This window comes from Python bivittatus, unplaced genomic scaffold (assembly GCF_059951505.1).
Source record: "Python bivittatus isolate LINGU-HERP-01145 unplaced genomic scaffold, Pbiv_v1 ctg000310_np1212, whole genome shotgun sequence".
Classification (NCBI taxonomy): domain Eukaryota; kingdom Metazoa; phylum Chordata; class Lepidosauria; order Squamata; family Pythonidae; genus Python; species Python bivittatus.
In genome coordinates, this window is record NW_028277054.1 from 12,086,134 (window position 1) to 12,374,491 (window position 288,358).

General features: G+C 42.7%; 5 protein-coding genes and 1 long non-coding RNA gene across 7 annotated transcripts in view; 5 read left to right on the forward strand and 1 right to left on the reverse strand.

Moving 5' to 3' along the window:
- The first annotated feature begins 27,213 nt into the window (after positions 1 to 27,213).
- On the forward strand, positions 27,214 to 48,997 carry CATSPER4 (cation channel sperm associated 4). Its single transcript, XM_088140229.1, has 20 exons — positions 27,214 to 27,282; positions 27,629 to 27,772; positions 28,379 to 28,480; positions 29,359 to 29,456; positions 30,851 to 30,971; positions 32,969 to 33,102; positions 34,129 to 34,321; positions 35,613 to 35,827; positions 38,451 to 38,610; positions 39,049 to 39,129; positions 39,781 to 39,819; positions 40,294 to 40,326; positions 41,368 to 41,412; positions 42,613 to 42,657; positions 44,329 to 44,373; positions 44,759 to 44,812; positions 44,904 to 44,944; positions 45,033 to 45,072; positions 47,138 to 47,170; positions 48,884 to 48,997. The coding sequence occupies exons 1-18, from the start codon at positions 27,214 to 27,216 to the stop codon at positions 45,034 to 45,036; spliced, it is 1,623 nt and encodes a 540-aa protein (XP_087996355.1). The 3' UTR covers positions 45,037 to 45,072; positions 47,138 to 47,170; positions 48,884 to 48,997.
- A 3,301-nt stretch (positions 48,998 to 52,298) lies between these two features.
- On the forward strand, positions 52,299 to 92,084 carry E2F2 (E2F transcription factor 2). The gene is made up of 7 exons (XM_025175637.2): positions 52,299 to 53,468; positions 82,128 to 82,233; positions 83,214 to 83,433; positions 85,448 to 85,606; positions 86,135 to 86,249; positions 86,379 to 86,526; positions 87,540 to 92,084. Exons 1-7 carry the CDS (start codon positions 53,184 to 53,186, stop codon positions 87,785 to 87,787), a joined length of 1,281 nt encoding a protein of 426 aa, XP_025031405.1. The 5' UTR covers positions 52,299 to 53,183; the 3' UTR covers positions 87,788 to 92,084.
- A 10,568-nt stretch (positions 92,085 to 102,652) lies between these two features.
- Positions 102,653 to 173,130, forward strand: ASAP3 (ArfGAP with SH3 domain, ankyrin repeat and PH domain 3). The gene is made up of 26 exons (XM_088140124.1): positions 102,653 to 103,160; positions 121,047 to 121,119; positions 125,207 to 125,352; positions 130,254 to 130,328; positions 136,111 to 136,160; positions 137,304 to 137,430; positions 147,965 to 148,050; positions 148,288 to 148,363; positions 150,411 to 150,497; positions 151,861 to 151,970; positions 153,365 to 153,434; positions 155,060 to 155,147; positions 156,996 to 157,044; positions 158,510 to 158,697; positions 159,200 to 159,333; positions 160,756 to 160,850; positions 161,646 to 161,826; positions 163,257 to 163,342; positions 163,852 to 163,967; positions 164,684 to 164,751; positions 165,153 to 165,260; positions 166,217 to 166,445; positions 166,843 to 167,116; positions 168,224 to 168,395; positions 169,500 to 169,622; positions 170,716 to 173,130. The coding sequence occupies exons 1-26, from the start codon at positions 103,035 to 103,037 to the stop codon at positions 170,788 to 170,790; spliced, it is 3,012 nt and encodes a 1,003-aa protein (XP_087996250.1). The 5' UTR covers positions 102,653 to 103,034; the 3' UTR covers positions 170,791 to 173,130.
- Positions 161,862 to 178,058, reverse strand: LOC148216137 (uncharacterized). The gene is made up of 2 exons (XR_015796016.1): positions 177,780 to 178,058; positions 161,862 to 163,425 (listed from the first exon to the last, which is right to left on the reverse strand). It is a non-coding gene; the product is annotated as an uncharacterized LOC148216137 (long non-coding RNA).
- A 39-nt stretch (positions 178,059 to 178,097) lies between these two features.
- On the forward strand, positions 178,098 to 204,517 carry TCEA3 (transcription elongation factor A3). 2 transcript variants are annotated; one of them, XM_088140125.1, is made up of 13 exons: positions 178,100 to 178,486; positions 182,858 to 182,920; positions 185,167 to 185,272; positions 186,000 to 186,129; positions 188,797 to 188,868; positions 193,103 to 193,159; positions 193,986 to 194,066; positions 195,548 to 195,625; positions 196,862 to 197,022; positions 197,947 to 198,002; positions 199,686 to 199,841; positions 201,798 to 202,016; positions 202,668 to 204,517. In XM_088140125.1, the coding sequence occupies exons 1-13, from the start codon at positions 178,418 to 178,420 to the stop codon at positions 202,674 to 202,676; spliced, it is 1,257 nt and encodes a 418-aa protein (XP_087996251.1). In that variant the 5' UTR covers positions 178,100 to 178,417; the 3' UTR covers positions 202,677 to 204,517. The 2 variants fall into 2 exon arrangements, with proteins under 2 accessions (XP_087996252.1, XP_087996251.1); XM_088140126.1 differs by lacking the exon at positions 188,797 to 188,868 and having other exon boundaries at positions 178,098 to 178,486.
- Positions 204,518 to 273,491: 68,974 nt separating this feature from the next.
- The window catches only part of OPRD1 (opioid receptor delta 1), a 25,910-nt gene continuing 11,043 nt past the window's right edge, over positions 273,492 to 288,358 (forward strand). Inside the window, exon 1 of the mRNA XM_025174207.1 lies at positions 273,492 to 273,706. Within this exon, the coding sequence (XP_025029975.1) occupies positions 273,492 to 273,706 (215 nt within the window). The remainder of the gene's footprint in view (positions 273,707 to 288,358) is intronic.

The window sequence follows — 288,358 nt, forward strand, 5'->3', positions numbered from 1 at the left end:
TTTTCTTTTCTGCACTTTTGCTTTTGCTTTTTCTTATTTTTTCTTTTTTCTTCTTTTTTCTTCTTAATACTAGTTTTGGTTTGTTTTTATTGTTATTTTTAAAAAATCAATAAAGTTATTCTATAAAAAACGTTGAAGCACTGAGCAGGAAGATTCTTGGTCTGCTTTGGGGGATGACACATGGAGTTTTGTACATTCCTGCCCTCTACAGTGACAGAGGAGGGGTTTTTGGTTTCTTACTCAGCCCTTGGAGACAAACGGGCCTTACCTTTAAAAAGTGAAAGTGAGTTTGGGGCAGTCAAAAGCTGCCCAGATGCTTTCTGTGTCACATTGATGGGTTAGAGCAACTTTCTCCAAGTTCAAAGGAAGCCTTTGAAACAGGTTGGCTTTCTAGATCCAGATGATGTAGCACGTTGGAGGAAGAGAAGAGGCCTGGGGATGTCCAAGCCTGATTGCAGGCAGGGACCTGCAGGGTATGGTCAGAAAAGTGAAGATGGTGGCTGGGACAATGTGATGGAAGCTCATGTTCAATTGCACTGTTGTGGTGGCCATTTGGGCTTTTTTAATCACACCCTGCAGACTCCTCTGATTGTTGGCTTGGACCAGGAGAGGGGAACCTAAATCTTGGATTATCTCTGAAGTTGATCAGGTGAGCTGAAGTCAACCTTTCTCATTCCCTCACCTCCTTTACAGGGTTGTTGTGAGCATCTTGCCCTGTGTAAGTTTTCTTTCAGTGCCTTGGTGGAAGAGAGTGAATGTAATAAAGGAAGAGAACTAAAGCAAATGAGCGGAGTAAAATGCAGAAAGAACAGAAGCCAAAATGTTTTAAACTGTGTTTTGCTGAACTAGCCTTAGTGTCTTGGACTGCACGTCACGCCAAGGTTCACACATCATACTGTGTTGGAAACAAAGTGCGTCAGTTTTGGTGTGTTGTGTGAGAGGGGGCACTGGCTGACAGTGGTTAATCTGAATACTCAGATTTTGCTGGGGCCTTCAGAGATTTGCCATCTGAGTGCCAGGTGGAGTGAAGTAGAGGTCAGCCATCTATTCCTAGGCAACATCTCAGTGCTTAACTCTGGGCTGTAGGCCTTGAAAGAGTCCAGCATCAAGATTCATGTTCTTTTCACTTGCAACATTGCACTGATTTATGGAACAGGCCAAGGAACAGGGTTGCTCTGCCTACTAGAAAGTCCTATTCTGCAATGCACTTGCAGCAGAAAGCACTGGTGGGAACCTAAGGCTGTGTTCACACAACATACGGAATTTAATTGGGTTCCTGAATTAACTCGTTTTCCAGATCCTCACTTACACTGGCACAACCAAATGGGCTAGCTTTGTGATGCTAAAAATCACAATGACTGCTAAGTTTAACACTGAACCCACTTGGCATGTTGGGAGGGAGCATGATTATCGGACTTGGTTAATCCTGAACACAGCCAAGGAGCTCCCCTATTAACAGTCCCCTGCAACTCTATTTTGCAAGGAAAATTCAACAGGGCAAGAATTGCTCCGAAGATGAGTAGGATGGTTAAACCTTCCTGGCAATCCCCATAGGGCAAAACCATCACTGATAGGCAAGACTCCCCATCCATCTCCAGATCACAGGTCAAGGTGATTGATTATGTGTTAGGACTGTTGGGGCAATTATTACTGTTGAGCAACATGGCTCTGTCATATCTGGATTGCAAAGAAAACCAGTTATGGTTGGCTTGGATACTTAGCAGTGGAGGGAAGGCTACTCCCCGGCAGACTAGATCAGTGAATGAGCAAACAAAAACCACTAATTGTAGGAAATGCTGCTTCTGATTCTAGTTTGGTTGGGTTCACTCAATTTGACAGGCTAAGATGTGTTTGGCTAGTTAGTGGATCAGCCCTCTTGCATGAAGCCACTCTGTATATAAAATTATGATTCAGTGTTCTGCACAAAGTTAGGCAACTGGGTTAATTCAATAAAGCAGGATGAAACTAATTGTGGGTTAATGTGTTGTGCGAACTCAGCACTTGCCAGGAAAGATCAGCAGTAGCAGACAAGGATTTTCTAGGAGATTTGCCCATTAATTCCAGACTGCCAAAATGTCAAGGAAACCTTGATAAAATTCCAAGGTAATAGCACCTTCTGAATTCTTCCCAAAGAGTTTCAAAACAACAGACTGTCATTTCAGGAGTAATCAGGCCTATATTTGAAAAGTGCAACACTATCATGTTTAAAATTAGTTAAAAACATTCCTCAGTGCTTGCCATTTAGGATATGAAACGATATTTCAAAGGTGTTGTGAATTGTTGATCCTAATGAATTTAGCAAGAATGAACAATCTGGTTTCTCCAATAAGGCACAGTCCATATTTAAGGAGACGTCTGAGCAAAGTAACTCTACACCCCTTTTTCTCCCCCGTCTTTAGGGGCAGCACCATTGAGCAATACTACCAACAGCACAAGCCTGCATTTTACTTTCCCACAACACCTTGGGAAGATGCTCTAACAGGGCCTTGTGGGAGTTCAATATGGCAGCTAGGCTCAGCTGCCCAATGCTGTTTTAGGTTGGACTTTTATTCCTTTTCAACAAAGGGGCAGGGCTCAGCTTGGGCCGAACCTGGTTGCCAGGGCGTTGGCACTTGCCCAAGTATTTATTTAATTATTTACTTGATTAATATAGCCACCCATCTCACTTTCAGATGACTCTAGGTGGAAGCACCTCCTGGTGGGAGAAGATACTCCAACCAACCTGATTCCAACTAGCCCCCCTTCCCTCGGCCCCGCTCCGCTAGAAGTGGTGGGGTAGAAGGGAGGGCATGAACTGATCACCCCACCCTGCCCCTCTTCCCCGGGCTTTTATTTTTGCCAGCGCAAACCCCAGACTCTTACGCTGAAGCTTGCTCCCACCTGTTTCCCCCTCCTCCTCTTGTGCTGGAAAACACACACACACACACACACAACAACAGGGGAAGAAGGAAGAGAGAGAGAGAGAGAGAGAGAGGAATTAATGCAAAGTTGCTTTAAATTAGCAAAAATCCTGACACAGAGAACAATTCTAGCCGGCGCTGCTGGTGGGTCTTGGCAGCCGGTAGAAACTGATGCAATCAGCCGTGATTAACAGTGGGGAGAGGCCGCGTTTGACAGCACTCCCCCACCTGTGTTTGCCATTGTGTTCCTCTTAGCTGTTGCAGGTGTTTGCTGGCGCCAGCCTGTCTGAGCTCCCAGTCTCTGCTCCTTCCACCGCCCCGCCCTGCCCGCCGCCGCTCTCAGCCTCTCGGTTTCCAACTTTCAATGCGCTTCTCTCTCTCCCTCTCCCTCTCCCTCTCCCTCTTGCGCGTTCACACGTCTGCAAACAAGGCCCAAACAGAGGGGCGAGCGAACCCCCCCCCGCCCGCGTGCGCTTTCCCTCTCTTCTAGCCCTTAATAGCCTCATTACAAAGGCCATCAATTATTCTTGAAACACAAAATCCCTACCAAATGCCTCCCTTTTTGGGGGGAAGGGGGAGGGGGAGAGCGAAAGGCGCCTCTTCTTTGGGGGCCTTTCTGCCCCCTGTTTATTTCTCCCCCTTGATTTGGGCCAGAGGACTGAAAAAATTCCAGCCCTCCTCCTCCTCCTGCTGCCCCCACGCCCGTTTCCTCCTTCCTCTTCCCTTCCCATCAAATCTTTTCGAGAGGAAGGAAAAACCGTTCGGGCTGGGTGCTCCCAGTTTCCACGTGCATCAGGATCTGTTTAATTGAATCGCTGTTTAAAAATGTGCTGAAGGGGAAAAGCAGGGAGGGGGGTGGCAGTGTGGCTGAGCCCAGCCCTTAAGTGATTTAAAATCATTTCCAAGAAGATCGAAGGGGGGGATGTATGTTAAACAGGGTTGCGATTACGTTTTTCCCCTCCACCCTTGGCAGGGATGCTGTGTCTTCTGACAGCTGCAGAAGATGAACTTCCAATAAAGAGCATTTTCCCAGTGCTGCATCTCCAGTGAAAGGCCAGGGGATGGTGTGCGTGTAAATAAATAGGTGGGTGGGCTGGTCCTTTGTTGAATTTTTGCTTGCTTCTCCAACAGTTGCTAAAAGTGGGGCCTGAAGGGGTGGGATGTGCTATGAAAGCATTTGAATGAAGCCTGGTTTGGAGTGGCTGGAGTCTGAGTTCAAATCCTGAGTTACACGGCTCACGGGGATGTTGGGCCCATTCTTCCATTGGAAGCTTTCTGGGGTTGTGAGGATAAAAAGGAAGGGGGAGATTCTGGCAATGGAAGCTATTCCTTGGGGTGTTGGGCGAAGTAATAATTAACTAGGGACAGAGAAGGGTTTTTGTTCTCAACTATCTGTTTGCACATTTGTGTGTGTGTGTAATCAGAAGAGAAGAGAGTTTTGGAATGCGTGAAAAGACTGGTTCATCCCAATTTGAAAGCTTCAGTGGTTTGGGCTAGGACGACTCCATAGCATACCAACCAGATGTTTTGTTCCGCACAATGAATTGTGCCACCAGACAGAAAGAGAAGGAAGGAAAAACTAAGGTTTAACAAGCTCAGCATGTTGTGAATCGGAATCACAAACTAGCCAATCCCCTTTTAGTCTAATGTAGTGTGTGAATCCAGCTGGGAGTCAACGGCTTGCTCGTATTATGCTAATAGCAAAACTAGAGAAATGCTTAGAAAATGAGATTCAGCTAGTGCACTTGGTCTGTTTTCAATAATAAGAACAACATCAGGGAAGACTGGGGTTTTCATTCATTCATTCATTCATTCATTCATTCATTCATTCATTCATTCATTCATTCATTCTATATAGCTGCCCATCTCAGACCAGCGACTCTGGGATATTGATTATCAGTAATTGGAGGGCAAGAGATAAATGCTAAAAAACAGATCCTTGGTACTTATCTTGTGCTTCATGGGTTCCAATGGTTTAATGTGTATTTCTGCACTGAACAGGGAGTTGGACTTTATGGCCTAAATCAGTGTTTCTCAACTTTAGCAATTTTAAGATGAGTGGACTTCAACTCCCAGAATTCCCCAGCCAGCCATTCTGGGAGTTGAAGTCCACTCATCTTAAAACTGCTAAAGTTGAGAAACACTGGCCTAAATAGACTTTTCCAATTCTTAGACTTTATGCAGTCAGCTGCTGTATCTAACAGGAAAAATTTAAAGCACTAACTGATCATAGGTTGAGCTGTTTGCAGTCTGGTTAAGGCCAAACGTAGGAATGTGGGTTCAAGGAGCCCACACTGCATTTGTATAGAATGGAGGATAAAAAATGCTTCATATAGATGGGAATGAGCCATGGTTTGTAGCATTGGGTTACACATGAAACCAGCTAATTGTGGCTTATTAAACAAGCCATAGCTAAGCAAAGCATTATTTATTGCAAAGTCAAAAGTTCACCTTTTGCAGCCCCAAGTCATAATGAAGTTTGGTTATAGCTTAGCTAACTGTTTATTCAGCAAACCATAGTTAAGCAAACTAGGGCTTAGCTTCACCTATGAACTTCGTGAGTTCTGCCTCCTTTCTAGGGCATTAACTGGTCATTCTTTTCTGCCTCTACTTCAGTTCTGTCCCCCTTGTCTTGAAGTCCCAACATAATTTCCATTAAACTGCAGAGATCTCACATATATTCTGTTCTTCCAGGGGTTTTCTTTTAAGCTGCCGGGTGTTGGCTATAATTAAGAAATTGACATGATATTAAAAAAAACACTCAACATAAAATATACCCATGCCTTTAGGGCTGATAGTGCCCTAGGAAGCTTTCCCAAATCTGGTTCAACTTCTCCCCACCCCTGTATGTTGAATTACACCATGGACATCCACAAGTAGCATGACCAATAGCCAGATGTTGGCTGAAAATGTTGGGAATTGGAGTGAACATATCTGCAGGGTACCAGGTTGGAGGAAGCCTTCTAAAAATACAGATGTTTAGTCAAAGCCTAGATGGGCAATTTACTAAATCCAGCTGTGGTTGTTGTGAAAGATTGCAAACCATTTGTAGATATGATTCCATAAATGTAGTTTTCTTTCCAGCTCACAATTGTTGAATATATTCCATCTCCTTTCGGTATCTACTTGTGCCATTTGGTAGCCGAAGTATGGTAAAATGGATCTCTGTTCTATGGAAAAATTGTCCAAAGATAATGGCCAGGATGTCTAGGAATTCTGAAAGGGCCCCAGGTTGGGCATTATTCAATTCTTGTTTGAAATTTTGGTCCATTCTGGATACAGAAAACCAAGCTATAAATCACTACATTGATGAAAGTATAATAAAAAAATTCATCTTGCACACCAATTGCACCCATGCCTGGACTGGGACCTTTGTTGATGGTTACTCATGCCTTAGTCACTTCCAGATTGAATTACTGCAATGTGTTCTACGTGGGGCTGCCCTTCAAGACCTTCCCGAAGCTGCAGCTGGTCCAGAAGGCAGCAGCATGTGCAGTTCTGAGTCCTTTGGGTTCACCCAAGTTACAGCACCATTGTGCGAGCTGCACTGGTCCCCAGTTGATTTCTGGGTCCAATTCAAGGTGCTGGCTATCTCCTTTAAAGCCCGACACAGTACGGGACCAGGTTATTTGCAGGACTGCCCCTACCTCAAGGTATCTATCTATCCATCCCACTAGGTCAGATAGGCTCCAGGTCCCTTCTCTTAAATGCTGTCATCTGATTGGACCTCAAAGATGCACCATTGTAGCCACCCTTTGCAATAGCCTCTCTCCTGAGATTCGAGGGCCCCCACCTTTTTAGCCTTCTGGAAGGATATGAAGACCTGACTCTTCCCCCAAACATTGGGCTAGGATGAGGCTTGAGCCAGGAGGTTAATAGTTTCATTGGTTTGGCGCCTGGTGGGAAGGGTTGTTCTGCTTTTATTCTTGTTTTTATTGGTTCTTGCGAGCTGCCCAGGATCACTATGTGAGATTGGTAGCCATGTCAGTTCTTTAAATAAATGCATTAGGAAATGCTGCTCAGTAACTCTCATGATACTGTTTTTAAAGTACGGCCCAATAAAACTCTTTTTAAGCCTTCAGTAGGCTTGATCGGCAGAGGGGACAGGAATGGCCACTTTGGGTTAGGCATCTGAAGATTCATTTCAGCAGGTGGTAGCACTTCGCTAACCTGTTTGGACTCGGAAACCAAGAGGGTTGGGCCCCATTCGTCCTTGGATGGGGAAGCCCCAGAGAATGCCAGGACTGTTGGTTGGACTGAGAAGTTGAAAAACACATTGGAGAAGAAGGCAATGGCAAGCCGCTTTCCTACTGTTGCTGAAAGACTCTTCACTGAGATGAAGCTCAGTTTGAAGGAGACTTGACTTCTACTTATCTTCTGCAAAGGAGTTCGGAATACCATACTTGGTCTTCTTTCCTACTCAGTCTGCCCACCTCTGTGACACAGATTATGATACAGCGTAACCAGTTCAATAATAGCTAGGGAATTTCATGGGAGATTTGAACTTATATGGCAGTGTTTCTCAACCTCAGCAACTTTAAGACGTATGGACTTTAACTCCCAGGATTCCCTAGCCAGCATGGCTGGCTGGGAAATCCTGGGAGTTGAAGTCCACACGTCTTAAAGTTGCTGAGGTTGAGAAGCACTGCCATATAGTGTTACTTCTGAGCTCAACTGCTACAAATCAGTTGTATAAGCCATATTGGTGGTGCCAATCTCGAATGCTTTTCCAGGGCAAAGACATTTGGGGAAACAGATTCACTGAACATGCAGTGCTTGATGACTGTTCATCTTGGCTACGTTTTAGTAGCTTAGCACGTTGTATGAGCCCACCCCATTGAGCTAGTTCAGAGTTCAATTTGTTGTGGCAGCACAGCAAATGAGCTATTTCAGGACCTCAGATAATTCACATAAATTGAGAATTTTATGAATACACCTGACGTGTGACTTTAAGGCCATGTGACTTCCTTTTGTAAAACTGAAAGGTCATCCTAATATGAAATGGGCACATTTAAATTCAACATGTGGAATAAGGACTGGGGGAATTTTAAGGAGTGCAACTTTCCTGTAGAGTGGGCGGGGATGATTTTTGACCTGGTATTTTTTTTTCTTTTTCTGCTTCAGGGGTTGGGATGAACTTTATGGTGGAAAACTAAGGCCTTATGACACCATTTTAAAGCCACCGGAGTTGGAACCCCCCCCTCCCATAATAATAATAAAAAAAAGATGAAATAGGTGTCTTAATTCTTCCCCGTAAACTGAATTCATACCAAAGTTTGGGATGAAAATCTTGGCTCTACCTACTCTGATGATGTAATTGGCAGCAAGTTATCTATTCTGATAAAGCCTGTAAGAGGAGCCTTGTGGCTGAAACCAACCCAACCCAGTTCCTAAAAGTGATCAGATGTTGTAGGGCTCTCCTCCCCTAAGCGGAGGATCTGAGTTCGAGAGCTGGACTGAGTTCAGTTCTCCTGCTATTCTCCAGTCCCTAATATTTAAAGGTGTCTATTTTAGGGCAGAACATATCATCATTAAACTACTAGCCCTTCATATATTTTCTCTTCCTTTAGTTTGCCAGTATGGGCTGTTGTCTGTTACACTTTGATCCATAGATGCATTGACTTTTCCCAAAACTCATTCATGCTGTAGATTTATTATTTATTTCAAGGCCCCTTTGCTGGCTGTTTTCAACCCCCCCCCTTCTCCAACCTGGATTTTTTTCATCACTTTCTCTGTCCAGCATCATTCCTTCTCAAGCAAATGTCCATCCTTGTCCCTGAGAGAGATATTTCACTCTGTAAGAAGAATATTTGTTGGATGAACTGGGGAGGATCATAAAAGAGTTTGGATAAAACTGTCCTTTCTCACCTTCCCTTTTTGTTTTTATGTTTGGCATTCCTACTAATCAGAGAGATAAAGGCCATCTTGTTTTCAGGTATTTGCTTAAATCAAAATGAGTGAATAAATGAGTTGTACATGAAGGCTGTGGTCATTCATTTTCACATAGGCAAAAGTATTAGCTCAGTGGTGTAGCATATGCCTTGCACACTCAGGGTTGTAGGTTCAGTTTTTGGAATCCTTAAGGCTGAAAATGATAATTACAGAATCAAATATTAGGCAATGGAACAGATTTCTGCCTGAGTCCCTGGAGAACTATTGCTAGTCATGGTGGACAATGTAGGGCTTGATGAACAAATAGATGAAGTCTGAGATAGCTGCCTAGTTCTGCCACCAGCCGTTCTTCTAACTGGAAGAGCCTTTGCTCCCCAAAAGGAGCCCCAAAGGCAGCAAGGTGTGTTGTTCTATCACAATGCTAAATCAGATTAATTTGCTCCACTGAAAATAAATTGGGGTCTTTGGAGCAGGTGGATCTCATTTTAGTTTCCATGGGCCTTAGTGCTCTGCAGCTTAGTAGGCCTTCATTCATCGAGGTCTTCATTACCCATTTAAAATTTAGAACCAGGAATTGTCAGTTCTTCAGAACATAATACTAGAGCAGGGATGGACAATGTTTTGATGGCTGCAGATTGCACATAACAGGTTTTAGAGGAAGGGAGTGCTCTGATGGATGGGATGATGCAGAGAGGGCGAGTCTGCACTGCAAAAATGGTAGGGCTTCCATTTTTCCTTTTTCCTTATTTTTCTTTTTTCTCCCAAGGGATGTCATAAGGTTTTCAGGGTCTCATGCAGCCTTAGAGCCTCAGGTGGTCCACCTCCTCACTACAGCTTTTGATTTCGTTGAATTCTCCTCTTCCTCTTCTTCCTCCCAAGGCTGGGACGATGAGACCTCTTTAGTTTGGCTTGCACGATTGAGTATGGAACAGCCAGGAAGGAAATTTTTGCTGTACCTGGATGAGTGCATCCAAAAAGATTTCTGGCACAGAAGGATGAGTTGAGGCTGGGAATCTTCCTTGCTTCTTCCTTCTCCTCTGGCAGGGTCATTCATCTAGGCAGCCTCGGATTTCAGATGTTTGTTCTAAGTGAAACCCGCACATGTTGACACAGGTCTTGAATACACACTTGTGCCACTAGAGATTAGCATGCGTATAGGTTCATCCTGATACACTTGATTGCCTTGAGAAATTCCATGCAGGGCAAATGCTATGGTGTAGGCTTCCTGCATCTGGATACTCTCCAGATGTGAAGACCTCAACTTCTAGAATTCTCCATAGTGGCCATGCTAGGTGAGGAATTCTGGGAACTGAAATTCCCATAACTGGAAGGCATACAGGCTAGGGAAAGCTGTTATGCCCAGTGGTGCATAAAGGAAACCTGAAGTCTCCGAATTTAACGGTCTTAATTTCAGTTTTAAACAATTAAGTTGTTTTAGTTGTATGAATCAGGCCATCACATTAAGCCACAAGATGGTTTATTTGCTTTGGCTGAGCCTTCTGCATAAACTCAACCGTTGTACCTTGTTAACCAGGTTTATAATTTAGTCTGTTGTGTAAAACACAGCCTGTAGGGTTTGGGGGGCTTCTCCTATTTGTTTGACTGAGTGAGACTCTGGATTTTTGCCCCAAAGTTCTTATCCTCATGGATGGAAGCACTGATGGACTGTGGTTGGTTTGCAGAGTATTAAACACTCTCCAAATAAACCATACAGGGATTTTACTCTTCTTGACCAAGTTCTACATAATGTCTGTCCCTGGATACTCCTGGAACACCCTCTGTTTGTATTAATTAGTAGAGCGAACTGGAGGGCCCAATTTCCCAGGGTCAATTAACTGCAAAGTGTTAATCTAGTTTGGCCCCTTGGATGGTTGCATCTGAATGAAGTGTAACTCTTTGTCACCATCTACTGGATGAAACAAACAATTACCTTTAGATCAATATTTCGGGAAGAGACGTTGGTTGGTTTTTAACTTTATTAATAGTTTTGTGCATTTCCAAGCCAGGGGACAGATTGCACAGATCCCTTCCTCTTGACACTCCCCCTAAGGCTATTGTTTCACGCTATAAGATAACATGGTAGTTTCACTGGGTCTTGAGTTGATCATCTGTAAAATGCACATAAAACAACACGGGCATTTTTTCCATGTACTACTGCTAATCAAATTCCATGGCTTTTTTCCAGATTCACTCCCTGATAGATGAAAGAAAAGAACTGTGTTGGATTAAACAGCTGAGGGAAGAAACAGTGGTTTGCTTAACCAGGCTGTACTGAATTAACCCCTGTGAGCTAGGCTTAGGGAACATGCGCAACCAGAGATCAGAGTTTATAAACTAGCATGGCTAGGGTGACGTAACTCAGTAGGCCAAAAATTTTTTTAAAGTCACTTGTTCACATCTGGTTATGATCAGTGAATTTCAGGCATCTAGTTAAAAAGCTATGTAATTCCTGCACACGTGTGTGTATGTGTGTGTGTGTGTGTGTGTATATAATGCAGCCCCATTTCCCTATTGTCTTACAGTAAGAGGCTATGCTATATGGTGGCCACTCACTAATAATAATAATAGTAATAGTAATAATATCATTAGTAATGCAAAGACCTGCAAATAGAAATAGAACGACTGTGGCAAAGAAAGCAAAAATCGTACCAATAGTAATAGGTGGCTTGGGTGCTCTCCCAAAACCTCTGGAGCACCCCTTGAAGACCATCGGCACTGACAAAAGCACCCTCAGTCCATTGCAAAAGGCCGCTTTACTTGGAACAGCTTCCGTCCTGCGACGATACCTTGAACACCATCAAGCGGCAACATCTGCCTATCCCAGGTCCTGGGGAAGGACTAGATAGGTGGATAAAAAGGCCAGATCCAGCCTAGACAACTGGCTGACTGTGCGACAACCATAATAGCCCCAGCTTCATTTGCTAGCTCAAAGCCATTCTGCAGCCAGGCCTCCTCCGGCCCTGCGTTAGATCAATTGCCTTCCATTTTTACCCACCGGCTGCATCCCTCCCGTAACCACGGTTACGTGGACCAGGCAATTAATTGCCCCTTCAGCATGCAGCTGCGGGCATAGTTAACGCAGTGGCAGCAGCAGGGGAGGAATTAGAGATAATTATAAGTCTGGGTAGGGTCCCAGCTGCAGAGGGCTGTGCCACCCAAGTGAACAGGCTGGCTGCCTCTTCCTGCTCACTTGAAAACGGGTTGCAAAAGTTCCTTTTGAAAAGCATTCTTCTCCTCTCCCGCCCCCTACCCCCAGCTCCACTTCCTTTCCCAGCAGCAAAAATCCCACCAGGCTAGTTGTTTCTCGGTGAAACCTTCTTGACTAAGCAGCATGTGGGATGGACGCTCCGTAAACGGTGGGTGCCATAAAGGCACCAGGGATGAAGCATTCCCCGGAAAATCTGTGAAGCTTGCCCTGTGGGTCGTCCACAATGCAGTGACGCAGAGGCAGTCTTGAGATAACCGCTGATTGCTCGGGAGGCAGAAGTCCTTTTTTCCTTCATCTGAACAAGCCAAGGGAGATGTACTGATGCCCTCAAATGGGCTGGAGATACGATATACGATATACGCAGCGGTTGTCCTCCTGCCCAGCTCACCCTATTCAAACTTTTGGCAGTGAAAATGCTGAAAGAAATCTCCTAGGGGGTTAGGAGAGATGCACGGACAAGGGTGTACTGGGTTCTTTGTGTCCTCTTCAAGTATCCACAGATGTTCAGACAAAGCATTTGCCTGAATTTTCAGTTCAGTACTAAAGACTATTGATGCCTCTCTTTGTCCCTCGGACAATATCCTTTCATTTAATTTTTAGGAAGAGGGGAGGGCTTATCACAGATCTCCATTTGAAGGTGGGAGAGAGAGAAATTTAAGACATTCCTCTACTCACTTATTGTTGACTATTTGACAGCGCTGGGGCAACTCATAAGGTTCTTCGGGAATTTTTTTTTAGATTTGTTTATCCCGCCTTTATTACATTTTATAAATAACTCAAGGCAGTGAACATACCTAATACTCCTTCCTCCTCCTATTTTCCCCACAACAACAGCCCTGTGAGGTGGGTTGGGCTGAGAGAGAGAGACTGGCCCAAAGTCCCCCAGCCGGCTTTCATGCCTAAGGCAGGACTAGAACTCACCATCTCCTGCTTTCTAGCCAGGTGCCTTCACCACTAGTCCAAACTGGCTCTCTCTGTTCTGTCTCTCTGTGTGTGCCTGTATTCTTTTTCTTTTGATTGGAATAGTTGTATGACTCTCTCCTATTTAGGCCACTTTAGTAACTCTGATTTAATTTCTGCAGTAGAAAAGTTGCCAAGTCAATCAAGGAAAAAAAAAATCTCTAGCCTTCAAAGGCAGAAGTGGGTAACCTGTTCACTTCCCAAGGATGACAACCCTCATCATCCCTAAGTATTGCCCATATGGCTTAGGGCAGATATGTAAGAGGGCTTTTATAAACGCTGGGTCATAACTTGCCTACCCTAATATAACACTGGGCATTTTTCCCATTGTGAGCTCCTTGGCTTTATATTGCTTGAGAGGCACCAGTATGATAGGACAGGGTTCCTCAACCTCAGCAACTTTAAGATGGGTGGACTTCAACTCCCAGAACTGTTGGCTGGGGAATTCTGGGAGTTGAAGTCCACCCATCTTAAAATTGCTGAGGTTGAGGAACCCTGTGATAGGAGGTGTACTTACTACTGCGTGTCACATTGAACACCTTATCTAATTGCTTCATTAGTAATTGTGTGATTGCCCCATTGGGCTTGGCTCCAGAAACAAAACCCAAGTTTGAACAAGACCTCATCGATTTCTGGAATACCTTTGATGGAATGGGAAATAAACACTGAAGGTGTCCAGCCCCATTGTTTAAGCAAATTTCCTTCATCCAGTCAATGCCAGACTTCCCCATCTATCTGGGCATAGTTGTGTTGTTTACAACTGCAAGAGTTTGAGTCCAATTCTGTGTGTCCATGCAGTTCCCAACTTTGGGATTCAGTATTTTGATGTTCTGCCCCAGGGCAGTTAGACCAGAAAACCCTTGTGGAAGAAAAATAATAAAGCATTTTGCTGATAGTAATTGCATGAAACAGAGGTCTCCCGAAACAGTGACTCTCAGAATGCATTAATAGGAACAACAAATTCCTGAGCTTTAAAAAAATAATAAATCCTTAAAAATAATTATAGCATACAAAGCAGTCTTTTCCTCAACCAGGTATATCCAACTACAGTCCCTGTAGGGGTCCCCGCTGGCAGGGGATGATGGGGATGGTAATTCTTCACAGCTGCAAGCCACCTGGTTGGTGAAAACTGAATTAGGGAACATTGCAATAACACTGCTAAGGTATTAGGGGTGCCTAAAAGGTAATGGGCACAATATATTGACATCTAAAGATTTATGGTCCATATATCTGGAGGACACTGGATAGGATAAGAGTAGAGTTCCCAGATACAAACATAGCTGCATTAACCCAGTGTGCTGAGCTTTGGCTGTTTTAAATAGTTTAGGATGCTGAATCAACTCAACTCACCTGGTTGGCTGAAGGCGCAGTGCAAACCCTGAAGGTGAATACATTCACTAGCTGGAGTTAGGATTGTGTGAAGACAGCTGCATTTTAGACAGCATCCTTCCTTGTTGAGCATCACCAGAGATTGAACTGATTCTGATTCTGATTCTTAAAAATGAAAAACTGCATTTTTACATGCAAAGCTTGTGCTTTTCCACTGAGCGGTGTCCTTCCCAGGCCCCCTTAATGTCTCTGATCAGATCACTCTCACCGATTTCCCCAGCTGAACACCTGTTTCAAAGAGCTCCTCGGCAGCATTCGGAAAGGACTCAGGCATTCCACGAACGTTACAGAAGACCTATGAATAGGCGCAGGTGCATTCTTGATTCAGGCCCAGTTTATTGCATGTCTTTATGTCCCGTCTCATATCAAAAGGTTAAAAAAGGAAAATAATGTTAATTTATGGTTGGCAGAACAAATAGGAATAACCCACAAAATAAAAAGTAATTTCTTCGGAACTGTCAGGCTTCCTTCCTAGCAATCTGGAATGGCAATAGTTCACCCACAGATCAAGTGTCTCAGAGCCAAGATGAGTAATATTTTTAAAAAGGAAGCTTAAGGTTACATCACAAGAATTGCAGCAGGTCTCCCGCTTTCAAATGAAGCAATCTATGTATATATCTACATAAATAATCTAAGGCAGCAACATCCTGGTCTGTTCCTTGGGCACTTTTGGTGCAACAGGCTTGTCTCTTTGGGGAAGATCGGATGAGATGCTTCTGTTGATTGGGTAACTGCCAGACTTACCAGTTCTCTGGTGCCCTTGGTCTTTCTTCAGCCTCTCCTGATTCATTGTCAGTGACTTTTGATTTCCAACTGCAACTACTTGGAACAACTTGGATTACCAGGTGGGGACCAGCTTTGCTCACAACAGCCTACCTGCTCAACCTCTGAATAATTCAATTCATTGTAAATGTGGATTCATGGTTAAGGATGTTAGCTGCTGACAATGATCAGCTGTTAAGTTGAAGATTTTTTAAAAAAAAGTCAAACTGCCCTAATATCCTGGAAGGATGAAGAGCAGTACATAAAATAATCTTAAGAATAAATAGACTAAAATCAACAGAGAGCAAGCAGAACATGTGGCTATTCTATGTTTGGTCCATTGGCCCCTAAACTAGAGTTAGGAAGCTGTAGTGGGAAGAAGGAATGACCCTGAGGACAGGAGGAAAAAGGAAAACCAAGACAACAGCCAGATAAAAGAAACCCGAGTCCAAGACGGAGCTGTAACCTGAGTAAGGATCTCAGACAAGACCCTTCCTAGTTCTCATGAACATAAAGGGAGGGAGAGATGAAGCGCTTTTAGACTTGAAAGATTCTGTTACTATATCTTTATAATAAAATTATTATTGGCCTGCATGACTTTGCCTTCCTAACTGGGTCTACCTCGCAGGACTGACAGAAACTTGTGCTTCTCCAGACACCATTGGATTCCAACTCCTGTTAGCTCTAACTGTTAGGCTGGCTGATGGTCAAGGATGGTTGGCAACCAGAGGTGAGCAGCTATGGCTCCCTCCATGTCCCTTTTTGATGGTGGGTCTTCGAATCTTGCTCAGCTGTACCACTAAAAGCCATTTTTGAGAAGTCCTCCCTTTATTTTGAGGCAGGAAATGCACAAAATCTCTAGACTTTAAATTAGGTGTTAACAGTTAAAAAAAAAATCAATCCCTAAACATAGATAAAACCAAATACATACATACATAAATTAGAAATCCCAATCCTTGTCCACACGTGAGTTGCAACTTGCATAGGTAAAAATGTTGCATGTGCCTCTTTGCCACCAAAAGATTGCTCACCCTTGACCTACGCAATTAGTTTGCAAAGCTCAGCGTTAACCCTAAAGATCCCATCCCAAGTTTGTACTGATCCACTTGCTAAAAATAGGCGTAACTTAGATGAACATTCTGGGAATGGTCATCTCAGCTCTTCTGAAGAGTCCCAGTTGGCAAAAGTGGAATAGATGTGATGCCCCTCTTTGGCACATGGTAAAATCCCAACTGGCCATATAATGGCCTTTGGCTTCTTCGTAAGTATGAAACCAGCTTTTCCCATGCTTTATTAGGACCGCGTGGGAAAGCCCCGCCGTATCAGGGATAGTGGCTGCCATCCTGTTTCTTGGTTCCCTACCACCCCGATGTGGTCAAAAGGCGTAAGTGCGGCTCCAGCTGCCTGGAGAAAGGAGGTTTGCAAAGAAACCTTTAAGGCAGTGTTTCTCAACCTTAGCGACTTTAAGCTGTGTGGACTTCAACTCCCAGAATTCCCCAGCCAGCCATGCTGGCTGGGGAATTCTGGGAGTTGAAGTCCACACAGCTTAAAGTCGCTAAGGTTGAGAAACACTGGTTTAAAGACTTCAGGGAGGAAAGTGAAGCCATTAAAACCCTGAATTGCATAAAAGGAGTCTAGAAGGGCATGCCTCAATGTGCCCAAGTAACACCTCCACTTTGCAAGTTGCACAGGTTGCTAGTTTGCTTCCGGGTGCGATTCAAGGCACTGGTCGGTGCCTAGAAAGCCCTACATAGTATAGGGCCTGGTTACTTGGGGGACTGCCTGTTTCCCATAGTATTTCCCTGGCTGGCTTGAGCTGGCAGGGTTGGCATCCTCCGGGTTCCATCGATCAAACTATGGGGACGCCAGAAGTGACTTTGAGCACTTTGGGTGAGCTGGGCGGCTGTATACATACAATAAATGACTAAAAAATAAATCATAAAGCGTGCCTTCTCTGTAGCAGCTCCTGCCCTCTGGAATGAGGTTCCCCCCGAGATTCGAACAGCCCCCACCCTACTGGTGTTTCGAAGGGCCCTGAAGATTTGGCTCTTTACCCAGGCCTCTGGTGAGGGCCATTGATGCCCTTTTTTGCTTTTCCTTGTCGCCATCCTGGTTTGTTTTCCTCTGCCATCCCTGCTTTTTCGTTGTGTCGTTCTGGTATTGTTCCTTGTTTTTAAATGTTCTTAACCATTTGTAAACCACCTAGAATCCCTGGGAGTTGGCTGGCATCAATGACCAGCAGAGCACCCCATTTGGCCTTGCTCAGATCCACCGGATAATGGGAAGAAGCCAAACCACAATGGCGCTTCCAAGACATGTTTTCATGTAGGATACTACTTGATAGGGTTATGGCAGTAAGGTGCCCAAGACCACCAGTGCATCCAAGATACCCCCCCCCCCGTGACCCCTTGGGGCCCTGCTCCACCTGCTTTTTCCAGTCTCAGCTGGAAACATTGCTGCTACAAAGCAAAGCATCAGCAACTTGCTTCCTATTTAGGGGCCACCTCAACTAGGTTGCAAGAACCCAGAAGACCTCTTGAGTTAGGTTCATGGGTTAACTTTTCTATACCTTTTGCCATAATCAAGCATTGCCTGGATTTTTGCAACTCAGTTCTGGAAGCTCTTATTTATTAAAAAAAAGAAAGAAATCTTGGACCTACCTGGGTCTTTCTGGGATAGGAGCAAGTACGATGCCCCTGAAACAGGAAATGTGTTTGGTTTTACAGTCAGAACAAAAGAGTCTCTTTTGTTTCATACTTGGAACACTTGGAACAGCCATTATGAGTTTGGACAACGTCAAGGTTGAAATTTTTGCACAACTGTAGTAATAAAACTCCGAGGAAGTTACTTATCTTTCTGGGAAATGGATGTTTCAAGATTGGCCGTGCTTGCTGTGGCAACCAGCATGTGAATAAGCAAGTCTGCCATGGCATCCTTTTCTATGGGCACCCCCAATATGCACTTCAATTTAAAACATGCCCAACCTACCGTGTCAAGATGGCAGCCACGATCATGCAATCAAAGCCCCACCCCCTTTTTACGCACATTGTGCCACGCATAAAAAAGGGGTGGGGCTTGGGTCACAAAGTTGTGGGCACCATCTTGACTTTTTTGACATCCCTTGCGGAGGTCCCTGCCAACCTACCTGGCAGGATTATTGAGGAGAAAAACTGGAAGAAAGGAACGCTGTGCGCATCCCCTGGAGCTCTTGAAGAAAAAGAAAGCTATACCCCTAAAAAAAGAAATTAATACATTAAGACGTTCCTTTTTAGAAGCCTTTTTTGTTCTTTTTTGGGCACAGCTCTGCACAGTAAGCATGTGTGGCATTCTATTGCTGATTTATAATGGAATATATTTAGTAATTTGTAGCTATAATTTTGGTCAGCATTTTAAACTGATTGGAGTGAGTTAAGCACCAGGTGGAACTGGCAGAAACCCCAGAAAGCTATTTTTGCACTAATTATCCTCAGGAATAAAGCTTTACCTAAGAGGCTCTTAGACAGTAAGTAGGTAAGATTTTCATGTGAAGATGCTTATAATAAGGATGATAAGAAGAGCTAGGTGTACGTGAGCTAGCCTATAAGACATTTTTCTTAGTTAAAATGTATGTTTATAGTTCAGCTTGCCTTTTTTTTTTTTTTTTTTGGTATGAGTTTGGAAAAACTCTGATGAACGTTTTCTGTACAGGTAGTCCTCACTTTACAACTACCATAAGGACTGGAAAATTGGTCATGAAGCAGAGCAGTCGTTAAGTGAGTCACCATGTGACCGGAGCCGATTTTACAACCATTTTTATGACAGCTGTAAAGTGAATCACCACAGACATTAAGTGAATCACATGGTCGTTGAGTGAGTCCAGTTTCCCCAGTGGATGTTTTTTGCCAGAATTTGCTTAATGACTGCAGTGATTCGCTTTACAACTGTTGTAAAAAAGGTTACAAATCACAATCATGTGACCACAGGGTGGTGGTGTGACGGTTTGTGATAGTCATAAGTGCATCATTAGATCACTATGGTCGTAAGTACAGGTCATAAAGCACTTTTTCCAAGGCCATTGTAACTTTGAACTGTTGTTAAATGAATGGCTGTTAAGCGAGGACTACTTGTATCAGTTTATATTCTTTGTTCCTTGCTATATTTATTTTCTTTGGTGTGTACAGACTCTTGCTTTGTTATTTGCAAAATACTTGAGGGTGGGGAAAGGATTTCAGGACTCCCCTGTGACAGCTCTGCTTCACAAGTTGTGCTGGCTCCCATTCTGCTTCTGGGTGCAATTCAAGCTGCTGGTTGTCACCTATAAATCCCTTCATAGTTCTTTGTGGTTTTTTTGGTGCCTTCAAGTCAGTGTTGACTCCTGGTGACTGCCTGGACACGACTTTACAGTTTTCTTGGCACGATTTCAGAAGTGATTTGCCACTGCCTGCTTCCTAGGGCTGAGAGAGAGGGACTGGCCCAAGGTCACCCAGCTGGCTTTGTGCCTAAGGCAGGACTAGAACTCAGTCTCCTGGCTTCTAGCCTGGTGCCTTCACCACGACACCAAACTGGCTTTCCTTCATGGCACGGGGCCAGGTTATTTTCAGAACCACCTTTCTCCAATTCTTTCTTCCTGTTCCATTAGGTGTGACAGGAAGTTCATGTTCTGGGTTCCACCCTTTAAAGCAGTGTTTTTCAACCTCAGCAACTTTAAGATGTGTGGACTTCAACTCCCAGGATTCCTTAGCCAGCTAGGCTGGCTGGGGAATTCTGGGAGTTGAAGTCCACCTGTCTTAAGGCTGCTGAGGTTGAGAAACACTGCTTTAAAGAATGTCATTTGATGGGACCCAAGAAGGAGTCCTTTTCTGTTGCAGTCCCTGCCCTATGTAACACCATTCCCCTGAGACTCGGTTGGCCTAGGCCCTGCTGGCATTTTGGAAAACCTTAAAAATATGGGTGTTTCCCCAGTCATGGGGGTTGGGAGGTTAGTTGAGACCATGAGGGGATGTGTAGTTCACGGATGATTAGTGTTGTCCTTGTGTGTCATTATGTGTTCTTTAAAAAACATTGTTATTTAGTATCATGCATTTTTAACCCTAAGTTAGCCCCCAGAGTCACGATTGTAAGATGGGCGGCTATAGAAATGGATTAAGATAACGGATGAATAAATAAATAACATTTCTATTTGAAATGGAAATGACTGTTACATAGTAAAAGTCAGACAGAATTCTCTGTAGAATGTTTATCTATAACCAATGATTGTAACAAATGGGTTTCTGTATCGTTCCCATTAGTTGGCTTTGTCACTTATTTTATTTCCCCTTGAAGAGGCCCTTGATGATCAAAACAGTTGGGAACTCATTTCGTGCTATTAAGCAATAATATCAATTGCAATCCTGGTGGGGCAATCTGGTGTTTTGGCCCAATTCTGCTTTGATAGCCCTGGCAGGTAAAGCAATGTACACTTTATTATGGAGGTAGCCAAACCAAGCAATCAATCCTTCCTTCCTTCCTTCCTTCCTTCCTTCCTTCCTTCCTTCCTTCCTTCCTTACTTCCTTCCTTCCTTCCTTCCCTCCCTCCCTCCCTCCCTCCCTCCCTCCCTGCAATGGATTGTGAAAACACACATGGGTATGCTTGCACATGAACACGTGCACTCTCCCTCTGTTCTCCCACCCCCCTTATCTGCAGCGACACTTTTACAGCAATCTGAACTGCTCTGGGGACACTGAATGTGGGGCCAGGGAAGAACAGAGTCCCCATTCAGGCTGATGACCGAGCAGTTGCACAGTAGAGAATTCTGAACTCTGTTGGTTGTGGTGGAGAAGTTTGCCTTGCCCGTCTCCCCAAGTTGTGTTGTTACTTGGGGTTACCCTGGGGTCATGTGAAACAATAAGGGGGCTTCAGATGACTTCCTTATGCTCAAGACGCGTATGGCCTGGGGTCACACAAACCAATCCAAGCTGTGAAATATCCAGCAGCTGTGTGTGTGTAGAGTAGGCTTTTGATTCATTTTAAATTTGGTACGGTTTGTGTTTTTGGGTGACTAAGTGTTGCACAAGGATTGCCCAGTTTGTTATTCTATGAGTTAGTGTTTTATGCGGACCCAGCAAAGGAGCTGGTTCGGGAATCTGATTAGGCGTGTTGTGTGACTCCAGCCGGAAGGGTGTTGCAGGGCTGTACAGAGATGAGATTCACCGGTGTGATAGCTGACAGATAAGCTTTTTCTGCTATCTGTGATACCACGCATGTATGAAGAATATCTACTGATACCCAGCTGTACGAGCGTGGAAATCGTCCCCACCAGAGGTGATCCTGAGTGAATCAAGATGCACCATCCTGTGGATGCAGGCATATCCTTGCGTACATCTTAATCCCATCATTTATGGTGAATCATGCTGCCAATTTACTCCTAGCTGAGTTGCCTGATGGGGGACTCATTCACCAGGCCGAATCCCACCTCTCCTTGTCAATGTATGATAAATGTTTGTAGGAGTTCCCTTCCACCGTGGCTTTCTCTCCTTGCTACCTGCTGCCTTCTCTCTTTCTCCACGTTGTCAACTCACCTGCACAGAAGGGAGCTCTGATGTCTGTGAGGTCACACTCACAAGATTCTACAGGAGTGGACTGTTGAAGTCACAGGGGACAAGGTCCTGTGGCTTTGGAGGTGGTGGACGTGGCAATGAGAAAATGATGGATAACCTTCATAAGCCCTCTCTGGTTAGAGATTGCTTTTTGAATTGTCAAATGGGGGGATGGATGGGTTCACCCTCTCCTTCCTTGGGTGATAGCAAGCAACTTGTGCCTCAACTTTTCCTTTCCCCCTGCTCGTGGCAGATGGGTTACACCAGAAATCCTTAGAGCAGTGTTTCTCAACCTTGGCAACTTTAAGATGTGCTGTAAAGGAAAAAAATAGACAACCGACAGTAAGGCTAAAGGGGTCACGTTCTTGCTACAGGGGTCACCTTCTTGCCTGATTTCTCCCTTTACAGCAGTGTTTCTCAACCTTGGCAACTTTAAGATGTGTGGACTTCAACTCCCAGAATTTCCAGCCAGCCATACTGGCTGGGGAATTCTGGGAGTTGAAGTCCATACATCTTAAAGTTGCCAAGGTTGAGAAACACTGCTTTAGAGACTGTATCTTCCAATCTCAAGTTTTCTACATATTGATGTTCCTTGAGTGGCAAGTCTATTCTTAAAAGAACAGTTAGAGAGCATGGTTGAGAAGGATAAACATAAGACATGAATGTACTATCATATGTGCTAAGCATGTGCTGTATTGCTAAATATTAACCTCTATTGCATGCTTTGTTTCTTGACTCTACAGTAGCTTGTCCTATACTGCCAAACATGTTTGATTCACTGGATAAGAGTCCGCCTGTATCAGAAGTGCACAGTCCGTTTTCCCCTGAAAAAAAAAAAAATCTTTTGGATGGCTTCAAAGACCGTCTGAAAATCATGACCAAATCATATTAATTATATAATTAATTATGTTACAATTATGGAAAGGGGAAATTATGATGTAATCTTCACGCTAATTAAAGACTGTGCATGTAAAGGAAATCATATTTAGGTTGTTGTCCTGGTTTCATCTACTCCTTTTTGGAGTATGGCCCCCAGAATGCTTCTCAAAAGTTAAATTCAATTTTCAGCTTGGAAACCTTGGTGGGCCCCTGTTTTATTTATACCAGAAACTACAGCGGGCCGACTGTACAGTATGTAGCATAGCATGGGGATTAAGATATTCAATTAGGATGACACTCAGATTCATGTTCCCCACTTGTCCATAGAGCTCACTAAGGGATATGGGGCCAGTAACTCTCTTTCAGCCTAAACTAACTCACAGGGTTGTTGTTATGGGGAAAATAAAGAGGAGATGCCTCCATCATGAGTTCTCAAGAGAAATCATGGGGGACAAATGCAATAATGAAATATCTTGGTAGTGCAGTGCACGAAATGGCAGTCCATGTCACGTCGTTGGGCAGACATTTGGCCACCTACTTTCATCTTGATATCTGCTCCACACTTCTCTGGGAATAAGAGGCTCTAGTTGAAGCATAAACCAGAGTTTGTCGCTTTTCCATGGAGAGATCCCATGGTGGTTTGTAAGGAAAGCTAGTGGGTTATATTGGATATAATTCTGGAGTAGGACTGAGGAGATCCAGATTCAAGTCAGGTAGTCCTCCTTTAGTGACCACAATTGGGACCAGCAACTCCACTGCTAAGCACCGTGCTTGCTAAGTGAAACATCATGTGACTGCAGTGGACTTATGACCTTACTTCTGCTTTGGTTGTTAAGTGAATCACTGTGGTAGTTAAGTGAGACATCACATAGGAATGTGGGAATGTGGGATGTAGGAATTGACCTTGGGAGACGGGGAAGAGCCACAGCCGGGGGAATGGTTAGACGAGAGGCAGCTGAGCCCGCAGAAGGAATGTGGGCCTGGCAAACATCTCAGAAGGGGCCCTCCTTAGTTTCTTGGGCTGTAAATACAACGGGGGAGAAACCTACTTTCAGACTTGCAAGATTCTGTTAATGTAACCTTACAATAAAGCAGAATTAATCCATCTGGTCATGGTTCCTGTCTGGACACCTCACAAGGCTGACATCAATCTGCAAGTCTGAAAGTTCCCCTGGCTGTGGCTCTTCCCCCAACTCCCAAGGTCATTCCCACATACCATTACATCACATGACCGCGACTTCCAATTTTACTGCTGTCCTCTCCATGGACTCTGCTTGTGAATTCCAGATGGATCCAGATGGAAATGGACCTTTGGGATGTATGTTCAGTATATTTTCCCACTTTATGCTTCAGGATTTCTCTACACCTGCTGTGATTCCTGCTTTTATCATCTTTATTATTATTACATTAGATTTGTTTTTTATCCTGCCTTTTTTTTAAAATATATTTGGTCACCTCAAGGTGGTGAATACACTGAATACCCCTGCCTCCTATTTTCTCCACAACAACAATCCTGTGGTTGGGCTGAGAGAGACTTACTTGGACTCCTTCCTTTTGGTCTCTCCTGTGACTTTTGCTTCAACTGCCACTCTTGCTTCTGGAATGAGATCTAGACCTGGTAAACATAAAAGAAAAAAATAGAGTTATAAGTATTTAATTATTGGTAGCATGAAACCCTCACTTTGCACTCCAACTGTTGGCTTTGGACAGCTCCAATATAGGAACACTGTATACATCTTGACCCTTGAAATAACCTTGTTTTTATTTTCAGTGATGAATTCTGAGTTCAGCAATATTCTAAATCAGGGTTCCCCAAAGTGGCCCATATCCAAGGGGGTGATAAATGGCTGGGGGTCAAAAAGGGGTCAGTAAATGTCTGGAGGTCAGTAGGTGGTTGATAAATGATGGAAGGTCGATTGGGGTCAATTAACCTTTTGGAGTCTGTGTGGAGCTCCACACCCATCCCTAGTCCTAAAGCTGAGCAGCAAGGCAGGGTTACCCGGGGTTGGATGGTCAGCTGCCAGCAACAGCGGCCTTGAGTTGTCTCTATTATGGTTGGCCGCACAGTCAGCCAGATGTTTAGACTGGATTTGGCCTTTTTATCCATCTATTAAGTCCTTCCCAAGGACCTGGGATAGGCAGATGTTGTTGTTTGATAGTCTTAAAGGTATCATCGCAGGATGGAAGCTGTTCCAAGTAAAGCTGCCTTTTGCGATTGACTGATGGTGATTTTGTCAATGCCGATGGTCTTCAAGGGGTACTCCAGAGGTTTTGGGATTGCATCCAAGGTGTCTATTACTATTGGTACAATCTTTGCTTTCTTCTGCCACAGTCATCCTATTTCTATTTGCGGGTCTTTGTATTTTGTGATCTCCTCCTCCTCCTCCTTCGTAGTACTAGTAGTATTTATTAAATTATTTTCATATAATCAATGTTCAGGGGTTGGTGAACTATCTGAAACTTCACAAAGGGGTTGATGAGCTGAGAGTTTGGGAACCCCTGTTCTAAATGCTTCATAATCCGCTGTGCCCCATCCTGTCAGCTATTCAGTGACCGTTCCCGGGAAGTAAGGATCCCAGTTCCCTCCCCTCAACTTTTTAGAATGTGCTGCAGCACGTAAACGGATAATAGGGGAAGATGTTCTTTTCCCCAGGGGAGTAATCAGCGAAGAAGTTCTGTATATGAAAATGAATTCACTACAATCAACTGCAAAGCCATTACTCGCATACAGGTATGCTGCTTTTCCCTTGTGGCCCTTTTTGTGGGCTCTTTCCTTCTTTCCTGCGGTGTTTTGGGGAGGGAAACAGGATTTGGGAAAGGGATTCCTGTAATGGAGCAGCACACAGGGTAGCTGGAGAGCAGTGTATTTCAACCTTGGCCACTTTAAGATGTGTGGACTTCAACTCCCAGAATTCCCCAGCCAGCCTTGCTGGCTGGGGGATTCTGGGAGTTGAAGTCCACACATCTTAAAGTGGCCAAGGTTGAGATACACTGCTGTAAAGGGACAATCGACACTAAGGCTTGTTCTTGCTGCAGCAAAGAAGGCAAAAAGCTCAAAACGGTCTTTCAACAACACAACACAACACAACACAACACCCAGACAACGCAACACAGCATTCACACATATATATTAAAGAGGAGGGCATATAAGAATATTTCAGGGTGTAACCTGGGAACCAAGAATAAAGGGAAAACTTGTTTTCTTGATAAGAAAGGGGAAAAGGATTTCTGATGGAGGAAGGAACAAAACAGTGGAAAAAATCACTTCCTTTCTGAGCAGAGCTGGGGTGCTTTTCCTGATTTGCTGTGATGGAGGATGGCTTAGGTTTTTCTTTTTTTTTTTATCAATAATGAGAATGGAGCACTGTAGAGGGAAAGGAAGAGAAAAACAAAAGAGGAGTTGCCCAGTTGAGCAGGAATCCTTCTTCTCTTCTGACTTGCGGGATAGTTGAGGACCATTTTTATACTTTTCATTTAGCAGATGAAAAGAATGTCCTTTAGCAAATGTCTCAAAATGTAACGCTTCTGTCACATTCAGCTTCAGAATGAGTTGGGTTTGTGTATAAACCATCCTTCATCCTTCCCTTTTGGCTTAGACTGGAAAATTCGTCTGGGGTCTCACTTGGTGACCCCATCTTGGCCTTAAGCAACGTCTGCAGTTTTATAAATGTCAGTCAGAGGATGAGAAGCGGGAGTGCCTGCCTGGAATGGTCTGCAGGGCGTGGTCAAAAAAGTCAACATGGGGCCACAATGGTGAAATTGAAGTTCTGCCTGCTTTTGTGTGTGTGTGTGTGTGTCAACAGGCAGAGTTTTGATTACACTGTTGTGACCCCCATTTTGACTTTTTTGACCATGCCCTTCAGATGCTCCTGAATTGGGAAGCATTAAGAGAGTTCATCGGGAAATTTCCAGGACGCAGGGAGACGTCTTCACCCAACATGTGTGAGACCTATCTGACAATTGCCTTTGTGGTTGAGACATAGCCATCAGCCAATTCTATTCAGCAAGCCAAAGCTTTCTCACCTCCTCCTTTACTTCCATAGCCACATATGACCACAGTGGGGTAAAATGCAACAGTCAAGCTGCAGCTGAGAAATATTTTCCACCAAAAAGGATTAGAAGCTGTTCCTACTTGGATTGAAATATGTTTCTAATGCTTCCTCAGTTCCTAATTCTTGTTTTAATTTTAATTTTTTATGAACTAATTAAAAAAAAGAAAAGAAAAAATACACAAAATGATGAAAGAAGGATAAACTCAAAAAAGAAACAAAAATGTACAGGGCATATATTTCCAGACATACATACATTGATAAATGGAAGCCATGATTTGTTACAGTCATCCATAGCTAATCTGCATTAATCAATTTGGCAGGCCACTGAATAGTTGGAGCCATATGTTTATTTTTCCAATGCTGAACAGTAAGTCTTTTGGCTGTAAATAAGGTACAGAAAATCCTGATTCTTTAAATTTAAACAGTTCTTGCTGCAAGATGAGAAAAATGCCATTTTAAGGGCAGACAGAGAGTATAGTGTTGGAAGAAGCAGGGAAAAGATATATCCTGGTATGTGAGAACAATTATTAAAAAAAGCATGAAGTATAATAGAGGAGACACAAAAATATGCACGATAGAATTTAGAATCAAGTTGGGGAATGCTTTTCCTGTGGGCATGAATAAAGGATCTTTCCAGAAAATGTTGAATCTTGGCAATCAGGAGGAGCTGCCAGGCATCTGTAACGCAAGTGTCCTTCTGCTAGATCTGCCATTATCTTGATAAGATTCACAGGTCAGCCATTCAGATGGGAAGGATGAGAGAAGTCTAGATCATGCTTGCTTCAAAAAGCTATAGTTGAGTCCCTTTTAACAAGATTTTATTCATGATTTGGTCAAAGCCAAGTACTGAGTCAACCGTGGTTGAAGGAGGAGGTAACAGTGGGATTAAGCAAAATCTTGCCATTGGTCAGTCTACCATACCATTGGGGGCCAGTTCCAAAGGGAATCAGAGAGAGAGGCAGGAAGAGTGAGATGAAGCAGTTGAGTTTCTTCAGATTAATCAGAGAGTCACATCACTCTTTCTTCAACAGGATGACTGGGATGTGGAAGAATTTATCTCAAAAACCTGCTTGGGGAGGTTCCTCCATCATTCATCTTTCAAGATCCTGTTAGCTACCCTTGTAATCAGCAATGCAATCGTCATTGTTCTCCAAACGGATCCGACACTAGAAGATGTTGGTATACTATGCATGGCAGGAGAACTACTTCCTGCTAAAATGTGGGGGTGGGAGAAGACCTGTGCTTCTCCAGGGATTGTTACACTGGGAATGTCCTGGGTCTTCTGCTGATCTCTGGGCTGCATTTACCCTCCTAACCCCATTTTTGTGACCATGAGTCATACGGAACTTGGATAGCAAAAGATCATTTCAATGGTGTAAGTCTGAATGTTTAATAAAGTCTCAAAATAGGAGACCTAAATCTCCTCAAGACTTAACGTTCTTGTTTTGATTTTTTTTTTTAAAGTTCTCCACCCTTTTCCCAACATAATAAAAAATAAAACATGTGGAGCCCACGAGGTGGAGGAGAGTCTCATGCACTACTGCCCTTGCAGGCTGTTGAGAAACGTGCTCACTTATCTGTAAAAATATTGCCCATCCCTACAATAAGGAAATCATGGATAAAACCCACTGCTGCTCCCTGGTCTCACTAGCATGCATGCAGATGTGGCATTATCATGCAAATGAGGTCAATATCCAGGCATTAAAGGCAAATTATGACAACGTTCAGTTATAAAAATGGAGGCATGCAAATCTCTTTTTGTTCTTCTTTTCCTCGCATAGAAATATTTCGGCTTATTCTCTGCCATCGACACGATTGTTCTGTCTTTTCTAATCTGTGAAGTCATTCTAAACTGGTATTATGGATTCTGTTTGTACTGGAAGGTGAGAGCCAGCTGGCGTGGTGTTTTGTCTTAGGTTTTAGTCCAAAGAACCAGGGCCCCCCAACTGAATCTTAGGGCAAACAGATACATATTGAGAATTAAAATAATTCTGAGCCCCTTTTTGCCATGCAATGCAAACTGGGGAGCGGCAGTTGGGTTGGACGCTCAGAACAAATGCAGATCACCCAATCGTCCCATAGAGAAGCTTACTCCGGCTTATCCGAGTCTTTCTTAATTGTAGCACTGTAATTTAGGATGGGTAGGCCGTTTCATTGTGAATCCCCCAAAGATCATTGGCAGATTCAGAGCCATCTTCTATCTGCTGTAGGTCTCTTCCATAAGGCTGTGAGAATCAGGTAACTCTCCTACCTGCCAACAAAGGAAAATCTGCCTCCAATGAAGAGGAATCCCAGTCTGATCATCCTCCGTGTGGTTCGCACGGAGGCAGTTTGCAATCCACAGGGTGGGAAATAGAGGAGAGGGCTTATCCTAAAGCAGAAATGGGCAAACGAATGCCCCTCTCCCCTGTTGAAAATTGTGCTGAGGAAGCCGCTGGTATGAGAAATGGCTGCTAGTCGCTGTTGCTCTGCTGTAACCAATGTATGATTGATGGGTGGAATCTTGGTGCAGAGGAAGAGAATGCTCCATATTTGATAGCCTCCTGGGTGTGAGACATGGAATGAATCAACTCCTCTAAGGTATTCTTAGGCAGTTCTATCTAGGTCCCCAGGTGTTGGATTGCTCCTCCCTTCCTTCTAATTTGGATCTGAAATTCCTGGAATTGCCTTACTCCTGGGACTGCAGAATTGGAAGAAGCTTAATCCTTTCAGATGCCTAGCCTTCATTTCATTGTTTTTTCATTCTTCTCCCCCTAAACAGGATGGCTGGAATTTCATCAATTTTTTTATTGTACTGTATCTAGCCATTGGATTGATCATTCCTATACTGGATAATGAAACACTTTTTCGAATGGCCAGGTAAGAACATACATAAAAATGTAAGATGAGCTGTGCTGGATCAGGCTAAAGATTTGTTTAGCCCCTGTTCTGTGTCATCCAGTGGCCAACTCAATGTATCTGGGAAATTCACAAGGACAGACACAAACAATCTCCTTAACCATTACTCTTAGCAACTGGTATTTCATGCTGTTTGTGATTCAGAAGGTTCTCAACCAACTTCCAGCTTCCTTTTATTCCCAAATAAAGATACATCTTATATTCTTCCAGATGGACTGATCCAATTTAGATTTGGAAGAGTGCCAAACTGGATGTCAGCAATGTACAGGCAGGAACCATAGCCCTGTGAAAGAGCACATGGTCTGCATGCATGGAGACCTCAGGTTCAGTTCCTGGTCTTGTCTGTTAAAAAAAAGGATCAAGCAGTAAAGGATTCTTGAAAGACCCTGATTAGAGATCTCGGTCATCTGTTGCTAGTTAAGGGATGCATTCTGGGTTTCACAATACATTGAACCATAAACTAATCTAATGACCTGGATTCAGAAAACATACTGAGCCACAAAAAATCTAAGCCAAGTCAAAACTAACCAAGCTTAACATGCTGTACAAATGCAACCATTAGGTTTGTAACTAGCCTAATAACTGTATGTTATGTATGCATAGACTCTAGAAGATAAAATTGGTCAAGAAGCCACAAAGCCCTGCAAATGGTTTAATATGACAGGTAAATAATAAACAAGGGTTAAAGAATGTAATCAAAAGAAGGGGACCTTCCATGCCTGGTGTGACAAGATTGGGACAATAAGCGCCATGTTAGTCCATTAGATGGACCAACAATCTGATCTAATCCAAGATGGTTTTCCTGCTAGGTTCCAAAACATATAATTAAGATTTTGTGAGCTTCCTGTTTCTACTGTACAGTATAATACATGATTGTGGATTTCAGTGCACTATCTGTTGTGCACACTGGATTAGATGAAATATTTATTTATTTATTTTTCAGATTTGTCACCGCCCATCTCACTGCAGAGTGACTCTGGGCGGTTTACAGTAAAAACAGGACAAACATGAATTAAAATAGATAAATATTAATTCATTAAATATGCTACAATAACAAATGTCCTATATAATACTTCCAAGAGGCTGATGTGAATTAGGCGTTGATAAATATGAATGCCACGTCTTCTGTTCAACTGGAGTCTGTGCTTCCCTCACATTGTCTTGATAGCTCGTTTCAACTTAATGGTTGGATTCTGAAATATGGCCATTGGTTGAGCTGGTTGTGACAATGGCAGTTGAAATCCAAAACATCCAGAGGGCATCAGATTGGGAAAGGATAACTTAAGAGGAAGCATTCCTTTGAGCTGTCAGCTTTGTGTACGCATATACGGACACATTTTCTTTTTTCCTTCCAGAGTCATGAGGCTGATGCAAGTTTGTACCTTGGTTAATGGCCTGGCAAGGATGTTCCAGGTGATCTTGCAGTCCATTCCTGACATGGCAAATATCATGATCTTACTTTTTGCCATCATGCTGGTAAGGTGCCTTCATCAGATTTCCTCCCCACACCCCAAGCTAAATTCTTTTATTTGGAAATGAACCGAGACCTTATTGGCCCCGTTTCCTTTTCCTTCAATTTCATGGGTTTATTTATTTATTTATTTATTTTCCTATGGTTTTCTTTTTACTTAAATAGTCAGAAAAAGGTAGGTTTGACTTCTCCAGGGTTAAGCATTTGACTTCTCTGTGTCAAACTTGGAGATTTCTCCAGAATTCTGAGGACCTAAAGCTGACTTCACATGTGCAAGTTGATGACCTGGCTATGTGAATTGGCCATCTCAGGTACACCGAGATCAAACCACAGCATTTCCAGTAGAAGAGATCAGATAGCAGGTGATGTAAATGGAGAATTGCATAAAGTCCTAATAGATTATCCTTCCCCAATGTGATGTCTTCCAACTTGTAAATTTCTTCTTTCAGAACTGCTAACTAGCAATGATGGTTGGGGATTTCTGATGCTGAAATCCAACATGTTTGAAAGGCACTAGATGGAAGAAGACTGGAACCAATCAAGATGATTTATTTATTGATTTAAATAATGTATATGGCTGCCCATCTCACAGCAGTAACTCTGCATGGTATACAAAGATTAAAAACTAACAATTATAAATCATAGTCCATTATGCCCAAGGTAAATAATACAATTCAACCATGGCTTCCGTATACATTACAAATTATGCAGTAAGGCAAATACAAAAATGTAGAATATACTTTCTAAAGTTTACATCAATAAAGACTGCAAATCAGTTGGAGAATAACAAAGGGGAACGTCAAAAATGAAATGTTTTTCTATACTGTTTTTAGGGATTTTTTTTCCTCTTGTTTTCCTTTCTTTTTTTCCTTTCCTTGTTAATATTTATAAACAATAATACAATGGAGCCTTCGTTACGAAGCTCAAAAATTCCTATTTCTTTTTTCCTTTTTAATATTATAAAAGCAGCTTAATGCATGTTGCTTGGTATCTTTTATTAATGTTAAGTCGAGCACAATTACATATTGGTAATAATTATCTGTCCATCTATAGACATTATCATTTTTGAAAATATATCTCTGTTTTAAATAAAAATAATAATAATAATAATAAAAAGTACATCCCAGTCATAAAACCACGTCCACCACTGAACTTGCCTTACTGCCAGGCCCAAGGTCTTCAGAACCTTACAAAAGGCGAACAGGGTCCAGATCCAGCTGGAGCCCTATAATCACATGCTTTTCTCTACCTAATGTTGAAAGCTTCTGATCATTCTGGATCTCTGGTAAGAATTGTTCTGCCCTTTTCCATAGGGTGGAAGAAGAGAAAAGAGAGTGGCTGGAAAAGAAAAGGAGGTATCACAGAGAGAGAGAGAAAAAAAGTCTCTCTAGCCTTGCCATGAATTGCTTGGTTCGGTCATGGCAAGGCTAGAGAGACTTTTCTTTTCCAGGCACTCTCTTTTCTCTTCTTCCAACCAATGGGAAAAAAAAGAAAGAAAGGAAAACAAAGAAGAGAAAAACATCCCTAAGAACAATATAGAAAAATATTTCATTTTTGACTTTCCCCTTGGTTGTTCTCCAACCAGTTTGCAGTCTTTATTGATGTAAACTTTAAAAAGTATATTCTACATTTTTGTATTTGTCTTACTGCATAATGTGTAATGTATATGGAAGCCATGGTTGAATTGTATTATTTACCTTGGGCATAATGGACTATGATTTATAATTATTAAGGGCAGAAAGTCCTTAGCAGAAACAAGAGCTGTGTCCCTCTGGAGCAGGTGATCCTGCAAGTGTGAAAAATAGTCTGAGGAACTATATGGCCATTTCTTATATTTTCTCTTTCTTTCTTTCTTTCTTTCTTTCTTTCTTTCTTTCTTTCTTTCTTTCTTTCTTTCTTTCTTTCTTTCTCTTTCTTTCACTTGTCCTTTTCAAATTCAAGGGAGAAGCTGTCTCCCAGAGAACTGGTATTTTTGCACCATCCCTGCTGTGTGTTTTTGCAGGTCTTCTCTGTGTTTGGAGTGACTCTCTTTGGAAGCCTCGTCCCAAAGCATTTTGGGAATCTGGGAACGGCTCTGTATTCTCTTTTCATCTGTGTCACCCAGGATGGGTGGATTAATATTTATAATGACTTTGAGTGAGTAATTTTTTTCTATATTTAGCTGCAATCATCATCATCACCATCACCACCACCATCACCACCACCTTTCACACACTCATTCATTCTTGCTGTCTCCTTCCACCACCATCTTAACTTAGGACATTTAATTAAAAATGAAATTGATATCATGGACAGGACTGATGAAAGGCATTTGGGACTGCTCTCTCTGTACCCATGGGTACACGTGCAGAAGCTGTTCAGCCTCACTTGAATACTGACAATTGGATAACATTTCCATTGTACCTTGAGATACCTTGGGCTGGTGGCACATTTGGAATTTTGAGAGCCCTTTAAACCAAAAGTTCATAACTGAACTCAAAAAAGGACAAGATCATGGCTCTATAATTACACACACCCACTCAGACAACCTCCTACAGGATGGAGAAATGGTCCCAACTGGAACCTTATGTCAAAAGCCCAAATAAAATATAAGTATCACTTGAAGTCATCACTTCAGATGAATACGAGGATAAAGTGACAAAGTGAAAGTGAAATGAAGCATGATTCAAGTAGCCCTTGAATTGTAAACTTGCCCAAAGGACTCAATGGTCATGGCTGGCTAACACCCCATTCCCTAAGATTACATTTCACCAAGGTTAATACAGTATGTGGGGTAAATTCTCATGCAGCTTCTGTCTGCAACTCTTTAAAGCATCTTTCTGAATCACATGGCTACCTTTTTCAGCCGCAGTACAGTTCTGGGAAAAGGTACATTGGATGTAAGAAACGTTGGGAAACACAGCCAACATATCTAGTTTGGAGGAGTCAAATGCAATGATGGGATATACGCAACTCTTTTCTCCAATGGAAAGAAGAACAGAAAGGCTTTGTGGCCATAACTACTGTCCCCATCCTGCCTTGTCTCTTGAACACCTCCCTGTCCATAAGGATAAGGCTGGCCCTGAACCCCAGGGGGATGAACAAGCATGACTCAGAGCTATGCTTCCTTGAGATGGTTCCAAAGGATTCCTTTAATGACTGCTTGTCTTCTTTCCCCTACAGAAATGAAGGCCTGGCCTTGGAGATAGGGGGGGCCCTCTACTTCTTCATCTTCATCACCTTTGGAGCCTTCATCTTTGCAAATCTGCTGGTGGCTGTAGTGACCACCAACTTGGAACAATCTATGACTGAGTATAATGAGAAGAAGCAGTTGAAAACTCAGCTCTTTTCCACTACAAGCTATGCTGGATTTGATGTGAGTTCTTAATGCCAAGATTCGGGGAAGCTGAATGGGAGAAAATGCATTGAAGTTAGGGCAGTGTGCCCAGTCTCTAGACCCTGGAAATAGCATGGGAATATGCAGGGGCCAGATCAGGCAAATGATCAGCCAGATGGGAGACAAATGAGAACTGGTTAATTTTGCAAAGCTGGAGGTGGGGGGATATTTTTCCCAAGTGAGAAAATGGTTCCCTTTGCATTTAATTTTATTTATTAAAGCATTTGTATACTGCTTCCCTTTTTAAAAATGTGGAAGCATTATTAATATTCCTATGAGTGGAGCTTCTGCTGGGTTTTAATGCTGGCCTAGTAACCACTCAAGGAGTGGAAAAGAATTTAGCGAGAACCAAGTTTTGGAGTTACTAGTGATTTGTCCTTCCGTGTCATACCGCCTCCAAAATTCCCCACAATTCTCCATGGGGGCTAATAGCTTTTACTCAGGGGCTGTGTCCACACAACACTCTTAACTAAACCAGGGACAAATTGTTGAATGGGCATCACATGCAAAGTTTGACAATTCTCACACCATCAGTGAGAAATGAAATAAGAGCTGATCTGAACATTGCAGAAACCAAGGACATATAGAAACAGGCCAGATTACACAGAATAAGCTGGCAAGCAGTCTGTCAAGGGTGAGGAAAAAATGAAACACAAGTGGGCTTGAACATCATTTCAAATATATCAAGCTAGTTCTTGAATTGCAGGAATTGCTGCAGTTCTTTTGGTCACGGTTCCTAATTTTCTTCGGTAAATGTTACTGGACGCAAGTCCTTTGATTTCTTATGAGCTGGCCGAAGTGATTCTAGCCCTGCCTACCAGCTGAAGGCTGATACTAAGCTTGGCTAGTTTTAATCTTAATTATAGGTTTTTATGGGTATGATTAGTGCGTGTACCCAAGCACAAACCCAGAAAATGCATGAATGAAATAACCAAATTGCCTAATATGTGACATATATACTTTGACCTATCATGTAAATAACTCCCAGGCAATAGCATTCATGCAAACCAAGAAGCAGGGGTGGACTTATATTTTAATATTTTCAAAATGCTCTTTTTTCCCATTGGCTGTCAGGTTTGGTAAATAGGCTAGAAGAGGGAGATAGGCTGGAGGTTACACTGTGGAGGAGCTTTCCAACCTGTCATGTAACTGATTTTGCCACATCCAGTTCATTCTGCGCAGAAGCAGCTCACCAAATGAAGGGGCAGCCCTACTTCACAGTGTTGGGGTGAGTTGAGAGGGCTGCCTAATCATGTGGGTTTTTGAGCAGGATGGCACTGATGACGACTTCGCTGCGTCCCAGTCAGAACCGGTGCATATAAAAGAAGTTATGCAGGGAACACCTATGGTCCATCATCAGGAGTTGCTCAGCTTTGGCAATCTGGCCAATCTGAATGAGAGTACTTGTGAAGATCTCTGCCTTGTCCTAGAAGCAGTCCACGAGAACTTAAAGGGATATCAGGAGATCCGGGATGAACTGGAGCAGTAAGTCCTACCATTTGTCTGCTTTTTTCACCTAAGAATGGAAGCTATTCTAATTGCAGCTAGCAACAGTTGCCGATAGCTTAATCAGACCCCAACTTGATTACTACATTGAGTTGTATGTGGAACTGGACATAACATGATCTGTATACCCAGTAATTATATTTGGTTAACCACCGCCTGGGGTTTGGTAGATGTATGAACCCAACTAGGTTTTATTTGATTTAACATTTTTACCATGAGCCATCTTAAATACCCTGGGCAGGAAGCTGGGGTATGAACTGAAAAAAAAAATAACAGTAATAACAATAACTTCCAGATCTATAACTGCACTTGACGCCTTACCTTTCTTCTCTGCCTATTTAAATTCCCTCCCTCCCTCCCTTCCTCCCCAAAGGGGGATATGTATTTTGTTTCTCTTTTGTGCTTTCAAGTTAGTTTTTGACTCCTGGTGACTTCCTGCATTAGTCCCTGCAGTTTTCTTGGGTAGATTTCAGAAGTGTTTTGCCCTGGCCTTCTTCTTCCTAGGGCTAAGAGAGAGAGACTCTGGCTTTGTGCTTCAGGCGGGACTAGAACTCACAGTCTCCTGGCTCCTAGCCTGATGGCTTAACCACTACACCGAACTGGCTCTCAGTTTGAAATCTATAAAGATCACATATTCCAGACCAGGATACTAAGAACTACAGACTACTGTAGCATTGACTTAGTTAAAAGCCTGAATGAACAAATAAGTTTTAAGCTGGCACATACAACTTACAAGGGCTGGCAACAGTTCTAACTGAAGAAAGAGAGAATGCCAAGATTGGGGCACTTCTATCAAAGATTCACCTTTTGAGTTGGCTAATACTTGGCAAATATGGCTTCATCAAGAGAACACCTCCCATGGATCTTAATGACCAGGCTGTTATCTAGAAGAGAAGACAATTCATCAGGAATCAATATCCAAAATGTGTAGGGTTTGATATGTCAACATAGCTCTCTTAAATTTGGCTCAATAGTAGTTTGGCAACATCTTCAAAAGAAGTGTGATGCATTCACAATGCATTTCCCCTTCAACAGCCTAGCCATTACATTTTGCATTAGCTTCAGCTTTTGAGCCAGCTTTAACAGCAACTAACCTCTAAGGAACCTTTGGAGAAGGGCTAAAGACTGTTTTGGCCCCAGTGGTCAAATTGGGTATGGAGTGCTGTGTTGGAGGTTACAAGTGGGTACACACACACATGTAGATTAATATATTTAGCCTCTCCCCCCCAGGCCTTTTCTGATGGGATGGTAAAGGGCAAAAACACCCTGGATTCCACCAGGAAAGTAAAGGCTGTGATCATGTCATGATTGCACTGGGACCATTGGAAACACTGAAGCATCCTGCTCATTCTAGAAATCCCTATGTCTTTATTTCCTTCTTGCCATTAGTTCCTGGCTAATAGTAGTACAGGTGACCTATATTATCCATTGTTATCTGTAATTTTGCATACCCACAGTTGATAAATACAGACCAGACCTTACTATCCACAGCAAAGAATTTTATGTATCTCTGTGTGTGGTTCTAATAGAAGGATGACTTTCAGAGTGGTTTTTTTTTTAAATACAAATGATGAATGGCTTTTGCACATGCATGAAATATGTTTTTTCAAGGTCTTATTATCTGTGGTTGTTTGAAAGGAATGGAACTTCTATGAATAATGGGGACCACCGGTTCTGACACAAATTGGTAATGATACTAAAATGGACAGTGGGGGAAGTAGGAAGAAGCTGGAGAGCAAGGACAAGTGAAAGGCAGCGATCAAGCTCCTTGAAAAGCTTGGTTTATGAGAAGGAAGCTAGCCACCTAAACTCAGTGAAGGAAGCTACCTATAGGAAGAGGATGAGGAAGTAACTTCTCAGAGTGGGGCAAAATCATAAAGGCAACCCTTCAGGAGCTTCCCCTCTGCCCAGTACAAGAAAGGAAGGAATAGCATAAAAATAAATGTAGGATGATAACCTATCTTTAATTGTTCTAGATGTAACACTGGTTTTAATCCTTAATTTTGAATTTTAGCTGCCTTGAATGCTCGGAACAAATAGAGAGGAAGAATATAGAATGAATGACTGAATGAATCCTCTCTGATCTAGCGGGAAACCATGGAGGGTGGAGGGAGAGGGGTCTTGGGAAAGTTCAACAAGAATGCAAGCTTGCTCAAAGGAGAACAGGACCACGGCCAGCTCCCTAGGTGTACAATATAGGAAAGGTACTGTATCTGGAGAGAAAGCTTGCTCTGTTCTTTTTGCCATGAACTCCAGTTAACTGAGTTAGTAGTTGTGCTGATAAGATTAATTTCTATACATCAAGTTCTATCTCTTTTGTAGACACTTTCAAGTTATAAGAAGGGCATGCCCCAGTGTTGATTCCAGCTGACATGAGATCTGCTCCTAGTAGTGGGGTAGTAACTGAGAGATGCCTTTTTGTTAAATAGATGATCCTGGGGAATGAGTCAGAGGAGAGGGACAAGATTGTCTACTCCAGACATGCAAGTGTATTTTAAAATGTCAAAACACTGCCCAGGGTTACAGGTTACCTGGTGGTGAGGAATGTGATTCACAGAAATCATCTCCAGGTTTATTTTATTCTGGGCTTTGGTCTCCACAGAATAGTCCAGGAAGTGAGGTCCCTCAAATTCAACGTAGAGCAGGAGCAAGAGATTGTTCTACGAAGCATCCGTGGGGCCAACATTTCAGAAACTATGTTTGCCGATAACATTCATACAAAGACTGGTGATGTTCTATCTATGTTGATGAACCTGGAGAAGGTATAGTTTCATCACTGTGTCTTAAATGACTGTGTTGGGAGCAAGTAATTTATCCATTTAGCCAGTCAAGAAACATTATTCAACAACTGATACTTTGAGCTTACACATTACACTAAAACTAGTTATTGAATTAACTCATCTTCTAGATTTGCACATGTGTTGAACCACTAATTAACTGAATGGGCTTGGAAACTGAAACCAGAAATTCAAATGACATACCAGGGCCCCACCCCACCCCCTAGTTAATGCTAACCAGCTTTAATGCTGTGCTAATGCAGGCACTAGGTTTATAACGTACTTGGTTTAATATGTTGTGTGAACATGACCATTGTGGCTTGAGAATAAAAAATGCAGCTATACTTTTCATGCATGCATATTAACTATACTATCCTGGATTCCTTGCTCACCTTTCTTTTCTTGGCTCTCTTCCTTGGGCAGTCACACATGCTTGACAAGGAGTACCAAAAGGGAGTGGTGAAATCAGCAGCTATGAGAGCCCGACGGCAGTCTGTGGTTATAGTAAGTAGAAGAGTGGCTGGAATGCCCTGAGTTGAATTCACATTGGCACAAGTGAATTATGTACCAGGCAGATAGTCCATGGGCTGGTGGCAAGAGCTCTATCATGAATCTATCTTCATGTTTAGTTCCTAAAGCAGTGTTAAATGTCCTTTTGGTGACTGGGGGCTACACCTTACTTTTTTAGGAGAAGGAGGGCCATGGGTATCTCCTGGGGGACAAATGATATCACATGTATCATCACATCAGAGACACAGGATAACATTTTGGCTTCTACTGGATGTCGGTGGCAGGGGCCACAATGGGTGGGGAAATAATTCAAAGGAATAAAGCACTTCTGTTTTTTGCAGGGGGGAGGAGAATCTATTTTTTCTCTTTTTTAAACTATATTGAACATCTTACAGGACTTGCATTACAGATGCTGTATTTTCTGGTTCAGAATGGTGGGAAGGAGTGTCGCTGATTGTGGTCAAAGGGAGCTTTTGTGGGTTGTAAAAGGAGATGGGGGACTGCACATAACTCTGAGAGCATAAGGTCTCGCCTGGTCTTGTTCACCAAACAGTATATAGAGACCATGAGAACTCAAAGGGGTAATGATGATGTACTTTATATTATGTCCTGACATCTTGTGTTCTCTGTCTTCCTACCTTGCAGGCAAATGAATCTGCAAAAAAATCCCGCCGACAAACTTTGGTAGGAATCTTGTAGGACTGACTTTTGGAGTATTTCTGCCTTCCTCCTATTGGTCTTCCTCCTGTAAAAAGCCCAATGAAGCATGGTGACACAGCAGATAAGAAGCTGTCATTTTTTCTACAACCAAAGGCAGACAATGGATGGATGGATGGATGGATGGATGGATGGATGGATGGATGGATGGATGGTGCTGGTTTTTCTTACTGAATTTTAGATTTTGTAAGTCACTTGGAGTCACAAGACAGGAGTGTGAGAAATGTACTTTTTAAAATAAATGGATGGAAGGATGGATTTTGGAGAGATTGAGTGTAAACCTAGAACCTAGGAAATGTATAAAAGAGGGGAAATAGACAGTAGCATCTGAGACCGAGATTCACCCACCCACCTAGCCCTTCCAGAAAAGTCTCATGTGTATCTGTGCCCTTCTTCTTAGCCACTTGTCAACTTCATCTGCATTATTTCTCTCTTCTCTAGCCAACAGGATCTGACAAACATCACAAGAGCTTGGTAAGGCTTTCATGGAGAGACTCTCCCTTCAGTCTCTGTGGGAGAGACCTACCATGCCTAGATCTGAGGGATGTGTAGTCTCTCAAAATAAATGTTCCAGGAAGTTCATGATGACACAGAGGGATTTTTCAATTTGTTGAGTTTAATTGACTTAAACTTGAGAACACTGAGCATTGATTCACAAAGCTTTTATAAATAAAAAGCTGTTCTTGGCCTTTGGAGGGACTCTGAGAGCCCTACCCAGGGTTTTCGGTTGAGGAGGGACTCCTCCTCCTCCTTTAGATTTATAGCCAGCTTTCTTTGAGGAGCTCAAAGTGGCTTGCATAGTTGTCTCCCCTCCCAGAATAACTGTGAAATAGGTTGAACTGAAAGAGATTGACTGGTCTAAAGTAACTCATGAGCTTCCATGGTTGAGGCTGACTAGAACCTGGGTCTCCTTGTTCCTAGTCTAAATGCATCACATTGGCTCTCAGGGATTCACATGGAGCTTGGATTCTCCAGATAGGCATCTCTGCTTTACAGACATGTGCCAAAAAACACAAGACATGGATTGGAAAGCATTCTCATATATATGGTAGACACGGGAAGGAGCAAAGGAGAACACTTCTCATTTGCCTTCCTTTGCATCTGCCATCTCAATCTGGTACCTTCTAGATGTGTTGGATGGTAATTTCTATCATCCTTAGTTCTGAGATGGAGGAGACCTTCTGGATAAAGACATAACCACACACACTCCTACTTGAATATCCCTCCCTCTTTTCTCTCCCATTTGCTTCTACTCTTACATTTGCCTGAATTTATACAGTGCACTTAACCTGGTTAGAAAATTAATCCGTTTTACTGGTTTGCGCAATGCATTAAACTGTAAATAAACCAAATGGCCTGGGTTTATACAATGTGTTAACCCACCAAAAATGTACCCAAGGTTAAAGCTAGATGTAGCATATTGAGCACACGCAGCTATTGGGTTTGTATCTGATCTGACACAGCTATAGTTTTATTGTCATGTTTGATACTTTCTTTGTTTCTTTGCTTCTGTAGGCAATAGGAAGCTTTCTAGAAAAGGTTCCTCGCCGAATAACTTTGGTAAGATGATAGTAGTAATATCTCTCTCTCTCTCTCTCTCTCTCTCTCTCTCTCTCTCTCTCTCTCCCTCCATCCACCCACCCACCCACCCACCGGCACATATCCACATACAGTGTATATTCTCCAAATTACTTAATGCTGCTTGGCTCCTCTTATGCAAGTTTGACGGAGGTTTTTGAAATTGGCAGAGGTTTTAATGTTTCTTAGTTGATGTGCAACTGTCTAAGATAGTAAACAACAAAAAAGGATGGTGGAATACTAGGACGACCCTTGGCTGAAAGCTCATTATCCAGAAAGAGGAGGAGGAGGAGCAGGAGGAGGAGCAGGAGGAGGAGGAGGAGGAGGAGGAGGAAGGCCTATATACTTTGGCACACATTAGGTATATATAACTGTTATAGCAGATGGTGGTACCTCGTTGAATTTGGCTAATCTCAGAAAGGCTAAGCAGAGTCAGACCTGCTCAATACTTGGATGGGAGACAACTTACAAATTGGAATGCCAGGGAGTACTTCATCCAAGTCTTTGCTGAAGTCAAGATATGTCTACAGCAATTCCACAATTTATTAAGGAAGTTATTCAACAGAGAGAGAGAGAGAGAGAGAGAGAAATAACAGATGTGGCACAAATAACAGCTTGACACAATTTATTTTTGAAAACTCCATGGTGATTTTTGGAAATTACCACATTGACTAATACCCAACATTTGCTTAGATTCCATGCCTATTCTATTGTCATATTCAACTAAATCTGGTTTTAAAAAGAGAGAGGGAGAGAGAGAAGGATGGGTCCTGGGAGAATAAAACAATGTTGGCCTCTCCATACTCTCTGTGGCTTTTTAGGTAGTGTGGTTTTGAGGCATACTGTGGTGTGTTTCAGAGAGGAATCCAGATTGTTCATGAGAAGTTTGCTCCTTCATTCCATGTGCTTGTGCCATGTTTGAAGAAGAGTAGGCACAAGCAGTGATACACATTTGACACTGCATTTCTGTTTAGGAGTGGTGGGATCTGTGGACATGGCAATCTCCAGGGAGGGGCTTTTGGTGACAATCCCAATTTTATCTTCCACACTGAGTATATGGGGTGGGGAGAAGTGTTTACAAAGGGATACTCTAACACAATTAGGGTGCAACAGGTATTCTTCAACAACTCAGTTTCCTTCCTCACCATTTTTCCCCATCTTTTTCCTTTTTCTATCTGCTAGCCTGGAGGAACTGCTAGCCGAGATACCAGACCTCAGTCAAACTTGGTAAGACTATATGGGAGGAGAAAAGAAGTAAAAATAAAAATAAAAATCTGGGGACCCACCTTTTTTCCAAATCCTCTAAGGACTGTAGAACATCATCTGGCAATACAAAGAAGTCACCAGACGTAGGGCTACATCTGTGGCCGTGCCAGGGCAGGTGTTTGTTGGTAGTTTCTGCCATTTAAAAAGTGATCCTAATTCATCTTTAAAAATCGGCCATTAAATTTCAGCACTGTGATCTTCGTGTGGCCTGGGAGGTATTGGTGGGATGGATCTAAGAATCATGTGTGAGCCACAGGTTGCCTATACTTCTTCCAGACACAGAAGAACAAACATTGGGTTTTGCTCAGAGGCTGCATTTTTTTTTACTATTATTCTTTTTTGGCAGTGGGGGGCTGAAGGGAGTGAAGAATGAGTTACAATGATATCATAAGTGCATGTGAACTAGCATTTTCAACCTTTCTCTCTCCTGCCCCCATCTTTTTGAGGCCTAAGGGAGAGTTTTATTTTTATATATGTGTTCACCTGGTTAACACATCCATGTCCATTAATTTCCCACTGAAAATGGCCCTGGATTGGTGCTGCTAATTTTCAGTATTTTGTTGTTCATTTTTTTGGTGGTATCTTCAATGACCTATGATTAGTTCCCACAACACCCTTTTTTAAGTCCATGCTTATGAATGACAGTTGTGGGTCTGTACTGTGTCACTTCAGATTGTGGGTGAGCACTCATGTGTGATTGGTTAAGGTGTTTCTCAACCTTGGCAACTTTAAAGTGTGTGGACTTCAACTCCCAGAATTCCCCAGAATTGAAGTCCATACATCTCAAAGTTGCCAAGGTTGAGAAACACTGAGTTAGACTAAGGCTAGAAGGATCCAAGTTCAAGTCCTCAGCCATGGAAGCTCTTAGGGTGATTTTAGGTCAATCGCTATCAAGCCTACGCCACAAAATTGTTGCTGGGGATAAAAATGGAAGAGGAAGGGGCCTGAGCTCCTGGAGGGAAGATGGTATATAATTATAAGAAGGGAGGAAGAATCATAAAATCATTGAGTTGGAATGGACCTTGTTGCTCTTCTAGTCCAATCTCCTGCTCGCGCCAAGAATCCTCAGACCATCCAGACAAATGGCTGTCCAACCTCTGAAAAATTCCAGTGTGATGGAGCACCCACAACTCTAGGAGGCTGATTGTTCCATTGCTCAATAGCTGTCATGGTCAGGAAATTCCTCCTCCTTTCAAGTTTGGATCTCTCTTGGTAAAGCTTCCATCTGCTGGTCGTTGGAGAAGGAGAATGCTTGCTTCTAGCAGCAAGTTCAATTTCCTGGAAAGCAGGCTTGGCTACCTGCATGGAAGCTGGATTGTTTCCCTTGTGGTAGACAAACTAAGGCTTGTTCTGCTAGAAAGCGTTATGGTCCAGTTCCTGTTCCACCATGGAACTTGGCTGGATGTAGAAAGGCCATACACAGTGTGACAGAGTATTCACCATGCTACATTAATTCTGGCTAGTGGGAAGATTACTTTTGATCATGTAATTGTCAAGCAGGATTAAATAGCTTGGTTCTTGCACCATAAAAAACTCACAGTGGAAGTTTGAAATTACAGATGTTCTTAGATTGTCCTCCAAGTCAGAACCATCACCTGATTCGTATTTTCTTCTTTGTTTGTCATTCTTTAGGTTGAAACCCCAACGGAGCATGGCAAAAAGCGTAGGGTGAGTGCGGTAAGTCTAGAACTGGCCTTGGCAACCCTTGGCCCATGTGTTGCCTGTAGCATAAGGTACCTATTGCATCCTTTCAAAGAGGGCCCATTTTTCCGCTAATGAGAAAAATGAGTACCACAAGCCCCTGCAAAGCTTAAAGCCTTGATTTTACTCTGTTGCCCATCTGAACAATAGAAGAAAGGATCCACCTTTTCAGCCATGTCCATATCAGTGATGTCAGAACATCTGTGCCCATGTCCTCTGCACTTCTCAAGTCAGGCCAAAAGTCATCATGCAGCCACCAAGCTGAATATCTTACTCACCCTTGTAGGAAATACATTAATTCTATTCAAAATCAGAACTGGCCACAAATTTCTACTTTCTCTGTTCTTTCTCCACTCTTTAGCCTCCCACCTCTAGTGGCTCTACAGACCAAAGCCAGAGGCAGCGAGAGAGCACGGTAAGATGTTAGAAGTCTGCTGCACAGACTGTTGATATTACTTAAAATCCCATTTCCCACTTACACTGTACTTCCTTATTTCTTCCCCCAGTCTGGAAGTAGCACAGACAAGAATCGGTACAAGAAGAATCAGTAAGTCTCCAGAAGTTTATATGAAATATGATTTCATTCAAAATCAGAATGGCCAAATGATTGATCTTTTCTGTTTTCTTCCCCCCAGCTAGCAAGCAAATCCAGACCAGAAGCACTGGGTGACCAAGGTAAAGCTTTAGAACAGAGCTGGAGAAATCAGTACTTATATCCCTTCAGGGCTGACACTGAAGGATGCTGGGAACTGTAGTTCAGCAACATTTTGGAGGCTCAGAGAACGTCTGCTCTAGGAGCTTCTTGGAAATGTTCTCATTTTATTCATAACCAGGCTAGCTCTGCTGATTTTTTCAATGTTAAGTTGTGCTGTGACCAGAATGGAAACACTTAAAAAAAACCAGCTACCAGAAGCCATCTTTCATGTGTAGCCCCATATACTCCTGGGACTTTGGGTTACCCAATTCTGGCTTAGTATTATTTGTGGATTGGCTTGTCCAACAAACCATGGATTAAAAAGTGGCTTAGCATGATGTGCAAACCAGTCTCCCTTTCTCCCACTTGCTTAATGATGGGATTATGCCATTTTCTCCACTTACATAGTCAACTAAACCCTAAGTTAACAAAAAGGCCTCGGTTTGCACAACATGCAAACCCACTTACCAAGCTTAACCCCAATGAATTGTAGGGTCGGTAATTGACCTGGTTAAGCAAACCATGCAAATCAGCTACTAGGGATGCAGACCAACAATCCTAGTTTGAACAATGGCCCTGCTGTGGAAGGATCATGCTAAAGGAAAAACCTTGGCAGAGTGACCAGAGAGTCTTTATGTACCGTACTGAAAATTTGCTATAATATTGCATTACTCTGGGCACTGGTATCCTTAAATCAGAGGTGCACAATCATGTTTGGTTCCACAAATGCATTGCTCTTTAAGTGATATATCAAGGAAACGTGCTTCAAAAAAAGGGTGAGCCTGGGCAAAAGCTAAACTTGGCTGAATGAAAACTGACATAAATCCAATAAAATTAATTAAAAGCTCTGTTGGCTCTCATGTATTCAAACACTTTCACCTTCTGTCATGTTAAAGCAGTGTTGTCCAAACTTGGCCACTTTAAGATGAGTGGACTTCAACTCCCAGAATTCCCCAGCCAGCATGGGGAATTCTGGGAGTTGAAGTCCACTCATCTTAAAGTGGCCAAGTTTGGACAACACTGTGTTAAAGAATTGACAGCAACGTTTGGAGAAATGCTGCTAGCTGACAGCACGGAAAAGTCAGAAGAGGGCAACAGCTGGCCAACCTTGTCCTCACAAGCTAAGCTGGTTCAGTCCTAGTTAGTACAGATAGTCCCTGGGTTATTTAAGCCCTGACTTGCATAAATTGGACTTTACACAAGGGGCATAAAATCAGTGGCTGCAGTTCTGCACATGTCCAAACTACACCTTCCAATGTATGGAACATTTAGCTTGGAAGGGAGCCCTAGTTTAACCCAAGGACTGTTGGTACCTGGAGAGGAGACCAGCAGAACATGGCACAGAAGTGTTTGTGTGACACCAGGAGCAAGAGCATTTTTTATCATGAATATTGTAATGGTATGTGGGAATGAGCTTGGGAGACAGGGTGAAGAGATGCTGGCTAGGTGTCAGGTTCAGCCCAAAGAACTCCACGAGACAATGCAAATACAGTTCTGTTGCGTTTATTAGCTTCCACCTCAAGACAGAATCTCCCCAGACTGAACCCTAGTTCCCAAGCCAGCCAGCCACAACACCGTGAATTCCTTAGGGAGGTGCCAGCCTCATCTTCTTGAACTTCCCACGCTCCTGTTGGGAGCTAAGAACACGCTTATCTCCCTGAGCCTGGCCTTCATAGGTCCATTCCATCACACTAGGGAAAGGTCAGATAAGAGACAGCGTAGCCCGCAGCTGGATAGTGGCCAGGGCAAGAGGCTCAGAAGGGACTCTCCCCAGTTTCTCAGGCCGTAGATTCGTACTTTCAGACTTGCAAGATTCTATTAATGTAGCCTTACAATAAAGTAGAATTAGCTCATCTGGTTGTGTTTCCTGCCTGGCCTACCTGGTATGGCTGAGATATAGAGGATACTGGATGAGTACATAGTTTTAACTTCACCCCAGGGACTAGATCTTAACTCGTCAGTGGTTCGCATGATAAACCAAAAGGAGCTTCAGTTATGACAACACATTATCTAACTTAGGTTTCATATATTTCTTTGTTTCTCCAGCCCTCCTAACCAAGTGAGACCACTGATAGGAAGGTAAGACCCTAAAGGCATACCCTGCAGATCACACAATAGTGACTCTATTCCTCCTTTTCAGCCTTAAATCTATACTATGCGGTAACAAAACAAGACAGGATTAATATGGGAAATGTCAAACTGGTAAAATGAATTATAACTTCAGCTCATTTCAGCAAGGCAGAAAATTGTCTTATTATGACAAATTTTCCAGAACCTTTGCTCATGCTGTTTCCCACCCATCCCTTGGGCATAATCTTTTTCAGTTTCAAAACTCAAAAAATGGAAAATTAGCTAGTCTGGGGCCTGGTTGGTTCAAATTTTTTTGTTATGCACTTTTCCAAAACAGTTTTTCATTTGTGTCTCAGATCAGCACAAGATAATCAAAAAAGTCTAGTTGGTGGCTGTGACTACATCATTGTTGCCCCCTCTTTTTTTACATGCAACTCATGCATGACACATGTCAAAAGGGGTGGAGCTTTGATCACAGGTGCCACCCTGATTTTTTTTTACCCCTCCCTGTGGATGCCCCTGGTTGCAACACGCAAACCTGTAAAATATAAAATATGAAAAACACCTGGAAGGTAGCATTATTAGCACAAAGCTGTAATGTTATAACAGCAAGATCCCTATAAAGAAGTTCTGGTTAGTATTAATACTAAACCTAAACATGCTGAAGTACAAATACAGTATAGGATATAGAATGAAATACTTTGACCACCTTGTAGCTAAGTAAGTACTATACAAGATGGCCCCTTTCCATGCATGAGGATTGCTCTAAAATTCTCTTCCATCAAATTGAACAAAAACGTATAGAAAAAAATGTGGGGGGATTTCTTTGCCTGACAGTAGTTAATACAGAGGGATGTTGGGATGACCATGACAATTCAACCTGGGCTTACTGAAGACTATGCACCAAAAACCAAGAAAGGGGAACTACAATTAGCTTTGCCCTGTTATAATTTAGACATAGACTTAAAAGCTTTATATTTAATTGTGTACATTGGTGTGCGTGTGTATATATATGTATGTGTGTGTATGTGTGTATATATATATATATATATACACACACACACACACACACACATATACACACACACACACACACACATTGATACAATATCACTAAAGATCCTAACAATCCAGTCATCTTTGCACAAAGGGTTTCTTCAGATCAAAGCCCTGCTAGTTGCATTTGTCTATGTGTGAAGCGTGGATAATTTTAATCTTGGCTGGGGTTTGTGGCTTATGGTGTTATGTTAACCCAGCCCTTCTAGTTAGGTTTATGATTCAATTCCTTGTGTAAACACCAAAATGAGATAAGTCAGTACCTAGATTAAGAATACGGTGCAAACGGGGTCAGTGTTTCTCTTTTAAGATCAACAAACAAGTTAGGAAAGGTTCTCAGATCACATCTTGATTCACTGGCATCAATTTACATGTGCTATTAAAGGCATCTTTCAATCACTCTTCTTTAATTAGCTGGCATCCAGATCTTGTGAAACAAGCTTAAATGACTTTAAAATAGGATTACTCAAAAATGGGTACCCAAATTAGTTGGAGCTTTCCCTGGAGAGCTGAAATCATGGGCAAATTGATATTAGGAAATATATCTCTGCAGCTATTTAGAAGTTAGGTCATTTAGATAAAATAGATTAAACGTATTAGCCTGTGGATCCACTTAGACGCCTATAAGCTTCTGAACTAACATCATTTATTTTTTACTACCTACAGTATCCTGGAAAACCTGGAATTTGAGAAGAGATACATCTGTAGCCAAGACCTCAATTTATTGTATTATTTCCATTTCATTTTATTGCTTTGCTTTGATTTATCTGACTAACTTGCAAATTGCCATAATAGCTGAAGATCTTGGGTGACACATTTATTATAAAAACAGAACAATAAAACAACAGGAAAAATTACATAAAAAGTATCAAATAAGGACAGCAGCAACGACGTTTTAGAAACAAAGGATAAACATAAGTAGATGCTGTTAAGCTATCCTATCACTTGGGGATTTAAAAACAAAAAGCCATCTTCAAAGGCACCAAGATGTTCTTTGCCTGGCATTGAAAAGTGGGGGAAGTGGGAAGGGAGGACAGGTTAACCTCTTAAAGAGTCTGAGGGCCATCATGGGAGAAGACCAATAAATCTTGGAGATCTGTAGGTAACGATACACAGAATAATTATGGGATTCCATGTCTGAAGCACTTCATTGGCTAAATTATCATTTTCTGAGGCTGAAAGCTGTATTTGGCTTTGGCATGGCAGGCTGAATGCCATATTCCAAAACGGGAGGGGTGAGGTCGGGGCAAAACTAAAATTGGCCTCAGTTCCATTTACTTGTAATTATTCTTCCAGATAATAGAATTACTCTCTGATCATGCTTCTAATCATTTTCCCTTTCTCGCTTTAAAGTGACACTTTGGTAACAGTTTCTGGCAGTCACAGGAAGCTGCGCCCAAACCCTTTGGAGGCCATTTGTGACAAGGAACTTAGATTACACCTCCCTGGGTTCAAACCAGCACTTTAGCTGGGTTAACACATTGCATTAAGCTAGGACTATCATATCTGGGGTGCGAGTCTCAGGACAAAGCTCTGTTTTCTTTGGGTGTAGTGATCCTCTGGATTTTCATAGCCCAGACCCGGTGCCCTTGCAAAGCCAGATGGAACTGTTTAGTTTTGGCTCAGGGGTAGATATAAACATGGTCAATCGTGACTTATTCATGAAACTGTGATTAAGAATGGTTAAAGCCTGGCTTGCTACAATGTGCAAATTAATCCTGTGTGAGCCAACGGGGATAGGAGTAATAATATAAACATACCCTGTTCTGTCTTGACCGGAATAGCAAAAGCAGCTTCTGATGCAAACAATATTCTAATCTGTATGCCACCAGCAGAGGGCAGCCATGTCATTTTAGCCTGTGATGTTTGCCCAGTTACTTTACTTAGATCCATGTTTCTCAAAACTTGGCAACTTTAAGATGTGTGGACTTCAGCTCCCAGAATTCCCAGCTAGCTCTTGCACCATTTTTGGGACCAGGGAGAGGAATCAAATCTAGCAAATGCCTGGAGGATTGGTGCTTCGGGCTGTTTCAAAGCAACATGCACACCCATACACGCAGGTGTCTGCAGCTTGTGGTTAAAAAAAGTCGAGATGGCCTCCATGATGGTGCAGTCAAAGCTGTGCCTGTTTTTTATGTGTGTCACATGTGCACTGCTGACCCTGCAAGCACTGCTTCTAAAAGTAATCACCTTGTTTTGGTCTCACGCCCAGGAAACTTTTCCTGTTGTGGAACTGCCGAGTGAGGTTTAGCAAGAACAAGTGCAACCTTGCCCCAGGGAGAGAACTGCATTTCCTCCACGACACAAAATGACTTTGATGCTATTCCACGTCACCCAGAGGTGTACCAGTACCTCCAACTCTCCATCCTTACGGTACGATAAGGCAGTGGAATGAATGGTCCTAACCTGAGAAGGCTTCCAAAGGCAATTAGAGAGGTTCATGGCGAAAAAAAAATGGGCTCAGGAGCTATGATGTGGTCTGTATCATTTCCAGATTTTTGACTCGTCCTGGACTGGGTTTGCACATTTGCACTAAGCCATAATGTGGTTTGTCTAAAGTTAGCCTAGTGTAGTTGAGCCCAGACACTGTGGTTTGCAAACTATGATTTATGGTGTAATAGTTGTGCAAACCCAGACATGGATTATTCAAGCTAGAGTTAAACTATTATAACCTAGCTGGGTCAGTGTTTGATACACTTGTCTAGAGAAACCCTTTAGCAGCAGAAGGAACAAACCCTGATGAATCTGGGCTGTTTCTAAGCAGATTCCCTTCAGATCCTTAATGTGGTGGTATGGGTGAGCCCATCTCAAGGTTGATTTGAACGTTGTGAATGTTCTCAGCAGCTATTCCATGCAACTGATGTTGCTGTTTTTAGTTTTGGTTGTTTTATCCTGTTTTTTATTAGCCACCCAGAGTCATGTATATGAGATGGGTGGCCATATACATTAAACAAATAATTTCAACACCATCCATCATTCCTCTTCCCATTGCAAAGATGGTCAACAGAGCTCCTCTTTTCAAGCACTCACAATGATAAAGGTGGGTTCGGTTGGAGTACTTAGAGAGGTAAGACTGTGTTCAGACAACACAACAGGGAAAGTGGTGGCGTTAGCACCATGTCCTTTTAACTTTGGGGTATCCTTTCTGTGTTAAATCTATGTGGTCTTCAGGAGTTGAAAATGACTTGATGGCCCATAATCAACCCATCCACCCTTTCTGGCTTACCCTGTTCTCGAAATTCAGTAACCGGGATAAATGTGTGGTGCGAACACAGCCCAAAGGAGAGTTAGGGCACGGTCTCCTCGGACTCCACTGAATACGCCCCACCCAAAGGGTCCAGCCAATTTTTATTTTTTAAAATATTTGCAATTTTGCGTCTAACGGGGTCCTGCAATTCAACTGGGTCAACAGGCGATCAGCACAATGTTGCCTGAGGCTGAAACACGCCGTGCCCTTAACCAGATAACCGAAGGGCCGAGGAAGTACACGCACTTCTAGCCTACACTGAGTGGGTTTTCTGCATTTTAGCGTGCTGGGTGGATGCGGTCAAGAATCGCCCCCGCCGGCTCCTCCTTTGTTCCAAGACCACAGGATGACCGGGCGCAGCTCGCAAGAAGCCGCGAACCGCCGCGCTCCCCGGGCGCGGAGTCCCGCAGCCGGCACCGCCCGCTGCCACCCGACGCCACCTCCGCCACCGGGTCACCGCCCGAAGGGACTGCCAAGCCAGGCTCCTCCGCTTCCCTCGCTGGTCACTTTAAGCGACGGAGCAGAAAGGCGTGCGAGGAGGGCCATCCCAGGGTCAATATTTGCCTGGCTCCGCCCACGCCCCCTGACGGGCGGGGGGCGAGGAAGGCGGAGGCCCGTTGGAACCTCGTGCAGCTCTGGGGCCACGCCGCGCTTCCCCTTTAAGAGTCGAACCTCCGGTCTCGCTCCTCGCCGTACAAAATGTATCAAATCCGGTGGGCGGGGACGCGCTGGTGTTGCGCGGGCCAATGAGAGCGCGGGCTTTTCCGCGGGAGATCCGAATTTCGCGGCACGTAGTTTGGCGCTTAAAAAAAAAAAGCGAGTGAAGGAGGAACGGAAAGAGAAAGGGCTGGGCAGCCATCGGGTTCTTTCTTGCCCCAATCCAGATCCATCCTTGCCCCCGGCAGCTTTGGCAGCGCCCGGAAAACTTGCAGCAGCCCAGCCGGGAGTCCCGAGGAGCATTGCAAGTTGGAAGAACTCCAGGAAAGGCGCTAGCAGGGCCCCAATCGGATTCAGGGCCCGGGCTGGATGCTCGATCCCTGCCTGGCTAGTTCTTCCAAAGCCTTGCAGCCCGGCGATCTAGACGCGGAGAGCGGAGGGCAGGGCTCGCCGGAGCGAAACCTCCCGTCCCCCCTTCCCCCGTCCCCGGGCATTTTGCAAAAGGCCCCCGGAGCTTTTGTTTTGAATCCGACGGCTGCATTGCTCCCCCCCGCCCCCAGCCACAAAAGCGGGTGACGGGCAGAGGAAGGGCAGGCGCCTGGCCGAGTTGCAACTTTGCAGCCGAACCGAACTCCCGGGAAAGTCCCCTCGGGAAGGCCAAGCGCAAACCTCGGGGTGCTTTTTCTTTTGGGGCTTCCGTGCACGGCTAGAAAGGACGGGTGGAAGCGGGCGGGGGGCAGAGGAACTAACGAGTGACCCGATGGCTGACTCTTTCAAGAAAAAAGAGCCTCTGGAGACGCGCGTGGATGAAGAGACCCGGGCCGTGTGAACGGATCCTCCCGCGCTGTAGCCTCGCTGCGTTTTCGTCCCGGACTTTTCTTCTTCGGCCGACCGCCCCCCGCTCTGAAAAGTACCGCAGGGGCCCATCCTCGGGAGTCCCCCGATGGCAGTTTTAAATGGCTAGGCGGACTTTTCCCATTGTACCTCTCCAGGTCGGTCGCGAGGCGCGTGGCTGGAGCTCCAAGATCTTCCCGGTTGTCCTTGGCCTCTCGGAGGAAGGCCATGCTGAGAGTTCCCAAAGCAGGGCCTTCCGCCCCCGGCCGAGGGGCGCCTTCCCTCGTCCCCCCCCAGTCACAAAAGAAAAGCCTGCCCGTCGGCAGCTCGGCGGAGCTGGTGGTCGCCGACCTCGCAGGCCCTCCGGTGCGGGCTCTCCCCGCAGCCTATTTCGCTCAGGTGTACCCCCAGACGGCGGTGGTCGCTCCGTTACCTCGAGGCAGTTGCCTTTATGCCACCCCCCATGGACCTGAGATCAAAACCATGCGATCGGCCTCCACGGGAAAACTGCCGGTAATTTCTCTTTTTTCCCTTGTTTCTGCCCCTCGGTTGGTAACTGTCACCAATTCTTGTCCTCTGGGGGATTGAGTTGGGGGGGAGCCTGTGGTACCCAGTCTTTGTTTATGCCTACCTGGCCAAGTCCAGAAACAGTGGCCTTGTTCAAACGAGGCACTAAGCCATAATGTTTCATTCGGGGTAAATCTGTGGGGCCACCCCATCCCATTGTAGTTTGTTCCCAAACCACCAGTAAGTCATTGCTTGGCATAATGCTTCAACCCAGTCATCCATCAGGTTGACAGAATCTGCTGAGCCTCCACCAAGCTGGCTTGTTTCTGGCTCAGAGTGTTGCAGGAACCGAACCATAAGAGCTGGTAAAACTAGTTTATGGTTAGCATTTTGGGTGAAACCAGCCAGTGGGGGTTATTCACCAAACCATGGCTTAAGATGTTGGGTGAAGACCACTGATGTGTCCTTCTGCAGTTATCAAAATAGTTTCAAAGTCTGGGCCACCTTGTGGAAACCTGGGTTGGAGGGCAAACCAGTTGTCCTTTGCGAGGTTATGCTGGCGGGGGGAGAGAAGAGGGCAATAGGGAAGTGTCCAATACTGAATGTTCAAAGATGTGATTCTCAAGACTGTCTCAACTTCCCTTGGTCTTTGCTTCCCCTTTTTGTTATTGCAGGAATTTGTAATTCTGCCTTAGCTATTAAAAAAAAAAAAAAATTGAACGACCAGGAAAAGAAACTTATTTCTAAGTACAAAGGAGAAGAATTTTCAGGCCTACAATGCCATCCACTAGAGGTTGGAGGACATAGGAGGAAATGGATCCAACCTTTACCTTTGGAGCTTCTCTTCCTCTCCTTCCATCCTGCAAAGTTCTTTTGCCTTATTGGGACTCTAATGTGCATGAGTCAAAAGCCACACCTAGACCTGATGCCTCCTCTAGCAGATGATGGTGATGTTTGTTGAAATGGCATCATGGGAGGGCGAGGGTGTTCCAGAATGCAGGAATCCTGAGCTTGGCTTGATGGAAGGAGAATGAAAGACAAAGAACAGGTAGTTTTCAGTCTTGGCTGAGATTCTCTAGTTTGCCAAACATCTAAACTAGGCTTCTCCCCACTTCATTAAGAATTAAGGAGGCTACTGACACCCTAAAATCATTGGGCAAGTGGCAAGGACTGCCTGGTCTCAAGCTGGACTGTCCTCAGCCTGGATTTGCCAAGTGACAAAGGACAGGTCACCCTGACATTCCCACTATATTTTGGAATGAGGCTACATTGGAACATCAGAAGAACATCAAAATGGAAAGCAGTTCACTTAGTGCTGCTAAAGTTGCTAGTGTTAAGCTGACCAGAACAAGGTCTCGAGGCATGCTGGAGGAGGCCAAGGTCTGAGTGGACTATCTTCTGCTTGTCTGCAATGGCCAGCCAGAGGTTCTAAGGAAGCTCACAAGTAAGATATAATAACAGTTGTTTTATAATGAATTCCCAACTTATTTTCAGGAACATAGTACTGCTGATTGTGGAGGTATAGAGTCATTATAAGATCCCTGCATGGCATTATCCCAGAAAATGGATCACAGAAACTTTTTATTTAAAGTAGGGATGAAGAATACATGGCTCTTCACATGCTGTTGTATTTCAGCTTCCATTATATTTGCCTATTAGCTATGTTGGCTGGGGATTGGAGAGGTTCGAGTCCAACCATAGCTGGCAGGATACCGGTTTCTCACAGTTCCTTTGAGAGTAAAGATTCTTTATCTTCAGAAGAATGTAATTTGTGGGTTTCTACCTAAGTGAAAGTGCAGCCTTCTTGGAAGCAGGTAGTTCAATCAACTCTAGGGTTACATATTGTATTAAGCAATTATGCTGTTGGCTTGATTTTGGCTTCAGATGTGCAAATCCAACCTACTGTGATTTATTCAAGAACCTTATTCATCAACATTTGAATGCTACGTAGCTGCACTATTCTTGTGAAAGTATGGCTTGGCACAGTGTGTGAACCCAGTCACAAATTGAGTTCATTGTGCTAAGCAACAAGCCATGATTTATAAACCATAGTGACTGAGTTTTCAGGACATATGAAGCTACAGATCCAAGGACTGAACCATGCTAAGCTAAATGCAATTAAGTCACATATCTTAGGGTGTTGTGTGAACCAGGCAGAGCTAATGCATTGGCTGTCTGAAAAGATGCACGGTCTCTCTGAATGGGGACTTGAGTCTTATTGGAGCTTTAACAACTAGATGAACTTTTCTCTTGCTACACTCTTAGATGCTTATGTGCTGTAGCACATAATCCAACCACTGTTGTTTCGTTTTGGCAGCCTGTCTTGTCGCTGTTTGGAGAGATGGGCTGAGAAACACCTGTATCTTGCAGCTGCAAGATGCTTCTGGATTTAGAATAGCAATGCACTGGGACTCGCTCGCTCAAAGGTCATAGGATGGACCATATCTAGTGGCAAAGCAGACACCTTGCATGCAGAAGGGTCTTGGGCTTAATCCTTAGCATCTCCAATATGGTTGGGAAGGATCCTTATTTGAAATGCCAGAACTGCTGTAAATGGCTAATGTGTGACCCTAAACCATGGTTTGGTTGGGCAACGATTGAGATAATAGAACATACTAAACTATAAACGGTGGTTTGTAAACCAGAATGATTGGTTTTAGACAATCTATTAAACCAAAACCAAACAAATCACGTGATGGATTTTCATGATGCGCGTTGTGGTATTAAGGTAGCCTTCTGCGTTTCTAGACAACAGCATAACTATGTTTTGGTGACATGTTTTTCCCTTCCTTTGCAGTAACTCTAGTTTCTCACAATGACATTCACAACTGTGCTAAGCCATAATATGGGTTCTTATGCGACGTGCAAATGGGGATTGGTATCGTAGTCACTGAAGAAGAAAAACATAGTTTGAATGACACTTTGTCATTGGTGTACTAACTATAATTGGCATATAGGGTGATGTTCAAATGGAATGTGTGGTTTGTGGTTTCCTGGTGTTATTTGGTCCCCTCCCAAACCTGCAACCAAAGTATTTGGTGGAACAATACAAAAAAAGAAACAAGGGATTAACTAAACAAGCCATTATTTCTTTGCTCATCTGCATGTATGTAACTCTGGTTGTTTAACGAGCAATGGATCGATGTGGGGTGGAACTCAGTTACTAGCCTGGTTTGGGCATAACTGCAAGCCATAATGTGACTCAGGGGTGTTTGCAGGGAAAATCTGGAATAAAGCTATAAGCTATCCCAGCTTCTTCCTTAAACAATCTATAGCAGTGTTGTCCAAACTTGGCCACTTTAAGATGAGTGGACTTCAAGTCCCAGAATTCCCCAGCCAGCATGGCTGGCTGGGGAATTCTGGGACTTGAAGTCCACGCAAAGTGGCCAAGTTTGGGCAACACTGATCTATAGGCATAATGAACCAGAAATTCAAGGAGGAGAGACTAGTCTAAATGTATGAGAATCAGGAAAAAGTAACTTCCTTTTGTCCTCACTAGCATGCCAGTCATATTCCCGGTTCTTAACTATTGATGGTGTACCATCAGGTTGGTGTCAGCTCTTAGGGACCACATAGATAGCCCTTGTCCAGGTTGATCTGTCCCAACCTGGCCCTTCTGGTCTTTCAGTGATGCATTTATTTAAGCTGTAGTTGAGTCTGCCTTCCTTGTTGCTGGTCATCCTCTTCTTCTCTTCACTTCCACTTTTCCCAGAATTATGGACTTCTCAAGAGAGCTAGGTCTTTGCATAATGTGTCCAAAATATGGTAATTTGAGCCTAGTCATTTAAGACTTGAGTGAGACTTTGGTTAATTTGTTCTATGCTCCACTCGTTTGTTTCCTTGGCTACCATGGTATTCTCAAGAGCCTTCAAACCACATTCAAAAGAGTCAATATTCTTTCTATTCTGCTTCTTCAAAGCCCAACTTTCACTTTCATAGAGTGTCACAGGAAAAAACCATTACCTGCATGATTAATCTTGTAGGTATGCACGTATCACAACATCTAAATATCTTTTCTAAGGCCTTTGTTGCTGCCCTATCAAGTGCTAAACTGTGGGGTGAATTGACTGCTTGTTTCTTTACTGTTGACAGTCAATCCTAAAAGGCAGAACCTACCCATCATTTCAGTGTCTTCATTGTCAGATTCTAAAGTTGGTTGGTATACCTCTTAGTTTGGTCTTTGTATTTAATCGTCATCCCAATTTTTCACTGTGTGCCTTGACTTCCATTACTACCTGATTCTTGCAAATCATTTGCATTATCAGGTATCAGTGTAGTGTCATCAGCAAAGCACAGGTTGTTGATGTTTCTTCCTCCAGTTTTAAAACCACACCCATCTTCCAATCTAGCCTCCTTCAGTATATATTCAGCAGGTAGGTTGAACAAATCAGGAAAGAACATACAACCTTGTCTCACTCTTGCCAACCTGGAATCAGTCTGTTTCACCACGTTCTGTCTGGACTGCGGCTTCTTCTCCTGTGTATAGGTTTTGCACGAGGACCATGACATGTTCTGGCATTCCCATTTTCTAAGGATATTGCACAGCTTGATATGGTCACCCAGTCATTCTGTAGTCAATGAAGCACACTTTCACTTCTTTTTTGTATTCTTTGGCTTCCCAGCATGCATCAGCAACATCTCTTGTTCCTTGACCTTTTCCAAAACCAGTTTGAACATCTAGTATTTCCCTTTCCTTGTAGGGCTGTAATTGGCACTGGGTTATCCTAAGCATTATTTTACTAGCGTGTGCAATTAAGGATATTGTGTGATAGTTTGCACACTGTGTTAAGTCGCTTTCTCTTAGTATTGGTATGTAGACAAACCTCTTCCAATCTGTTAGGCCTTGGGTTGTTCGTCACATTTGCTGGCATAGCCGGTTAGAATCTTTACTGATTCTTCTACTGCTTGCTGTATTTCTGTAGGGGTTCCATTGATTCCTGTAGCCTTTCAGTTTGGTAATCATCAGAGTGTTAATCTGACTTCATATTCTAGTAATAGAGATTCTTGTAAACAGGGAATATCTTCTAAGTTATCTTGGATGTTGACATGTCTACTGTACAGAATTTCAGTATGGTCCTTCCATCTTGGTTTGATCTTGTTTTGAATCAACTCTAAATCATCCTTTAGCATACAAGGTTCAAACCTCCTTTTGAGTTGAAAAAGGGTTTTCGAAGACTTTTTTTGTTTTTCTGTGTCTGTTTCCATCTTCAGGGTCTGTACAGATATTGTAATACTGTTTGTCTCTTCTAACAGCTTTCTGAAATTCGTTGTGAAGTCCCTTCCTTAGATCTTTGTCTTTCATAGCTTTGCTTTCTCTTCTCTTCTTGAAAATGTCCACCATCTGTTCTGACATCCAGTTTGCTTTCTTCTGTTTCTTGGTCTTTGGCAGTATCTTTTCACATTCATCCTTAACAACTTCTTTGATTTCATTCCACAGTTCCTTTGGTTCCTTATCAATGAAGTTTATAGGCTTTCAAAGAGATCCCTGAGATTCTTGAAAATGGTGGATGTATGCTCAAGATCTTATTGTGGAAACTGTTCAGTTTTGTTCTTCCACTTGAGCTGGAACTTACACATGAGTGGTTTGTGATCTGTTCCATCTGTTCCCTCACACAGCTATAACTGAGCTCTTCTACTTCCTGGTACCAGTAATATCGTTTATTTTATTTCTGTGCGCTCCATCTGGTGACATCCATATAAATAAGTGTCATTTTGATTGTTTGAAGGCTATGTTAGTAATAAATATATCATTGGATTGGCAAAAACTATTAAGTTGTTCTCCTGTTCCATTTCTGTTTCCCAGCATACAGCCTAACTCCTTACGGTTTCTAGTTTTGGCATTCCAGTCTCCCACCACAAACAACACATCTTGCTTGCATATTATGTTGATTTTTGATTGGACCTGACCATAAAACTTCTCAGCTTTCTCTTCTGCATCAGAGATGGAAAATAAACTTGGATAAATGCCATATTAAAGGATTGTCTGTGAAGTCTAATTGATATTTGATCATTGACTGCATCGTATCCAAGTACTGTGTTTGCTGTATCCTTCCTGACTATGAAATCACTGTGGTTCCTTCTTTGTTTTTCATGTCCTAAGCAGTAAATAGTATGATCTTCTGGCTGAGTCCAATTTCAGTCCATTTCAGTTTGCTGATGCTTAAGATGTTAATGTGTAGTCGGTTCGTTTTGTATTTCACTGTGTCGAGTTTTCCCATGTTCGTGCTTCTTACACTCCTTGTTTCCACTGTAATTCTGTCTTTGCAGCTTCATATTTTCTTTTCCTGCATGGAAAGTTAGCAGCTAGACACCAGAAGGCTTTAATCTAACTGCATTATAAATGCCATTAGTAATCTGAAAGCTCCTCAGCTCCTCTTTAGTAGTATGTTGTGTGCTATTCGGCCTGAGGGGCCCATCGTCTGGAACAATATCGTCAATCACTTTATCTTGTCTATCCATGTGGTTTTCTTGGTAAAATGCAGGAGTGGCTTACTATTACCTTCTCCAGTGCAGTATGAAATGATGCATTTGCCATAGTCACTAAAGTAATCATCTACCTCCTGACTCTTTCTATAGTTGCCCAATATAGGGGCCTGCTTTCTTTAGTGGGAGCTGGGATGACCTTAACAGTTTTGGGGACCCTCCTGGAGGTTATATTCTTGGAGTACACTCCTGGTGTTCTTCACTCATCCCTTCCTGCAATAGTCCTTGTGATGAAGCAGCATGATAGGACTTGCGGGGGATACAGTGGTACCTCAGTTCGCGAACTTAATTTGTTCCACGATTCTGGTCGCGAGCTGAATCAAATTTCCCCATAAGGTTCAATGTAAATAAGGTTAATCTGTTCTGACCCCTACGAACGTGGTCGCCAACCGAATTGGTCGCCAACCGAATCAAATTTTCCCATAAGGTTCAATGTAAATAAGGTTAATCCGTTCTGAAACATATGTATTTTTTTTTTTTTAACCACAAAAATATGAAACAAAGTACAGTACAGCATGAAGAGAGAGAACACTTGCTTGAGGTGACACCAAAAAGCTTCACAGCAAGTGTCTGTCTGCGACCATGATCTCGCCTAGAGGAAGCCACGACCACGTGTCAGAGCAGGGAAGATGGCCGCGGGTCGTGTTCGTCACCTGATGCGGAGTTTGCGAACAGAAGCAAAATTTCGTGAACGGTGCTGTTCACGAACCAAATTGTTCATGAACAGAAGCGTTCATGAACCGAGGTATAACTGTACTTAGCTATAAGCAGCCTTTCGTAAAAAAAAATGTTCTCCCATCAGCAACCCAGGAAGCATTACAATTCCATTTTTCCCAAGCTGGCATTTTGCATGCATTGGACTCCAATATCCACTATTCCAGTTTCTGGTCCAGCACATCTGGGAAAGATGCATGGCAGTTGTTGCTAAGATAACCACCAGATAATGCATATCAAGTCCTTTGTATGCAAGAAACTGTTATGCATGCATGGAATATTAGCAAATTATTAGGTGCAGGGCTGGGCTGTTGAGGTGATTTGTTATGTGGGACAAATGAGCTGGAGAGTGTGGTAGACCAAGATCTTCTGTGCCAAAATTCTCTTAGTATCATATTGGGGACTAAGGCAGCATTGTGAAAACGCTCAAGGAATTGAATTATTGTATCTGTGTGGTCAGGTAGAGTGTTAAATCCCTAGCTTCCTTATTTCTGGACACTGGGAAAAGTATTAGTGTTATTCCTCTTCTAAGCATGGTACTTAGTTTACTAATGATTATCGGATAACTGAAGGTTGGGGGCTTTTCCAGTTATACTTTTGCCATAGAGCAGTGTTGTCCAAACTTGGCCACTTTAAGATGAGTGGACTTCAACTCCCAGAATTCCCCAGCCAGCCATGCTGGCTGGGGAATTCTGGGAGTTGAAGTCCACTCATCTTAAAGTGGCCAAGTTTGGACAACACTGCCGTAGAGGTTTCAGAATGGGTATGCACAGTCTGGGAAAACATAATTGAACTTGTTCGATTTTGGTTTAGAATGGTGTGGGAATCTGGCCAGTTATGGTTTATCAAACTGTCAATTAAACAAACCATGGTTTAGCATCCTATATGAGTTAATTCTCATTTCAAGCATGGAAATTCCTAGTCTTCTGAATCAGAGATGATGAGTTGCAGTAGAAACAATCCAAAGTCTTGGGGCAACTTAGAAGGGTAGATAGAATAGCAATATTTGTCTTGCTTGTGATCTCTCAGCCCTATCCTCTTTTTTTCTCAGTCCCCTATACTATGCCTAGATTTGCTTCCAGGTTGGAGTATTGGAGTATGTTTCCATTCTAGCTCCTGGCTGAGAACCTGTAATCCTACAGGTGTTCCTGAATTGCAGCTTCTAGCTCCTGTCACCATTGGCCCCACTGGCTGGGGGCTGCTGGAAAAAGTAGTTCAGTAAAGGATAACAGGTTCTTCATCTCTGATCCAGATGTTGGTTGGGATGATGGGAAATGTAACTCAATGCACCTGGAAGGCCTCTGATTGAGAAAAGTCAGTCTAAACAATATTGAGCTTAGGATCTGCCTTTGTACAGGAGTGTTTCTGATGGAGCGTCTCTAAATAAGTTCTGCAACTGTCACAGGAGGCCTCTGTAGAACATCTGCTGAGTGCTTTGGCCAGTGGGCTTAATTGGCAGGGAAGCCTGGATCATCATTCCCACCACCCACTCCCTCCCTCCCTCCTGGAAACCATTCCATGTCTTGCTGAAGTCTCAGGCCTCCCCAAGCAGAATCCATTCTCAGCTTCTGTTTCTTCCCTTGTGAACATTTGATGCCTCCCAACAGGTGTGAACTTTAGATTGGATGCCCTGTCAGTGTGCATATAACTCTCACTTTTCCTCTAGTTTCTCTTTCTGGTTCTTGAAATTCCTGATCTGGTTAAGCAGCTCTGTGTGGGCCTAATGTGGATTTCATGCCATCTTCTCCCAACTAAGCTTTTCTCTTGTGTCACGACAACTTCTATCTGCTTTTTCTTTTTTCTGATAGGTTAGTGCCTTAAGACGCCCTTTGAGAAGTTTTCCAGTTCCATCAGGGTAATGAAACTATCTGAGATTATCTTCCTGAGTCTCATGGCCTCAGACATTGGAACTATAATTCTGGAAACTTAGCCAGAAAGAAGGTCAACAACTGGAATTCAATCACTGGGTTTGCATAATTACATGGAATCTTATTGTAGTTTGTTTATGTGAACCTACGCAGCCATTGTGGTTTATAGGTGTAGTTTGTAGCAGCTGTTTTTCAACCTGGGAGCCTCCAGGTGTGCAAGACTACAACTCCCATGGCTATGAATTGGGAGTTTTGGAAGTTGTAGTTCCGATACATTAGAGGGTACAAAATTGGGGAAAGCTAGCTTATGATGAAGGAAGACAATGGTTTGGGAAAGGTTAACCTTCTAGTGCTCAAGCTCCACCTGAAAAATATATATCAGTCTCTCTCATGTATGCCCCCTACACATATACGCATTCAGACATTTAGATGTTTCCCCATTATCTCAGCCAAAAGTGCTGATTGGGCTGACTTCATCACTCCTTTTGCATTTGGGGAGCCCCTTTTTTGGAGGGTAAACTCACTGATTGCATGTTCCATGATGGCTTGCATTGGTCTATTATATTAGAATAAAAGCCTTATTTTTGGTGGGATTTCTGTTGTAGCTATATGCAAGTTTTGTTCAGAGTTTTGACTGTAGTGTTGTGGTTTGAAGTTTGACTTTTGGTTAATCCCTGGCTGTGACTGCACATAATACTGCAATTCTAGCTTTCTGTTTAACATTTTGTTTGATGGTCAGTGGTGATCAGTAACTCCATGCAAGAATATAAGAGATTTGTTGGAGGGGGAACAGCTCTACTAGCCTTTTGGTGTAAATGGATGTGTTTTAAAGTCTAGGTTTGGATAATGATTTATATCAATATTAATTTGGTTGCTTGTTGCTTATGGCACATCTGGTCTTCTCAAGTCAAGTATGGTTCTGTTCTACCTTGAAACCAGGAGTGGGCAGACTTCAGGGACTTTTGATCTTTTTTTTTTTTTATTACAATTCCCAAAGCCACCAATTAGAGCTTGCGGCAAAAGATATCCACTTAGAATGAAATTAATTCTGAATACAGGAGCTTCAGAACCAAATTGGACACTGTTCTTTCACCTAAAATGCAACTTGATTATGTGCCATCGAGCCACTGATGATTCTTCCTATCCTGTTTCTTCAAAGCCCACCTTTCGCTTCCATAGTGTGTCCTAAGGAAAACCATTGCCTGCATGATTCTTGTCTTGGTAGGTATAGATACTTTGAAATATATATATACAGTAGAGTCTCGCTTATCCGACATAAAAGGCCTGGCAGAACGTCGGATAAGCGAAAATGTCAGATAACACACAGTAACGATTGAGTGCGGTAAAAAAAAAAAAAAAACACCCTGATCCGCTGCGCCTGTTGGAATCGATTTTTGCGTTGCGGCGCTGCACCGTCAGGAGCAACAAGAAAGTACACTCACGCTTGCAAACAAGTGGCACACTTTTCTCATCACCGATTTATGCGTGTTGTGTTTTTTTTAGGGGTGTTGGATAAGCGAAGGTTGGTTAAACGAGACTCTACTGTATATGATATAGATAGATAGATAGATAGATAGATAGATAGATAGATAGATAGATAGATAGATGATATATATATATCATATATAGATGATATATATATATCATATATAGATGATATATAGATGCTTTGAAAAATTGGTCTGCAGGCACATCATTTCCTGCCTTCCATATACATTTGATAAACATCAGTTTGCATATAGAACTAATAGATCCACAGAGGACGCTATAGCCATCACTCTCCACACTGCTCTGACTCATCTGGAACAGTGGGGGACCTATGTGAGGATGCTTTTTGTAGACTTCAGTTCTGCATTCAATACAATCCTTCCACATAGACCATAAGGTCTAAACTTATGGATCTTGGGCTTTCATATTCAGTCTGTTTTTGGATTTTGGACTTCCTGTCTGGCTGCTCCCAGAGGGTTAGATTAGGCAATTATATCTCCTCAGCTCTTACTCTCAACACTGGCTCACCACAGGGCTGTGTGTTGAGTCCCTTACTTTACACTCTTTGTACATATGACTGTACCCCCACTCACTTCAGCAATATTATCATTTAATTTGCAGATGATACAACAGTGGTGGGGCTTATCTCCAAAGGACCGGGTGGACTGGCTGCTTTCGTGGTGCGGAGACAACAATTTGGCCCTTAATATCAATAAGACCAAGGAGCTTATAGTGGACTATAGAAGGAATAGATTAGACGTCCAGCCCCTGGTTATTAATGGAGACCGAGGTGGCCAGTTTTAAGTTTCTGGGTGTTATTATAAAGGAGGACCTGACCTGGGGTGCTCATATTGCAGCCTTGGTGAAGAGGGCCCAGCAGAGATTATACTACCTGAGACTTCTCAGGAAACAACAACTGAATGAAAAACTGCTGGTGACCTTCTACCGCTGTACTATAGAGAGCATTGTGAGATCTTGGAAGTAGGTAGGGCATAACTGAGGTGCTGCATACAAATATTTGAAAAGGGAGGAATGCTGAACCATTCATGAATGGGCCCTTCCTCATGAATATACTCTTTTCTGAAGCAGAAATCCTCATAGTCAATTGTTATGGCTTCCAAGAGTTTAGCATTGCCCACAACACTTTCAAATGCTTCTTTGTGCCCACCAGAGCTAGAAATGTATTTTTTTAAAAGGAGGAAGTTAAATAAATAAATATTAAGAAAGCAGGCTATCGTATGAAGCCAAACACTGCATCTGTTATTACTATTTGTGCTTTTGGGGCACACCCCCAGAATTGCAGGATGCTGAATTGTATCTGATGAGATGTGATGCTTGTATAGCTTATCTGGCATTTCCCCAATGTTGCCTTCTGCTTCTTGAAAGGACCATTTTTTTTAAAAAAAGGATGAAATCTACAGAAACAAAAGTGGGATTGCTGGAAGCTAGTCAAGAGCAAGAGAGAAGTTGTAGTGATGGTGATGGTGATGGAATAGCCAGAAGGACCTGGGCAGGTCATTTCCTGATATCAGTCTGATTCATTCTTTCATTCCAGAGATGACAGCGTCTTCAGTCAGTAGCCAAGGTCCATTCCTTAGCAGAAACCCAGGTGTTCTTTTTGCTGATGTTGCTAGCTTAACATTTTTGCTTCTGGTCATATGCAGTGGGAGCAATCAAAAGGAACATTAGCTACTGCTTTCTATTCATGTCTCCATCCTTTCTATCTGGATAACAGTGGAGATTGAGCTCAGGTGCAAAACAAGTGGGTCATTGCAGAGGGGTGCAGAGAAGTTCACCAAAAGCATCTTGCCTGGAAACGGATATTCCCTCCAAACCCTGGAGTCAGCATTGCTTTCTGCTTTATTTTCCTTTTGTTGTGAAGCCAAAGGGTTGAATTTAGGTTCTCCCATGTTGGAATTTTGAATGATGGAGATCAGAAACTGAACCAGGTGTACAGATATTACAGGCAGCTTAACCAGGTCAGTTAATGAGTGTATAAGCACAACATGCTAAGCTTGGCTAGTTTTAACCTTGGTTAAGTCCTTTTGTGGCTTAGCATGTTGTGCAAACCCAGCCCATTTCATTAGTTTCTGGTTCACCTTATTGTATCAATCCAGAAAAAGGGTTAATTCAGTAACTAGGTTAAGTTGCTCTGTGAATGCAGTTACTGAGAAGATTTGATTCTTCCATATGCAAGTTTTGAGCTTTCAGGCTGCTCTTCACCAAGAAGAAAGTTAGTTGAGCGGGTATGCTACTTCACTGCAGTCTTCCAGTTTGATATCCTGGATGGAAATCAATCGGATGTTTGCAGTAGACCCAAAGCTTTAAATGTTAAGTCCAAGGGCTGAAAAACTCCAAATAAAATAGAGTTGGTCAATGCAAACAAAACTGAACTGGATGAACTAGTAGGCTGACAAAGTAGAAGGCAATTTCCTGTGTTCCAAAAGTGGGTTATGACTTAAGATGGAGGTTGGGGACATGCCACAAAGTTTTGCATCTGAATTTTTTTTGTAATAAAGGGTTTGCTTTTGCATTTTTAATGGATGCTCCAGCATTCTTTTAGATCTTGGTTCCTGAATACATTTTCTACCTTGCAGATGTCCGATGAACATCTCTGATTGGCTTTATTCTAATGCAAGAGCAGAATGTACTTTCAAGGTTTGTTTTCCCAGTATGGGAAATGTTGAATGTTTGCTGATCTATCAGCCATGTCCTTGGAGTAGAATATTCCTATCTTCCTATATGCTTTCCCTTGATTGCCTCTATGCTTGTGTCATGTTGACTTCCAAAATGGTGGTTCTTGAGGAAAAGTTTCCAGATAGATTCAGACAAATCTAGGGATTGCAGTTAAGTACTGTGAGTTTGCATGGTTGTAAATTTTCAAAATGGAATTGTTGAATTCAGTTGAGTGTGGATGGGAGTTAGAAGGCCTGGTGTAGTATTTGGGACTGGTGAACTTGTAGTCCTCTAGATGTTACCAAACCACAACTCCCAACTTCTCTCCTCATTGGCCATAGTGGCTGGGGCTGCTGGAACTGATAGTTGAGCAACTTTGAAAGGTTAGGGCTTTCTCATTCCGGAGATCAAGCATTGCCTTGGTCAAGCTCACAACAATCAGTAGCTTGCAAAAAGTTGAAAAAATCCAGTCGCCTGTGGGGAATACTTTTTGCAATAGTACTGTATTTCTAAGCTGAATGCCAGTATTTCATAACCTGGGCAGCTTCAGACGTGGGACTTTACTTCCCAGAATTCTCATCAATGGACATGACAGCCAGGGGATTCTGGGAGTTGGTCCATGCATGTGGAAGGTGCTGAAGTTAGGATGGAGCAGAAAGATTGCTTCTACTATTCCTAAGCACATCAAAGCAATGGAGCTGTTTTGTCTCTACGGCACCCTGTTCACTCTCCCATGTGCTATTCCTTATTGACTAGGCTGGTGTCTAAATGCAAAATTGTTCAGTTACTCTTTGCGCTTATTCACAGAACATATTCAAGAAAATAAAGGTGCTAGGTGGTTAGAACCAGGGGACAATGAATCTTGCTTTAAGGATGCATTTTGGACTTTCTTTCATTCTGAGTTGCACTCGGACATCATGATTCAAAGGCGTTGGCAGTATACATTTCTTGCAGGAAACTGGTCAGTATTTGAAGTGCAAGTCACTGAGTTGCAAAAAGAGTTGGTGGCAGGGTGGATGTGGTTTGGAGGGTGGCACATTCAGCCTTATGGGCACTCTCTTTTTCTCTCTTTCTTTGAGGTGGCTAGCTGGCTGTTGTCACTTGTTCCCCAAGCTGTGTGTTTTGCTGATGTGCAGGATGAGTATGCAGGCAGAGCCTGGATAAATGGCACCACATCATGGTCCCCTTGGGAGTCCTTTCTACTCTTCGCAGTTGCAGGGGAGCTGGGAAAACAAGAGGCTCAGATGATGTGCCAGGTGGCAGAATGCAACATCTGCTTTCAGCTGCAACGCTGTTTTTCAACTATCTCACAGTAGACACTCCTTCATTGTAGGCATCATGCCTTTCATTCTTCCCCGTCCTCCATTAAGAGCATATCCGAATTCTGGGTATTGCAGTCCTCAGTTCATCTGAAAAAGTGCCAAGTTGTGGAAGGCTGATGGAATTAATGTGCCGCTCAGCAAAATTAGCTCTTAGCACAGTTAAGGCAAGGGTAGTTAATATGGTTCCTGCAGGGAACTGGTCTGCTTCAAAGCATCTCTTTTATGTTCACCAGACTGCCCCGGTCACTGACTTTTGATAAAAAGCAAATATTTTTTTAATTAAAAAATAAACAAACAGAACTTTAGCATGCTCCAAGGCAAACACCATGCTGTAGCATGGGTTGCTTCTGGAGCAGTGAATTTGGAATTAGGCCAGTAGTTCTCAGCCTAGAATCTACAGGCCATTGATGATCCATGAAGGTACTGGGACTGGTTCTAGATGTGAACAAAACCAAAACTAATAATACACCCCTTCCATGATTCATGAGATCACAAAGATCTTGCAAGATTTTTCTATTGTTGGCTGTGCAAATAGACCTCAGGTTATATATCTTCTAGGGTGCATAGATTGTGACAGAGTGTTGTCTTGATTAAGAGATTAAAGTACAGTAGATAGCATCTGATTTCTTAACTGAACTTTCAGATTGAGTTGACCCAGTTTGGACCGTTGTTTTTATTCAAGGAAGAAACGCTTTTCTGCCTTTGTACAAAAGGCCATTCAGTTCAATAATCCAATCTGAGTTAATTACCCACTTCAGGAAGTTGATTCAATTTAGAGATTTGATCAGATTGTTACTGGATCCCTGAATCAAACATTTGCACCTCAGTCATGCTCTAAGGGCTGGGAGAGCATAATGTACCTGAGAACTTGGGTCATATTGCCATGTGCCTCCCCCTTCTCCATCCCATTGAGCACTTGAATGGCAGGCTGGGGAGAAAATTTGGAACCGTGGGCATCCATAGCAGACTATGGTCAAGCCTTCCAAGGGTCACATTTTAGTTGTATGGGGTTCCCACCTTGCAGCTTCCATATCCCATTTTTTCTTAATTCCCAGTGGTGAGAAATATGAACATACATAAAATATTTGTGCACAATGTGCTTTTCCAACCATGACTATACGCCTTGTGGGCCAGTTCCTTTAGCTTAGTAAGTGTTGTAGGATACATTACAGATGGAAGGTAATAATGATAATGTTGAAATCATCATCGTCGTCATCATCACGTTCCTGTGTTTTGCTGTCCAACTTGGGGACCCTGGTTTACTTGAAAACCTGAGTTATGTTCCTTGCTCTGAGGCCAGCACTGTAGCAGATGATGGAATTCACACTATGAAAAGTCATTTTCTGCTCTTTGGTTTGCAACATGTAGGTTGCGTAACAGGAGCTGCCTTTTTCCGAGAGACTGACTTATCGGTCTCTGCAAGAGGAAGCTGTGGGCTGGGCAGGAGATTCTTCATGGAGTTGGATAAAGAGTGAGGAAAAACCATCTAAGGACATCTTGAAATATTCTCCTGCCTTCCTTGTAGTGAGTCTTCATTTCTGGTCATGGCAGAGGCATCCTTAATCATTACTCAGCAGCTCTGATGCTGGTTATGGGTTCTTTGTGGTCAGGGCTGGTGCCCTAAGTCACCGGACTTAACATGTGGTTTCAAGTAGTTTTTTTATGAAATTGCATCACTGGGTGAAGAATTCAAACCCCAAGATCAGGGATGTGCAAATTTCAGCAGTTGGAGAGCTTCCCTTGTAAAATGGGATGGGGTTCAAAACCAAAGTGAACCCTGTGTGTGTGTGTGTGTGTGTGTGTGTGTGTGTAGGGGGAGGTTAAAGAGGTAAAGGGAGCGCCTTAAGTCTGCAAGGTATCTTTTTTTCTCCTTAATGTTCCCTTCAGCCTCAACAACATAAAGTGTGTGTGCGGGTGTTTTGGCCTAATCCAACTGGAAAGTTTGGTGGGGCCATGAAAGGAGTGCTGGTAGCTCCAAGTGTCCTGTGGGCTATATATTGTTTGCATTCACCCTCAATCTTTGCAAATGACGAGCATTAGACACTGATTACCGGAGCCAGTTTGGTATAGTAGTGAAAGTGCTAGACTAGAAACCAGGGGACCGTACGTTCTAGTCCCCTCTTCGACATGAAAGCCAGCTGGATGACTTTGGGCCAGCCCCGCTCACAGTGTTGTTGTTCTGAGGAAAACAGGAGGTAGGAACATTATGTACGGTGGCTTGAATTGTACAAAATAAAAGTGGGATATAAATTTATTATTGATTGAGGATGATGATGATGATATAATGATGTTCAGGGAAGTTGAAGTCCTGCAGAAGCTGCTGAAAAGAAGAATGTTCCAATGGAAGATTCAATTCCCTGAGGGGTTTTTGTTGTTCTGCTTTTGAAAATCACATTTTATGAGGTAGATGCAAAAAAAATTTGTTAAGAAAAAAAAATATTTAAATATAATCTATTTTTCATGCTAATAGGTCTATACTTTGTGGTTTCAAAAACTCAATTCTTGTTCTTCTGCCTTTTATTTATATGTGTGTTTGCATGTGTGCATAAAATAAAAATTGAGTTAGAGGTTCAACAGGTTAAATTTATGGGTAAAAGGTGCCATTTGATAATCCAAAAGTTACTCAGGACAAAACATTTAATCAAAAGGGTAAAAAAAAATCCTGAAAGCATTTATAATCTTGAAAGAGACTTTTTTCCATTCTTTCAGGCATTAGAAGGAATGCTTCTTATAAATGGTTGGTGACATAATAGAGTTGTAAATCCTCTAAAAAAAATGCGTGGAGGGGAATTGCTTTAGAATTTTTGTATTATCTTTTGCAAATGTAATTGATCAGTTAACCTTGTAGGATTAATGGCGGAGCAACCCTTAGACTGATCTTGAAAAACTAACCAGGGTCATTCCAGGTTAATACTGGGATGAGAGATCACCCAAAAATCCCAGGGTTGTAAGCTAAACTGGAAAGTTAAAAAAAATCCCAAAGAAGGTAATGACAAACCACTTCTGTCTTATTGCTGAGGAAGCTACACAGATGTAGCCATGAAATTTCAAGGAGCTGAGCATGACTTGAGAGGTCTTTCTCTGATGACCTTGTTGTCCATCATTTCTTGAGCTAGTGCCTTCTAGATGGATTGATTAAAACTTTCTTGTCTCCAACCAGGACAGCTGTTGGTTTTCAGAATCCAAGCTTAGATTTAGACTTGGGCTACCTACCTATGCTCTCTGTTCTGTGACATTGCTGAATCAATTTGCAAAGGGAGACCATTGTTTCTTTGCCTCATGAATTGCAGGGCTTCCCATCTTGCCGGGGAACTTGACTGGCTTTCCTTCAGCCCATTGCTGAAAGAAAGGACATAATCTGCCCTTGGATTGTTTTGCCACAATTAAATACAGAAAGCAAAGGGAGAGGGGCTTAAAAAGTGTGAGGAGAAGTTCGTTCTTTGAATGCCGGAGCACAAATCCCTGTATGATTTCACTCCGCAGTTTCATGGAAGTGCTGAAGAGCAAAGGGTACAAAGGAATCTTGGCAGAATCCCTGATCAACCAAGTCAGAAGTTCTGTGGACAGGCACTCAGCCACTTCATCTGCAGTCAGCCCTTTTAGGGGAAATATTTGTTGAATCCCATGTTCCTACCTCCCACTCCTAAGACTAGAGTTTCTCAACCTTATCAACTTTAAGATGTATGGACTTCAACTCCCAGAATTCCCCAGCCAGCATGTTGGCTGGGGAATTCTGGGAGTTGAAGTCCATACATCTTAAAGTTGATAAGGTTGAGAAACTCTGCCTAAGACTATTAGAGTTGGTGGTATCAGAAGTTGCTGAGAAGCCCAAGCAGATTAACGGCCTCAAGTTCTTCTCCCTGGATAGATCATCCAGCAGTTTTCATATAAAACCAAACCACACCTAGATCAAGATAATCTAATCATTTGACCCTATGAGTGTCTCAAGTCACATGGCAATCACCCAGTTAACCATCTTGCCCAAGAGAAGTTGGGCACAACTGGCTGATAATTGTGTCAGTATTTGTAGCCTAAGGACTCTTTTTTGGCACTCCCCAGAGTTATCCAAACATTTGTCTCCTTTAGGACATTTGCCACCTCATCACAGACCCTTCTTGTCTCCTGGATGCAGTTGGGTGTCGCCCTGTGCTAACATTAGAACAAAAAGGGGGTAAAAAGAATGATTATGTGTGGGTCAGCCTTTGGGATGGGTCTTGAGTGAGACTGTTCTTGGATAGGTTTGGGGTGTGTGTGTGAGAAAGAGACGTAGAGGGTGTGCATCGTCCAGGCGGTGTTGTGTGATAATTCAGCAGAAGTGTTCCCACACCCTGAGAAGGGTGTGTATGTGTGTCTTGTGTATTTTAGAGGAAAGAGGGAGGTTGAGTTAAGGGCAAGACATGTCTGTTCAGGCAAAGTTGGGACCAAGAGAAAGCCCTTCTGCAGACCAGCCTCCAGAATCTCTTTAAATACACTCACAGGTACAGAGTGACGATGTTCATATAACCTGCCCAGTCTGGTTACTCAAGCATTTTCTGGCTTGGCCAGGTGCACTGAACCATAAACTAACCAAACAGGCTGGATTCACACAACATGCTAAGCCACAAAAATACTCACCAAGGTTAAAACCAGCTTAGTGAGTTGTGGAAATGCTGCTGGTGGGGAAGTGGGTTTTGTGAATACAGATAAGTCTCGTTTAGTGCAGTTAACGAATCCCATGAAATGGTTGCCTTATCCGAATTCACACGGTTCGAAGTGATGTTTCTATGGGAAGTAGAGTAATTGGTTCTAGCTCAGTGGAAATAGGCAATTAAAATTTGGAAACATACATTTTTATACATTTATTAATGAAACATTGTATAACAGTAAAAGAGGATAAATCCATATCCAAAGCCCACCTGCTATCGCCTGTATTCTGTAGTTGAATACTTCTTCAACTTCTTCAAAATGAGCCTTTTTTTTTTTTAACTTTCCTTGAACAAAGCCTTCTTTTCCTTCATTTTGCAGACACAATGATTACTGTCTAAAACCCTAATGGCAACTGCACATGTGCTAACTTCAACTGTGAGCATGCTAGCCTCGTGCTGACTGAATTTTGGCTTGTATTAAACACAACCTGGTTATAAATTGCACTAAATCAATTATTGTACTACAGGTAGTCCTCGCTTAATGACCACAATTGGGACTGCAATTTAGGTTGCTAAGCGATGTCATTAAGCGAATCATCACATGTCTGGACCCGATTTTATTACCTTTTTTGTGGCGGTCATTAAGTGAGTCATGTGGTTAAGGGAATCACGCAGTTCCACACTGGTTTTGCTTGCCGGAAGCCAGCTTGGAAGGTTGCAAATGGCTATCATGTGACTCTGGGACGCTGCAACTGTCATAAGTGCAAGCTGGTTGCCAAGCGCCCAGATCACAATCACATGACCGCAGGGATGCTGCAATGATCATAACTTTGGGCACTGGTTGTAAGTCACTTTTAGCGCTGCTGTAACTTTGAACGGTTGCTAAACGAACAGCCGCTAAGCGAGGACTACCTGTATTCGAACTCACACTAATCGCAAACTATCTATACAGTCATAGCTGCTAGAATTGACTTTCAGTCTTATTTTATGGGATTTAATTAATTGTGAATCTGTAATGATTCTCAGTTCTCTTAACCATCCTTGGCCACTTGGGCATTCAGCCACATCCCCAAGGGATTATGGGAGAATTGCAAGCTCCCAGCCCCCCCTCGATGAAGGCTATGTCAGAGAAATGTCTGTTAATAATGCCATTGTTGGAACAAGAGCCAAGACCATCTTCGCTTTCTGTGCCCCCCCGCAAATATCCTCTGAGCTGCTTACAATTTAAATACATGAATAAATGCACATACATATATTTCAGTTCAGAAAAGACCTTGATAATGCAACTCCGTTTGCCGCCTTCAGTCTTGCCTGGTGCGGAGGGGGCCGCCCACTCTCCCTTGCCCCTGCCCCTGCCCCTTCTTCTTGGCCATGGGTCTGTGAAGCCAAGGGGATGAAAAGGGAGGGCTCCCTGCTCGCCCCCCCCCCCGCAGTTCCATTATCAACCCAGCAGCTTGGCTGCCCAGCTGTCAAGAGGCTAATCTGGCCTGCGGTGGGGAAGTGACATGATCACGCTACATTGGGCCAGACAAAACAGCTGCTCCTGGGGCTGTTCCGAATACTCCCTTTTGTCCCCTTTTCCCTACAATCCTGGCACCCAGGGGTGTGTGTGCGTGTGCGAGTGTGTGAATGCACCGCTTCTCTTCGTTTGCAGGCGCCGGGAGGTGGGGGGGAGGGTAGGTGCTGGCAACTGTTATCTTCGGCACGTGATGGGGAGGCTGGGGAGTTCTTGAAAGTCTGCAGAGGCAGGGAAGAGGGGGAAAAAAGGGAGGTTCTCTTTTACCCCCTTCTAGCCTTTTTCCTGGTTGTTCGCTTCAGGAGGACTACATGACCTGGAGGCCTCTGCTTAGGGATGGTTTGAAAGTAGAATCCTTCTCTTGCATGTGCGTGACTTGACCAGTGCAAAGTCAAGTCAAAGTCAAGTACAGTGGTACCTCGGGTCGCGAACGCTTCTGTTCACAACCAATTCGGGTCACGAACAGCACCGTTCGCAGAATTTTGCCTCCGTTCGCGAACTCCGCATCGGGTGACCAACAGGATCCACGGCCATTTTCCCTGCCGTGACACGTGGTCGTGGCTTCCTGTAGGGAGGGGGACTCTCCCTCCAAGCAATAACCGCCTCCCCACCCGGCTTCCTGTCCTCCACGCCAGAAGTCGCCTCGAGCAAGGTTAGCGTTCTCTCTCTTCATACTGCACTGTACTGTATTTTGTTTCATATTTTTGTGGTTTAAAAAAAAACACATATGGTTCAGAATGGATTAACCGTAATTACATTGAACCTTATGGGAAAATTTGATTCGGTTGGCGACCACATTCGTAGGGGTCAGAACGGATTAACCGTATTTACATTGAACCTTATGGGAAAATTTGATTCGGGTCGCGACCAATTTGGGTCGCGACCAGAGTCGTGGAACAAATTAAATTCGTGAACCGAGGTACCGCTGTACCTATCCCAGGGATCTACTCCCCAATAACGGGAAGGCATATGTCTGGGGAAGCAGCTTTTCCAAGGGCTCTTGATCCCTTGCTTTTGAAAAGGTGGGAGAATGCAGGAATCTCGTTTCTCCTTTTCATTAGCACAAGAGGCGCTAGCTATTTCCTACCTTCTGATGGTGGTACAAATCCAGCCCCAATTTTCCTTAAGCCCCTTGGGCACACTGGAGGGTTCAAGGGCACAATGGCTGAACTGAGTGGCTGTCTAAGAATCCAGCTCTCTGTGATGCCTGCTGTCTGGGCCCTGTGGCCGTGGTTGAGTTTCTGTGCTTGGTGGATCTTCTATCTTTGGGGCTGTTTCTAGTGAAGAAAACTGGAAAGCTCTAAAAAATCTCCTTCAAGTTGAGTTCAACTCCTGGCGATGTCATGACAATGTCCATGTAAAGTGTTTTGGGGGAAACAGTGTGGAAGTGACTTCTCATTATCTTCTTCCAACCTCTTAGTCTAGACGGGTGTTCCTCAACCTTGGCAACTTTAAGATGTCCATGCTGGCTAGGGAATTCTGGGAGTTGAAGTCCGGACATCTTAAAGTGCTGGCTGGGGAATTCTGGGAGTTGAAGTCCGGACATCTTAAAGTTGCCAAGGTTGAGGAACACTGGTCTAGACCATAGCCCCTTGATTTCTTTGGGTCATATCCCAACTATTAACCAAATCTGACCTCACTTATAGAAACAGGCAAAGTTTGGAATCTAAACAAAAGAACGGAAAGGATGACTTGCTCCAACCCAAGAACCTCCAAAGGTGTTGGAACTGCAACATGGCTCAGCTAAAGTAGAAAAAAGTCTCACAAGTGTATAACTCAGCTGAGTATCCTAGGAGAGCTAAGACTAATTAACTAACTTGAGACTAGACTAAATACCCAAGGAGAGCTGTTGAAAAGTTGCATAATGCAGCTTTCTCCAAATTAGTGTTACCTAGAGGTGTTGTTATGGGCTGGTAGAAAGTGTGTTCAGGGCTCTTTATGCAATCAAAGGATTAGAAGCTAATAACACTATGACTGGGACCACAGCTCCCATAATTGTAAGCTTTAGCCATACTGGACTTCAAGGAAGAGCAGCTCATAATATTTGGAGGACACCAAGGTTTCCTATGCACCCAGAGAAAAACCTGCACTAGCCACTGATGATATAGATATCCAAGCTTGGGTTGAGGCACCCTTCTTAGCCACCGTTTGTTCAGCAAACCATAACATCCTGGTTCAAACCATGCTAAGCCATAAACCATGATTTCTAAATCACAGCAACCGGGCTCCCTGAAGCCGTGTTGTGGCGTGTGGTTTGGAATGAGACGTGAGCCAAGCTGTTGCAGTTTGCCAACTCTGGTTTCTAACCAAAGGCAGCATGTGAGCCGGGGGGATCATCTTCCAAGAAGGAAGGAGAGAGAGAGAGAGAGAGAAAGGAGGAAGAATACGCAGCCTGTTATCTTGCCTCGCACGGGGGGAGGAGGAGGCTTGCCATCTTCACTCGGCTGCCTGCTTGACCCCTCCCTGGCAAGCTGGGGCTGTCAAAGCCACCTGCTCTTGCCATCCTCTGTTTCTGTAGCCAACAGATGCAGTCTTTGGGGAAGGGTAGACAACTTGAGCCTCCGGTGGATCTTCCTCTGTGATTTGCTCTGTCTCAAAATGAAGAGAGGAAGAAAAAAAACCCCAACAACAGATACCGGCCATATCGGATGAGGTGTAGCACATCTGACAGACTGTGGTGACGGTTTGGCAGGTGTTTCCCATGCGGCTGCTTTTAACCACATGGATGCCAGAAGCATGGTCTGAATTGGGGAGGATGGGGGGGGGCTCCACATTTCCTGTTTCACCGGTTGAACCTGTGTGCAAACGGAGCTACGTAACTCAGACCACCAAGGCAATCCGCACGCTTTATTTAAAGTTTAGGCACGCACCCATTTAAAGATAAGGTTCAGAGGTGGGGTTTGGTGGCAGGTGGAATTGTATCCGAAGAAAAATTGGAGTTTGCGTGAAGGTAGAGAATAGTGTACTGAACGCTTAGCAGGTAGTCGTGCAACACACGACTTATCCTGGGTACGCTGGATGTTCTCGCGAAGGCATGCTGCCAGCTTCTGATCTTCCTTTGCAGATAGGAGGACTGCAGACTTGCTCCTAGTTTTCTTAACAAAAAAATCAAGCCAAACTTTAGAAAACAGATTCGGCATCGCTGTCAGTTTGTTTATGAAATTACCCAGATGCTGCCACTTGGTTAATGAGTTCCTTGACTTCTGCAAAGATGGATCAGCATTCCTGTGCCCTTCCAAAGCTTCTGCATCAGAGAGAATTTCAGCCAGCAATTTTGTCAGCCAGGTTTGAAAAAAGCCGTGCTTGGCTCAGCGAGGCTTCCTCCTTCTTTTTCATGGGATCATTCTAGCGGGTAACTTTTTATAGTCAGTTCCTTAGCAGGGGATCGTTCCTGAGTTATTTTTCATGCTCGGTTGCCTGTATTTGCCTTGTAAGCTGTCCAAAATGAATGCTGATACAATCAAAGAGGTAGGCAATAAATGGTTTTAAATACCTGTTTGTCTTCCAGAAGCCTGTCGTTGCAATCCTTTGGGTTCAATCTTTCCCTGTCCTCTCTGCAGCGGGGTAACGTTGCACGGAAAGAAAACGCAGCCGAGAGCTGGTTCAGTTAGGCATCTCTAACGGTGGCTTGATCTTCAGAAGATGGGCACAGTTTAGCCCTGCTTGCTTCCATTCGTTGCCCGTCTATCTAACACCCCAATCTTAAAATGCAGAGCGACCTTGGATGTCTCGATTTGCAAGAGAGGAACATACTTGGTGTGACCTAGTTTGGACATAACACTAAGCATCAGAATCTCAAAACCTGGCTGGAGGCCTCCTGGTTTGTTCAGCCACCCCCTTTGGCAGGAGGGCCCAAGGGCCATTTGTTGTTCAGGGAGCACTAGCGGGCCAAGGCATCTCGCCAGATCTACCAGATCGAATTGTATAGGGTTCTTTTCCATATTATGTCTCTCATTCTTGGCCCCTCTGAGCGAAGGGTTCCTAAACAGGCAGGCCTATGCCTGGAAATCCAGCATCCCAGGCATTTATTTAGGGCGGAGAGACCCCTGGATTGGGGCTGCTGTGCTGGGGCTGCCCTTGCCTTTGTTTGCCTGCCTCCCTCGGGGACCGTCTGCCTGGTTTTCTGTCACCACCAAGCGATCCAGTAGCCGAAAGGAAGCACTTGAGGGGGATGGCAGCTGCTGTGGGAGCCGTCAGGCCGAGGGGCAGGAAGTGGGCAGGAAGCCCTAGTGCACGCTGCTTTTTTTTAACCCCCTTTCTTTTTTCGGTCATTCTTTCTTCCTTATTTTGCTCCACCTTGCATTAGGAGAGGCAAGAGATGCCTCCTCTCTTCTTTCCTTGGACAAACAGCTGAAGGCTTTCCAAATCAGGTCAACTCCAAGCGTGTCTCTCTATCTCTCTCGTGATGAAGAAGGGGCTTGGTGGGTCATCTGGCACTGTGGCAGATTAAACTCTGAAAGCCAGGGGCTGTGAACCCGCAGACCTTTTTGCTGACCTGGGCAAAGGTGCAGAATCCAGGGAAGTACATATTACCCTTGAAAAAGAAAAGTGAAAGCAGGTCTGCATAGCAAAAAGAGCATTTGGTGACCTCTACCTAGTATCGTCCTTTTGCGCTGGCATCAGTCTGCCTAATTCTGCATTTTATGGAAGGAACAAAGACGATTGCACAGCTTGAATGCCTCGCCTCTCTAACTGCTAGAGATTCTTGCTCTGGTTTGTGTTGGCTTCAGAGATTTCTTCCCATTAACAACTGCTCAGTTGCATCTTCAAACATAATGGCTAGAAACTTTTAAAAAACTCAGTGGTAAGCTTCCTTGAAAACGCTTGGTATTAAACATTGCGCTCGCTCAGTGCTGTTTGAAACACACAGACACCATCTTGGCCAGGAGGAAGCGTGGAAGGCCTGCCAGCTTGTTGAGGTACTTCAGGATGCTCCCACATCTGCTGGCCTGCTGGGGAACATTCCTTTGGTCTATGGCACACTAAAGCCATAATTCCTAAGGATGTCCCACGGAATACTACTATGCCATGATGTTGCCCGTGGACTGCAAGCATGTAAAATACATAAATCAATTAATCTAGTGTACCTGGTTTCACTGTGCAGACAAGCGCTCATGGAGGATATTTCATGTATTCCCATGACCAGTACAGCCATACCATGAGCAGAGGAACTCCTCCCTTGAGGGCAGTGCATCAGCAGAGCAGCCCAAACAACCTGACAACACTGCCATGGCACCACCTTCTAGGCTTGCGCCACGTTCCTTGCATCCCGCAATGTGGGATCATTGACGGAAGCCGTGTGGTCAGGTCCTTTCAGTGAAGATTGCACAGCCCTGGTTGGTTCTGTGGGGCAAGGGACAGCCCAGGCCAGTGGAGGCCACTGAAAAGGGCTCCCAGAACTAGGAGGAGGGCATGCTCAGCACCCACTGTTGACAGGTAGTGCAGTTAGCTCTGCAACCGGGCCCACAGCAGGTCTTCCTTGCAACACAAAGCCTTCCAATGTATTGTGCCTTTTCTAGGCACACCAATCTCAACCTTTCAGGCTCACAACTCAACTTGTCCTAGCTCAGCTGCTTCACCTTGACCAGCATCCAGAGAGCCAAACTAGCACCTTCCCAGCTGTGGCCCAGGTGCTCTGCTGAGGTCAGGGTTAGTTCCTCAGCAAAGACTCTTCTACTGTTGCCGGCCATGGGGAAGGGTTTCAGCAGCGGCTGGTGGTGGAGATGGAGAAAAAACCTGGAATCCAGCTCAGTTGCCTGCAGTGTCGCCTCTTCCAGGGGTGCAGCCTGGGCTTTGTGTCCTCTGGTCATAAGTCCAGAGCCATCCTTTTTTCTTTTGAACAAAACCAGCATAAGCCTTCCTGATTAAAAAGCACAGTATTTGGTGTTCTGTGGTCTTGAGAAGCACCAGGCAGGAGTGATTCTCCTTGAAAAAATAATCCATTGGCCATTAAGTTCTACCTCCCAAGCTTCTTGGCAAGGACCTCTTGACAATGGCAACTTTTGCTGCCTGGCCTTCTACTTGGCTTTCAAATTAGTCTTTTCACCCACCCAGTCTTCTTGCTGTTTGTAGCCCTTGACTAGAAGCAACCAAAAAGTATTTCCCCAGAGAGCGATCAGGAATCTGAAACCTGCTAGTGCGTGTGTAGTCAGTGTTGATTCCTGGCAACTGCCTTGAACAAAGCTCTGCAGCTTTCTTGACAAGATTTTGGAAATGGTTTGCCATTGCCTGCTTCCTGGGGCTGAGAGAGGGACTGGCCCAAGGTCACCCAGCTGGCTTCGTGCTAGAACTCATGGTCTCCGGGTTCTAGCCTGGTGCCTTAACCACTACACCAAACCAGCTTTCGATGATGGAATGGGAATGCAGGTAACCATTCCTCTTCCATTCCTCCGGGGCTGGTCCCATCCAGCAGTGACTGAGATTTGCAGCTGCATCTTCCTATTGCAACTGATCGTCTTTGCCTGACCATCAGCCCTTGCTCGGTCTCTTGTCTTGGGAAGCAAGCTGTCCTCTTCCCAAAATAATAGGCAACAGAAGCGAAGGTGTGTCTTCGTGCAGGCTGGGGTCAGGGCCCACATCGAAACATGGAGCCTCTCCTCCTCCAATAAGAGCAACCGGGTTCATTTTGTCCTGGCTGTTCGCCAGTTTGGTAGCAAACTGTTCAAAAAAAGCAACACTGTATTCCTTCCTCTTCCTTTTCCGGGGTAGAAGAAAGGGAAATGACAGGTAGGGTGGGAGGCAACATTTTAGGGGCTTTCTCTTTCCCCCCCAAGTGGCGGGGGGATGGAAAATGGACCCCCGGACCCCCACTTGCTGTGTTCGACTTTGGTTTCACTATTATTTTAATGTTTGAAAAACGGGAAGCTGGCAGGCTGCACGGCAGAACAGCGATATCCAGCGTCCTGCGGAGGGTTGGACTCAGCCCTTCAGCTTTCTGTATCCATCCAATCCTAGTGAGTTGCAGGAGTGAGTATCTGCCCACTCCTCTTTTACTCTACTGCTATTCAGCTGTTCATTCCTGGTTGCAACTAGAGCTCCTGCACTGAACTGATATTTTGCTATTCGTGACTTGATTCTTTGTTTAATTACAGCTACCTCCGGCTATCTTCATACTTCATATATGTCTCTTTCCTTCACTTCTACACACACAGACACAGACACACACTCCTCTGTATCCCTCTTGGGGAAAGGCCTTAGCCATCCAGGTTTTCAATGTGCTTAACTGTGTTTGGAAAAGGAAAGGGTGTCACCTGCATCTTGGTGCCCACTTCACTCATTTAATTTCATCTGTTTCTTTACTGCCCCCCATGCAAGTGGACTGAAGCAGCTTGCCATTAAAAGAACAAGAAAAACACAGTAAAAATGTAATAATGGAAAACATATTCGTTAAAAAGTTGGCAGGGGGAAGGAAACCAGAACTGAAATGGAGGCATTCACCCAACATCCATGCAGGAAATACGTTTGTACATTCATTCCAGATGATATCACTCCAGCAATTTCATGTGTCCATTAGAAAGCAAGGGGAATGAATATTCTGGCCCTAAACCAGCTTTCCCCATTGGATGTGCTGATGGGGAAAGCATGGGAATTGTAGTCCAACACATCTGGAGGTCATATTGGAAAAGATTACTGCAGGACTTTAACGCGGCAATACATTTCTGGCAAAACCTGTGTTGAACCCTGTGGGGTGCTTCAGAATATACATCCATGCAAGTTTTCTCTGTGGGCTTTAACGCTCAGAATAGCCCTTCGAACAGAGGATGTAAACAGATATGAAAACCCAGAAACTGTCATGGCCGTCTTGTTTTATTACACGGGAAAGCCAGAGTAGATATGGGAGGCTAGGTAATGAAATGTTTTTAATGCACCACGGATTGGAGAGAAATGGAAAGTGTGTATGTTGCCAAGTGTGTGCTTGTGGTATTCCCAGGAAGCTAACTGTGGCAGCCTCTGTTTCTCTCTCCCTTCTGTAGGCCAAGAGGAAACTGGATCTCGAAGGAACCACTCAGCAGTGCAACACAGAATTCCGGACTCCAAAAGGCAAAGGGAGACCACTCCCTCACATCTCTAGTCCAAAAAGTAAGAGGCATTGGATGAGGAAATACTGAACGGGAACAAAAGAATGCATTGGCAGAGTCTAGAGTTGCTGTCTTAATCAAGTTTCTAGTCCTCATCAGGGATTGGCTTGAAATGGGGCAGAGGGCAGTTTCCAGTGAAAAGTGAGAAATCTCTTCAGCATCCAGTTTTGTTCAGCGTGACCTGCTTAGCTCATGGTTTTTTTTTCTTTTAGATCGCAAAATGTTTGGATTTTAACGAGAACCAAACTTGGTATAGAGCAAGGTTGTTTTCCAGGGAAGGAAACTGTCTTTTCTTTTTCCTTCTATCGTACTTCTGGGAATTACTCTACATCCGGAAGAAACATTGTATGAGCCTAGATCTAACCTGGGTTTCATAACAAGGATGACTGCACTGAAACCCTATTAGCCACAAGAGGGGGATAGAGGACCATCTTTTAGCATAGAGAGGCCTTTTTCAATCTCTTTTCTTCTACAAGTGTTAAGCTGCAAGTTCCACCACCCCTGGCTAAGATTACCATCCTGCCTGGGGCTGGGATGCGGGTTATAGCCCAGAACATCTTGAAAGCATTGGAATGGAGAAGACTGGTTTCGGAAAGGCAACAAACATTCAAGCAGGAACTTAAATTTGCAGGAACCTGGGTTTAATCCATAATAGGCAAAGATGTTGGTCAGAATCACTTGACCTCGTTTGTACTTGGCCATTTTGGGTAGGCATGTTTGGAAGGCACTCTGAGCCTTGCTGAGCAGAAAAGCCGGCTGTCCACTGTATTATGACTTCCTTGTTCCTTTTCAAAGTTTCGGACTATAGCTGTGCATCGCTGAGGGATAGCGATCTGAACATCCAAGATAAACACTTTTAGTTGGGGTTCTCCAGGTCAGTACCTAAGCGGAGGTCACAAGAATTCTGAAGTAGGGATATCCCAAGAAATCCTCAATCCGTGTTAGTATGGTTGTTTTGCATGGATCTTCTTTGTGTTCTAGCCCCCAAGTCTCCTGGAGAGAAGACCCGCTACGACACATCTCTCGGCTTGCTGACCAAGAAGTTCATTCACTTGCTCAGTGAATCAGAGGACGGGGTGCTGGACTTGAACCGGGCTGCCGAGGTGCTGGAGGTGCAAAAGCGACGTATCTACGATATCACCAATGTCCTGGAAGGGATTCAGCTCATTCGCAAGAAATCCAAGAACAATATCCAATGGATGTAAGTTGACTGGAGAGAGACTTACAGTGCAGATGTTTGGAAACAACAGGCACCAACATAAGAGAAATCTAGATCAGGCTGGGGATTATGAGCAAATGTGGGACAGGAATGTTAGTTTGCCATAAGTCAGCCTTCCCCAGCCAAAGGATCTCCAGATGGGGAAGCTTCAGCTCCCAAAATTCCAGCATGCCCATGTGAAAGGGTTGAGGTCCAGACATCTGGAGAATACCCAGGCTGGGAAAAATAGCTGGCTGTCCAGCCTATGCTTGAAAGTGTATATCTGGCATGTATTCTTTAACTGGATTTCTTCATCTGAAAGGTAGTCCTCAACCTATGACCATTTGTTCAGCGACCATTTGAAGTTACAACGGCACTGAATGAATGGTGGTTACAACTGATCCTTGGAGTTCCAGCCGTCCCAGCACCCCCGCGGTTGTGTGATCACAATCTGGGCGCTTGGCAACTGGTTCGCACGTACAGTGATTGCAGTGTCCCATGGTCACGTGATCACCATTTGCAATCTTCCCTGCCAGCTTCCCACAAGCAAAGTCAATGGGGAAGCTGGCAGGGAAGGTTGTAAGTCCCTGGGATAAGTCTCCCCCACCTGCGCAGCCTCCCACAGCCCCTCTGTGTTTGTGCCACCCCAGTCAGTTGTGCACCCTCCACCTCCCTTGCACTCCCATGGACCCTCCCTGACCCACACCGCACCTCTCTTGCACCCCCTCGCACCCTCCCTGACTCATGCACCCTCCTCAACCTGCATCTCTCACACACACCCTTGCACCCACCCCGACCCAGCAGGAGCCACCTGCCTGCGAGCCTGGCATTTGCAACTTCCTGCCAGCTTCCCCGCTGACTTTGGTTGTGAAAAGCCGGCAGGAAGTTGTCTTGCCTAATGGCCATGGGATTCAATAAACAACAGTAACTGGGACTACAAGGATTGCCGTCGCTAAGCGATACGGTTGTGCTTCATGACCGCATGGTTTAGCAATGGAAATTCCAATGCCGATTGCTGTCGTAAGTTGAGAACTAAGCTCCCTCCAACTTTAGGGTTCTGCAGCTGCTATTTTTATTCATCCATATCAAGGAGTTTCGTCCCTCTCTTTAGCCAAAATGGCTCCTGGCATAGCTGATAAGGTCAGTAATAAGACCTTGTGAGGCTTACAATCTAAAAGACATGATATCCAAGGGAAAAACATGGGTTTGGAAGGAGAATCCTGCAAACTGGAGCACCGTTGCTCCAAATTTCACCCCCTCTTGCAGTCAGCTGGGCGGCAAATCGTGCAGTTAGGCTGTTGCCAAAATGGAGCTGTTTTCTCAGCCAAAGCAACAGAGGAGCTCTGTTTTTTTAACCCCTCCCCTAGGGTAATTGGATATTACTTTTTCTTAAATAGAAATACTGTTTTTCCTTGAGAATTGCTGCCTCTATAGGGGGTCATTTTCTCACATTTTGCTCTGTTCATTTGTAATACCCTCTGCTTTTCTTTACCAGGCAGAGTCACATTTCAAATCAATTTCCTTAATTTCCACATTTCTTATCAATCTCCTTAACTCCATTTCTCTCTCAGCTTTGGCTAAAACTCTTTGTGTTTGCTCATGCAAGTTCAATGTCTCTGGGTGCCTCTTTTTTGCTAAAAACCCTCTGAATTTCCCCCCTACCCAGGTCTCAAGAGTTCAAAGTGTTCTTCTTTTATGTTATACTTAACTTTGGATGAAAAGTCAAATAATCTTACGTTTGTTAAGCATGACATGCTAAATGGCAATTAATACTGATAGAATTTTTACTTTTCTCCTTTTATTTTCAATACTTGAAGCTTTCTAAATAATAGAACGTGCATAATTTTTAATCCTATCACATAAATATTACTGCATTGAAATCTGCATTGAAATCATACAATGCATTAAGATTTATAATATTACAATAAAAAGGGAGAAAAAAAAGAGTTCAAAGCGAAAACCCAGGCCCCGGTTTAGCAAATGGATTCACTGGATCTTTTATTAATGTGCTACCTAGGGGAACGGGCCTTTTTGAAGACTCCTCCGTGGCAACAAAGCAGCACGTCTTGCGGCAAGAATTGACTGAACTTTCGAAGAACGAGAAGGTGTTGGACAAACTCATCCAGGAGTGCTCTCTCCAGTTAAAGCATCTGACGGAGGATGAGACCAATCAAAGATATCCTTTTGAGGGTGGGGATGAAGAGGACAATGGCCAGAGAGCAGAGACCAGCTTCTAGGAGGATCAAATCATTCCTGGTCCAGGCTGCATTGAAGGCCAGAGATACGGTAGCAAGTTGGCTATTCCCTCATCTCCCAGAGTTATAAACCCACTGGAGACCGTTGTCTTGTGGTCTTCTAGTGAGGAGCAACTGTCTGGAGCACTTGTGGGTGATCTCAAGTCCTCTCCTTGTCTGGAGAGGAATTATGAAGAGCCAGTCTACTCACCAGCTCTTCATTCCACTACGGTCGTCAGCTCTGCTTTTCACAGAGTTGCCTTTAGTTTGCCATTTCTTCCCCATGCCCTCACTGTTGGAAAAAGAGCAGTTTTTGAATACCCTCTTGTCTGCTTGTTCCCTGCATTGCCTGATTTTTCTGACTGGAGGTTAAAAAGGTGGAGGGCACTCTTTTATCCCTTAATTGCCCTGGACAATTCAGAGTTGGTGTCTCTTTGCAGTGTTTCCTTTAACTTTCCCCTGTGTCCTACATTAGCGTATGTCACCTATCAGGATATCCGGGCCATCAGCAATTTTAACGAGCAGACTGTGATTGTGGTGAGAGCGCCCCCAGAAACTCGTCTCGAGGTGCCTGATGTTTGTGAGGTAGGGGAGGAAATTCATTCATAATCATTTTGCTACAATGGTTACTAATTGTATGCTCCCAAGCAGGTGTCCTTGGCTTGAGGGGTGGTGAGTTTGCTTTTCCTTGATTTGTGTCTCCTCTCTGGCCAGGAGAACGTCCAGCTCCACCTAAGGAGTACCAATGGCCCCATTGAAGTCTACCTATGCCCAGAAGAAATTCTGGAAGAGAGCCCTGCCAAGGAGAGTTGCTTCCCTCTTCCAGCACACCAGGAGAGTGCTAAACCCACAACGGTGAAAGGTAATGCTGAATGATCTGAAGGGACGAGCACCTTGGCCCTCTGGGAAAGGCTCGCTTCATTCTAAAAGATGATCTCCAAGCTTATCTGCTGGGCTGGCTCTGCATTTTGAGGGGTGCCTGGGCGAATCACCTTCTAACAGGCTTCAGTTCTTGCCATCAAGCAGCTGAGCCTAGGAGCTGTCCTTCAGTCATGCTTTGTTCCATCAGATGATTCAGAGTTGCACTCTCCTGATGAGACTTGCTGTTCAATAATGGATCCAAGTTACCTTGGTGGCTCTCCTTGGTGGTTTTTATGTGGAGGCTAGATGACCCAAATGTTGAAGGGTGCTGCAGTGACACACTTCCTGCTCAGTGACCTTTGAAGTCCCTTTAACACAATGATTCTGTAATTGGGGCAAGATCCATTCAGCCCAATGTCTGTGCAGGAATTCCTCCCAGCCAATAGACTTTGGGTAGCCCACTAGGAGACTGTAATCAGTCTTCTGCCCACCACTGATCTGAAATGTGTAAAAGTAAGTGCCCAATCATATTTATTTGGGGAGGGGATCCCTTTTTGGGGCACAGCCATCAAAGTCTGTCTTGGCCTTGTTTGTACCTGGTTGTGGAAGCCCATATGAGACCAGGTTATCATTAGGAGAAAGCTGGGGGCCACGGTAATCTCTGTGGCCTTCTGTAAGTCAAATAGACCAGCTGCAGATCTTGGGCCAAGTGGTTGCTTCTTCTTGCCCTACCCATTCTTTGCTTTCCTTCTCCCCTGGGCCCAAAATTGGGGGCAGGATAAGTGTGGGTACCCCCTTTCTCATTATGTAGCCACTGCTTGCTCACTTGGAGAGGGTAGGCAAAAAGGTGTCAACACTAAAGACATGGGCAGAGCGTGGTAGCTCCTGGAGTTCAGCGGTGGGCTCCATCTTGAGACCTTGACCTCACTTGGTGCCCAGTGGTGCCAGCTCCTGACCCTGCTCTCTCTACTGTGATGCTCACGTTGTGTCTTGACTTCTCTCTTGTTTCTCCAGTGGAATCGGTGAAGACAGAGCTGCCAAGCTGCCTGATGGAGGGAGAGGATGGTCTCCTAGAGCCCCCTCAGCACCTCCTGCAGCAGACAGAGGACCAGCTCCCTTCCACAGCCTACGGCGACCCAGGCCCCTTTGTCAGTTTTTCCCCTCCCCTCGACCAAGAGGATTATCTGTGGGGACTGGAGGAGGGCGAGGGTGTAAGCGACTTGTTTGATGCCTATGACTTGGGGGACTTGCTGAGAAATTAAAACCAGAGTTTCCTGGCCCTTCCTATGGTGCTAACAGTAACCTCCTCTGCGCACACACAGACCCAGATTCCAAAGCGTTGGGCTGTTTCTTGGAAGCGTCTTTTGCATTTTGTCCCAAAGGATGTGGCTTGCAGGCTGGCCTCCTCCAATAGTTCTCCCTCAGTTTAGAAAATCCTGACTCATTCAAGGCTTTCCCAGAGGATTTTGGATGGGCAGTAAAGCACCCCATGTGCTGTTATGGGGAAGCCTGTCCTGTCTTCTCCTTTCTAGCTTTTCTTCTTTCCTTTTGGAAGTGCTGAGTGTCAGAACTTGGACTCTGGTTTTCCCCATTTCTTCCATGTGGCCCGATGGAAGTTGCACACAATATTGCTAATACCTTGGAGAAATCAGGAGGTCTTAATTCAGTTGTATATTTTCTTGTTGAATCCCACATTTCTCACTGGGTGGAAGTCCTCAGTGTAGGGCCCTGTTCATACCCTGTGCAGTGTTTTGGAGAAGGGCCTACAAATCTGCCCAGAAATGTGCAAACTTTACTGTTCCAAGGACAGAGTGTTCCAGAGAATCCCAAAATTGGTATTTTTCTTCTGGAACCCCTGACTCAGGCGTTCCAGGTACAGTTAGGTGGTTTTCCAAAAGTAAATCTTCTGGAACAGGAAGTGATTTGCAGGATTCCTGACCCAGGGACAGGAAGTTGAAAGTGGCTGTCTTCTTGGTATGAACTTCCCAACATTACAGTCCATCCATCAGGGGAAAAGTGAACAAAGGGCTAGGCAGGCTTCTCCTGGTGCCAGGGTTCTCCTCCAACTGAGTGTGTCATGGAATGTGTCTGGGCCAACCAGACATCTCTCTGAGGCTCTCCGTGCAGAATTAACTTGTATATGGATTGGCTAGGTTCCTCCACATTTATTACCCCAGATGAACTTTGGAAAATCCTAGCATGTCCTGGTTTGAAACTGAGTTTACATGCCTTGGAAAAGGCTCTGATTCTGTCCCAGAAGCAACTTGGTATCCTCCGTGTGTTTGAGGCTTTAATTTTCATCAGCCCGGCTGGTGAGGGAGTGTGGGAGTTGTCAAAAAAAAGAGTAGAGATTAACCACTGTTGCTTGTCGAGGGGATTTCGGTTGCACCTCAAGCTGTGGATAAAACAAGATGAGGTTAGTATCTTTTCTGCATGGTTGCTAAAAGCTGAGGTCTAAGGAGGCAGCCACATCCTTTCCCAAGATATGGGTTAAAAGAGCAAATTTTTGAGATTGAATCCATGCAAACACACTTTTCCCCTCCCCAGAGAGGTTTGCTTCTTTGACTTGGCTGTTTTCAGCTCACAATTGGACCATTCCTGATTGCCCAACTTCATTCCTTGTTGGGGCCAAGTGTTCAACCCCTCATGCCCTTGATAGTCATACCAACTGATGTGGTGGTTCTCCATTTCTCCAAGACCTGGATCTCCAAGGTCTGGATCTCAGTGGATCAGATGTTTTCAGTGTGTCCCCCAAGTCTGACCATAGCCTTAATACTCAAGTGTGTGTTTCTCTGTCAATGATTTATGAGCCATCAGCAATTTTATGTATCCTAATAAGTAGAGCCTCTTATAACCCTGCCTCCCAGTGTATAAAGTAGATGTAATCTTGCAGGGGAACATAATACCAGGGGTGGGGTTGCATATTTGTCTTCCTGATGAATTTCTGCAATTTGAAAATTTGCATACTCTTATCATAATCATTTGCTTCTGAAGCTGACACTGGTGTCTTAGCAATAATTATTTATTTTTTTCCGCTGGTCAGAGCAGAGCTTCACTTGATGGGTGATAGCAGATTTGACCACAAAAGATCACTTTGTATCAGATAACCAGGTTTGGTTGTCTACCAAAATATATTTGCTACTCAATATCTCAGGCAATATGTGTTTCCCCGCTGCTGGGTCACATACCTGCAGCTCTAGGCAAGATTGCAGTCCATTGCCTTAGATCAGAGCTAGGCAACACGTTTGTTGTAGCTGGGTGGAAGGGACTACCTATTTTAAAATTAGTTTATTTCTGTGAAAGGTAAAAAGGCTCTATAGCAGCAATTTTAAAAGGCTTGAAGGGGTGTTGTAGATTACTTTGACGGGGTGTTGCATCTCTTCCTTAGCAGGAGGAAAAAATCAACAGGCAGGGAAGACTTTTTCCAGGAGCAGTCCCATAATCATAATTTCTAGCTGCCTTAGATTGACGCAAGTCCATTTGCAGCAAATGCATCCTTTCTCAGGGAACAAAAATTTGACTTGGGTTGCTTCTGACCCAAGATTGCTGAGTTTTGGAGGGGGCAGTGCTGCCCAGGAGCACCCACTTTTTCATGGATGTGCAGAGGGAGACCAGATGCTAAATAGACAGGGAAGAGGTCCATCTGTATCTGATGTTGACCCAGGGTTCTTCCTGCCGTCTGAGGTCTGGGGCTTTATTGATCCTTAAGCTACAAATCTTGGACCAGTTTGACCCATCCTTCATTTCTTTCTTCACAGCTCATGAGACTGAATTCCTTGAGCAACTTCAGCCTAACTTTAAAGGAGCCTTTGGTTTTATCTTAACCACGTCATCATTTACAGCTGGCTTATTCTTAAGTTGGAACCCTGTATCTTGGCTGTATCTTTTCAGGCAGTAAGAGGATTATCTTAACATAATGCAGGGGACATCTAGATTTCAGGATGAAGTGTTTGAGCCTAGCCTTTTCTCTTGGCATGCTCGTTTTCTGCATGCAAAGATTTATGGTTGGACTGCTCAAAATGTTAACTCCTTTGCTGCGGTTTTATGTACTGAGGAAGATCTCTTGTCTCAGTGGAAATTAAGGTTGTTGTAGCAGTAAATAATCAGAGGCATGAGTGTGTGCTTGGGCATACGCATTGTGGGTGAGTATGGGAAAGGGATAAACTCAAAGATTGCATCATCTGGAGAAGTAGATATCAAATTCTATATAGTGATTTAGGGCACCTTTCTTGTAGGGAGGGGGAATCCACAATCTGTATGCTTTTTCCTTAGCAGAGCTCTTAAAAATCTGAATTACATACCCTTTATTTCAAGTTAGGGTTGCCCTGAACTTCACTTGTGCAAAATGTAGTGATTTATTGTTATTTTTCTTACAAGAAAGTCAATCCAAGTTCATGACATTGGTGATGGTGGTTCATAGAATACTTCTTACTGCCTAGTTTTTCAGAGCCCCAGTTAAACCCAATGTAGTTTTTCTGGCTATGCCCCCAGTCTCATCTTCCTTGGTAGAGCAAGAGACAAGAGGGAGTAAAGGTTTGAAGTTGGGTGCATAATTGAAGAGTGTTTCAGCTTTGCCCGAGGTGGCTATAGCAGTGCTAGCCAGGCTGAAGATAACATTAGAATTGCACACAGTATACCTCTTGACACAGATGCCTTGCACAACCCAAGGGTGAGCCTTAGCACACTTCCATTGCAAGATACTGTTTTCTTCCTTGATTCGCAGCCTGCCACCCTTGCTTAAAAAGAGAAGTAGCAGTTGTGAATATGCAGCAACTGGGTTCCTAGTTGCTGATCCCAGATCCAGTTATTTACTTCTTGACTTAGTATAGCTCAGTTAAATCCTGGGCTCACATGCACAGTGTTGGAAGTGTGCGGGGGGAGGTGGTGACGGTGTTCCTTTCTTTGAACAAAGGGCTATGTGTTTTTTACTATTTGATAAGCTTTTTGAAGACACTTGTCTTTACGGATTTCTTCATAAATGAAATTATTTGTATGTAGAACAATGAATTTGAAGAACAGTTGTTCCATGATACCCGAGTTTTGCAGAATGCAGTTTTGGAGCTAGGCTTATAGAGTAATCAGTTCATCATGTCACTGTTTTGTTGGCAGAGTTTTTGAGGCTACTTCCTCGTACCAGGTTTTAATATGGGTTGAGCGTGTACTTAACAATTAATTGAGCTCAGCCCTAGTCTTAATTCAACGGGTGTGTGCACAGAAGGAGACTTCTTGTGCAAACCACCTTTCAAATCTTTCCAAATGCATTTGGCCCAGGGACATTGCTGGGTTTTGTCTTAAAATTGTAAAAGTTGTATATAATTGTTACACTGTATTTATAACAGGAACCATCTTTGACGCTGTTCTGCCACGTGTGGGTTTTATTTGCTTTGTTTGAAACAAGAGTATTTAAAAATGTGTTCTAAGGCTTTTTGTGATGTTTGGCTTGGCCTTGTGGATGGAGATGTGTATGATTAAAAAAAAATAACCTTGAGGCACTTGACGATGTGTTTTTTTTGTGAGCAGCAATGACAACAACAAAAAGGAAATAAAATGTTTGAACCAAACTGGGAATCCTTTTCAGCTCTTTATGTGTGGCTGTTATTTGCTTTTTATTTTAGTTACAGTTAAAAGACAAAAGGGGGAAAAAAACTTTTCCTAACCCAGAAGTGTTTGCCTTTTCCTGTGGGTGATTTCATCCTTATGGAGCCACTGGAGTTTCAAGCCAGCTTCGGGGTTATCTTTAATCTCATGGTATTATTTTTTATAAGGCTAACTCACTCCAAAAGAAGAAAGAGTGCAGATGTTGGTTTCTCAACAACTCTTCATCCAACACAATGAAAAGTTCTAGAGAATTCCAGAGTTTGTGTGGGACGTTGTGCCTTTGAATAAAGGAATTGCCCAAATATGAATTAGGACGTTTGGGGCTGCTACATGTGAAGCTATGGATCACTTTCAAAAATATGCCATGGCTGCAGGGAAAAAGTCCAGAAATGAAACAGATCTGAACTTTGGGGAAGTCAAAAGCATTATTTATTGGTTTGATTTATAGCGACTCTGGATGGCTAACATATAAAAGCACCATACAAAATGACACCAAAGCCAGATGATATATAAAATCTATCGTGATAATTAAGGTAAAACCCAATCTGCAATAACACAGCAATTGCATGCATGTCTTCATCATATCCCTTACCTATTTTTTAAAAACCCAGCTTTTCCCCAGCTGAAAATTCCACTGTGATCCTAAAGTGATTCTGTCTTTTGTGCTTTGTCCTTGAGTTCAGGATCATTGATACTGCAAGATCAGGAGTCAGGACCGGGTCATCCTGCAGCCTGTTGTAGGAATAAAAGGGTCTTCTTCAGCACTAACCAAAATTACAGGGTGGCAAAAACCAGGGGGCCTTTTCTGCAAGGCTCAGAGTTGAAGGGACCAGCCTAGCCTTTTTGTTGAGCTGTACAACAAGGCTGTACAGTGCTTTTAAAAATGGCTATGTTTGCACCTCTACCCAGAGGAAATCATTTTTTTTCATCGAACCCATGTGCTAGACAGCCGTATGGTTTAATGGCCCTGTTGAACTTGCTCAGAGATAAGCATTGGCTGGATTTTCACAGCCTCTTCATCTCTTTCGTTAAGTCATAAGTGGGAGGTCTGAAGGTGGTATCTGTAAGGTCTCCCGCTCTGGCCAGATAAGTTCCTGCAAGGTTGCTGCATCATTTGAGAAGAGGGATTAATGCTATGCAGAAATCAGTTTTTTGACTTCCCAAAGAATTCCTTCTCTTGGGATGCTTCTCAATTTCTTTGAGTGGTTTCTCTGAGCTTTGTTGATATGTGATGGTGAAAGATGCTTTTGCTACTACTTCCTGATCAGGAAAAAGAAAATCCACAATAGGAGTTTCCTTGGGATTTAATAGGCCAGGCTGCAGACACTGCTGGAGAAATGATAATACAGTACAACGGAGAAGACTTGGATGTATAACACACACATACCTTTTGCGACTGAAGTTTATACAAACTTCTATAGAGAGTTCTACACAGCAACCGTGAGGATATGGTCAAAATGTTCTTGGGGGAGGGAAAGGTATGGAAAGTGATTTCTATCAAATGGAAGGAGAACAGTTGGGGGAAAAATGCAGAAGGTGATTTTGGTCCAGCGTCAAAAGTAATGTGGAAAAACCAGGAACTTCAAATAGAAGACCCATTCCAGAGCTAAGGATATCTAGAAAGATGACTAGAAGATGGATTGAGTCTACACATTGGACTAAGGCAGAGTTTGCTTAATTATGGTTCATTGAATAACCATAACTCAATAACAATTGAGTTCATACAACACGCTAAGCTATAAATCAATGTTTATCAACCATAATGGCTGGGCTTAACCTGCCAAAACTAAACAATATGATGGTTTGGCATAATGTGGGAATCTGTCCAGAGACATGGCCAATATAGAAAAAAAATTCTCCAGAAGGTAAAAGCAAACTGGTGTTTAGATATAATTCTGCCAACTAAGTGATTCCTGCAACAAAATACTGCTCTATTTTCTTTCTATTCTATTTTCCATTTTTCTCCTTGATTGCTATAATTTCATCTTCAGTGAGCTAATACAGGGATTATCTTCCACCTGCTATTTCTCCTGGAAATACTGTACTAGGGTTTCCCTGAAATGCTGTCTTTGGGCTGTGCTTACTTATTTAAATAGACTTCCCTATTTGATCTTGGCTCTCCTTAGGCAACATGGTCTATGTATTCATATTTTGCTCACATATCTTTCCTATTCACTGTTAACTATTGCAAAACCATTGATCTTACTAATCTTGATTTATATTAATTAAGGTTGCCTAGAGTTGCTTCAACAATAGAGGCAACTTGTAGATTGATTAAATGTAATAGTCTCCCTGCCAAATGGAATCTTTTTGGAAAAGTTTAGGGATATGTTAATATGGCCTGTCCTTATGTGGCTGTCAAACTAGCAAAAGCGATTGGGGAGGGAAAGACAGAGCGGAAGCATTGTAGAGCTGCCATAAAGTCAGTTTTGAATTGCACTGCTAAATGTCGAAGTCTTAACAGACTGCAATGCAGAGGGGATTTTGCAGCCAACACAGTTTGAGGTTATATCAATAGAAGCATATCTGGAAGCATAATTTCCAATTTTTATTTTGTACTGGTCAGATCCCACTTTGAGTACTGTGTCCAGTTTGGGGCACCATACTTCAAGAATGATTCAGAAGAATCGGGACCAATTCAAGGGAGGACCACAAGGATGATGAGAAGAAGAGACACTTGAGTCCTTTCAAGAAGGAATGGAAGGGACTGGGGAGTGTTTAACTTGGAGAAAAGAAGAGTGGGGTGGAGGTGGAGTAGTTTGTGATCAGACTTTATCTGAAAGGATCTCACAAAACAGAAAGCTAAGGTCTGTTTTCTATCATCCCAGAAGGCGGGGAGACCAAAAATGGGTTTAAGTTACAGGAAGACAAATTCCAATAGAAAGAAAAAACAGTAAGAGCAGTTTGGCAGTGGAACCAGTGACTTGGAGAGGTCGTGGGCTCCTTTTCAGTGAATGTGTTCAAGCAAAGGCTGGATGAAACAATTGCCAGGGATGATTTATTTTGGGTTCCAGCACTGAACTGAGATTCAGTGGCCTTCATCACCTCTTTCCAATGGATGATTCTAGGATTTTAACCACCTCACACCCCTGCCAAAGCATCTAATGCAGTGGGGAGAATGCTGGATTTTGACATGAGAAACCCAAGTTGAAATTCCCAAGCTTTACAGACAATCTTGAATGGTGGCCTGTGTACAGCTCTACTTTATTATGGTGGTTATTAGGCTTGAGTTGCTTGACCCAAAGACCAGTTGACTCTCTTTTATGAGTCAGTGGCCACCTTTGAACTTCCTGAAAGCATGGTTGTGGATGTTGTTACGAAATGGACGCCATGGGAAGAGACATCTATGAAAAACTGACAGGCACCTATTTATCAGGAAGCAAACCTGAGATGTTTCTAGCCCAAACCTGCCTTTATTTCCTAGGCAGTGGGTAAACAAACCTGGGGTTACAGCCATCATTGCTTAAATTCCTTAAGAATGCCTGCAGGGCCAACATGGAGTCCCAAAGCATTCTGGTTGATAAATACAGTGCTTGGAGACAGGTCACTTTGCTGAGCTTCTTATTGAATGCTTCTTATTGATGCTTCAATAAGAAGCATCAGCTTCTTATTGAAAAATATGGAATTCAGGTCCGCAATCAATATGCAAGTGACTTTTTTAAAAAATGGCTCTTTTGATGAGACCCTTATAGGCTTTCTTAATGGAGTTGGATAGGGAGGAGATCAATCTCTTATGCTTCCCCACAGCCTGTTGAATCCCTTATTTTTCTTTCTGCAAAATAGAAGGAAAACTAGAATCCTGTCATTTGATTGGCAAAGATGGAATAAAAATATAATAATGAGGAGGCGGCGGCGGCGGCTGGGAAAATACATTGAATATAATTCGGCAATGATCTGGGCCAAAATGCAGCATGTCGTTTTTAATTGTTGTACACCACCCAGAATCACTCTATGTGAGTTGGGCAGCTATATAAATGCGATAAATAAAATAAAAATAAATGTAGGGAAACCCCCAAAAAACCACAAATGAAAACAGGACTGTACCTGTTCTATTCTGCATTTTTCAGGCCAGCAGTTTCTTTCATAGATTTTACAGCACTCCCCTAGCTTTAGGCCACATTCAGGCAGTGTGAAAGATTCAAGGGCTTGGGAGTGATGGAAACTAGCAAGCATCGTACACATGAACACTTGTACCGCTCTTTTTGTTGTTCAGGAAACTTTGCAGCAAGCATTGGCTGGCTGTAACCTTAACATAACTCCCTCACAAGGTGAGCCGGAATCATTCTTGCAAAGGAGGGATCAAAGCTGGTCAAGTCACTGACTGTGCTGATTGCGACATTGTCGTTTGCTGTGACCAGTTTCAGAAACAAAGGACATAGCAGCAAATTATGGGATTGGCACTGTACTGGGTTTTGCCCACATTTAAACAACATCCCATAAATGAATACAACTACAATTCCTTTAAATCCAGGGAGGAGCAACCTGTGGACCCAAACTGCTCTCATTTTTTTCCCCCCACCTCCAGACCACCAGTTAGGCTGTGCCTCTGAAAATCATCTGCAAACCACCGAGCACCGATTACCTGGTTTCTTACCATTTAAACGTTATTTTAACCTTTTTATTCTCCCAAAACTGGGGAAATGTGATCCCAACCACTGTGGCCAGCCTTTGATTTAATCCACTGTTTTTCAAACTTGGAAACTTTATGTGTGGACTTCAACTTCCAGAATTCTGAAGTCTGGGAGCATGCTTTCTGGGGAATTCTGGGAGTTAAGGTCCACACATCTTCAAGTTGCCACCATTTGTAGAATGGTGGATTTTAGCTTTGATTATATTTAAGGTTTTTTTTAGCCCAGGATTCAGGCAAGTAAATCTTCTCTCCTTTTAGAGAGCCTGCCTGCCTGCCTTCCTGAGTTCCCCCATTCAACACTTTCCCGTTTTTTGGTCATAGTAGAATCCTATGATGAATTTTGGAGTGGATGGGTGGGTAAGTAGTCCCATAATTACAATAAAGTCATCTTGGTTGCCTTGCTGCCTTCCCAGAATTTAAGCTTCCCCTCCTTGTTTCTCCAAATGGTAACTCTCACTCATCTGCAAAAAATTAGTGAGTTTTAGATGAAGTGCTTTTCCTGGAAACTAGCAGCAGTGCAGGAGAGAAACTGCGAGGGTTATGTTCTGTTAACCGTGCCAGAAGATAAATGGGTTGGGATCTGCTCTCTCTCTTCCCCACCCACCACAGACCAGAGATGAGGAAAACTCTGGCTGTGGTCTGATCTCACCGACAAGCCTTTTTCCCAAGGCCAGATTTAGGAATGAGAAATTAGGGCAATCCTCCCAAAACTTGGAATGGGGTGACAATGCCCAGCTGGGTTCTTAGCAGCCAGTCCCAAGAAAGCAACTGGAACGTGTTCGTGATTGACGAAGCAGAGTAATGGGCTGGCAGGAGAGAAGGAAATAAGGTGAAATCTAAATTTAGACAAAGCATCAGTGAACAGCTGCATTAATCTGGAATGTGGCTTGTTAGAGAAAAATAGCTGGGTGGAAGAATGAATCAGTGGGCACCATTTGACCTTGTCTTCCTTGCAGGGTTGTTGTGATACGGAAAGGAAAACAAATGTGTGCCACACTGAGCTTCTGGGAGAAAAAGTGGAACATAACTCCGACAAAGCTGTATTAGATTTCCTGAAAGGGATTTTCTTTGGATGGCAATATAGGCCCTTCTAAAAGGCTGCTTCAGCTTTGGACACCAGAAAAGCATACAGATGTTTGTATATGTATTTAGAAATAAATACCTTCTTTTTAATATGGCAGGAACTCCAAAGCAGGGTATGGCATGGAACTGAACCCCTAAAATTGTACTATGCGGGGGGGGGGAGGAGAAACAGGACAACTGAGAATTACTAAGCCTTTTGCTATTTTCTACTCAAGAAGTGTCATTTGGATATTTTCTTTAGCTATAATAACAAAAACTACTTTTGAATGACAGTAGGACATGGATCTAAATATATGGAAGGAGAGAGCCTCGGAAATGTGTGGTGTCATCTACTTCACAGGACAGCTGTAGGGAAAGCTAGTGGAGGAAGTCCTACGGATGCTACCAAAAACGTATATGAATATCAACCATTGGCCCCATGGCTCTTTATTGCAGGGTTCTTCAACCTTGGTGACTTGAAGATGTGTGGATTTCAACTCCCAGAATTCCCCAGCCAGCATGGCTGGCTGGGGAATTCTGGGAGTTGAAGTCCACACATCTTCAAGTTGTCAAGGCTGAGGAACCCTGCTTTATTGGATACGAGAGGCTGGGTCCCTGCCCTGAGGAACTAAGAAGGGAATTGTGTAGAACCAAAGCCAGAAAGCCAGGATGAAAAACCAAACAGTGAAGCAAGGAAGTGATTTCTTGTTTCAGTTGCAGGTGCTGATGTTCAGCTACAGCCATGTCAAAACCAGTCTTCCCTCACTGATGCTATTGCAACAGTGCCATGTCACCGTCTCATTGCAAAACGAGGGGAGGACCTGCAAGGGACAGGAGAAAAAAATGACCACAGACCGATGAGCTGACAGGAAATCTCAGTTCAGTGAGTGGAGACCCAAGTGGGGAGGAGAGAGAGACGTTCTTGCTCTAAGGGCCAAAGAACGATGCCAGTTCCATTCCTGCAAACAAGCCCCAGAGAATGAATCTGAAATCAGATGTTTCCTTTGTTTATCAATCCTTTCATTTTCTTCTGCTCCTTTTGCTCCAAAGTGCATCACGGGGGAGTTGACGTGCAAAATTATCCGGGATTGGGGGCTGCCCAATCCTTTAGCATTGCAACATCGACAGAGACAGCCCCTGCTTGTTGCAACACTCCATCCAAGAAATTTTGCTGGAATGGCCCCAGGGAGCTGGGTACAGTGACAGCAGAGCAAAGAAGTTGATGGGAAGTTTGGTCAGATACAGTGGAATGTCAAAAGCAACTCTTGGCCCATAGAGGAAACCACATCTAAAATCCATTACTGGGTGATGCTTTTGTTAGGGTTAACCAAAACAAGGCAAAAGAGATGCAGATATCTGAATTTTCCAGATTGTTTCATCGAGCAAGACTACGGAGCAGAGAAAAAGCAAGGAATTCTCGAAATCTGGCTGCTTCACTCAGGCGGCCTGCAGTCCAAAGCTGGTCCTGAGATGCAGAATCCGTGCAGGATTGCTCCGAGCCCAGAATTTCTTGGAAATGCTGCAGCAGGGAATGACAAGTCAAGTACGGATCTGGGAGAATAGGCTGGTAAGCTTGCATGAGAAGACTCCACTGAGCTGCTTCCATCTTACTGTGGTGCCTCTTGACAAACCACAGGTCCCATGGATGGATTTGAGCAGGACACTCTTCACCCCAAATCCTTTATTAATTCAGCTATTGCTACCACGGTGGGTTTAAAAGCACAATGTGTTTGGCATCTCCTGGATTGGTTTCTTTTTCCCTAAAAGCAGTTGTGAAGATGGGAAGGGGGGATGGGAGAATGTCCTGATCTTCATCAGCTATTCAAGCTCAACCTCAACCGAGGTGGTATGATTAGGGCTTAGATGGGAGACAAACAGGAAATACCTAGGCTGTAATGTAAACTGGGAAATCAAAATAACACCCAGGAAGAAGGGAATGGCAAGCTGCTTCCATATTGTTGTCAAATAAACTGCCTGGGTGCGTCCTTGGAGTCATCACAAGCTCAACTTGAAGAAGCATGTACCTTTATGCTGTTGGCCATGGCTTGATTTGCAGACATCATGCAGTTGTATTGCTTTATTTTTTTTTACCTTGAACTCTTGTCACCTGCTGATTTCTACATTGGCAGCCACTGTTGACAGAAGTGAGTCAGGCCAGGTATTTTCCCCCTGAACCGCTGGCAACCTATTGCACGGGGTTATTGCGAGAACAAAGAGAGGATGAGACCTAACTTTGCCTCTTAGCACCACACAATCCTTAAACTTCTGGTGGGTTCTCAAAAATGTGGAACACAGCTGAAGTTGGTTCCTAAGCTGTAAAGATGAACATAACAGGAAGGGAACAAGATGAAATAAATAAATTTAATAATAATTTAAATCATAACAACAACAACATATCTGGAGAGTAATAATGTTAATTATATTTAATTCTTGCTTAAATGCCAATTTTCCCACTCCACCTACTGCTTTTGGTAGTATAGAACCTGCCTGCCAAAGGCTCTGGGTATGGTAGCCCTTGGTCCCCCAAAAGTTGGGACCCCCAGACCCCACCAATCACTGGAAGAGAAACATGGATGTAAAATAGAACTTTAAAAAAACATTAGATGCCAGCCCTGCAGAGTGCAGGATATTTTATTTAGCTTGGGAAATAATTATTGTAAGTTTCACAAAGAAAGCACTTAACCAGATACATTTTAACAACCCCGCTATTGCAGGGCCAAAATCAGCTACAATTTCTTTGTTCATGTAGCTCTTAAAGAGCAGGATCCCTTTTGGGCCTCTGACACTCAGCTTGCCTCTGGTGGTAGATCAGACCTTATTGCATTTTCATAAACTTTGCAGACTTGAAAGACAGAATTCTTATGCACTTTATTTGATGACTTCTATTTGCAGTCCCTTGGATTGATGGATTTGATCAATGTATATGGCCACCTATTCACCAAGTGATTTATTTCCTTGCACACTTGCTCAGGATTAGATTGATACCCAGGGCTTATACCAGGATAACCTTACCCCATATGTTTGTTGGCTCAGAAGTAAATGCTATTGGCTAGGATTCCATAACCGCAAAGCTAAAAGTTGGTGGGCTAGTTTGCAATTCAGTCTCTTGAGTGTAGCCAGTGTGTTTAGATTATAGTCGGAGCAGACCCTGGGGGACAGGGAGATGGAGGTGGAGAAGAAAGGCAGGCTTGGCACACGTTCCACTTTTGAGCGAGACATGATCTGAATTTTTTTTAATTTTTAAAAATACCACCCAAGTGCCTCCATTTGAGTTTGAGGCCCAGGTCGAACTGCAATCATAGCATCTTCCCCTCTTCCCCCATTGGCTCTGACTCAATGCATTTTGCAAACTTTGCCAACCGGGTTACTTTATATGTTGTACAAATGCAGCTGCAATGATCTGTGAGGTTTACTGTTAGGTAATCTACCTACTGTTGTTCTCTAGCCCCTTCTTGCAGGATCTCTTGCCAAGAGATCAACATTTCTCCTTGCATGTAAAACCAATCCTCCACCAACTCTTGGTTGGAGTTATTGGAATGGTTTCCTAACAGTAAAAGCCATCCAACAAGGGAACAGAAGGTGGTAATCTCTGCTGGAGACGAGCAGAAGCTGGATGGCCATCGGTCAAGGATGGTATTTTGGATTCCTGCCCTGGCTGGGGGTTAGAGCCAGATGGACTCTACAGTCTTTTCTAGATGAAGAAATGACCTTTCTAGCTGATTCTATGACCTCTTTAAAATGGAGGTGGGAGGAATTGAACACTTCAGTGCTCTTCTGTCATTTGACCAGTGTTTCTCAACCTTGGCAACTTCAAGCTGTGTGGACTTCAACTCCCAGAATTCTCCAGCCAGTATGGCTGGCTGGGGAATTCTGGGAGTTGAAGTCCACACAGCTTGAAGTTGCCAAGGTTGAGAAACACTGTATTCGACATTAAAGTTATCCCCAAATCAGTGAGTTTTACTTCTGAACCACGGGCTCAGCTGATGTGACAGCCCACATATAAGTCCGTGGGAGTAAACCAATTGAACTCCCTAGGCTTTACACATGAGTAAACAAGAATTGGATGATCTGCCTCTTGTTCCAAGCAGCATCTTCCAGAAATCGGCTTCAAGTCTGCGGCCACAGCCCATCTGATGCAAAAGGCGGCCATCCACTACACTCGAGGCTTTTATTCGCTTCCGACACGCCACCAGACTTTCCGCTGTTTTCGCTGCAACCGATTTATCCCGCTTCTCTTGGAGAGCGTCTTCCTGAGTCATCCAATCGTCGCTGAATCGATCTAACCCTAACAAAGCCCGACTTTAGATAGCACCCCTGGCCTGGGGACCCTCCGCGACTCTATTAAGTCACGAGTGCGGAAATTACCTTGAAAAGGCTACCTGCAACAAACCGATCGGGTAGACCTTCCCCACAGCCCTTCAAGGAAATTTTCTGCAGGAAAGACCAGCGATCTAAACTCAACCGCTGGAAAAGTGAGACATGGATATCCCAAAGGGAGGATTAATGACCCCGCCCACCCACTGTGGGGTGGATTATTCTGGCCCCTCCCACCACGCACCCCCCCCCCCCGCCAGATTGGCTCCGAGGAAGTGAAAACTCGAAACTTTCCCTTTCAACCCTCTGCTTTTCTCACCGGGAGATGCATTTCAGAGCGGAAATACACTTTGCAAACAAAAAACAGCTGGAAGTTCCCTCGCCGCTGTTTTGAGAGAGGACCTGCTCCGAGGGGGGCGTGGAAGACCCGGGGACGGGGGGGGGGGCAAAGAATACGGGAACTGGGTGCACTTTGCCTTTAACGGGCGGGGGTCCAAAAAGCAGCGCGCTCCGGCTCCCGCGGCGGCGGCGGCGTAACAATATGGCCACGTGACTGCCATGAAAGTCTTCCGAGCGGGCAGGCGGGCGTGGAGGGAGGGGAGAAACTTGCCAGCGCGAGCGAGGCGCCCCGAGTCACTCGCGCCCCGGAGAGGAGCCGGAGCGCGGGATGTGAGGCGAGACCGACCCGGGGGGAGTCGCACATCACCGAAGGAGACCGGGGGCTTTGTCCCACTCTTCCGCAACTTTCCTCGCTCCCAGGGAGAGACCCCCCCGGCAGCCCACGACCCCGCCGCCTTCTTCATGCCCTCGTGGCTTCGCCCGCTCCGCAGCGTCGGGTGACTTTCCCCCCTCTTTCCTCCGGGCGCAGAAGCTCCTCCGCTCGCCGAGGCACGCTCGCGGCCAACATGCCCGAACAGCTCAGCGTCTCGGAGTTCGTGGCCGTGACTTCGGAGGACCTCAGCGCGCCGCTGGCGTCCGGCTTCGCCGCCAAGATGCAGAAGTGCCGGGGCGCGGTGGGGGCGCTGGAAGAGGTGAGCGGGGGCGGCGCGCGGAGGGGCTGCTCGCCTCGGGAAGGGGCGGGGGGGGGAGAAAGTTCGCAGCCCCTTCCTCGCAGAAGCTTTCCGGGGCTCCGGGAGGGGGACGCGGCGCTCCGCTGGCTCTGCGCGGCGGACGGCGCGCACCTGACCCGCTGCGGTGGTTATTCCCAGCCTGTTTACCCGGAAGGAAGCCGACCTTCCCTTTGTTCAGCGGGGCAGGGATTTGCAGGTGAGCAGCTCTGCGGCCACCTCGCCTTCATTCCGCCTTCTTAGCGCTCTCTCACTTTCCTGGAAACTTAAACAAGAAAAGAAAAGCGGGCGGGGGTATCGCTCGCCCCCTCGAGCCATAAACCAGCTAATCACAGTTTAGTCTGGCGGTTGGGTTGACCCTATCCCGTTGAGTTGGTTTATGGTTCACTGCCTCGTGCGCACCCAGAACATTGGCTTAATTCCAGAATCCCGATTGAGTTCAAAGGGGGCAGCCCTCTCTATGGAGGGACGAGTCCGACCAAACTGAAAAGGAGTGAAGTTCTTAGGAGGAATGTCCAGCTGCCTTTACTTTCTAGCTGCCTTAACACCCCCCCCCCCCTTACAGGAACGTCTTTTATCCCACGTCCAGCTGCAAGGGAAGAGGTTCAGACATCGAAGTCAGAAGTCCTGGTTTGCATGTGGGGCAGAGCCCACACGGAGTCTGTCCAGCTGCAAGCCAGCAGGGCTGGTGAACGTAGGCCGGATTCCCGTTGTTGAGGTGTCTTCTTCAAGACCAAACCATTGAGAAGATGAAGCTGAAATGTAGAGGGGAGGGCTCTGGTTGTCCCTACCCCCCAGAATTATCTGTAGAGCATACCAGAGCAGCTTTTCCTCCTATAATACCCCCCAAACTCATTAGATTTTAAACGCCACAGCTCCCAGCTAGTCTGCTGAACATTTGGGGTGCTGTAATTGCAACATGTCTGGAGGACATCTTAACACTGCTTTATCGAAACATTGTGTGTCAGGAAACCCACACCTGCCTGGGCCAAACAAGGAAACCTGTTAAAATCTTGAGTGTGATTCATCTGTCTCATAAGATTTACACCTCATGCTAAATTGTGATGTAATTTGTTTTGCTGTTGTGTATCTGGCCAAGGGCTTATTAACTATGGGTTTGTAGCCTATTGTGGTTTATTCGGCCACCTGTAAAAGAAATCATGTGTTGGATAAGGAGATAATCCAATCAGAATTTCTTTAAATTGGGGATAGAGTGTTGTCACCAGAATTTAACTTTTCCCCCCACTTTTCCAATTTGGTTGTCCCAATGCACTGCCCCTCTCTGAAACTGAATTAAGAATGAGGGGATCAGTGCAAAGACCCCGGATGGAGAAGTGCTCCTCAAATGCCCGAGAAGTGCTAACCATGCAGTCCAGTGCATTTCTAGTCCTTCATGAAAGGCCCCAAGAATTCCAGTATTTCTGCATTACTTTTTCCTCTGTCTTTGACTTTTCTGAAATTGCTAAAGGCTACGTGGTTCTCACCCATCCAGTCTGCTGAAGACAATACCAGCATGACATTTGCTATTCCCATGTATGATTCTTCTTCTACCCCAGTTGCCTCTGTTCCCAATCCCTGAGGTCATCTGAACTCTCCCCAAGGTAATGGGTGACAAAGCCTGATTTTACGCACCTTGGGGATATCACTGGATGATGATGGAGTAGGGGGCAAAATGCTGTTGTAACACTGGTACAGCTTAAGGCAGTTTCACTAATGGGTTGGAGGTGAGAAAAGGACTACGTCCCAGGGACAAGGGAGAAAGTAAGGGTTGCTGGGGCATAATTATGTGATAGGTCCTTGCAAGTGGAGATGTGGTCATCATCAGCCACATTCCAATGAGTCAATTTGCATGGAGGGATGTGGGATTTGCTGCATGGATGAGGGCTGAATTGCCACTTGAGATATTTCCAGCTGTAACTTGTACTCTGCTAAGGGCAGTCCTATAATTCATTTGATCCAATCCGTCCTCCTTATCTCTCATCTTCCCCTTCTTCAACTTCCCTCAAATTAGCAAACTCTAGTTCTTTTTTTATCCACATTGCACATAACAGCACTGATAACGCTTCTTAGACCCAGTGGAGGTACTGAAGAGATGGTTTACACCTTTTATATGCTATGAAGTCCAAATTATTGCTTCCCTCAGTTCTCATGCATCTTACAGAATGCTGAAATAAGCATTCCCATTTCTTGGATGTTTTTCCCCCTGCAAAAGAGGCCTCTATTTCTCTACCATTTTCTCAGCCTGCTTGAGAATTTCTTTCACATTTCTTTTGTTGGCGTTTTTGAGCTTACTAGGTTATTGGCATGGCAGAGGGGGTTACTGGTGGTACTGTAGTTGATTTTTTCCTACTACAAAGGTTTTTTCTGCACTGTAGCCTTTGGCTGCTTATCTCCTGTGCATAAATTAGATGGAAATGATGCTAGCTTAAGAAATCCATTTCCAGATATCAACCTTTCCTTTGTTTTCACCACACTGGTGGCTTGATGTTTTGCCTGGACTGTGTTTACCATAGTCCCTGATGGGTGGAATCTCCTGCTTTATCCTTTGTGGCCTGGGCGAATGAGGGAGGGAAGGGGAGAGACCCCACATTTTCCCTTCATATGGGCTAGAAAGGATAGTGGCAGAATTCTTGTCCCTTTCACTTGATTAAAACAAAAAAACCCTCCATATTGCATTGTCCCATCAGTGATATTGTAAAAAAGAAAAAGAAAAAGGCAGGGGAGGGCAGCAATTGGAGGGGAGGGGGTGTTCCCACCACAAGCACACTTGCCAATTGGAGTGGAGGGGTTTGCTTATAAAGGATTGAACTGCAGCAGCAAACCAGACTCCCTGGCTTTAGCTGGAGCAAAACAGGAAACACTCCCTTTGATGTAGAGCTGGAAAATGCAGGCAGAAGTTAGGGATGGATTGAGGGTAATGTCATGCGTATTTACCCTCCAAAAATGGTGGGTGCTGGTGCTACCTCTGGGATAAGATGGAAGTGTGAGTCTGCCCTCGGGTGCATCTGCCATTCTACAGCCTCCCTGGCTGCCTCTACTTCCCAATCTGAAAAAGCCTCATGGGAGGAGTTCCCTGGGGGTGTCCTGCCTTGGAATGTAATGGAAGGATAGGAAGCCAGGGAGGCTGCAGACAGTTTGAGAAAGGGCTGCATAATGAAAGGCAAGGCATTTACCCATACCTCTTGGCCACTTAATAAATGCAAAACCGTTGCACTGCACCCGTGAGAATGTCAGAATTTATCTTCTCCTTTGAACAAATTTTTCATCGATAAACTCACCTTCCTCAACCCGGCTGATTGCTAGGGGGAAAAATGCATGAAAATTGGCTCTGTTTTTTTTTTTTAATCCAAATGGGATTAGGGAGACCAGCACCCAGTTTACCACTCAGCCAGATGACCTCAAGCAATTGCTATTTTTCCTCTTAGCCTACCTTTAAAGTTTGGGAGAGTAAAATAAGGAAATGGCAGCATTGTGGACTGCCCCCTCCTCTGGAGTTCCTGGAAAGAAAAGTAGAATATAAATATAATCAATAAATGAGCTCAGGCATTTAATGTTTGATTTAATTGGAAACATCTGTTTTTGGCATCTTCAGTAAACAGTTTCTGTGGTATTTCCCCTTCTCCTTTTTCATTCTAGCAATAATTGAATACTGAACATCCGGTGTGTTTCAAACTGTGGCAGTATCTTTACTTGGGCTTGTAGCTTTCTTGCTGCTAAAGTTTATTTTTAAATTATGCACATTAAATTTATGCAAGAGCTGGAGGCTGGTGTAAGAACTGGGTTGCCTCTTCCTTCTGATCTTGGAAACAGCCACTGCTGGGGTTGAGTTTCAGTAGCTGCTGTTGCTGGACCCTGCTGTTGGGTTAGTTAATAGAACGGCATTCTTCTATCTGTCAAAGAGCTTAGTTTCTTATACCCCATGGCATAAAGAGGAAGGCGGCATCTTTGATGTTTCTAACCACGAGGGCAAGCTGGTCCTCTTAAGACATTAAGTTAGTCTCTTGTGAACTGGGGTCCCTCTGGGTATGCTTGGATTACAGCACCCATCTTCTACAGATTGCAAGGCCTGCACAGGATAGGAGTTCTAAGTGAAACACGTTGGTTAAGTGCCAGTTGGGGGAAAAGCAAATTTAGGGGTTGAGAACGCTTATCCTTAAACTTCCAACCAAGATCCAGCCTAAAGGGAATCTTCTGACATCACCCTGTTGGTCATCCTTCGTGGTATCTGATTACAGACACAAGCTTGTTTCCACCCCTTGTGGCCATGAGAACCCCCCTTTTCCCCCTTCTCCTCCTTGTCTTCTCACTTTTTCTTTTTCCTACCTCTCTTTCTCTCCCTCTTTTCTCTCTTTTCCTTTGTCTCTGCTATCTCTCTTTCCTCCTCTTTGCCCTTCTCTCCTTTCTCACTGAATTTGGAGGAAAAAGTGCAGATCCTCAAAGGCAGAAAAATGGGCATAGCATGACCTGGTAGGGAAGAGAGGGACCCCCCCCCCCCCCGGCCATCTTTACATTTTTGTTCCCTGCAAGTGCTTCCCTTTTGGTTCCTCACCTCCTCTCCGTATACAGCAGATCTTTCACTGTCCTTGCAACTGAAAAAAATCTGTAGATGAGGTGAGCGCAGGAGTTGCCATTTGCAGAGGAAGATCAGCAGAAAGAACAAGAGTTAACCATCTGCGTGATGTTCTCCCTGTCAGGTCCTGTTACTTTCCCAGGACAACAGAGTCTTGCTGGCAGCTTAAACTAGACAAACAAGTATATTCTGGCTAAGATGCCCCTTTGGAAATTATGGGTTCAGATCTCATCAGCCCCAGGCAACATGGCCAATGGCAAAGGATTGTGGGAACTGTAGTTCAGAGCATCACCTGGTGGACAGTTCTTGCATAATAGCACACACTTTTTGTAGACTGCCGTTCAGTTTATGAGATGTACCGAATATTTTCTTAAGATAGGGCCACAAACCGATGAAATCATGACATTAGGATCTCTGTGAAGTCTTTTGCAACATCCCTTTATTTGTAATATTCAGAGACAGGGATCCCTTTTCCCCCACACAAGTGGTATCTGAGTAAAAGCAATTTGTTCCCCTATGCAGCACTATACAAATAAAAATAGTCATATTAGAAATCTTGCATCACACACTATTTTTTCCCCTTTTGCACACACATGCACACCCGTCCCACTGTTCCATTTTAGAGTACTGCATGCAACATTGTGCAGAACACAGAAAAGGAGTATGAAATTTTAAGCCAAAGAAAATTAAAAGCTTGAGCTAAAGAAAAAGAAAAGGAAACAGCTAAATCTAGTTCGCACCCTTTTATAATTATTCAATCTTTTGGATAAAACTTTCTAATGCCCAGAGCCTCAATATTTGGCATTGAGAGGTGCCCTTAATCCACATGTGTGGGAGCAGGCAAACTTATTTCAGATAGAGGACCCACTTTTGGGAGAAATATTTATTCTGTCACCAAACACCATAGCGAGCAAGATTATTGCAAGATTTCAGGTGACCTGGGATTTTCTAGGATTTGTGTATTTTTATTTCTTAAATTACTTAGTTGTGTTAAACTGATCCAGTGGCTTACCCCCCCCCCCTTTTTTGTTAGAAATGAGAAGAAAGCTTCCATTGTTATGAGTACAGTTTCTGGGTACTTCAGGAATTGCAAATAAGTAAATAACATTGAAAAAGCAGGTTGCTTACCCCTGAATCATCATGTGATTTAGATTTGTATGTGGTTTGGAACACAGATTTATCAGGTTTATAATGCTTGGCTGTACTGTGAATTAAACATCCTTCTCTCCGTTCCCCCCCGCCCCCCACTGCCTCAAGTTTGGAATGGAAAATGGGATTTTGTGCACAAGGATGGTTGAATATTCAGGAGGCCAGGCGAACTCTGTTTCTTTACAAGCGTTTTAAAATTATCTACCCCCCATCTAAATTTAACATTCTTCATAGGCCAGTGTTTCAAGGGGGAGGGGGCAATTTGAAGAGGAGGGGAAACTTTCTACACAGATACTTTGCTTTAGTTGATTTTAGAGTGCACAGTTTCTGGGAGCGTAGCAGGCATTTGGCATTCTGAATGAACATTTATTTAATTTTATTTTGGCACCGCTGGACACCAGAGCGACTCTGGGCAGCTCTCAATGTACTACGAATAGTGCCCATGTACTAACATTATGTACCAGGAGAGAATTTCCTGGCAAAGAGCATGACTTTTGTTTTTTCTCCTGCCTGGCCATTGTTCAGATCGATCCTCTGGGGTTGCCCAGTTTTGCATTTCTATATGTATTATGCAGTTCTCCTTGGGGCTGGAAAATCTGTATTTTCCTTCTTTTACACATCTCAATTTTTTCTTATTTTATTTTTCCTGCTGGCCTTATAGCCATAATAAAGATTTGATTTGAAGCAGGACGTGGGGCATATTTTTATTTCTGTTCATCATGAAAGCTCATATTCACTCTGCTAATTCAAAACTGAGTTTAGGGAAAGATTTGGGGACAATCAAAAAAACTTTGTACCAATAGAAGAGGATATATGTAGCTCAGGGTTGAACTGTGGAGTCCTTGGTGTTCTCTGAGCTTGGTGGTTTGCTTGCAGATGTTTCATTACCCAACTAGGTACCATCTTCAGTGCCTGAAGGTAACATTTTCCATGCACTGAAGAAGTTACCTAGTCAAGTAACAAAATGTCTGCAAGAAAACAACCAAGCTCAGAGAACACCAAGGACTCCACAGAAGATTTTGTTTCAGAGTAAAACACTCTATCTTAGGAACACAGAACCTGAACTCTCGATTGCCCTTTTAATAAACCAGGTGAGTCCTCATCTGCTTCCAGTTCCAGGAGAGCTGCATTTTGTGGCTGCTTTTGTGTTTTCTGAGTCTGCATTAGCCCTAAAAGAAGAGGAATGAAAGCTGAAAGATCTGTAGCTTTTTTTGGATACACATGACGACAAGAATGAACTGCTCTCAAGATCCCACCAAAATCATTGTCTAGTTAAGGCTGAAGGAAATCATGATTCATTGGAGCAGTATTTTTCAACCTTGGGAACTTTAAGATGTGTGGACTTCAACTCCCAGTATTCCCCAGCCAGCATAAAGTTGAAGTCCATGCATCTTAAAGTTCCCAAGGTTGAGAAACACTACATTAGAGAATAAGTCTCACCTGATTCCAGAGAACTTCTGAGTGAACATCAGTAGGGTTATGGATGTGCCGAAAAGGTCTTCTGCTATTTTCAAAAATTTCTCCTTCAGTTTTGATGGGAAAGAAATTGCTTTTGAATATTTGGGATGGGGGGATGTTGAGTGAAGGAGGAAACATTTCCATTAAACTCCAGTGTGAGTGGTTTGGTGTTTACCCTAGTGATGAAATGCAAGAGGGGAGTTTGTGAGGATCTTGTCTTCATTACAAGTGTTTGGCAATCTCCCTGGCTTCCAAGACTTCAATTAAATTCCAAACAGAGATCATCAGGAAGCACACTTTTGAAGGTTAGGAAAGCCTCTTCCACACAGCTGCTGGCTGTAATCCAATTGTGACTTTTTTGTGCTGTTCTTCTCACTTTGGCCTCCTTGAACCAGCCAGCATTCCCTTCAGGTGGCCATTGGGGAAGTGCTAAAAAATACAACTAGCTGGCGCCCTGTTGTTTTCTATGTTCTTCCCTTACCCCTTTGCCTTTTCACAGCATTTCAAAAAGCATTTCAAAAAGATTAAGTGGACTTAATTATCTCCTTAAACACTGCATGCATCTCCAGTTCTTCCCTAATGTTCATGAATAAACTTCTGGAGCATGAGACGAATGGCTGGAGAAGATAAGAGATGGTTGGAATGCACCATGGCCTCTCCATGGAAAGGAGCTGGGTCCCCATGCTTGGGAGACAGGAGCTCCCACACATCAGTGGAAGCCAGTCTACTCCAGAGCTCTAGAGAAAATGCTGCAGAAATGACTTTACAGGTAGTCCTCGACTTACAATCACAATAGGGACTGGAAAATTCATCGTTAAGTGGTGCAGTCATTAAGTGGGGCATCACGTGACCACACCCGATTTTACGACATTTTTTGCAGCGGTTGTTAAGCGAATCACACAATCGTTAAGTGAATCAGGCAGCTCCCCATTGATTTTGCTTGTCGGAAACCAGCTGGGAAGGTTGCAAATGATGATCATGTGATCTCGGGCTGCTGCAACCATCGTAAATACATGCCGGTTGCCAAGCATGCAAATTTTGATCATGTGACCACAGGGATGCTGCGACAGTTGTAAGTGCATAGACTGGTTGCAAGTCACTTTTTTCAGCGTCATTGTAACTTCAAATGGTCGCTAAATGAATGGTCATAAGTTGAGGACTACCTGTACATTGTTTTGTCTGGGGCAGAAGCTAAGCCACCCCCAGAAAAGTCAAGGAAGCTGCCAAGTTGAGAGATGCATAACTTGGGGAAAAGGCAAAAAGTAACCTCCTACCACGAGAACCCCTTCTCTGCCATTTTGCTCCAAAAAATTAAGCTCCAAGGCCTACCTAGAGCTCGCGAAGTAGAGCTTCAGGAGGCTTCTTGTACAATGGAAGAAAACTTTAGGGGGGAATTGAAGGACAAATTGAGGCTGGGCTGCTTTTGACATAAATGTTCATGCTAGCAGGTTCTAAATCAGTTTTTGATTGAAGCCACTTTTTCGAGGTGTAAGGAAGTTGGATATAAAATAAACCAGCTTTTGCTCCAAATTAATATTGTCTGAAGGGTACACATCAGATCTGTCCACACGTTTATCCTGGGATCTGTTGCTCTCTTTTTATTTTTTTAAACGCCCAGGCAAGGCTGTGCCAAACAGATAGAGATCAAAGGAAATTTGTATGACATCTTGGTTTTCCCTTTGTATGCTTATGTGTTCCAGTGATTATTGGCTCTCGTTTTCTTTCCATTTTCAATGCTGTCTGCAAAAATATGTCCAACTGCTAGATGCAGCTTTTTCTTCTTCCATGAGTTGAAAAATGAGAACCTTCCTTGATGATCCACTAGAGAATGCCAACAAGATGTTTAGATAAAAATTGGAATGAACTTGGAAAAAGACAAGCTTTTCGGGAAACAGTTTCCATTCTGTAATTGACGTGCAGTCATTTGCTCTTATAATGACCTGAATCCTTTCTTGGCCCCTGGGTAGCAGTATCAGTTTCCAGGGGAAAAGAAAAATGAACAGGGAAAATACTCCCCATAACCTAGAAGCCTCCTGCAATACCACCCCCCCGCAGAAAACCCCAGCTTTCCCTGGTTGTCTGGAATAATACTGGCTGCCCAAGGAGGTTACAGTACATGTGACATTAACCAAAATCCTGGTTCTCAGGGACTGTCCCTGCACAGGACTGACCAAGTCAGATGCCACCCTAACAATTGTCCCTTCCTCAGCACACAGTCTATGTTGACCCATTCAAGTGGGAAGCAGCTATTTTCATGGTCCTCAGATGCTACAAAAAAGGCGGGGAAGCTCTCAGTTTCTTCTCCCCCTCCTAGCAGGAAACCCCCCCCCCCATGAAATGGCACAGTTGGGATGGGCACTGTGAGGAGCTAGCCATCCATGCCACTTTCTAGTGTGACTGCAGGGGACAGGGGGTGCGAGACATAGCAAGAGCATAGAGATGGAATTCCTAGAGCAGCTCTGGTGGTTGCAGGGTTGCTCTAGGACCGTGTCTTTGTTTTGGCAGACAAAGAGAAAATTAGTACTCCAGTAACCACCTCAACTTTGTCTGCGTGGCATGGCTGACTGGGGAGAGTTAAGGTTCACTCAAAAACTGGAATTATTTGGAGTTAAAACTACCCCCTCTATCCCTACCTCTGACTGGGTCAGGATGTTTGTATGACACTCCCCTTCTCTCTTTAAGCACATCGTATAAACAAAGCCTCTACCATACTGGGATCAATTTGATGTGGCTACTATATGGTGCTTATCAGCCATCAGTACTTCTAATGTAGGCAGCACTTTCTAACAGTTTGATCCATGCAATAACCATATAATGTAGGCCATTTGGCCCTAATTGTAAAGATGAACAATAAGTGAAGAAACCAAAGCTGAAGGGCATTGACCTATCTTGGATCCCTCTTGGAAGTCCATCTTTGCAAAATGGCATTCCCAATTCAGGAGCTGGAAGCAAAAAGTGCTACTTCTGTTGGCCTTGTCGGGTTCTGGTTAAACTTAGATTGTTTGGACGTGAGGCTCTTATCCTGGATGCTGTACATTCCAAGACTGAAGAGTGTTTATGAAATTCACCAGGTCTCTCTCTCTTTCTCTCTTCCCAGCAATAGAGTTGGAAGACATGACCTTCTGGGTTATCAGGTTTTACTAGCAATCCTCAGATTCCATCTGAGCCTTTTTCCTTTCTCCGCTTGGGGACTTGTCCATATCCTTGTTCCTCTTATCCAGGTTATTGTTTAGACAGTTTAAAAAAAAATGGGGTGGTGATGGTGGTAAAAGCAACATAAAAAAGCCATTTTTATGCCACTGTCCTCTTCCCACAAAAGACAAAATAGATTCCCCCCCCAAAAAGAGGTCCTAGTTTGCATGAAATGTGCAGAGGCAAATTCATAAGCACAGATTCATGTTAAGAAATAATTAAAATATCGTGTAGTTCAACATATTGGGAATCTTGAGGTTTTTAAGCAAAGGAGGTGCTTGCTAAGTGTTGAAGAGTAATTCCATCCATGGCTTAATTCTTCCTGTGGGGAAATGTGTCTTCTAATTCCCAATGTTTTTCTTCCCCTCCAAACAAAGCTTCGGTTTTTCTACCTTTTTTTCTCCCAGTGGGCTTTAAAATTTCCCACCAATGGTTTGGCATGTCCTCAGCAGGAATGTATAAGGCTTTCCAAAAAAGAAACTTGAAATTAATACATTTCTTCCATGGAATTATAGTGGTATTTTGAAATGAAATTCAGGTGAAGAGAGCAAAACAGAGGACATTACAAGATCAGGGGGGGAAAATACTCATACATTCTTGGCATAACATGAATATGTTTATGAGACAGCAAGAGTTTTTTTTAAAAAAGGAAGCAACTCTCTGTCTAATACCTGGCTATATATGCAGATATACTATTTATGCAGTGTTTGTGAGACCGTGTATCTACAAATAAGTACATAATTAGTAAACAAGCATCTATATTTGCTTAGAATTCAGTCAGGGACCTTCGGCTAGCAAGCTAATTAATAAATGGGAACTGTAGTGTCCTAATAATATTTTTTATAAAATGAGGGTTCCTTACTGGATATACTCACCGAGTTTATAAACAGTGGTAGCATTATCAGTGCATCACTGTTTACGTTGGCTGCTCAGGAGATTCCCCATTCTGTGCAATGTAGCTGCTGTATATGGTTGCTTAAGAACTATAGTTATTTATGCAGGAATCCAGAGTCATCAGGCTGAAATGCTGAAGAAGCAATGCTTTCAACTTGGTCCCATGGTTTGCTGTTTCTACCCAAAGGGAAATTCTTGGAAGTAAATGGTAATCTTATCCCAAAAACGATGGAGCATTTCCACCCAAAATGAAAGTTTGAACATATCTGTCCCATTCTTTCCAGAGAATGCTATACAGGTAGTCCTTGACTTACGATCATTCATTCAGTGACCATTCTAAGTTATGAGGGCACTGAAAAAAGTGACTTAAGAGCGGTCCTCGCACTTACGACTGTCATAGCATCCCTATGTATTTACAATGGTTGCAGCATCCCGGGAACATGTGATCACCATTTATGATCTTCCCAGCTGGCTTCCAACAAGCAAAATCAATGGGGAACCGTGTGATTCACTTAATGACTATGTGATTCACTTAACTGATTTGTTTAACAACCTCCACAAAAAAAATTGTAAAATTGGGTGTGATCACTGATGCCTCGTTTAATGACCACACTGCTTAATGACAAATTTTCCAATCCCCATTTGTGGTCGTAGTTGAGGACTACCTGTAGTTTGGAGGTATTGGGAAAACTTTCCCAACATAGGAGACTCCAGTTCACTCCAGAATACTCACATGGGCATACTGGCTATAGATGAGGTAGAAATATGTGTGTGTGTGTACCTTCAGGTCAGTGTTGACACTTGGTGACTGCCTGGACAAGTCCCTGCAGTTTTCATGGCAAGATTTCAGAAGTGGTTTGCCCTTGCCTGCTTCCTAGAGCTGAGAGGGAATGACTGGCCCAAGGTCACCCAGCTGGCTTTGTGCCTAAGGTGGGACTAGAACTCATGGTCTCCTGGTTTGTAGCCTGGTGCCTTAACCACTAGACCAAACTGGCTCTAGAGATGTGTAGTCTCCCACATTTTCAGATGCCAAGTTGAGTAAGGTGATATATTTTGAATCAGCTTGAAAGTGCAATTTCTGTGTTTGCTTTTCCCTTTGATGATTCAAGCTCCTGGAGGTGAAAAACCAGTGACCGGACAGTGTGTAGATGGCACGCCAAATTCTTGGCATCTTGTAATTCTTGGAAAGGAGCTGGTGCACAGCCTGGCTTGTAATCATGGACTGACCTTATGTCCGTGTATGGACTCCTTGGCATGGCAGCTGTTCAGGCTGCCCACTGTTGAGAAGTGTGTGCCAGTCTCTGTCTTGCTCCCCAAGGATTCCCTTTTGTTTGTTTGTAAGCATGTATTACGCTGCTCCTAAATTTAGATTACACTGCTGTCATTCTTGGGCCAGATTTCCTTGCCAATTGGCGGCATGTATGCCGCACTAACTGGTACTCACTTTATTAAGCATAGAAGATGGAGAATGGACCCCATTGATTGACTAGTGTCCATTATGCAATAAAGAGAGAGGCTTCTAAAGAGACCCCCTTCTGTGGCTTGCTGTGATTCTTGCTGGCTGGCAAAGTCCATTTGGAAGAGGTTCAAGGCCTCCTGTGGAATGCCAAGTGTAAATGGAATCCTTGCACCGAGAGATTCTGCAGGGACTAACAAATTGGACAGAAGGAGGTTCTGTAAGGACATCTCCAGCTGCAGAGCGGCTGTCCCTCCCCTCTCTCTTTGTGAAGAAAGTCTACTTTTCTCCTTTATTCTGGATCCCATCTCTTGGGCTGAGTCATTTGTCTGGGGATGGGTGTTCAGAGGAGCTCCACTGCAGTGGATCAATCCAGCTGTTTGGCTTGATTTCTGTTGGCAAGAACATCCAAAACAACAATGAAAAAACCCAAAGATTCTTGGATATGATCCTTAAGTACCAATTCCCATTCAAGGGAGACCCCTTTTGAATCATTGATAATTAAGACTGTCAAAGAGAAGCATTCCCACGCCCTTGCTGTATTATTCTTTTTTACCTTAACCTTCTTAGTTTTTAAAACTTGTACAAGTTATTATTCATGAAAAGAATACAATAGAATAGACCCTTTAGGATTGCTGAATGGAGGCATAAAGTTACAGGTGTGCCCCAGGTTGGAAAGGATCTTTAAAACAGGAAATTATCCAGGGATTATTCTCTTAACAGGGCTGTAAACAGCAGTGCAAGATTTGCATTGCATTGCAATGACATGGTTCCTTCCTTCCAGTTCTGATTCCTGTTGCAGCACTTAAGGATCTTGTACTGCTGGATAATAATACCTCAACCGACAGCCTTTCTCTTTGGCCGCGTGACCCACCTGAGAGAGACACCCACCTGGTTCCTCCTCCAGTTCCTCTAACAGGATCAGGCATGCCAAGACTTCTCCCTGTGCCGAAGCAGCCCTGTCTGTCTTGCTCAGGTGAACTCTTGGGATGTGAGGCGAGGGAGAAACTGGAGGCTGACTCAGGGAGCTTGGGGCACATTAAAAGTCCCTCTGACCTTTTGCGTGCAATGAATTCCAGGTTCAGCTCCAGGCAAAAGAGAATCCATAACTGATGGGAAAGGCTTTCTCTGCCTGAGACTGTGCTGCTGGTTGGAGTAGATGACTCTTCAGAAGAACCCAAAGGGAATCTAAGCTGCTACTAGAGTTTAGGTGACGCATCTTAACCGGGAAAGGGGCCTGCAGGTGAGGAATGCAGAACTCCATCCCTTGGCAACTGCCATCTCCTGGCTCACCTGACTAGTATTTTAAAGAGTCTTATAACTTTAAAAAGTGAAACAGGGAGCTGGCATGCTGAAAAGCCCCAGCCTCTAGCATTAGATTCATTTCCTGCAGTGTTTTAGGCAAACTTAGAGAATAAAAATGGTGATTGACATCCTGGCTTTGATATTTCCTTTTATTCTTTAAATTATAAGAAGAAAAACAATACTACTAATATATAACAATACGACGACGACGATGATGAGGCAGTTGCAAAAGGATAGCTTCCAGTGATTTCTCTTTCTGAAAATACAGCTATCATGATAAACTCGGCAAGCAGTCTTAATGGGACAGGTGCTGTCTGGAAGTGTGGTTAGTACTTGGAGGAAAGTCTTCCAGGGAATATCAAGGTTATAGGCTTGACTGGGAAGTGGAAAAATATTTCAGAAGAGGCCAGTGGCAAACGGCCTCTTTGCTATGGACAAGATCCATAGCCAAATATGGGCGCTTCCATCACCTGCCATATCACGAGAGGATGTGTATATGCGGTGACCCAGGCATCGAAGATATGGCTCATGTTTTGTTTGATGGTCAACTCTATGCTCTTTTCTACACTTAGATATTTAACATCCCTACATGAAAGAACAGTCCACTGGGACCTGAATCACAGATTGTCCTATTTCCTTCCGGGCCCTAACGTATACCCTGTAAGCAGAACTGTCAAGTTTATAGACAAGGCAGTTCAGCTAAGAACCCCTTATATCGAACAGATCATGTAAAGGTGATGTTTATCAGAATGCTGATTCTTTGTCTTTACCACCTATGTATTTTATTATTGCATTTTCTTTTATCTATTTTACCTAGGGATTAGATCGTGTATTTTACCTTTATTTTATGTTCTTTGATATGGTCCTAAGACTAATAAATTAATAAACTACTACTCTGGACAAGAAATGATAGGGACAAGTCTGTGAAGTCCCCAGAAGTTGAAGTCAGCTTGAAGGAGACTTTACTCTCCTGCCACAATGCCATTGATGATGATTATTTTTTTAAATAAACCCCAGAGTAGCCATTGTGCGAGAGCCTCCAGGAGTTGTTCTCCAAATCCCAGATATGTCACCTGGCCCCAAAAGTCAACTCTCCAACACAGTCAGTGCTCAAACTACAGGAGGGAGGTCCATGAATGAATTCCACAAGCCCCACCAGTTTTCCAGTTTCAACACTCAACCCTGCATCTCTACCACCTTCTAAAATCAGGAGCTAAAATCCCATTTCACCAGATAAAAGGAGGCAGTCAATGAACTGATACAAGTCCTCTCTCCAAGCTGACTTTCCTAACAGTCACTTCCGCCTTTGAAACCATCTTCTCTTATTCCACCCCATTACTGCAAACCTTATCCCTTGTTTGACCCTAAACAACGACTTTCCCTCCTGCCAGTGATTACACTCCCCAAGTATTTTCCAGCACTGTTATCATGGCTGAAGCTTTGCCAAACTGCAATTAACTCTTTGCTGATCCAACAGTTTCTCCACTTTTTCCTATCACTTGTACAGTTGTGCCTATTGTTGTTTAGAACGATGGTGAAAACTTTCAGGTTTTTAAAATTTAGTGTACGTGCCCAATATAGTAACAATATCTATAAACACAGAAATGTCCTTTTTAGAAAAAGAGGGTGGGTGGGTATTTCTATTATGATGGGACCCAAGTTCTTTTATGAGAGTGGTTGGTGAGATGGAAGATATGAAAGATTAAGTTCCACTGAGATAGAACATGATACCTACTTGGTCTAATGGGAGTGGAAGGGTGCTCCTTGTAAGATTTGGCTTGACTTTGTCACACTATAATTACTTTTGATGTTAAATTTGTATGTTAGATTTTAATCTTATGGATACCTCTCCTTCTCCATCTTCTCTTGGGTTCTGCGGTTGAAGCTGGTCCTAGAATTGTTCTAAGATCTGTCCTTGGAGCCTTTGTTAGCTGACTCACATGTTAAATTTAAGCCAGGCATTCATCTGCTATTTCATTTTGAGCTGGATAGTCCATCTCATGCCAAAAGTTTAGGATGGGTAACAGCTAAAACATGTTGCAAACCATGAGACCAGATTTGATTTTTGTGTCTGAGTTGGAAATAATATTGTGAAAAAGTTGTCTCTAAATATTGGGTTAATGTAGCTAATTTAAGCCACTTGTGCCGTTTTCAAAAAATGATGATGTCTTTGCAAGACTGTATGTTACATATATTTTCTTAACCAGGGGAGGAATTTACACAAAATGAAATGTTGAACCACCTTGGTAGTTAACCTGAATGTGTGTGTCTGTCACCAATCATGATTATAGAGCTGTGTGCAAAAGGAGGTGCATAGGCACATTAACTTAGCCAGGGCAGCTGAATGTATCCTCCAACCATGTTTAATTTGTTTCTAGATTTTTCATATTGAGAACATGTTACTTCTGATTACTGAATTAACCCATTTATGAATTTTCAAAGTTGCCGAACCATAAACCATAAACTACCCAGGGAGTATGGTTCACATAACACACTAAATCACAAAATCCCAACTGGGGTTCAGGTTAACTAAGTTCTTACACATTGTGCAGCTGCTGCTGCTAGATCTTTCACTGACCTGGTTAAGCAATTTTGTGCAAATGCAGCCAGTGAATCTTGATCACTCCTGGTAACCATTTCCTGTTTTTCCCACAAGCTTAGTGCAATTTGTCTGAGATGATATGAGGACTTCTTGCCTTAGGCAGTGGGTTGGACTAGAAGACCTCCAAGGTCCCTTCCAACCCTGGGATTCGATGAATATTCTAGATACTTTTTTATGCAAATGTAATACTGTAGCTGGAGGTGACTATACATCCAGCCCTTTCACTCTATTTCTAAGAATACCTCTGTGGTCTATGTGGGGCTCAGAGGCATAGCTGGAAATGTGAATTATTCTTGGAGTTGATGCTTTGTTTTGCAATAGATTAGCTTCCCCCCCTTTTTTTTTAATTAAAGGAATCTGGAAAAAAACCCGTAGAGCAGGGATCTCAGCAGACGGCAAAGAACAGGTCATTAGAAGCATGTTGCCCCTAGATGCACTTTGGAGACCCAGGATCTCTGGGTACTCTCCTGTCTGAATACAAGCTTTCCCTGAAAAGAAGAATCTTGGATTAAGATGAGTCCTGGTGATGTTGCATCAGCCAGGAAGGGGCTGTTTTCTGCCCAACTTGCAACCACTCTGAGGCCATCTCGTTGATTGTAGTAGAAGCCTTGGTGCTAAACTAGGTAAATTGTTGCTCTGATCCAGCAGGGCTCCTGGCCAGCACTTCCCTCGTAGGACTGAGCCCAGCGTTCAGGGATACAACCCTGATGCTCTGAAATGGAGCTTTAAAACAGCCTGCAATCCCATTTTTTTTTTGCCTCCTTGAATGGGACTGAGCTCATCTAAATTGTCTTACGCTGAATCCAACTCTTGGGCTCTTCTGCTCTGTTAAGGTCTACATTGATTTAACCCTGACTCCAACTAAGTCTTTCCACCAACTGTTTCCAGCTGTCTTTTTAATGCTGGATAGCCTGAAATATTCAGAGGAACGTGGATTGTAGCCCCGAAGCCCTGCAACGGAGGTACTGGCCAGGATCGATGCTGCACTTTCTGCCCTTCTGCAGCTCAAGCCCTTTTCGGACACCTGGGACCTCTGCTCTGCCCTCCGGTGATCCTGATTCAGGGGTCCTGGTGATGGTTTTTATCTGCCCAACACAGAGGCATCAGAGGGACTGTGTGTGGCCCGGCACTCCCTTTTCTCCCCATTTTTCTCTGTTCTCAGGGTACCCAGCTATTTTGACAAACGTTTGCCATTCCCCCCCCCTTTTTTTTTGTGTGTTTCAGAGTCTGGATGGAGACCAAGTCATTCTTCAGCGGATCAGGAAATACGTGAAAGCGATTCATGTTTCTGGGCTTAGTAAGTTAACACTCTTTATCAGCTGGTGCATCAGCCGTCGCGGGCCATCTGGCTGATCAACTGTGGGAGGGGGTGTGGGTTTGCTGACAACCATTGTGCAGTCTGGCTTTGTAGATACAAGCTGCAAAGCAGCTATATGTTAAGCCAGCGTTTCTCAACCTTGGCCACTTTCAGATGTGTGGACTTCAACTCCCAGAATTCCCCAGCCAGCGTTGCTGGCTGGTGAATTCTGGGAGTTGAAGTCCACACATCTGAAAGTGGCCAAGGTTGAGAAACGTTGTGTTAAGCTATATGCATCAAAGCCATCTACAAGGCCTAGCCAAAAACTGCCCACCCTCCAGGAGGAGAATGATTACAACTCCCATCACCCTCAACCAGAATGGGCTGTGGTCAGGGATGATGGATATTGTAGCCAAAAACATATGAGTGGAGTCAGCCGTAATTCCAAGTTAAGAAAACACAACAGTTCTCACACAAGAAGCTCTCCCCCATCAAAGAAAGTGCGCTGTATAATCATTTATTTGTTGGGTGTTTATTTCAGCGTTGTGACTAAAACTCACATCACAATCACTCGAAAGGAGAAGTAAAAACACCATGCTGTGCCGATCGAATAAAATAAAGGAAAAGGAAGAACGGTTCGCGTAACGTTACAAAGTGCAGGGATTAAAAGCATCGTAATTTAAGACGATGATGGGATCCAGCCAACCTGATGAGATAGAGCTTGGGTTCTCACAACTCAGTGACTCAAACTATCCAACCTTATTGGAGCCTAGTTTAGTATAGAGGGGAATATCATCTCATTTAAGTCTCAGTTAAGTCCATCACCTCTATTTTATATGACACACCAAAGGATGCTATCGCTCTAGATTTATCACTGCCTACAGCTGCATTCCTCTGCCAGGACCATCCCCAGGAATGGGGTGGGGTCAAGATGGCGGCTCTGACTGCCTGTTCAAACTCCCACCCCTTTTCGATGTGCATCACTTGCAAAACGGGGGGATTCAATGACGTGTCTCCAGCTGCCATCCTAGCTTTTTAACCCCCCGGCAAATGCCCCTGTACCCTGCCAACTTAAAGAATGCCAGTTCGCCCAGCCTGGCTCTCAACATCAGGGAAACCTTCTGTTGCAGTCTCTTGAATGAAATCCTGCCAGTTTCTCAGTCCGTGGCCTGCTGTTACTGAAAGGGAATAGTCTCCGATTGATTAAATCCGTGCTTTTCAAACTTGGCAACTTTAAGAGGTGCGGACGTCAACTCCCAGAATTCCCCAGCCAGCAAGGCTGGCTGGGGAATTCTGGGAGTTGATGTCCGCACCTCTTAAAGTTGCCAAGTTTGAAAAACACGGATCTAAATTAATTCCTCAATCGTTCATTATTTAATTAATTTTAAATTATTAAAACACTGTTCTAAATTTATATCATTCACTATAGATTGGCTCTGATATTCAGCTAAAGCCCACCGGCTTTCCTTCTCCTCTTTTCGGTCTCATAATCTCACAGACTCCCGACACGTTCTTCTTGCTTATCCCCTCCCCTCCCCAAACGTCCCACTTTTCTGCTTTCTCTGCCACGGCTGTACCGTTTCTAAACATTCCTTGACAGCCAGTTTCCTCCTCAGCAGCCAAGAATGTCTGCTTGTTTCCTCATGTTACGTTGGGGATTGGACTCCTAGGTAGCTGGCGATAGCTAGCCTCGCCTCAGGGCTCATGATGTCGGTCTGCCGTGATTCACGGCTCAGAGTAAATATTGCAAACCAGAGTTGATTCAGCGTCTCTCTCTTCAGACACAACTCGTTTGTACTTCTGGTTTCAAAATACTAAGGGGGGCTTGATTGGATCACCTAGCTACAATTATTTGCAAGAATTGCAACAGCAACTTGGGCAAATGGAATCAGGCAATATATGCATTATAGTTGGTTCCCCCCCCCCGCCCCGAGGAACGTTTGCCCTAAAAAGGACTGTTGAACCACAGGAAAAAAAAAACGATGGCTTGATTTGTTAGATTTATATCCTGCCTTTCATTCAGGAGCCCAAGGCAGCCTATATAGTGCTCCTTCGTCTCTGTTTCCCCCTTGCAAACAACAACCCTGCGAAGTAGGTTGGTCTGAAAGAGCGACTGAAGTGAGCGTCTGTGCTGGGAGGAGCATGAACCGTATCAGACTCAAACAGCAGTGCAAAAGAGGAATGAGTGGTGGGGTTAGACTCCCAGTAGGGACCCCCCAATTCAAATCCACCCCCAGCCACAGACACTCAGTGGGTGCCTTCAGCCTGATTCCTTGACTTAGCTCAATCTACCTCATAGGGTTGTTGTGAAGAAAGAAATGGGAGGAAAGAGTGCTGCTCCCTGGAGCTTCAAGTAGGGATATAAATCTAATCAATAAATAAAATAAAGTTAATGGGGATGTGATTGAGAGGTAGTATGGTGTAGTGGTTAAGGCGTGAGTTCTAGTCCCGCCTTAGGCATGAAGCCAGCTGAGTGACCTTGGGCCAGTCATTTACTTTTAATTAATGTAATTATTTGGCTGTTAATATTTTACACCCCCCCACACACACACATACATCCATGTCCACACATTAATAACTGATCTCTCTCCTCAGGGATTCCCGGAGGAATCACTCTGGTTTAAAGTTACCCTGCTTTAAAGTTAAGATGTTGAATTCAGCTTTACAAAATCAATCAAAATATATCTCGAATCTCTTATGTTCGGCCTACTTTTCTCTATACACATGTTGTGCGTGTGGACAAATTCCGAATACAAAGTGAGTGATAGGATCGGGGGGGGCTGTTGCTGCTGGTGGAGGACAGAATCTCAGTCTGTGGCCTGCTGTTACCTGAGAGTAAATAACCTCCAACTGATTAAATCAGTGTTTTTCAAAGCTGGCAACTTTAAGAGGTGCGGACGTCGACTCCCAGAATTCCCCAGCCAGCATGCTGGCTGGGGAATTCTGGGAGTCGACGTCCGCACTTCTTAAAGTTGCCAGCTTTGAAAAACACTGATCTAAATATTATCATTAAATATAGATTGCAGTCTAATTTGGGTCCATTGGGGGGCAAGAAACACGTAAGGGTTCTAGGGTAAACTCCAACATAGCCTTAAAAGTGCTTTTCAAAGATGCAGATGCCCCCAAGACGATCTTCAAAATCCAGAGGCAGCAAAAGCTGTGCTCCTAGCCCATTGGCATCCTCGTTCTGCCTGTTGTGGTCCTCGCGTTCCCTCGGAATGTGGGTCCTCAGCCCCAAAAGATGGTCCTCTCGTCTTAAGGGCAAAATCCTCTCCGGTACAGCTTGCCGAAGGCTGAGTTGCAGCAGGCAAGGCTGTTTGCCAAGGGAGATGGAGGCTGCCTCCCATACACCAAACCATCTTTGCCGTAAAGGCCGGTGGTGGGTGAACGTTGTAGGCTGATGGGCCCATTGCGAATGTTGAGAGTTTGTGGGAATGCTTTTGCCGCATTGTGGGTAGGAGTGGGGATTGGCACCTTTCCCCAAAAGCTGCCAGGATGGGGGCCAATATTCCTTTATCAGAAAACCAATGGGTGGGGTCATTTCCTACTGCTATGGTTAGCTCCCCACGGTGCTTCAGCCTACTTTTGTATGTGTTTCTGGGGGGAGGTGGATGCGTTTCTAGGCAGGATTCTGGTGCAGCTATCCACCTTTCTTGTTTTCTCAGGATATCTGTGCCACAAGGTTGGATAAAATGAATGTTGGCAACTGCTGATTTACAACATATCACCTTTCTTTTTCTTCTCCATCATCATTTGTCTTCTTCTCCATCACCATTTGTCTCCTTCTCCTTCTCCTTCTCCTTCTCCTTCTCCTTCTCCTCCTCCTCCTCCTCCTCCTCCCCCCCATTTTAAAGTTGGGGGACAATCTTGTCTATGCTGTAGGGCAGGGTTGCATGGCTGGCTGGGGAATTCTGGGAGTTGAAGTCCACACATCTTCAAGTCACCAAGGTTGAGGAACCCTGCTGCAGGGGGTATTCTTCTATTCCAATTTAATTTAATTCACGTCCATGCTGATGCCTGAGAATCTTGGAGCTGCAGAGATCTTCCATCCTAACTTCCGTTTTCCCTCTCCTGATTATTTCCTTAGCCCATGTGGAGAGTGAGGAGCAATACAGTGAAACTCTGGAGAACTTTGGCAATAACCACCTTTCTCAGAACAACCACGAACTTTCCACTGGCTTCCTCAACCTGGCTGTTTTCACCAGAGAAGTGACGGCTCTTTTCAAAAACCTGGTAAGGGGCAGAGTTAGTGATGGGTTGGGTGAATTTTCTTTTTAAGACACTTCTGGGGTGTCCTCCTTTCCTATAGGAATGCTTATAAATTAAGATAAACCTATTAGACTTGGCACATTCACCATGAGACCCAGTCCTTGAGATTGTTTTCAGTACATATATTAAAGCCAGTTTCACTGATCATTGACATTTATTACCTGACTCAAAGGTTAGAGTGTGTGAAAGGGGAGTGGTGCTGGAATTTACGATGAAGATTGGCTCTCCTCTGCTGACAACCCCACTGACACCTTTGTGTTGTTTTTTGACGTTGATATCAAGGTACTTTGCCACTGCTTTTACTGGCACATTGTCTCAACTTCTGAATCTAGCCTGTAAACCCTGGACTTTCTTTGTGATCTCCCATCCAAATGGTGACCAGCTCTGATGCTTCTTAGCTTTTTCAAGATCAGCCATGATGGACCGGGCGGTGCCAACCGGTTGGACCGTTGCAATATAATACATGAGAATGAGTGATGTGCTTGTTATGGGTTAGCCAGCATTCCTATTATGGCCATTAGAAAGGCAAGGTGTGTTTTCTTTATGAAAAAGTTCCCTTTTTTCCCTTAAATGTTAAGCTTGGAAAAAATATATGGCAAAGGGTTTCAGACATAGGTGTAGCCCACGTGCAACTATTGCATTATAGAGAATGATTGCACAGAATGTTGTTCTTTCCTGCTCACGATGTGGAAGATGCGGGGCTGATCCTATCGGGTAGTTTGCGACTGGTGTTGCCTGCAAAAGTCATCAAAGAAGAGCATTACATGATGTGCCCTCTTTTACATCCCCTGAGCTAACATGGGCTGCGGGATGTCTTCTGGTGAGGTTAGTGGGTAGGTGGGTGGGGTGGAAAGTGGGGGGCAGGGGTTGAGTGTTCCTTCCTGGTTGTTTGCTAGTTTTGCTGTTTTTCGTTTTTAAGATGGGAATTTGATTTGGAGGCCCCTGGGCTTCGCTGCCCCAGTTAAAAGTTGTGAGTTTAGCAAAGGCAAAGGCTCTGGAAGGCAACGGTTATGGTTAATAAATGCCTAGGCAGTCACAAAAGGCCGGTCTCATTGTGGGCAACCGCTTCCTACGTTAACCCGCTTGCTGTTGTCCCAAACGCATGTTTCCTTCCTGGTGGGCTGCCAATTCTCTGAGCCGAATGGTTGCCAGCGCCTGATCAGAGAGAAGGCTGCTTCAAGGTGGTCTGTTGGATTGGAGAGTAAGATAAGAGGAGCTTTGCTTTACAAATAGTTGAAAGTCTCTGGGGTTTATTTGGGCTAAGCGCTGCCCTCCTAATCAGTAACTGTGCATGATTTAGCTTTCGTTGAGCCTTTCCTGCATCAGAAGATCCATTCATCCACCCCGTTGCTGACTCTCAGGAGAGGCCTTTCAGCAGCCAGCGTTGCAGCCATGGAATGTGAGCATCAAGAGAAACGTTCTGGGGTCAAAAGGCCCCAGCCCAGCCTGGTGCAAGTCTGGCGGTGAAGACACAAGTTATCCTAAGCCATGTGCCCATCAGATTCAGCCCCCCTTAGTAACGTTCACTGGGATTTTTGCCAAGGAGGGAGAAAAAAATTCAAAGAGTGAGCTTTGGGGTTGAAGAGATTGCATAAGAATGGGATTGCAATTCAAATTTGGATTTGTACCATGTTCAACATTTGGGTTTCTCTCTGCATGCAGTCTATATTTTAATTTTATAGGGCTTCTCAATGAGAATAGACTTTTAGTAGTATAACAGGATTTATTGCAGTTTACAATCCCATGTTATGATTTATACTGTTCTGACCCTGGTCCGTGATATTTATGCTTTGCGCATAGCTTAATAGTAATTGTCAAACTTTTGAAACAATATATCTGGTTATTCACAGCCCATTCACAGTATACTAGAAAACTGTAATCTCTACGATATTTGCAAAACCCTTGACTCATTTGTAGCCTATTCTTTTATGCCTGTCTTTTGTTCTTTTTTCCTTCCCTGCTTACATATTTTTTGTAAAATGGCTAATAAAAATATATTAGAAAAGAAAAAGAGACAGAATGGGATTGCAAATCAACAGCTGGGACTTTAAGCCTGAAGAGAGGTCTGTGTGAACAGAGTTAAATATTTCTAGAAATCAGTGCTGGGGGTGGAGAGGGAGAAACACATGGATGCAATGGCTGGGGAAGCATTGATCTCGATTCTTGGGGAGAAATGAGTGAAGGCAATGATGTTGGCGTTAAAGGAGCAGAAGAGGAGCTTGTTGGGAAGAATTTGTGATTCTGGGCGATTTAAATGCCAGAATTGGCATTTAATAATGAAGCATTGGTAACCAGGTTTCCTTATTTATCTGCTAAACCTTGGGCAAGTGGATTGTATGACAGTCTCAAGATCAGAACGTTAACTATGCGGGATCTTGTTTAGCCACTCTTTGTAATACATTCTATTTAATAATTTTAAATGGTTCAATGGCACATGAACATCCTAGTGAATTTAGAGGGGGAGTTTGTGCAGAGGCATGCTTTCCCACAGCCAAGCACTACAGGGGCAGATCGGAGGAAGGGTAGCATTGCTGAGGGTTCCCGTGACCCAGTCGTCCACCCCGACTCCCAGAGGACCTTGAGATCAGAGATGAGGTCCTGCTGGAGAGCTGGTCAAGGCGAAAGGCAACTGCAAATCTTTTTAAGAGAAATAATTGCTTGGAATGACGAGGCTGATGTTAAGTTTCCAGTTTCATGGGTGCTGGGCAGGGATCTGAGCCTGCTGTCTTCCTGCTCCAGGTCTCCAAAGACATTCTCCTGCTTGCCACCTATTTCAACAAATTATTTGTTTTGCAATGGTGTGCGGCTCAGGCAGTGCTAGCTGACAGTCAGCGGGTGCTTTTATGCAACACATACTGCCTATGGAGGCAGCTGAGGAAGTGGTAATGGAAGAGGAGGTCAGGCGCTGCTGCCATCGTTGAAACCAGGCAGGAGAAGGGGCCTCTAATAAGGCTACATCTAGCACCACCACTACCACCCAAGTTTGCAGCTTCCTGGTAGCCCAAGAACAAATGGAATTTAAAGAGGAAGAGAGAGATCTGGGGACCAGGAACCCCTTGGTGACTTTAAGCAGCCAGGCAAATTAAATTACTAACTCTGACACTACAGCAAAATAGTCCTATGTAACAAAGCATGTAGGTTTTTGAATGTCTTGCAGGAGATCATCTTGCCTTCTCTGGTACCTCTGTGCCTTCACCCATCAATATTTTGAGAAGAAGACTTAAACTGGTTTCATGCTGTGCTATAAGCCATGGTTTGTTTAACTTTGCCTTCTGGAATAAATCCTTATTGACTAGGTGGTGCATTTAGTCATGGCTTGCCAACTTTAATGTCTGGGTTTGCAGAGCCTCTCTTGCAAACCCAAATATTGACTTAGTGTGATGTGTAAACCCAGCTATGGTTTGTTTGAAGCATGACTTGTTGAAGAATCCTCAGTGGCTGGAATCTTCATGCTATGCTAAGCCATAATTATGGTTTATAGTCCATGATGGCTGGCTTCAAAAATAGGGGGTTTTGTCTGCTTCAGAGTGAATCTCACATCTTTTTGGCTGATGTTGGATGATTCAGTCATTCCCATAAGCTATGGGAAGTTAGTTCTTCCACACACATGAATTTGGACAGGCACAGAAGAAGTCCTCTAGTAACCTTTCCCATCCTGAGTCCCTCCAAGCGGATAGGGCTATGGCTGTTATCATCCTTAGCCAGTGGGGCTGTTGGCTTTGCTGGAAGAAGATCATGGAAATTGCATCTGAAGCACATCTGGAGGCTGTGAGGTTGGAAAAGGCTGCCCTTCTCTATCTGGTTACACATGAAGCTGCTAGAGCTCCCTGGTTGGAAGCCTCAATTATATCATGTATGTTACAGCATCACAGTGCACATTAGTACATAATATGTGTCATTTGCACAATATGTGTGATGCCACTTGCCCCTCCCTTGATGGATACCCATGTTGGATGTTTTCCCTGCTCAATAGAAAAGTTCTAGATGGAGACTTTGATTTTCCTAGCAGCGTCTCTAGCACATCTGTACTTGATCAAAACTATCCCACAGGTTCTGTTTATTTTAAGTCTGTGGGTGGCACTGTATTTTTTGTTTTTTTAATACACAAGTTCTTCGCTGCAGCCACCCAGGCTCAGATGATGGTGGCCTTGCCCCCCTCTCCAACTCTTCTCCTCTTCCAAACCCTTTCTTCCCAACAGAGGTTAGGTGGAGACTTTGATGCTGCAATGTGGTTTCATCTTGCAGCCTTTCAGACTTCTGGCTGAACCAAATGGGTTTCTCTGTCTTTTGGCTTCTTGTGATTTGGAACTTTGGGATTCTCCACCCCAGTTTTAGAATGTGGCCTTTGGGCAAGAGCTGCCTGCCTGCCTGGCTGAACAGGAGAGTGGTCTGTGGCATGATTCAGCTTCCAACATCTTGCATCTTTCTGAGGCTGTCCTGAACATTCTGGATTGGGAAAAGCCTCTCTAACCATAGGGGAAATGGAGGCTGTTATAGCCTGTGCCCCACCTCCCATCTTAGGACATTATGGCTCACATCCCATCTTAGGCCTTTGCTTAAATCTGGAGTGTTTGCGTGCTCTTTGCATCATTATGATCAGTACTGTTATTTCACTGTTTGATGATTTTAAATAGGAAGCCGTTGAGAAGGGCTCTGTGGAGTCTTCTTGCTGCTCTTCTTGTTCCAGCTCTTAACACGGTTTCGAACTTACATTATTTTTCTCCACTTATTGGGATTATTTTCAACCATCTGCAGGTTGGAAATAAAAGAATAAACACTGATGAGCCTGGGCAGATTTGATGAAAAATCAAGGTTGCTCTTTTTTTGTTTGGAGATGTGTGACTCTCCCCTTTTGGCTTTTCCAGGTGCAGAATCTGAACAATATTGTCTCCTTCCCTCTGGACAATCTGTTGAAAGGGCAGCTGAAGGATACTCGGCTGGTAGGTTTTTCTTTTTCTTTTAAGGAGCTGGGAATAATATACACATGGGAGAAGTGCAGGCTTGGAATGGGGGTTGGGCAGGTATGTATTTGAAGCACCTTGGACTGAGGATGGTTGGCTTAATGTACCACTTGGCAGCTTGTGTGTGTGTGTGTGTGTGTGTGTTGTGGGGGATTGGCCCCCGGGATGCTACAACCATTGTAAATACATGCTGGTTGCCAAGTGCCTGAATTTTGATCATGTGACCATGGGGACGCTGCGATGGTTGTAAGTGCACAACCAAATCACTTGGTCACAAATCACTTTTTTCAGCATTATGACTTCGAATGGTCATTAAATGAATGGTCTTAAGTTGAGGACTACCTGTACACATACCAAAATGGATGGGGCTCCGGTCGTGCAAATGTAGCCACCATCTTGGCTTTTTTGACCTACCCCACCCCCAGAGATGCCTAGCACTGCTTGTGTTTCATCATGAGCTGAAGTTACAGTGAGCCACCCTGGGAGAAAACAATATATGGTTTTCTCCCTTTTTGTTTGCTTGCCTTCATACTCTTAAAGATGGAGCCAGTCATCATTAGCTCTGTACAATATGGAGAACAGATACACACCTTGGATTATCCATGTTTGAAGGGCCTGTGGGAGAGTGTCTAGAACTCCCTTCACCTACTGCGGTGACTGAATTAACCAACCGTTTGGGTTGGCACAACACACTTTATCACAAACGAACAAAGTTGAGCTGGATCCGCACCTCAGATTTTGTAGACCCTTCCGTGTAGTTTTCTTGGCAGCAATGCAGAAGGAGTTTATCGCTGCCTTCTTCTGTGCTTGATTTATTTATTTACTCCCACTCTAGTCTACAGTCCTGGAATTTTCTGGTGATCTCCCATCTTGGTACTAACCAGTTCTGACCCTACTTAACTTCTTGAGATGGTTGCTTAGGTCCTGCCCATTAGCTGGTTGCAAAAAAATCCAGCCCAGTTTAAAATAACCAAGCCGTGTTTTGGGCTAGTAGACCCTGAAAGAGGCCAGTAAAGTCCCAAGTTCAAATCTCTCCCTTGCCATGAATTTGTTTTGGTCTCTCAGCTGCACGTTCTAATTTCTGGGATACTCGGAGATAATGTTGGCTTCTCTTGACGAGTGTTGGAAAGATTGCTGAGGGAATTGCTTGGTTCACGCAGGATTTGGTTAGCTGCTGTTTATTGAACCCACTATGATGCTCTGATCTATGCAGCTCATTGAATGGTTGCCCATATTTGCAAACATCAGTGGATGGGTTTGTGTAAGTGTCCTTTTTGGCTTGTGGCTTAGCATAGTATAAAAAAATATGCTATTCGGACACTTTATCGGTTCCTGGGATATCATGGAAAAGGAAGGTGCTTTTTTAAAAAAAAAAATTAAAGCATTGTAGAAATGTGTCTGTGGAGCTGAATTGCATAAGACTGGCACATCATCATGTTTAGTAGAGTTGCTGTCTTCTGCATTTCTTTGGGGGATCAAACTCTATTAAACTCCATGGGCCTTGCCTAAATGCATGATTATTTATTTTTTGATTTGATTTATATATTTATATTCAGGAGCAGGTTGCAAAGGGCCGTAGTAACGATAGAGAATGCTTATTTTTAGTTACTTCATTCCATGCTGTGGCATTGGAAATATCAGCAGACTGCAAGTTTATTTCTTTAACTGGAATTTGGTTGAATGGATGCGTGACTTCTGATTTAGGAAATGGCAGGTTTGCAGGAACTCAAATTTCTCAACCCATTTGTATGCTTGGGTTGTTACGTTTATTTGTTTGTGCCGAGATCTTTTTTCCTGGTAGAAAAAATGCTTACCACAGCCTTTGTAACATAAGTTAGGTCAAGAATAAAGGCTCATTCCACGGTAACAGAGGATGCTACTTTGCTCTGCCCATTTTTTTGTTAACCTCCCATTCCATTCTGAGATTTTCCAGACTCTCAGAATTGTCTTATACCCACAACAACCAGAAATTTGCATTTTATTTTATTTTATTTTATTTTATTTATTTCATTTCATTTCATTTCATTTTATTTATTTCACTTCACTTCACTTCACTTCACTTCACTTCACTTCACTTCATTTCTGCAGTTGCATAGCACAGTTGCTCTGTCTACAGAACCTTGATTCTGTATGGTTTGAGCTATGCATATCAATGCACGTGCACACCCTTAAAATCAAGCACAAATGTTGCATATTTTTCCTTTTCTTCTTTCTGTGTTTCTCTGCTTTCTCCTCTGATGCCTAATCGAGTGTAAACTGGCTAAACAGGAAAACCAGCTTTGTTCTGTAGAACAGGCTCACTCGGTTTTCTGTTTTCTTTAGGGGACTTCTGTGGTGTTGATTTTTCTGGCAGAGAGGAGTATTTTTCCCATTGCTACAGGCCATTTCCCCATCTGCATCAAATGATTCCATGCGTGCAGAATCGAAGCAGCCAATTCTTTAGCAGCCCTGTGGTTTTTCTAGGGGGCTGCCAACCGGCGGGACCTAACAGATCACAGTGGGTTAAGCAGGGCAGACCAGGTAGGAAATTGTAGCTCTGAAAAGGTTGCTTACCTCCCTACTGAAGAGCAAATATTGAGCAATACCTGAGTGAGTTTGGCTGATCACCTCTCGTCCAGTGGCTGTTAGCAGAAGCCAGAGAGAGTCATGGCTAATTAAAGGAGATACTATTTACTCAGCTCATAGTTAAATGGTGGAATTCACTGCTGTCCATTATGGGAAAGGCAGTCTGTTTGGATGGTTTGAAAAGGAGAGTGGGTAGATTCATGGAGTATCAGGGTATGATGGTTGCTAGCATTAATGGTTGTTTGGTATCTTCTAAGTCTAAGGCTTAGGAGAGAGAGAGAGAGAGAGAGAGAGAGAGAGAGACAGTTTACCGGTTTGGTGTAGTGGTTAAGGCAATGTTTCTCAATCTTGGGAACTTTAAGAGGTGTGGACTACAACTTCCAGGGAATTCTGGGAGTTGAAGTCCACACATCTTAAAGTCCCCAAGGTTGAAAAACACTGGGTTAAGCATCAGGATAGAAACCAGGAGACTCTGAGTTCTAGTCATGCTTAGGCACAAAGCCAGGTGGGTGACCTTGGGCCAGTCACTTTCCCTCAGCCCTAGGAAAGAGGCAATGGCAAACCACTTCTAAAAAACCTTGCCAAGAAAATTGCAAGGACTTGTCTAGGCAGTTTCCAAGAATTGGACACGATTGAACGGATAAGAAAAAAAAAAGTCTAAAGCAGCTTGCCTTAATTCTGAGTTCTGGGAAGTGACAGTGGAAGGGCTCTATCTGTCTGTCTGTCTGTCTATCTCTCGTTCTCTTTTCCAAACCAGATTTGTGAGCTTCTCAAACACTCCAGCCAGTTTCAACCTGCCTGATTCGTACATCCCAGGAAAAAGCGCTAACAGTTCCCTGCTTTGGCGAGGTGAAGGGGGTGGAAGTCCGTAGGCTCTTGTCTTCCTGTTGGTGTGTCTGTGTTGTAGGGTAACTGCACCCTGGAAATTTGATTGCCTCCCATACTGTTGGCTTTTTATACATGATTAAAAACGGAATTATTTGGAGAGGCTTTGAGTTTGAAGTATATGGGTGGGTAGGGCTGTTTTCAGGAGTGTTCTGCAGGGTGCGGTCAAAACAGTAAAGAGGGTGGCTGTGAGAGTGTGATCGAAGCTCTGCTGTTTATGTGTGATGCATGTAAAAGAGAGGTGAGCTTCAATCACACTGTTGCAGCCACTCTCTCAACTTGCTTGATTGTACCCTGAACGCCCTGGTTGTCTCATTCTTCCTTCTCTTCTCTGACTTTTGCTTTAAGTGACCCGTGAGTCTCTCTGACTGCTGCAAGTACAAATCTAATAATAAATCTAATAATAATCCTAATGTTAATCTGATTCCAAGTCTAAATCCAAATCCAATCTAAAGCTAAGCTAATGATAAATGTAATGTAAATACTACAAAAACTCATATTGGGTTTATCTGTTTGTCTGTTTGTACCCTCGAGATAGCCCAAACGGTGCATAACACCACAACAATTTTTGAATCAAGGTACCTAAAATCCGCTAACTTAAAAAATGTGTAAAAAATCCAGGACCCATTACTCCTGTGGAATTGAAATTTCCACAATGTTCAGACCAGTTTTATTCACAAAGTTGTGGCTGTTGCAGGGTCCCCACAGTCACATGATCTCTTCTTAGATGATCACGGGACTGTCCAGCATTGGGGTAAAAAAATATGGTCAGCCTAAAATTTAATGTTCATTCTGGTCACATCAGACTGCACTACCTTTCTCTCAAAGGATGACCCAACAGGTCACAGGGTTGTCTGGTAATAAATAAATGCATCCTATTCTTCATTGTGAGAGCCAGTTTGGTGTAGTAGTTAAGGCATCAGGCTAGAAAGCAGGAGACTCTGAGTTCTAGTCCCGACTTAGGCACAAAGCCAGCTGGGTGGCCTTGGGCCAGTCCCTCTCTCTCAGGCCCAGAAAGGAGGCCAGGGCAAACCACTTCTGAAATCTTGCCAACAAAACTGCAGGGACTAGTCCAGGCAGTCACCAGGAGTCAACACTGACTCGAAGGCACCAAAATCATCATCATCATCATCTTCATCATCCCCACTGTAATTGAGACACAGAAATTTGGACTAGATGAGCCATGGAGCTGACCCACCCAGGCTCATCTGATGTCCTTATAGCTGATTGATCTTTTTCCTTGGAAATGTTTTACAACCTGCCAGTTCAGCTTGGTTGTTGAATGATCTAGCTGGCCTTGGCTGATCTTGCAAAAGCTAAGCAGGAGTGAACCTGATTATTACTTGGATGGGAGAGCAGACTAAAGGTAATGCTAAACTCCTTCCATCTGGCTGCCAAGAAAGTTACAGAGATGCAGCTACGTATCCAGAAGTTGCACTCAATTTAAATAAGTTTTTATATATTAGAGCTGTGCAATGCTTTAGATTTGACTCAGAAAGAAGTGCTTTGAGATCTCGGGCTGTGACTGTAGCAGCTGTGTATGACTCATTAAAGCAGCCAGATCTCTTTCCAGGATTGTGCAAAAGAGGCTGAGAACATATGCAGACACAGAAAGAAATACCCCAGCCCACCACAAACAAAACAAACAAAAGAAGCTTCTCACATTTAATGTTGATTTTGGCCTTTCCTGTGCTCAGCCCTTTCTTTGTTCCTGTTTATGCTTGGCCTGAAAAATTCCTGCAATTAAAAATTAGGATAAATGCTATGGTAGGTACCGTATTGGGGAAAGATGCAGTAAAGAAAAACATGCAGGTTGCTTCCAGCGGAACTCCTGGTTGAAGATAATCTCATGTTTTGGTGTTCTGGCTGAGGAATGCAATTAGCCCTGTTGCTGGAATGTTGGGCAAGAGCCTTCTTTTTTCTTTTCTTTTTCTTTTTTAAACTTCTTAAAAAAAAACCACTGAGTTTTACTTGATTAGACCTTTCAAATACATGTTTTTTCTACCTCCAGCATCACACTTCTTGTGACAAACACCCAGCTGCAGGGCCGCTGGACTTATCTGCTCCATGGGCAAACAGGATTAGGTTCCTAAAATGATTAAGGTGCCTGAGAAGTCCAGATTTCCAGCCTCCAGTTCCCATGGAGATGGTTTGAACGTTGCCTCTCGATGCAGCGAATCAATATGTTTGCGAATTTTGTGGGCAGGAGGAACTTTGCCCAGTGATATTGCCCTCATGCGCGTGTGTGGGTTTTTTCCCTTCAGTGACTCCCTTGCTGATTCCTTCTCCTTTCTTCTTTTTTGCTTGGCAGGATTCCAAGAAGCAAATTGAAAAGGCCTGGAAAGATTATGAGACCAAAGTGTGAGTAACCCCTGCTGCCTCTGGCAGGAGCAGGCTCATTCTTCCATCTTCTCCTAAACAAAAGTGTTTTGTTGTAGACTAGCAGTAAGGGAGGTGGTGGGGTTTGGGTCAACCAGCCAACGAGAGTGTCCTTCATAATATGCCTCTGTGCTGTCCAGTATCTTCTGGCCATGGTGGAAGAGGGTAGGCTGTGAAGTGCTTTGGATTCCAAAAACAAACAGTGCTTTGGAGGAGCTCACCTAATACCTGTCAGTCACTCCTTGGAGCAGCTGCATCTTTTTCTGGGGTTGCATAGTTGTCTTCTGCGGCTGCGGCGCAATCCCTGGGAGGCAGCCGTGCAATCCTCAGGAAAGAGGCAGCTGCTATAAAGAGTGGTTGGTGGGTCTAGGTGAGTGTCCACAAAAGGGCATTCACTTCACTCCCTTTTTCTCTTTGAACCCAAAGCAGCACGCAGCCCAAGGGGAGTGCATTGTTTGCATGCTGTACCTGGGATCTTGAAGTTCAGCTGGGAAAGATAAGTGGTCTAAAACCTGGGAGAGATGCTGCAACTCACTATGGACAGGTCTGAACAATATGGGTTGAAGGTCTGATTTGGTATAAGCAGTTTGCTATGTTCCTGATGAAGCTGACTCTTTAAGGCAGTGCCTCTCAACCTTGGCAAGTTTAAGATGTGTGGACTTCAACTCCCAGAATTCCCCAGCCAGCCATGCTGGCTGGGGAATTCTGGGAGTTGAAGTCCACACATCTTAAACTTGCCAAGGTTGAGAAACACTGCTTTAAGGAGTACAAAGCTAGAATCTTCCTTGAATCAGAGGAGAAACACCATAGCTCAACAGCAGAATGCAGGCGGTTGTTGTAAAATGCCCCTGGTTCAATCCTGGCATCTTGAGGAAAGGCCTTCATTCTGAAATGCTGGTTAGAAGCTGCCAATGCATCATACAGCCTGGACTGAGCCAAGTGGATCATGGTGTGACCTAGGCCTAAGGCATTTTCCTATGTTGTAATCGGTATTAAAATATGACCACAGCGTTCAGACAGATTACAGCAACATCCACCTGTAGAATTCCCTGCACACCATAGAGACGCCACAAATTATTCCAAATCCATTCATCATGTTGCTTTTGGGATTCTCTGTTGCCCTAGAGCAAAGCTGGAGAAGGAGAAGGAGCGAGCCAAGATATCTGGAGTCATCCAGACTGAACCATCAGCCACTGAAATCACCGAGGACCTGCAGAAGGAACGCCGTACTTTCCAGCTGCAGATGTGCGAGGTAAGAAATGCCTTCTGTGGGCTGTGCCTTAATTCTGTCTAAGGCAGAAGGAAACTTTTGGCACAGCAAATAACTTTGTTGCATCTGAATAGGTAACCCATCTGCGTGCTTATGATCAACAGCGAGTGTGTTGAAACTTTGGTGACCCTGTCGTGTATTTTCACATCTAACAGCTATGGGAAGAAACTGTTCATTGGCCTCTATGGGGACTTTCCTCCCGCTGTGTATAGTAGCCGTATCAGAGGGTGTGGGTGAGGAATCTCACTTGGAGCAGAGCAAACAAGGCTGGCCTTGCCATGAGGCAGAATGGATTGCCTGCCTCAAGTGGCAGAGTTTGGTGTCATGAAAGAATCACTGGGTGGTTAGTTAGCTATATTATTTTTACTCCCAGAGATGGCAAGAGAAACTCTAGGATTTTCTGCCTGGAGTGCCAATATAACTTGAACTGGGTTTGGGTATTATGTGCCTTGACTTGGAGGTGGGAGCATCATTTTCTCCTCTGCCCCAAGAAACAAAGAATCTTTGACCAGCCCAGGCAGCAGGACCAAAAGGTTGAATCACCCTACGCTGTACTGTGTTCTAGCTCCCGTTGGCCTTTGTCCTGGCATATTATGTCGGGCTTGATTCTTAGTTCCAAATTAAAATCTTTGGGAAGGCTATGAAAGACCAGTTCTGCTCTTTTGGGTTGCTTGACGCTCTTACTCTGTGCCCCCAGTTGAATGGATTGCATGGGGGATGGTGGTGGAAAGGAGTCCAATCTATCCATCTGGTTAATCAAACTTCAGGTTGCAAGGACCAGAACTTTTCTTGGTGTGCCTGTAGCAATCATTTTCTAACTCAGACTGTATTTAGCAAAAGACCATGGTGGGGATTGCAGAGAAGGGCCAAGATGAAATCAGGCTAATGGTAAGTTGGCCTCCCCTGTTGGATAGAATCCAAACAGCTGGAAGCATTTTGGGATTGCTTGTGCACACCCTCCAGGCTTGCTCCTGGCATTTTCCCAACCCTTGTATGGAGCCAGAGGATCCCAAAAGTGTATTAATTTCTTTTGATGGAATAGCTGAACCCAATATTTAGAGGACCGGGTCTCTTCCTGGTTCTCACAGCCAACACTGCTTGAGTCACTCCCTTTTCTCTGTGGCACAGCTTTTTTCCCATTGCATTCTGCAAATGCTGTAGGCTTTGCAGAGCAAGATGTGTTGTGTGTACTTACAGGGAGCACCTGATCTGTAGTGCTGCCAAAGAATGACTTTGACTTAGGCCATGGAGTCTGTCTCTCTGTGTTGCAATAGGCTGTGTTTTGTATAGTGTGCTCATTAAGGCTATTTCCTGGTGGTTTGGAAAACCTTGCTTGTGTCTATGTGTTGAGACTTGTTGACCTTGCTGCCAGAGCTATTGCATGCAAGATAGATTCATTAAGGTAAATAGATTCAGTTATTGTGAAAGGGGGCTTGTCATACATATAGATTTGATCAGAGTTACTGGCTGTAACCAAGCTTGGGTCAAGCCCCTGAACTGCAGAACATGATCAAGGAAGCAAAATTCACACAGACTTTTTTCCAATGTTCTTTAATGCCAAGGATTAGGGGTTAAAGTACAGAATCTTGACAACGGAAATAGAAACCCTTTGTCTTCTTTTATTAGTGAGTTCAGCTAATTGTTGGTGTTTAAAGTTACTTATGTTTCTTTCTCAGCACAATCTTTTAGAAACTAGTCTGCATAAACCATCTCTCTCTCTCTCTCTCTCTCCATCCATCCATCCACATATATACCCAAACCCACAGACATTTTGCACACTGTTATCCTCCTGCGTTTCCTCTTTGAACAATCTGAAGCACTGCAGAAAGTTACAGAGTAGAGTTTAGAAGAGGTGATCCAAATGAGAAAGTATAAAGGGGTTCTACTTTTTCATGAGTAGACCCTGGAGAATTATTCTTCCACAAATTGGAGCTGATCTTGGCAGCTAAGCTAGAAATGTATAACAATCAACACATAAATAGTTGATTTATGTTTTCTTATTTATTTGCTGAAATTGTTATACCATTAATGATCAATTATCAAAGTATTTCCATGATTTAGAGTAAAAGCATAAAACCAAACTTAAAACCAAATCAATTAAAATGAAAACATCCTGAGTACATAGACTTGTCATACATGTACAACTGTATGCTAGCTAGCAAAGTAGTCTCTAGATCAGAAATTTGGGAATTTCAGTGCAACTTTATACTAAACACAGGTGTGCAAACCAGATTTTTGTTCTTCAGTAGGTCATTGAGAAGTGTACAAACATGAGAAAAAAGTATATTGTATGTTTATTGAATTAGAGACAGCTTAGAGATAAAGTAGAATTGAGTTATAGAAAGTTTTTCATGGAAGTATAGATAAAGGTTGGCTGCTGAATGAGATAACAGTGGAATATAATGGAAGGGAAACATGCCTGTGAATAAACTGAATGCTTAGTTAATGGTTCAACATTAAACAGAGATTAAAATGAAGATGTCCTCTTGATTGTTTAATGTATTTATGGATAAATGTGTAAGGAATGCTTGTGGTGATGGCAGAGGTGTGTTTGTTGAGGTATAAAGATATGTGTTCTCATATATGCAAATGATACTGTGTTACTGATTGAGAACCTGCATGAGTTGCAGTAAATGTTAGATAGATAGTATGATGTAACTATGTATGTATTTGAAAATAACGTATCAAAGTCCAGGTTGACAGGGAAAATGGAGTGAACAATTGCAAGTTATAAATAAGTGGTTAAAAAAAAGCCAAACAAGTAGATGAAAACTTCGGTAGAATGTTTATTAGAGTTGGGAAAATGGAGGGAGAAATTTTAAGACATGCAAATACTGAGAGAAAGTGGTCTCTGTGAGAATTGAATGTTGAAAGAAGTGAGGATGGCTTGTATAAGAATTGCTTCTGCCCACTTTGTTATAGGAACTGATAGTTGTGTATGCCAAGAGAAACGGGAAAGCAGGTTGGATGCAATGGGTTAAGAAGTGTGTGTGGCAAAACAAGAAGAAATAGGGACAGGTATAAATGGGTGCTGAATAAATGTGGATTGAATCCAAAAGTGAGTGACCAGTGTGAAAGAAGTACATTGAAGTGGTATGGTCATATGGAGAGAATGATTGAGGATTGGATCACAAAACAACTATATGAAAGAAGAGTTGAATGGGTTGAGAGGAAGGGGGTGACTTAGAAAATCATGGTTGGGTGAAGTTGATGAGATCCATATAGGAGAGAAGTGAGATGTTTGAAGAACGAAAGGTAATGTATAAAATGGTGCATGGACATTGTGGAAGTAAGGCTGGTTTGCAAAGATTTATATGGAGAGGAATAGCGATTGGAGTTGGCAGAAACTAGATTTTGTTCTTATCCTTTATTTCTTTTGCTTACTATTTCTTATTTCTTTTCTGTGCTTTGCATAATGTCATTAACCTCAAAAGGGAAAAGCAGTAGGTATGAATGGTATGCCTGTATGCCTGTGTTAAAGTTGAAATCGCTACAGTGTTCATTGGGGCAGCTTCCAGGAAAACATTTCTCAGAGTACATCTGCAGCCCCTGAATTGCATATCCTGAGAGAATCAGAGCCAATTCTTCTCCCAGCTCCTAAGTTTGTCATTTGGAATGCTTTATTTACCTGGGCTGGAAGAACCAACTTCCCTTTGAAGCCAAAGAGGACAGTCTGGGATGTCTTTTTACTTGAGTCAAAACTGAACAATTTGGGACATTTTAAAATGCCACAGGAGAGATTCCTGCCAAAAAAAAAAAAAAAAAAGGAAAATCTAAATTTCTATGTCTTTTATTTTTAATATGCCCCAGTTCTCTGAAGCAAGTTGGAAAGTGATTTAAAATATTTAAAGCAGTAAAAACCGTACATTAGTTAATGGCAGAAGAAGAAAAAAAAGTTAAAGTCATTGTCCTAGAGTTATGTAGGCACTTAAAACTAGAACTGAATACAAATGGCTTTTCAGAATTCTCCACTGAATTTATGAGAACCATCAAAGAAAATGGAGAATTTTTGCTGTCCCTTTACTTGAAACTAGGAATATGCAAAATATTTTTAATTAGAAGGGATCTGAATTGGAAAAGAAATCTTTTTGAGTTAGAAATGCCTGATTTCAAATATGGGAAAGGCTGCTTTGATAGTTTGGAAGTGTTTCAAGTTCAAAATGCTCTAATTTGAACACCTCCAGAATGGTTGAAACACCATATTTTGCACTCAGACTTTTTAATATGAAGCAGGGTGATTTGCACTCAAAGTAGGGTGTTTGGAATTCAAAGAATTTTGCACAACCCACCGAAAACTGACATAAAAATGCTTTTAAGAGAATGACATAGCCTGATGTCAAAAGATCTCAGTGTCTCTGAAGAGAACAAGCATGGTTTCCAACTGAAAGGACCTTCTCTCTAATGTAGTCTTCTGATAAACCCATGTCAGCATCTGCCACATTCAAAACCTACCAGCCCGTGGGAATCTCTGTTCCCAGAATAGCTTGCTGTGGGCAGCAGCAAATTTCCATTTCCCACAATGCCCTTCATTCAGCATGGTTCTGGTGCATGGTGGGAAATTTAAAATGGTCATTTATCAAAATAGCCATTGCTGGGGAAAGAGCCTCTCAAACAGGGTTAGCTGCCTTTAGCAAAGCCTCATTTGCAAGTGGGATATGCTTAGCAGTGGTCCTTCATATAAGAAGAGCTTATTAACATGACTATCAGAGCAAGCTAGTATGAAATAGTTGGGAGGGGATGCAGTTGTCAGATGTGTTTTCATGATACAGGTTTATTGCATTCATCAGAGAAAGGGGGATACCCCCCACAATTCTCATAGCAGTACTATTTGCCTGATAGTGATTAATGAATGTTTTGGCTTCAAAGAGGTGCTAAGTCCCCCAAGGGAAGTGATCCAACTCTGTATAGTAGTAAAAGAGGTGAATGGCTGAGTTGTGACTGCTAGGGAAGAGTGCAGGGGTTGGGTGTTCCAGAAAGGGTTAAAGAGTTTTGTGATGCCAGGCGGATGGTGACTTCCATTCGTGTGTGTGTGTGTGTGTGTGTGTTTTCCTTCTTGTGGGTTCTGTGGAAGGATTGGGGCTGGGCCAGAGAGTGAGTCATCTCTTTGAATAGCTTCACTGTTAAATAAATAACAGCACATGGAAGCACTCAAGGATTCACTTGCAACTAGGAGGACAGACAGAGGAACTCGAAGGAGATCAGCATCTCTCTTAGAGTCTGGTGTTGGTTCCTCTCTCTGGAAACAGCCTTTCCCCAATCTGGAAATTGTAGTTCAGCAAATCTGGGAAAGCTGTGCTGGGTGACCATAGGGCAAATTCCTCCAGAGAGCCTTGCCTGTAGACATCAGAGGATAAAAGTTCAATCTTGGATCCTTTTGTTCATATCATCAGCCTTTCCCAGCCATATTCCCCTTCAGATGTGATTGGAGAGCCATCTCCAGAATTCCCAGCCTACACATGTTTGCAAAAAGCTCTGGTTCCCCAAATATACCAGCTCCCCAAATGATTAGATCTGACCAACTCACATGAGGGATTGAGATGAGTGCAAAGGCATCTGGATCTTGTAGGTGGGAGAGGCACTCCAGTGGGAAGTCAGACATGAGCTCTAATAAAAGTCCAAATACAGGAAAAGAGAAGGGTATATATCAACCTTCTCTGATGTAGCACATGCTAAATGGGTTAGAACTACATTTCCCCTAATTCCCAGTCAGTAGGCACATTGATTATGGATTCTAGGACATAGTCCCAACACATCTGGAGCGTGGTAGGTTGGAGAAAAAAAAGGTAAAGTCTCCTTAAGTTTGACTCTTAATAACTTCATGGACACATTCCTTGGCAGTAATACAGAAATGGTTTATCATTGCCTTTTTCTGTACATTTTTCGGACTTCCTGGTCTAGTCGGTAGTCCTGATGTTCTTTGGATGACTTCCACCTAAATCCTAACTGGGCCTGACCTGCTTAGCTGAGATAGGGTTGGTTGAGTGCTGCCACCTACTGTTCACCTCAAGCTTTAAAGCCAGATTTCTGCTTATCTCTTTAAACAACAGGGAAGAAAATGAGTAAAAATTCTGGCTGTGAAGTAAAAGATGCCTAGACTGCTGCTTGGCAGCCCTCATGGTTACAGTAATAGCTGATAAAAATCTTCAGGTCATATTGGAATGTGGGAAGCAGTGATAGGTTGAGCCACGCCATTGGTTGGCCCATGTAGTGCAGCATTATCTACGACAGAGTTTCTCAATCTTGACAACTTGAAGATGTGTGGACTTCAACTCCCAGAATTCCCAGCCAGCCATGGCTGGCAATTCTGGGAGTTGAGTCCACACATCTTCAAGTTGCCAAGGTTGAGAAACACTGATCTACAAGATAATGACAGTTCTTCACCCTTCCTTTCTGGCCTGGCTTTCCTCAATGTATATGACATCATCTTTCTTGAGGAACTAGGAACAAGTATTGTATTGAGTGAACCGGCTTGGCTGAATGCTCTTTAACCTCTGTGATAACAATAAAACTCAATATGGTCAGCAGTTAGCCACAAATCATTGAATCCTGCAATATGTATTGCGCTCAGTGTCCTAAGTGAGAATCAGTCAAAACACATTATGGACTGTGGTTTACCTACAATCAGGAATCAGGGAAGGAGTGGTCATCTTGGAGTGGGAGTGGGAAGGCCCAGATTTCCGCTTGCTATAACAAATCTATGTAGGTTTGAGAGTTGGCCTAGAGATCAAAGTCCTTACTCAGCCAAGAAGGTAACTGGCTGATTTTTGAGCAGTGGTTCCTTCCCAGCCTGATCTTACTTCTCAGGATTGTTATGAGAATCCAGAGGAAAAAAGTAAAGAATGATGGTAGAACCATCATAGAGAGACAGTTTGGTATTGTAGTTAAGGTACTAGACTAGAAACCGGGAGGCTGTGAGTTCTAGTCTTGCCTTAGGCATGGAGCCAGCTGGGTAATTTTAGTCCAGGCGCACACTCTCACCTCTGGGAAGAAAAGGACAATGGAAGCCATTCCTGAAAATCTTGCAAAAAGCAGTCACCAGGATTGGCGAAAAGCAGTTGCTTTTCTTAAGACAAGCAGTTGCTAGGAATCAACACCAACTTGAAGGCACACCCAAAGAAAGAAAGAATCCTTATGCCAAAAGGCACAATATACACTAAAGGTGTGCACCAATGGCCTGTTGAAGTTCTCCACCAAATTTGGAGATCTCTCTGAATTCAATTTCTCTGAACATCTCCTCCAACTTTGCCTCAGTGAAAGCTGTAGCACCAATAATGAAGAAGCCCCATGGGAGGAGTTCTGTCCTGATGTTTGCCCTTGAGACTGAATGTGCATGCAGGAAGCCAAGGCAATTGTGGAACACCAGATACAGGAGTGTCACGGCGAGTGACAGGGCTTGGTGCACACCCCTTTGTCAAATAAGTGCAAGAACACCATATGCCACACCTTACATTTCTCTGCTCCTTAGAAAGAGAGGTGGAAAGCAAATTCATTTCCATCCAGTACAGTGAGAACTGTTTGAAATAATGCAGAGAAGAGTCTCTGCTTAGCATTAATATCAATGGTAATAAAATAATTAAAATAAAATAAAATAAGCCATGTTAGGGGCAATACGAATGAGTTGGCCTAGCCACTAGTTGCTTTTGTAATCCCTGGAAATTGCATACCTGCCCCTGTACACACAGCTTTAAATCTCCATGAACCCAACTACATTTTATGCTTAAGTTTAAGTACAATTAGACGTAGTGGCCTTCCTCCAGATACAGTGCTACACCGAATGCAGATGAGAACTACTTGGTGTTCATGCTGGTAAGTCTGTTACCCAAACATGCCTCCCTTCCCTTGGCCTTTTGTTTGGATTATCCTGGCCCTAATGTCTTTGAACCTTCAATTCTCTGGCCTCTTATTCAGTCACACTGCTGGCAGGCAGACAGCGAAAGGCATAAATACTGCTGCTGTCTTCGCTTGCAAAGCTACGCTGCGTAGACGGTCTGGAGCACTCTGAAGCATAAGGGATTCAAAACCCAACACCTCCCCCTGTGGGACGTACCGAGTCTTGCTGGTCAGGTTTTTCGGCAAGACCCCACTGATGCATTTGGGGGCATCTGGCACAAGCTGTGTTGAGTGCTTTTTCATTGTATCACTGTGAAATCTCTCCCAGCTGAAACATTGGGTTGAATTCTAAAGAGGATATGGGGGGGGGGGGAGGAGGAGGAGGAGAAGCACAACGGACTGTTTCCTCCCAGAATGATCACTCTTAAAATTTCTCTGGTTTCTCACAAGACTTGGCATGATTCAACCGACCAGATGGAACATGGATTCTCTGTCGCAGATATACGTGCGCGAGAGTGTATTTTTCCGTGGGAAAACAGATCCTAGTCTTGTGAAAGACTGTAGGGCAGCTTGGATCCGCTGCATGCTGAAAGAACTTCAGATACCAACGCTAGTAACATTAATGCTCAGATTTCTTTTTCTTTTTTTAATTTGTCTTGGTGGTGTTTTTAAGCTTATGTAATAGTGGAGCTACTGAGGATGTTTCCATGGATGTCATTTTTGTTACACATCTTTCCATTGCTCTGAAATCTCCCTCGTTGCCTAAACTTTGCCATCTTACAATGCCTCTGGGGAAAAAAATCCTCCCCCCCCGTGCCATTTTTCCATTACGATTTAATTGAAGCATGGAAAGCCAAGGGGTTGCAGATTGCTGGAGACAGGATTGTGCATCTAATTGCTAGCTGAATGAAAACTAGTAGGAAAAAATATCCACGTAATATTTACTTATTTATTTACATAGGTTTAAAAAATGTTCGACTGCTAGTGACTCTTGGCACTTTACTTTCTAAAAAAAAGTAGCACAATAAAAAAAAATGAATTGTGCTCAATAGCCTTTGGAGTGCCATGTATGGTCTGATACGAAACAGGTGCGCTATACTCTACAAACTTAGCCTAAGCGATATTTCTTCATTCATGCTGGAGTACATATATCATTATGACTGATATTTCTATATTCGTGCTTCTGAGAGACTATTTCAGAAAAGGATGCAGAACATGGAACAAGTCTCTCAGTCAGGCCAAGTGCTTATACAGTGGTACCTCGGTTCACGAACTTAATTCGTTCTGCGACACTGGTCGCAAACCGAATTGGTCGCGAACCGAATCAAATTTTCCCATAAGGTTCAATGTAAATACGGTTAATCCGTTCTGACCCCTACGAATGTGGTCGCCAACCGATTTTGGTCGCCAACCGAATCAAATTTTCCCATAAGGTTCAATGTAAATACAGCTAATCCGTTCTGAACCATATGTTTTTTTTAAAAAAACCACAAAAACATGAAACAAAGTACAGTACAGTACAGCATGAAGAGAGAGAACACTAACCTTGCTTGAGGCGACTTCTGGTGTGGAGGACAGGAAGGCGGGTGGGGAGGTGGGTATTGTCTGGAGGGAGAGTCCCCCTCCCTACAGGAAGCCACAACCTCGTGTCACAGCAGGGAAAATGGCCGCGGGTCATGTTCGTCACCCGATGCGGAGTTTGCGAACGGAAGCAAAATTTTGCGAACGGTGCTGGTTGCAAACCGAATTATTCGTGAACAGAAGCGTTTGTGAACTGAGGTACCACTGTACTGTGGTTCATAGTAGACTCATTGGCCAAATGTTTCATGCTTCTTCTTCATGATTGTACAAGCTTGCTCATTTCAGCCATGACAATAATGGCCAAGAGCAGAAATTCTTGAGAGCCTTCCTTGGTTCACTGATTATACTAGTGCTTCTCAACCTTGGCAACTTTAAGACCTGTGGACTTCAACTCCCAGAATTCCGCAGCCAGCAAGGGGAGAAACACTGGATTATACTGAAGCATAATGCCAAGTATGGGTCACTATGGATTCTTTGTGATACTTTACTAATTTTTATCATGTGCATAAGCAAGAAAGCAGCCCGGTGAAATCTATTGTGGTTCTTCTCCACAGCATGTTCTGGGTCACCTTTGTATTATAAGCTATTGGATACGTAAACATTCAGGTGATGTGCTCACATCTTATTTATTACACGTATGCCACCTTTCCTCTTAGATCTCAAGACTCCCAAGACCTAATATTCTCTCTATCCCATTTTCTTTCAAAATGACAGCCTTGTGAATTGGGTTGAGAGAGAGGGACCGTTCCAAAATTTCTCAGGAGCTTCCGTATCTGGATTATGGGACTTCCCAGTCCTTGTTTAACACTTTGATCATTACACAGCACCGAATAACACAAAGACTGTTCTTGAGTCAAAGCCATGCCCTCTTGTATGAATGTCAGGCTTCTGATTCAGTCTGACTTTTTTCAACATGCTAATCAGTTACTTGCCTTTTCTTCCCTTATATAATATACAAATGGGCTTCCCTTAACTAGATGGCAAGTAAATAACAAACAGGTTGGCCTGTGCAGTATCTCTCTTACTAACAGCATATTGGCATTTTGAGGAAGTTATTATCTTCAGATTGTAACCTGTTGTTTTTGGCTCCTTTTTTCTTGCCCAGTATCTTCTGAAAGCCAATGAATGCCAAATGAAGCAAGGGCCAGATTTTCTGCAGAGTCTGATCAAGTTTTATCACGCGCAGCATAAGTAAGTGCACTACAGAGTTTGGTCTGCAGTTTATGACTGCTTGTCAACATTACTCCTTTTGATGGGCTTTTTGGTGATAGCAGAGCTCACGTTCTCAAGGCCGTTTCAAATCATATGAAATGTGGCTGTGTACCTGTTTCTGTGGCAGCCTATGGGCTAACCTCTCGATGTTTTCTCTCTTTCCTTCCGCATCCCTGGCTTTTAAACATTTCCCCGCTGATTTCAAAATGCTTCCAGTTTCTTCCAAGATGGCTGGAAGGCATCTCAGAACCTCTACCCATTCATCGAAAAGCTAGCTGCCTCCTTACATGCAGTAAGTTGTCACTGGATTTTCACTGTGACTATTAACCACATTTTCAACTCTTGACTTAGAAGCATTGCTTTTCTAGGTAGGAAAAGGACTGGGTTGCAAGATTTTTAAGAAGTATATTTTTTGCCATGCTTAGCCGGACCCATTCAATGAATGCCATGCTTACCCTTTCAATTTCTCTTCTGGGTTTCCTTTCCACGCATGGTCCTCCCTCCTGGAAAATGTAGTCTTTGCTCTCTTTCAAATCCCACATCAAAACTTGGTTTTCTGTTCTTTCCCACTTATCCCTTGAATCTTTATCCTCAACACCTGTTGCCTTGGTCCTTAAGATTCCCTCTCTGTGTGTTGCTTTCTCAGTTGCTTATGGCCCACTTGGAGGGACCAATTTCTGTATTTTTGCCAATGAAATTATTTTGGCTAGGCTACTCTGAACATCTGAAAATTCAGGTCTGGTAGCACCTTTTCTGATTAACAAATCTTATTAGAAGGGATAGACTTTCATGAGCTGAAGTACATAGAATAGCTAGATGATGTTGGAATTAAATGGGGGGTGGAGGGGAAGCTAGTCTGGTTATGCAGACGTAGGTTACATGTGAGACAGATTGCCAGTACCTTATCAATTAAGAATTGTAATGTGATAAAATCCATTGTGCTTGTTGACACCTTCTGAGATTGCCTGAAACCTTTTGATGTCTGTGAGTTCAACAACTTCTCATTTGATGGTGCTGTTAAAAGTCCCACTTTTCTAAAACAGTCACTTGAAGGTCTGTTAGGATGTCTCTTGGGAAGTTGAAATGCTCTGATACTACTTTGTCCTTGTTTTGAGACTGAACTTGTGTTTTGCGCAAAATTTGTCCCATTTATCCTATGTATAATTCAGAGCGGCACTGCTAACAGATGATGGCATGTATCATATTGGAGGAAAAGCATGGGAAGGTGCCTCTAATCTTGTCTGTGGCCTGTGAGCTGTTGGTGTAGATGTGGGGGCAAAGTAGCCATCTCTCTGGCTTTGTTGCAGGGTGTTTACAGAGATGTGGTAGTGGGGAGAGGTTACAGAGCTACCTTCCTCTTTTACATTTTTGAGAGTTGTGAATTTTGAAAGTGGGGATGGGAAACTTGCCAGAAATGATTTGGTCACTATCTTTAATTCCTCACTCTTATCAGACACTTAAAACTACAATAATTAAGTAATATGGGACTCAATCTTCTGCTAAAAAGAAGCTCTGTGTAACATCCTTCTAGGTAGAGTGGCTGCAAATGAGCTCTTGAAATACTCCACCAAGCTGCTGGGTGGAGAAGCTTGTCTGGATGATTTCTCTGAATTTTTGTCTGGAGAACAAGAAATTATCCAAGAATTTTTTAAGGGCAGGACTCCTTCCTTTTAACAGGGACATTGCAACTCAGAAAATACAATGGAAAGAGCTCCTGTCTCCTGTCTTCTCTTGGGATTTCATCAAAGCCAAGAAGATTACAGAGTGTTTGGGGGGGGGGGAGACTATTCATTGGAAAGCAGAAGAACCACACACTTCCCTTGCCTAAACTGTCACTAAACAAGCCCCCTCCTGTATTCCCACAGGATGATTTCTTTGGGATTCTTTTCTCTTTTGAAATAAAATCCAAGAGCAATTTTTGTTTCATCAAACTGAAGGAGACCTGGAAGGTGAACAATTCTCTACCTGACTCTTTCTGAAGAATTAAGGATGGTGGTTGACAGCGATGGGAAGCTGGGGGAAATCAAAGGAGGTGGGGGCACTATGGTTTAACCCACACATCTGTGTAGGTGGTGTTGTCTACATAAAAATCAATTTCCATGGAGACAAGGGAGGAAGAAACCTTACTTTTTTTTGTTTTGCAAGACCCAGTAGAACCTCTTTCTACTCCCCAAAGTTTACTGATCCTACATTAAAGTAAGTTGGTCCCTTCTAAGGCCTGACATTATTTTGTACCTTGTAATCTTCTGGGCTGAAGAGAGCAATGCTTGAGGATGTCCATAAGAATGACGGGATAACTCCAACTTGCTTGTCCTTAGCAACTTCTAATCTTATTTTAGCTTCGCCAGGCTAAGGAAGAGGAGGTAAAGCAACTCACTCGGATCCGTGATTCCCTCCGAGGCATCCTGCAGCTGGAAAACAAAGGGGTAAAGCTTGAAGGGTCCTTTGTGGGAGGGAAGGGAGAGGATGAAAGGAGGGGAAGGCTTAATCAGGGCTTCAGGGGTCTGTGAGAAATTGCAATGGATTGGATGATTTGTCCTTTGCAAAAGTTTAGTCATATGTTTTGAAGGAGCTTTTGAGCACCACACTGATTTGTGCATATGTCCTACTGAATCAGGCTGCATTTAGTTGCAGTTTTGCCTACTTTTTGGCCCCCTCTGCATGCATGCATATATGTATGAGTGGTCAGGCATGTGTGATGTGTGTATGGATATATGTGTGTCTGCGTGGACTGACTTAAAAAGAAAGGATATCATAGCTAAAGAACAACATGATCTCCCTAAATTTCCCTCATCCTTCCTCACAACATTTGGGATGTTTTCATTTGCAGTCTTTACCTCCCGCAAAGAAAGTTAAGTGTGTCCACTGGTGACTCAAAAGTTGCTGGTCCCTCTTTTAGATAAGTTTCTCAACCTCGGCAACTTTCAGATGTGTGGACTTCACCTCTCAGAATTCCCCAGCCAACATGTTGGTACCTCAGCCAGCAAGCTGAGGTTCACATATCTTAAATCTTCTCTTCTATTGGTACATATCTTAAAGTTGCCAAGTTTGAAAGGAACTGTTTTAGACGGTTATGAATCCAACTGCTCCCCATCATCCCTGATTTGTATGCTCTTTCAACAGTGTTAATTAACAGGCTACTAGTCTATAAAAATGTCCCAGAATATTTTTAATTTGCTATCTTTTTTCAGCTAAATCAAGCCAGCCTGGCAGATCGGATTTTTAATAGCTTGCTTTGGCTGTCCGTATGTGGAAGGGAGCCATTGGGGGGTTCCAGAAGGGATTCTGAGCAGTAGCAGCGTGGGATTCAGTGAGATAACCTGGGAGCCGTTGAGGGGCACCTGCTGGGTGCCAGTTGGTGTACGGACTCCTGCCTTGGTGCCTGCCAGCTCTTTAATGTTTTAAAAAGGATTTGCCAGCTTCCAGCATTACTTTTATTTAGAAGAATGCTTCTCGGTCCCAAATGAGTTCTATTGACTTTCTTAGAAAATAAATAAGAGAAATGGACCCCAGGGCTTTCTTAGTAAATGCATCTACCTGCCATTCCAAAATGGATAGCAATAAGCCAGAATAACAGAGAGCGTTTATGAAGGTGGGGATAAAGGGTGGGGCAAACAACAAGATGGTAAACCAGGGCCATTCTCTGTTGCATGAATGTACAAGCCCCCAGCAGCTGTTTTGCGAGGGCGCCCATAGCTCTATCAGAATCCCCAAACTGCTTACACCATGCTGGGGGATGCCAAGGCAGTCTCGGTGCCAAATAAATCAATTTCTTTCTCTTAACTTCAGGAGAACCTCAACAGAAAGAACTCTGGCAGTGGGTATAGCATCCATCAGCATCAAGGCAATAAGCAGTACGGGACCGAGAAGTCTGGTTTCTTGTATAAGAAGAGCGATGGGTAAGTTCTCATGTACTTTGTGCTACATCACAAGATGGGGTGGGTGGAAATAAGCATTGATAAACCACTTTCAAACACCATTATTTCCATTCCCCAATCCCTCAATGCAGGTGGAAGATGGTATGTGTCAAAGAGTCATAACCTTTTTCTGAACTGCTACAGATACTTGAGAACAAACGTCTCCTTTCCCCTTCTCCACCCAAAAGGGAAATAAAACAAATAGCTTGTAACCCACTCTCACCCTTCAAAACCACATCCTTATGCTGAGTGTACTCGTTTGACTGGATGCAAAAAAAAAAAAAAATCTGAGTGCTGCCTACAGCAGGGAGCTGAAAAGTCATTAAGACCTCCTACAGGAGCTGAAACCTAGGGGCTGGTTGGAGGCCGACACAAGAACTCTTGCAAATGGAGAAGGGGACTGCCCACAAGTTGCAGAATTGCAAAGACACCCCAGCTTTGCTCCGATTTCAAATAAACCACACGGGGCCAGAAGAAAAAAAAGGGCTGACCCAGATCTTAAAACTAGCTGATGTTCTGCAAACACAGAGATCCGGAGTTGGCATGAAATGGGAGTGCCCGCTGACAGGAAGACAGCATCCTCAGAAAATGCCTTATCAACATTTTATTTTAATTGACCCATCCATTTCTGAGATGTCATCATTTTTCAAGGGCTCAAACTCTCTCCCTGTTTCCAAAGGCAGCTTGTTAGACTGCATACCCTCAGTTCTTCTAAGGCAGCCTTTCCAAAGCTGTCATCATCTAATCAAGAGGACATCTTTCAGAAATTATATATTTGGTCATAGCTCCAGAAAAGGATTGTCATCTGAGTCGCTTCCATTTCTTACATCTGAGAAATAGGCTTACAATATTTTCCTTGGGAAAGTTCTCACAACAGTGAAAATCTTTAGTGAGGATGTGTACAAAAGGTACTGTTTTCAGAAATGAATTATTTCAGGAATAGTGGAATCTCATTTTTTTTTCTTGGATCATGCTGTTTTGGAGCCAGACCATGTCTGTGACACCATGAATGACTGTAGGATCACCCCTGGAATTGCCAGATTGACATTGTCTGGAAGACCAAAAGAACATTCTGGTGTTTCCTGGAAAGTCCCATTTCCTGAATGGTATATTTTACGCATTCCTGTTTGGCTTCTACAATACCAAAGTGTTTTACTCAATTTCTCTCTTTACCACCACCTTGCTTGCTTGATGATAGATTCAGGCAGCCTATACATTTAGTAGGTAGGTAGGTAGGTAGGTAATAGATCGATTCATTCATCCATCCATCTCTGATAGGAAGCTTTGCAAGAAATACAACATGTGCATTTGATGGCCTCTGATACAGGCTATTCTCAATATTGTGTTCATTTGTCCTTCCTTTTTGCTTGTCCTAGAATTCGGAAGGTGTGGCAGAAGAGGAAGTGTGGAGTGAAATATGGATGTCTCACTATTTCACACAGCACAGTAAGTGGGGTTGAGGGTGGGGAATCCTTCTGTCAAAAAGTTCCATGATGAAATCTTTTTGTGTTGATGCACCATTGGGGGGGTGTTCAAACTAATTTCTTTGCATGCTTAACCTGGTTCTGGTGTCATCCAATTTTTTGGTTTGGGGTAGTATATTGAGCTCATACATTAACCAAGCAGGATGGATGCAAAGAAGGTGCTAAGTCTGGAAAAAAGAACTAACCAAGTATATGTGAGAAAGACCTTGAAAGATGAGCGAAGAGATGCTGCCTAGGGAAGAGTCAGATAAGAGAGGGCATAGCCCACAGCTGCATAATGGACAGAGAAAGAGGCTCAGAAGGGACCCTCCCTAGCTTCCCAGGCTGTAAAGCTGATGGCCTGATTTTTCAGGCTTGCAAGATTGCTGTCAGTCTTCCCAGGTAGACCAGACAGAAAACACGACCAGATGAATTAATTCTACTTTATTGTAAGGCTACATTAACATAATCTTGCAAGTCTGAAAGTACAAATCTGTTTATTCAACATTTCAATAAATGGTGCTTTCCTGGGACCTTCCCCTCCATGCCTGCTTAATTAAAGGTGGATTTTGATAGGTGCCTGAACCTTATTCCCATTTTTATATTTTTTTTTAACCATCCAAAGCATGACACAAGCTCCCTTTTCTTCATCTACCTTCTCCTATTCTCAGAATGCATCTCTTTTTGCACCTTCCTTCTACTCTCTTTTTTTTTTTTCTTACATAATCCTTCAGCTTTCTTGAGGCAGTTGCAAAGTTGCTGCCAGGTTCCCCTGGCTGTTGGGAATCCCTGCTTGTTGTTTGTGCTGGGTCCCATTTACAAGCCGTAGTTTCTTGTGGTTGAAAACCAGAAGCTGATTTTGAATGTCCAGTATGCTATTTGATTGTGCCCCCATGGAGGGTGAGAGCTACTCTTTTCTGTACCAAGGATATATCATATCCTCTTGGAATGTTCTCTGGTAAGCTCGGCTCGTCTCACTTGAGAAATTTAAAGACGTAATCCATCATGGCTGTCTTTGACATTGAAATGCTGTGTCCCTGCAAAGTAGATTTCTCTGTGCAGATGATAACAAATGGACATCCGTGGCTACCAATCTTTCCTGGGCTACAAAACTTTTGGGGAAAAAAATCAACCGTTCATGAAAATGGAAAGTGAGTGAGTAAAGCTTGTCAGAGAGAAATGGAATAACAAGAAGTGGTATAGAAAAATAAAGGTGGCTATTTAAGTTGTATTAAAAATCTTTTAAGTTGTACACAAATCCACTGAGATGTCTATATGACAGCAGCTTCAAATTTTCCAGGCGGTCTTAAGAAACTAATTCACTGAGAAATTTGGTGAAACGATAGCCAAGGTTTCTTTATATTTCCAGGCTTTTAAAACTTTCAGTCTTTACTGTCTGATTATATTCTCTGCTTTACATCCTGTTGCATTCTTCTGTGCTACTCAGCAAATACATGTTTTTAATATAGAATAAGAGTAAATGTCAATAATCTGATTTATTGGTTATATTTGTCCATTATTATTCAATTTAAGAATGTGATAAATGAACTAGGAAATACTTGTTCTTGACAGATATACTAGCCCATTGTCTCAACTTTTCTTGAACAGATAAACCGTCCTCCTGTAAAGTTAAATCTGTTGACTTGCCAAGTGAGGCCTCATCCAGAGGATAAAAAGTCCTTTGATCTTGTGACACGTAAGTAAATATTTTATCATAATACTTGGGCTGTATTGTCCTCTCTGAATATCTTATACCAGAATAGCTCAGGACAGAATGCTTTTTCTCGCATTTCTTTCATGCTCAGTTTAAAATTGGTTGGAGAAAGTTATTTGAAGTGATTAGAATTGGATTAAAGTGACAAGGAATTATATCACCACCCACTCATCATAGCTGTGAAATGTAGGGATTTTTTTTTTTTAGAGTGAAACATATGCAGGACTCTACTTATTGGCAAATGTGGCCTGTCTGCCAATAACAGTCATCATTCTAAACTCTTCCCAATTTGTCGACACTGTTCATGAATTTTTCCCTTTGTGTCTGACTAGTGGAATTATTAATTTCCATGACTTGAAAACCAGGGTTTGTTAATACAGCCTAAAACAACAACAACAACAACAACATCATCATCATCATCATCATCATCATCATCATCATCTGCAGTTGCATTGGACTGCTGACCCATGCTTAGATTACAATTTATCTATCCAGCAGCATCTCCAAGAGCAGGTCAAAAAGAGGCAAGTTTGTGGGTGTGATAGCACAATCAAAGCCCCACTGTTCAGTACATGTGTTGACGCATGCACAAAAGGAGCATAACTTGAAACATGCTGCCACGTCCACCATCTTGCCTCTTTTGCAGACACCATTGTGTATATCCCAAGTCCTATATACACCTTTCTGAAATGTAGAGCTTTGTTTTGATAATATTCTGCTTTTGGGACACGTTAACTAATTCCTATCCATCAACATTTGATAAGAATTTGTTCCACCCTTCAGTTAAGTCATTGCTGAACAATAGATTCAGTACAAAGTCTTTTGGCCCTTCAGTTAAATGCTCCAATTTGATATGATTATGATGATTACACATCATCAAGTTGGTGTTGACTCTTAGCGATCACATAGATAGATTTTCTTCAGGATGATCTGTCCCCAACCTGGTTCTTCAGGTCTTCCAATGGTGCCCCCATCACTGATTCAGTTGAGTCCATCTACCTTGCTGCTGGTTGTCCTTTTCTTCTCTTTCCTTCCACTTTTCTCAGCTTTATGGACGGCTCCAGAGAGCTAGGTCTTCACATAATGTCTCCAAAATATGGTAATCATTTATATAACTACCATATAAGAGCCTAGTTATTTATGCCTTGAGTGACAACTCTGGACTGATTTGTTCTGTGATCTGTTTGTTGTTTTCTTGGCTATCCATGGTATTCTCAAGAATTTTCTCCAACACCAACATTCAAAAATGACAGTACTGTTTATATTTGGCTTCTTCAAAGTCCAATTTTTGCTTCCATAGAGTGTTACAGGGAAAACCATTGTATTAATGATGGATATAGCTAATTTTTCTACCAGGTATGAATCCATAGGACAGGGTTCTGGACTGTGCCCAGAAAAGCCCCAAATTGTATTACTAAAATTCAGTGGCAAAATTGCCAAAATCCTATTGCATGATTCAGAATATTTTAGGATAAATAAGCAAGAGTTTTGGTCTCTGGAGGTCTCCCAGTCCTATAACCACTCTTACTTAAGACATAAATAAAGCCATGCTGCCAAAAATAAGGCATTTTGCTGATGAATTTTTACAACACAATCTTGGGCTTTGGGCAGCTGCTGATGGGGAACAGGACAGCTGTATGTGTGTGTAGAAAAAGCTGAAAAAACAGTGCAAGTTCCTTTGCAAATCTGGTATTTGGTTTCATTAGGTTATCTCTGCCCTCTGTCCAGCATTTCTCACTAATCTTAAAGACTGGATTCTGTTTAAGTGCAAGCACTTTTATTTATTCATTTCTTATCTTCAACGGATTCTCTTGTTTCTTCTCTTTGCAGACAATCGGACATACCACTTCCAAGCAGAAGATGAGCAAGACTGCATAGTGTAAGTTGGGTGGCTTGCTGTCTCTTCCCTGTGGTTGCATTTCAAATGGGAGAACTGTAAGTTTTGTCCGAGCTAGAAATATTACTTGAGGAGTGAAGTTTGGATTAGGGCAGGGTGCCTTATCTCTTCTACTTTGGCTGTTGATATTTGTGTAAGGTATTAAGAACTGGACACCAAACAGAATCAACTGTTTCTTTCTGCCAAATGTGTAGAATCATTGAGCAAGTTAGAGAGCTAGTGAAGGCAGATGGAGAGGTGAAATATCTTGATAAAGTAGTTGCAGGGAAGGGTTATCAACAGCAGAGGCTGCTAAAAAGGTGGGGTATGACTAATCTAGCACAGACATTAACAAATAGAGGAGTTTGTCCAACAGCTGAGATGAGACACAGGCAGAGCTGGGGGAAGCTCTAGGTGTTGTTGGCTCCAGAAAATATGGATGGAATGGTCAAGAATGGAAGTTTCAGTCCAGTAATGTGTGGAAAATCCAAGCTTGCTCATCCCTGACATAAGGCATGGTGTATTAGATTTGCATCTATGAATATTTGCATCCTGTTAATCTTCAAAGAAGCCAGGATGGCATTCATGAGAATTTACCTTCTTTTATCTCATCATTAATGCTGTGAAGCAGGTTAGAGAAAGAAAAGTCAACTTATTAGCTCTGTGTCTGAATGGCCAAATCTGGTTGGCACCCAGTGCCATCTGCTGCACCATAATGAGTAGCATGAGCATTATGTGGTGTAATGGCTGGAACATCAGACTAGAATTAATGGAATGGAAGAACTGGGTAGTGAACATCACAACTGATTTAGGTGTGAAGGATTTCCCCATTTCTGGTCTCTTGCTCCAGCTACCATACCTCACAAGGCATCTTCACTGATCCATCTACTTCAGCAGATGTACATGGACCATTGTCTACATCAGCCTTCCTTAACCTAGAAGTTCTCCACGTGTGTGGACTTCAACTCCCAAAATTCTTAGTAATGGCCATGTTGGCTTTGGAATTTGGCAGTTGAAGTCCACACATCTGGAGGGTGTGCCAATACATGTGCTTAACTTGCTAAGCCAAGGCCTTTCATGAAATGTGTTTACAACGTCTGTTTCCTTGTTGTCCTCTTCTGGTGGCTTCATGAGGAGGGAATGTGGCCAAAAGGAACTTAACTTACCACCTAGGGATAATATATATGCCATTGCTGCATGATAAATAGGAGAAATAATTCAGAAACCTAAGGACTTGACTCTGATCCACCCATTTGCTCTATTTATGGGATCCAACATTCCAGAGTGGCTGATTACAGTATGCGAAAATCCCCTTCTCAGTGACGGTGTACAAGCACACACGTAAATATACCGATGTGAATTCTGGCCTTTGGATTAAATAGTTACAAAATTTGCATTTACAACCTATATTTTGGCTTCCCACATTCTATCACTTGGATCCTGGTTGATGCTTTCTTCCATTGGCTAGGTGGGTGTCAGTGCTCCAGAACAGTAAGGATGAAGCACTTAGCAATGCTTTCAAGGGGGACCCAGGAGGCTGCGTGTCTTCAGCTGGAGGCATGGCTGACAGCGGATTGCAAGAACTCACCAAGCTTATCATCGACGAAGTGAAAAACATGCCAGGAAACAGACGGTGCTGTGACTGTGGAGCCCCAGGTGGGTTGCAGCAGCCCACTGTATCCATTTTTATGCAAGGGCTGGCATGTGCTCAAGCATTTATACTTTGGGGACTTGGGACTGATGAGAACACTGGAACACTGAGAGAGCAGGATGAACTTTTCCACCACTCCGGTGGCCTAAATTGGTTCTGTGATACAAGTGCCTCATCAGTTACCCTCTGCAAATGTCCATCATCAGTGTAGTGAAGGACAGGCGGGGAAAAGGCAGGGGAGAGAGAATGAAAAATGGCGCAGCTGTAGAATCCAGATCAAGAGCATTCTACATGGCAGCTGTGGCAGCAGGCATTGCTTAATGGCCTTAAGTACAGATTTCGAAAGGTCTCGGCAGGCAACAAAGAACGCCCCATCTTCAGTTGAGAACTGGGGCATGTTTTGTGTTCCATCAAGCCGGGAAGGAACTGTCTGTTTGCAGAATGTATGGGGGAAGGACGTGTCATCATGTGCATGTCACAGCCTCCTCCTGGGTTGTTGTCTTGCAGATCCCACATGGCTCTCCACCAACCTTGGCATCCTGACATGTATCGAGTGCTCAGGGATTCACCGTGAGTTAGGGGTGCACTATTCCCGCATCCAGTCTTTGACACTAGATGTGCTCAGCACATCGGAATTGTTGGTAAGTGCTACCTCCCAGGTTGGAGAGAACGTGCCCTTTCTGCTGTTCTTTGACTCCCACTTCTTCTCTTGTGCATTAGTGCCAGAGGTGCTTCTTCACCATCACGTTTTGGGGCATCCTGAACTTACTAGACATTCTGAGAAAGCCAAACCTAGCAGAGACCAGATATTTATAAGGATGACAATAGGTTTTAAAACTAGCTGAGTGGAATGTACATGATGAGAAACGGGGTGTTGTAGCAGTTAAGGTACTGAATTAGGAACAGGTGAGCTCGGTTCACGTCCTTCTTAGCCATAGAAGTTTTCAGCCAGGTGCTCTCTCTGTCTTTTTTTTAAACATACTTTTTATTAAAATAAAATTGTACATAAGATTAAAAAAACTACAGAAACATAGAAGGAAAATTAGGGAAAAAAAAGAATGAAATATGAAAAAAAGTGAAAGATAACAAAAGAAAAAGACATCTAAAGAAGCAACTTCTGATCTTTGCAGCAGCTACAAACATAGTAATTACCATTTCCACCCTCCCAAAAGACATGTCATAGTTCCCTTCTTCCCATAAACAAACCTTTTTAATCAATAAATCCCGACATCACCCATTCACTTTTATCCAATTTCAGCAAAAAGTCCATAAAGTCACTTTTATGTGAGATGGGCGGCTATATAAATACGATAAATAAATAAGTAAAAATAAAGGGTTTCCAGTCTTTTATAAAAGGAGTTGTTGTCCCCTCTTTAATAAAACAAGTCAATTTAGCCGCCAGGGGCTCTCTCGCAATCCAACCTACCTCACAAGATTGTTGTGGGGAAAACGAGAGGCAAGAGCACTTCTGAAGCAAAAGTGAGGTATAAATCTAATAAATAAATGTATCAGTAAATAAATGCACCACTTTGATTGCAAAACTGAGCCAATGTGATGGTGTGGTTAAGGTATTGGACAGAGTGAGGGAGACTGAGGTTCATGTCCACACTCAGCCATGGAAACTGACTTTGAACTGGTCACTCTCTTTCAAGCCAGCTTATCTCACGGGGGTGGTTGGGGAGGAAAAAAACGCAGGAGAGAGTGCTGGGTGAGCTCCTGAGGAAAGGCAGGAAATAATAATAATAATAATGCGACAATATCTCTAACACCATCAAACAACATCTGCCTATCTCAAGTCCTTGGGAAGCACTTGATAGGTGGATAAAAAGGCCTAATCTAGTCTAAAGCTCTGGCTGACTGTGTGATGACGACCACCACCATCACCGCCAATAATAATATCCAAACTTTCTTCCAGTTAGCAAAGATAGGTGGATAGAGAATAGCACCCCGACTCTTTCTCAGCCTCTTGCCTCCGTTTTCACCTTACCTTGTGGATGCTCTTGACTTTTCATATGATGGCTCCCCTCCTGCCAGTGACACAGTGGCCCTTGTCTCACTCACAGCTGGCAGTCAGCATTGGAAACGCCAAGTTTAATGAAGTCATGGAAGCCACCTTGCCAGGCCAGAACAACCCCAAACCTTCCTCCAGCAGCGATATGTGAGTGGGAATGGGCCTTGCCTTGGGGGGCAGAGATGGGATGGGGGAAGGCTTTGGAAAGCATCTGAGGAGGGAAAACTTGGGGAAGAGTGTTGGGCCCCATCTCTGTGGTTGGGATCCAAGAAGAAGAAGGATGAAGGGTAAGGTCAGGACTTGGGTATGTGGTTTGGCATAGGATGGGCACAGCCCTGTTTTTTAAAAAAAGAACCTATGGAAATTTGAACTGGCTGTTGCCAATTGCAAAAAAACCTTTCTGCTTCTTAGTCTTGTCCAGATATATGTATATTATCTATATTTGTTTATTTTCAAAATCAGCATTCATTGATAGGAAAACTTGAATGTGGCTACCCAAGCCACATTCTGACTCCTCAGTGCAATGGATTGAAGTATCCAAGTCTCTGATGCTTAGAAATCTGCTCCTTTGCTTTCCCCAGCTGGATGCTTTCCAGACTAGTCATAAGTCTAGCCACCTGCAGTCTCAAAATTATGATGGATGCTCTGCACACAGTATCTGTTCCTTCACATGGGCTACATTTTGGGTCATGCTTAGCAGCAGGCCTTTGGGCTTCAAAGTACCCTCCTCCGGGACTTGATGCATCTCTGCATCGTACCTACAGCCGCCTTCAGTCTTCCAAATCTTGGCAGTCCGTGCCTCTAAATACCAGTTACTTGGTATTAAGCAGGGAGGGATAGAGAAGCGTCTACCCATTGAAAGTAATGGAAGATCTTCTCGTGAACCTCTTCTCTAAGGTCTAGAAAACACTTTTGGAGAAGTTTTCCTCTTCCCAAATGCAGGATTTCCAGGAAGGAATTCATCATGGCAAAGTATATGGAGCGCAAGTATGTTCACAAAGCTGCCAAGGAAGAGCCTTACCGGCTCTGGGAAGCTATTCGAAACAGGGATCTCTTGGCACTGCTCCAGGCTTTTGCTGAAGGCCATGATCTCTCCAAACCTCTAGTGAACCCTGAAGGTCAGGTAAGTAGGACAAAGCGAGGCCCAAGCAACAGAAGTCAGTAAAAACATGACCTTCACTTATTCCTGATTTTTATTTATGTATTTTTTTTTCTTACATGAAAGTTTTCATCTTGAAACCAGGCAAATTTTATTGTGCCTGGGCACTGTAGTGACCAAGATCTTCTGAGAGTTTGGTTCTTTCATACTGGCTATTGTTAAAAACTTGATTTTATGGGGAAACGAGTAAGAGATGCCACTTTGGAGTCCATGGGTACCTTGATGCTGATACCTGCTTTAAACCACTAAGTTGGCCAGCTGCCAACTCAGTGGAGTTTGTCTCCTGCACAGCCTCTGTTCCCATAGCTGCTGTACCCAGTCCTACCTCTCATGCTACTATGGCCACGGCCATGGGCAGAGTTTTAGATATGGCTGTTGGGTTACAAACTTAAAGCTATCACTTCTTCTCTCCCTCCCTCTCTAATGATGGAGACTTTGAAATTAGATTCTTTAAAAAAAGGAGGAAAGACAAGACTTGAGCAGTTTATACCACTTACAGCCTTGGTAGTGGATTGCTGCATCTGGAAAAGAAAATGCATTATGCTTTCTATTTTTTCCCTCCTGTTTGCAGCTTGGCATTTTTGCCTGATGTTTTGGGCACTTTTGCATATCACTTTTTTATCTGATTTGGAGGCGGGTTCACACAGGATGTTAGGCTAGGCTACAATGGGGTTGAGCATTTTGTGGTCCATTGTCTGGTGAGAACTCAGCATGTTGGGTGAACCAGGTTGTTATATCAAGCCATACTGTGGTTTCTTCATCTGGGCACGATGCATAATATGAACACAGCACTTGTAGTCAGTTATCCTGGCTTTAGAGTTAAACACATTGCCTGAATTAAACCAAGGAGGAGAGTGGTCCTGATTGCTCTTTCTGTCTTGTCCTTACTTGTGTTTCTCCATCAAGGCAACCCGAAATACTTTCAGTAGGGGGTTAAATCTTGGACTTATGTGTGAAGGAAGGAACTAGATTTCCCATGTAAGATGTGAAGAAAACTGCAAAGGATGTTGGTGCCCCAAGTATTGAGCATAGTTGACTATACCCTAGCTGGAAATGACCATCATAGGATTTTGATTAATTCTGTCTCTTGTTAACACCCACATGCATTTCTTGGTACTTTACAACGAGTGTGGAAAATATCTTTTGTGGTTTTATCTGGCTAATGGTCACTGTGGCATAGGTATTCTTGACAAAAGAATGGACAATTATGGGTTGGATCTCTTAGGACAGAAGTGTGCAGCAGCCCACCGCTGATAAGTGTGAAACATCCTGTAATGTTACCTTGGTGTAATGTAATTCAGATGTCTTTGGGGTTCATTTTCTTTTTCTTTTTTTCTGAGTTGACCTTTATCATAGAAGGTTTTGCAAAATGTTGCTCCTTTTTTTTCTGATAGGAACAAGGCGAACAGGCCTTGCACTGGGCTGTGCGCTACGCCAACAAAACTTCCCTTCCATTGGTGGATTTCATTATTCAGAACGGGTAAGTCTTGGTTTGGAGGACTCTGTAGCTGGATTCCAGGACATCTTCTGGGAAGTCTTCTCCTGTTCCTAGTATGATTAGATCTGTGTGAGCAGAGAGAAAGAATTAAACGCCCTGGCCTTGTCCACATGCTTTCAGAGCAAAGAGCATCTCTACTTATTTAGACTCCTGGTCCAGTTTGCAATAGATGCTGTCCATTTTAATTCTGCCTTTTCCCCCCCAACCCTCTGTTTGCTTTACCCCATCTGCAAATTTATTTGCAATGTTTTAGAGAGATATATTTGTACAAATGATTGGAAGATTGCACTGCCAGAACTGGGGAGAAAGGGGGTGGCTATTGAAACAAAGCTGTGTTTCTGTTTGCAGCCAGTTTTGAAGTACAGATCCATTCCCCGTGCAACTGTGCAAATTGAAAGAATGTGTCTTGTGTCCTTTTTAAGAACCTAATTTTTCCACAATCTATCAAACTTTTAAAAAAAACAAACACTTTGCTATCTACCTGCATGTAGGGGAAATCTGGACCGACCCACTGCAGATGGGAACACAGCCTTACACTATGGAGTCCAGTATAATCAACCCAATTGCATCAAGTTGTTGCTGAAAGGGAAAGCTTCTACAAATGCAGGTAGGAGGCCCACCTGGCTGGAAACTGAGGGAGAAGGATTAGTAACTTCAGAATCTCATTGCAATGGATTTTGTGGCCAACCCTACCATAAGGCAAAGTGAAGCAACCAGCTTGCATGGCAGATGGTTGGAAGCAACACTGGCACATTTTCTTCCTGAGGCTCTTGGCCATTCTTGCTTTCTTGGTGGATAAAGCTGTGTGTGCCAAGCTGGTTTTATAGCCCCAAACCTGCCTACTGTTCTCAGCATGATCGAAGCCTGGAACCCGTTGCCAGTACTGAAATAAAAATAAAATACCAAAAGTTTGGTCAGTTCCCGTCAATGGACTTTTACAGGTTGGCTGAGAATGTTTTCCTTTGCTTCAATTTTATTCTTTGCTATGTCTTGCGAGATGTAGTGGTGTGGATTCAGAAAAGCTCACACTTCTTTTTCCATGGAAAAGTTTTGGGATTCTTTAAAAAGAAATGCATTCTTTGACCAAATGAATAATATGGTGAACAAAAACAGGAAGATTGGGTGACTGGGATTTGATGGGTGTGATACCAGTCATACCTCTATTAAAATGTATAATAAGCTTTATGTGATTATCCCTATGGATTGCAAGTCTCTACACACCATGCAAAAATTATGGTGCAGCTGTCCTAGATGTTTCTGGAGCACATTGTTTGAAAATCTCCAGATTCAGATTGGTTTGTCCTTTTGGTTCTCCTCCTCCAGTAAATGCAGCAGGTGAAACACCTCTGGATATGGCAAGAAGATTCAAGCATGCTGAGTGCAAAGACTTGGTAGGTGGAGGTAAGGGGGCTTCAGAGCTGAGGTGGGAGAATTGTGCCTTCCAGATATTGTTACTTCACAATGCCCATCCTTCCTGACCAGTGGTCATGCTGCATTGGCAACTTTTCTGCAGCAGGAGGGTCTCACTTGAGGACTACTTAGACTGAGATGTTGGAGAGAGCAACTATCCTGAAGGTCATTGACTTGTTAGAACAAGATATTGGGCCAATCAGCTCTGAATGGGAGGTCCAAAGGGAGGTGGGCTTTTCTCAGACTGCTGCCTAAGGCAGAGGATTCCCTTTGGCTTAGGCTTGATGTGAGCCTGGAGAATGCCCTCATAGCCTTTGAAGAAATAGAAGAGCTCTTAGAAGGTGAACTGACTAAGGATGTTCTTTTTATTCTTTTGTGATAGCTGGAGCAGGCCCAGGCAGGGAGGTTGGCTATGCAGATGCACGTGGACTATGACTGGGAAACGTCTCAGGAGTTCTCTTATGACAGTGACGATGAGCTGGATGAAAAGGTGCTGGGATAACAACTCCTTATGTTGGTGGGTCACACCTTACGGTGTTCCAGGCGGGCTAGTCCTGTGCCAGTCGTTCTTTCTATCAAGAAACAGGGCAGTGATATTAGAGCTCTGCCTGTAGTTTCCTTCAGCTTCCTCTAGTTGGCTAAGAAATGGATCACCAGAGGGCTGGGCCAGGTTGATGAACCTTAGGCTGTACAAAGAAGGGTTTTGTAGGGGTCTTCCACACATTGGCTGCATTCCCTCTGTGTTCTTAAGCTGTTGATTGAATTAACTCCTCTTCTGCTGAACCATAAAATCAACCAAATAGGCTGATTTTGCACCACATGCTAAGCCACCTAGAAAACTAACCAAGGTTCACCCTAAACTAGCTCAGTATATTGTACAAATGAATCTGCTAAATCTTACCTGGCCTGCTTAAGCATGCTGTGGGAACATATATTGAATGTTGCTTCAGTTAGGAGGCCCCCATCTTCTCCTCATCTAACTCTATGTGTTTCTTTTGTCTCACTACTTCCTCCCCATCCTCTGCAAGCTCCAGTTTAGAGGATACATGGCAATTTCTGGGAAGCAACAAAGGGAGAGGGATATTGGCTTTATATTTTGCCTCTGGGTTCACCCTGGGCCAGGTGGCCACAATAGAAAGTAAGATGTTGGGTTAGATGGACCTTTGGCCTGATCCTGCCAGGCTCTTCTTAGCTTTGTTTCTCTGGTGTCCCCCCACCTTTCAAGTTTGCCCTGTTCCTATCATCTTATTTGTTTCCTTATTTTCAGTCGTAAAGGTCTGGAGTGTATCAAATGCCAAACAGTTCTTGGATTCGGTCATAGTTCTTTAGGGAAGGGTTGGATGGTATAAGAGTACTGGGGACGGATGAAGGAAAAGCAGAAGATATACTGGGCAGGTGGCTGGGAGGTTTTCAGGTCCTGATCACATCTGCTGCTTTGTCTGATAGGTGAGCCCACTGCAGCGATCTTTTGGGTCCTCACCATCTCCAACCACCGGCCAGTCCACTCTCTTTCCTTCAAGTCGGTGGGGCTGCTCTGGCATGGATATCAGCAACAAGACCTACGAGACCATTGTGATCCCTTCACAGTCTGGTCAGCGAAGCTCAACCAGTGAGGAGAACCCCCCACCATTGCCACTCAAAAAGCCTCCCAAAGGGAGTAGCAAACCAAAACTAGGTAAAACAAGACATGTTGGCAAGCCAACCAGGGGAAATGCCAAAGCTTGCTATTCTTCTCATGGGCAAAGGTGTGCATTGCAGTCCCACTCATTCGGATAGGATGGTGGTAGCATCCTTTGGGATTGCGTATCCAACATTTTTACAACACATATTAAGAACAATGTCTGATATCTTCTAGTTTAGGGATGACAAAGGTATGACCCTAAAGATATTGCTGAACTAGAGTGCTCAATAACTGGAGCCCGAATTACCAGTGATGTGAAATGATAGGACTTGAGATCTTGGTGGGCAAGATCTTGGGCATTATTCTAATAATGGCTGGGTACATTGCCAATGTAATGCAGCTGTTTAGAGCTGCTGCTCACACAGGTGATTGCTTCCCCCTTGCTTTTCAGATGCCTCTGAATCACTGCCCCATTCACCAGATAGCCCCGATATTTGGAACTCATCTATTTCCAGCATCCCTGGTGTGTTGGATGGTGGCCCATTCCGGCAACCACCCAACTTTCGTAATTCTATGGAAGTCAAAGGCACAGCCTACTGGGAAACCTGCTCCGAAGTCGAGGGTACATCCCAACGGCGAAGATCAGAGCCTACTCAGATGACAGCCCTGCAGCCTTCCCCCAGAACCTCTCCTGAACCAGGACAAACGCCCCCAGTCAGGTTCAGGTGAGATCAGAAGTTATCAGTTGTAAGTTGAGCATCTTATTAGCAGCAGCTTTCAGCTTTCCCCATCCTTACGGTATAAGCATAGAAATTATTCTAACATCTGTATCAAAGGGGCTTCTATCTTCTACTGTAAGTTTTGCTGATTGATCAACAAGGAAAAACAAAGTACACTTTTGACCAAACTCAAAATGTACAGCATAAAAAGAAGAGTGGGGAGAGAAAAGGAACATGAGATAAACTAGGAACCAGCTGTTAATGTTTTGGGGTTTCGATAATTATGATTTATGATGGGAATGGGTTGCAAATGAAGAAATGGAGGACACCGTTATCCTCAAAGCAAATGCTCTTCTTCTTCACAGAGAAGTTGCTTTCAGGATCTCGGTGAGGAAGGAGTCTTCCCGCCCATCTAGTTGACAGTAGAGTTTAGAGTAGACAGTAGTTGCCCATCTAGTAGCAGTGGCAAGCCTAAACAACAATGTCTATTACACTTTGCTGTCTATTTTCCAGTTTGTTACATTGAAATGTTTCATGTTCTAGCATGCTCCTGGCTTGGTGTCTTACATTTTCCCTGATCTCATTAGTTCCTGGTTCCACCAGTTGCATGTCTTCCTCAGAGATTACCATGCTTTGGCAGGATTCATATCCCATGTTAAGCCACAATGTGGTACTTTTCATGTTGACTTTGCATGTTGTTCAGAAACCATGGTTTGTAAGCAATGACTTATGGCATAGAGTTCTGTCTGAACTTAAACCACTGGGACTTGTTCAGTGTTCACTACGGCTTAACTCAACATATGAACCCAGTCTCTGTGTGGCGGCCAAGTGAATGTTACAGAATGGAAGGGTGGGAAAGATGCTTGGAGATCATCCACCCTTCTGCTCAGTGCAGGAACCCACCAGTGCAGCATCCCCAAGAACTGGCCACTGAGTCCTTCTCCTGAGGAAGCCCATTCCATTACTAAACCATTCTTACCATGAAGGCGGGATGGACCATTAGCTTAGAAAGTCAATTTCCCACGCTGAACAGGAATCCCTTTCGACAGTCATAAGAGAAGAAACTTCCCACCACCCGGCAAGATTTCTAAGCCAGCTTCTTTTCTCCTACAGCTCAGAGAGCACCAGATCCTATCGACGGATTAGTAGCAGCTCGATGGGTAAATTTCCTGGCACCCCCCTTTCCCCGCAGAGCCCCAGTTGCCCAGAAGAAGCGCCTTTGTGCAAAACTGTGATGCCCGGGCCCACACCTCTGCCTGTGCCAACACCAAGAAGATTTGCTCCAGTGAGTTTTGGAGAGATAGCAAGAGGTTGTGCTTTTTCATAGTTCGAGCAACCTGGTCTGGGGTTGGGAGTCTCCTTTCTACCCAGCATTAGTATACATGGTATCACTGGGCACCAGTCTGGGGTCAGTTATAGATAGGTATCCATTTCAGCCTTAGAGCTGATGGCAGCAATTTCAGAAAGCTAGGGGGAAAGAGGGTGGCATTTTCCTCCAAGTTTCAAAACAAGAACACGTGACTGCCAAGAGACAGTGATGGATCTGCCATGTGTTTTATAGACGGTAGCGGGTGTAGAGTAATACTATGTTGGCAAGCGATAGGAATCAGCTTTGAATTCCCATTTGTGTTACGGCTCCAGAATCTGAAAGACTGACCTGTCGATTCAGACACGTATGTGAATGTGTCAGCTTTCCATTTTTAAAGCAGTGACTCTTCCAGCTAAAATTGTGGTTCATTTATATCTATGCACATAAAACGGAGATGGGTATATCCCTATAGCCAAGATTCTCCAGAGGGCTTAAAAGATAACAATGAGAGCCGGTTGAAAAAAAATTAGACTTATAGTAAGAATGCAGGGAACGGCAACAAAAGTTAAACCCAGCTATTGTATCATCTAGCCAATTTTGTTGAGGTTCAGAAGTTAGGGAGGGTTGCAACTTGGAGGGGAGTTTCAAGAGAATACCAGGGAGGTCCAGAAGGAATGTAAAGACCACCATTTCTCTACTGCTGCCAAAATGACATGAACATATCAAGTCTCTAGGAATTAAGTTTGACTTCAGGGAGGCTTTACCTGTTCTTGCAACTTTCCCCAACCTGGGTCCAAATGTATGGACTTCATTTCCCAGAATTCTCAGCAATGCTTATGTTGGCTGGGGAATTCTGGGAATTAAAGTCCACACATTGCCCAAGTTGTGCCCTATGATCAAAGCAACTTAGAGAGGTTTTTTTGAAGGTTCATTAGGGCAGAGAACACCGCAGCTACTCTCGTGCAAATGCGTTTGCACCCAGCACGGCTGTCAGTTCTCTGCTTCTTCAGCCATGAAAGCCACCTGGGGAAGAAAAGGGTCTCATCTTAGAACTGATAATGACTGTTCTGCCTAACACAGGCCAAGGGACGGTTAAAGCGAGTCAAGGCTTTGGCTGACTGCAAGGGAGACAAGGCCCGGGAGTTGACTTTCTCCAAGGGTGAAGTAATTGTAGTAACACGGGAAGAGGACGAGCAAAATTGGGTGAGTATTGCTGCTTTTCCTCACTGGATTCAGATAGAAATATAATTTTCCTCTTAGTTTCAGAAGGGAAGGAGGTAGTTCTTTTGAGAAACCTCTTTAGTCCCTTGGGAGATATTCTTGCAAAGGACACTCAAGTTCTAGTCTAGATGATGATTTTTGTTCATCTTCCCCTCCAAAATTTATCTTCTGCTTACAGGCAACACTTGACTTAATATATGAGAATTCCCTTTTATTCTTACATCAGTAACTTTCAAGAGCTACTTTGGGGGAAAAGGGAGCTAAAAATTCAGCATGCAGAGAGTAAGGAAAATGACCTTGATGGAGATATGCAGAAGCTGTTGGCTTCTTTTTAATAGGCAGAAAGGAGAAGGGCAATGGAGAAAAGACAATATATGTGGATTTCCTTGTCTGGTCTACCTAGGTCAGTGTTTCTCAACCTTGGCAACTTTAAGAGGTGGGGACTTCAACTCCCAGAATTCCCCAGCCGGCTGGGGAATTCTGGGAGTTGAAGTCCCCACCTCTTAAAGTTGCCAAGGTTGAGAAACACTGACCTAGAGGGACTGACAATAGATGACCAAGCTTCCTGATTGTGAAATTCTCGTTTAGGGGTCTGCACTAGAGCCGTTATTTTACTAGGCAAATGAAAACATCAGAAAATAACCTGCCAGCTTTTGCATTCTTCAGCATTTTTCACCAGGCTTTGATCAACCAGTCCTAATCTGGTGCCTTCCAGATGTGTTGGGACTAAAACTCCCAATGTAACTAGAAGGTGCCAGCTTGGAAAAAGTGAACTGAATAATAAATGAACCAAGAGGGCAGAACGAAATCTCCCTGAGGTTGGAGCAACCGAGAACTGAAATGCACAATCCTGTTTGGAAGTGGTGATGTCTTTGATACCACCTGCTTTTTCCCTCTTGTTCTCTTTGTTCCAAAAGGATCGAACAGAATTCCTACATAGCTGCAGATCTAAGAAGGCAGGATTGTTTCCCTTCCAGTTCTTGTCTTTTTCCCATGGGAAGAAACAGGGTTTGGAGCATGATATGATACTCCTCTTTGTTTTTAGTTTCTCACTCATGGGGTGTTTTCCTTCCAGGTTGGATTCATTGAAGGTGATGGCACAAGGACAGGCGTCTTTCCCTCCAACTTTGTCCACCCACTGCAAGACTGATGGGACCAAGTGTCTAGTCTTCTCTGAAAAGATGAGCCAGCATTATCTGCTCTGTAGGGGGACAGGGTGTGCAAGCTTGCTAGATCTCCATCGAGCCTGCTCTTCATGCGATGCCATCTCCTTATTCAGCTCCATGATAGAGTTGCTGGGAAGAAACTGTGGAATCTGGCTTTTGAGGCTCTTTTTAATAGGCAGAAAGGGGAAGGGCAATGGATAAAAGACATATATGTCAATACGGCTTGATGGACTACTTTTCATTCTTTTAACTGAGGGGGATCGTATATCACATTCATTGTGTAATGTAGAGGCTCCACTACAAAACCATCTCTTTTCTCCATTTGGTCTAATTCAGATTGTTCTGTGCCTACTTTGAGGAGTTGAGGAATGGATCCAAGTTCCCCAGTGCAACATTTGATTTTATACCAATCTCAGTTTCCATAATGTCAACAGCCATGAGGGAGCAGACGTATTTAGAAAGCAGTTTTGAAAACAAAAATGCAGGGAATCAATGCTGAAGATTGTTTGGGAAGCCTTGGGAGGGGGGCAGGGCCACTGTAATTCCTGCTCCAATTGTATGAGTCACCTTCATGTTTTGTCCTTGGGGAATTAATTCATCTACTGCAGAATATCTGCCTCTCTGCAATACTGTAGAAGATTCTGGATTTTGTTTCAGTCTGGCTGATCTTGTTATTCTTAAGTCAAACTGATCTCTACTCAACAGAGTCAATTCTTGTTTTATCAGAATTTGTCCTGCTTCTAGGACAGCATCCCCTTTAACAACTTCATTTAAAAGAAAAAACCAAAAAGCCTTGTTGGGTAAAAATTCCTGCTGTGCAAAATTGTTTTAAAAATGGTGGAGGCAAGACTAGTGTCTGAAAGGGACAAGGGGCCATTTTAGAAATCTGCAAAAAATCTTTGGGTCACCACTTCAAGCTTGTTTGCAGTCCTCAGTTTTCAATATGTAGAAATTTTGAAATATTTCAATGGACTCTCAAGGATGTATGGATATTTTAAAAAGCACTGCTATCCCAGGGTTCATCATCATTGTTAGGACAATAATGGTTGGATCTGGACTAAATAAACTGAATGTAGGTTTCTGTGAAATGCATGGGACAAGCTGGGCCCTGACTGGATTCCCTCTGAATTCACTGGGAGTGAAATGCAACCCATTTCATTTGAATTGAGTCTTTTTCATGCAATAGGCTCAGCTTCATAGAACTTCAACTTTTCCCGAACTCTCCCTATGTTCAAGGGGATGGTGTGAGAGTTTTGGTTAAGTGAAAAATCCAACAGAGAAAATCCAGCTGTGAAAAGATAACCATCTGGCACGCACGATAACCCAAACTCCAGTGCCATCACTAGAGTAAGACTTCAATTTTTTTTTAAAGTCTTTGTGTTTTTTAAAATAAGGATGCTAGTAACCACAAACACATGTATGTATGCCACTTCAAATGTTAGTTTTGAACATGTGCAGCTGTCCCAAAGCTTTAGATGTTAACCAAACTTATTGGAATGTAAGCAGACTTACATCATGCAAACTGCCAATCTGGTCATGAAGAATTTCTAGCGCCTGCCCCTTTAGAGGTTAAATCTCTTTGTCTCTCAGATTTTTCCAATCTGGTTTGACCAGTTTTAAAGAATCAGAATTTCATCCTCCATATAGTTCCTTTTCATTCACTACTGTGTGAACCTTTCAACGTCAGGTCTTGTGCAAAACGAGGCAGCCTGTAGGTTTATTTGAAATTTGCAAAATTAAAAAAGAGAGAGAGAGAGAAAGCTGAGTATGACACCCAGCAAATGCTTGCTGATTTTAAAACACAAAGAAGCTGAACCCAAGGTATAACATGATCTCAATAAACATGATGTTAAAATTTTATTTTTTTTAGCAGTGGCAACAAATGGAGTTCCTTCAGTCTCCCTGGATAAACAGTAAACAGGAACATATGGGGTGGACAGAAAATTAGACTGATAAAAGCCATGCCTTAAGAACAGTGCCATTTAATCCCCATTTTCTCCAGGACCTGTGAATAACTGAAATGGAAAAGTCTAGCAGTTCAGGTCCATTTTCAAGCAAAAAATGAAAACCTATAGAAATGCATTTGCGGATACTAATAATAGGTAGAAGGAATCACGAAGCAATATTTTAATGCTGAAAGGCAGAGGTGTGTCTGTGTACAAATGTATATGTAACAAAACCTGGCTTGGGTTTTTCAGTTTGTTTACCTAAAGTTTTAGTTTCTTTAAAACATTGGTGACTAGTCCTCTTAAGCAAAGAGGAATGAGAATGTAAGAAGGAAATGGTAGTTCTTGGCAAGATTTTTAAATAAACAGGCAACTTTCTCTTTTTTGGTATTCCATTTCTTCCTAAACCTCATGAGTGGGAAGTGAACTCACCTCCTAATCATATATCTGGGATTCTGGGATTTTTTTCAAATATATTAAGGATTAATTCTGGGTGCAGAAGACTTCTGCTTATAGGACTGATGGCTGTACTGCATGTATTGTGTAGCCCTGATTATATTTGTGATTTGAATACACTGTCAAAGATGGCCTTGGTGTTGCATGTGATGGAACTAGATATTCATCCATGTTGAGAGTCTGTAACTTCTACGAGCAGCATTGGTTCTCACGATCTTTGGGATCAATGTTCCTGCCTATTATAGAATTCAATTAATTTCTTGTCTCCAGCTAATATGCTTATGGAATTTCAGGGATGGAACTTTTGACAAGAGCATGGCACATTTGAAAGCACACATTTGTCTTGAAAACGAAAGCCCTGTTTTAACCATTCTATCAGATTCTTTCTCTTCCACAGAACAGTCTGGGGTAGCAGCTCATTTTTCAGATAGCATAAGCGTCGCTTTCATATGACTTCTGACTAGCTTCAGCAACTTTGAGGGGAAAAAGCAATAAATATACTCAAGCATGATGTGCAATTTAGCCTCCAATGTTGTGATGGTAGTAATGGAGCTGCAGCCCACAACAGGATGTCTACATCTTCAGGCTGAGTGAAATGTGTCCTTGTGCTTGTATCATGGATAGCCCTTATCCCTACATAAATATGCCTGGAGACAATATTGTAACTGTGCAACTCTGTGTATCAGAAGTGAAGCTTCCTATATTCATTGCTTCTCCTAGATAAGGTTGCTCAAAATTACGACTATAGTTAACTGTTTAGAACAGAGATATATAACATGATAGTCTCCCAACATTTAGGAGTTTAGGTCCATCATCTTCAGCCTAGCACAGATTAAATGTGGTCAGGGATTTAAGTAGGGATTTAGAGATCTTAGGTTGTTTTAATCCCTTGTGCCTGGGGGCAATAGTTTGCCTGTGTTGACTCATTAAAATATGTGGTTAACTAAACCAGTTTCATCTTAGCAGGTAATGACATGTGGTTGATCTTTTCTGGGCTTGGAAGCTAAGCAGGGCAGGCCAGGTTAATACTTGAATGGGAGACCTCCAGGGTGGTAGGCTGGATGTGCAATTGAAAAAAAAAAATGGCCTGGAAGAAGAGAATGGCAAACCACTTCAATCTTGTTGCCAAGAAAATTATACGGACAAGTCCACGAAGTCACTAGGAGACAAGCTTGAATCAGAGAAGTTCCCTTTTAAAAAAGCACTTTATTTCTAAAATTACAGGTGGCAAACCACATCTACGAAGGTAAGACGACTTCCCCTAGTAATACCCCACTATAGCAGCTCTTAGGCTCATCCTTTTAAGATCACACATCACCTTTGCAGAGATGTTCTTGTTAGTAACTAGCCTCTGAAAGGTACTGCAGTCTGGTAGGAACTGGAAAGAAAATGTGCTTTCAAAATGTCTTTCAGAGATGAAGAGAACTTGTCTGAAATTCTTCCTTGGTGGAGTATGGGATTCTGGCGTTTGTTCATGGTAGCAGTGGTGGGGTGTGTGTGTCCATCCACGCCCCTCCTGCCACGTTCCCAATTTTCATGAAAAATCACAGGATTAGAGAGGGCTTACTGCATAATGGGCAGAACTCACTTTTAATTATTGATATTTGATCTATTTTGCTATTTGGATTTATTGCTTTTAAATATCCCTGTCTTAGAACAACAAACACTGTTTGAAATCAGGAATTATTTACAGCTCCTTAGTTCTACCTGGAAAAGGTGTATGTGGCTGATTTATATTTTTAGGAAAGAGCTGATAGCATTTGGGCATCATGTGCTAGAGATGTCTAGGATGGACACCAAGACCTCTGGGGAAATATCCAAGTTGGCAGCTGAGGAAGGTTTGGGTAGAAGTCCTCCATAACTCCAGAGCACATGGTTTGTTTTGCATTCAGAAGACCCTAAGTCATCTTCTGGCATTCTCCAGATGAAGGACCTCAGAACCTGTGTTCCCACACTTCCTTACTCTGGTTACTAAATGAAGTCCCTCTCCAGATTCACACACAGACTCAACAATAAACCAATGGGGTTAGATTTGTGCTAAGTCACAAACCAGCCCCTGCCCCTGCAGCACATGGGATTTGATGTTGTAGAGGTATTTTAGGATAGGCATCTCTTTAAAGAAACTGCATCTTGCATGGGCTCACAGGATCAGCATGCGATCTCAGGAATGGGCATGTTTGAATTGAGGTCCTGACTCCTCCTCCTCCACACTCCGTAGCATCTTTTTGCCTTTGGATCTGAAGCACAGCACATCCGTAGGTAACACCTAGCTTAACTTGGGCATCTGCAAGGTTTGTATGCAACCTGATAAAGGGTATGGGGTGAACCAACCAGACAGTCTCCATCACAGGATGTAGAACTAACATTCTGAATTAGGACGTTAGAGGCAGGAGCCACAGAGGCAGGAACCATAGGAAGGTGCAATCTCTTGGAGCATCTAGCTTGGCTTCAGGTACAGTGATGGTATATTTTCCTTTACAGTTTTTATTTCCTCTGAGATGTAGGCAAAGACACGGGCCTCTCTTGCAATGGTATTTGGTAACTTGGCTTCCTCTGGAGGATTGTTGTCCAATTTGCTGAATTGTGGGTGGGTGGGGTGGGGGGTTATTCCTAGCAATCCAGCCCTGAGGACACCATTCTGGCAACAGCTCTCAAGGGTTCCATCCACACCTAGAAATACACTGGGTAAAATAACGCAGCACTATATTGTTTTTTTAAGCATACAAAACACGACTCCTTACATTAACATGACTTGGTAGCATTTTCATCTTGTTGCAGTTTTTCACATTACCCTTAAACCTTGAAAAAAGGTGTAGCATTATTTATTAGGTTTGTGTTCCCCTTCCTGCTCAAAAAACTTATAGGCCTGATGCTTTGGAAGGTTCTGTTGATGTTAATGGTGTGTTGTCCTTGAAGGGTGAAAGATAACTGGGGAAGGGTGTTGAGAAGATAAAGCAGCCATGACTGTTACATGAGGAGTGATGAACAAACTGAACACTATGGTTGCAGATGATACAGTAGTGGTGGGTCTGGCCAGTCTCTTCTCTGATAAAGGGGTGGTAGACTCTGCTGAAAAATACAGTTCATTCCTTCATTCACAGAATCAGCTAGAAAGTGACTTCTGTTGGATCCTAAAATTACTGTTTTCTTATAAAAAAAAAAAAGATTTCTGAACTCCACCTGTGTTTCAAAGTAACTAGAGAGGAATTTCTTCTTCCATTGTAAAACTATAAGAAACGGAAGGCTTTGCGAACAGGAAGAAACACCACTACTCTTGACAAATTGATCTCACTTGGGTAAAAAGGTTTGGAAACTTCAGTGTGCATTTGTATGGTGTAGGAAATTCCTTGCTTTTAGCGGGATGGTCTGAGTTCTTGGGGAATATACTTTCCGCTCTGGCAGCATCTTAATGGGTTTCAGTGTACCTCTCATAATTCCCAACCAGGAACCATATTGGTTGAGAATTCGTTTACGTATTTCTCTATAAAGCCATTGTCAAGGTGGGTAAATTCTGAGCTAAGTGATCCTCCAATGAAATAAGGCAAGGAGCCCCATTTTTTCCTTAAAGTCTCTGAGCACCTCGGGCATTTTCTGTGAAGTGATGATATCACTGGAATAATGAGCCCAAAAGTTCGTAGCGTGAGGTGGGAATTGTTTCCCCTTGTTTTTAATGTCTTCAAACATTAAAACCAAGTTTTGTTTTTAACATTTTGGTGAAAACAGGAAAAGAATAGATAAGGTAACTGTGCTGGAGAAGTCAGAGATTAATTCTCGGGAGGAAAGGAAACGCAAGCTGAGCCAAGATCATGAAGAGTAAGGGTCCTTCAATGACAAGAAGATCAGAACAATTTCAATGAGAGCCTTTTCAGTGGTAATGTACAGCTATAAAAGTTGAGCTCCAAGAGGATGAAGAGATACCCTCAAATGAATATAGATTTGATTACTGAAAGTACCATAGATTGATATGTCGCTCTTGAAGTGATGAACCAAAATTCATGAACTTTGGGTCTGCCACGTGAATGGATAATAGACTAAAAAATGATTATGCTTGGCAAGAAAGGGGAAGAAGACAGGTAAGATGGATGGATGGGATCAAAAGAGCTACAGGCTACTGCCCAAAGTAGGTCAAGATAGTACTTGTCTCTACAGTCACCAGGAGTTCAAAGACGCCTTGATGACCTCCCTTTAAAAAAGTATATTTTTGTGCTGAACTAATTAGCAGAAGTATACACAGATGCAGCACAGTTAATGAAAGCTTTAATAATTGAAGAGAAAAGGGTCTGTCAAATTAGGTTATAAACAAAATGACTCCAAACTTTGGACAATATTGCTTGAAACTGTCTGCCCTTCCTCTTTCTCACCCCACATACCTCATTCAAATGTTGACAGTCAATGTGTATCAACAACCCATTTCTACCAATCGGGTCCCAATTTCCCTTCCAAAGTTGTATAACACCACTTTGAGCTAACACCTACGCCTGAAAAAAACAGCAAAAACCCCTCACAAGCCAGAGTTCTTGCTCCCTTGACAGATTCCAAATCCTGGGCATCTACAGCGGGCTACAACTTACGTCAGAATGGGGCCAGGGAAGCGCCTTCTGATGGGGGGAGGGCCGTGGTGCCCATTCCATGGAATGGGAGCTTGAAGGTCACCCTGAAGTCCTACCCTTTAGGGTGTCAATGGCATCTTAAGGCAGCTTTGCAGGCACTTTTCCCCACCTTCCAACTCCTGGGGCTGGTCGTCGTAGCTGCTCAGAAAGGTCTCCCTGCTTTAACCCCACCCTGTGGAGCCCAGAACATCCCCTTGCACGTGGTCTCAATCACCGCCCTTCTCGTCCAGCCTGCGAATTTTCCACCACTTGATCCTTGACTTCTATATTTAGCTCGTCCCAGGGTGCTATTTCGACTGCATGGCAGTCGTTTATAAGCCCTTGGGTCGCCGCTCCCACTTTTCTCCTGCTTTCTCTCTTCCCCCCCCGTCAAACTTGTAGTTAGCGCGAAAACTTTCCCTTTTTCTTTTAATACCACAAGCACTTTCCCTTTCCTCCCCAAATAAACACACCGAACCCTGAAACCCAGAAGTGTCATGAAAACAGACCCAACGGCGGGTCAGCTCGGAGCTGGGCTCTGATCGATACATATAAAAGCACGTATTTCTGGACCTGGGCGGAGGGGAGAGCGTGCGGACTCGGTTTAGACGGCTGAAGCCATGGGGCAAGCGGAGGAGCTAATCCGGATGGCCAAAAAGTTGGATAAGATGGTGTCCAGGAAGAACACGGTAAGCGAAAACTCGTACTACGTGTTGTTTCTGGGTTGGCTTCGTCGCTAACGCTGCACTTTCGCGGTCTTCCTCTCTTGCCCTAGCTGCGCCGCTGAGTGCGGGCAGGCGCTTACAGCTGCGGGCTTTTGCGGGCATCGGAGTTTGTGTAAACTGCTGCTGTTGTTTTTCAAGCGCTTCCTACTTTCGGTCACCCTTCCGAGGGGCGAGCCTTTCGCAAGTGGTTCAGAAGGCGAGGAGGCGTGCATCTTGGAAAATGCACCAGGGGAGGGGAGGGGAGGGGAGGGGAGGGGAGGGGGTTGCATTCATGTAACCTTGGCTGAGGAAGTCCCCATCGCGCTACTCTCCTCTACTTACTTTCTCTTCTTCTTACTTCCAGTTCCGGCTTTTGCTTAGCTTATCTGCTTCTTCCCCCATTCCCCCGCATGTACTCCTGCAGAAATCATATCTAAGCTGCAGTTGCCCTTCGGACTGTGACCCTTCTGCTCCCGGAAGAGAAGGCTTTGGGGAACAGGTGCTTGGCAAAGGCTGGTGATCTTAAATTTAATCTTTGCGCAGAGCTGCTAAGGCAGGGATCCATCTGGGAGAAGTAGAAATACCAGAGGGAGGAGGGAAAGTGGGGCTGTGCGCTATCTGCCTTCAGTAAGGTGGGGTGGCCCACACCCCTATCTTTGAAACCCAGCATGACACAACCCAGCCTGAAATTTTGGAAGATGCCAGGCAAATGGAACCCTTGTGAAGCAGAAGAAGGCCTTCTACTTCTACTAGTAGAGTGGATCTTTACTAACAATTATAACATTAACCTAGATTATTGGTTTATTGCACTCAAGGACTCAACTAAAGACTCTTGGCAGTTGAGATGGGTACAAAATGTTAGAGGTTTATCATTAAGCCACAAAATCTATTTTGATTTGAGCCAGCAAACAGGAGGTGGACCTGCTTTTCATCCAATAGGACATGCCTGAGCTTCACCAAATTTTGCTTGCCAGACCTTGGCTACATGCAGACTTTTCCATTGGCAGTGTTCAACTTGGCAAATATTCTACCATCATGCCCTGCAGCTGGCTGGGGATTTCTGGGAGTTGAAGTCCACCCATCTTAAAGTGGCCAAGGTTGAGAGACACTGTTCTACACTAATAGAACTGCAGGGTGTTGTCAAAAAAGTCAAGATGACGGTGCAATTGAAGGTCCACTCAATGGACAAAAATGGGTGGAACTTGGATCATCCTGTTGGGTTGTCACCTTGATTTTTTTTTACTGTAACTTGTGAACATTGCTGCACCAACTTCTACCTTCCCCTCCCCCCCCTTACGAATGACTAAAAACTCATTTGGAACCTGTTACTCTTAAGAGTTGTTAGCTTTTTAATTGGACCTTTGCTACTCAGTCTTTAACTCTGGCTTGATCACCACATTGAGTTGAATACTGTGGCATGTTTGCTGCTGTCTTTCTGGAAGGTACCACCACAAGTGGTGGAATAGCTGGGACACCTTTTCTCCTGGGCTTGCTTGGTCTCTCCCGTTTTTGCTACTGCAGCTCCTTGGCTCCGGAAGCTGGCTGAATTTGTGAGCCAAGGGTCTTTTTGGCCTTCTAGAAATCTGATTGCTAAAATGGTAGGTGGCCAGATGCAAAAAAACCCAGGCAGGACAGAGTTCCTGAGCATTAAGAGTTGCAAATTCCAGCAGTGGCACTTGCTGGATAAATGCAATGTGAAATTCCTTCTATGTAACCTGAAAAGATGGTGAAACCTTATTCTCTTCTACAACTGGCCAACCTCTGTTCACAATGGGTGTGGCTACTTTGTTGCTGATATTGATATTGTTGTTATTATTGCCTAATCTAGGGGTAAACCAATTGTAGCCTAAGGGCTGTACATGGCCCTCAAGTTTCCTTTTTGGACTCTTCAGAACTCCCACTAGTCATGATTGTTGAAAACCCAAGACAGTTTCTTCCATTTTCATATGAAAAAAAAAGCCCTAAAATAGACAAATTACACTTAAAAAACAAATCCCAATTCCTCCCCAGAACATCAACTCTCCCCTATATGTAGAACGTGGTCCTTCTCACTTGGTGGCCAGCCTCCCCCCTTCCCCCCCAAAGTGTGTTCCTTGGCCTCTGGTACCTACTCCAGACCTAACAGAACCACTAGGGTGATGTGCAGAAATTTAGAAGAACTATATAATCCATATAATACATTAAACTGGGAAGATGTCTTACATTACACTTAAAATGCTCAGTACTGAGCATTTTCAGAGGTTCAATTAAAAAGACATGTCTTGAAACTGGAAGCAAAAAGTAGAGACTAAATTGATACTCTGGCAGTTGAGCAGAACAAGAACTCCTTGTCCACTTGTAAGGTTTTGTAGTCCTTACAAAGGGGCATCTACCAGCAATGGTGTCCCTGATAAGGGCCCTGTATTAAAAATGGGTGAAAAGGCTAGTGACTTAATGGGGCATGTTTCAGAAATGGGAATCATGTTTGCTTTACTGTCATCCTTATCCCCTGTTGGTTATCGTTATTTATCCCAGAAGCAGATCAAAACTGAAAGATATATTTTGCTCTTTCATGTCAATAGAAGTAGTACATTTTGTTAGGATCAGAGGCTTTAGCCTTATAAATCCCAGAAATGTAAGCATGAAAAGTGCTGAGCGCTCAGCAGCAAGATTGTACCTTGAAGTTAATGTTTGACTCCCCTTGCAAACTTTGTTCTAGCATGGGTGGATTACAAACAACTTTTCCCTGTAAATCTTATTTTCCTAGATCTCCTTCAACTCTCAAGGTAGACAGCTGGCAGTGTTCCTCCCACAATGAAAGTCCTGTGCTGGAGCAGGGTTAGAAAGGAGGTTTTCCTGATTTGGGGAAGGCCAGCCTGGGTGGTCAGGCCATTAACTTTCTTTAGTATTAAGCAACCATCAGTTGACCTTGAGAGAGCTGCAGTGTTGTCAATGTTTTTTCATTTCATTTTGCTTCAAAAAAAAGTAAAATCTCCTGGAGTCAAGCTTGGCTCTTGGTGATTCCATGGACACGTGCCTATTGTTTTCCTGTCAATAATACGGAAATAAGGTGCCACTGCCTTCTTCCAGCCTAGTTTTTGACTTCCCAAGCCAGTCTACAGCCTTGGAATTTCTTGGTGTCTAGGAAAAATAGACACCAGGGAGGTATAATTAGCCAGTACATGATGTATTGAATATTTTGTGTCTTGATGTTTTAACGGTTTTATTGTAAGCTACCTGGAATCTGTGGAGTGGGTGACGTACAGAGGTATGTATAAATAAATAATAATCTGTGGCCTTTAGCTGAGGAAATTATCTCTAGAATAGACAATCATGATTTAAATGGCCCAGTCTAATGTCCCTTCCGTTTCTGATATTCATACAACACAGCATGAAGACAACAAGAAAAGCAAGCATATGTTTTTTATTTCTGACTCTTTACCGCCCCCGCCCCCCCCATTTCTGCTCTTCCCTGGCTTTCAAAATGAGTAGAAGATTGGCAATGGCAGTGAATCGAATCTGGGCGAGAGACAGATGGCAAAGTTGAGTTTTTATATATTGGGTTTCTCTTTGGCCTTTGAAGGCATTCCAATGGGGGATGCTGCTGCTGAGACAGATGTTACGAGCAGGCCTGAGAAAGGGTATCAGGATCTGTTTTGGTGATGGAGCGGGTCTTGAACCAATCCATTCCAGGGCCAATATGAGTGAGGGAAAAGGAGTTTTCCACCACCACCATTAGGGGCACCACTGAGCTGAAATCCAGATCTCTGCCTCTGTCCTTGCGACCTGCTGAGTTTCTCGCTTGCCGATGTTCAGCTCTGCAGGGGAGCCTCCCCAGACAGGAAGACAAGGAAATCCTTGCTTGCCTGCCATTTGCATCTGGGTGGCAGAAGGAGAGCAGTGCTGGGAAGTCCAGTTAGCCGTTGTGCTTTTATTGTTTTAATGAAGAGAAACTGATGATTGAGAAGTTGGCACATTCTGATGCAAGGCCCGAACCTCCTGCGTTTGCAACCAGGCGTCTGAGCCTGAGAGAAGCCGAGGGGAAATACTTAGAAAATACTGAGAAAACGAAAGGGTTGGGAAGGAGGCAGGGGGCTGAAAGATCAAGATAAGCAGGTGTAGGAGAAAATACTGGGGAGAGGGAGGAGAGAGAGAAGATGCTGGAGGGCAACTTCTATAAGTGAACGCTTCGGGTCTGGCTGCACTCAAGATGGCGTTTTGCGAGAGCATTCGCAACCTCTCCTGGCTTCAGAGGCTGGAACTTTCTGCTCCCTTGGAACATTAAAAGGACTTGCCCTGAGTGAAAAAGAGAGAAAGACAGAAAATTAAGTCTATATGATGCCTCCTGTGCTCTTTCTGCCCACTCCCCTCTCTTAGGAAGGAGCCCTTGACCTGCTGAAGAAATTGAATAGCTGCGCCATGACCATTCAGCTGCTGCAGGTAAGGCTGGTGCTTCTGTTCTCCTGGGAAATGTAGATGTGAACCCACTTAACTCCAAGCATTCCAGTGTTACAGGTCTAAATACGGCCTAGCAATGGTAATTGGGACCAGCCACTCTGTCACTAAGCGATGCAGTTGTAAAGTGTGACGTCACATTACTGTGCTGCTTAGTGACAGCAATTCCGGCACTTCTGGTTGCCATTGTTAAGTGAATCCTGCATGGTCGTTAAGCACGATATCATGTGACTGTGACTTGCAACTTCTTGCCACCTTCCCCGTTGACATTGCTTCTGGGAAGCAGGCTGGGAAGGTTGCAAATGGCGACCATGTGACCCCAGGATGCTGCAACTGTCATAAATGCAGGCCAGTTGCCAAGCACCCAGATCGTGGTTACTTGACTGCAGGGACACTTCAACAGCCGCAACTCCAAGGACCTGTCGTAAGTCCCACTCATCCAGCACCCTCATAACTTCAAACGGTTGCTAAGTGAGGACTACCTGTAAGAGTATTGTTTCAAAGCAAGGAAAAGCTGAGGAACCAACTCACGTACCGTTGCAATGCAAATGAAAATCCATTCTATTCAAGATCAGGGCTAGTTGCTGGGAATTATGAGGCATGATGAAATAGAAGGCTGATTGTAAGGAATGGGGAAGTAAAATGTTGCAATTCTCAGCTGCTGTTTGGCAATCACATCGTCTCCTGGAGAATTCCAGGGTGGCTACAGGGACCTCTTTGGATCAGGTTGTAGTTGCGTTCAGGCTTGACTAAGCACCAGAGGGGTTTCCGATGTAAGTGGTTGTGAAGTTCATGGTTGCAGCCATTAACAGGAGATGTCAGGCACAGGAGGGCAAATTAAAAGGGCCCGGAGTGGTATGCAGGATAGCTACAATGACCATGCATTTTTATTATAAAGGATAGTCCTTTATTCTAGAAACCTGTCCCTTTGATTTATTTAATTTAATTATTTTCTTGGTTTTGCTCTTGAATTTTCCTCGGTAAAGCAAAGTTATTTATTTGTTTGTTTGTTTGTCTGTTTAAAAGGTTTATATGGCCACCCACAACAGCAGTAAAACCAGCAACCATAAAACAACCATAAAAGCATAAAACAGTAAAATGATCAAACAAAAATCTGTACCTTAATCATCCCCTTAGCCTTAATCATCCCCCTAGGATGCCAACTGCAGCAAGCTCCAATTGCCCTCATTCTATTCTTTCTATTCTACGGAACAGTTACAAATATAAACCATTTTTAAAATTTTTATGAATCTCTTTCAGATTGGCCCCTTTTTCAGGTTTGTCCTTTATTTTTTTTCCAAGAAAATATGGTCACTGTAAGGATAGTACAAATTACTGGGAGCAGAACCAGCACGGAAGACAGGCATCTTTTGTAAAAGGCTCTCATTGGCTTTTATTAGATTAATTTCAGCTTTTCTCCAGGAACTGCAGAGGCAGCTCAGATGGATTTCCTCATTCCTAGTCTCCCTTTCATCTTCGCAACAACCCTGCGAGGGAGGCTGAGAGAGAGGGAAGAAATGACCCAAAGTCTCCAGTGAGCTTCATCGCTGAGCCAGCATTTGAAGCCACCCACCCCTCAGTTCTGATCTGATGCATGGTTAGGGAACCTGAAGAGAATTTTAACGCTCATTTTATGCCCATTCTATCCTTGAAGATCACATCTCCCAAATTTGGCAGCAAATTGCTCCCAAAGTTTTAAAACCTTGGCTGGCCCTTGGTATGTATGGTGTTCTCCCCCTACTCCCCAATGTGGTTTAATACTGGTTTTCTTAACCGGTTTATTGTTTTCTTTTTGCTTGGTTTCAATCAGGGCTACTTGCAAGAGAGCACTAGAATCTGCAAGATGTCGAGAGCGGTGTTGCAAATGAAACCCCGTCCCTTTTCATAACAGTCACACCCAACTGTGCAGATTTTGACAACCCGCTCCTCCCCACAGACACACGTGGATCTTTCTAATGTATTGTTTGTCACCTAGTGTCCCTTTGGCGATTGAGGGGGCTTACAAAAGGATCAAACTAGCAAGCAAATAAATTGGGTACATGATATCCCATCATTTTCGGTGGTGGTGGTGGTGGGGAGGAATTAAGGAAATGCGGTGTCCTGAGCAGAGAAAGGTCTTTCCCCATCCTCTTCGACATCTCTTGTTTTTATTTGGAAATGGGGATCCTGAGATCTTTCTCCCCACAAAGCATTTGTTCCAGTAATGCTAATCCCGCTTCTTTTTGTTTCAGACCACAAAAATTGGTGTGGCTGTCAACACGGTGCGTAAGCACTGCTCGGACAAGGAAGTGGTGACATTGGCTAAACTCCTTATCAAGAACTGGAAGAGGCTGTTAGGTAAGAATCTAGCAGTTCTTATTGTGGGTGTTCAGCCGTGCCAACTGGTCTTTGCAGAACTGGGGAATTCGTAGGTGTGAAGGAGATGGTGAATTGGCACCCTGGTTACAGAATCCCTTTCCAGCTTAGTTGATCTGGGCAAGTTGTTTTAATCTGCCCCATTTCCTCTGGTTTGCCTTGGTGGCCCTGTATCAGGGAGTTTTTAAACTGTCTGTAACCTATTATTAAAGATGATCTATCTACGGTAATTTAAAAAAATATTGTAACTTATTTTTAAAATTTAATCTTACTGCAACTTGAATTGCATACCTGCCTGCTCTGGGTTTATTATTTTTAACCATGAGTGTGTAAGGCAAAAATGATACAAATTAGGAATAAATTTAATAGTTGTATAGAAGAAGGGATTTAGAAATAAGCGACATCTGCCCTTAATTCCTTTTTTTCCTTGACAAAGAGAACAGTTTTTAATGGCATAACTTGGTGGGGGGCATTAGCATTGGGGATCCAGATTTCTTCTCCTTCTTACTGCAATCTCCTTTCTCTTTTCTTGAGGACAAAAAATTTGCTTTAAAGCTTTTAATGCTCACAAATCCAGCAGAAGCGAGAATACCAAGGGCTGGGTGAATATGTCACTTTTCACAGTGAGAATACCAAGGACTGGGTGAATATGTCACTTGCACCATTTAGTCGGCTACGATTCTACCTGAATGCCCCATTTTTCTTTTAGAGTCATCAGGGACCCAGAAAGGGAAGAAAGAGAATGACAAAGACATTGCTGTCTCTGGCTGGAAAGCTGAAACTGCACTCTCCAGCCCTGTGAATGTCTCCAAAAGTCCTGATGGAAAGCTGGAAGACAGGTATTGGCATGTTCAGGCTGTTTGTACCAATCTGTCAGTAGTGCAACAAATAGCTAACATAGGGGTGTTTTGTACTACCATACTGGGTAGACTTGAGAAAGCAGAGTTGAGTAATGTGTGGTTCATTTTAGTATAGGAATGCAGGCATTGTCTAAGCGGGTTGCATCAATCAGACCATCATGTTAAACCATGGTTTATTGGGGCAGAGCCTATTACAGGTAGTCCCCAGTTTAAGAACAAGTTCAGTTCCCAAGGTCTGTCCTTAAGTTGAATTTGTGTGTATGCCAGAACAGTATTATTATATAATACCGTATAAGTGGTATTGTGCAATGAACTCGAACTATTGTGTATTTAACTTGAATCATTGGATATTTAACCTGTTTTGCTACCATAGGTTCTGTTCTTAACTATAGGCTGTCTGTAACTTGGGCATTTGTAACCTGGGGACTACCTATATTGCAAAATATTGATTTGCAATAGATAGTATTTCTGTGACAATTGACACCCCTCACGTACGTTGATGCAAAAGGTGTGCCCTTTGTGTAATGTCATCAGTAGACAAATGAATTAAATTGCTGTGATGGTGTACCTTCATATTTAACAGACAGCTGTGAATCACAGACACCCCCTCTCTGCAATTAGCTTGTTAAAATGAGGTGGAAACAAGGCATTGTTAACCCAGACTTAGGGTTTAGTGTGTTGTGTGAACTCAACCTATGTCTGGATGTGGAGGGTCCAATTCAGGTTGAGACTCTGCTTTTTGGGGAGGAGCAGAGAAGGCACTGTTATCTTTTCATTCCTGCTTTATCCCGGCTGAATCTCTCAATGCAATAGCAGGGAGGAAGATCTTTCAATCTGCAGAACTGTAGAAGGGCAAACTACGTGATAAGTGTGTTTTTGCTATTGGCCTCAATGAGGGGCTGTTTTGCAAAATCCATTAAACCGAATGGAATTCAATTTAATTGGATAAGAAAAGCTACTCTGATATGGAAACTTGCAGTTCCCAAGAGACTGTTATGGGACATACACTCTAATGCAGTGTTTCTCAACCTTGGCAACTTTAAGATATGTGGACTTCAACTCCCAGAATTCCCCAGCCAGCATGCTGGCTGGGGAATTCTGGGAGTTGAAGTCCACATATCTTAAAGTTGCCAAGGTTGAGAAACACTGCTCTAGAGTATCTGGACAGCACAGGCTGGGGAAGAGACAATGTTGCGGTCACTGAATCAAGACTTAGAGATCCTTGCTTAAAGTGGAAAGAGGTGGGGAGAAGGCAGAATGGCATTTAACTGGGATGCGCATTGCTCTGGATTGGATTCACGGTGCACGGGGGCGCAAATGGTGCAGCCCCACTCTTTCCCAGAGTTGTATGCAATTGTGGGGGGCACCCTTCTGAGAACAGACACCTTTTTGAAATCAGAAGTGCTGACTAACTCTAGCGTTACAAGTACTGTAGATCTCTGAGTAATTTGTAATGGATCATAAAGCTCTAATTGTTTAATCGTTCTGACCACAAAATATCTTTTCATCTACATCAGACTGTTGAAAAGAATGAAAAAAGAAAACACAAGAAATGGAGTGGTTTAAGCAATACTTGTGCGTACAGCTCAATTCTGGTGCAGAAATCAAATCCGTAGGCTTGGACTATGGTGAAAGGGACCCTCAAATGGGGGATTGAAGGAGGCGAATTGGACGGTTTCATAAATGTGTATATCTTTTGCATTTGACTGCTGGATCTTGTAGTTTTAGTAAAAAAGATTTAACTAGCTTGATATTTGCCGCCGCCTTGCCTTAAAGCAGAGCTGGGCAATTTTTTTGTTAGCAAGCAGTGACATTATTATTAAATAAAAATTGTGGGTGATCAGGGATTGCAGGGATTGCAGATAGCAGGGCATTGGCCGAAGGGCATCACAAAAATGGCTACGGTCATTTTTCAGGGTGGTGATGGAGCAGATTTACAATTTCAAATGTACAAAGTTTCTCAGAGCCTTTGCAAATTTTGTATTTTTTTTCTACCTGAATTCAGATGGAAGGCACACTACAGGTAGACCTTGCTTAATGACCACAATAGGGATAGGAAAATTCATTGTTAAGCGGGGCGGTTGTTAAGTGAGTCACACCCAATTTTATGACCTTTTTTGCAGCAGATTCATTAAGTGAATCACCGTGGCCGTTAAGCGAATCACACAGTTGTTAAGCAAATCACATTGTTCCCCATTGATTTTGCTTGCTGGAAGCCTGCTGGGAAGACTGCAAATGGCGATCACGTGATCCCAGAACGCTGCAACCATTGTAAGTGCAAGCTGGTTGCCAGGTGCCCAGATTGCAATCAGTGACTGCGGGGTGTCGTGATGGTTGTAAGTGAGAGGACCGGTTGTAAGTCCCTTTGTTCAGCACCATTGTAACTTTAAATGGTCACTAAATGAATGGTTGTTAAGTGAGGAGTACCTTACCAGGTTTTGATCAGTAAGCTACCGTTGTAACCTGGGGAGAAAAACTTGAAATTTTGTGGCTTCCCAAAGACATCTGAAAGAGAAGTGTGAATTTCTCAAATTCAGGAGCAAAGTTTTTCCATTTCTACAATTCAGACAAAATTTCTACAAAATTCAGACCTGCTCAACAAGTACACAGTTGTTCTTTGATCATTCCTTTTGTCTTCTTTTCTAGGAAATTGAATAAATCCACCCCACAGGAGGTAATGCTGAAGAGTAGTTCTTCCTTGGTCTCCAAGCCAGACAGGTACTGCCCTGTCATTGGAAATGTAACTATGAAAAGTTTAAAAAGTTGTAAAAGGAATGAGATATGCCTGCGCATTCAAAGACCTTTTCTTCCCTAGTTGCAAGCTTCTGGGGGAAAAAAGTAGGAATGTTGCCTTAAAGGTGGTAGTTCCATTTAGGATAAAAGTGGCAAGATCTGCAGGCCAGAGACTATTTTCCTCACCGCCCCCCCCCATTGATTTTGCAGCCCCCAGAGCACCCCAGATGGCATTACTGACATTCATCAGCACAATGGGCCCTGTTAACTCCCCTCAAATCCTCCCCAAACAGGCCGAAATATTTCTGCCCATCCAATGATATTACTATGTTACCAGATATGCTCTTTGCAGCTGCAAATAATTTTTTTAACGCAGCTTCCAGTCTGGAAAAGATTACCTTCTTCTGGTTTAGAGCTTAAAAAGTAAAAACCAGTATTTTGAATTAAAGAATATTATTAGCCCTTTAGATCAATTCTTATCTCGGGATAAGAATAAAATGTCTAGGTTTCTTCAGATGAAAAATGTCTCTTCCTTGATCTTGTTTGTCCTTGGAGAAATGCTAGTTTTATTTTGCCACAGAGCCTCTTTAATTTCCACTTCAATGCATGTGAGTCAGAATTTGTCCCTGGACTCAGCTAACTCACTCTTTGAAAGATGACAGAGGTGTGCTGAGCTGATGACTTTGAGAAGTCCCTCCAAAGTTTATTAGATAGAGCTTATAGCACATCTGCTGCTTAGCAGGAGGTGGATATATAGGTTGAGTAAAAAAAGGCCAAGAGCCAGTTTGGTGTAGTGGTTAAGGCACCGGGCTAGAAACCGGGAGACTGTGAGTTCTAGTCCCACCTTAGGCATGAAGCCAGCTGGGTGACCGTGGGCCAGTCCCTCTCTCTCAGCCCTAGGAAGGAGGCAACGGCCAACCACTTGTGAAAAACTTTGCCAAGAAAACCGCAGGGACTTGTCCAGGCCGTCTCTGAGATCGGACACAATTGAACAAATTTAAAAAAACAAAACAAAAAAAAACCCCAAAGAGGCCAATTTATTGAATATTTTCTCAGTTCCCTAATATCTCTGGGGTACAGGATGCAGATCCCAGTGGTTCTTCCGTTGCTATTTCTCCTTCAATATTTCATTTGTTTTTCCTCCAAGATTAACTTTATGACTTTCTTTCCAGTGATGGCAATTTACATGAATTAACACTTCTGCATTGGTACATCATTTTGCCCTTTCATTAAATATCATATTAACCTTGGTATGGTGGTTTTAAACTTGTAGAACATTTTCTGCTAGGTTCTCCTTGGATCTCAGGGGCAGACGGTGGGGTCTGCCACAAACGACAATGATGCCAAAACGATAACATGTGTGATGAGGCCACACACATGCCACCATTATATACTTTTTATACTTGGCCCCTGCTTCCCAGACACCCATGGAGTAGAGAAGAAAAAGATTTGAGAACCAGGCATTCCTGATCATGTTTTTTACCCCCAGAATATTTTTTCACTGTGTAACTCTACAGTTCCTGATCATCATACACTATTGTGCAGACGTGCATAAAACGAATAGGGATAACTGTACCTGAAAATGGGAGCATAGAATCCTGCTTCTGTTGTAATTGCCATGTTTTATGGTGGCTTGTAGTGTGTGCTATACTCAATTTTTTTTTTAAGCACAAATTATGCTTGACTCTGGTGATTATGTCGTTTCTTGACAACAGAACTAATTTGCCCAGGATATCTAGCCCAGGGGTTTTCAAACTTTTCAGGCCATGGAACCTTCCTTCCTTCCTTCCCTCCTCCAATGGTCTCTCACACAACCCCATCAGGAATATAATTTGAAAAACAGTGGTCTAACCTTTAGCCGCAGGATAGCTCAAGGATCTCTCATCCAAATCCTAACCATATCTGGCCCCGCTTAGCTTTTTTGAGAACAGGCAGGGTCAAGAGGTGCTGCCACCTGTTGGGCATGCATGTAGTTACCCATCCTTAACAAAAAGCAGTAGAAACATTTGTGCCTATGCCGTGCTGGGTGATTACACCCTCGTGATTTTTTAAACTCCTCTTTCTTCTCTGACAATGGCAAAACTATCTGTTGAAGTGTGGCGCGTTATAGATGCAGAGAGACGTGGTATTGTGTTCCCATTAAGTAGGAATTGTATTTTAAGAAAAAGGCTGGCCTGCCAGTACCCTCAAAATTAAGAGAGACTCAGTGCCTTTCCTGCTTATGGGGTATTCATCTCTCAGCTGCGTTGCTACTGAAGCTCATAAATAATATAGATTGCCCTTTCTAAGCACAATGCAGGGTCCTCTGTAAGTATGAACTTAAAAGATGAATGCCGCAGCTCTCTGGTTTACTTTGTATGTTTTATTGCCCCCCTTTTAGCAACTTCACTTGACTTGTAACTTCATAAAAGTTTAAACTCTGTACATAGTTCTGGGGAAAACTCTCTCTCTATCCCCTCCCCATTATTTTACCAGCAGACCTACTTATTTTGCCTTATTCACATGCGGTTTTCATCACATCTTTTCATGTGAAGAAAAAAGCCTTTCAAACTTTTTCTTGTGCAGGCATTACACCTGTGAAAAATAAACTTCGGAAACTCTGGGTATTTGTTCGGATACCTCTTCTTTTTAAAGAGGACACATGCATCTTTGGTGTCAAGTTGACATCTGAAAGCTGGGAAAGTTACTACAGTCACGCAGGTTTTTCTAAGTTTGCCAAATTGTAGAAATGGGAAAACATCTTGGATGACATCAGATCCAATCCTTGGCTCTAGGTAGGATCTGTAGCACAAAATGCAGTTTATTGACTTGCTTCAGTTGTATTCCATCACATTTCATATAGACTTTGATGTCCACAACTAGCCAGGGTGATGGAAAAATGATGCCACACAGGCCATGATGTCATGATGCAAACTCCGCCCTTCCATACAGTACAGAAGTTCAAAGCTTGCATCGCGATGTCATAACACAACTTACTTTGCTTGTCCTCCTCACACCCGATGCTTATGAGTAGAGATGTTTGCCCAGTCCTTCCTTAAATGCCTGCAGTGCACTTAAATACATCCTGGGTCAAAGTGTGCTCCTTATTAGGATGTGTGTTATAGTGCTTAATCAAAACAAATGGGATGCTATTGCAGAAATAGTTATACCCTTGGTCAGCATCCATCTAACTTCCCAGGAGGTCGCCAGATGATTGCCAAGCAAAGGCAGCTTCATCTTTTATTTATTTGCAATTTGTATAAACTGTTGCATTCCGGAGAGACTCCTGGGGGGTTCACAAGAAGGCTGAAACAATAAAAAATGGCAGATCATAAACTCTGTCAAAAAAAGAAATCAGAATTCACAGTAAAGCTCGACTCTTGGCCCCTAATCTCTGTGATAACCTTCACTTCCCAAGTGGTCTATCAAACAGCCCTGTTTAAATGGACTTCTTAAATAAGGGAAAAGTAGGTATTCTCACCTTCAGGGAGAGGCTATTCTAAGGGAAGGGAAGCACAATCACAGAGAAATAATGGCCTCTGCTTGGATGTGGCGGGTGGGGAATCTTCAACATCCTTTCTCAGGATGAAAGAACAGGATAGAACAGTTCTTGAAATACTTTATAACCTTAACACAATCTTCCAAAGTTTAGTTTAGAACTCCTCCAGGGAATCCCAGTTATAGTCCTGTCTATCTTCAGGTTGTCTGGCAGCTGCCTGAAACTGAAAATAAGTCTTCCAAGCAAGGCTGACTGAGATGAAACAGAAGACGTTTCAAGAATTTTAGCAACCAAACTCTTTCCCATTTAGAACCCATTGATCCCCATGTACACTTGGGTGGAGATGTTTGTTCTAACAGCCTTCCCGCGATCCGGTGGGGAGGCACATCTTTTCACCGAAACAGAAGCCTGCAACCAGCTGCTTACATAAGCTCTTGAATCTGCTTCTCTCTGGGAACCAACTGTTACACACCTGTAGAGGCATCCAGGTTGGAGAAAGCTGAGCAGGAAAGGAAAATAAGTTTGAAGTTCCTTGTCTTATGCTCCAGTGGTTTTTGCCATTGGAAGAGTGATATTCTGCGATCATCCTATTTTATCTAGAGAAAACTGACTGAGGAATGACTTATGGCCATGCATTGCAGAGCTGAGGCAGCAGTCATTCATTATGTCATCAAAGAAGTCATCTCGGGGTATTGTAGAGCCAAGATGTAACACAGTCTAACATTTGTTCTCACCATGCAGAGATCCCAAGGATGCATCTACTTCCCAAAAGTCACACTTGGAGCTCAAAAAAGAGAGGTATGTTTTTTGCACTCTGGGGAGAGCTCCTACTTTTTCTGTTCACCAAGGAAGGCTCTTAAAGATGCAAAGAAGTGAACAATTAGAAAGGAAAAAGGGGAACCTTCCTTTAGCTGACTGCAGTCAAATTAATATCCATGGAGCACCCCCCCCCCACCATTGCTGCAATAGCAACAGCAACTGTTGTTGTTTGTGTATGCAAATGTTGCATTATAAATGAATTTGTAATTGCAGTACTGTTCTTTAGCTCTCTACTAAATGAGGGCTGGTCGTTTATGTAGTAATGAAGTTGCAATCTAGATATTTGGCCATCTACCCTTCCCAGCCCTGTGGCCAGAATTAGTGGCTTGTAATGCAGTAACCAACAGCATTCCAAGCTTTCAGAGGGTTGAATAGGATTCTTGCATGCAAAACACTTTCTGGTAGACAAATAGAAGCAGGAAATGACATATGGCTTGCCTTTGGATTGATGGAAAGGAAGTGTAATTCATGGGTCAAAAGACTCAATTTATGGTTCAGCCACTAGCTTTTCCCCCCTTCTGGTTTAGTTCTAGCTGTGGTTCTAGTACTGAAATACAGTTGGGAGGAGCAGATGAGGTAATGGCTAAATTAAGTTGGACATTCTAGAAGTCCATAATGGAACACACGCAGTATCTGCAGGACTTCAGCTTGATACACTGGAGAACAGTTGCCAGCCATTGTTGAGAATACTGGACTGGATGAACAGACAGTCTGACCTGGCCTCAAGCAGCTTGTGTACCAAGGACGTTTAACAATGTTTGCATCTTTTGCCAACGCCCCTCATTCTTTTTCTTCCCTTATAAAGGAGGGACTCCAAAGATTCAAGATCTTCCAGCTCCACCGCTGCTGCTGCTTCTTCCTCTCCCAAGAGACTGTCAGTGTACAAGTAAGCTAACACATCCTTTGTGCTAATTCCACCTAACTGATCTTTCTGCAGCGCTTCTATTGGTCTGGCAAGATAGAACTTTTCTTCTGCTCCTTAGAGGAGATGAGATCCTATATGTTAGCATGGACGAGTTTTATATTGCATCTGTTTTCAGAAAAATGATGTTTTGATTCTGGTTGATGAAAGGCTTCAGCGGAGTCAAACACAGCCTCTGGGAACCATCATCAGGAAGTGGTGCTAGATAAGGATTAGGCATGGAGGTCATCAACCTTAATGGAAAAGGGATGTTGATGTGATATGGCTGCTTTGGAGTGATAGCTTCAGTGGCAAATCTGTGTTTCCTTAGGAATGTGTTTTCATGCTGGATCACCTTTTCAGCCACATGATACAGTCCCCCAAAACATATTCAGGAGCATGTGAACTTGGCGTTCACAAGAACTAATAGCTTTTGTCTGAAGCGATTTCTTTGCTTATCACACCGGGTATAAGAAATGCATCTATTGGTGAAAATTGCTAACAAAACAAAATGCATTCCTCTTCTTCTCCCCCCCCCCCCAAGTTTTATACCTCCAAAAAGTGTATGCTTGGAATAATCGTGTACAAACCTGCATGTATCTGGGCAATAAGTTAGGGAAACTTACATATAACCACTGTCATTTTCATATATACTGATTTAAAATTTGCAGAATGCTTTTGGGGATTGGTTAATATGCATACTATAGACCAGGTTTAGACTGATTGAGATATTAGGGCTTGTCTCATAGTGTTTTATTCATTCATTCATTTATTTATACCAACAGGACTGTTTACAAACAAGAAAAATATAGAATAAAACAAGATTATAAACGAACAAAAAATTCACCTACCGTAACAGCCCAGGCCCATTGTCCTTACCAAAAGCTTGTGGGATCAGTGCAGTTGTTAAAGACTTACAAAAGACAAGCCCCCGCTAAACCTTGGGCGAAATGTTTCATAGCCAGCCTAAAATAGGTTGTTGAGACTGGGACTTCCATCCCATGTTCATTGTCCCTTGGGTTAGGTGCTGCTTTTTCTGGCCAGTGATTGGTCAATGTCTAGTCCATAGCATGACTGGGATGTCCCACTCCTGGCCAGTAATCTAAAGCAGAGAGTATATCCACACCTTCTCACACAGTCCACAGCCCTTTCAAGTCACCTGACTTGATCTCACTGCAAAGGAATGGAAAAGTACAGTATATTTTTAATGCTTCATTGTTGAGACAGGACCCTGTTGGTAGGAAAAATTAGTTGGATCTACACAGGGAAAGATCTGACTGGAAACAAGATCAGATCATCATCATGTGATCAAGGGAGAGCACTGAGGTCGCCAGGCCCTTCAAATACCAATATAAACAGCATGTGAGCAAAGATCTTGAATTATATATGGGATTTAGTTGAAATTCTTTGTATTATCATGATCTGACCTGTATTCGTTATGGTGCACTTATCTGTATCCTCTTTAGGAGAGCCTCTACCAGCTCCAACCCGGTGGCGTCGTCTCCTGGATCTCATAAAAACAAGGAGGATAGCAAAGATGAAAGGTATTGTTGGGTGGGGGTGTTCCAAATCAAAGGAAAAACAGAATAAACTAGATACATAAAGGACAGTCAAACCTTGAGATATAAGAATGGAGATCAGGCCAAAAAATTAAATGGATCCAATTGCCAATTGGCATTGTTTGATAGGCCAACCAAAAGGAGTGTGCAGGCAATAACCCTCTTCAGTTGCTTCTCTCCAGGAGCTGCTATTCCAGTCATAGATCATGGAAAAGTAGTTTAAGATATTTACAGGGTAAAGATTTATGTTTGGAAAAAAAAAGTACTGATGCTTAGATAGGAACATGAAATATCTCATCATGTGGCCAAGTAACCAGGGTGCCTACTCAGTTTGATGGACAGTTTCTTCTGTTGTATAAACTCCTTAAAGACCTCTGGCTGCTCTTCCATAGATCATGTCTTCCATCCCTTTCTCATAGACCAAATATGAATTTGGCAGCTTTTTAAACAGAGGACATGTTCAGATAGAGGGTTGTCCTTCTGCAAAGGACATAGCTTGTGTCTGCTTGCAAGTGGCTTCTTGTGTAGCCTTCATTTTTGCCTCTTCTGAATTGTCCACAAGTGTTCCATGGGATGATCTAATATTGTGTGTGAGAGAGAAAAGGAATGGTATATTTCATGCCATTGCAAATGCAGTATTGGCTTTCAATTAAGTTGGCTGGATTCATACCAAACTTGTAATCTGGAGATTCATTTAACCCATTTGCTGGGTTTACCAGTGCAACCAATCAGGCTGGATTTGTAAGCTAAGCACCAAAGATGGAATGGAAATGCATGCTAACCAAGCTTGGTATGTTGTGCAAATACATCCCTTCAATCTTTACCTGACCTGGTTAAAGCATGTTGTATGAACATGCTGATTAACCACATGAGTCCTTGCATAAAGTCTAAGTAACACAGCCCAGATTAAGCCTGGAACTGGCCCTGCAAGCTGGTCCTCCAAGCAAGGGGACCAGCTTGCTCAGCCTGCTGATTCAGGTTTCAAGAAAAGAAAGCAAACAATTAGTAATTAATGTCTTTCTATTGGATCTTTGCAGCTAGGGAAGGGAGAGGTGAGTAGCATAGTTTTGGCCCTGGGTGCCAAAATAATTTGACTGCTCTTGACCTCTATGATCCCAAACAGTCTTGGGTGGCTTTTGAAGAGGCTATTTTAAAGCGTTCATCATGATAGTATTTGCATTGTTCATTTAATGCAAAAATCTCACTTCTTGTCCTGCTCAGATCAAATGACAAATCTCGAGGTGAGGTTCCCAGGATGCCAGCCAGTCCAGTCACGCCAACATTTGGGACTTCTGTCTGCTTCTTGCCCTCCTGCTATTTGACAGGAGACTCCATTAGAGACAAGTGTATTGAGATGGTCTCTGCAGCCCTGAAAATGGATGGTGAGAAACAAAACTTCCTGGGGGATTCAGGAATTAACTTAGGTGGAAAGTCATGGGGACCTAAGGAGTTTACAGTCTATTAGACCTGGAACTCTGATCCAGATGCTTTTATCTCCAGCTTCCATTGTGGTGGGAGATACCTGCATGGCAAAAGATTGAGGAAATGCAAAACAGGAGAAGCAATCAAGCCAGTGATGTGTGAAGTACATGAACATTGATTGGATTACATAAATACAGAGGCATTACCTGAGTTATTGATATAGGTTGATTGATAGTAGCAGAAGTAGCAATTTTATTTATGGTCAGAGACCAAGTAGCAGCAAAAAATACAGATTCCAAGGAAGGACAAAAAAAAAAAAATACTGACAGATAAAAACAGTTTGTAAAATAAGATAAAATGAAGAGCAACAAGAAAATGAAAAGCAAGTCCAAATCAGAGGCATTTGCAGGGGGAGTCAAGGGGGAAAAGAATGAGAAGAGCATCGTGCTGTCAGAATGTAAGCGTTGCCCCCTTGGTGTGTGTATCATGACGTCACACGTGGGTATGGAAGGGACAGAGCTTATGGCAAGATGCTCATAACTTTGATGAAAGCATCAGATCCTGCAGATGCTTCTGATCCATATAAATACAGCGGAGAAAACTAACTACAGTTAAAAAGCTCACTTTAAAAAGTAAGCAACTATTTCTGCTGCTACTACTGCTTGTGGCATTATTGATATTAATGGGCCTTCTGTAAGTAAAGTCTGCCTGATACTAAAGTTAATTATCTTACCCATTTTTTTTAAAACTATGTAAGTATAGAAGTACAGTTTCTGTGGTTGGACACAAAACTGAGATTCACCTGCTTGTGCTGAATGATCTTTTCTTCCTTCCCCGTCTTCATTTCTTCCTCCTCTTCTTTATCCTCTTCATCATCATCAAAGACGATTACAAGGAATTTGGGGTCAAGTGTGATAAGATGGCAGCTGAGATTGAAGATCATATCTTTCTGATATTCGGGCCTGCTGGTTATTAGTATGGGTGGGGAACACATCAGGTTGGGAAAGGTTTATGCAAATATTGGATAGATGTTGCCATGGTAGGTGAAAACAAAAGCTGCTGAATTGTACAGATTCAAGAGGTGCTTCCTTGAACTTTTTTTTTAAATCAGGCCAAAAACATGGGTCTGGGAAATCTGCATTGAAATCTGTCCCTGTAAAAGAAACCAAGAGAACAGATGGGACTTCCTCACCACTCTAGAATGGTGTTTTATATCTAGGTATTCCTCTCTGTAGGGGCTAGAAGAAAAATCTGTATCATCTATCTCTAGTACCACACCAGCACCTGCGTTTCTCCTCTGCTGGGTATCTTGTAGCAGCTCTGCTGGTTCACGCTTGATGGGACGGAGGACAGGAGATAGGGCCGACCAATGGAAAAAGATCTGTCTTGTGTAGCTCTGCAGATGAGAGCTGTAAGGGTTGAAACTGGTGAGGTGGGAGCCAACGATGTTTAGGCCAGACAGAACTGTTAGGTCAACCTGGAGTGGATATCTTTGATGTTCAAGGCTGGGGAACAAGAACAGCCAAAAGTCTGTTGATTTTAAAGGGTAGGAGGTAATGGCTTAAGATGTAAAACCCTGAGTCTGACGTACATGCATACATATATATATGCATCTTGATTCCTGTATTCTGCAGTGAGCAGATAGACTTTCTGCATATATGTGACTGCTGTCTTGTCTGCAGTAAAACAGCCAGCCTAGCTCTGTGGAGTATATGAAGCTTCTGCTGTTAGCTGATTATTGAAAGCGAGGCTACATTCTTGCACAGCTGAGATTTTCTGATGTCTCTGGTGTGAAGTCTGATACTAGGCAGCCTGGTTTGATCTTAAAAATAAGAAAGAAAGTTACATGGGCTCAGACCTGGACAGTTGTTGGGTGGGAGACACCAGGAAAACTCAGGGCTTTAGGCTGTTCTGTGAAGATGGGGGGAAAAATCTCAGAAGGCAATAGCAAACTACTTCTCTACAGTACTGTAGCCAGATAAACTGAATGGATGTATTGGTGAGGTCAGCAGGGTCTGAGTTGAGAGAGTCTTTATTTTTTACTTTGTGTAGGAACTACATGCCTCCTGCTTCTGACGAAAGGTGTGCTCCTTTGGGAATGTATTAGGCATAATTAGAAATGGGACTAATGAGAAATATCAAAGGATGTACCCAGGTTTTAGGACTAAGGGCAATTCTCAGTCTCTGCGGTAGGCAGGTCCGTTCCATCTGTGCGGAAGATGGAGGAATCCGCAAGATCCCATGTTCGTTTGTTTGTTTATTTTTATTTTATTAATCACATGCATACATTGCCCATCTCCCTGTATAAGTGACTCTGGGTGGCTTACAAGTAAAAAAACAATAAAAAAATGATAAAAGTCTTTACCAAAATATACAAAGTTAAAAGATGGAGAGAGCGTTCTCCAGCCACCAATCACCCCCAGTGCTGCAAGCCCCCATTGGATCCCCATGCTAGTTGGCAGAGGAATACCCCTAAATAAATAAATAAATACATCTTCAGGGTGGGGGGGGGGAATCCTTGGAGCAGAAAGGTGGGGTGAGGAAGCAGAAACCACCCCAGGAATTCTGAAATGCGCGTTTCTGCATGTGCTCTTCCTTTTCCACTTATTCCTTAATGCTGCCACATATCTTCCAAGAGCTGAAGAGCACAGATATGAAATACCGAAACCGAGTAAGGAGCCGGATTAGCAACCTGAAAGACCCCAAGAATCCTGGTTTGCGTCGCAATGTGCTGTGTGGAGCCATCCCGCCTGCTCTAATTGCAAAGATGACGGCAGAAGTCAGTACAAAGAGGCAGCGTGTTGTTTTTCTCAGGCCTATATGATACCAATGAAACTTTGATTTAACGGATCAGTTCCGGGGAGGGAGGGTCTGTTATTCCTGATTGTCTGTTAAATCAGAAAGGGCATCATCATGGCAATTTACATGATTTGAATGATGACATCATTATGCAAAAGATGGAAATTGTCATGGAAATTGACTTCATTGTGTGCAAAGTCTGTAGTATCGAGATCTGGTAAATCAGAGTTTAAAATATCTGCTTGTTAAGCTTGGTTATCTTTTAAGTCTTTAAATGCATTTTAAAAAATTAATTATAGCAGTTCTTTTAATAATATATAAGAATTACTGCACATCTGGGTTCACACAACAAGTTTGGTGCTGGTCATTGACCAAATAAATTACTCTGCTATGTAGATTGCTATGCTATGCTATGCTATGCTATGCTATGCTATGCTATGCTATGCTATGCTATGCTATGCTATGCTATGCTATGCTATACGCTACACCACAGCATTACACTACACAACACACAAGTTAGACTATGCTAAATGGGTTTGGGCAGTTTGTGGTTCAGCATCCCATGAGAAAATCCAGCTCTTGTCTTATTAGCATGTTGTGTGAACCAGGTCATTATGTCAAGCCAAAACATGGTTTATTTGAGCATAGCATGTTATGCGAACCCAGCTATTCTGTTTTGTTAACCCAGATATTGTGCAAATGTGGCTTACATGTTTATGTGCTGCCTGAAGAACTGCTATGAACTGACTATGTGAACTCTATAATAACTAAAATAGATGACCTGGGGTCACATGTCAAGCCACCTAGAGATCTATTAAGTATGGTTGTTGGAATATGAGGATAGGTGACATTATATGTGCCACGTTATCATAATGCAAATGACACAAATTGCATACTTGCATCAATTTGTATCAGATATTGTTAGTGTATTTTATTGTTGTATTGTGTAAGCTGCCTAGAGTCGTAACAGATTGGGGTGGCCTGTAAGTGTCATAAATAAACAGATGTGGTTCACATCATTGCCAAAATGACATCATGATGCATGAGACATCATATTGACGTCATCACAGCTGTTGCTGGACACCTATTCATCTGTGCCATAAATCACGGTAAACAGGCTGCAGTAGCTGAAGCCAAACACCAAACAAACCACATTATAGGTTAGCACAATGTGGAAGCTCAGCCATTTCTCTTTCTTGCTGCCCAATGGAGCTAAGTCTTTTAATCTCTCAAGTCCAACCCACAAATTAAGGGCTTTGCACATTGTGGCTGTGTTCATACAGTACTGTTAACCTAGTTAAAGTAAGCATTTTGGGGATTGCATAACCCCACGACTAACCAGGTTCACGTATCAGACAAAATCATCCCCCCAAGCACTTCTAACCAAGATTAAAACCAGATTTAGCCTTGCGTGCCAATGCACCCACTAACCTTAGAACTGAATAGGGCCATGTGATGGAATGGTTTGATGAAGGCCACGCTCGGGGAGATAAGCATTTCCTTAGCCCCCAGCAGGAGTGTGGGAAGGTTAAGAAGATGAGACTGGCACCACCCTAAGGAATCTTGCTGGCTTGGGAAGTTTAGATTGAGTCTGGAGAGACTGATGTCAGGTTCAGCCCAAAGAACTCACCGAGACAGTGCAGATACAGTTCTGTTGCATTTATTAGCTTCCACCTCCAAGACAGAATCTCTCCAGACTGAATCTAAACTTCCCAAGCCAGCAAGCCAAAACACCATGAATTCCTTAGGGCGGTGCCAGCCTCATCTCCTTAACCTTCCCACGCTCCTGCTGGGGGCTAAGGAAATGCTTATCTCCCTGAGCACGGCCTTCACCAAACAATTCCATCACAGGCCAGCAAGACTTCACTTTGATGAAGCCTGCCTGACAAAACTGGCCCTGTTGCATTTGATACGGTGGTACTGCTGTGCGTTGCAGGAAATGGCTAGCGATGAGCTGAAGGAGCTAAGGAATGCCATGACCCAAGAAGCTATCCGCGAGCATCAGATGGCGAAGACAGGAGGTACAACCACCGACCTCTTCCAGTGCGGAAAATGTAAGAAAAAGAACTGCACTTATAATCAGGTGCAAACACGGAGCGCCGATGAGCCCATGACCACTTTCGTGCTCTGTAATGAGTGCGGGAATCGCTGGAAGGTTTGTATTATTTGTTGCTTGTAAATGCTTTAAGCACATGATTAGGTAATTCATCTGCCCTTCGGCCAGAAAGCCTCCAAGGGCAGCTTGTGCAGCAGAACAGGCAAGACACTGCCCCCCTTCGTGGCTGTCATCTGAAGAGACGTGACGCAGAATCGGAGGTTCTGCAGAGGGAAGTAAATGACCCAAACAGCATTGTGTCAATGCGACACCACCTCTGCCTTTTTGTATCCGCATCGTACGAAGTGTGACGTGGCAAAGATAGTTTGGAGGTGGTGTGGTCTTCAAGAAGCTGGATCTTTTCCTTGGGATGTGCGGTAACTCTGCAATCCCAGCAAAACCTCCCAGGCGCTGGCAGCATGCCCCCACCCCTTCTGAAGCATCGTGTTGGCGTTACTGTGCAATCTCAAAGAAACAGGCAGCTCTTTGAAGGAGGCACCTAGAGGTTTAGCACCCGAGCCCCAAACCTCCCCAAAACACTACATATCTCTAGGTGTGAGGCCATAACACCCTGTTCATTTCATAAGGTGCTTGGCTTAAGCCCAACTTACGTTGCCTGTTGGTGCAGAATTCAGTATTCTGGTGCAGAATGCCAAAACATCTGGCTTGCATTAGCCTGTATTCTTCAAAAAAGCATTCTTTGTTTTACAGTTCTGCTGACGCTCTTTGCGCCCCTATGCCAGCTACATGAAGAAGATGCTCTCCTGTTGCAGCCAAAGAGATAAGAGAATCTTTGAACTGATGAAATAGAAGCAGGACAAGAAAACAGCCGGCAAGGTTGAAGTGCTGGAGTTTCAGCCCCCATCAGAACTCTTTAAAAAAAAAAATGCAATAGATTTGGATGAATTACTTAAAGAGAATCCTATCTTTGTACTAGTTCAGGTGATATATTGGTGCCCTTACTGGGAGGGCTGTGTGTGTTCCGCAGTTATATTGCGCAAAGGCAGACATTAATACTGAGCATAGAATGCCACAGATTGTGGATTGCTCCCTGCTTTTGTTTTGGGAAATGTAAATGTTCCATTCTCAAGGCTGCAAAGATTGGTTTGGCAGTGCATGCGTGGGCAATGTCTAGTGAAGTCTCCAAAGCCAGAGGAAGATTCTGATGTCAAGAAAACATGGATGCTGAGGGCCTCGCTTGGTGATTAGCAGCTTATTCAAATCAAAGAGTATAGTTTATTGAGGCAAATCGTAAGTAATGTTTAAAAACAACAGCAGCAGCAGCAGCAAGAAGGAAAGAAGCATGGGATATACACAGTTCTGACTCTGTAATCAGGAGTCCAATAGCCAGACCTCTCCCTTGCTGCCAGAAGGTGGCATCTATTAGAAGATTCGTAGAGACTCAACCCTCAATTGGATGGATTAGAATTTGATCCACTTGATATTTCCATCCATGGTTTAACCCAACCTTGACTCCATCACCCCTATTTTGTTTATTTTGCTAAGTTGGGGTGGATTTTTTTGGCAAGAGAGAGGTCACCAGATGTCAAGAAAGAGACTTTTTGTACCTTAATAGAAAGACCATCAACCCAGGTACTTTCTCTTCCCATTTTTTGACTATACGCTATCAGCTACCAAAATGTTTGTTTCCTGTCCTGTGACTTTCATATAGGCTAAATCCAAGCACTGATCTCCTTTGGTTGGCATTGTCACTCCACATTCTTCCAAAGCTGCGCTCCTGGAATCCTTTACAGGAGATTACGGGCACAGGTTGAACCTGGATGTAAAGAATGCTTGCTAGCACCAAGAGTTGACACCACTTGCCCCTTCCTGCTTTTTGTCACTGTAAAGACAAAAGCAAGTCATAATAACCAATTCACTAGCACCACGATAGATTCAGGGTTATCCAAGCACACCGGGAGGCTAGTTTTGAATAGGCCACTGTTCTTCGGATACCTATTTTACAAAAGGGTGCCAGTCACTGGACATAAGGCAGTTATGAATCCTCCTTCAGGGTATCTGGTGGTGGATCTGTGGCTAGTCTGACCTGCTGATCAGCCTTCCTCAGCTTGGGCATCCAGTTGCTATGTGGGCTTAACTTGCAGAATCCCCCAGCCAGCACAGCTATTGCAAAGCATTCTGGGTCCATGTTTTGGAGGGCAGTTAAGTTGGGAAAGATGGATATCTTCTTGTAGGGAGGGAGCTAGACCTGAGAAGCAGCCCTAGTTGTCGTGTTGGGGGTGTAATATAATTCAGCATGGCAGATAATTTCCCAGTTATTGTTCTGCTATGAAATTATCAAGGATTTTGAGCAAACAAGTGAATCCTGCTGGGGTGTTTGGGATGTCAGAGTTTGCTGAGGTTCTGCCTCTGACCTGGAGGTACAGAACTAGTAAAGAAATGTGTACAGCTATTGCATGATGAGGAATTTCCTCTTTTGTTACTTTACTGTTTTTTTTCCTTTTATTTTCAAATGACTTCATGCCATATAGAGCAAGTACTAGGATTGTCCAAACCAAATGCCCAATGGAAAACAGTAAACTGTGAATGCTCACCTGTCATTTGTGGTCTGTTCATTCTGGGATATGGGAATTCCTACACCAGTTGCTTTAAATCTGTGGGTGATGGGCAGGATCAAGTCCAATACTGGAAGAGTCCCTTGACAGAATATCTTCTAGTAGACCTCCTTTATCAAAGATCCTCACCAACACTTGGGGGCACTGTTTTTGTTCTCCACAATGCCTCAGAGCAATCTTGCATTGTTGTTCATTGACAATTCAGTGACCAGGTTTAATCAATCCACTGGAAGATGTTCAAAGGGCACCACGTTTCAGCCAGCCTATCTCATGGGGTCCTGGACCAACACTGGATCTGTATTGGTTAGAATCTTGAGAACTGTATTTTGGGACAGCTTTTCCCATTCTGCTGCCTCCCAGGCGTGCTTGACCTCATCTCCCATGATTGCTCTGGGCAAATATCAGCCCAGCATTATGTCTGGTCTAAGTGCTGTTGTGTATAAGAGTCAAGCTAGGGCCATTAGTGGCCTCTGTTCAAATGTGATTGATGAAGGATAAAACTTATTCCTCCCAGCTTGCTTATTCTGTTCTGCAAGGCCTCTTGTCACCAAGTAGCATGTCAAATGCGCCTCCATTGATGCAGTGTGTCATAACCTAGCACCATCTGTCCCTGCTCCAGCAATTATGCGAAGACCCAGCAATCTGGAGAAGGCTCTAATGCTGGGAAGGGTGGAAGAAAAGAGAAGAGGACAACCAGCAGCCAGGTGGATGGACTCAGTTACAGTGGTGATGGGTGCACGGTTGGGAGGCCTGAAAAAGCAGGTTAGGGACAGATCATCATGGAGAAGATCTATCGATGTGGTTGCTAGGAGTCAACAACCATTTGATGGCACATCATCAGGTTAATAAATCTGGGGTTGGTGTTGTGTCTGAGAGCATAAACCTGCGTTTGGTCCTTGTTAAAGATGTGAGTGATGGTAACAGTAGGAAGCGGTTGATGCTCCAACACACTGCAGCAACAAGGCTGATCTGTGGGTAGAGGCACACTGGGGGGCAGTCACAGCTCAGATTTGCCCAATCTGTTTCTGAAAATGTTGGGCAACCAGTGGTACCTCCTCTTGAGTTTTCCCTGTTTCACTCTTTGCTTCTTGGGAATGAACTTTGGTTGGTTTTGCTGGTGCAAAATATTTGATACCAGCTAGTATTGCTCTTAAGTTTATAAGTGATCTACTGCCTGATTAATTGATGCTCTTTAATTAATCAGGGTGCTTTAATCACCTTAGGGGAGATATAACTACCCTAATTTTAATGTTTGTCATTATTGACAACTCTTCAACTCCCAGCTGCCATACAAGAGATCCTTGAAATCAATGGGACTGTAGTCATCCCATTCCATTCATTTCAGTTGCTCCACTCCAATGTTTTCAACCTTGGCAAGTTTAAGACGTGTGGACTTCAACTCCCAGAATTCTCCAGCCAGCTGGAGCACACTGGAGAATTCTGGGAGTTGAAGTCCACACATCTTAAACTTGCCAAGGTTGAAAAACACTACTCAACTCTGAGATTGGGTTTGCATAATGTTCCACATCAGTTTGTTTTAACCCTAGCTTTTTTTTTTTTTAACAAACTGCACAAGCTGAGTGTTGCACAGAGCCGTAAGCTACAAACTCTGGTTTGCAAACCACAGCGACTGGGTTAACAAATCACACTGCAGCTTTAAGCAATGTTTCAATCCAGTAATTACAGTAATAACATGCTCTGTTGCTTTTGCTCCAGAAATGTTATTCAGTTTTCCAACCCGTTTCTTGTGAAACAGAAAAAGAGAGAAGCTGTTTTAGATTGGGTTAATGCATTATGCTTAGCCATAATGTGGTTTGTTTGTGAGACAGCTTGTTGTAAATCATGATTTATAGATAAATATGGGTTCATGGCAAACTGAGATGTATTCAGCTAAGCTTGGTTAAGCAGCCCAGGGATTAGCACAAAGTGTGAACAAGGTCACAGAAAGGACAGCTTTAGAGAGCTGCTTTGCGGTCTGCCATCTCTCTGTTCCCTGGCATTCTCATGCATACCTGTCTGGGGACAGAAGAGAGATGCTATCTAGGTGAATCTTTGTTTTCTCCAAGATCTGTTCTTGCCGCTGTTCTTTTTTGAGGTCTATGCAGGCAAGCTACAAAGTCATGTTCTCACTGGTTGATTAGATTCGTATCTTGCCTATTTTGTAAAACTGAAAGCAGCAGACATAATGCTCCTTCCGCTTATTTTCCCCACAACCACAACTCTGTGAGGTGGGTTGGGCTGGCCCAAACTCACCCAGCTGTGTCTCATGCCCAAGGGAAGCCTAGAACTCATGGCCTCCCAGTTTCTAGCCCAGCACCTTTACTGCTGCTCTGCCTGGAAGGACTCCAGCAAGACCACCCGAGCTGGCCAACACACAGTCAAAGGAGCATTTCCAAGAGGGGGATTCCTCTGCAAAATCCCTGAAACGTAAGACTTGTGGTTGGAGGACCTTCCGGTGGAAGGCACAATTGGCTGATTTTGAAAGAACCTGAACTCACACTCCACACTGAGCCATCATGAGATTTGATTGATTTGACTTAGTGTGTTGTGTAAATTCACCCATTGGCTTTGTAAACCATGATATGTCTTCACCGTATGGGTTAACAAGCAGACCCAAGTTGGCAGCTGCATTCATGGAGCAAGCTGAGTTTGATTAATGTTGGGATAGCCTTTTAGTGACTCCAGGTATTGTATGTTAAGTTAGTTCAGCATATTATAAGAACCCAGTAAACAGATTAATTAAGTAGCTGGGTTAAGCATGTTGGGTGAATCACCCTTGTATCTTACCAATGCTATTAAGATCTGTGCTTGAAACCAAGCCTGACCTTGGTCCACCTAGCTGAGTGTGGTCTCTCCAGTTGTGCAATCAGGGGTAGAATCTAGAGACGAGACACTTCCATTCCTACTGGGGGTGGTGGAAAAACCTGGCTGTGGCTGCTACGAATCCTAGTTTGATGACAGCTGGTAAGTCTCAATTTCTCCTATTTCAGTAGATCACAGAATCCCTGCATATTTTATGTAACAGTCTGATCCCTAAAGCTGGGGGGATTTAGACTGGAAAGGGCAAACTCCTCTTCTATTCCCAGGTGTTTAAGGAGTGTAGCGTAGTGACTGAGTAGCAGTAAAACGTGTGTATCCTCCGAATGACTCGGTTAATTGTATTACAGGTGAGAAAGACGCAGCCTGCTTGGCTCTGAAAGCAGTTAGGTTGAGGGCCTGAACAGTTTCATCTGAAGCCAACCCTTGCCCCGATTAACCAACAAAGACCTATTACGGCACCCTCTACCCCCACATGAATTTTAAATTGTAGGGTTCGATCTTTGGAGAGCACACTGTACTAACGCTGCCCTTTAGCACATGCAGATCCTCTGAAAAAGTTAGCAACCAGCGCTCTGCGTTGGCGCGAAGAGTCCAAATGACCGCTCCGTCCCGCAAGCGCTGCGCGAAACGCCTCGATCCCGCCGGTTCGCGAAGCATTGCTTTTTCGTCCCGCATCCCTCCCTCGGACCAGCAGTTTGGCTCTGTCTGCGCCCACCCAACCCAGACACCCCGCACCTCCGACCCCCGCTTGGCCATTCCCTCCGCCGTAGGGCGCTCCCCCAACCCCGGCCTCTAGAGAGCGACAGAGGGCCGCTGCAGATTGGCACGGCGGTCAGTTTCGCCCAACCGGTCAGGAAAGGGTGTGGCGGGGGGGGAATCTGTTTCTCACCCTTCGACCCCCAAGTAATTAGCAACCTCTCCATTCCTCTCGTAGCTGAGCTTCAGAAGAGCTGTTTGGCCCTTGCCTGCTCCCTGTTTAGCTTTGCACATTGCAACTCTCCTATTGCCAGAGAATTCCTACATTGTAGAGGGGCAATAGGAACTACCATTGTTGTTATGCTTAGGTATGGAAATGCTATCGTTAATGCTATTGCTTATCAGATGCAATGTTTTGTTAAGTCATTTTTGCTAAATTAATTCAGAAATCAATCCAAATCCACTCAGAGTTCTCAATCCAGGCATAAATGATCAAGCTCAAATGATCAAGCTCAAATGATCCTACTTTGGACCCATTATGTGAAGACCCAGCTCTCTGGGGAAGGCTGTGATCCTAGGAGAAGTGGAAGCGAAGAGCGGAAGAGGATGACCAGCAGCAAGATGGATGGACTGAGTTTCAGAGGTGATGGGTGCACCATTGGAAGACCTGAAGAACCTGGTTAGGGACAGATTGTCATGGACAAAAATCTATCTCTGTGGTCGCTAAGAGACTTCATGGCATATCATCAGCAATAACAGCTAACTACAATGCATGAAAGGCTATTGTGGCGTTCTTCCTCCTGCGAGCATGCCCATTAGCGTAGCTGATTCCTAGGGCCTGCATTTTTACAACATGCTTACAAAATTAACTCATTTTCTGGGATTACACCATACATTAAACTCTAAAGGAGCCACCTAGGTTGGATTTGCACAATATGCTACGCTAATGTACAAAGCAAGCTAGTTGGGAGAATGCAGCTTTGAGAACCCTCAAATGGGTCTAGTGGAAGCATCTGAAGGCAGCCGGTAGATTTCACTCTTTCATTTCCACCCCTTTTCCAAGCCTAATGAGATTCAGGCAGGGAGTCAAAGAAAGTTGTGGTAAATCAGTTCACTTGTTCTCAAGCTAGGCCATAAAACCATAAATCAGTCCGTAGTCTTTTATCAACATTACAACAGGGCTAGACAAAAGCTGCGTTCTGGATTTCAGGAAGCAGTCCAAGATCAGGATTACAAGGGGTAGGAAAAGTCTCCCTGCACGGCTGTAGGCTGCTGCGATTTGGGAGACGTCTGTGCTGCAGGGCCTTGCACAATCAACACAACCCTCTGGAGAGAGTGGTATGGTGTGAACACAGGGTGCAAAAACAGGCAATAGCTGATCATGCAATAGCTGCAAATGCTTTCTCAAGGCTATAAGGCAGTGTTTCTCAACCTCAGCAACTTTAAGATGTCTGGACTTCAACTCCCAGAATTCCCCAGCCAGCCTTGCTGGCTGGGGAATTCTGGGAGTTGAAGTCCAGACATCTTAAAGCTGCTGAGGTTGAGAAACACTGCACTGGTATATCACTATATCACACAAAGTTCATAAATAATGGTTGGAAGGGGTGGTTGCTTGCGAGAACCTCTGCCCCACGTGCAGCTAAATCTCTGTAGCCCTGAGGTTTTTCAGGCTCTGATTCTGCGGAGCTTCAGCTCCCATCATCAGTTCCCTGCTAAGCCACCAGTAGTTTAGGACCAAAAGATCTCAGCTGTACATTTCACAGTGACCACCAGGGGGCAGCAAAGAGGAATAGAAAACAGGAATCTTTGGCCATCTAGTGGTATCTAGTGGTACACCTGGATTTTTGCAGGCTTTAGCTCTATCCATGTACTCCCACCTAGCCTGCTTGATGGCAGAATAAATGCATTGCAGTTATCAGGGAGACATGGTTGGCAGGAAATCCACAGCTACAGTCATCCTCCCATTTCTGGGAATGTGAGAAATGGCACCCTTCCCCCCCAAGTGAAATAGCCCCTAGCTCAGTGTTTCTCAACCTCAGCAAATTTAAAAGGTGGGGACTTCAACTCCCAGAATTCCCCAGCCAGCATGCTGGCTGGGGAATTCTGGGAGTTGAAGTCCCCACCTCTTAAAGCTGCTGAGGCTGAGAACCCCAGCCCTAGCTAAATGCAAACATTTCAAAAACAGCTGAAAGATTGCTGAGGATCAAAATAAGGGTGAATCACTCTTTCCCCACAATGTATGGCTTAGTTGTGGGTCCAAACATTGGAGACACGCTAACTCTAACATTTCTGGTGAACAAAGTAATGAGGGACAGTAGGGGCCTTCAGTATTTATCCTGGAACATTTTGCATTTTATCCTGCATTTTATCCTGCGATCCTGACCTGCAATATTGCAGGAAATTTGTTACCCTTTTCAGGTGCCAAGGATGCCAAGCTGCCCAAGAGATTAACAGGGCAGGACAATAATTAAACTAAATCATTCAGCTAGAGGAGATGGTTGCCTAAGAGACCTGTCTCAGCTACCTCCTGATGTTCAAAGTTAGGAAGGGAAGGAAATTGCTTAGAACAGGAGTTTTGAGTTTCTTACTGGAAAATATAGTTTGGAATAACGTCTTAGTAAGTGGTTGAAAATTTCAATTCGTTGAGTTGGCTGTTTGTGGCTCTGACTTGCCAGCTGCTCCCAACTCCCAGGAGCTAGTCTTCCTGCTTCTTGTTGCACTGCCTTCCCTCTCAGAAAGTTTCAGGTGATTTAACCATAATCACTGTCTATGCCAGAGCCAGTTTGGTCTAGTGGTTAAAGCACCAAGCCGGGAGACCAGGAGTTCTAGTCTCACCTTGGGCACAAAGCCATCTGGGTGACCTTGGGCCAGTCTCCCTCTCTCTCAGCCCTAGGAAGAGGGAGGCAAGGGCAAACCATGTCCAAATCCTTGCCAAGAAAACTGCAGGGATTTGTCCAGGCAGTTGCCAGGAGTCAAGACTGACTTGAAGGCACACACATTCATTTGAGAGCCAGTTTGGTGTAGTGGTTAAGGCACCAGACTGGAAATTGGGTGAGTTCTAGTCCTTCATTAGACGTAAAGCCAGCTGGGTGACCTTGGGCCAGTCATTCTCTCTCAGGCCTGGGAAGAAGGCAATGGCAAACCACTCCCAAAATCTTGCCAAAAAAACTGCAGGGGCTTGTCCAGGCAATCATCAGGAGCAAGACTGACTCGAAGGTGTGCACACACACACACACCCTGTCTGTGCAACAATAATACACATAAGGGTAGGACACTTTGGCCATCCAGATGTTGATAAACTACAATTCCCAGCAACCCCTTCCAGCCTGACCACTGATGAGGGATGCTGGGAGTTGTACTTTATCCATCTTCACTTCCTCCAACCCAGCAAAAACATTTCCCTGAGTGTTGGTGGGGAATGGCTCTCTGCAGCTAAGGTAGGATGGGCAGCCAGCTGAGCATATCCAGGGATCATAACAAACATGTAGAGCGGCCTGATTCTTTTATCCCATTCTGGGTTAAACTGAGGTGGGTGGGTTTTGTTTTTAACTTGCAAGAAATGAAAATAAGTCTAGCAAGAATGAAACAGAATTTATTTCTTCACCAAATAAAACAGTTGGCAGGGATTGTTCCCACTCCTCAGTTCTTCTGTTGCTCTTCTGCAGCAACAACCATTAGTTAATTAATTAATTAGTTAATTAATTGTTAGCAAGTGACCCTGGTAATCTCCAGATAATAGCATAATCCAGACTTCTTGCCACTGTCCTGTACTCTTGGCTCTGTGGTTTGGAAATCTGGTATAACCATGTTCGTGTAGATGAATGCCAGGAAAGTTTAGAGCAGTGTTTCTCAACCTTGGCCACTTGAAGACCTGTGGACTTCAACTCCCAGAATTCCCCAGCCAGCAAGGTTTAGATGAAGGAGAAAGCAAGCCAGTCCAATGAAACAGTGTCTTTGGGGGGGGGGGGGGAGGCAGTCATAATGTCTCATCAGTTTAACCAGCCATGCAAAAGTTGGAGGGAACAGTTCAAACAGTTCAAAAGATGCCGTCTCTACCTGTAAATCTGGTGACCTTGACCGCGAGGGCAATGTGGCCACCTATCCTTCTGAATTGCTTTCTGATGATTTTAGCCTTTATACATATACAGAGACCCTTTAATCAGCTCCCTTTCCTTTCACCTTTGGATTTTTAAAATGCCATCAGCCCTCTTGATCCTCCTGATTGGATGGCAAGGCAGGGTGTAAAGTAAATAAACAAAGCAGGACTGGATTAAAGCATTTTGAAGTACATGGAGTAATGCTCATCTCATCTTCCTCTCACTATTAAGGAGAGGAAGTGAAATCCCATCAGTTGTGAAATCCACTCATCTAAAATCACTTGAACATACCTTTGGTTAGTTGGTTAGGTGGAGTGGTTACTTGGAGGTCTGCAATATTGTGGCTGCAGTATTTCAGATAACCTCCAGGGGACAGATTTCTGTATCTCTTTCCTGTCCCTTAGTGGTCATTCAGGTCATTGCATCCCATGTATGGTAGGTCTATCCATAGTTGCAAAGCCAACCCACATTGCAATTCTTTAGGATGACAGGTTCTTTGTGCCTCTCTTCACTCCCCCTGGATTTCAGAAAAAGGAATTGGTGACTACTGTCTTCTAGCAGCTAGATGAACTTCTCTCAAGAGTGCTTAAGATAAAATGCCTTTAATTAACACTGGGCCTGCTCCAACACTCGCTATCAATCTTGAAGGCAGTATTTCAGGAGAAGATGTCAGCACGTATCCCATTCGATGAACTGAATGAACATCTGCTGGAATCCTGATGTACAGTATCAGAGCCATCTGCAGCTCATGGGTCCCAATTATGCAGTTTTACGTGGCCATGAGGTATCCTCCTTCATAATTCCCTCTTTGTTGGAGTCAGGAAACACATGAAAACATCTGGCCCTATTTAGTGCCTCTGTAACTCTTTTTTGTTTCCACTGCTGAATTTGTCTAGTTTTTGAGGTTTGGTTTATTGTATCTCAAGATGGTTATAAATCAACAAAATAAAAGCGGGGAGGGGGAGACAAACAATGCCCCCTGGCCACTGGGAAGTGTGAGTCCTAGACACATACTACAGTATCTTAAATTCCTAATAGCTCAGCAGGTCTCTTCCCCCCACACTTGCAACCATGTTTGGAATTAAGCTTTGGGGAAAGGTTCAATGATAAAGCATTGATCTTTCATGCCAAAAGTTCAATCCCTTTTAACTCCAGAAAGGATTGACACTCTGGAGTGCAGGTCTGGATTTTCATCTGGGCATGGGGATAAATCTCTAGAACTCAAATACGCACTTGTGTCAGGCCCAGCCCAAGAGCAACGATGAAATAGTCCAGTTGAGTACAGTTCCTTTATTTGCTTATACCTGATAGACAGAATCTTGCCAAACTCAATCTATACTACAGCAGCTAGTGGATATACCCTGTGAGGCTCTAAGGAGTGGCTATTCTGAATCTCTCTCGCTTCCCACACTCCCCCTGCAGACTATGCTGCCTCTTGCCTCCTCCCCCCTCCTTCCCGATAGCCTTGATCTCCCATATCACTCTCCTCCCCGTAGATACATTCCATCACAACTTGTGAGCTTATCAGCAGAGTATTCAAGAATGAGGTTCAGGTAAATTGCTTTAGTTGCAGATACAAACTCTTAGACCAGTGTTTCTCAAAGTGTGGTCCAAGGACCTCTGGGGGCCCCCCAAGACCCACTCAGGGTGTGCGAAATCAAAATTATTTGCCAGCCCATGTTGAAAAATAATATAGCATTAAAATCCCATCAAGCAATCGTGAGAAGCAGTAGCAGCAGCAAATGCATCAATTTTAATTTTTAGTATCGATCAATATAGCCCATACAAACAAAAGCTTTTTTTGGGATCCTCCATAATTTTTAAAAGTGGGAAGGGGTCCTAGAGAAGAAAAGTTTAAGAAACACCGTTTTAGACAATGAAGATCAGCTCCTGCATAAACTAGGAGTCTAGCCAAATTGATATGTGAGTTTCTCCCATCCTTACATGATAACAGACTTCAGGTTGTCCATTTCTCAGCCATGGATATGGCACAGTGTTTTGATAACAGCCGTATCAACCCCCCAGCTCTTTCATTCTGGCCTTGCCAATTGCAGCCCCAAGGACTGGAGCTTTGAGGGACATTGCAGGGGTAAGATGGTGCTCTCCTGAAAATAATGGGTGGGGCTAGGACCAAAGTAAAGTTGGCTTTATTTTTATTAACATGACATTCATGTTCTCCACATGGCTCTCCTTCGGTTTTATATTTAATCATTTTCTTCTATTGTCATTATTATATTGGGGGGGGGGTATTTTAAGTGGCACCCATGGCTTTGGAGAGGGGACGACATGCACCCTGGGATTTTTAGTTACCTAAATCTGAACTAGATGGACCAGGGACCAGATTTGGTATAAAGTGACCTCCTATGATCCTAATATAGCTTCTGAGTTCAGCCACGATAACATTTAGTTTGCTACCAACTCAGAGAAATAGTAAAGAGGGGGGAAGAGGGAGAGGAATGATTTCACGTGAGGCAATTGGATTTTTGCAAGATTCATTGTGCTGACTAAAAATAAACTAGAAGCTTTTAAAAACACTTTGCATAATATAAGAAAATTAATATTTAACCATCCAGAAATTTCAGAGATGAGAAAAGATGGAAGAGAAAGTCATTTGTGGAAATGTAAATTAAGATGGATAAACTCTAACACATCTTATTTCAGCCAGGGAGGGGGACATCTGGGGAGGGGGCTCATCTCTGCCTCCCATCAGGTCTGATGGATAGGAAGAGTCCTACTGATGTTTAATTTTTTTAAAAAACACAGCTCAAACTAAACAGTTCATTAAATAGTGCAAATTATATATAGTGATTAGGCATCTTCTTGATACTTTGGTGTTCAGTGATTCATAAATAAAAGCACTTTTCTGTAAATGTGTTTATTGGAAACTAATTAATGTATTAATAGGCTGAAGTCCTGTGGAAGACAAGCTCTATCTCTTTCTCGGGTCACAAAAATACAAGTTATCTTCCAAAAATCCCTGCTGCCCTTTTTATTTTGCTGTTGGTACTTCCAAAACGGAAATGGCAATGTTATTGCTGTAAGCCAACGCTTTTTAAACCTCCTCTCAGGGGTCTACAAAATCAAAATTATTTGCCAGATATTAAAGATATTTGCAAAAATTTAAAACAATGTTACTCATTACTTTTTTTCTGTTAAGAAATAAAGCGTTTTTTCATGAAAAATATGTTATTTATGTTAATATCTAATGAGTTTGTTATTTTTATGTGATTCAGTGAATAAATGTTCTATGAATGGGTCAATTTTAATTTTTAGTATGGTAAATATTGATCAATATAACCCATACAAAAAAGCTCTTTTGGGGTCCTCCATAATTTTTAAAAGTAGGAAAGGGTCCTGCAAGCAAAAAGTTTAAGAAACTCTGTTCTAAGGCATAAAAGGCTTAATTATGACTTGTTGAGTAAACTGAAGTGGGCTGGGTTCACACAGTAAGCTAATTTCATAAATCATATTCCACAATAACTGGGTTATTCAACACTGAACCCAAATGAGAGCCATATTTTGGCATATTTCCTTGAAATCTTGCAAGGCTCAAGCTAGCACAGTAAACTCCTTATCCTGAACATAAGAAACACCAGTCACTTCAAATGTATGCAGTTATTACAATGGTAATTTTTGTTAGTAAAGATTAAAAAAGAAACTTATAAGTTAAGGGCTTTTGCAAATGACTTGGTGTTGGTTTTGGAAGATCCTTTAAAGGGAATTGAAACATTAATGGGAAACCTAAAAGAATTTGGTGCATTAGCAGGTTTTAAGATCAACAAGCAGAAGACAAAGATGTTAACAAAAAACATGAAAATAGAAGATCAAATAGGTTTGATGAATAAAATGGGTTTTATGACTGAGAAGTAAAATGTCTGGGTATCACTATGACAAATATGAATTGTATGTTATTTCAAAATAACTATGTTAAGACATGGAATGAAGTTTAAAAAGATACATTAAGTTGGGAGAAACTACAATTGTCATTGCTGGGGAGAATTTCTGTGATAAAAATGAGTGTCCTGCCTAGAAGTGACGTTTTTGTTCCAGACAATACCTGTTTTGACAACTGATGCACCATTTAAACAGTAGCAGGAGGATATATCTAAATTTGTGTGACAGGGGAAAAAACCACGAGCTAAATATAAGGTATTACAGGATGCAAAGGGAAAGAGGGGGATTGAGTTTACCTGATTTGAAATTGTATTTTGCAGCTTGAAGTTTGGTTTGGATGAAAGAGTGAGTGCTGCTGAGAAATAGCAGGCTTTTGGAGTTAGAAGGGCATGACCCGCGATTTGGGTGGCATGGTTATTTGTGGTACGATAAAGTCAAGGTTAATGTGGACTTTAAAAATCGTTATGTTAGACGTGCCATATGGAGAACACAGAATAGATACAAATCCAGACTGTGCCCAAAAACACCTTTATGGCTCTCAGCATAAGAAACATTTTATAGACAAGAAATAATAGGCAAATACAAATGGCTAACTTATCGAGAGAGACTATAATTTTGTCAAGGGGAATACAAAATAAAATCAAGAGAAGAACTTGTAGCAGAGAGTTATAGTTGCCAGTGGTTTTCTTATTTACAGTTATTAGAAAGATTTAAAGTAGACAAAAGAATTTATGGTTTTGAACATTGTAAGACTGAATTGGAAATGGAATTAGGTGCAAATGATGAACATGTAATTGCTAAAACGTATAAACTTCTACTGAAATTTGAAACAGAAGAAGAAGTGAAAGAATGGGTGATAAAGTAGACTCAAATTTTTGGTAATAATATGCAGATGGAACAATTGGGAAAATATGTGGTTGAAAGGACTCAGCCTGATGCTTAGCATCACCTTAATGTCTCCTCTGGCAGCTTCATGGTCCAAGAGAGTCCTCTGGGCCTGTATTGGACATGCCTTGCGCACCTACAGCTGCCCGTTCCAGCTTTTGATAATACTGGAGGAGACTCTGCAGAAGAACAGCATGGCTGCTTCACTGATAGAAGCAATAGGGAAGTTGCTGCTTTATGAAATGGTGCCTTGCTCAGGAGGAAGGGTACCATGGAAATGATCCCCCCTGGTTTGCTACCATGGTGAGATTTTATTAGCATTTTCTTTCATATCCAGAGATGTTTGGGTTGTACTATTGCATTTTTAGCTGGAATGTTACCATTGTTTAAGCAAGATGTCCCAGGAAGAGTGGTTATGGACTCTACTTGGAGGCATCACTAGGTCTTCTAAGAAGGCTGGCTTTGGCTTCCCAGGGGCAAGGCTAGAGCAGCGTAGACGCATGGCTCTGGAGACTGCCCCCGTGGATTCCTGTCCTTCTGTTTCTTTGCCGCTAGAGAACCGTTGATTATCATCAGAAATGTATTAGCATAAACTCTGACTGTTTATCCTTGCAGCTATCTGATTTACACATAGAGATAAAAGCTGCTTTGGGAAATAAAGGAGGGGGATGTTTGGAAGAAAGTGAACACGCTACAGAGCACTGAGGGATGAGATGGGCAGAGCCAGAGAAGGATTAATTGAAACAGAGGTAGTAAATATAATTTTCAGCCAGGGCCAAAACAGTTTCTGAGGATGGCAGAAATCATCAGTGGAGGAGAATCATAAGCCGTTGCATTCTTGAAATATGTACCCGAGAAATGTTTCTTTTGATAGAGCTCTTAAACAGAACTTGAATGCTAAATGGGAAGGGGAAACCTACGGCGGGATCTATCTTTCCTGCTGTGTCTTTTTGAGTAAGATGAGGAAAGTAAAGCGGAAGAGATGGGTAGTGGTGGAAATGAACAGCGGCACAGAAAATCAATCAGCATGAATTGCCATGCTAAATGAACTGTGGGCTAGCAGCATTTCACCAGGAGAACAAGCTGCCTCAGGAAACAGCCACATTGATTTAATATTACCAAACCAGTTCAGTTGTGTCACTACTACTTTATTCAAGAGAAAAGCCTTCTCCAATCTGGTACCTTCCAGATAGGGATGTGCTAGTAAATGTTTAACAACTGGCTCTCCAAAAAAAAAAAAAAAAAAGCACAGTCAAAGGACCTGGTCTTTTGCAGCCACCTCTGCCCCGAAAGACACGCTGCCAAGCTCCTCCAATGCCTCCAGTCCTTACCGATTCTGTCGGCTCCATTGCTGCTGCTACTCTGCTAGCCAGCGAACAGCTGATTGACATGCTAGGCATTGTGGCTCAGCTCAGCTCTCAACTGGCTTACAAAATTCCAGAAATGTAATAATTGGCTCTCGTGAACCAGCTCCAGCTCCCAGATGTGTTGAGACAGATCATACTGGCAGATTTTGGAAGTTGCAGCTAGGTCAGCCCTTATAAGGTAGACCAGACTAAGAAGCAGACACTGTGTAGATCTAAAGCTACTTTTATTAGAACAGCTCTCGGAGGAGAATCTGGCAGGTCTGAATGTGCTTCCCTTCCTCCCTCTTTTATCTTCATGAGAATTCAAGGGGCAGGGCTGTCTGACGCGTTTTCTTAAACCATTTTCTTGGCTTGGGTTCAAGCCTCAATTATCTGATTGTTGCCTTGATAATGGATCTTCCCCCTGTCCTTCAAGGCCATCCTTCATACTCACTACAAGCCTTACGCATCTGGAAGTACCAGGTTGGGTCCATAAAAGGAAAAGGGTGGATGTGCTGGAACACCAGAGCTGGGTTCACACAACACCCTTAATCTGACTACTGAAAGAACTCAGATTCTGAATTTGCACATTGTGTTGAACTAACAGGCTGCCTTTACACAATACCCAAAGCCACAGGAAAGCAATCCAGGGTTAAAGCTAACCAATATTAGTGTGTAGTGTTTGCTGATTACCTTGTTAGGCAGTCATAAAACAGGCCTAGCCTGATGAGGGTTAACATTGGCTATTTATTTTTGGCCATGTGAATCATGCAGATCTAGCCTGAATAATTAATTTATGGCTCAGTGCATTGTGGGAAGTTAGAAGATCAATTAATTCTACAGCTAGGTTAAGCAGGAGTGTGAATACAGCCAAGGAAAGTTTTTGATGGAAAAGAATAAAAATGGACGCATCTAAGAAAAGTTGGTTCTGAGAGGCTGGATTTTGCCTGCTCAAGTTTTCGGAGAAGGTCCGTTGCTCAGTGAGCAAATGTCTGCTTTGACTGTGACCCTGTGTTTATTTCTTGAAAAGGATTGGGGAAAGACCCCAGTCTTGAATTCTGGAGAATCCCTGCTAGTCAGCACACAACAACCATCTCCAATTTGATGTTTCTGCAGTGTTGGACTTCCATAATCCACCAGTCCCCATGGGCAAATCTGGGGGATCAAGGTGTTGACTGAGTAAGGGATGTCCGAGAACTGTAACGTTTGAAACAATCAAGGACCAAAGGTGAGCAGGGTCATGATGCACAATGGACAAACCAAGATTTTCATTCCTCCCTACTGCCCCAAGGTGTTGAGAAGGCTTCTGTTTTTTAAACGATGCCGTAAATATTTTTAAAGCATTGTAATAGTGACCAGTATAACAATGCCACTGATTTCCGGTAAGAGTGATCCAAAGGCAGGGGCACTCTAGGGGGCATGGAAAATGGGGCTTGTGGTGCCCCCCTAGATGCACGGCTGTGTCTGAAGCACAGATACAAGCATTTTGATCCATGGTCTTTAAAAACAATTGCTTTTTGTTGTTTTCCAGAACCCGAAAACTGCAAGTTTAAAAAAATATAGCATTTTCCCCAAAGGTGATTGTAGCCAAGCCCTTATCAAATGTCCTCTCCCAATCTGTCTCTCAAGGAAATATAGCTAATATCTCAAGCTTCCTAGAAAGATATCCAAAACACCTTAACCTTGGTCTTACTAGTTGAGGATGAAGGTTTGTAATTCAAAATGTTTGGAAGACACACGTTGAGGAATGTTGAGCAAACGAAGTTGACAAGGTGAAATTTAAAGCAAGGCCACTTTGAGGTGACACCATCCATCTTCTTAATCTTTTTTTAAACTACGGTAGAAGTTTCTCCTATTCTAAAAAAAAAAGAAAAAAAAGAGGACTGTTGAGCCTGCTAAGCCTGGATGTTTGAAGGCCAGAACCAAAAGTCTTACCAAAGGCTCGATGTTCCTTCTTTCTTTTTAGAACAGGCTCTGCCTCTAATTCAGTGTTTCTCAGTCTCAGCAACTTTAAGATGCGTGACCTTCAGCTCCCAGAATTCCCTAGCCCCATGCTGGCTGGAGAATTCTGGGAGTTGAAGCCACACATCTTAAAGTTGCTGAGACTGAGAAACACTGATCTGGCTGCTGCTGGGCTAAACTCCCAGTAACCATAACCAGCATGGTCAATGATGAAGAATCCCAAGAATTCTAATTTTGTAATATCTGGTGGGGGCTTTGTCCCCCTCCCCTCCTTTGCAGCTGTGCTTTTTGCTTCAGTAGAAACTCTGATTTAAATCTAAAATCCTCACTGAGAAGAGAACAAGTTTGGAATATTTTCTTTCCCCTCTCCACACACGTCTCCACTTTTCTCATTTTCCTTTTTTCCTTCACTCTTCTTCCTGTATTAAATCAAGTAGATGTCCCTGCTGGGTGTAAGCAGACAAGAAGCAGTTTACAAGTGCTTTTGAAATATTAAGGGGAGATGAAAATTCTTGGTGTGAAATATGCTAATTCATTCGAATGGCAGGTATCCAACCTTCATTGGCTCAAGGCATTTTTCCCCCACTCTCCCAGCCTCCCTTTCTTAAAAAAAAATTCAGGGATTAATAGGTGAACTGACAGATGAGATACAAATTATTGTCTTCATTTTTATTGATTTATGGATTACTTTTCTTGTTCTGCATTGGAACGCTTATCCATAGCTGATGAGTTTATAATCAGATATCAAAGAAAGAGATTTGTATGTGTGTGTGTGTATGAGAGAGAGGGAGAGAGGCTTGAAAATTCAGTGAATTAAATCAGATATCCACAGCTGGCTGCACTTAATGGCGATGTGTGAAGTGGGTGGGGCCATATTGTGCAAGGGGGCAGGGCCATTTTCCCCCCTTTTTTCCCCAGGTTTTTTTTTAAGTGGGACAAGGCTAAATATTTTGCTTCTGCTTCTCTTCTTAAAGTCTGTTACACCTAATGTTGCTTTACATTTTTGCTTTTATGTTTTTTCCTACTTCAGAATAGTGGGAAACTTAAAGTCAGAGGCTGTAGGGCTGTTAAAAAAAAAAAAAAAAAAGGAGGGGAACTTTTTGGGCAGTATGCAGCTCTGGGGCTAGTAGTTGCTGACTAGTTTAGTACTTGCACTAAAATAGTGTAAGTACTGAATCTCTCTGAAGCAAAAGCAGCAGAAGAAAAGAAAAAGAAATACTAAGTTGATATTACACCTTTTTAATGCCTTCATTCAAGGTTTACAAACAGCATGCGAATCTTCACCAGGCAAGATGATTAAAGGTGGATGAAGATGGATAAAGGTAGATAAAGTGGATGAAAAATATATTCAAACTTTCATCAGATTATCCTCCTATTAGATGGAGTGTGGGATTTATCTGCCATCATGCAAACTGGGTTCTGTTCAGATACAAACATTTTTTTCCAACCCAGGGATTTCAGTACTCACTAATACTTAATAGCAGAACTTTTTCTTTCCAAAAATGGCCGGGAGACACACAGTTACATGCTTCTTTCTTCCTTGCAGGGAGCTACACTAGCATCAGTACTGCCAGGGGGGTCTGCAAGATACGGTCAAGGTCAACATGTCAGAATGTTACATAGATTTCTCAGAGGTATGGCTTAAACATAGACATGGCCTGGGGGAGATTTCTGACCACCTTGTCCAATGAAGCATTCTTCAGAATTTAAAAGCGTCCCCACTCTTTTGTAATACTTTGGTTGGTGCAATAGAGGAACTGGAAATGTATCTCCTCTTTCTCCTGTATGTTCTTCCAGTAGTGTTCAGTTTCTGCTGTTGGTGGCTCTGCTGTTACTCTGTTGTTGCACTGCAGTTGGGAGTCCACCTTGGATGGTTCTTTGGAGAACAGGGCATTTATCTTCTTGGCCTCTGCTTCTCTAGTACATCTCCCTAGCCTGCTAGCCGGTGCTGTGAGCCTTTGTTTAGCAGTCTCCAGGGCTTCAGATGGAGTTAGGCCCTTGATTTTGGCTTTACAGTTCCTTATCTGTGCTGCAAAACTGGAGATGACCACTAGAGGGCAGCAAGACGATTGAGAAAACTCTAAGCTTTGCTGCCATCTAATGGTCCAAGCAGTCACTGCAGAGTCAGTAATGACTGAGCGCAGATTAAAAAAAAAAAAAAATGGCCATGCAGAGGTTTGCAGCCCAGCCTTTATTTTTGACTAAATTTTAAAGGGTCCTAACCTCAAGCAAAACACATTGCTTCCCGATGTGTTTGATCAGCGGCTGAACAGGCTTCTCTCAGATCTACTCTTGTGGCTTCCTTTTCTGAGCCAAGCGTTGGACCAGTTGCCATTCAAACTCCTAGCCTTCAGCCCCTGTGGTTATCCTGGATCGGTTATCCCTATGGTTATCCTGAGTATAATCTTCGGGTTATCCTGGGGCATGAGACCGGCTTTCTTAGTATTTGCTCATCATGTCATTGTAACATGATCAAAGCTCCCTTTCTGAGAAATGCCATTGTCATTTTGCATATGTATCATCTCTGGCTGCTCTCTGAATGCAGTTCAGGTTGCCAAGGGGAAGAAGAAATGTGCAGATGGAGGAGTATCCACAGCTCTTTGCCTTCATCCTGCTTAATCAGGGCAATCTCTTGAACTTTGAGTGAATGAGCCCTTGAGGTACTTCAGTTTTTTTTCCCTTCTGGATGTCCCCCCCCCCCCTCCAAAAGCAGCCTAATGAAAATGTTCAATATCTGTGAAATGCTAACTTCGTCTTGGGTAGGATGAAAAATCAGGTGGTGGGAATAGGAATGGAATGGAGTCAGCTGGGAAAGTACACAGGCACCTGGTTGGAATAGGGAACTACAATAGTCCTTGCTATAGAGCAGTGTTTCTCAACCTTGGCAACTTTAAGATATGTGGACTTCAACTCCCAGAATTCCCCAGCCAGCGTGCTGGCTGGGGAATTCTGGGAGTTGAAGTCCACATATCTTAAAGTTGCCAAGGTTGAGAAACACTGCTATAGAGGACTTAAATCTTTGGAAATTGTTATGCATATCCAGCTTAGGGATGGGAAATCTGTTTTGACCCCAGGCAAACGCATTACATCCACAGTACAATTAGCGTGGGCATATGGTCCATGATGTGCTTATCTCACACATCTTCATTCTGACACATACACACACAGAGAGAGAGAGAGAGAGAGAGAGAGAAAGGGGACCTAAAATAAGGTCCGAATTAGAATTGAGCTGTAGTCTCTGCATTTCCCAATTATTCCCATGTAGTTCTTGACTATTTAGAAACCCTTTTAAAGATGTATACTCTGAGGGAAGATGCTTTTTCAAAGTTAGATTGAAATACATACCTTTATTTGTAATTGGAGGGGGGGAATGCATTTTTAAAATGAATGTCCCAGATTAATGCAAGACTCGAGCAGAGGAGTGAATATGTTCAAGAATGACACAAGATGGAAATAGTAGGGCCATTCCTTGTTCTTATTAACAAAAGCCCCTTAGGGACTCCAGGAACCACCAGTTTTAGAGGCATACTGATTGTTTTAACTCAATACACATTTTACTGAAATGTCAATGCACGTACATTATTTTTCTTTCTACCGTATAGTTCTGAATAATGATTGTAATAAACGTTGATCTGAAAACAATGGATCTATAGACCAATGCAGATGGTTTCTACTTGTGGATAAAAATAACATTAGACAAAATGTTATTGTTTCAATGGCCCAAATCTCATGAGATCATCAGTTCTGATGAGATTTTGGTATTCTTGCCTAAAATTTTACCCAATTTCAGGTAGGGATACCAAAATCCATGAGATTTGGGGACCTTATAAGATTTGAATAATTTTAAACCACATTTGAATATGTAAATTAATTTTACTCAATTTTGAGGTCCCATGGATGACATCTATAGAAGTCATATGTGCCATTATGCCCACAGATGCTACGTTGCTGACCAATGGCTTATGTGGTGGCCCTGAAAAGTTAGCTAGCTAGCTGATTCTTTAATGACCAGTTCATTGTCTTTCCAACATTTAGTGACAATATAATGGTCCACACAAAGAGAAAGGCTGGGAACCATTTTGAGAGACTAAGATATTCCCCTAAGATGTTCTTGGCACCAACCTCTCACCCTACCCCCAAAATAAAGTAGATCTCATCAACTTTCCTGATTTTCATGGTTTCTCTGTAATTACAGGCAAGGAACTTCATCCAGAGCAATTTATAAGGCCCTTTAATCCAAAAGATTGCTGAGATATCAATACATTGGGAATGTAACACCACAGTAAATGAATTACAGAATTGCTCATTTCAGCATCTAAATGTTTAAATACTTATTTCCCCCTCTTTATCAGGTCACTGTGAAATGCAAGTCTGGGATTGGCAAAAACTCCAGAAGAATCAGTCAGCCAAACTATCACTAAGAAGCAAAGCTGTGAAGCTCAGCCTGACATTTTGGGAGCAGTGGTGTTAATAAGCCAAAAGCTTAGAACGGTGTTTTTCAACCTTGGGAACTAAGATGGGTGGACTTCAACTCCCAGAATTCCCTGGCCAGCATCTTAAAGTTCCTAAGGTTGAGAAACACTGGCTTAGAAGTTTTCCACACACTTGTCCTGCCATTTGGCTCATGTTGGCTATGCTTGGACCACGTGCTAAACTAAGAAGCTGAATTAATGAGTGTGTGCTCTTTTAGCCCCTATTATTCTTCAACCAAGCTTTGTATCATGTTGTCTGTATCTGGAATGGTCATCATTTTGGAGTTTTGGGAATCATAATTTGGATGCTTGTTATACATTTGCTGTGAATACAAAATGGTGCCTTTCTGGATTGTATAGCAAACCACAAGGTTTGGTTCTAGGTCAAATGTGTCTGTCTACAAATTGGCCATACATGTGTGTTTGTTGACCAAGCTTTTTCCACCTGGCATCTTCTAAGAAAAGTTCTTATCAATGTCAAAGGTTCAAAGAATCTAAAACCTGGCCATCACCTGAAATGTCCCACCTCTGTATGATGGATGTCAAACCTCAGTCACATCACAATCAATAGAAAGGAGCTGTAGCAGTAGCTCTATTTAGGATTGCAGTAAAGGTTTAGATTGTGGCAAAGTCTTTTTCTATGGTTATCTATCAAAGCTCCTTGCAGCCATTCAGGAAAAAAATCATGCTGTAGCATCACCCAACCTTCCTTGCCGATGCAGTTTGCAACATGCATAGAAGTTCACGCCTACGACAGGAGCTCCTTTGCAATTTTGATTTTGCTACCTTATCCCACCTTGTTGGGATTATCCCCCAGGGAATGCCTCATTCAAGGAAATTACCACACTGGAGGAACTGAAGTATCCATTCCTCCATCCATCCCCTTCTTCCCTCCAGGAGATGACGGTGACATTCGTTTTGCTCTCTTCTCTAATTTGTCCCCATATAGATTGGGCTGAGAGATAATAGCTGCCCCAAATTTACCAAGTGAATTTCCATGCTAAGAGTCGACATAGCTCTGGATCTCCCAGCCTCTAATCCTGACCATCACACTGGACTGGCTGGTGTCATTTCCCTTCTTCAGATCCACAAGGATTATTCCCACCATCCCAGGAACAAAGACAGTGTCCAGAGAGTGGCAGCAGGTTGGTCTTACTCATGAGGAAGGAGCATGGTCTGGAACGAAGCCCTAATAGCTAACAAGAGGGGCAGGGAAGCAACACTGTTGATAAAACTGCCTTGGAGGCACTTCTGTGATCATCTGTAGCAGCAGCTGTGGGAAGCAGCGAGCTTCGAGAATTGCCTCCAGCGCTTCAAAGAAAACTGCATTTTCGATCTGCTACATGGTTGGGCAGGGGAAAAAAACATGTAGGGATTCAAATAGGAGATGACTGGCATTTCTGTGGCTAGAAATGAGAACAGCAAATGGAGGAAGACACAAAGGCTTGTAAGATCTGTGTCTTTTGCATTCCTCCCTACCCCCATCACAGACACACACACACGAATATAGGAACGACCTGATGCATAACTCTGGAACTATCAGGAGCTTTGAGGATAGAAGTGAGAATAAAGTTGCTCCCCAGGAAGATCAAATAATAAGGCAGATGGGCTGCATTCATACATCATGCTAAGTCATGGATTATTTCAATCACAGTTTGTTGAAAAAGCCAGAAGCAAACCCAAGTTAGTCTCTAGTCAAGCAGCATAATCAAAACTTGGTTAATTCCTGGTTTGTTGATTTGTTTTTTAAACTGCTCTTGTCTAACCCTTCTCTGGATGAGCTGGTGAATTGAGTGGGACCAATCAAGAGCAAGCCAGGACAGCAGAAACAAATGATGCCTCTTCATTTGTCCATCATGCTAGTCTCCAGGACTAATCAGGAACTGAACCACTAGTTTGAAACTATGATTCCTTGCTGTAAAACAATCCATTGTTTCTTCACAGGCCAGTTTGTCTACCTTGCTAAGAGAGCAAATCGTATTATGTTTTGAGAGTGATGTGTGAACCCCATAATCATGGGACTGTCAAAGAATGAAATTTATTGTAGGTGCCACAAAATGAACATTCCTTGATTGCTGTCTCTGAAATGTGATTACTCATTTTCATAAGTAATATGCTGAGCAATCCTTACCTAATTAATAGCCTGCAATCTGGGGCCTTGGAAGACACCCCAGGGACCGTTGAGTTTTTCAGGTCTCCCTCTTGGATCATGGGATTAAGGGACCCCTTCCCAGCCTTTTGTTGAAATTTTGGTGGTTCTTTCTTCTCCAGCTTTGATTCTCTGCCATTGGGAAGGATACTCCAGTTCTGGAACGCTTTCCTTACGAAGCAGCCAGTTTTGTTCTGGGCCAGGGGCCACACTTAGCTTTTTGAGTAGCAGATTGCAGGCTGCACTCCAAAAAGTAGCGAGTGGCAACAATTACAGTCCTAAAATTAGATTTCATGCCATTTACATTTCATTAGAACTGAATGTAGCAAACCTGACTCTCAAGTTGCTTACTTGATTATTTCCCCCATTCAGTCTCATTCAAGGCAGCAATTTGATAACAATTTATGCGGGGATTTACACACTTGATGTTTTAAGATTTGGCAAGCAGCCTCAGCTACAGAGCTGCCTCAGCTGGTGTCTGCTCTGCATCCTTGTCAGAATGCAGGGGGGTCTGCAAAGAGGGCGGGTCAGAAATGGCAACATGGGGCCATGACCACGTGATCAAACATGCCCCTTCTTCACATGGGACATGTAAAAAAGAGCAGATGGTTGTGAATGCCATCTTCACTTTTTGGACTCCCCCTGCAGATACCCCTCGGTCACTATGAACAGTCACTATTACCACTTACCTGCTTTTATGGTTACTTATCTTTTATGGCTTTCAGGTTTTTGTTCTGTTTTTATGTTTCCATGTTGTAAACCCTTGGGAATCATTTTTGTTGAATTCAGTGGAATATAAACACAATAATAATCTTTTTTTATCTCTGTGTGGTTCTCTTTTTATAACTTTTAATTATATAGTTATGATTTTAATTTGATGTAAACCGCCCAGAGTCCCCCATTGTGGGGAGATGGTCGGGGACAAGTCCACTAAATAAATAAATAAATAAATTGGTTGGTGCCATACCAAAAGGTCTGGAAAAGCACTTGGACCCAAGAAGAATGGATTGGATCTACACTCATCAGTTACAGAAAGTTGCATTATTTGGAACAGTGCGTCTATGACGATGGTATCTTTAGCTATCCTAGATCCTTGGGAAGAATCCGATGGTCAAAATGACAAATCCATTCAGGGCTATATGGTAGACTGTATATATACAACAACAATTATCATAATTGTCACCACCACCACCTCTGGAATTGGGGATGGAAGACGTGCCAGTTGGAACTTGTCTTCTTTGTACCTGTTGCACTGGTTTCTCAAGGTAGGAAATTGTTTTCTTTGAGAGCCTTGTGTCCAGCATCCAGGGAGGGCTAAAGCCTTTATCCATGCCCAGCATCACTTTTTCGTGAGATGGGCGGTATCTAAAATAAATATATAAATATATAAATATATAAATATATAAATAAATAAATGCCCTTGGCTTCAACACCTCCCTGTTGTCTTTCTTCCACCAACCTGAGATATTCTTCTCCCTCGCATTGCCAAATTCAGCAGCCAACCAACTTAGTTTGGTTGTTTCCATGGCAACTCTGTAACCCTTGCCCATTCAAGGGATGCTGTTTTCAATGAAAATCTTTCAGCCGTTCTTCTTTGTGGGATCTCTCTGTAAAGGGAGAGAAGGGGTGTGTGTCTGTGTGGAGAGAGACAGAGTGAAGCTAATAAGCCTCATAATGCTTGAGAACCTCATTTGGTCTGCATTTTTTAAAGCAAATTTCTTGGATTCAGCATGTCTCCAATTTCTGCAGAATGGCTCCCTAGCTAAAAAGTGCATCTTTTATGAAAGCTGTAACAAAACTGCTTCTTAAGGCAGTGATTCTCAAACTTTGCAGGCCACGACCTCCTAAAACGAAAAATGAATTTGTATGATGCCCTGCCTGTTCCACTGGATGAATAAAACAAAAGATTTCATTGGCATCAGAGTTGAGCAAGAAATGAATACACCACTTTTAATCATTAAATTTTAATCTATGTATCACAGAGGTTCTCAAACTTGGCGAGCCAAGCCCAGAGCAAGTTTTGATAGTGCTCCCACTTTGCTTGAGTGTAAATGCATATTTTATAGAATATGTTCAATTTGGGTGTGTTCCTGCTTTCCAGGGCCCCTTTCCCTGGTAAACACCTGCTGTCTCAAAAATGTAGGCATCCTGATCAGGCTGAAACTCCAGGCATGATGCAGAGACAACAAATTCCTCTAGGACCCTCACCCCAAACTATGAAAGACTTGACAGGTCCAAAGTAACACACTTTTAGGTCTAGAAACAGCCTGGGGTTAATAGGGAGGAGTGAAACAATCTCTTTAGAACACATATAATACATTACAAAGAAGGTCCAGTGTGGTATAGAAGTTAAGATGTTGGAGACCCAAGATCACATCCCCTAAGTGCTTCCCCCAAGCGCTGGGATAGGGTAAGGTTGGAGCATGAAGATGGTGGTGTTGGCTCCATCAAAGGAGTTCAGTTGTGGTGCCAGGTTTTTGTGTTCTTGCTTTAATTGCTTTTTGCTTATATGGTCATTATGGTGTTTTGGCTTTGTACAACTGGTGTGAGAGGGCCAGAGTTGTGTTTCTTAAGATGGGCAGCCATGTCAGTCTTTTAAATAAATAAACCCACCCTTGGCCTTAGAAGCTCATGGGGCCGATAATTCTTTCACTACCCAATTTGTATCATGGGGTGTTACGGTGGTGTCCTGTGATTGACCCACATTTTTTAAATTAACACCTGGAAGAGAGGCTGCATGGACAAGCTAGCTCTTCCTATTTACTCTCACAAGTTGTGAGATAACAAATTTCCTGCTCTAAACCCAATTAGAGAATTATTTCCCAAGTTGTCTTAGCTAGGTGCCCAATACCTGTCAGACACTTAGCAATGTAGCTATTCCTCATTAATATGTAACCTTCCTTTGCTGATGCCTAAACTTAGCAACTGGGATGCGAGAGAAGGAGGGTGGTTGAAGAGCTATAAAACTTGCCCAACAAAAGCAACCCCTTTGTGAATCGATTCCATGGAATTTCTTCCCTATCGCTTTGGCTCATTGTGAGAGTTGCAGGAGGAATCTCTCTAATGCTGTAAGTACCAGATTTTCATTAATAAGCTCATATTATTAATTGCAATTAGCCTGGCGTCTTCTCCTGCGTACACTCTTTGATATCTGATCAAATCTAAATGATCCTGCAACAAATTTAGATTGCAAAATCTAAATTAGCTGGCAACAGGTATGGAAAAATTGGAGGAAAGAATGGCATATATGCTGCCTTGACTCTTGAATGAATGGACAGGGAGATATCATACCAAAAGATAAGTCCATTTATCTATCTATAGAGTTTTCTGTAAAGAAAATTGTAGTAGCCACGTGAGATGTCTCTCAAAAGAACATCTTAATACAGTATCCGGCAATGATCTGATTTGTTCTGTCAGTAATGACATCTTCCTCTACTACATAGTGACTGGGTTCCCATGTCATACAAAGCTTTTTTCTTTATTGAACCATTTTTATGGAATGTCTATTCAAGATAAACTATGAATGACAATTTACAAACCACCATGACAGAGTTCACAGAATACGCTAAAAACAAGCAAATTCATTGTTATTGCAAAAAGCAAGATCGTATTCAGTTCCTTTCATTGGCAATGACATATGTTCCTTGCTGCAATTCAATTTTAAAAAATAGCTTTTAAAAAGAAAAGTCAGCAAGCAATATGGATTACAGTTTAAACTGTTTTGAAATCTGAACATGTCCTGTATCAGTTTATTGAAGATTTATATGCATTTAATAGTCTGATTTCCAACCTCTTATTAAAGGCAAGGTTGGCTCAATTTCCAAGGAAGAAGAGAATTAAGAATAGAGCCAAAATTGTTTCCAAGGGGTTTTGCTATCTTAAAATCAACTGCTTTATTCTAGAGAAAGCATCTATTTAGACTGGAGATCAATTCTCACCCTTTGTGTTTTTGCTTCCCCTGCAAACTTGGCTACTGAAATCTCAGGGTATTAAAGACAATTTATTCACTAGGCTCAAACTCAGGAATCAGCTCCTTTTCTGTGCTGGTTTTCTTCTCTTTCCTCCTGACCTATTCCACTTGGCTGTTTTGTTTCCAAGCCCAGCAGGTTTAATTGCTATGAGCAGACCATTTTTAAAGTTCTAGGGAATTAAATTAATAGAGTTTGCAATCTAACAATTAGCTTAATGCAATTATATGGGGAGAAATTCCTAAGTGCAAGAAAGGAAAAACCCCTAACATTGTACATTTGAATGTCTAAGGTTATACAAACTCTATTCTGTTTGGACTGGCATTCATGTGTAGGACTCCAGAATTGCTCCTTTCTGTTGATTGTCCAATACACAGGAGTTTGCAGCTGGAGTCCAGATTGCAACTCAGCAGAATGACCAGCATTCAGCCCCAGAAGAAGTAATATTTATTTAATGTATTGTTACCTACCCAATAACTTAGGTCAGTGTTTCTCAACTTTGGCAACTTTAAGATGTGTGGACTTCAACTCCCAGAATTCCACAGCCGGCCATGCTGGCTGGGGAATTCTGGGAGTCAAAGTCCACACATCTTAAAGTTGCCAAGGTTGAGAAACACTGACCTAGGGGATGTATATTTAACAAAATAAAAGCAACTGAAAATATGGCAGCCACCTTACATTCAAAACATGCGCTAAAATCTAATAAACACAGAAGAACCCAACAACATTTTTGGACTTTAGCTCAGAATTAAAGCAACTCTGTCAGGAAAGATGTAGTCTGACTGTGGTAGAAGCAGAAGGTATTCAAGTCAATCTTGAATTGATAGGAAAACATCATTTAAATGTTTCTGAGAAGCCTGAAGTGTTAAAATCTTCACTTGCACAAGGTGAAATGGAAGGTGAGTCTTTCTAGGGCAGCATTTCATAACTGGAGTGTTCCTGCTTAAAAGGGCTCTCAACTCTTGTATTCACAAATGACTTGGAGTCATTTGGGCACTGCAGCCCAAATTGTTTCTCTCCCATGCTGCTCCTGATGATTTCTTAAAACTGCTTCAGAAACACCAGTCCTGATTGCAGTGATTTGGTGACAGGGCCAGCTGGTGCTCAGTTTGGACTACAGTGACCACAAGACCTGATTGGTCAATCCCTTGCTTCTTGCCTTTCCTATCCATACAGAGGGTGTGGCAGGCTCTGCAGCTAATCAGAGCTAGATTAGCTACTGATGTGGAACAAAAGCTGGAGGCCATCTTCCATTTTAAAGTAAAGCTGGGAAACAGAAGTAAGGGGTGCATTTGCAATGAGCTGGGAGTGAAAAGAGGAGAACATCATCAGTTCTTGCACTCAGGAAGCAATGAGTGGTCTGCACTGGCGGTCAAGTAGAAAGTGTGCATCTGCCCTAAAAGAAATAAAATGGAAGACTGTAAGGACTAGAATCTAAAATTACCCAGGGTACAACTTGGAACTGTAGAATACACCACAGTTTTCCCTGCAAATTTGGAGAACAGCTTCTGAATGTGGAATGGGTAGATTGATAGCAGATTGTGTTTCTCAACCAATCTTTGTGACTGGCTTCCTCTGATGTGACAGGGATTCATAAGCTCAGAAAGGCCCAAAAGACGGGTGTGATGGAGAGGCGACTTGATGGGGCAAGGATCCTGACATGTTCTCAACCTTCAGTCAATGTATTCACTCTTATGGCTTGCAAGGAAAGAGAAATTTCTACTTCCAAGATGGAGTGAAAAGCTCTGAGAAGAGCAGCTACAGATGTTCCCTTTCCTCCCTATTGATCACAGACCAATCTCAAAACTTCAGGCCTATCAAGCCTAACCCAGGAGTGTGGATAACCCAAACTTCAGGACTTATGTGTCTTGCCATCAGGTTGAGTCTGGAGCAAGTGGTTTTCAGGTCAGACATGGCTATTGATGTACATACAGCAACAATTCAGCTTCATGGTCACCAAGCACCATGCCAAGAGTGTGTTACTTTGTGGGATGGGTGGCAGGAAGAAACTACAGAGAATATAAGAGTCAGTTGCACACATTAGAAGCAATGGGCAATCTATTGCTTTGTATGGCTTTATTTTTTAATGAAGATTCTTATGTAGCTGAGCCCAGTCAAGCCAAGAAGCTGAGCTAGGTTGTGAAGGATATTTGTGAATTATGGCCAAGTTCTATTCAGGGTAGCCAGACATGGCTATGTGCATGTGCAAGAATCCTCATTCTGCCCCTGACCCAGCCACACTGTTTTTGCACCACTGATGGTAAGATCTGTCCAACAGTGGAATAATCTATCTACAGAAGATGTGGATTCTCCATCTCCAGGTTCTTAAGAAGAAGACAGACACCCACCTCTCAAGGATGGTTTGAACTGGTTTTGCAGCAGCTTGCAAAAGGTAGAACTAGATCATCCTTGTGTCCTTCCATCTCCATAATTCTATTATTGCCTTACCCTCTACCACTTTGGTGTCCCCCAAAAGGATAAGTGCTACTAAAAAATGACCCACTCCTGCCCCAGCCTCTATTTTGGTTTCCTAGGCAGAGCAATTAATTTCCAATCAGTGGCAAATAAAAGGAGCAATCTGCACAAATGTGCAGTTTTGTTTATGGGTTCCTCGTGGCCTTTTTGGAAGACTCAATCTACTTTATGTCTCTTTTACCCCCACCTCCTCTTCCAAGGGAATCATAACAGCATACAATGGTTGTGCTTTCCGATACAGCGTCCTTGCAAAGACCCTGTGAGGTAGATTAAGATGAGGCAGAGAGTGGCTAGCTGCCCGTCTGGTTGGCCACTGTGTGAGATTTAATGTTGGATTGGATGACCTTTGGACCCAATCCAACAGAGTGACTTTTATGTTTTTTGAATGGACGCGAAAACAAGTAAGCTTGTGGATAATATTCACAACAGGCCCTGCTTTAAATTTCCCAAGGGGCTGAGTTTATGGCGTCCATTTCATTTGCACTTGTTGGCGTGTCTTTGTTGGTTGGGTTTCTATCCGCATCAAGATTTAGAGAAATGAATCCCTTCTATAGAGGCCTTTATGGAGACTTACTTTTCTGTCAGCTTCTGTTCTCTGGTTCCCACAAACAAGCATTAATAAATATGCTACTTTCTTTGCTTTTGCAGGATGACTAAGTTGTCTTCAAAGAATTCATTAAAACCCAAATGAATGTTTGGGCTGAAGTCAGAACAAAATAGTGGCAGTGCTGAATGTCAACCAACTGGCATGTGCGATAATAATGGCCTTCATTACACCCCATGATCATTGAGAATGAATGAATGAGTATATGGATATGTATATAAACTGGTGAATGGCCTATGGAGCAAGCAGAAATTTTACATGCTCCTATTTACAGAATGCAATATAAAGCTGAATTCAAGCATCACCTAAGAATGCAAAGTTCTGGTCTTGTGCCCCTTCTGTTTTCTTGACCACATGGGAATGTGGCTTCTCCCACATCCCTAGGGAATTGCAATCCTTGAGATGGCAGGAAAGTAGCCACTATTAAAAAAATGCCACCCCTGTGAAATGGAGCTATCAAGTTGGCTTCCCTCATTATGAAGATGAGATGGCAGTTTCTGCTGTTGGGGGCTGTTAGAGGATGCTCAAAGGTAAGGGCAAGGGTAATCAAGGGGAGAGGAGCAGGGAGGTCAAAGTGGCCCTGGTCTCCCCCAGTTTTTCTTCTTCCCAGCAAGCCTCTGCACTTGCTGTAGAAGAGAAAAATCTTAGTGGGAATTGCCGCACAGATTTACTGAAAGGAATAGCAACATTCCACAAGTGTGTTATTCCTATTTGAGTCAAGAGAGAAAACATTGGTCACTGGAGGATTCTGTTCTCTCTGGCAATCAAAGCAGAAATGATCATGTCTCCATGTCACAGATCAGAGGGGACAGACCTGCAGTGGGCCAACTGGAACCCCAGAGGTCACCAACCTCAACCAAGCTCCTCCTCCATGAGACACCAAATGTAAAACGTTCCCCTAGGAGGTTATTGCATTTTCTGATGGAAAAGCACTGCCTTTCTGCTGGATCCTCTGGATGTGGCTTCAGCCTGCTTCAGCGACAGTCTGACAATGAGATGGAAGCTCTGGTGTGAGGTGTGAGGACATGTCCTCCACAAATGGGTAGCCAGTCGTCTTGTCACTGGGGCTAAGACATACTGGATGCTCAGCAGTAATAAAGAACAAATAGAAATCACTACCACTAAATTATTAAAAGAAGAACTAGCTGTTTTCATTGAATACTTTAAAATGGGAGGTAAACAACTCCTAGATGGCCAGAACTACCATGGGTCAGAAATTTGAGTTATAATGAACTCACTGGAGGAGGGTGGGATACTGGCTACAATTTGATTTGCAATAGCTGTATTTTTGAGGTGGGGTGCTAAACCTATAGTAGGCTCAGTGCCCCAACATTTTTTACTTTCCGTATAAAAATGGGCAGAAATCTTATTCTTTGTTGGGGTGATCTTCTAAAGGATGCAAAGATCTCCTACTATCTATTGGCTTATGAGCCCCTCTTCCTTTAAAGGGGAATAAAATGGAGAGGTAAATACAGGATTCTTGCAAAGTCTTGCACATGGATGATTATGCTTGATATCGCTGCAGAGATGATGCAGAAGAATGGGGGATGACAGGGAGAAATCAACATTCCTTACAGAGATTGATTGGTTTAGGTAAACAGTTATCATCAGGAATAGTTACAACTCTAAATTCCCACTTTGCGTGAGGGCAGGGGAGAAAAAAGGAGGGGCCTGTGACAGAATAACGTTTTTTCCTCCTTCAGGCAAAGATTTTGCAAATCGAAGTATGAAAGTGCCTAAGAGGTCCAGAAGTGACTGAAAATGTAAATCATTATGGAGGCGCAGGGGAGAAGAGAGTGTTAATTATGAAACTGCTTAAGGGGAAAAAATATGCACTGATTGCTTGTCTTGAAGCAAACAGTAAATCTGATATTAAGCATTAGTGACTAATTTCATTTTTAAGTAGAGCCCTCATTATGAGCATGAGATAAATGAAGGTTTCTCTGCAATTTGCTGCAAACGTTACAAACTAATGTATTATTATTATTATTCTATTTGTCCAAATGAGTATCACAGTCTGATTGACTAGGTGTTGACTCCAAGTGGCCAAGGACTTTAGAACTATGGAGGTATTACTGTAAAATAGATGTTATTCCAAATAGGGTTGTCTTTTGCCAAGTTTTTAGTGGTGTCAAGTCCAGTAAGTTTAACATGTCAAAATATTTCATGAGTCCTTTTGGTATTACCCCAGGAGCTTTAATTCCAATAGGTATAATAATCTTTTCCTCCATAGTCTTTCGATCTCAATTGTAAATCACAATATTTTGTTATTTTCTCCAGTGGTATTCCATCAACGTGACTATCTCTGGGTATTGCTCTATCAGTGAACTGGACCTTTTTCTTTTCTGTAACAGTAATGTTGAGTATGCTATGTTTAAGGGCCCATCAGTTTGAACATTGAAATCCCACAACATTGGGATTCCCTCTCTGAAACCTTTTCGGGTATATGATTCCAGTGTTTTTTGCAAACCACAAAGCTGAATTTTTGGTATGAATTTCCAATGGACAATTTTTGCAGCCCTATCGTAGCATTATTTATACTGTGTTTGAGTGATTTTACTACATCCACTAATGAGATGATCTACAGTTCCATCCTTAATTGTACCTAGTCAGCGTTTGGCATTGCTGGAAATATGTTCAATTTTGCTTTGATGATATTGATTTGCAGGGCTTGTTCTTCACTGTTCCCTTAGTTTCTTTTTTAGGTGTTCGAAATTTCAATCACAGCCTTGCTGGATGACTATGAGGAGGAGGAGGATTGGTTTCTATTTATCTTTCTCACCTCTGAACAGATGTAGTTTTTTTTGGGGGGGTAGAATCTTCTTAAATTGCACATGATTCTAATCTTAGCCTTCTAGAGCAACCTATATTTTGTTAAGTTCAACATTGTGTTCTGTTATTCATTGGTAAAAATATTTAATAGCTAGAGTTTCTCCATGTAATCAAGGAGGGTTGAGAAAATCCTTTACATGTTCTGTATCTTGCCTGATTTATGTTCTTCATTCAGATGCCCCGTTCCTTTCAGTGGGGTTTCTTTTCAGTCCGAGAGAGAGAGAGAGAGAGAGAGAGAGAGAGAGAGAGAGAGAGAGAGAGAGGATAGATAGATAGATGTAAATGATTCTGATATGAGCAACAATTGTTTATCTTTATTTAGTGTATGTGATGAGGCTGCATGTCTTTATTTATGATCAACAATCAGCAATATTACAAAAACACATATATCAATTTTTTAAAAAAAAAAAAGCTTAGTCATATTGCTATCATCTGTTGCCTCATTTTCATTGCAGCTGCACAGTTTTTGGCTTCCGTGCGGGCCATCGAATGTTTCCTGTCTGAAAGAAGAAGCTTTGCATAAAATTCATTCATTCTCCCAGGATTCTGGATTATAAGAGAGCAAAAATAACTTTTAGGGACCTATAGAAAGTCCTAAGGAGGGAAGGAGGGAGAGAGAGAGTCTGTCTTTTTAGCCCCTATCACTTCATTATCCAATTTGATGGAACAGAATTTGTTTTGTAAATTCTTTTAAAGGATGAGATTCTCATACTCACTTAGCTACAACATGGCAAGAGAAATGTACGAATATCCTGCCCTTCACTATCTAGTCCCAGGATGGACTATATAGTATGTTTTTTCAGACCAGAAGAACAATATGTAGATCAGTGAATTGCTTGCAGATCATTTTTGGAGTAGAATCAAGAACGTCACATACAATATATTCAACAACCTGTGACACTTTAATCAACTTCTCTCCTATGGGTGGGGAGAAATAGAGAAAGGCCTAGCCGATATAGATATTTCACGGAATCAGGAATGCACAGAATGAGAGAATCTATTTTAGAAACTCCTTGTGGAATTAATGTATGTTAGAAGCATAAATGAAATGTCATTTCTTAGTGTATACGGCAAATATATTCGATTAACATAAGAACTGCAGATCCCTTGGATCTGTTGCCTGTGAGGGCACTGAAGATTGTATGTCATTATTATTGTTCACATGATCAATGAGGCTTCTTTGAACTGAGCTGGAGGCTTTAAATTCAAAGAAACAAACCTCGAGAGATGCTGCTCCGTGTCTCTCCCTCTCTTTCTGTGTTGATCAGATAATATAACACCCCAATCCATCCCTAAATTAGTAAAGTGAAAGGGCGTCTTTCCTTTCTTCATTGCTGTTTTCTTACTGACATCCCTTCCTCTCACACAGGTAGGCCAAGAATGGAATGGTGCTCATATATGCGTTGCATGGCATCATGTTTGTGTAACGCATGTATGCCCAATTGTGATGGAATGGAATTATGAAGGCCAAGCTCAGGGAGACAAGCATTTTCTTAGCTCACCAGAACCGCGTGGGAGGATCAAGAGGATGAGACCGGCACCTCCCTGAGGAATTCACACTGTTGTGGCTGGAGGACTTTGGGAACTGGGGTTTCAGTCTGGGAAGATTCTTGCTAGAGGTTGTAGCTAATAAACATAGCTGAACTGAATTAGCATTGTCTCTTGGAGTTCCTTGGGCTAGGCCTGACATCAATCTTCCCAGACTAAAACCCCAGTTCCCAAAGTCCTCCAGCCACAACAGTGTGAATTCCTCAGGGAGGTGCCGGTCTCATCCTCTTGATCCTCCCACGCGGTTCTGGTGAGCTAAGAAAATGCTTGTCTCCCTGAGCTTGGCCTTCATAATTCCATTCCATCACACCAATTCAGCACAAACAGCATTTGTATGTGGATTGGGGGGGGGGGCGCAGTGTTCCAACACACCTTGAGGATGAATGGGTTATTAGGTTTTTCCTCTTGTAGTGGTGATGCTTTTTTACAGTTTGCAAGACCTAAGAAAGGACCCGACTGCATTGCTGACTAACTTGAAAAGGAATGCTACATTTTCCTTATGCACCTGCGCTATGAAACAGCATTCCTCTAGAGATTCAGATGGCCCCAACCCTGTTAGCCTTTCACAAGGTGTTGAAGATCTGGCTGTTTCTCCAGGCATTTGGGACAGGGGGGTAGCTGAGCTATTATTATTGATGGTGAATGGGTCTTTGTTTATCCTTGGGCACCAGAGGGTTATATCTGGTGGGTTTGTATGTTTTAATCCTGAAAGCTGCCCAGAGTCACTTGTGTGAGATGGGCGCTGTATAAATCATATAAATACATAAGGGAGGGAGGGAGGGAGGGAAGGAATAGTTCCTTGAAATATGGAAGAACTGGTAAGCCTAACCTCCCATAACAAATGAAAATGACTGAAGGCAGTTGTGTGGTAAAACAAGAGAAGGAACTTCTTACCTGACTCACATTTAATGAATTTGTCTTCTGGGACAAGAAGTTGTAATGGCCAAGTAATACTTTTCTTGTAAAAGTGTGGAAATAGCTCACTGTTGCTGCCTTCTGGATTTTTTTTTCAACCTCTAGCCTATAGGTGTTAGATTTCTTGGTGGTTACTCATCCAAATACTAACCATGTTCAGCCCTGCAAAGTTGGCTAGATATGCCACCTAGGTGGGCATTTCAAAATAGCACATCCCTAAATATGAAGAGTTCCTTGTAGAAGGGAGGTGAAGGGATTTTTCTCTCATAATTGTATATAACATCTTGTTTATAAGTTTAGTCCAATAGGGCTTTAGTTTCTAATAAAGTCAATGCAGCATTCATCTCCATCAGTAGTTTTTGCTCCTATCTTCCACCAACTCTACCCACAGGAATATTAAAGTCTCCCCCAGTTTTTTCCCTTAGCACTGCTCGCTTGCGCTCTCTCTCTCTCCCCCCATACACACACAGACACATAAATAATTGATGGAGGTTTTCCACCCACCAGCAATTTCAGCAGAATGGAGGCAACTTTCACATTGACTGGCAGCGTTGATTATTGGAGAGAAGAAGAAACAGTGAAGCATTTGTGCTCAAGCTTGAAAGTTACGCCTCATTTGTTGAGATGTACAAAACAGCAGAATGCAATCACAGTTAAGTTCTCCCTTGGCTCAGGTGGTGATCACAAGGGGGAGATTGAATTTGAGAGCAGGCCTGGAAGTCAACCTTTTCAGCAACCTGCTTCTACTGTCAGCAATATGAAGCCTCCTTGGAATAAGTGTTTTGTTTGTTTGCTTTAGCTTCTCACTCATTCAGATGAAGCCCAGGATTCAGCCCATCAGAAACAGAAAGAAGACCTTCAACAGAAGTGGTGTGGCAGGATTTGAAAGACAAGCCACAAACAAGCTAACTGCCTTATTCTAACCTAGCCTATACGGTCAACTTATAGTTCAGAGTCAGATGAACCAGAAAAAGTCAACAAGAAGGAGATCCCTGAAACCTTCCTCCCTCTTTCCCAAGCAGCTGGCTTCCAAAAAGAGAGACAGAGACAGAGACAGAGAGAAAGAGATAGATATCCCTTACCAGAACTCTAAATCAGTAATTTGCAGAGGAGTTTTTCAATTGGGACCTGGGACAGTAATGTTGTATGTTGTTCATCTCATTTTACATGATCATTTTTTTCTAAGATTCCTGCTACTGTAATCTACTGACGAACCTCCATTTTGATTAGGGAATTAATTCACTATTGGTTATATGTTACTTAACAAAATAAGAAGCTATACTGGATCAGACCAGAGAGTTACCTAATTCAACCTTCTATTCCCATCCAAATGAGATACAAGAGCAAGAACTATCTTCCATTTGTATTTCCTAGTAATGTGAGACATAAGATATATCATTATTAATGACTATTATATTGCTATCACATAAGATAGCCTTAGTCTACATAAATTTGTCTAATCTTTTGCTAAAGTTGTTCAAGTTGCAGCCATTACTATACTTTGTAGGAATGAATTAACGGCTTTCGTCTACCTATCCTGAATTACCTGTGATTTTGCTTCATTCCCAGGTTCTAATATGATGAGAAAATTGATAATTGCAAAGCATGTTTCTCCTCCCTTTATGTAAACATGGTCAACTAGAACAAGAGTTGACAATCTGTAGGACTCTAGAGCTACAAATGTCAGAATCTGTTATCACTGTCCATACTTCTTAAGGCTTCTGAGTTGAAGTTTAACTATATGTGAAATGCCTCTGTTACCTACCCCAGATCTGTGGGAATAATTCCAGCTCTTTGATTAGTTTGGTTGCCCTCAACCATAATCTTCTAAAGTTGTGGTGACAAAAGTGTACCTGTGTTCTAGCTGCAATTTACCCATCCTTTTTGGAGCATGTTTATCTTCTGAAGCTTTCTCATGTTTGGATCATCGTCTTAGAGGTTGCAGGAGAAACCATTTTCAAAGCTGATCTTGATTAACTCAGAGGGAAAAAAATGAACCAACCCATTTAAGCTCAGCTGCAGATGAACCAGCATTATTTCAGGGGACCTCTCAGGCTCAGAAAAATGGGGGGAGGGAGTATTGAAGGGAAGAGAAGGCATTCAATTTTCAAAGCAGAAGAAATAAGATTCAAATCCTTTAAGCAAGTCTTGAAGTGGAGAGTTGGCAGGCAAAGAAATCAATGCCGACAAAGCAGAAGTGATGACAAACTGATGGTGAACTTCAATTCCCAAGGAAATTGACCACTGAAGACAGATGGTCCTTTAGTGAATTAAAGTAGGTTGCACTCTCTTCTTTTCTTTTTTCTACTTTTCATGTCCCTTTTTTGGGTCTGAGTTTATTTGAGGGTCACAGCACAAAATGGGATTAGAGTTCAGACATCACGGTTACCGAATACAAAATGCACAGGGAGCAGCTCGGTTTAGAGAAGTATAATTCATGCAAGTAAAACACCAGGGATGTTGAGGGCTGTATACAGTCTTATGGAACATGTTGAAGACAGAGTGTGGGTGGGGAAAGGAAGTGGATGTAATCAACATGAAGTGGGCCTTGGGAGAGTTGCAGGGAGGCTGGGATAGTAATGGAAGGGAAGGTAGATACAGTACAAACAATCAAGAAACAGTAGATGAGTGCATGAGTGGAAGCATTTCAAATCATTCAAAGAGATCTACCTTCATTAACTCACTATAAATGAGGGTTGGGAATTCCTCTTGCCACTTCCATGATTTATCTCAAGACTAGCATTAAAGATACCTTTCTGAAGTCTGTGTAGTTGTTGCCTCCTGGATTTTGCCCAGATGCATGGGACTGGAAAGGTCTATCCCAGTGTTTCTCAACCTTAGCAACTTTAAAATATGTGGACTTCAACTCCCAGAATTCCCCAGCCAGAATGGCTGGCTGGGGAATTCTGGAAGTTGAAGTCCACATATCTTAAAGTTGCTAAGGTTGAGAAACACTGGTCTATCCAGAGCAAAATCACAACTTTCACAAGGCACACCTACTTTTGTGGCATAAAGGTACAGTTAGATACTTCATACTTTAAACATTCAGCTTCAGGATCCAATCCCAGAGATTTAGAACAGGAGATTCTAACAAGAAGATTTAGAACTGAAAAAAGAAAGCATTTCTTCACACCACCCATAATTAACCTGTGGAATTCATTATCATGAGACATGTTCCTGAACGTTGTTTGGGAGGCTTTAAAAAAGGGTTGCATAAATTCATAGAGGACAAGATCTGCCAAGGGTGAGTAGTCTTGAAGTTTAAGTGTTGCGTCTAGGTTGGGGGCACTTGTTGTTCAGTCATTAAGTTGTGTCCGACTCTTCGTGACTCCATGAACCATACCGCGCCAGGCCGTCCTGTCCTTCACTGCCTCCCTGAGTTTGCTCAGTTTCATGCTCATTGCTTCAGTGATGCCATCTAACCATCTCATCCTCTGCTGTCCCCTTCTCCTTTTGCCTTCCATCTTTCCCAGCATCAGGGTCTTTTCCAAAGAGTCCTCTCTTCGCATTAGGTGACCAAAGTATCTGAGCTTGAGCTTCAGTATCAATCCTTCCAATGAACAATCAGGGTTGATTTCCTTTAAGATTGACTGGTTTGACCTCCTAGCAGTCCAGGGGACTCTTAAGAGTCTTCTCCAGCACCATAGTTCAAAGGCATCAATTCTTCGGCGCTCAGCCTTCTTTATGGTCCAGCTGGGGCACTATGGGGGCACTATGCAACTAAATAACAACTGCAAGGGAACAATGGAGTGGAATAGGTGAGATATACAGCTGTGCCAGGGTTAAAGGATGAATGTAGCCAGGTAGGCTACATTCCAACTAGCAATTAGACATGGGTGCATGAAAGGGGAGGCATTGGGCACTTGATATTTGAGCTATTTTTCATCTGGAAAAGATACTGATCAGTGGATGTCTTAATATCTTCATCCCAAAATTTGAAGGTAAGAAGGAATCAGACATATTTCCTCCTCTTGAATATTTGGAAGATCAGAAGGAATGTCTCTCTCTTTTGGAGAGAACAAAGAGCTTTTACTGTATAAAAGAAGGGTGGAATAAAGAGGATTTTGAAAATCTACCTTGGTCAACTGGACACCTCTGATCTTCCCACTACCCTATATTTGCTTGGCAGGGTTAATAGTAGGGGTTTTGTGTGTGTGCGTGCATTTGTGTGTGAGAGAGAGATGAATTCAAGCAACTGCATTTTAATATTAAAAAGTTGATTTGATTTAAACCCCTGTCTGAAGTTTCTGAGTCTCTGGTGGGCAGTTACAGGTCCAGATTATGACATATGTCTCTATCTCCTGCTTATGAGCAGCCCAAGGCATCTGGTTGCCCAAAACAAAATACTGGATTATTGTTAGCCCTGGCCTAACTAGCAGGGCTTTTCTTGTGCTCTCATATCTGGAAATGGCTTAACAGTATTTTGAAGAGGTAAGTGGAGAACACAGATTATATCTGTGCACAATTACACGAATATCCTACTTTTTCTTCTAAGGAGCCCAAGATGGTGAGCAAATATTTTTCTGTTCTCACACTCCTGTGAGATAGGTTTTGGTGAGAAAGAATGACTAGCAAAAGCTTTATTGGTACATGGGGATTTGAAAGTAGTTCTCCCATATCTGAGTCCAGGGTTCAAACACCAGGTTCTATGTGATTCATATTGATGGGCAAACTGATTCTCCAGCCCCAGATGTATTGTAACCTGCCTCTGATTCATGGTACTTGCAATGCAGAGACATGTCTGCATGTCACAACTACCTGCCTTCTATTTTCCATTGCTTTTCTAAGTTACTAAAAAAAAGGGGGTTTAATGCTGAGAGATGCTTGCGGTTTCAGCAGGATTGGGTCTGGCGGATCCCAAAAGTTGGGTCAGCACATTAAGAGAGCCACCATAAAATTTACATTTTTAAAATATTTCATTTTGTTTTACCTTCCTTTTTCCTGTGGTCTTTTTCTAATGAACTTTTCTCATTGAAGTCATTGTCTCAGCTTTCCCCAGCCTGGTACCTTAGATGAAGACACTTCTTGGATGTAGAAGATAGTCTTCATTTTGATGGTTAGGAGAAAGCTTTCCTTACATCGAGTTCTTAAGGAGAAGTATTTAAATGAAATATGCAACCACCACAGCTCCAGAACAGAATGTTTCCATTTTTGCACATGGACCATCTGTGTTTCATTTCCCTAAAAAATCTCCAAACATTAACAATGCTCTAGAAGGAGTCAAATTAGACTCAAATTGTTTTGGTAGTGCTAACATCTCTTGAATCTACCTGTATCAGCTAGATCTGACTGGAATTATGATCACTATATTCCGATCCACAAATCAGTCAAAATTAAATTCTTCCCTATTCCTACCCGGTCTGGTGGGGCCCAGCCTTTACAGCAAGATATGAGAGAAGGAAATCAAAGTAATCATTCCAGAAGGAAACAGAATCTGGGTTCTGGACCATGTAGGTCAATCTGTTATATGATATGTTGTACTAGTTCTCACTGAGTCCAGTTATACCCACAGAAGCCAATTATGTCAGGCTTATGCTAGGAAAGCAATTATCAAGGAAACTAATTAATAAAACATGCTCCAGAGCAGATCAGCCTTCCATTGGGTAAATAGTTACCAGGCAAGGTTTTGGGTAAGCTAACCAAACGTGGAGGTCATTGTTACAGAGATGTGTAGCTTACCTGTTGGCTTAAAGAAGTCTTTGCTTTCTGCATTGCCAACATCCTTTCTGTTACTTATTTGACAGAGGACAACAATCAGGAACTGAAGTACCTGAATGCTTCTACCAATCCATTTTTATTGCAGAAAACACCTCTGCTTTCTGAAAGAGTAATGAGGTGGAGAGGAACTCTGAATAGAAGATCAAGACCTTCTTGTGTGCTCTGTCATTCTGCTTGTCATATTCAGTACTGGTTGCCTGACCAGCTATGGATGGTTGAAGGTTGGATTAGATTTACTCATGCCACTTGATTTCTAAATGTATTAGAACAGCTATTGGCCGTGTTTGCCTAATATATTTAGGCAAGTCAGCTGAAGACCTACTGGTTACATCTGCCCCATATGCTAAGTTTGGATAATTTTAACCTTCATGTTTTGTTTTTGTTTCAGCTTGCCCAGTGGAACAAATCCACTCCATTTGATTAGCTGATTACTCAATTTATCATGCAAACCCAGAAAATCAGTTAATTCAGGAACCAGGTTAGGTGTGTGGTGTGACTGCATTCATTTTGGATCAGATCAAAGATCCATCTTGTCCAATATCCTACAACTCAACTTGTGAAGGAATAGGACAGAAAGAGAGGCTGGTAAATACAAAACCAGATACTCACTCCTGTTCCAGCTGACCCCATTGGCTTTCCTTGTGCTTGTTAATAATCTGAGCCATTCTGAGAAGAAGTGTGATATGCATGTAATACATCATGGATAGGAGAACCAATGGTCCTCAAGCTCTTGTTGAACTGCAGCTTCTAGCAGTCACAGCCAGCATGCCCAAAAGAGAAGGGTATTCAGGGCTGTAACATAGGCACATCTGCAATATCACAGGTTCCTCATCTCTGCAGACTAGATAGAGCAGTGGGGATGGAGTTCTACTATTCCAGGCTATGTAGCTTGCCAAGTTCTGGTAATGGAGAGACCTCCCTGAGCATGAACTGTTCCAACATTTGCCCCATTGATTCATAATCCCTTCTTTTAAAGGAGACATTTAGTAACTTCATACAACAGGCAGGCATGATGACTCAATGAATAAGGTACCTTTGATGGAAGGGTCTCATACTGACTCTAATCTAGGCTAAAATGGGATAGGGCGGCTTGTGATACAGCTGGTTGTGTGAACCAGACCATCATGAGGTAGCTGATTTGTTAACATGATATGATGTGTAAGGAAAGCAATTGTATTTTCTTAACCTAGGATTAGTTGGTTAGGTAACTCAGCCATTATGCAATTGTATAGTTTAGTCAAAAAATTTTGAGAGTCAACATAGCTGCATTCACCCTTAAACTGAATTAATATTGAATTAAGGAAAGTTTTTCACAAATGAAGTCATTAAAGCTAGTTTATGAATGTAGTCATGGCAATGAAGGAAGAGATTAATCTTGTGCGTTTGACCTTGCAGATTTTGTTTAATTGCCAAGAAGGTGGGTAACATAAAAAATGGCAGCAAATTAATTGTTTTGTAGCCTACACATTCAGCTGATGAAAAGTCTTTGAGCAAATAAGAATAGCAAAGAGTTGCGACCACAAGCTGGCTCCGAAGGAGTGCTTTTATGAAGAGCAGGCTACAAATGGAAGAATATTCAGGCTTCCCTCACTTTATGGCGGGGCTATGTTCCCCGAAAACCTCGCCTAAAGTAAATTTGATAAAGTGAGAGATCAATTGCACAATTGCGATTTTTTTTCACGTAAAGTGAATTCTTGGACAAAAACGATCAATTGCATTGTAGTGAACTTGCAGAGGTGAATTTGCATAAAGTGGGAAAATCCATATCTGAACAGTGGTTAGTTTGCTTGAGCTCAGTCAATTAAGAAACCCCGTGCTAACAAATTATGATCGAGTTGCCCATGATGCACGGAAGAACAGAATGACTGTTCTCACTCCCAAGGGTTTTCTTCTGTTTCGGGTAGAATGCCAGTCTGGTCTGAGTTTGGATTAGAAGCTCCTTTGATCTCATGGGGCACCTTCTCAAAGCCTTGAAGGCCATCCTTGCCATAAGGGAGAGATGGACAACCACGTAAATTATATAAATAAATAAACAAGCAAATAAATACTGCAGTTAAGGATTATAGGAGTTGAAGTCCAACATATCTGTAAGGGTACCAGGCTGGGGAAGGTGACTTAGTACAATTGCCTTCCTGTACAGAATAGTGAACTTGTGAATTGGGTGTGTTACCAGGCAGACATGCATCTTATCTGTCCCTTTTGTCTGTATTATCCAAAACACCTCCATGAAGCTTCCTCATCAATTTTTCTCATTGGCCACTGCAGAACATCAGGTAGCAGTTGACAGGAAAATCTTCTGCTTGAGTTACAAAGGACATTTGCATCTCTATCAATGTGTGATTTATTCTCACTTCCTAGAAGGAGTGCAGAAATAGGGAGAATTTCCAGCCAGCTAGCTGGAGCGCATTGAAGTCAAGCTCCATTTCTTCATCCATCGCAATAGGCACAGGGACATGAGTCATTGTTCGCCAGGGCACCACGCAAGCTTGGCAGGATCAAACTGCAGAGACAGAAGCACAACCTGCTAATGAGATGCCTTGTCATAGAGAGGTGCCCACAACAAACTCAGAATATAGGTATTTTCAGGTTACACTGCTGAAATCCAGAAGCTGTAAGAAAAGTAAAGTTTTCTTGAAGTTGAGTTTCAATCCTGATGACTTCAGGGCACATCTATGCAGTTTTCTTGGCAATAATATGGAAGTGCGCTATTTTTGCCTTTCAAAGTTTTTTTTTTAACTTCCCAAAAGTCAGATCTCCAAAGCTACAGCCCTGGAGTTTCCTAATGGTCTCCCAGCCAAATGCTAACTTGGATTCATCATCCACAGCCACCAAAGTGCTTCTTTCATGATGCAGAGGTGTCACCTGGTGTCCTACCTCCATCTCTGTTCTGCTACTAACTTGTACATCAAAAGGTTAAAGCTGGAACAACCAGAGGCATCTCCCTTTGGGTTCAAACCCACTCCCCACCAAGTCTCTCTGCCAGCAGGTGGAGAAATCTGGGAAGTGGGCTCCCAGTTGCCACGTTACCCTGAGGCTGATGGGGAAAATGTTCTTGGCTGTAACTGTCACCTTCAGAGAAATGAATTTCCCTTTGGGAAACTAGCCGGGCACAGCAGGGAAGCAGCTGTTAGGTTCGACTGCCATGGAACAGGTCGTAACTTGGGGAGAGAGAGAAGGAAGGAAGGAGCTGGGCTGGTGAATGGAGGCATCAAAGCATATCAAGGTGAGCTGCTTGGAGAAATGGCCCCTGCCAGCAAGCAGCTTTGCTAAGCTGTGTCCTATTGCTTGGACCTCTGAGAAACCAGCGGGATCAAACCCGGCAGCTGCTGGCAGGAGAGGAATGGCTGGCGCTCACTTCCCATCGCAGGCTCTGATCCAAATGTTCCAGAATAGGCTGTCTTTGGGGAGTTGCAAACAGTAGGGAAGGGGGAGGGCTGTTTGTTAAGGCTGAGACACCATGGTCTGTCCAAAAAGCTGTTCAGACATACGTACGCTTGCAGATTGTGATCAAGCCTATCTATCACCAATGTTTTATTGACTTGCTCTTTTGGATGACAGAGATTGCCCTGCAACCAGACCGGGAAAAAAAAAGAACAAAAGAACACGACTGATTTGTTTTTCCTTCCTGGTCAGTTGGTTTGAGACCTAAGAAAGTTGGCCTCACTTGGTTTGGTGCTGTTCTGGAAAGCAGAGGCAAGCAGAGGCACAGGGAGAAATGCAGGCCTGCTCTTTGCTGTTGTGACCTGGGTATTCCCTCCCTCTTTAGCTTTGAAACGTGAGCAAGCTGTGCAAAGAGAAGGCTGCTCTTTTCACAGAGAAGAACAATGCTCAGACAGGGACTGCTAAGCTGAAAAGTCCACACCCAACTTCCCCAACCTGGATGCCCACTAGATGTCTTGGATGCCAACTTCCAAAATTCCTGAGCTAGCAGGGCCACTGCTAAGAATGCTGGGAGTTGAAATCGACACATCTGGAGGATACAGAGGTTGGGAAAGGCTGTTTCATGTCATGGCAAACTCATCAGGTTCCAGGAAGGCTCTCCTACTAGAAGGTCTTTTTTTTCCAATAATTTTATTAAGAATTATATTAAACAGATAAAACTGATACAAAAACCTCATACAAAAATACATTGAAAAAAATATTTTAAAAGTGCAGGAAAAAATCCCCCCCCCCAAAAAAAGAGAACAAGAAGGAAAGAAGAAAAAAACCTCCCTTCTTCATCCCCAGCAAGTATATTCAACATTAACAATTTATCGCTACATCTTAAAATACAACCAAATACATCTTCATTCCATACCTCACCCCTTTTTCTACAACCTCATCTCTGAATCTTCAGCTCTCCTTATTAATCAGCAGAGGTCTAATAAAAGTTAACAGAAATACCTAACAACGTAAGTATACAATCCCCCTATCCATTTAATCACAATCCCCCAATCCCTCTCTTTAATAATCAAAATCTAATCCCCATTAACAATTAAACATTACAAAAATTAAAAACTATTAAACATTACCAGAAATAATAACCCCTTATTTACATATCAAAAATAGTAACGTAGATATTACAAAGTAATCCTTTACAGCCAATTGAGCATTTCCAAAAATAACCATCCAGTCAAAATAACCATTAAACATCACCAGAGATAACAACTCATTATTTAACCATAATCAAATCAATTTTGTGTTATTTTCTTTTTCCTCCCAGCAATCCTTAAGACCCATAAATAAAGTTCTAACTTCTGCTTTCTTCTACTATCTTCCCTTGAAATTCTTGTCATCTTTATCTTCGTCCATTTGAAATTTCTGTGTAGTAACTCCGCTAGATCTTATATTCCAATTTAAAAAGGTAATCCACATTGCTCTTTTGGTACATTATTTGTATGTTTTTTTTTAATTTTTAAATGATCATCCAGTTCCATTTGTAAATCCAATGTTTCCATCTCTTTCTTGCAGGTTATAATTTTTGAGCCACCTTAAAATCCATTTCGGTTCTCTTCAAAGGGACTTGTTCCTCTTCAATAACAACTTTTGGTTCCAGTTTAGAGTTAAATAACTCAAGCACTTCTTGAGCCAACTTATCAAATGTTTCCTTTCAAGTAGCCATCTAATGCCCTCTAGTGATCAACCTTCAAAGTCTTGTTATCAGCTTGGAATGTAAGCGAGAAAAATGTTTTGAAATGTGAAAAGACCTTTCTAATTAACTTCAAAGTATTTCTTTAAATCAATTTTGTCCAAACCCATTTAAAAACTTTCCAAAAACAATACGATAATCACCTTTTTGCTGTATATTGTAAAAAATAAAGGACTTACAAAGCAGGAAACATGTTTCTTTCTTTTAAATGGATTGAAGAGAGACTCACCCAATGAATACTAAACTTGCGGTTCCTACGGTTTCTCAATCTAAAAAAAACAGTAATACACACACACACACACATACATACATACATACATATATATATAGCTCCAAAGTGCCTAAAAAGATGAGGTTTGGTCGAACCTTAAATGGCTGCATTAATGGCTCAGAGCATGATGGAGCCCTTGACTCCCAGCTGATCGCAAGCAGCTGCAAAAACATTGGTTTCTGCCGTCTACTCCCAAAAAACAGTTGTTTGGAATACCTATGGGTAATCTCAAGATCTATCTTTAATCCAGAGAGAATTTCAGCAGTTCAGATCCCGCATCCAGCTGCCTTTTTGGCCATTATGTTCCCTGTGATCTGCAGAGTGGAGAAAATGTGGGGTGTTCGTTCTCCATTCCTCACCAGAAGTCCCTTCTAGAAGATCCCTTGGAAGAGAACCTATTCCAGCCACATGACCACTAGGGACAGCTCTTATACTTGTAGTTTGCATTTTTAGCAGTCATTTCATATAATGGCATGTATATGTATATGTACTATATGTGTATGTATATGTATAACATATTTTTGTAGCTAAACTTTGAGGCGGGCAGCATCTTGCAATGAATCAGCCATCCTGAATTGCCTTATTTTGATCAGGCTTGTCTAAATCGACCAAACAAATGAGATTTTGTTTGCCTCAGTCATGCAGTTATTGAAGCAAATGCTCACATGCATGGATCATTTCTCTCATATGCGAGTTAAACAGAAGTTAAAACCAGCTTTAGAATAAAATACTTATGGTGGTCTTCAGACCAAATATGTTACAGGCCAGCATTAGCATAAGCTTTATTATAGCCTTAGACCAACTGTTATATAGTACATAAAATACATAAAATATACATAAAATCCCCCAAAATTCATTAAATAACAATAAAATGGAATAAAGGAAGGGGGAAAAGAGACCAATTTTTTATTACTATAAAAATGCATAGCTTTTCTATGCTACCTGAATTCAGTAAGACATAGAATTGCACTGTATGGTTTTCTAAACCAGAGGTAGAAAACTATTGACCTTGTACTACAGCACCCATGTTACCTGGCAATTGGCCATTCTGATTGCAGGTGGTGGGAACTGGAGTTTCCACATTCTCTGCCCTTGAATTTGCCCCAAAAGGACATTGATCATTCTCATTCAGTTTGAAAAAATAGATCAATTTTCATGGGGAGCCACTACCATACAAATTATTGTGAAATTGTTGTGGCTTGGGGACCTATCTCAATCATAAGATGGCCAAGAATCTGTGTGTGTGTGTGTGTGTGTGTGTGTGATAGAATTATCTCTCCAACAGATTGCCTGGCTTCCTATGCTTCAATGAAAGGTCAAAAGAAGATGGCAGGGGGTAATTTTCCCCCAAGTGATTTTGAAAGCCTAACCATTAAGTCTGGATGGAGAGCAATGGAGAGAGGTAGAAGAAAAGGAAGAAGAGACAAATATGGCATATCTGACCATCTGTTTCTGACCAGCTCAGTCATGCAAACGTCTGCTTGTTATTTCTTGGAATCTTTAACATCTTGTCTCAAATGTCTATTTACTGTGAGACAGGTAGGAGGCTCTGTAGACACCAGGCTTGCAAACTGGAAACTGGAATAGGAACTTCTCCATGATAAAGTCTAAGCCATTGTCATCTAATGAACCTAAAACTTATAACCCAGTGCAATTGGTCTCCTGGATTAGCTAGCAAGACAAAAGTGCACCTTTCTAAGAGTCAAGTTATCAGTCTACTTAAGCTACTCAAAGAGTTAATCCCACAAATTCTGTGGCACTAGGAGAATAAAGCAGAGGAACAGAAAAACTGGCAGAGGAAGAAAACCTTCAGAAAATTGGAAGCCATGGGCATAGCAACATAACAGTCTTTGATGTTGCTGGCAGATGGCTTTCATATAAAGGAGGCTCAATTCAGCAAATGTAAATTCAATCTTGGTTGTGTCTTGAGACTGGAATTCCAAGTCTGACATTCATGTTTCTCAAGCAGGCCTGTCGTCATCAAGAGGGAGAATGTGAGAACTGCCCTCGACAGTCATTCAAAGTGCTGTGAAAGGTCAGCAAATGAGTCCTTTCATCCAAGCATTCAGCTAGGGACGATAATTTTTTAGAAGCAGCTGCTCAGTTATGCAGACTCAATCTGCACCTTCAACTTTTTCTCACCGATGGCCTTTTATCTGCTTTTGTTTTCCAAGCCAATTCTATCTTGGCCTAGGAAAAAAAAAATCCAGGAAGATCTTCGCTAATATACTATTTCAAGTGAATGTTTGGCAGTGTTGGGATTTGAAATTAAACAGCAAGTATTTGCCCTAGCCTATTCAAAAGACTCATGTATAGCCCAGCTTTATGTAGGCTGGAGAGTGATGAGTTCTTCATTTCTGCAAAATACTTGGAGGTTCTTACTTCTGCCCCATACTGAAGCATTTCCTCTTTGACCCAACTCAACATCCTACATTTAGCACCCTTGGAAAGTTTGGTAATGTCTCCGAATCTGAATGGATCTGTCTTTGCTGAGTTGGAGGACCTGATTCAATGATGCATGAACTGTCCAGCTACCCCTTTTATGTGCCCCCTCTGAACATCACACAGATCTCATAACTCCTCTTCTAAGTAGAGGTAAAATGTAGGATGATTTCACCTCCTCAGATTAGTACTCTGGGGATTGATTTTATTATTTTTTTTATTGTTGTCATTGTGAGACATTGTGAATGACTGGAAATGCCCAAGGTTGAGCAACAATAAAATAGTTTGCTTATGAGTAATGCTATAACCAGGATTTGTAGTCATGTTGTCAATTTTTATTTATTTTTTTACTGGGGAAAGAATTCTGATCACTTCTGAAATTTGGGTGGATCAAAAGAGATTATGCTGACTATTAATATTATAATGACATTAATATTATTATGCTGACTGAATATTAATTACAGTCCTTGCAGCCATACTCCCCAACAAGCCACAATGACGTCAAAATGATGAATCACATGCCATGGTGTCATCACACAAATGGCAAGATTGTGTAATGATGACATGACATTTGCTGCAAGTAGGCATGATGTCAGACCTACCCACACGGGCCATCATTTGCCTCCCCCTGCCCTTGTCCCACCTTGGAAACGTCCAAGATTCTTTGGTCTGCAACTGTATAAGAAAACATCTAAGGTTTCCATTTGGTTTACACATATACTGTACATCATGCACACATAGAGGTTGTTTGTTAAATGTTACTTGAAAAGCACACCCATAAGGGTTAACAGTGTGATTGGAATCCCCTCTGCTTTTGGCCTGAACTCAGCAAGCTGCAGGTAAAATTATAAAAGCCCAAGGTGTGTGCAGGAACCCAGGTATGACAAAGAGGCACAACTCCACTGGAATGTCAGAATAGGGTGGGAGTCCACATGTTTGTGGAACAGAGGCGTGGTGGGTCAGGCTGAAGCACGTAGCTGGTGAGGTGCCTGGGTGGGAGTTCCACAGAGTCTGCCCACAAATTGCCAGAGGGGCTCATCTGCGCTGTTGGTCCTGCAAACTCTCTAAGCAGCAATGACAATGTGATGGAGGAAAACGTGGGACGAGCTTTTCTTCTCTCCAAATTATGCCTGCTGCATGGCGCATTACCTCATTTGACCTTTAAAATAAATGTTCCTTTTCTACAGCATCTTTGGCAGCCTTTGGGTCAACGTAAAGCGGGAGAGCGAAGGCATGAATAGAAAATACATCTCACCATTCCTCCTCTGTTATCACTAGTTCAGGAACTGTGTTTCAAATTGGATTTTGTTTTATTCTTCTGCTGGCACTTGACATTAAGTGTTTTTGCTCCTTTCCATCGAACACAGCAACAACTTTTTTAAAAATAAAAAAATAAATCAGCGGATGCCAGGTCTGCTGCTGTTGCTAAGATGTGCCCAGTTGCTATAACTATCCATATAGATATGTACTTATGAGATTGAACTGACAGAATATCTTTTAAAAAATACAGAAAACTCCTTGCAATTCCATCCAGTCCCTTAGATTCACAACTTGTCACAACATGGAGAAATGCTTTGAGGAAGGGGGCATTCTATGCATTTCTTCTATGCATAGTGGTGATCGGCAAAAAAATGTTCTGATTTGAACTCCTGCCCTAGTAATACATTTTTTGGTGCTCAGCAAGAAGCAGAAGCAGCTAGGAAAGAAGAAAAAATGTGACTTATGAAAGCAAACAAAAATACAGTCTTGTATTGTCTTCATCTTTTCTAAAGGACAAAACCTAGAAAGGAATTACTTTAGCTGGACTTTGAAGGTGGCAGAAGGAATAATTACTAAGAGCTTGTAAATGTGATATTTATTGTGTTTATTTCATGTTGCTAGGATCAATACTCAGGGCCAATAAAGTAGTCATATCCACAATGAATATCACATTTAGTTAATGTTATCACTGAGTGATCAGTTCCATTTGTGAAAAAAAACTGTTGCTTTTTTAATAGTTTGGTCTAAATAACACATTTTTGTTGTTTAGTCATTAAGTCGTGTCCGACTCTTCGTGACCCCATGAACCATATTGCGCCAGGCCTTCCTGTCCTTCACTGCCTCCCTGAGTTTGCTCAGTTTCATGCTCATTGCTTCAGTGATGCTATCTAACCATCTCATCCTCTGCCGTCCTCTTCTCCTTTTGCCTTCAATCTTTCCCAGCATCAGGGTCTTCTCCAAAGAGATCTCTCTTCGCATTAGGTGACCAAAATATCTGAGCTTGAGCTTCATTATCGATCCTTCCAATGAGCAATCAGGGTTGATTTCCTTTAAGACTGACTGGTTTGACCTCCTAGCAGTCCAGGGGACTCTCAAGAGTCTTCTCCAGCACCACAGTTCAAAGGCATCAATTCTTTGGCGCTCGGCCTTTTTTATGGTCCAGCTCTCACAGCCATACATTACTACTGGAAAAACCATAGCTTTGACTATGCGGATCTTTGTCAGCAAGGTGACGTCTCTGCTTTTTAATATGCTAAAATAACACATATCTAATAGTTATTTGCTGTAGTAGATTTTTATTACAGAAGCAGAATGAGAACTGGATATGAAAAAGGGAAGAAGGGTCAGTCCATAAATTCTGCTGGAAGGTCAGCTGCGTCCTCCTCCTTTTGACTTATAAGCTCCAATAGTAGGGAGGATGTTGGGTTCTTGGTGTTCTCTGAGCTTGGCTGTTTTCCTGCAGACATTTCATTGCCAGGCTAGGTAACATCATCAGTGCCCAGGAGAGTGGAGTTTTCTGGTTCTGGTTGGTAATGAAATGTCTGCAGGAAAATAACCAAACTCAGGGAACACCAAAAATCCAAGTATTATATTTCATGTTCATTATGTAAGATCTAGCAACTGACCTGAAGATAGATTGATCCCTCCCTCCCTCCCTCCCTCCCTCCCTCCCTCCCTCCCTCCCATAAACCAGCCTTTTTGATTGAGGAAAAAGCCAACACTCTTATAAATAACTGAATATAACAATTGTTGCAACAGATGTTCTATGTTGTTTGGGTGGGGGAAGCCTCCATTTGTAATATGAAAACTCTACTTCTTAAGCTAATTCTGTACCAGCTTCCCTCAACCATTTGGCACTCTCTCTGAATCTGCCAAATATCAACTTCTGCAATTTCTTGACCAGCGTTGCCAAAAAATATTGAAACCCAACACATTTTTATTGACTTGAAGCTCCAATTGCCTTTTTTTCTTCTTTCTCATCACAGTAAGAACTGTATTTTGAAACTCCATTTGTCATGGTCAAAGCAGCATATCAGCCACTGCCAGAAAAATCAAGCGTTCAAGATTGGATAGGTTAAAGCTATCAGCACTGATGCCAGAGGGAAGAGTTGAAAATATGTGGGAAGCTGAATTCCCTATGCCTATTTGGCACAACCCTGGAACTGAGTACTCGTCAATCAGTCAGTTTACCAATGTCTAGAACTCTAAACTGGAGCAAGAGATGTGTATCTGAAAAAGTACTGAAGTCAGTTCTAGTCACACCCGTGATGTATTAAACCATACCTTTCCCCTAAAAGAAGCATTGGATGAGTTGGAACACTTATGGTTTGTTCTATCTTAACTAGAGCATCTTTGACATTTTCTTACCACCGTTCTACAAAATAGTTTGTTGACCAGAATTAAATAAAACCAAAGCAGAGTTCTTCTGAATTGCCCAATTAAAATGCTGTTCTTGGAAAGTCCATAGTCAGAATCAGTACTCCTCCTTAGGAAAATTTCAAATTGTATTTCTTTAGCTCACTTTTGCTGTTGGATAATGCCCATCTTGGATCATCTTACCTAATAATGCCATGTGCTCTTCCAATCCTGACCTGACCTGCTGCCCTTGGGACATGTTGGACTACAATTCCCATCACTGTGAGTGGCTGAGGATGACAAAAGTTGTAATCTGATATACAGAGAGATCACTGAGTTGGGAAACGGTAGCCTCTGCTATCTCTCTCTCTTTCCCTTTCTTGTTTTCCTTCGGTTTCTTTCTCCTGTGCCTAAATCAGTTTTGATCATTTATATTACATCCCTTTGCTACCCAGATTTTCTTGTTTTGCTTGCCTTCTGCTATTTATAGCTCCTCCCTGTGGACCCAAAGGATAGCATTAAACAGCCCATATGGAGCAATGAGGTTATTGCAAGGAAAAAGGGCTTTATCCTACAGCTTTGTAGTGGATATTTTGCCATAAACATCAGCCTATCACGGGGGAAGAATTTTGATTTTTCCCTGAAAGACAGAGATACAATAACATGCAACTTCCTTTATGTGGGGCTGGAATTGAAATCCAGCCAACTTGACTAAGCAGCCTTGTTTTTAATTTTCTGTGTTTGCTGACAACAAAGTCTGCATGGAAAGTCTTACTTTCCTTTTTGCTCTCCCACTGTTGTACTGCAATGAACCAATTATTAAAATGCAAAGGCTACCTTCAGAGGCAAGGGTGATGACCCGTGAGGGTAGCAGATGTGGTCACAGGGGGGCTCTTGGATTCTGCAAAATGGTTTTCTTTTATGGCCTTGGAATCCTTGAAGCTGCCACCTGCTGAATGCCTTTGATTGCTGAAAGCAACTCTACTGCATTGCCCAGGTAAGTGGGATGTGAGAATAATTGTTCTTTCTACACATGTTGATGGCAGAAGAAGAAGGGGGAAAAAGATAGAATAGGGAGACTGAAAGAAAGAACTGCTTGGCAAAGAGGATGGAGTTGCAAACCCGGCAAGACGAAGATACTGTTTGTTCAGAAGTCCTTATGTTCCAGGAATTCTCCATCTTTACCCTGGATGGAGTTTCTCTACCCCTGAAAGGGCAGGACTGCAACTTGGAGGGTCCTTCTGAACTTGTGGCTCCTGCTGGAACAGCAGGTGGAGGCTGTGGCAGGAGGATCTTTGCCAGTTTCATCTGGTCCATCTGTTGCAATTCAGGATCAGGAAGCTTTGACACCAGGAGCTTTATCATCTTGCACTTGGACCACTACGATTCCCTCTACATAGGACTGACCTTGTAGATAACTACGAAGCTACAACTGGGTCAGAATGCAGCAGCCCATTTGCTGACTGATCAACATTGGGACAGCAGAGTAACCCCAAGCTTGGAAGCTACATTGTCAACCTGTATACCTCCAGGTTCAATTCGGGGTGCTGGTTATCAAAAGCTGTTGATGACACAGGTCCTCATTACCTTCAGGACTGTCTGACCTAGGCAGAGCCTTCATACCCACTCCTGAGAGGGCAGGTTGAGAATCCCTCTTCCTTAAGAATCAAGGGAAAGGAAGTCCAGAAATAGGCCTTCTTGGTAGCAATCCCCTTGCTCGGGAATAGCCTGACTCCGCCCAGTTTAGGATAGCCTCCTCCCTGTTAGAAGCAGTTAAGATGCTACTTTTCCACCAAGCCTTCAGGATAGAACATGCAATTCAGCTGGAAACAGCTGAACCAGGATGTTATAATGTGCTTGAATTCAGAGACCATATGATATGCTTTGTTCTGCTGCATATCTTTTAAAGTGTCCTTGTATGTTTTAATCATCATTATGAGCTGCCTAGAATCGGAGGAGGAGGCATGTAAAATCCATGTATAGATAAATTCCAAAGCCCATGTTAGCCCAATACCATTATTAGGCTAATGCAGAGTTGCAAAACTTTGTGCCTGGCTGGAAGGGCCCCAGAGTCTTCAAAAGACAAGAGGGTCCGTAAAGAAAATAGTAAGGGAGAGAAGCATCTTTTGAAATACACATCCAGGTTGTTGCCAGCTGGTCATCGGTTCCTCTTCTTTGGCAGGAAGCAATATTAGAGGACTTCCTGTTTCATTGCTTGGGCTGAAGGTCTATTGTATTTTCATTTCTTCTCTTGTACTACCACCTAAAGTGAATTGATCTGTAGGTCTGACTTGTCAAAATTCAGTTAGTAGCTGGACAATTCCAGTCTCACTTGGGAGTTTTATTTAAACAGGAGAGCAGAAATGCAGAAAATGTAAACAGGCATCCTTCATCAAACGACTCCATGAAGGCTGGAGATAAGAGGAAATCCAAGTCATTTCTTTAAAGAGGGTGGGACTATGGGAAGGCATGAAAGGCTTAATATCTGACTGGATATAAATTCATAATTACCATTCCTACTTGCTCAGAAGCTGTCAACTGTCTATTATAAGCTATCATTTCCTGGAATACAATAAATATATAGTTTCAAGCCATGTTCTTCTGTGTCTCTGGGAGTCTTACATGTTTCTGGTTTCTGATTTCCAACTCAGTCTGGATAATTGCCCTCATAGCCCGAGTCTTGACAGATGTAGCATATTGTAGACCATTAGTTTTGTCATTTCCATGATCTATGGCTGGGTTAGCAATCTTATGTCCTTGAAATATCTTGGAGTACAACTCCCTCAATCCCTGACAGTTGGCCATCCTGGCTTGAGTTTTAGTCCAAAACATCTGGAATGTGCCTTTTTTCTCCCCTGTCAAAGACTTAAACCATACTCTGTATTCTGGTGATACAAGATTTATTGTCTTGAGATATGCTTCTGTTCTGAATGAAATATTAAAGGGCAAAAGTGATAGTTTGCAAAGTACAAATGTTCACTACCTTTTTGTCATGATGAGGATCTAAAACATCCTCCAAGATCTCAACTACAGTTTTCCACTGAGGTATTAAATCATCCTTTCCTCTTGCATGATGAGCCTTTTCCATCAAGGACAATAAATCCTTTCTTAGGTAATACACTGTGGTGAATAATAGCTACACACTTAATAGTTCTAGTGATATGAAAATGCTTTGTCAACAAAGGTCTTTCCCAAAGACCCGAATTAATGATGGAGATCTATTCAGAATTGGGAGGTAATATTTCAAAGTTTTCTAAGTCTAAAAGAGAAGACAGTTTGGTGTAGTGGTTAAGGCATCAGACTGGAAACTGGGTGAGTTCTAGTCCTTCATTAGGCACACAGCCAGCTGGGTGACCTTGGGCCAGTCATTCTCTCTCAGCTCTGGGAAGAAGGCAATGGCAAACTACTTCTGAAAATTTGCCAAGAAAACTGCAGGGATTTGTCCAGGCAGTTACCAGGAATCGATACTGACTCGAGGGTACCAAAAAAAAAAGTCTAAAAGATCACTTGATTCTCATTTCAAACTATGTTAGAGAACTCCTTGACCTACCGCTGAAACTAGATCAGCTCAAAGAGTGACTTGTTCCTACCTCTGCCATTAGTCAGCAATTGATTGTGAATAAAATTATGATTATTAATCATTTGTTTATTTATTTATTTAATAAATACATGAATAATAGTCACTCTCCCTCAGTTGTTTCTTCAAGCTGTTGGTACTAAGGAAAAATAGAAATTATCCAGGTGCCATGAACAAAAACAGTGTAAAAACATCACTGTTAAAAAAGGGGGTGGGGGTGGGCATAAATCACCCAGAGTTGTTATGAGTTGGTCAGCCTTATAAACCTGTTGTCTAAATCAATATAAATAAGTAAATAACTGGAAAACCAAACTAAGCCATCACAGGGAAAGCCTAGAGGAAGAGATAACTCTTCAAAAGATTTCTGAAAGAGGTCACTGTAGGTGCTCATAGCCCTGAATGAAACTATCAATCTATCTGATCATTTCAAAACCTGAAATGCACTTTGGGTGGTTCTCCTCTAGATGGAGGTCCTGGGACAACTGACTTCATTGTCCTGTGTCTTCATTGCTCCCTCCCTGGAAATTCTTGCTGTAAAGGTTACAACTGAGACCTTGAGTTGTGCTTGGAAAAGAGTACAGATCTTTCCACATGAACTTAGTCTATGCCTAGTATCATGCCTTTGTTCACAGTCTAACTGCATAGAGCTTACTGTTTTTCTTGGTTTGTTTTAAAACCATGCAGGGTCAAATCAAGGCAACAGTCTACCGTCTACTTTGGCCTCAGATTGGTGAAGGTTTAAAGCATGTGTCAACAACAACCCCCAATCTGCAGCTGACCGTACAGCATCACATCAACAAGGGACTCTGAATTCATTATTGAGCACAAGCCGAGTCAGCATTTTGGGAGTCAGGGATCCCAGCTGAGTACAAAAAGAATTCTTGCAAGCTGTGAAAAAAATACAGATTATGAAACTGTCATTTGCAAACTTCACCAGCAAGAATAGAAACTACTGTTTCCAATTCAAAGGTGAAACAGCTGAGACGGTTGCAAGCTGCACAGTGAAAGCAGCAAGAGGCTATCTTCAGACCTTTTTCAATTATAAATAAGGTGAAGAAAGGTTTGAGAAAAATGAAGGGAGAAAAACATATTTGCAAACAAACAAATGGAAGTGCAAACATCTGTATAGCTAACAACCTTCCCTTTTTGCATTAAGAGGGAACTTTTCTCCCAAAGGAGAACATCTGAAGCTGACTGTGAGCTACATCTTATGCAAAAGTTTTCAAGGTGGCCCTTCACCACCCCCTGAGCTGTGCACAATGAGGCAGCAATTTTACATCCCATTATGAGATTTTTACTCTTGTATGCTTCCAAGCACACCAGCAAAATTAAAGAATCGGCAATTTCACATCTGAAGTCCAAGTGCATTCTTGAAGAGTTCAGTGACCTGATTTTTTTTCAATTTCTTGAGAAAACCTAGAACTTTGTGTCTTACACTGTCCTTTAGATGTGTAGAATCATTTTGTGGGAAAAAATTGATCCAGGAATAAATGTCTTTGGTCCTACATTACCCACAGTGGCCAGAAACACAAATAATTCATTTAGCTTCCCAGCCATTGCCCTATTTTCCATTAGTGTTTTTTTTCACTCAGCTCTCATCTGGCAGACATACTTCCTGGTTAGTTTTCTGCTTCAGATGTATTTAAATAAATTGCTGCTCTTGTAGAACAATCCTGTGGGGCCTTTTGAAGAGATTCCATGGTCAATAAACCTTCTTATCAAAGACCCACTTGAACTTATATCAGTGGGGCCAGAGATTTTCCTCCCTTCCTTGAGAACTGAGTACAGTACTCCCAACTCTAGACATACCTATATCTTCCACATTTAAGGAATGTCTCTGTGGACTAGTACTTCTCTTATCCACCTGCTGTTGACTCTTCCATAGATCTGTGTAGAAACTTTCTCGCATTTCCTCCTATCAATTCCCATTCAATCTGATGAAAAAGAATTTGTTTTCAAAATGTTTTTCAAAGGAGAATAGAATGTCAATGAAATGTTCATGGATGAAGTGATTTCATTCTAAGGTGGCCAAAGGATGTGAGTCTTTCTCTATATCATTTTCCCTTCAGCAACCTTCAAGCTTCCCCAATTTCTATTCTCAAGGGAAGACTGAAGAGGGAACTGGGAAATGTGAATAGCCAGGGAGGTTATGGAAACAACAGAAGAAGCAGCACCCTTTCCATCACCTCCATATTAAAGAATTTTTTTGAAAAAAGAGAGCAAGAGAAAAAAACATATCTCAACTATTCTCAGTGTTGAAAAATTCAAATTCCAAGAGTTTGGATTTTTAGTACATTTGTCTAAGGACTGGAACTTCTCTGTAGTCTACCCACAATAGATTCTAATCCTCCTCTTTTCTGCTTCAGTTGAAATCAGATCACCAGCAGAAGACAGGGAAGGCCCTTGGGGGTCCATGGCTGCTGCAAAGGGAGTTTGACATCAAATTTGTTTTTCCAAGAGCAGGTGACTTTCTCCCCCAATCAGTCCTGGAGATGCCCTCTAAAGGACAGGAGAATTGTTCACAATTTTAACATTTTAGCAATAAAGTCCCCCCAATTATATTTCCTGTACAGTCCACATACATTTATTTAGCAGAGCTTGTGATTTCCAAATGAAATTACATTTTCTGATGGACACGATTTGCTTTTTATCACTGTCAGTAAAACTCAGGCCCAGAGATGTCTGTTGCCTATCCTGTCTGTGGGATTATCTGATGCCAAGCATTTCAGTCACACAGAGCCTTTCTTTAAGCAAGCAATGCCAAATTTAACAAAATGTGAAGTGTTCCTCTATAATTCCTACTTAATGAACTCTATGAGGAGCTTCATGAAAGAGAAATGACACAGAAACCAACTTATCTTCTAGTTTTCATGGGCAGATGCACCCTTTAAAGGCTGTCTCCCCCAGTATCACCCAGCTCATGCATTTAAGGTTAGCTGGGGAGGCCCTGCTTGTGTCAGCCTTACCAGGTAGACCAGACAGGAAACACGACCAGATAAGCTAATTCTACTTTATTGTAAAGCTACATTAACAGAATTTTGCAAGTCTGAAAGTACAATTCTCTTGCCATCTCCTTTACAGCCCAAGAAACTAGGGAGGGTCCCTTCTGTCCCCTTGCCCTGGCCACTATCCACTATGCAGGCTATGCCCTCTCTTATCTGACCATTTCCTAGGGACCATCTCTTTGCCCTGTCTCCCAAGGTCTTTCCCACATACCATTACAGCTTATGACCTCACCAGTAAGTCTGGAATGCTGGGCAGTGGCTAGGCATAGGGACTTCTCAGTGATGGCCCCCTGATAATGAAACTCTGTCCCTGGGGAATATAGTTGGTTTTGCTATGTCATGTTGTAGACATCAACTAAAGACATCGTTGTTCATTCAGTCATTTGTTGGTAAACCACAGGATCAGATTACCTTTTAAATGAGCTGAGTTTTAACTTGTTAACCTCCCCTTGTTTTATCATACATTTCTATAGGTGCTAGCTTTTCTTGATTTTTATCATCAAATTTTGGGGAAAAGGTTTTAGTTTGGGGGGGTTTTTTTGCACACCACTCTGGACTCCTCCTGAAGGAATAGCAGCATAACAATAACCTAATACTTATTTTGAGTGGGAGGTGGTGTAGCACCACTGCTTGGCTCCTGGCTTGTAACTCCCAGGAACTGAAATGTTCTCCTCATTATCAGGGACAAGATCTGCTGTGCACAGAGGATTGCTAGCTTAAGATGGCAAGTCAATTATTATTAGCACAAAATGTATTCATGTGTACAGATTTTTAGCACGAACTGTGTGTGGGCGGGACGTTAGTTTTTTCAGTTCATCTGCATTCTTGCGCCTTGTCTTCATTAGCATGTGTAAGCTTTAATTTTACACCACCCAAAGAATGCAACAAACACACAATAATCCTGATATGATTGTACATGATTATGTCAAGATTTTTTTTTTTTTCTGGAGAGCACTTAGCAACCTTGGCTGATCACAAAAGTCTAGTAGGGATGGACCCTTGGTTAGCATTGGGGTGGGAGATCACCAGGGAATTGCAGGGCTATAAGCTAGATTGTGGAGTCAAAAAAAACAGAGTGGAAGAATACAATGGCAAACTCATATGGTTGTCAAGAGATCTACTTGTATATAAAGTAGTTTTTTGGGGGAGAAAAGTTCTTGCAGCTTTACCTTTTGACACATGATTCTGGTCTTTACGTGATGCTATTGCATCTTGTAGAGGACAATGTCCAAGTGATGGGCCTCTATCCTGTTGATGTGCCTTCTGGCACCATCAATGGTTGGTTCTGAATCCAGGGTTCCACAGAAAGGTGTGCATCAGAAGGAGAGGGAGGGAGAGAGGAAAGAAGGTAAAGCTTCCTCTAGGGAGCTATAGTGAGAAAGTAGATGTTTCTTCTACTCAGTATAAGAAAGAAGCACATAGAGTAACTGAACTTTGTTTTGAGTTCTCTTGGGACCTGATGCAGATTTAGCAGCTGTGCCAGCTGCTGATTGGAAAGGTTTATGCTTTCAGTGTGCTCTGTTTTATAAGTTGGTATGTGAAACAGAGAAAAAGCAGGTTGCCAGTCCTTGAGTGTGAAATAGTTATAAGCTCCACAGACTGCCTTGGAAACTTTTCTCTGCTCGGAGAAGAGAAACAGATGGTGAAATAGGTAGGTAGAAAAGCAGCAAAACATTAGCTGTGTATATGAGGGTCATAGCAAGCTTTTGTTTGGCCAAAAAGTCTTCTTTAACTACAAGGAATGCAACTTTGCATGAAATTCAAATGCTACCCTGATATTGCTCCATTACGGTAAGGTACCCTATCTGGGCTGCAAAATCTGATGACCATTAGATGTCAGCAAAGAATCTGATTTTTTGTAGCCCTTTGCTGCCATCTAGTGGTTGCCTGAGGCTTTGCAGCCCAACCTACCTAACATGGTGTAGAGACACATTAATTCACTGCAGCTAAAACTAGAGTCTTGTGATTCTGTAATACCTAGCCAATTTATGGCAGCATAAGCTTTTGTGGACTGCAAGTCTAGTTCTGCAGATGCATGCAAAGTTACCTTGAGTGAGGAATTCAAATATACCCACAGTTGGGTGGATTGGTGTCAGGCCTAGCCCAAGGAACTCCAAGAGACAATGCAAATTCAGTTCAGCTATGTTTATTAGCTACAACCTCTAGCAAGAATCTTCCCAGACTGAAACCCCAGTTCCCAAGCCAGCCAGCCATAACATTGTGAATTCCTCAGGGAGGTGCCAGTCTCATCCTCTTGTATCTCCCACGCTCCTCCAGCGAGCTAAGAAAATGTTTTTCTCCCTGAGCCTGGCCTTCATAATTCCATTCCATCACAATTGGTGGATGATATGCCAAGCAGGTAATGAACAACAAGAATGTAATGGGCTGTGAGAATCACCTTGAGAGACAGGAGGAAGAGCCGCAGCCTAGGCAATGGTCAGACAAAAGCTAGCCCACAGAACGAATGGGGGCACGGAAAGCGCCTCAGAAGGGACCCTCCCTAGTTTTCTGGCAAGAGGGGGGACAATTCCTTGCATTATTGATGTCAGCTCTTCAAGGTAGTCCAGAAAAGAAACGGAAACCAAGTGAGGGAAGAAGTGCTTTCAGACTTGCAAGATTCTGTTACTGTAACCTTACAATAAAGGTAGTTTATAAGGTAATTGGAAGTCCAATTGGTTTTGGAAGTCCATGAGATTTTTCCAATTGTTTATCCATCAGCTAAAAAATGTCTCTGGTTCTGATTGTACATTAATCTTCAAAATCTTCTGAATTAGTATAGATATATATCTGAGTCCAAATTTTCTAACTTTATTACATGTCCACCAAAGATAAGAAGAAATCCTACCTTGTTGTACACAATAACGGCCATTATCAATAGCTATTATCTTTGGCAGTATGGTCCTAAACATGTTTCCTTTTAGAATTCCAGCTGAATTCTTACTTACCTAGGAGTAAATGAGACTGAACCCTATACAGTGGAACCTCGGGTTACGAACGCTTCTGTTAACGAACTTTTCGGGTTACGACCAGCTCCGGCTACAAAATTTTGCTTCGGTTTGCGAACTCCACCTCGGGGTATGAACAGGATATGCGGCCATTTTCCCTCCCGTGACACGGTCCGCGGCCATTTTCCGCCCCTGACACGTGGTCCGCGGCCATTTTTCCGCCCGACACATGGTCCGCGGCCATTTTCCGTCCCTGACACGTGGTCGTAGGGAGGGGGACTCTCCCTCCAAGCAATAGCCACCTCCCTGTCCTCCACGCCAGAACGGATTAACGGTAATTACATTGAACCTTATGGGGAAATTTGCTTCAGGTTGCGACCAATTCTGGCTACGACCAGAGTCACGGAACGAATTAAGTTCGTAACCCGAGGTACCACTGTACTATCTTACTATTGAGAAAATATGCAGAGGCAGTAGATGATTGTCAAATTTCCTAGAATAGCAGCCTTTGTTAGGGCATGGGGAACAGTTTTGACATAGAGGTCTACATATTTTCTTACAGAAAATCTCATACATAATGCACACGTATCCTTTATTGTGGGAATAAGGGATTATCTTTAAAACTTTGGAACTTTTTGCAAAAGAGCAGCTGTATTTCTCTGACACAGCAAACACACACACATAAATTCATCCAGCCCTTTGAGGGATAACACATTTATTACGGCACGTGCTTTTATCTATTGGGAACTACTTTATCAGATGGAAGAAACAGTAGTCTCGGTAGCAGCTATGTATCCTTTTGATAGGAAGAGATAAAAATGCTGAAAGATCAGTAACAAGTACTTTTTTAATTATGGCATTCACAGAGGTTGTCAGATTACAAAGCTGATATGAGATCATTGTATTTTAGTCATCTCGTTTCACCATCCATGATTTCCCATTCAAGTATGCATGTTCTTAACACTTGTAACACAACACTTCATGAAGCTCATAAACTAGCCTTTAGTCCATGAAATATACCACCTATCATCTTTGGTCTTTAAATAATATAAGACTGATCATTTTGGTTGAAAATAGAGATATCAAACTTTGATTAATCCAGGAGTGGAATCTCTCAAAAAGGCCTTGATAAGGTGGCGGCATTGACTGTATTCTTGTTCCATGTTCTCATCTTCATATTAACATTGTTATGGAAAATATCACCCAATAAGCAGGGAAACAAGACAAGTTTTTCTCTCTGCAGCCTGCTTTGTTTTCATGTGATGATTGTGAAAAAAAGAAATAACATAACTCTTTTGTGGTGCATATAATTTGCACTCACAAGGTCTCAAGTCCAAGTCTTCACATCTGGGAACTGGGAAGGATTCCCTTGTGAGTCTATCGAGTGCAGCTTCCAATCAAAGTGAAATAGGGATGGAGAATCCTTAAGTTCCAAGGTGTGGACTTAAGAGGCTTTCCAAAAGGGTCTATCAAACTGTTATATTTAATGTCAGAGGAGGAGGAAATACAAGGAATTATAAAGGAATTGGGAATGTTTGGCATTGAGAAGAGACATCCAAGCAGAGCAAGATAGCACTGCTCGGGTACCTTGGAAAATATAATGGAGGAGAAGGTCAGAACCTGTTCTCCATCTTCTCAGAGTTCATTGCACAGAATATTGGATTTAAGTTACTGGAAGGCAGTTTCCAACAGAGGTTTTTTTTTTTTTTTAAATCTTCCTGTTGGTAAGAATAGTTTGAACCAATTATCCAAAGTGGTAATGGGCTCTCCTTCATGGGACTTATATATTTACTTATCTCTTTATGTCTTTTTTTTTTTTAATGTACTGTACTACAGGTAGTCCTTGTTTAATGACCGTTAGTGACTGTTCAAAGTTCAGTGACCATTCAAAGTTATGATGGTGCTGAATGAAGAGACTTACGACTGGTCCTCATAGTTGTGGCCGTTGCAGCATCCCCGTGGTTACATGATTGTGATTTGGCTCTTGGCAACCAGCTTGCAATTATGATGGTTGCAGTGTCCCATGGTCATGTGATCACCATTTAAGACCTTCACTGCTGGCTTCTGACAAGCAAAGTCAATGGGGAAGCCAGCAGGAGGTCACAAATGGTGATCACATGACATCACACCTAACAATTGTGCAGGTTTCATTTAACAACAGCAATCAGAACTGCCGCAACTGCCGTTGTAAGTCAGCACGGTCATGTGACGTTGCATCTTATGATGTCACTTAGCAACAGAGTTGCCAGTCCCAATTACTGTTATTAAGCAAGGACTACCTGTATCTTAATTTTAAAAGTTTTAAAGCAGTTGCTAGAAGACTCAAAGCTGTATATTCAAGCAGAGTATATGTAATCTACTGTATATGTCCAGGAAGTTTTAATTTGGATTCCTGAATGGACAGAGGGTTCGATTTAGAAGCCTTGGTGGAGCCTTTCAACCCTAGAATGTTATCATCCCCCCTTTTTCTCTCTCTCCAGCACATGGCAGGCTGGGGTGATTACTGCAAATTCCCAGCCCTTTGCAGCAGAGCGGATCATCAGTTGGATAACTACTATGAGGCTTAAATAAAGCTTGGAGAAGTGCAAAGGTGGAAAGAGGGAGAGTTATGAAGAGGCAAGCAGATAGATAGTCAAGAGGATTTTTTTATTGAACAATCAACACACAAGAGAACAATCATGTCCCGTTGTGCTTTTTTTTTTTAATGAAAGCATAGGGTAGTTTTGTGTCTGACTTTGTGATACAATCAACTGCTTCACATAAATTGGCTTTAGAGTTTCAACTTCATTTTATTTTACTCTGTTCTTTTGTCTTCAACTATAATCTCTGTAGCTTAAACAGGTTTGCTTCTATTGCAGAGGAACACCCCAAGGAGAAGCTGTAGGATGAGAGGAAGGAAACAAATACCTTTTATCTCCTATTAGTTCACTGGTTTTATCTTATTTAATATTGCAGTGGTGGTCTCTAGGCTAATAAGTAAAGATCTTTCATACTCTTCTTAGATGAGGAGATGTGTTCAGTTACATAACTTGGCAGGAATGAGAAAGCAAAACTCTGAGTAAACAAGATCTAAGAGCTCCCTTTGGCCAGAATAGTCTCCTGTTCCAGATACAGTAGATTTGGAGTGGGAGAGAACATTTGGAACCCATCGGACCTTAAGATTGGGAAGACCTAAGTTCAAATCAACAGAAAAATGAATTAGATGATCTTGGAACTATTACTTCCTATCAGTCTAAACACCTCAGTGGATTGTCATGGGGACAAAGTGGAAGTGTAATGAGAACCATGGAAATCTCCTATCATGAGAACTCTAGATTGCCATGAGCTAGGAAAGTTAAGATTTTGAAACTTCTTAAAAGTAAAGTATCAGAAAGCAGAAACATAAGAAGAAGGTAGAAGTTCAGGTCTGCCACCTGCCAGGAATGGAGAACCACTGAGCTTTGAGAGGCAGCCTTCTCACATACTGACTCTGTCCACCCAAGTTGGCCACTGCATCTTTTGGGGCAGAATGAATATAAATGCCAGCTGAGCCTTCCTTGAGAAGAGAGGATGACATTAAGAAGAGGTAGGCATTTACCTAGATATGAATACAAGATGATTAGATTAGGCATGCATGTAAGCCAGAGGTAGGTGACCTGTGGTACTCTAGATATTGCCTGAACATTGATGACAGATGTTGGGAGTCCCTGTTTAGCATCCTCTGGGGTGCCACTGGTTGCCCACTCAATGTAAACCCTTCCTCCAACTTCCCTGCTTTCCTAGTCTCCTAACAGAGTTTTATGCATTCAGTATAAAGTTCTAAAAAGAGACTTATAAGAATGCTTGAAAACTGAAATCCTAATAAGATAGTATTCCTAATGTTAAGACTGACGGAATGTAAGTATTTCCAGTTAACATGCATATCAGGACCTTTTCAACTCTTGGTACAAAACATGCACCATAGAGATAGGCAACCTGGAGACCTCTGAATGGTTTCAACTCAAGTCTCATGAACCTCAGCCTACTTTATTCAGTGGTAAGGGGTTGGGAGCATTCTAGTCCAAGACAAAGGGGCTTGCCCTAGATCTAGTAGGAAGCCATCAGAGTTGGCATCAGCCCTTTGAGCTAAACCAGACTTGAATGCCAAAATCCTGAATACTAATAGTACTTTTATTATAAGGTTACAGTAACAGAATCTTGCAACTCCGTATGTGCCTCCCCACTCCCTGCTTTTATCCTAAAGAGAATTAGGGAGGGTCCAGTGTGAGATTCTTTCTCAAATTCCATTCCTGCTTTGGGCTCAGATTTCTCCTATCTGACCTTTGCCTTGGATGCAGGTCTTCCTCAAGATTATTCTCACAGCCCATTATAGTTGGACTTAGATTTTACATGCATAGATACGCCTTGTAAAGTAGTTCTTTTGCTTTGGTGTATAGGTTGGGGTTGGCAACCCATAAGCTGCAGATTATATGTGGCATCCAGTAGCACACATTTAGATCTCCAGCACTTTGAGATCACACCACCAATACACACCACCACCATTTGATAGAAAAATGGCTGAATTTGGAAAGTTTTTTTTAGATAGTTTTCAGGATTTGTGGTGGTTTTAATAGTGGGGATTTGAGTAATTGGCTCTGGGAAGCCTTTACTGCCAACTCCGCCCTTAAAACTCCACAAAAAAGACAAAGATGGGTTGAAAATAACATTAACTATACCCCTTCCAATAATAGCACAGCATCACCAGATGGCCTTCTGCAGACCTTCAAACATTGCCCACCCCTGGCTTGTAAATCATTCAGAGGAGAAGCAAGACAAGCCACTCAGTGGACATCCCAGGCTCTAGCAGATGGGAGAGGCACAAATGTGTCCCATTGTCCCTAACCCTGCCTTTATTGATTCAGAACCAGCCCATGGGAGCATCATGGCCATCTTGTAGAAAGCCAGAGGGCAGGGAGATGGAATTAAAGAGCTATGTGGAAACACCTTTGTGGAGTTCTTGATGCTCTCTGAGCTTGGTTGTTTGCTTGCAGACATTTCATTATCCAACTAGGTAACATCATCAGTGGGAGTAAATGTGAGGTTTGCTGCCTGTTTATATGCAGTAGCTTGCTCTGCCAGTTTTGGTGGAAGTGTAGTTTCCTCCTTGGTGGTTCCTTGATTAGAGCATTGTTTTCTGCCTGATTGCTTGTCTGGTGCTGATCCCTGCTTATCTGTATGTGGGCTGCTGGAGGGGGTGTGTTGTATTCTTTTTGCTTCCTTCCTAGGTTTTTTATTGTTTCTTTTGAATGGTGTGTAAATGTAGTTTATCTCTATGTGCCTATTGATGGCTGATTTATGTATGCCTATCAGAGTCGCCTGGCTCTGGGGGTCCGGGCTGATTAGCCCCAGCTATATTTAGGAGGAGATGGGAGCTCCTGGTAGTTAAGTCACATGTTGCTCCAGCCCTGTATGGTCTGATCCTTGTGTGCTTTGTACATCTGTGCCAAGGGTTTTTGGATACTGTTCCTGGCACTGATCGTGCTATATGTCTGGCCCTTGAATCATGCTTGTCAATAAGGGCTTCCATTCCAAAGACTGCAGTTAGAACTGAGGCTTAGCCTGATGGATTTAACTGATTTACAATCTAATAATGCCAGAAAAGGCAGGAAAAATAACTACGTGAGACAAAGTCTTCTCAAATTCTAACGTGCTTCTGCATCACTTGTTTCTGTCTTTTCTTTAGTTCTGCAATCCTGGCTACTAGCTTGTCCCAAATTACTGCCATTACCCTGGTTCACTTCAGTCTACAGCCCAGCCTTGAACCTCTGAAAATAGTCTACTGTATAATTTATGCCAGGAATCAAAATCATTTAGGTTTAGTGGGCCAAGTTGGGATTCTGAGACCATATTACAGGCACTTTCACCAAATGGCCACCATGGATGATGACTTGCCTATTCATAAAATGACCGCTCTGATGCGGTCTGGCCAGGCACAAATCACCTATTTACCAGAGTCAAACAGGTGGAGGATGTTCCCTCTACCACCCTAACTTTCCTTTGTCCTTTTTAACTCCAGTGGGGCCAGAAGCTTGGAAATAGCTTCTAGGGCTTACAGACCTTCAAGGGGGTGCTTCACTGTGATAAAGATTCAAGGAAGGTACCTCCTCAAAGCTGCTTCTTCAGAAGACAATGTACCCACAGGACTTTATTTGCCTCCCCTCCCCCAGCTTTTGTGAGTGCTGAAAGAGGTTATGAGTTGAAATTAAGCACCTCATTGAGGCAAGTCACATTGCTTCTCCACTTCAGTAAGGCACATCACATCACCCTCACAACATGAAACTACTCATAGAAGCCATTTCATACAGGCCTGATAGTTTTCAATAACAGTTCCTTTTGCGGAGAAAGTCCTAATAAAATCAAGTCAGTAGGAATAATGAAGGAACTTATCTCTTAATGGCTTGGTGTATCTGCAAATGAAGTAGCTATGGTTTCTTCAACAAGTCATCATTTAGAAAATCCTGGTATAACATTATATGTAACCCCATCCAGGGAGTACCTCCAAGATTTCAGAAAGGGCAGGATCATTCCCTACCTTTCCTAGGGTTACAAGAATGGTGCTGAACTATGGTCTTTTCATACCATTTTTCAAGAAGCGACCACACTGCTTCTGGGAGACATCAGCATAAACTTTGTTGAGTCTTCAGAATCAAAGAATTATGACTGAGATGAATGATGCCCTTTGAGTGTGTTCGTGATCTTGATACCTGTGGGCTGATACTAGTAAGGTCCACTTTTTTTTTTCCTGTGGGAACAGACTACCTCTGTATCTTTGATTCACAGCTAGTCAGGAAAAAGAAAGAAGGAAAGAAATCCAATGTTATTGGGTTATGTCATGATCAATTATTGGAACCCTTTCTCTTTCTCTCTCTCTGTCCTCCCCCCTCCCCCTCCCCCACCCCTTATCTCCATTTAAACACAATTAACTATCTCTAATAGATGCCTCCATCAGCAGGGATATTGTGTGAATGTGTGTGTGGAGACGCACTTCCATAATGACATCAATAGCTCCCTAAAAACACATTAGCCAAGGAGACTGCCTTTAAAAGGCAGCACTGAGCAATGTGAAGAATTTTTTCTCTGTACCAGCCCTTAACGACTGTGATTGACAGTCCCTCTCCTTTAATCTGCATCCTGTATATAGTTTCCAATGTCCAAGAGAGATGTCAGATCCCCCGCACCCAATCTTTTTTAAATAAGAAATCACCATCATTAGGAGAGCTTGCGAATTCAGTTTCCTGTGCTCAGCTGCTTGGCAGCAAATAAAGGAGGGAGGCAGTGTGTTCCTGGATTTATACGGAAGAACGGCTAGAATAGATGTCAGATTCCACCAGCTAGTGCAACTGCTCTTGAGAGCTCCTACTTCTACCTTGGCTGCCCAGTGCCCCCGTTCTCCCTGTTTTGAAGTTTTGATTTTATTTGGATGTGCTTTGCAAGAGAGAGAGAGAGAAATTATCGCAGAGAACAGCTGGTTCTTTTCAGCACCACCAAAACGGGACAGTTCCCAAGAAGCCTTTGAACTGCAAGCCTTCTGATCCGTTTGTCCTACCACAGGCTGGGCTCTGGAGCCACCTGGTCCCATGGAGCTGTCTACCTTCCCTGGTGCTGAAATCCTTTACAACAGCACCTGGCAAGACTTTAGCTCAAGTCCTCTCACAACTTCTAATGCCACAAATCAATCGCCGATGAAAAATACTACTTCAATCATCATAGCTATTGCTATCACTGCCCTGTATTCTGTCGTCTGTGTGGTGGGGCTTTTGGGGAATATCCTGGTAATGTACGGCATTGTCAGGTAAGAAAAAGGTTCCAGAATATCAATCCAGCTTCTTCTTTGACTAGATCGGGGAAAGTTTTATGCATATGTGACTTGGCTGCAAGGACCATAGGAAAGAAAGAAGGCATGAAGTAGATGTGTAGGGAGATTGGCAGAACTGTGTACAGCATGAACTTGGGACATAAACCTGTAACAAAATGTAGTCTGTGTGAAAGAGTGAATGAAAGATCACTTGCATGCCAGATGAATTAATAACCAGGAAGAAAAAAAAAGAATGCTGGTTGTGCATGGAGTGGAAATAGAGCGATCATTTGAGGTCGGTGAAGGAAATTTAGAGTCATATCTGTACATTCAGCAATACGCTACCATTTGGAAGTTAGTGTAGAAATGGAACATTAAAACTGGGCATTTCATGACTCAAGAAATGATGAGCTTCACTGTATGCATTCTTAAGTGCACAATGAAGGAGCATCCTATATTGCTATTATTATGGCTTTAGAAAACTGCAGTGGCTGCTCAATCTCTGAAACAATGTAGATTTTACAGTGCTAGTGATTCTGCCCACTATGAATTTTCTATGTGGATGTATACGAATGGAGAGTCTCAAACAACAACAACAAAAAAATGCAGTGACTTTTCAAATAGAATAATCTCTATCAGACAGAATAAACTCCAAGACATATTCATTCTCAATTTGTGAAGAGGAAAGACATTATTTTCTTTCCATTCTTCTATCAAGAGAGCCATGTATATGCCTGTATGGGAGATGCCAATTTTCTAGAAATGCAAGGGAGATTCAACATGTCAAACAAGCACAGATCATGAACATAAGCATCAGTATGCCCAAAACAATATGTGCTGTGTCAATAGGTTGTCCTCAACACTGTGTCCTTCAAATATGTTAGACTACAGCTCCCATGGTTTTTAGGCTGCCTGGAAATCATGGAAGCTGTAGCCCATCATATCTGAAGGATCCTTGGTTGGGAACAAGAGTATTTTCATAACTTTGGGACTTGGTTTACGAGAGGTCATTTTTTATGGTACAGTACTGAGAAATTTCCCAGAGTGGATACCTCATATTTCTCTGGTGGAGGTAACAGTACTATTTAGAACAGAGACCTGTGAAATGGAATCTTATGAAATAAATTGAAATCCCTGATCACTGGTATCATTAAATACTTCTGCAATCACTTTGATTTGGGTCTAATGAATCTGCATTCAGGCCATTGGTCCCACTAGAGAAGTATTTTCAACCCTGGCAGGCACCAACTATGAGACCTCCATCACTCTGTCTAGAAATCCTGAGATGAAACCTGGGAATTCTTCACAGAGTCACCATCCCTTTCTTTTTGTGTCTACAATTGTGACAAGAAAGTTGTTTAAGCATTGCATTTTCCACTTCCTTCCTTTCCTCTCTTTATTTTTTAACTAACGTAACTTCTGGTCAGGTATAACCAAGCAAAGAAGAGACCTATCACAGCAGCATTTTGTTTCAAATGGCATATTATGCAAACAAACAGGCCCCATTTTGTGAACAGGGCTGTTCACTTGGAGGCTGTGTGAGTCAGCATTCACACATTAATCTGAGGAAAGAGTGCCAGGGTGGTGTGTGTGTGTGTGTGTGTGTGTGTGTGTTTCTGAGTCATGCAAAGCGTAGAAGTGATTTGCTGGCATGCAAGCAGTTCAAAAACCCATCAACAGGTTCCCGTCTTGCACATGCAGTTGGTGGAGACAAAGCTTGGGTGAAGTCACCAGTTACTGATGTGCAGTGCCCCTGAAATCAGGAGATGCAGAACTTGGCATGCCAAGGAAATCGTATTCTGTGCTCAGGAACCCCCAAATGTGCTCCTGGAATAGAATACACCAAGAGTGTGATTTGGGTCTACTGACATTCTTTGTGTGTTTTCCAGTTTCCAAAGTGAAGACTGCTTCTCAATAGTTGACTGAAGTGATGCTGTAGAATATGCATGCCATTTAAGTATAATAACTTGGAGCAATTCCAAAGAATATTTAGCTTTGCTGAATGAAAATATCCCATCTGTTAGCATTTGCAAGCCCTCACCAGAAAATTCCTTTGCCATTTATAATTACCTATACAACTTCCCATTTTTTTTCTAGACTTATGAGGTCTAGCAGCTTGATCTTTTCTCCAAATGAGAGCTGCCATATCAAAGATTTCAGAGAACTGCTTGTTCCCTGGAGAATTGGTTATTAACAGTGCAAAACTATACATAACTACTGAGAAGTAATTTCTAGCACATTCAGTGTAATTGATTTCAGGATTTGCAACCTGCATCTCCTTAACTGAAATTAAAGCACTAGTACCTCCTTCTAGGGCCTTGTTATTTTAGAAGATGGAAGATTTCTGAGTGTTGTCCTGCAGAAATCTGGATGGCAGCCAGATAACTTCAAAGAGATCCAGAAAACCTAACCATTTTATGCCACCTAAAGGTCATCTGGATTGTTACAACCCAGAACAGGTAGCTCTGCCGAATGTCCATGCAAGAGTTTGCCTACATTATCAATGGCAGTACTCTAAATGCTGTGCCTGGGGCTGTTTATAAAAGTTTAGAAACCTTGATTCATTCATTTGGCTGTGGAATGCCAAGAGGTTAACAAATTGCACTTACTACATGTGTTGGCATTTCTTTTTCAAGCTAAAGTGCTAATCTTGATTTGTGTACTTAATCTAGAATCAAATTACCTTAAAAACTATCTTCCTCCTTAGAAAACTACCAGATCCTGAAGTCAGCCACAGAGATGCGCAAGGATTAAAGCTTGGAACAATCTGGGTTTGATGGGAAAAGTAGGATTTGTAGCACACATGGGTGTGCACATAGCACCTGTCAGAAACAAACAAAATGTGTCTGCTCCTAGAATTGCACAGCACAATCCCATTTTGCCTTCAAACCCAGATTGCTGCACAACCCTAACAGGAATGTAGTTTATTTGGTTGCTAAGATGGAAATCCAGACATAGAATCATAGAAGTGGAAGATCCCTCAATCTCCAACTAAGCTTTATCTTTCAAGTGCCTTCCAGAAGGTTGGGATTCTTCCCAGAATGGCCAGCCAAGGAAAAATGATGAGCAAGGAAGAGGACAAATAGAAACACACACACACCAGTTCCAAAAATTAATAATTCGCCTGATGACCATTTGGGATCTTACAGACAGCTCATGGATTAGGGGCCAGCTAATGATCACTAGGAACAGTCAAAGTAAGCTGGTTCCTGACTGCCACGATGAATAGTGACTGGTATAGGGTATCATTCATTACTTTAACTATTCATTTTTAAAGAATCACAATATCCTATGGTAATGAATTCCACAGGTAAGTTGTCCGTGTCCTGGTACGTTTGGTTTTGCCAAGCATGTCATCTTCAACAGATTAGAATAATTAAATTATAATATTTTGATATTCCCCTATTTTTGTTATCTTCATAATATTCATAATTCTGGCACCTAACATGCCATGGCCAGCTGGTCTTTTCCACTCACTTAACCATTGCGAGTTCTCATTAAAGCGCTGCATCTTTTTTTCAGGCTTGCATAGAACTCTTAACAAAAGATACAGCTGCTTTAAAGCACCCCTTCTGCATTATTTTTGAAGGGTGCACAGCCCGTGTGTGTGTGTGTGTGTACCCTCCCTCAGTGATCCAATCTTCATCTGACTATCAAATCATAGGGAATACTGCCTATGATTTACTGCTGTCTTGAAATATATCATGCTAAAACATTGTTGATGTATTTCTACTCTGCCAATTTGGCAGAGTTTCACAAGATGATTTACAGAAAACAGTCACAAAATATACAAGATATATTTACACAACACAGCCTGATTACTGAATTAATCAATTTTCTAGGTTTGTACAATACTATATAGACAATACAGCAAACCGTGAACTAACTACATGGGCCAGGTTCCCCCAATTTGCCAAAGTCATAGTTCTTGGGTTTTGGTCTCATGCTACCACCACCACCACCACCACGTTAAAAGTAACCAAGCTTAGCATGCTGTAAATATATAACTAACCTGGTTAGTGGGTTGTGAAGTCAGAATTTTCTTAGATTCTCTCCTTGGTGTTGCAGAAACCTAAAGGCTGCAAGCTAGACTGGGAAGTCAAAAGACCATTGTGAAGAGGGTAATGACAAACCACTTCCAGACTTCCCAGTAAGCTACATGTCTGTATAGTTTCCAGAAGACAAGCTTAACTAGAGAGAACCTTTGCCATTACAATTTCCCACTCACTCATGCTGGCTGGGGAATTCTGGGAGTTGAAGTCCACTTACCTTAAAGTTGCTGAGGTTGAGAACACTGCTCTAGAAAAGCATTCTAATACAGACAGAACTAAAGATTTCTTTCACTAGAAGGCAAGGGGGGCTTTAAAGAAATACATCCAGGTGCTTTCAAGCAAAATGGGTAATAGAGCATACCGACTCTATTGTGACACAGGTGGAAGTAATAAATCTGTATTACTTTTATTTATTACTTAGCTTGAAAACCTCATACAAAATAGCATATATTAGAAGAGCCACACTCAGAAAACCATGTGTTCTGTCTCATTGCATTGAGAGGGAGAGAGATGCACTGAAAAGGGTATATTAGGGAAACTTGCATTGAAACCGGGATTTATTAGAGAGTTGTGCAGTGCAAAGAAAAAATTACTGGAATGAAATTGGCAAATGCACAAAACTCTAAAACAGACTGGATTTAGTACCATCATCATCGTCATCTGCCCAACTCCCAACAACTCTGGGCCATTTACAAATTGTTTAAAACATTAAAAACAAGAACAAACAACAAAAGACAGAAATAAAGCGTAAAGATGGCAAGGATGACAAAACTGGATGGGAACAAAGAAAAACAACCCACACAATCTAAAGGGAGTTTTGGTCACCCTTGCCAAAGGCCTGGGTGAATAGCCAGGTCTTTAAGGTCCTTTGAAACAGCAGTAGGGTGGGGACTGCTCAAATCTTAGGGGGAACCTCATTCCAGAGGGTGGGCACTCTACAGAGAAGGCATGCTTCCAGGGTCCCAATAGATGGCATTGTTTAATCAAAGGAACCCAGAGCATGCCAACCATGCCAGATCAGATCAGCTAGGCAGATACCATGGGGAACAGGTGGGCCCTTAAGTAACCAGGCCCTGTGCCATGTAAGTAAGCAGTGAGAACTTTAGGACCCATCAGCAACCATATAACCATTTCTAACACTCTTTCTTCCACCAATTCAGAGGTACATCTTTGCTAAAGAAATGCACATTTCCATCTACGTGCCTCTAACTGCACAGGGCATGATGAACCTGATTAATGTTGGCTTTGATTTCCTTTTAATTCCACTTTACTGATACTAATTTAATAATAAACAAACAAGCACTATGAAGAAAAGTTAAAGGAATAAGATACTGTATGCCTAGCCTGAGGGGAAGAAAGAACAAAGAAACACTTTTAAGAGGTGACACAAAGAAATGAACAAAGACATATGCTAGGTTGCCCCAGAGGGCAGATGAAATGGCTTGTGTTACAGGATTTCACTTGAATGTTAAGACACATATCTTGTCAGTAAAAGCATGTCAGGAATGGAACCAATTACCTAATAGGTGGTAGGCAGTCTTTTCCAAGTAGTTTTCAAGCAGCGATATTCTATTGTCTTCTCAGGTGACATCAGCTGTACTTAGAAGCTAAACAGAGTAAGGCCTGGTTAGGACATGGATGGAATTCCATCAGGGAATTCTAGGGCTATAGCCTAGATTGGGAAGTTGAAAAAACATACCAGAAGGAGATAGCAAAGCACTTCCATGCCATTTTCAGGAAAGCGACATGGGTATGTTCATTTGATCATCAGAAGTCAAACTTGACTTGAGAGTTTCTTTCATTCTGAATTCCTGGAGAGTGAGGATAGATTGATAGCCTACAGTTGGCTCTTTGAGGAAGATCAGGTCAAGAAAAAGACATCACAAGAAATACTAAAACTCTACTTTATGGATATAGGTTATAATATAGCTTACCTCTTAGACCAAAGAAAGTCAAGGTGGGCCAATTTAACGTTCCTTCTCACATTTTCTTGATTTCCTGGCCTGAGCTCATGTTTTGCTAGCAGTTGCCACATGCCTTCTCCAAGGTCATCTCTGGCTTCTTCCTCTACAAGAATCTTTCCAGTTCTGTGTTTTGACAATCTATGGGATTATACTTCAGTATTCCTTAAACCAGGTGTATATCTATCCAGAACACTCAGGTATCTGCTAAAATCAGTTGCTGCCAACAAAGTTCATTTCAAAATAAAGCAAAATTACCACCGATCCAATCCCACTTATCAGAATTCATTAAGAGGTGAATGTACTCCAAGACATCACATATTGATGAACTGCAGGACAGATGAGTTGAGGTAGCTGTTATCTTCCTGCATACCTTAGGCTAGCTGACTAATATTTGACATGGAAATTCTTGTTAGAGATTTCAGAGCACCTTAATGATGAGAGTTTCCTTGAAAGAGGTAAACATTAAGGTGCAGAAGCACAGCAAACAGGGAGAGGAGGAGAATCTGAGAATTTACTTTGGAAAAAAGAACTTTTGGGAAAGTTTCCTGGGGTAAAATTAGGGTTGATGTGCGTGAATGTTCTCTCATTGTACAATCTTCTCTCCAGCAATCTGCAGCCTCTCTGGCTTCCCAAATTTTGTTAGCTCCTCAGAGTTGTGGAAGCAAGATGTTGTTGTTGTTTGGTTGTTAAGTCGTGTCCAACTCTTTGTGACCCCATGAACCATATCATGCCAGGCCTTCCTGTCCTTCACTACCTCCCTGAATTTGCTCAGTTTCATGCTCATTGCTTCAGTGATGCCATCTAACCATCTCATCCTCTGTCATCCCCTTCTCCTTTTGCCCTCAATCTTTCCCAGTATCAGGGTCTTTTCCAAAGAGTCGTCTCTTCGCATTAGGTGGCCAAAGTATCTGAGCCTGAACTTCAGTATCAATCCTTCCAATAAGCATTATCTAAATAAAGAATTACATTTATTTATCACTTGTTTGCAACAAATATTAAGAAGGAATCCCACCCCCCAAGAGCTTTTCCTACTATGTACCATGGTTACAATTGAAGGGGAAGTCTGGCTTGGACAATTTATTCTTCATTCAGAACATATCAAATGGCCACATTTTACTTTCCTGCAACTTGAATCTCACTAATGCTTTGGCCAACTGACTCAATGTAACTTCTCCCAACTGGCTTTAGCACAAAGAAAACAATGCCTGCTTCCTGTAGCTATTTCAAACATAAATAGGCCACAACTGTGCTAGCTAGGAATTAGATCTCCAAAATTCCCACTGCAGTGTACAATATATATTTGCAAACGCTGCCAGTGGACTCAGTGGGACTTAGTTCAAAGTCGGGGGGAGCAGAGGAAAAGAAAAATCCTGTACATTTCCCCAGAATGATGTCTCCTGAGAAATCCTGACTCATCTGTTGTTGTCATCTCCTCAGTCCATCTCATCCCTTTGCAGCAGGCTGGTACCTACCAAACTTCCTTTGCTTAATAAATCAATTTAGGTTTTCAGGTTGGGCAGCAGGACTTTTCTGTGCTACAACCAAGAATGCCATCGCTTTTTTTGAATTGGGAACATTATTTGTCAGAAAAGTAACACAACTCCAGGTCATCTTTCTATAGTGTTCAGAACTTCCTATAGAGGCAGCTATTGTTTCTGCATAAAAGTCCATTGATCGGACAGAAACTACTGCAGTGACAAAGGAAAATGAAAAAGGGAGAAAATTATGGGAAGAGAAGGAGAAAACTGATCCTGAGTAGGGGAGCTGCAGGCCACCTTCAGTTTTTAAAACGTGATCTAATTTTTCTTGAGTTAAATTTAAATTCATTAAAAGCAGTTTATGTGATAATTCCCTGCGTATTGAATCATACTCCCTTTGTATTAAAAAATTTAAATTGGGAGCCCCTTTTGGAGAGGTTTTATATTTTATATAATTCATAAATCAAACTTGCATGCTGCCCATCTCACTATACCAGTGACTCTAGGCGGCTCACACATAAAAAGCATAAAAACAGTTAAAAACACAAAACAAAGTTAATTGCAGCTAGAAGATGATATAACACAGGGTTCCTCAACGTTGGCGACTTGAAGATGTGTGGACTTCAACTCCCAGAATTGCCCGATGTCATGTACTCCCCTCAGCTGTGCTGGACGGTAAATATAAGGGAGTCCCACTGGCTAAAAGGCTGTGTCCATGTGGTTCTGGGGAAGTGGAAACCATTGGGCATGTCCTCTTATGGTGTCCATTTTATAGAGAAATACGAACAAAATTTATTTCTCCAATGACCAGCAGATATCCTGGCTGTTCGGATGCTGAATATCTTCAAATTCTCCTTAAAGATGAGTGGAGTACCATTACAGTGCAGGTGGCAAGATTCTGTGCAGCAGCTCTTAAAAGCCAACGTATTATAGTGAAAAATTGATATAAGCATTTTGTGGTTTTATATTTATGTACTTAAAATCTGATATTAACTCTTAATTTTAATGGTTCTTAATGTGTAATTTTAGGACGATTGAAGCCATGGTGCATAAATTATTGTAAATGACTTCTAATTATAATCGACAAGTACCTTGACAAGAATACTTTCAGATATATAATCCCTTATTTGGATTGGACATATCTCATGTCTTTCCCTTCTTTTTAATATTGTACTGGTCTAATTGACTGTAATAAAGTTGAAAGTTGAAGTTGAACTCCCAGAATTCCCCAACCAGCCATGCTGGCTGGGGAATTCTGGGAGTTGGTCCACACATCTTCAAGTTGCCAAGGTTGAGGAACCCTGATATAACAGACCTGTCAACTTCTGAAAGTGCATGAGTTTAACCGTACAATAACATTGCTATGGAGGCTGGTTTTAATGCACCTTTTAAGTGGAGGGGGTGGAGATGTAAGACAAAAACACCTTGTTAAAAGAAACCTAGAGAGATTTAGGGTATGGCCATCCCAACTCACAGTGTTATCCACCATGGGACGCACTCGGGCGGTCAGCAGAGCCTTTCTACAATCCTCTAGCCAAGTCATTTTATTATATAAATGGATTAAGTATGCCAAACGTCTGCAGATCTACATCCTCCAATGTATTTTTTCCTTGGCGATGTGCACTCTCACTTTCTCGCTCGTGATCTATGTTAACATCTTAGAGATCAGTGGTAGAAAACACGAAGGCAGAAGATTTCACTTCATTAAACCTCAAAGGGCCAACTCCAGAAACCCAGAATTGATGATATGCTGCCAATGATTGGGGTTTTCTATACTTACACATAGAAACGTAGGGTTGTGGCACCATAAGACACATAGTTCAGGATGTCTGGCTAACCGAGCCTCCAAATTTGCATCAGTATTGTTTTCAGGAAGTTCTTTTGCTAAAGCCACGATTGCTTGGCAATAATTAGTCTTCTAACCCAATGTTGATTCTGATTCCTTTGACTCATTCTCAGTGGAGCAGCCTTGGAAGGCAGATTAGAGACCGTGCTTGGTTCAGCTGCACCAAGAATACAATTCTATTTATATTCGGCTGTTCATCAAAATCACAGAGCAGCTAACCGCAATATTAAAACCGTCATACATAATAATGAAAGGCTACTTCAAACATTAAAACAAACCAGCCTAAATAAACATTAGCAAAGGAAACACGCCATCAACCAGTCAATAACTGCTCCTAAATACAAAGGGACTAAATGAATATTAGCCAAATGCTCTTTTTGGAAGGAACCATGCTGACACAGGGTATCTCCACAAAGAAAGTCCTCTTTCTTCATCATATGAGGCCCTTTCCCTCAGGGTAATGAGTCAGCCTCCTTCCCCCATGATAAGTATATGGGCAATTTAAGGTTCTGAAGGTCAATCCTAATCTAGAATCAATGTTTTATGCTCCCAGACAACTTCACAATGGTTACATTTTGCACCCATTATAATTTCAAGTTGATTTTCAAAAGATGCGTTACTGTAGCTCAGATGAGAAGTTCCCTGATCAACTGCTAAAATCAGGAAAGGCATATAAGAAACCCATTTGTTCTGCCATCTGTCTTCTGCTAAATAGAGTCTGAAACCAAACTATGGCACAGTGAGAAGTTAAGTGATCAGCATTATTACAGAACGGCTGTGCTTAGACGACATGATTTACCATGAGAGTTGAAAGTCTAATTGCATTTGCTCAGGCTAAGCTAAGCTAAGCTTAGGTGTTTTCTTTCCCCCCCATTCAACCATATCCTATTCTTGGAGACTGCCTGGACAAGTCCCTGCAGTGTTCTTGGCAAGGTTTTTCAGAAGTGGTTTGCCATTGCCTCCTCCCTAAGGCTGAAGGAAAGTGACTGGCCCAAGGTCACTCAGCTGGCTTTGTGCCTAGGCAAGATAGAATTCCCGGTTTCTACCCTGGTGCCTTAATCACTACACCAGACTTGCTCTCCAGCTTCATTAGAGGCATCCTTATTTATTCTTTGGTGGCTTAGGGTGCTGCATAAATTTAGCCAGCTGGTTAATTTATGGTTCAGCAAATTGGGACAGCACAGGACACGAGTTAACTCAGGAACCAAGTTAAGCGTGTTGTGCAATGCAGCTCTTGAACAGCTCCTGCAAAATCCTTGCCTTCTAGGAAGCTTAACAAGATGCTGAATGAATGAATGAATGAATGAATGAATGAATGAATGAATGGGTGGGTGGGTGGGTGGGTGAGTGGGCAGCCTAAATCTTGGCACCACAAGAGGTCAAGACCTTCAGCATGCTGAGTGGGGCATTTAGAAGAATTTGGCTCCACAGGACTGGAGTCAAGACATTGCCAGACTTAAAAACAATATTTATTTATTTTGGGCCATCTCAATCAGAACATAACAATCTGCCCACAAGGTCATTTTGGCCCAGCTTTCAGTGCGATTGATATCAACAGTGATTCACAGGAGGAAAATAAACCCACCCTATAAAATATAGCCTGAATTGAAGTCATAAACAATCTGCACATTTCCTGAACAGAACTTATCAACCTTCTCTCTCGTCTAGCCCCCAGCTGAAGATTTCTTACTGGTCTAGTTTTAGTACAGCATTAATTTCACAAACCTTTATCTGCAAATAGATTTAAAAGATATGTCTTGTCTCCCAATTTTTATCCCGTAAATCTGATTGTTGTATCTAAGTGCTATTGCAGCCCTTATCTATAACTAGGTTGAATAATAAAGGTGATAAGGGGGAACCCTGCTTGGTACCTCTTAAAATTGTGTTAGAATCTGAATCATAACTGTTAAGTCTTATCCAAGCTTCAGTTGGTCCATATATATGTTCAATCATCCTACAAAAGCCAGCCCCAAATTTAAATTTATTTAATATTTGTTTTAAAAATGGTCGTTCCAGAGAATCAAAGGCTTGAAATATACCTAAGGATATATGGTTAGTAAAGATTTATTAATTTTACTAATTTGTATAATATTTAATAATTTCCTGAGGAGGTAGATATATATCAATTTAGAATAAAACCAGATTGATCCATATGGATAATTTTACTTACAATCACTTTTAATTGGTTAGCAAATGTTTCCTGTTGAGCTAACTATATTAAGAAGGAGTTAGGGGAATTTGCAGAGGTGTCAGGACGATCAAGTAATTTTCACAAATCACATCTGATGTTTTTTCATACACTCCAAAAAATGCAAAAGGAAATTTCTACAATTTTAGGGATTCCAATGGTATATAAATCTTTAAAATATTTAAGCATCACTACTACTAAAAATATTAGTACAATTTTTACTAAAAATTATATGCCAACATGGAAGAAATTAAATAGGGAAATGAGAAACTGGGCTTCAAAACATTTTAGGGCAAATTGCAGTGGTAAAAATGAAAATCCTTGCACAGCTCAACTTTCTATTTCAGTGCCTCCTAGTGGAAATTCCAGAACAGGCTTTAAAACATTGGGAAAACGAAAGAGAAAGAGAAAGAGAAGAAAAAGAGAAAAAGAAAAAGAAAAAAAAGGAAAGCTGCTTTCATACAAAAAAATTGAGAATAAATAAAAGGATTTTATATAGACCTCAGAAACAGGGACGCTGAAGCATGTTTAATTTGATAATATATTATTAAGCAGCACAGTAAGGGCATATGATTCCATTTATTATGGAAGATTCTTAAACAATGGATTCAAATTGAAACTATATTAGAGCCAAATAATTTTATAAATCAATGGTTTTTTTCACCCCAAACATTTTTTTTAGAATAAAACAGATTGAAAATGTTTTCACTAGAATGATGCTTCAAATTTGGAAGAGTAAATACATAGCTTTGATAAACGATACTCCTCCTTTAACTTAATAACATATATAGATCAGGATAATTATTAAGGTTTGGTTAAAATGAAATTTTTGAGAGAATACAATCTTTATAGACTAAAGGATTTTTATTGTCATAGGGAACCTCTCAATAAAGGCCAGACAGAGCAACAAATAGGTGATAAATTACCATGGTTCTTCTGGTATCAACTCAAATCTCTTTTGGGCAATAGAAATATTAGATGTTCAGCAACACAACCTTATACCCATTTCTAGAATTTAATACTTCACTATTTAGAACAACCAAAAGGAACAATCTCAAAAATGTATGGGTTATTATTGCAATTAGAAATAGGAGATCCACCATATGGCTTAAAGGAAATTGGGGATATTGATTTTGGTAATCCCATACAGGAGATAAATTGGCAGAAATTATGGAAACCGGGTGGATTCACCTCAGCTTCAATGCAAGAACTGCAGTGAAAGATTACACATTGCTGGTACTTGACTCCCATTAGATTGGCACATATATATCAAAATTATTCTTCCAAATGTTGGAGAGGTTGTCAAAAAAAAGATCATTTTTTCCCCCATTTGTGGTGGCCCTGTGATAAAGCTATACCCTTTTGGTGTAAAATTTTGGGGGAGATAAGTAACCTCACTAAAAGAACTGAATGCTTGGTCCTGTGAATGCATTTATTTACAGGATCAAATCTCAAGCTTCAAAATAAAGAACTTATTATCTATTTAATTTTAGTAGCCAAAAATAATAATTGCCCAACATTGGAAAACTCTAGATAATGTAACATTTGAGATGTGGATTAACAAGGTCCCTTCAATTGCCACACTAGAAAAAAATCACTGATAAAGTTAAAATAATGAGATATCAGAGGCAGGAACCACAGTTTTATCAAATTTGCATACATTTTATGATTTACCTCTATAGCAATAGACTATAATATGGTATACTTTACATGTGTGGTAAATTTGTACATATGCAGTACCTGTCTATTTATATTGTAGGGGATTTTTTTTGGTATTTTTTATATTTTTTTTCCCTTTATATGCATCTTGGATATAAGTTAATGTAGTTACCTGACTTTGTTTGTTAATCATAGTTCAATAAAAACAATGGGGAAAAAAAAATCTGTAGTGGAACAGCCAAATGGATATGGCCCTTCACGGAATTCACCCACAGTAATGGATTTGAGGTTTTCCCAGTAGTAATGTATGGCTGTGAGAGCTGGACCATAAAGAAGGCTGAGTGCCGAAGAATTGATACCTTTGAACTGTGGTGCTGGAGAAGACTCTTAAGAGTCCCCTGGACTGCTAGGAGGTCAAATCAGTCAATCTTAAAGGAAATCAACCCTGATTGTTCATTGGAAGGATTGATACTGAAGCTCAAGCTCAGATACTTTGGTCACCTAATGCGAAGAGAGGACTCTTTGGAAAAGACCCTGATGCTGGGAAAGATGGAAGGCAAAAGGAGAAGGGGACAGCAGAGGATGAGATGGTTAGATGGCATCACTGAAGCAATGAGCATGAAACTGAGCAAACTCAGGGAGGCAGTGAAGGACAGGACGGCCTGGCGCAATATGGTTCATGGAGTCACGAAGAGTCGGACACAATTTAACGACTGAACAACAAGTGCCCCCAACCTAGACGCAACACTTAAACTTCAAGACTACTCACTCTTGGCAGATCTTGTCCTCTATGAATTTATGCAACCCTTTTTTAAAGCCTCCCAAACAACGTTCAGGAACATGTCTCATGATAATGAATTCCACAGGTTAATTATGGGTGGTGTGAAGAAATGCTTTCTTTTTTCAGTTCTAAATCTTCTTGTTAGAATCTCCTGTTCTAAATCTCTGGGATTGGATCCTGAAGCTGAATGTTTAAAGTATGAAGTATCTAACTGTACCTTTATGCCACAAAAGTAGGTGTGCCTTGTGAAAGTTGTGATTTTGCTCTGGATAGACCAGTGTTTCTCAACCTTAGCAACTTTAAGATATGTGGACTTCAACTTCCAGAATTCCCCAGCCAGCCATTCTGGCTGGGGAATTCTGGGAGTTGAAGTCCACATATTTCAGGATTGATACTGAAGCTCAAGCTCAGATACTTTGGTCACCTAATGCGAAGAGAGGACTCTTTGGAAAAGACCCTGATGCTGGGAAAGATGGAAGGCAAAAGGAGAAGAGGACAGCAGAGGATGAGATGGTTAGATACCATCACTGAAGCAATGAGCATGAAACTGAGCAAACTCAGGGAGGCAGTGAAGGACAGGAAGGCCTGGCGCAATATGGTTCATGGGGTCATGAAGAGTCGGACAAGACTTAATGACTGAACAACAAAAAAATGGATTTGAGTTTTCATTGCTTCCAAATG

Bases quoted from the DNA above. Each gene is read 5' to 3' on its own strand.
- ASAP3 (XM_088140124.1), top strand. From the start codon at position 103,035: ATGCCCGAACAGCTCAGCGTCTCGGAGTTCGTGGCCGTGACTTCGGAG. The intron at 121,120-125,206 runs GTAAGTTAACAC...TTATTTCCTTAG, and splicing joins GATTCATGTTTCTGGGCTTA to CCCATGTGGAGAGTGAGGAG. The intron at 163,343-163,851 runs GTAAGTCTTGGT...ACCTGCATGTAG, and splicing joins GATTTCATTATTCAGAACGG to GGGAAATCTGGACCGACCCA.
- TCEA3 (XM_088140125.1), top strand. From the start codon at position 178,418: ATGGGGCAAGCGGAGGAGCTAATCCGGATGGCCAAAAAGTTGGATAAG. The intron at 182,921-185,166 runs GTAAGGCTGGTG...TTTTTGTTTCAG, and splicing joins TGACCATTCAGCTGCTGCAG to ACCACAAAAATTGGTGTGGC. The intron at 198,003-199,685 runs CATATCTTTCTG...TTAATGCTGCCA, and splicing joins TGGCAGCTGAGATTGAAGAT to CATATCTTCCAAGAGCTGAA.
- CATSPER4 (XM_088140229.1), top strand. From the start codon at position 27,214: ATGAATAAAGGATCTTTCCAGAAAATGTTGAATCTTGGCAATCAGGAG. The intron at 27,773-28,378 runs GTTGGTATACTA...TTCCTCGCATAG, and splicing joins CGGATCCGACACTAGAAGAT to AAATATTTCGGCTTATTCTC. The intron at 39,130-39,780 runs GTAAGTAGAAGA...CCTACCTTGCAG, and splicing joins GACGGCAGTCTGTGGTTATA to GCAAATGAATCTGCAAAAAA.
- E2F2 (XM_025175637.2), top strand. From the start codon at position 53,184: ATGCTGAGAGTTCCCAAAGCAGGGCCTTCCGCCCCCGGCCGAGGGGCG. The intron at 85,607-86,134 runs ATATCCTTTTGA...CCTGTGTCCTAC, and splicing joins GAGGATGAGACCAATCAAAG to ATTAGCGTATGTCACCTATC. The intron at 86,527-87,539 runs GTAATGCTGAAT...TTGTTTCTCCAG, and splicing joins TAAACCCACAACGGTGAAAG to TGGAATCGGTGAAGACAGAG.